Below are 288,358 nucleotides of genomic sequence, written 5' to 3' on the forward strand. Positions count from 1 at the left end.
GTACTGGGAATGAGGGAGCATGAGCAACATGTCTCCAGAGAGTGGAGATGCGAGTTTGTGTGGACGGCAAACATCTATCATGGTGGGGTACAGGCAAGTGTGGTACTCCTTTCCTGCATGGGATAAATTAGGAATTGAATTTAGACAACTACAGCCCCAGAACAGAAAATTAAGATGCAGTGCATGTGACAGCTGAGGTTTTGCAAGAGGTATTGAATCACTTCTATGGAATTTTTCTGTGTGCAAATTGAAGGGTTTAGTTTCGGGGGAAAAAAAAAGATTTGAAAGCTGACTAAACACCAACAGTTCAGACAAATACATACTCTGTTCTTCATTGTTGTATATAGGCCTCTAACTTGCTAATGCTGCTGTTGAATTGTGCAGATTGCCTCAAAGTTATAACAACACTCATCTCCTATATATGAGGCAGTGTAGGAAGAACTCTTTTCAAAAAGTCACAGAGGATTGAGGATGAAATAGATGACTTTGTATACAGATATCTTTAGCTAAAAGAACTTGATTATAGGAGAAGTTTTAGTCTATAAAGGTAACAGAGTTTGTCAACTGTTCCCATCTGTCTCGTCCCTGTCCTGTGTCAGCAGGGGGAAGTAGTAACTAAGACCTTCTGTGGCTTAGATGCTAAGTGCTTTCATTGGAGTATTTTTGTCCGCCCTCCTTTCTTTCCCTTTTTGACATCAGTAGGAAGTTTTATTTATACACTGCTATGAGATATCTACTACGGAAAATTACTGACAACTGCTTTGTCAGTGACGCTGATGTCCAAGAAAATCTGCTTCCTTTTACAACATTTTTGTTAATCTGGATTAAAATATTGCAGGTGCTGCTCAGATTTCTACTGCCTGGAAGTTATTAATATTGTTTCAATTAGACTGATTGCTGTAACAGCAGTTTTCTAAAAATTGCAGTGATGGTGGCTTCAAGGCACGCGGTGTGAGCAAGGACAACTCTTGTTCCCCATCCAGACCTCAGGCTGTCTCCAAACGCCGTGCCTGCTCAGAGCAGAGCTAGTTTAGCCCCACCCTCTGAGCAGTCCAGCCTTTATTTATATGAAATCTGTGGTCCAACTGGCTTCAGATGGCGTGTGTATGTGCGTGTGCCTGCCTTCTGAGTGTGCGAGACGAGCTGGGATCATGAGCCAGGGTTGTTCCAAGTGGTTTTAATCAGCAGCCCATTAGAGGAGAATGGAAAACTTCTAACAGGATAAGAACCGAGTAAGTAAACCTAACTTTGAACTTGCAATCTGGACAAAACAAATGCAAATGAAAATCTTCATAGTCTGTCAGTTTTCAGATAAATGATCACTTTCAGAGAGAAAGCTGTGCATGCTGACAGGAAGGAGGCAATTTAAAAGGACTGGAATGAAGGAAACTGTAAAAACAAAGTGGGAATTGAGAATGCAAGAGAGAAAAAAATAGCAAATGATTGTTCACGAAGTTGGTACACTCTCTTATTCTTTTCAGCTGTGGACAGGACGTGTTAAACTTTAACCTCTTGCTTTCTTGAATGCTGTTTTGCGACTGAGTAGTTCCTTCTGAAAAAGGAGTGAAGATTTCTGCTCCTCACCTGTCTGCTGGCAGGTCTGTTCTCCTGAGAGCATGGTGTGGAAGAGCTCGCCACGGCTCCTTGCAGAACGCCCCATGGCATGCTGCTGGTTGCCATTTCTCACTTCTTGTTTTTTCACAGGTTGTTCCTGTAACCCCATGGGAGGTTACTTCCCAAATCTTTGCTCCTCTGGAACTCGTGACTTCTTGCCAGGCACCAGGAAAGTGTTCAGCAGCAGAAATGGGGAAAAGTGTCTCTAATTTTGGGTAGAGCGTGCCTTTGACTGTTTTAGCCTGGCAAGACGTGGCTCCTTGGACTGCACCTGCAATGTGGCGAAGGGCGAAGTGAGGACGGCAAAGAGGCCATGGTTTGTGGGCAAGTCCCCAGGTGCCGCAGGCTTTGTCGCCCTCGTCCCTTCCTTCTGGCCTTAGTGGTGGCCATCTGTCTGTTCTGCCAGACCCTGACTCCTCTCATGACCAGCAGCATCCTTTCAGCAGTGGTTAATGGGGTTGCACCCAACAAACTGACTAAAACACAGCAAGGAAGATACAAGGTCTCCCCAAGCAACACTCACTGCTTCCTCCCTGGCATTAATTCACAGACAGTGAAAAAGGTAAGTCAGCTGGAGCAGAGTGCTGAGCAATAATTAGCAAAGCAAGGGGTAGCGAGTCTGGCAGGATCATCTGAGTCCAGCTAAAATTAGCTGAAGCTTGGAAGTCTGAGATCTGTATACAAACAAATGGATGATCTAATGACAGTGGCATATGTGCAAGCACATCTCCGTTACCAGCTCCTCAGTGTGGTGTTATTAACGCAGGAATCCTGAAATCTGACTGTAACATGGCATTGCTTTGTGACTCCAGGGAGATTTCAGTTTGTTGCACAGACCATATTTTATTTTGGCTTTAGGAATCAGTTCAGAGGCTTTACAGTACAGGCACATAAATCAGGAGCCAGTGGGGTTTCATGGAAGTGACTGAGGCTGTTAATTTAGCACCAGGACTGCAGCTGCCCTGTGTTAGTTATCTGCTGGTCAGTTTTGAATTTTGCTGGGATTCTGCCGAGAAGCTGAATTTGACTGCATTTACTTTAAAAAAAACCCCAACACTTTTCACATTTTCAAATCACACTATTTACTTTGGAATCTTTGTCCCACAGTTTTTACTTTGTCCTTAGGTTACCTGACCTCATGTTTATTTTGTGTAAGTTTCCTAGTCTGGGTGTTAAAACCTAACAAACGTAGACACCGTTAGTTGGAAAATGTGGTTTATTAAATGGTCCGGAATGAGGTAGTTATTTTTGCTCTGAAATGTGATCAGCACTAGCACAAATGTTTCAGGTTTTCTTCAGTTCTATAGAAGGCTGCTAATAATGCAGCAGACATTGCACTATGTAATCGTCATTATGCTGACATTTTATATACAACTGTATATAAACAACAATAAACATTAATCTGTGACTTCAGGGATTATGGACAGCATCCACATAAAGCAGTTTAAATTTAAAAAATAAATTTAGAAGGCTGCTGCTTTGATTAGACAGGGTTCACAGTCTGAAAGGTCAGCAATATTGATTTTAGGAGAGCAGTTGTAAAGTGCATCTTCTGCAACAATCAAAAACAGGTATGTGAAATAACTTCAGCATGAACTCTTTAACCTTAAGTCTTAAAAAATGGGTTTTTTTCTTGTGAAAGTCAGAGAGATTTATCTTATCAGTTACAGAAATCTACTCCATGCCACATGCGTCATAATTTTATATTTTAATGACCTTTTAGTACACTAGGTACCCAGATTTGGATTTGTTCCACAATGTGACCTGCGTAATTACAATTTAAAGGAAAATAAGCATAGCTGACAGATGCAGGTTGCATTGTGTTACAGCTTTCAACACTTACAGCCCATTCCTTTTTACTCATTGCTATTGTAATGGCAAAGAACATCTCGTATCTTACCTTGGGCTACTTAAAGTCTGTAAGAACTGGTGAAATAATGGCAAAGTTTCGCTAGTATGCTGTTAGGCTGAAAATATCTGTAATTTCTTTCCCAATTTTCTTGAGAGAAATGCAGATTGACATTGAACTTGGTGTGCTGGGTGTTTGAAATGAGAAGGAAGCTTCTGTTTTTACAATATGCTGTACTTACTACCCTCCACCATACGTGGCTGGATGTGACTGTCACACACACATGCTGAACCTATAGTACAGATGTAAATGCATATGTTAACCCTTATAGGTATGTTTTCCAGGGCTGTGCTACTCCAACACATTCCTCTTCAACTTCTGAAGACCACCCATAGCTGGCTCACTATTTGTCTTGAAAGTTTCCACTAAAGCATGATGAACAAAATGTCTTGCACATGTTGGGATGTTACTTTTAAGTTGCTCTCTGTTTCCAGAGAATACTCTGCTGGTTGTGTGGGCTGAAAAATAATTTCAGGGGACAGTAAAGACAAACTTCTCCAAAAATCTCTACCGCTTTGCTTTGAAAGTGTGTTCTTGGACTGTGTGTTTTCACCCACTGCTTGTTCAGATAGCTGGATGTTATCTTGCTTGATTTTATTGGGTACCCAGTAACACCTAAGACAGATGCCATGGCTGAAACTTTCCACTGTTTTATTTTATAGTCATATGCCCACCCACAGTAGCTAGTTTGGAAACAAGTTTTCATTAAAGCTCTGATTTAAATCTTCATATATGAATATAGAAAAATACTTCAAAATATAGTCCAAATTATTAACATTTTAATTAACTAGTCATACATGTATTCTTATTTTATAAATAGTCCAGCAAGCAAATTTATTAAAAAGCATCTATTGTGCACTTAGTGACTTAAAGCAAACACTGCAACATGACTTATGAAATCAAAGTTCATGAATAAATTTTAAGGAAAAGTAGACCCTGCTGGTGATAATATTCTTTAGATAACACCCAGTGTTCCTGGGTTTAAAGCCGTAGTATCTGTCACAATGCAGAACCTCTTCTGACTGGGTAGGGGCAGTTTAATTCTTGCTTCCTTCAGAGAAACAATCAGTATTGTGTTGAGCCTGCAGTGAGAATTTGGTTCTGATTGTTATTGCGTAAGCAAAATCCCCTTGCAAAGTCTGATAATTTCTTCGTTTAGAGTATGCATAACACAATGTGCCTAAAAAAAGCTGGCACCTTTTATGAGCCATTGGGAGAAGCCCAGGGAGAGATCTGAGGAAAAGTGCAGCTTTGCCACTGCATCTTTGATTGCAAGATTTGTCTCATTTTGAAAGGGAAAGTTCCAGACAAATGCAGTAAAAGCATGGGGCTGGAAGTTGCCAGTTCAGTCTGTAAATATGTCTTTAACTACATGCAGGTTTCCCTGGGACAGAGCCATTACTGTCAGGCACATAGTACAAACTGTCTTTTTTTTAAATTGCAAAATTGCAGATTTCATTCATAGCCTGGAAAACTTGACAGAGCTCGTAGTACTTCTCTCTCAGGTATCACACGTTAGAGGAGTTTTAGAAGCTTTTGGAGAGCTGGTCCTATAGACTTATTTTCACATGAACAAAGGTCAACGTTTTCTAATATAAAATTAAATGTTAGTATCCGTAGCATGAAAAATAGAAGGCTTATTTCTGAATCTCCAACATTAAAGGCATTAGAGGGTGATATCACATCCAGCAGCAGGCTGTCTTCAGGTTTAGCCAAGCATGGTTACCTCCTGCATAATGAAATATTTGCAAATATGTATAGTAAGGAGTTGGTACTGTAGCATCAAAACTGGAATAGGTATCACAAAAAAAGCCCGTACAAGCCCTCTATGTATGTTTTTTGGCATGGTTTTGTGACAGAAATACTTTGGTACCAGCCAGATGTAGAACTGTTACACTCATCTGAAATAATCTATCCCTGCTTCTCAGCCAGTTTTGAGAAGAGCTAATTAGCTGGTTACGCTTTGTTTCCGCTCTCTGAATTAGTTTTGCCAGAGCCAGCTTAGGTGTGTCTGCGCAGCAGTGCATTTTGCTCAGGTAGCCATAGTACCTCTGCTGTTGGGAAGAAGCAGTGATACAGTATTGTTCATGTGGTAGGCACTGTTTCAGCATACTAGCTCTCTAACGATGGCCAATGTATAAAAAATTTTAGGTTTTTAAATGTTAAAATGGGTCTTGAAGGAGACTATTTCCTGTATAATCACAAAAGCCATGCTTCACATCTCCTGTCCACTTAAGGCCAGCTGGGAAAAGAAAATCAACAAGATGTGCAGCTGATTATATGAGAATTTAACGAGTGGGTGAGGCTGGCATCTTAATAAATGAAGTATAACAGTTATGGTGAAAAAAGCTGTCTTAAATCCCAGGGTCCTCAATCTGTCACTTATCTTTGGTATAAAAGTTGTATCTCCAAAAGGAGGTATAATGAGGTGAGCAAACAGGAAGAATGAGAAAAGTTTATTTTTATGATTTCATTCTAACAATTAGGATAGGATATAATTTACTGGGAGTGGACAGTATGAAAGATGCAAGATAATGAGACCTTGATGTGGCCATACCTGTGATACCATATAGAAAAAGAAAAAAGGGGGGGGGGGGGAAGGGAAGAAAAAAAAATTAAGAGAAATACCATGTTTTAATCCTAAAATCTGGAGGAAGGTCCAGTTGAACATCTTGCACAGGTTACAGGCCCAGGTACCTATATTTGAAAATTGGGAGTAAAATTACTGAAAAGCTGAGAAATTGTAACTAGAACTTTAGGACTCTGGACATCCAGAGTGGAATCATTCTCTCTTTACTTGAGTGCTCCACTGTATCTCGTCAGAGCCAGAAAGCTGGACTTCATAGTCAATGGAAATAACACAAAATTCATCATGACTTAATGCAGACATTTAAAACAAATCTGATTAACCTCACCCTCTGTAGGCATATACTGGGGGGGGTGGGGGGGTGGGGTGTTGTTGATTTTTTTGGATGGAATGTACTTCTTTCAGGCAGAATAAGCAGGGAATGAAGTGGGCAGGAGAGGAGTATCATGGAAGAAGGCACAGGGAAAAGAGGCAGATGTGCAAAGTAGAGTGGGGGAACTATGGCTACAAAGTATGGTATCCTCAGAAGGTACAGAAGAGATTGTGTACAGAGAGGGCTGGATTTGTGCAGGGGAAGAGAAAGGGATATGGGAATGGAAATGGAGAGAAAAGAAGACAAAGCTAGTGGGAACTTTTGAAATGCAAATATGTGAAAAGGGAGAAATTAAGCTAGGTGATAGAATGAGAAGGGGTGATTTTTGCTATTATGCAGAAATGGAGTGTGGTGAGAGCTCTGGATTAAAAAAAGATTACATTATGCATAAGAAGGTTTGATACTTTTAAAAGTAAATTTAATCTTCAAAGGATATTTATTTTATAGAATACAGTAGGGCGATGAGCACTCTTCTCACAAAAGAACAAAGAAGTTTGCTAGTATGAAACCTCTGTCAATAGAAAGCAATCGACAGATGGTATGGTATGGTATCAGCAACTGGTTTCCTTGGAATGATACCACATTCACGTTGCACCCTATGAAAGCGGGACAATTTTTTTCTCCTTTTCAATGTAAAATGCAAAAGGCAGTGAGGAAATGGCTATTTTTACTGCACAGATAGCTAGAGATATTTTGGTGATAAAGGGCAAGGCTACTGTGGTAGCAACCAGGAAAAGGGGGCTGGGTGGAGACTTCGCAGGAAAGGAATTCGAGAAGGGTGCATCAGCAGCAAATGGGAAATGGAGGCAGAATGTAACTCATGCACTTCATTGGAACCCTTTCCTCAAAAGTAGCTGTTTTGATAAGATGCTAGGATTGGCTTATCGTCTGTTCTCGAGACAAGGCAGTTGGTACTGTGAACTACATGCAAACATAAAGCAAAGGCATTTTGATAAAACAGGTCTGTACTTCCAGCTCAGAGTGCTGGTGATGACTATGCAAATAACTCCAGTTTTGCTCTTGCATTTATGAAGTCATCAGAAACCAGCCATCAAAGTAGTGCCAATAATCTAGTTGCTTGTTCTGTACTTATTCAGCAAACAATTGGATGCAGAATTACATTCCAACCATTTCAGTCTACAACGCAGTCTTTTCTGATTAGCAAATAAACATAAAGCCAACACATTTAAATATACTCCAGAAAGTGAAACAGGAAATTAACTTCTCTGTTACTTCTTGATACAGGAGCTATGTGTACTTCAAATATAACTGTAGTATGAACAACTTACTATTTCTATGAACTTTTATGCAAACATGAAAAAGAATTTAAAAGTCACATTTGGAATTAATAAAGGCCTGCACAGTCCTGTAAATGAACGACTTGGGACATTAGAACCACATGCTATATTTTTATTTTCCCTTTTTGTATGAATGCTGTTTAATATTAGTGTGGTAGTTTCTAGGAGTCCCACTCAAGGATTTTTTGTAATGTTATTGTGCAAGGTGGTATCCAGCAGCAAAGGTAGATCGACACTTTCTTTGCAGGCTAAATGGGAGTCTAGGCAGTTCAGTGCCTGTGAATACTGCTAGTAGTGCCAGTGTTGTTTGTATAAGGCTGGTGCTCTTTCATGGTATTTCTGTTGCACTCTCCTTTCATACAAAGGCCTTTCGGTTTGCACAGAGGTTCATATATCTCTTTTGCCGCAGCCCAGTACCTACAGAAAGCAGTGGGGTTGAAGTAAGCTGCAGTCAAGTTACTGAAGCTATTGGGCAAGACGCTAACAGTCTTGGCTAACTTGCTATAAAAGAGTAACAATGAAGCAACGAAGGGACTAACACCACCAGAACCGGGTAGCTGAAAAGGTTATTCACAGGTTTTGAGTTCTTTCCTGAGAGGAGCTTAGGCAGACATGAGTCGGGCCATTATGTTAGAAAGAAGAATTTTATTTCTGCAGTTGAAGTGATGGTCAATGAAATTCTATGGCAACAGTTCAAACTGTATATTTGCTTCCTTGCCAGGCAGAGACAATGCATCAATATTTATGGAATTATGCAATCTTCTTGGAATCTGAAAAAATGCCAAAGAACTGTTTTTCTCTCCTCAGCTTGAAATATCTTTGCTATTTTCTTGGCCAAAACAACAACAGTAATTATATATTATAAAATTCAGTTACTGACCAAGTTTTGGATTTTTGAAACAACCCAGAAATTCCATACATCAGAGGAAAGTTTCAGAGGCTAATACAATCAGTTATATCTTAGGCATTCATAACCTAGAATTAGATAACTGATTAGAAAATTAGGAAAATGTCAACACATTTTCTCTGTAACAGAGAACTTCACAGCTATGTGGAACTTGTAGACCGACAGAACTAAGAATTGCAACGCAGATAATAGATATCTATTTTCAGTTGGACAAGGATGGTTACGTAATTCTTGAGCTTTCATATATAAACTGGGTTGCTTATCTTGTTTGTTAAAACCCCAGAGGAATATACATTTGATTTGATATTTTTTTTAAAAAATCCATAATTTTGTGAGTCTTGATTTGTTTTTGTTTTGCATATTATTTTATAAATGGAAAACAAAACTTAAAAAAAATCATTTTTATGCGGTTTTATTCAGTTTTCAGCCCATTGTGGTTTGTTTAGACCAGTTGTTAAGGCTGTGGATCATTAGTGTAACTGCCTGTTGCTCTAAAGTAAGGTCAGTGACTCAGCTAAGTGCAATTGTTTGCAAGCTGTAAGAGCAGGTATACCATGTCAAAGCTGACATAGGCCTCATCCTAAATCTTATGGGAAATCTCAGCTCTGCTGTAAAGCCTCATTAATTTCTGTGGAAACAGTCACACTAATCTCTAGGTAAGACATGGGCCACAGATGTTCTTTACTAATCCCTTTCACGTAAGGTGTATTGAATCTCTAATAAACTGACCTGCTAACAAACAGCCTGAAACTTCAGACTGGGGAAGAGCTAAAAAAATAGTTGGGACATGAAAACATTTGACCATTTAACAATTATTCACAGAGTCAAAGTCTTATGGATCCTTTTTTTTTTTTTAATCTAAGACTGCTGTACATTAAAGTTATAGGAATGCAAAAATACAATCAGAACCATAAAACATCAAAATATGTGAACAGCTTATTTTCAGCTATTGCACTCTGCTTCTTTTATACCGGCTCTCTGCTCAGACTGCATTTTTATGATTGAGAAACATTTTATTAAAGCCAGCAGACTCTTCAAGTGTATAAACATGGCTGCTATTGCTATAATATTGGAAATTCTGAAAAACATCCAGTAGTAACTAGATCAGCATGGCCAGTGATGTAAGGCATTTTATATAGAGCTTTGGAAAAAATTATGGAATCACTTGCTGCAAGTTTGCAGTTGGCCAGAATTTTTAAAAATTCTGTGTAGTTAATGTGTAGTTTAAAACAAACAAAAAAAACCAAATCCACCCTCCAGTGCACTGGCTTGGCAAGAAAACAGAGAGGACACATTGCATCTTGTAACCTGTACTGCAAATAGCTCTGAAAGGAAAGGGCAGAAGAAATAAATCTGGCAACAGAACACATGGATCTCAAGCAAGCACCGTAAAAGGTTTTGAGCTACTTCATATTATTTAATAGTACCAGATTAGACATCAGGTCAAGCTGTTAAATTTAGGACTCTGAATTGTCTCTGTGTCCCAGAGTTCCCATCGTGGCTTTTTGGGATAAGCTGTGGCTAAAATCGCCTCACGTCTAGTGCCTGGGTGGTGGGATCAGGTGATTGTGTCCCTAGCCAGGCCTGTGCCAGGAGGCCTCGGACACTGGCAGCCTGAAGGATTTTTGGGTGTCTCTGGGCTGTGTGTCCCAAGGAAAGGCCTCTGGAGCAGCTGGTGGTGTGCTCTGTGTGTGAGGGCCATCGCAAGCCTGTGCAAGTCACCCAGTGGGAGACAGCTGCTGCAAGGGCCCCGTGGAATCTCCCAGGGCTGTTTAACTTTGTGGAAGTGACCTAGGTTACTGCCACCACTTGAACTTCCTGTTTCTTTTTGTTTGTTGTGCTATTATCAGTGTACTCTTGAATATTTGCCATTGCCAAACTAAAGCATTGTAAACATTTCTGCTAATTCCTGGGGAACTGGGGAAGATGCCATCTGCATCAGTGTTCACGTGGAGGCGGGAGGGAGAGCTTCTTTCCCCCTGGGAAATCCTGTTGCAGACAGGCTGGCACAGGCTGACCCCGTGGGGTGCTTGGGGTCCTTGGGACACCGCAAGGCCAGGTGGTTCCTGTCCCCCCGTGCATTCCCAGCCAGGCAGAAGGAGCGTCGGGGGGCACAGCTCGGCCCTCAGGCCCAGCTGGCACCCAGGGCCGCCGAGGCCAGTTGCGCCAGGCGTGGGCTGGGAGGCGGCGGCCAGGCCGGGGTGAGCCCTGGGAGAGCTGTCCTTGGAGTACTGCCCACAGCGGGAAATAAAGTCACTGCTGGGCATTTGAGACAGAAGCTTTCAAGGTTTGTTTGAAGCAAAACACTTAAGGAGTGACACTGCAGGAGGCTTTGCTTTCGTGAAGGTGTATTTTGGTAGCATGATGAAAGTGTGGTAACTGCTAGTGAGGAAGGGCGTGCACAAAGTGCTGCCAGGTCTGGGGCAGGACCCTCACAGCAGGCAGCAAGTGCCCTCAGCCTCGCTGGGAGGAATGGGAGAGGGACAAGCCATAATCACCATCTAAAACCAAACAGGAGTGTGTCCTGGGCTGCAGCCCCTCTGTGTTCCTTACATGTCCTCAGTTCACCCCATGACACTGGGCCTTGCAGCACATGTGGGATGGAAAATTGGATTTCCTCACAAAACAAAGCGAGAGAGATCTCTATCTATCTTCCAAGTTTCTTTCCTGATGCAAGTGAAAGTGGGAAGCATCTGGCTGGACTGCTTGGAAGAGGAGGGAGAGGGAGAACAGGAAGGGGGCTGTGGCAAGGGCTGGCTTTAGGAACAGGGAGGGAGGGAGGGAAATGGAGAGGAAGGGCTGCCAGCAGCTGCTGGCGCTGCAGGAGAGCAGGAAAGAGCAAAGATAAGAGGAGACAAAGGAGGGGCGAAAGCAGAAAGGGAAAAAATGGTGGGTCCCGTGTTGGGGAAGAGCGATCAGAGACACTCTGACACTGTGCTTTCTGCCTGATTAATGTGTTTTAAAAACACTGGGACACCGGGAAGGACACCTGGCAGGTTACCTAACACGGTTCCTGTGACTTCACCCTGTGCTATTTGCGCTTCTTCCAGCCAGCATGTGATCAACCTTTACTTGAATGTCCTAGGGTCTAAAGTGGTTTTGGGTTGAACATTTAGCAAATATATATGGAAGACTGACAGCATTATATTAAGGTATTTTTCAGGGTCTCCACATTGATGATGCTAACCCTTTCCATGAAGGATATCTGCTCTGAGAGCGTAAGCAAATGTGGCATTAGAGGCTCAGGGCTCTGAAATAATTTGTGCTCCTCACTGCTGCAGAGAAGCTTATGCTTCAGCCAAACATAATCTACAACTGCATCCTGCAGTTGGGGAACAGACTGCTGAGAAGAGGGAATTTATCACTAGATCCCAGGCCTATAAACAACTGGACACATCTTGAATGACATTTGTTTATATCAACACATCTATCTCTTTTCAGTGTGGTCTACTATGCACGAAATGGTGGTGCCTTGTTTGTGTAGCACTTCCTATCTCCAATGATAATCTTACTAAAATTAGAATTTATGGAATAACTTAGTTTTTACTGTTAACCACTGCTAGGCTGAAATTCATGAACTTGCCAAGAACTGATTTTATGTCCTGAATTTAATCCCTTACAGGCACATATGTTTCAATGCTAAAGACAAATACTTTTCACCAAAAGAAAATCTTGTCTGTTAAGGGTGTTCTTATTGCAAAAGAACAGCTAGACTATTCCATATAGTCTGACATGGAGCATCCTGGTTTTATGCCTTATTTTATCAGGTTTCTGTGGAAAAGTTTTGTTAACAGGGAGCTATAGGGGTGGCTTCTGTGGGAAGCTGCTAAAAGCTTGACCTATGTCTGATGGAGCCAATGCCAGCCAGCTCCAAGACAAACCCACTGCTGGCCAAGGCTGAGCCCATCAGTGATGGTGATAGCACCTCTGGGATAACATATCTAAAAATAATAATAAAAAAACCCAAAACCCAAAACCTGCACAAACTGCATTCAGAGAGAAGAGTGAGAACATGTAAGAGGAAGAACTCTGCAGACACCAATGTCAGTGAAGGAGAAGGGGCAGGAGGTGCTCCAGGCACCAGAGAAGAGGTTCCCCTGCAGCCCATGGAAGTTAATGGTGGAGCAGATATCCACCTGCAGCCTGTGGAGGACCTCATGCTGGAGCAGGTGGATGCCCAAAGGAGGCTGTGACCCTGTGGGAAGCCCACGCTGGATCTGCCTGTTCGTGAAGGACTGCACGCTGTGGATGGGCCCCGTGCTGGAGCAGTTCATGAAGAACTGCAGCCTGTGGGAAGGGCCCACATTGGAGAAGTTCATGGAGGACTGTCTCCCATGGGAGGGACCCCACGCTGGAGCAGGGAAAGAATCTGAGGAGTCCTCCCCTCCCTACAGAGGAGGGAGCAGCAGAGACAATGTGTGAGGAACTGTCCACAGCCCTTGTTCCCTGTCCCCCTGCATCACTCAGGGGATGGAGGTAGAGAAACTGGGAGTGAAGCTGAGCCTGGGAAGAAGGGAGGGATGCAGGGAAGGTGTTTTAAGTTTTAGTTTTTACTTCCTACTCTGATTTGATTGGTAATTAATTGAGTTAATTTTCCCCAAGTCGAGTCTGTTTTGCCCATGAACAGTAACTGGTGAGTGATCTCTCCCTGCCCTTATCTGAGCCCAGGAGCCTTTCCCAGTATCTTCTGTCCCCTGTGCAGCTGCGGAGGGAGTGACAGAGTGATTTTGGTGGGCACCTGCATCCAGCCAGGGTCAGCCCACCACACTTATGTAAGACATAAGATATCCCCCTTTTCCGAAGACCCAATGACAGTTTCCCAGTAATTTGCTCTTTTCAGAAAATGTCAAGCTCACACTATCTCTGTGTGTTTCTGGTGTCTCTTTGACATTTTTTCTTGCAAGAAGCTCGTATCCCAGCCTATTATACAGAGGTAGGGTTTTGTCTAGATGCCGTTGCCCCTACTCGCTATGTACATAGGAAGACAGTTAATGGTAGAAAACTCAAAAGTTCCTTGGGATTCACTGGAGACATCATACACCTTTCCACTTGCTCCTATATACAAGTCTCCCTATGAGCTGGATCGTGTTGGACTAGTAAGGCAATAAGGTACTGACAAGGTCACATTTAATTTTCTAGAGCAGAGGAATCTACAGTACTGTTTAGTATTCCTCTGCTTGCTTCTACCTCAGTACTCTTCTTACTTTTTCTTTAATCATGCTGCACAGCAGAACTCTGACCCCTGCCCCTACCATATGCACAGGACCCACATTCCTTGGAACAGTTTACATGGGACCCATCAAGTCCTTTCTGCTAGATCACCCACAGCTCAGCCTGAAGCCACAGTCAAAGTCAGCTGGCAAGTACTGTTACCAGCTCATCAGAGCAGCCCAGATTTCAGCCAAAGGTGTTTCGATGAAGGGAAGACCATGGTTTAAAGATCCTCCATTGCTACCCTGAGCTTTTGAACCCTTACAATATCAGTCAAAAATGAAGGCAGAAAAAATTGAGAGGCAAACAAAATGAAATTTGCACTCAGAAGTCCCTGATATAAAGAAAATTCTTAATTATACCATGAAATTTTCCTGGATTGTCACAGTAAGTTACTAGTTTCTTTTTGTGAAAAATAACAACTGTGTATTAGACTGCTGAGGAGTGTCCTATCTTACAACCATTGTATTTGCATTGTTTGCTGTAGATTGATGACTCCATTCTCCAGTACTTTGGAAGCCATACGAGAAGAGCAGTTGTATATGCACCTCCTGCCCACCGTGAAAGCGACCGTCAGCTCTGTCAGCGGATCCTGACAAAACATGGATATACAGTCACAGTCCTTGAAAACAGGAGGCTGATGGAAGATCCCAGGCATGAGGGCCCTTATCACAGTAAGAAAAATTTGACTTAGTTAATTCATTAAGTACTAAATATCAGCTATTGATCCAAGTTCTTCCACAGAGGAAGAGCTTATAAACTCTCGATGTAAGGATAGAAGCCAAATTCTAGCCCTTCCCAGTTGTGCAGCTGATTTTCCACGAAGAGATGATTCTTCCATTAGATATATCCTTCTGTGAAAAAAATGCAGCAGTGATTCGTCATAGTCTTGACAACCAAATCAGATCAGTTTTTTTTTTCCTGATGACTTCTCATACCAACTTCATCAATATAACTGAAAGTTTTTCGGTAGAACATTTCATAAGAAAGCAAATACTTGCTACATTTGGTTCTTTGTAATTTTCTTTCTTAAAGAAAAGCTGTATGCATGAAGGTACACTTTTTTCTCCGGTAGTGTTTTGTTTGCTCTGAAAGCTTGTTAAAGAACACAATACAGAAGTACATTTTGCATTTGCAGGAGAAGCTGGGTTAAATTACTGTTGGTTCTTAGGTCCTGTTGAAATTTGTTCCACAGTTAAAGCAAGCTACTGAAGAAGCTTATTTCTTGTACAGGGGCTGTAGCTTTGTTATTTAGTTATATTGTACTTAACAGAAGAGCTTTGGACACCAGCTATATATATGCTGACAATGTTTAAGTGCTTTTGGACACCTTAGAGGTATGAACTGAAACTGTAATCTTAGTTTGGTCTTCTGTTGGAAGTCAATTCGGAACTGGAAGGCTTTGAAAAAAAATACACAGCCCACCATTCTGTCAGTAAGAAAAATTGTGTGGTTGGTGATTTCTGACGCTGAAGGGAGTGCTGCTTGCATCATTCAGGCTTGCAATACATTCCTGGGGTTAGCAGAGAGCTCAGTTTTGCTTTGTGCTTTAACCAATCAGAGTAGTTTCACAGCTGAAAAACAATTACTTAGCATGCTTGAGGCTGCTGCTTAAAATTCCACCATGAATTTCAAGTTTCTTTAAGAAACTTTCTTGAAAATGAGGTACATGCAGGTTTCTTGACAGGCTGTACCAAGAAATATAAATTATCTTTACCTCACTCTTTCATTTTAACCTGGTTTCATAGGCACCTTTCAGCCACTCCTTGCCTTGAGTACTTTCCATCTCAGAGTGACAAGACAGCATATCTGCAAGCTTTACTAATGTCAGATGGGCTGCAGAGAAAAGATGGCATCTCTGGGGGCTGTGCACCCCATCTCTGTGAAATACAGTTGTTATAAATGGCCAAAGAAGTGGGTATGCCAAATTCAGTTATCACCTAGAAAAAAAAATGACTGTACTAGATTTTGCTCAGTTCAGCCTGAAGTTCTCCAATACAGGTTTTTACCTTCCGAACACTGCCTCTGCAGAAATCAGCTTACTTGTGGGTATTTATATTTTGCAGGCTAGCACCAGTACTTCCTGCACTATTTTTCCAGTAATGAAAGAAAAAAAAAAATGAAAAGGGTTTAGGTATTTTCCAGGAACATCCTACAGCTTCCAGCAGATGTTAGAGTATGTAGAAAAGTCAAATGCTTGCCAATTTAAGGTAAAGAGTAAGATACTACTAATTCCATTTCATGGCAACATACGTCTGCCTTTAACTGTTCCCTCTGTTACGTAAGTTCCTAGCTTTAAAGTTATATTTTAAAAACAAGAAGTAAAAGAACATGTCTGCATACCAAACCAATGATCTTTTCTTAGAACTAAACAAGGTATGCTCAAAGTTATTTTTCTTTGCCAGTAGATGATGGGGGTTACTGTTCTGGATGGGATAGTACTCCTTATTTTGAAGAAGGGTATTTTGAGCTATGTTTTGTCATAATATTTTCCCAATAGGACAGTAATAAATTATTAAAAAATATGCTTCTTGAAGCCTCTATTAAAAAGATATAGATAATGGACTGAGAAACACAGATCATGAGTGTTGTGAAAAATCTATTAAAAGAGTAATTCCTTCTTACTTGGTATTATTTAACAGCTCTATCCAGTGCTTTTTATTTTTGTGCAATCTGTCTTACTAGTGTATCTTTCAAAGTTCACTCTAATTTTGAAAGGATTTTTTGTTTAGAAAGGCTGAGAGCCAAAAGTCTAGCTGAAGTCATATATGGAAAAAAATTCACTACAAAACATTCCTAACTTTTTTGTGCTGGCCCGCTATTAATTTTGGGACCAGTTCTACTCCTGTTTGAAACCCAAATGTCACAGCTCTGCACACTTACAGAGAGATCCTCCACACCTGGGCTGCAGCACTGTGTTGAGTTCATGGCTGTCAGAAGCTTCAAGAGAACCATTTCCTTCAGTGGAAATTTTTCACTTCTTAAAGACCATCCAAAACATGTTGAGTTTTGGTAACCAGAAAGTAGTTGGCTAAAAAAGAAAAGCATACCTTTATTCTTTTTTTTTTTTTTTTTTTTTTTTTTTTCCGTGCCAAAGAGACTGTGGTTTATGGGTTTCCTATGAAAAAGCCATACAGATGCATTCTGCAGCAAAACATAAATTATTCAAACTCCTAATTTTTCACTGAAAAATAGCTTTGTCAGTAAATTCTGAAGCAGCTTTGCTTGAATGAAATGTAACTCTGCTTTCACCACTCTTTAGCAATTAAACCCACATGGAGGGAAAAGCCCATGGACTGATGATGCCTGTGCCTGCTCTGAGTTCTGCATCTTGCTTTTGTGGCAGCACTAAATGAGCCACTGTTGCTGTAAGGTTTAACATGTCTGAACCTGCTGCCAGGATGGAAATAGTGGTACTGTGGCAGATGATGGGATAGTCAGGTTTTGAAGAGAGCTGGGATTGCCACCTTGGGCATGCCACTCCTGTTAGGGTAGAATTGGTTTAGCATGGTCAGTATCTCCAATACCTGTGGTAAGTCTGTCATGTAGCAAGCAGTTCAAAAGAAGTTGGATAACAGCTGCTGAGGAAGTTATCAGGTTGTATTGGCCAACACATCTGTACCATTGTACACTACTTTTGTCTGCCAGCTAGGCAGAAGAAGGTGTGATTGGTGTGTTGTTCCTTCCTTCCTCACGGTTTTCTTAAAATATGAGACCCTGCTCATAGAGGTATAGCCTCTGGTTCCAGTTCTGCTTTTGCTGCAGCCTTGGGGGGTGTTGAAACTGGCATCACATCCTCATGGAAAATAATAAAAGGATCAGAAGGAGGAGTGAGAAAGCCCCACACCTCCTGGCTTTTTCCTGGGATGTTTACTGTGCCGAGCTATGCAAGCCACAGGCCTTTTTTCCCTCAGCCCAGCACAGAGCTGTTCTTCTCTGTCAGGTGAGTGGGATGAGCCGCCTGGCTTCAGACTATGCTTAGGTCCTCCCAGAGTGGCAAACACCAGAGAAGAACTTACCAAATACTTTCCAGAGTCTCTGCCTTCTTCCCTTCCATTCCAAAAACCTCTCATCTCTGGGGCTACAGTAAAGATCCGTGGGTCCCTATGGCTGTGTGATGCCTTGCCAACATTTTTTTACTAAGAAAGTTCTATCTCAGAAATTTGTTGCACTAAAATGCATTTCTGCCCTCCAAAAATAACATTCCCTCGTTACTGTCTTCTGCCTTAACCTTTCCTGAATTCCATACTTTCCTCAGATGACATCTTCTAAAATAAACAAACTATATTGTTCTTTCTGAAGCCATCAGTTTTTCTGTCCTTGGCTCAGTGTGCCTGCCTCATTAGTCAACGGTGACTCTCCCTTAGTAGGCATTTCCTTCATTTCTCAGTTCTTCACCTTTACTAATAGTTAATGCAATTCTTAGAAAACTGCAGGCTCTGAAAAATGTGTGCAGTTTTATGCTATAAACCTGACCAGTCAGTTTATAATTCATTCTGCAATAACATGCAAAATTCTGTTGTTACCACTAGCTTTTGGAATGGAGAAGATTCTGATTAACCTTAATGATAACCAGTCAGTCTGGCCATGGAAAAAAGCACATCTATTCAGGCTGCTGGCAAGCTGAGTGCAGCGTAACATTATGTGCTCCCTGCTGCCTTAGAATGCTCATTTTAGTAATTTCATGGAAGTTTTTTGCAATTGCAATGAGTGGCTTCAAAAAAAAGAATCATAAACCATTTTCATAATATTGATTTTACATATTCATCTCCTATTTTTAGAACACTTTGGTTAAGTATTTAAACTTTACTGGGGCTTCTGTTTGCAGTTTGAGTGACATCCACTGAAGATGAAGCTTTATCCATGCCATTACAAAGATTGTTAGAGTACCTATATTGGTTTGTTTTGAGTGATGGGGTTTTTTTTGTGATTTATTGTTCCATAAGATAAGTATTGAACTTGTCTTATCTTTGGTCAATATTTACTTCTTGGGTCAGTAAGTCTTGATATTTATTTCCATTGAAATCAATACCAGCTTCATGTCCTATTCATTCATCTGAGATTGTTAAGTGGAGATCATATACAATACGTACCTTAAATTTACATATATTACAAAGAATATTAGATATGAAGTTATTTCCACTTTTCTGGCTTTATCAATATGCACTGAATTCTGTTCTGTTTCCTGCCATTTTAAGAGCATGCTATGTCTAAGTACTTGGCTGTGTAAATTAAGCCCTGGTTCCAGCAACTATGAGGATGATCTGACTTTTTGCAGATGTGGGAGTGGTGCTTGGGTGGAGCTGCTCCAAGAACAGGAAGGGATGAGTAAAACAACAGACCCATGGGAGCAAATCTGAGGGAATCTTGGCCCTTCTATGTACTGAGGTCAAGAGATCTGTCTGGCATTTAAGGTGGCGTCTCACAGCATTACTTAGATATTGCAGCAAGGAATGAATAACTCCTCATTAAAGCAATCTTAATATATTCAGACATAACTCATTTTGCTGTAAAATGCTGATTTGAGAATTGTGTTGTTATTGCAGATATGGCCTTAGCTACCTCCCTCCTTGTCTCTCTGTAGAACACTCTGTTGCTTCCTTGTATCCAGTGGTCACTCCTTGTAAAAGCTGCTGCTTGGGGAATGTTAGGAAGCGTGAGCCTGCAGGAGCAAGCATGGGTGTTTGCAGATGTGGAGCAACACCAGCTGCAGGTTTCTGTCTCTCTTTGGATGGCACATGACTGAAGAAGAAGTTGGGGACAGATAAAAGAAAATTCTGCTTTAATTCTCCTAAAAAGCAATTTTTCAAGTTAGTCTTCATGAATTTTTTCATTCTGGTTTGTTTGGCATCCTTTGGAAAAAATGCTTTTTAAAGAAAATCTGCATTTTCCATGGGAAGAAAATGTCTGCCTGTTCACTTCTACTCACAGTAGGACTAGGAGGCAGAGAAATGTTGCCACACCAGAGTTAGAGATGGAGAAACTAGGATAAAAATCATGAGTCACAGTCAGACCTAGGATGAAATGCATGCTCCTTGCTGTATGTCTTGATGTTATTCCTTCAGTGTATTATATCACCTCACTATTCATAATTTTGACCAGAGGCTAAATCAGCAAAAGAATCAGCTTAATTGCTGACATCTGGCCAGGAGCAAGGTAGGAACCTGCAGAAGTACTACTTCATAAGTGCATCCAGTAATAGTTACCTCAGGGCTGCTAATTAGTCTAGAGGATAAACTACAGCCGTGGGTTTTGGAGGCCCCCAGGGCTGTGTCTGATGACTGTCAGACATTTGCTTTTCATTTTCCAAGACATAATAAATCAGAGAAAGTAGTGAGAATGAGAGGAGGTGGTAGAGACAGGAGGACACAGTGATGGTCTTTCTTCAGTGAATGTAAAAATTGGTATGACTAGGAGAACAGAGGTGTTTGTTAACATAAAATATTTTAAAAGTCCGCTGCCAAAGGAAAAAGAACAATCCTATAGTAAATAGGACATGAAGTGCTACAATGACACCACAAAAGTTGTGCTAGATATTAGGAAAGCTGTTTTGGGGGTAAGGCTAATGAAGTAATCAAATAGATCCCCTGGAGCTGTGGAGGATACAGTCTCAGGGAACTTGAAATATTAGGTAAAGAGATTATATTGGGTGTAGTGTGTCCCCTTGTGGGGTAATAAGATGGACTCACAGACTTCTTGAAGTCTATGACTAGCCTTGAGAGGATGAGGCAGACAAGAAATTGAAGAAAGAAAACAGGGATTTCTAAAGCAGATGGACCAATTTCAGGTGTGAATCAGCTGATTGAAGTGACTCAGGGCTCAAACTGAGGAACAAGGAATATGTAGTTTACAGCATCTTCTTGAAATGCAAAATATTATCAAAAAACCCCAAACCTATGAGAATAGATTCCTGAGAGAAGTGGGGAAAAGTAATGGGAGAACAAAATCAGTGGTGTTTAGAGTATAGTCAGCTGAAGTTAGAGAAGGTAGAAAGTAAATAACACAGTCTGAAATAGGGATGGTTTTCATGGGGTGGCATGTAACAATCAGTACTAAGAGAACCAAATCTTCTCCCTTAGTGAATAGTTTTCTATGGAGTTTGAAATACATTAACAGGAGTAGGTAGCATTAGTTCTAACTTTACTTTTATTTTATTTTTTTTATATTTGATTGCCCAGAGTACTGTTAGGAGACCCTACTTGCTGTTTGTTATAGTCTCAGACAAGTTTCCATGAAACCAAACTAACTTTAGCAAACAATTATAAAGACTAAAGGCCTCAAGGAAAATTGCTGGTGTGTTCTGTAAACATCTGGTTGCCATTTTCAATTACAAGGACCAACCCACTGAAGGAAGCAGTTTAGTTTTTTTGGAACAGAAATGGGACACTGGGGTTTTTGTTCTTTTTTTTTTTTTTTTTTTTATAGTGGAGAGTAAAGGAAATGTCAGGAATAGAGAGGTCACTAGATGCTCAGCTTTTATAAATACAAAAGTCTCTGAGAAAATTAAGTAAATTGAAATCAGGTTCCAAACGTGTAAACAAGGCTGTGGAGGTAAGGTTAAATAAGCAGGACTGGATATCCTGGCATGCCAGCAAAAGCACAAGATCATTCTATCATAAGTCAGTCATTTAAAATATTGTGCAAAATAATAATGGTGAGGCTAACCACAGAAGTATTTTGTGGGTTACCATACAAATACATGTATATCTTCAAATCTAGCAGATGTAACTTCTCTTCTAAAGATCATTTTGGTTAACTGTTGGTACAAATATATAGCTGACAGTATATAAAACTGGTTGGTTTCCTAATGCAAAATATATGTCATATGAGTCCTGGGCAAAGTTTTGATAAGTAAAACATATATTTGAGAAGCATTCTTTTTGTAAGTTGTTAAGCAAGGAACTTTCTAAACAAGCAAAATAGGTAGAAATGTGATTCTCAGAGCATACTGAGTTACAAGCTTACTTAATGTTTGTTGTTTGTTCTGTTTCATTAAAATGAAAGTTCATATAGTTTTAGGAACAAAATGTATATCAGAAACATACACTGTCTTGATCATCTTTAAATTTTGCTTTTAGCGATTAAGCCTGGCTATTTGCCACTAGTTGAAAGCTGATGCTTAATCTCGTGTTTCAGACATTGATTTCAGTACAAGACAGAGGAGTTTCTGGCATACCCACATAAATGCTGCTCTCTAATGCAATGCTGTGCTTTATTGTTAGAAAATCTAAATGCATCGTGTAGTTTTCTGAACAGTATGTATTCTCCTTCCTAATTATAAGCAGAACATATTTGTGTTTTCCAGCAGAAGAGCACACAAACTATTTCTTTGTACCACTAAAATAAACCCTCTGTAGAATTGTACTAAAAACCCTGTTTCAGATGTACTGTTTTCCTTGAGAAAGGGAAATTCTTCATTTTTTCATAACAGAGGTATAAGGACATTGAACTTTGTCAAGTTAAAACCAAAATATGGCATTTAGTCATAAAGTTGCAAAATCTACCTTTCTTTGAATGTTGTTTTTAGTTATATAAACAGAACATACAGTCCAGTGGAGACTGGTATTTATTGGGCTGACTTAGAATTTACAATAATTAAAATATTACACACTGATTACACAGTGAGCTAAAATTAAAACACTGCTGGAATAAATTATGTCATATTAATAGTATCCGAAAAACACCAGTGACCAGGCAGACACACACGTTGACCAAAGGAAAGCAACAATGTGTGAGTCTACTGAAATTAAACAAAATACAAGGGATTAAAGTGTAAGTATACAAGCTTTATAATATGCTAGTAATGTGCAAATCCTGTAAAAGAGTTCAAGGCAATGTTTTGTAACTGTAGCCTATGGGATAAGAAAGTAACAGCAGATAGTTAGTTATTTAAGTCTTTTTAAAATGCTTCCCTTTAAGAAATGAATCCTGGCTCTGATAGGATTCAAGCAGAGCCTCTGGTTTATAAATTCCTTTCTGTTCCTAAATGTCAGATGATTGTCTACTAATATAGGTGCTGGGAGAATGACAGTAAGTCTAGCCAGAAGCCTGTAGCAGTCCCGCCAGAGCACTCTCTCCAAGGGATTGTTGCGTTAGTGTTGCCCAGTGTTTTGGCTATTGGAAGCTGTGCAGCCTTTTTGATGCACTCACTGGCTCTGAGCCCTGATCAGCTGTGAGAAGTGTGGTGTCTTTCATCACTGTGCACCCATTTGAGGTAGAGGCATTATATACCACTGAAACCAAATCTTTTTTTTTTTTTTCTTTAGCTACCATGACTGTTATTGGTTTGTAGCAAAAAGCTTATACGCTGTGTGGGCTTTCATTGTAATTTGCAGCCAGCCCACTCCATTCCTAAGTTCAGATTCCAACTTTCTCCAGCTGCATCCGCTTTCAGCTGACAGCTCTTTTGAATGCTGCATCTCAAATGCCCCAGACATCAAAAGTACAGTAGCCACCCATGGGTTAGAACATGTTTCTGAAAATTTCATGCACCATACGGTCATTACACTGGCTTATTTTACATCAAATGGGAAGCTTTCCTTCATGAGCAGAATTATTCTACCCTTCTGATGTTCAAAAGTTGATTTTTCAATGTGCTATTGAATATTCTTTTATTTGGACCCTGAGGTTGTCCATTGGGGGTAATCCTAGCTTGCACAGATGCTGAAAATAAAGAAAGCTTCTCTGATGTACTCAGAAATTAAAACTAACTGTCCCTCAGTTTGAAGTTAGTCATGAGAGCTTTCAGAATTCTGAAAAAGTTTCATACAGAAAGCTATTACTAAAAGTGACACCTGTGCTTTCATTAAAAAGGAAAAACCCACATATAATGATTTTCAATCATTTTTGGCACATGTGTTTCCTTACAAAGCGTCTGTTTTTCACAACAGAAGAATATGGAAAAATATGAAAGGGTTTTGAATTAAAAAGTAACAAAGGAATAGGATTTGAGCAACCTTAACTGGTGGCAAGATTAAAAAATATAGTATTAACATATTTCCTTCATGGTGCTTTACATAAGTAAAATATATTCAGTCTGTGATAGAGAGAAGGACAGAAGAGCTGAGTGGTGTGCATTTTGGAAAGTTTGAAGCAAATGATTCAAGGCATAAAGTGTTTCTATAACAAGCTCATTGTTGTAATGACTTTGTTTCTGACATTTTCGGTAATGCTTTCCAAAATAAATATTTAGCTATAAAAAGGAGTTTCATTTTTAATTTATGGCAACTACTAAAAGTGTATGTGTACATAGAATACACTGAAACTTCTTCTGCATTGTGCAAATACAAGATGAATCTGGCAGAACCACAGTTATTTTAGATCTGGCAGTTAGAATAGAGCTCAGTTGAAGGACTTTTGTGTAAAATGGTAAAATAAAAAAAAAAACAACATTTTTTCTTTATTTGGAAGAAAACCAGTTTGCTACAATTCGTAATTTTTATTTTTTTACAAGAGATAAAATAGAAAACCTATCAGCATACTGAAGTACTTCGTAGAACAGGCTGATAAAATAAGAACAAGAACTATCTGTTTTGGCCCAAATCAAGAAGTATTTGTCTGTCTAAATGGGAATTAGGCATTTAAATATATTTTCCCCCATCTGGCTTCACCAACTCTCTCTTTCAGAAAAAACCCTCACTCCAGTTTTCACAAGCACAGTGAGGCTAGCCTGTCTAGAAGTCAGTCTTCAACAAAAAAAAATGGGCTAGTTTTCTGTAAAGAGTAGGCTGAAGACAAGGACTTTAAATGCATAGAGTTTGGCACGTTAACCCCATCTTCACTTGGAAGTGAAGTGTTACAGCTTTAGAAAAAGATTAGAGTACCTTTGGAGAAAACTCTTAAGAATAGAAAGAAAGAAATATTCAAGAAAGTAATAGCACAGAAGGTAACTGTAGACTAGTTAGGTTGCCCTCTTTATGACAGGGAAGGCAGCAGGCTTTTTTGTTTTCTACTCAGCTCCATGACACATCTGATTTACATCCCAGACATTACAGTACACATTTTTTGCAAATCTACAATGTGAGGGTGTCTGCCAACCTTTGAAAGCCAGAGACCCTATGTTTGTTTAAAATGTTTGGAGAGCTAATTTTAATGTCTATGTTAGAGTCCATGTTCCATGGGTGCTCTACATGTTAGTGATGATCATGTCTGTATCACCAACTTTCACAACCCCATGGCATGCTAGGTGAGTAGAGCCAAAAGGCAGCATAGGATGCTGCATAGAAAACAGTATCTGTGGGGTACAGTTGGAAATCTCCCTTTAGCCATGTCTTAATTATTGCATCACTGTCTTCTGTGGTGTTTTGCCTAAATCATAAAGAAATAGGGTCAGTTCCCTAGTTCTGAGGACGAGTGATGCAGTATGGCTCATGTTCATGTATCTAAATTATTTTTCCCTGAATGAGGGTGGCCTGCTCTTTGCTGTCTTTTAGAAACTGTCACTGGCTTAAGCTGTCTCCTGGGGCAGTGCATGGCCACCCAGGGAGAAGAAAACAAGCGCAGTAGATGATTGAAGGCCAATGGTTGAGTCTGTGTCCTGACACTGTTTAGTTTTGCCACTGCCTGTATTCCCAAGCTTCTCTTTTTCAGTATTCTGATTGTTTCCTGCCTCTTGGGTATTAAGGAATCTGACACATTAATGAGGGTTGGCAGAGGATGTCCGAGTGCTGTAAATGCAGTAATCAAGGGCTGCCATTTGGACTTTAAATTATGTGTCTTTGTTTCTTGCATAGGTGATCAAGCAGGTAAGACCACTACTACTACTTTTATCATTGTAATTGTTATCCTAATCCATTATAATTAGAATGAACAGGACATTAAGACAAATAAATCCATCTACTCCTTAGCTGCTTTTCCTGAGGCTTCTCTATACCCATAGAAGGGAAAAGGCTGTTTCCTAAGCTCTAGCACAGTTTCTGCCTTCTTGAGTCAATAATGAATTCTTATTAGTGCCATCATTCGGAGAGCTTCTCAGCTCAGGTTCCTCATGACCTGCTGCAAAGAGTGGGAATGGTAGAAAGATCAGGGTGAAGGGCAGGATGGAAAGTACACTCAAGCCAACAGTTTGGTTTCCTGGGGCAGAACTCCTCCTCCCCAGTTGCTACTTTCCCATTGAATCACACACTGAATCTTTTTTCAACTCTCCAGCTCTTTCCATTTCTTGCATGTGCCCCTCTGAATATTCAGACTCTTCCTTGTATGAGCAGCAGGATCAGCAGGCTTGTTAATAGTCTAGTGGGGAAGATGTCTCCGTACCTCTTGTTTTTGTTGTAGCTCCTATGAACACACTCATCCAAATTAGAAACTGCCAGATCCAGCAGCCTGACAGAGGTGAAGCTGATGCCGATCCGTGCTCCTGCACCCAACCAGCAATGAGCCTGAGCATGCAGTCCCAGCCGGCATGCGTGCAAACAGATGACCAGCCACACAGATCAACACACTCAGCACTCACACGAACATGAACAGCGCCCATGGCTTCATCCACCAGCCAGCACCCACACATGCACTTGCATATCTGCTCCAGCTGCTGCCATCAGGGACACATGGACCTCCAAGCCCTGGTCCCCCTCCAGGGGCTGCATTTAGAGCCCACCCCCCCATGCACATGTGAGAGAGCCCTGCTGCAAAGATTTGAAAATGGGCCAGGTACAGGACATGGTCAGCCAAAAGTAGCAACCAGCCCACCGCTTAGAGATGGCAAGCCCTTTTTATCCCTTTATTCCTCTTTTTCGCATGCTTGTTCCTCTTCAAACCACCTTGATATCCTTTACTCCCACCTTTGGTTCCTCCATTAAACAACCCATAAGAAGCAATTGGGAAATGCTCTTTACTTTGTACCTCATAACGAGTTCCAAACCCTTAGGCAATGTGCTTTCACCACTCCCCAGGTCCATAAGGTGTCCCAGAGCTCCAGTTCATTCACTCATCATGACTGGTGCTGGGGCTGAGTCTCCCCTGGGGCAGCTGGGTGGGAGCAGGGCAGGGGCCTGTGTCTCTCTTGCAGGGTTACTGGGGTTCCCCACCCAGCATCATGCCTCTGTGCTCCTTTTTGTGTGTGTACACACATACATGTGCTCATGCATAAGACAGAAGAGTGTTTAGTGGGAAGATCCCTCTCCTGTGATGTCCTGGAAGCAGTTGGACCAGCGTGCTACTTGGGTTCCCCCCACCTGATGCAGTTCCTCTGGGCTTCATTGGGCTTGTCTGTAGGTGAGCTTTTTATCACAGAAGCAGTGAACACAGCACTCCCACTCTGCTTATTCAGCAACAAAGACATAAGTCTCAAAACTGTAACTGGTGTTCCTCTGAGTTTCTCAGTAAAATAACAGAGCTTCATGCTTCAATTTTCTTCCCCCACCACCCCCGAAAAAAAAAATAATTGGAGTTTTAGTAAAAGTTTCTGTAATAGGATTTTTGAATCCTGGTAATTTTGCATCAATTGATTCTGTTGTTTTTTTCATCTTACATCTCTGTGTGCTTCTTTGCTGTATATGCTTGTTTCCCTTCTTTTGACACTCTGCTCTGTGAGTGACAGAGGTATCTACCTTACATATTTAAACTACTACTTTATGTTATCTGAAGTTTAAATAAAATAACTTAATAATAAACAGTGGGAGAGCTAAGGAACCTTGTGAATATCAGACCAGAGTGGGCACGTTATGTACAAGCAGTGCACAGTTATGTACTCATAAGCTGTGACGTGCACTCTGAAAAGAGTGACTTTTATTTGACTCACTCACTCATGATACATCTTCCCACTTCATGACTGCATGCTGCTTTTTCACATGACTTTGCCTCAGGGTGCACAGAACAGGGATATGAAGTTCTTTCCTGAATATAGTCCTAAGTGTTATCTATTAGAATAACTTGGATCATGTGCAGTGATGGTTGTCCAAAGGCAATTGTGTCAGGCAGAGTCTTCTTCCTCGGCACAGAGCAGGGTGGGGTTATTCTTCCCTCTCTGCTGAGACTTGGAGAACTGAGTGCCCTCTCATCATTGCATGAAGAAAAAAATGAAATTTTCCTCTCTTAGTGGGTTGCATGTGTGAAAATGGTAATATTTTCATTTATTTTCTTTGGTCCATGCATGGCACACTGCCACTTCTCATGCTGAGCCCCAGACTCTGCTACCAGGACAGGGATGTCATTGCAAATTTTCCAATGCCTATAACAGATGCAGTATATGGACGATAACTTCTTTAACTGTAGAGTTGCCTTCCTCATGAGCTTCTTCATGTCAGTCTGATTCCTACACATCTCAACCACATGACCTTCCACCTCCCACATGCACATCCTCTCTTTCCAGTTTTCACCTGGTTCTTCATCCTACTCAACTGTCATTAACCTGTCTCTAATATATCTCAGTCTGGGTTTTCTGTCAGTTTCCTTCTCCACCTTCACAGCAGGTAAGGAAGCCCAGATGGATTAGCCGAGCTTTGGAAGATCTCTGATGGCTATGTGCTTTGACTAGGTACCAAGTACTTCCATCACAGAGAAAGTTAGGTCTTAGTCCCGCAATGCTTTCTTGCATGAGTGAGAAACATATCTAACAGCTTTGACTGTGCTAGCCTACCTGGTTATTAAATACATATAGAGTAAGAATTCCAGCATTTGGGAGCAACTAGGGATGTAAACCTTTTTAGCTTGCATAAAAGTAGAGTACCATATTGGATTAATAGATGCTTTTGGTTTCACTGAGGCTTGCTATGCAGAAAGTAGCCATGTGTGGAGAGCATACCAGAGTAATCTGAATATTTATCCAAAGCTGTGTAAGCACAGAAGTGGAATAACAGGCTTAAGTGTTTGAATTGGCCTGATGTGTTTGCCATTGGGTCAGGACTACATATTTTTCCTTTTGTTTGCTATCGAACTCTGCTGTAGCTCAGAAAGTATTTTGACAATATATTTGCATAGCTTGAGTTCACAGATTATGCCATGATAAAAACTATAGGTTGTTAGAGTTCAAAATTGTAATTCTGAGTAATTATTTTTAGCCCGAAACAGTCTCTCACTGATAAACTGAGAGCCACCTAATGTACCTGTTTTACACTGCAGTACTCTTCTCCCCGTGTCAGACTAGTATAATTTTTTAATTTACCGTAGTTACTTTTATTTCCAGTGTTCTGCTCATTCTTTAATTGCAAAGAAAGATATATGGATCTAGATTAATAATACTGCAATTTTTTAGTGCACTACCTTTTGTTGTCTTACAGACAGTTATTTGCAAATTGAAAAACACTGCCTCACATCATTTCCTGCAACTCTGCGACTCCTTTTGTGCTTGTCTCTTGTAGTAGGGTAATTTGTGATTGAAGAAAGGATTGTTAATCTATTCCATGACTGAATGTGATATAAATGGAGAAAGGATTCTCCTGACTCTTCTCCATCCTCATATTTATGCCTGCAAGAGTTTTCTTTTGTTTCTTTTAGAGACATTCATTTGCCTTGTGTTATCAATTACTCCAGTAAGGAAGACGGTAACTGATTGACTTGGTAGGTAGGTCCAAGGCAGTTTTAGAGTCCGAGAGCAGGTGGAAAAAGAACACCTTGCCAAATCTGAGAAGAGTTCTGGAAGAAACAGGTAGCTCTTGGCCTGTTACACTAATTTCTTTTTGTAATTTTGAAATTCTGCTTTGGATTCACAAGAAAAGCAGGCTTGCAGCCTAGCCCTTCCTGCTATAAGGAAACAGTAATAAAACAACTCTTTTTTTTTTCAGACAAGAATGGAAGCATTATTCCTCCCCATTTGTAGTTAAACCTAACACCTCTTCACAGTATTTGCAAAAGATATACAGAATAGCCAAGCATTACCCTGTTTTTATGGGTGAGGCACTGCAATAGGACTTCAAATGGTTATTTCACTCCCCAAATGCCGAACACAGATGTGACTGTGCATTAAGTCTTGAGCACAGGGCAATGTTTTGTGCTAAACTCTTCAGGGACAGGTGAGCTGTCCTTGGAATTAGACTGGTTCCACTTGGTTCACTCCAGCCTCTCCTCCACAAAGAATGCTTCCCTTGGTGCTTCAGATCCTCTTAGTTAGGGGGTAGCTGAACCAAAATAAAACCCTGATCATCCTCAAGGGAGTCGGATAGTGACTGTCCTCAAGATTCCTGAAGCCTTTCCCTGGCAGCTATACAGCAACTGTACAAAGAATTTTGTGAATGGATTGACTTTGTTCAACAATGTCAGCCTCAGACATGGAGGAGGGAGAGGTTTACACTTATAATACTACACTGCAATTAATGTGCCAAGAGATTTCAACCTAATTTGTCTAGTTAAGCATGTGGTTACTGGACTGGACTGTGCGCTATGGCAGAGTACAGTCAGTCTCAGCAAGTAGCATGGAGCACGCTGTATGAAACAGTGAAAGGTTTGCACATAGACAGGTGAACAGCTGCTTTCTGGAACAGTTCAGAAAACAGCAGAAGCCTCTCCATCTTTTCCTACACTGTCTTCACTCAGCAGAGTGATAATTCTTTCACTGTTGTCGTAGTGAGTTCAAATTGGTGGTAGCTCATGACTACCAAGAACCTTGTCAAAAGAAAAACTAAAAAACTTCCAATAAATACTTCTTTAAGGGAAAAATTCCTGCACCTAGGTATGAGACACTCCTTTAGGGAAAGTCCTATAAATGAACAGTGATACCAAAAGCTTGTAAAAGGCCTTGTCATTGGCAAAGGGAAAGCATTCAGTCCAACAAGTGGCATTCTGATCTGTGCACAAGTGAGACAGCTGAGCTGCTGTAACCAGAAATAGGCTTCAAAAGATATTTTTCCCTGGAGCATTATCAGTGAAGCTCACATCTTCAGAGGTGTAGAATTCCCACGTCCCCAAACCCTGTCACACAGCCTGTCTGCTGCTGCTGCGCTCTGAGATGCTGAGGGGCATAAAATCCAGGCCAGAGTCCAAAGCCAGGCAGTGAGACAGTAGTTTGGTCTTTCAGACATCTGGTAGTTCTTCCACTCTAATCTCTTGACTACCAAACTATTGGCTCCTATAAAGTGACTACATTGCAGGGATGAAGAATGCTTTCTGTCTTGTTTAGAGTTGGAATTGTGCAGCTACTTCCATAAATATGTACCTCTTCACCAAACGGTTCAATCTGTGCTCACTCCATCACCCTGCAGAGGCAGAGGACTTTGACTTCCCCCCCCCCCACTCCCACCCCATAGCCTATGAGGATTCACGATTCATGAAGCTAAAACTTACATTCATCATATTTATTCTTTTTACAGATCAGGATTGCAACATGCCAAAATTATATTTGAATACAGTTTAATGCATCAGTACCTAAACAATACCTTTTCCTGAAAATATTCTCTTCACAGCCATGCAGCTCAGAGATGCCTGGAAATAGGTTTCCAGTAGAGCTGAGGGGAATTTCTTTAAAAAAAAAAGATCAGGTACAAATCTCAGGATCTCCCTTGGCAGCAGTTCTGTGGCTTCCTGAAAGTAATATATTCCAGCACTTCATCCTTGTGGTTAGAAACATTTCTTTATGTAATCTTTGCTGCAAATTAAAATGTTTACTTTGTGTTCTGCCTCCAGTGATTGAAGAGGACAAGTGATTTTGGATGGGTAAAAATCCATTTTTTTGGTGATGTGGTTTAACCCCAGCCAGCAGCTAAGCACCAGCCAGACACTCGCTCATGTGGTGGGATAGGGGAGAGAATCAGAAGAATAAAAGTGAGAAAACTCGTGGGTTGAGATAAAGACAGGTCAATGGGTAAAGAAAAAGCCATGCATGCACGCAAAGTAAAATAAGGGATTCCTACTTCCCACGGGCAGGCAGGCGTTCAGCCATCCCCAGGACCCCGGGGCTCCATCACGTGTAACGGTTACTTGGGAAGACAAACACCATCGCTCTGAACAACACCCCTTCCTCCTTTTTCCCAAGCTTTTATTGCTGAGCATGACCTCATATGATTATGAATGTCTCTTTGGCCAGTTTGGGTCGGCTGTCCCAGGTGTGTCCCCTCCCAGCCTCTTGCCCACCTTAGCCTGCTGGCTGCAGGGCCGAGTTAGACACAGAGAAGGCGCTGACACTGTGTGACAGCTAAAACATTCGTGTGTTACAAACACTGGCTTGGTAACAGATCAGGAAGGCAGCACTGTGCAGGCTACTAGGAAGAGGATTAACTCCATCCCAGTCAGACCCAGTACAAGGTCTTCCAAAACCCACTTCCTTGTAACCCTGTACTGAAACTTTGTTTTCCAAAACTGGGAAACCGTGTTACTGGGGAGGTATGACCACCACCAGCTGCAGCAGAAGGATTGTCCCCTGTTCCTTATATGTAGCACTCATCAACAGGTTTGGTTACAGTTCTTAATTTCTGCAGGGTTATGATTATAATGAAATAGACCCTACTATTTAGAATTCTGTGGGGAATTGACATGGAATAATTTCAAAATGGAATTCCAAATTCAACTCTTTCAGAACCAATATATCTTTGCCAACAACTCAAAAGTAATTTATACTTGTGGGTTTTTTTCTTTTTTTCTTTTTTTTTTTTCTTTTCTCAACAGTATTATATTGTTAATTCATACACAATTTATGAATCTGGTCCTTTTCTGCAGTAGTGCTCTCTAGCCAATTGTATCTGTCCATCTGATTTCTCCTTCTGAATTACGACACTTTTAACTTGTTTTGAATTTCCTCAGGTTGTAGTTGGAACATTTATCAAAATTATTTTGAATTCTGATCATGTCTTCCAAAGTGCTTATACTTTCCCTCAGCTTGTTGTCATTTTCTATTTATAAATGCACTTGCTAGTCCATCATTCAACTTGTTACTGAAAAATCTGAACAGAACTGAATATACGGTGGGGTATCCTTTGAGGTTATGCCTCAAAAACCCACCACTTTGATAGTGTAGACTTCATTTTTTCAGATAGCTGTGCACTCCTCTTGTTGGTATGTTATGTGGCAACAGTGTCTAAAGGCTTACTAAAGTCAAACTTTTTCATCACTACTATTTCCTTTCTTCACTAGATCAGTTACTCTGTCAGAAGAAATTAGACAAGTGTTACATGGTATGTTCTTGACAAAGAAATGTTGGCTGTTTTTTGTCATCTTCTTAAACTCTAGTACTTGTAAATCAGTTAATCTTAGGGTGATGGTGTGAGCAAGTATAAAATTGCGAATTGAATAGAAATTAAGATAAAATTAATTCCAACCAGGCTTTTCATTTCCCAGAATGAATGAAATACAAGAAGATGAACATAAAAGCTGAAAATGGAATTTTATTTTCAAAGTTCTTTCATTTCAAAATTCAGGATGAAGACTTTAACACTGAAAAATGAAATTGAAAACTATAATATTAAGATGAACCTTACTTATTTGGTTAAATCAAATAATATTCTTCTGTATATACTCATAAAAGATTAAAAATTCCATGGATCTGCATGCATCTAACTGTTTTCCTGCAAAATCTAGCCTCAAATGCCATAGGTAATGGGGCAACATTGTAATTTAAAAGGTTGGAATAAGATCACTTCATTTAGAAATCACTTTCAGAAATTCTTGAAGTTCATCTATAAAATGTATACCCTGTAAGCTTCAAGCCCCACAATATCCTACACTTCTCATGTTGTTCCTGTTCACTTTGATCTATGATATCAGAATACAAAAACTCTCTGCAGAATATTTTTATAGAAAAAGTTAAATGTTTTTATTGGACTCTGCATTGCTATTTTCACTGCTTTTAAAAAAACATCTTTGCTTTTCTCCCTAGATTGTTATCTTTTAAATTATTTTTCCACATTAACCATTTTAATTATTCCAAATGGCAAAGAGTCAAAGCCAATAAAACCAGTGGTATCCTGCTGAAAATTATAGTTTGTTCATTATATCAATTTTCAATTGAAATCTATTGCTCTCTGAATTGAATAGCATGTACTTTGACTCATTCTGAGTAAGAGTAACTGAAGGTGGTCACAGTGGATTGGTATCCATGTATGCTGTACTACTGCTTCTTGGATTAGCAACTTGGGTAGATATTCTTAGGTAAACGTGAAATACACATCTCAGGTTCACAAACACTTTTTAAGATAGAACTGAAAGACAGGGCTACAAAGACTGGAGGAGAGGAGGGCAAAAGAGCTGGCAAAAAAAAAGATAGACGAGTAAAAGCATCGTGTTGCCAGCACAAGCTGTATCCACGTTAAGCTCACTTTGCCTGCATAGGACGACGTAGTTCTGCAGATGAATATTACTTGTGTGGGCAACGTCTTAATTAACAGGCTGAACTAAAAAATCTTGGTTTGAAAAGATGCTCAGAGAGGGGATGAAAATACAATTGCATATTCTCATCTTAAGTTACCACTCCTCTGCTTCTCCAAATGCAAAGTACTACAAAACAGTATAGTCTATCTCCATCAGGTGGGATTTCATACTGTCTTCTGCTCCTGCATGCTGAGCGCCACTGGTTTGCTCAATAAAGTGAACAAGATTTCTGTAACTGCAGACAAATCCCTTTATGTGGAAAAAGCTTCATGCAAATTTCTAGTAGTTAAATTGTTGAGGTATGAAGTATCCATTTTATCCTTCCACTTCAAATGCCCTGTCAAAGCCTGCTTCTGGTTTGAAGTCTGCAGGAAACCAGCAAACCAGTGTCTACTATTTATTCCATTGTAGATGGAATAATATAGACATTATTAATGCTGCTTCATTAAACATCTCTAAAAACATTTTGAAACGAGTTCTTCCATGTAGATGACTTGTGTGATTATTGTCACTTTTATTTTTCCTTTCTCTTTTATTGTAGAAAGTTTTAGCTCTCATGTTGTATCTTGCTTTCCTTTAGAAATAATTTCCCTGAAAGGAGTCTTTTGCGTTAAAATACAGTGTCTGAGAGTGTGGGGTCCTTTGCCTGGGCCATTTGGTTTTACTGCAGTATTAATAACAGCATCACTTTTTTGATGAAATACAGTGTTATAATTATTACATTTGCAGAAGGGAGACTGACTCATGGTCTCATGATCATAGATGTTAATTTTCCACAAAATGTTAAGCTGTGAGAGGAATGACATGGGCAATATTCACAGAGGAGTTCGTTCCAGGACTAAATAACTGTTGTAACACATGCGTCTTATTTTTGTTTTCCAAGAACATTTTTTCAGGTGTAGTGGTGAGGAATATATTGATAAATTAAATAGTAGTCATAGCGCTCTGTCAGCCTGAATCTGAGAGAGCACTAGGTGTATGCTGTTTTTCTAATAGGAAGTCTCCTGTTCTCTATAAATAGACATGTTTCAGTTCTGATTGTTCTGTACTGAACTAACTGGCTAGATGTCTAATTACCCTAAAGAGAAAACACAAATAGTGGCAGGCGTTCAACCACTCCTGAAAAAAATTGTTCCTAGCAGTTAACTGTTCTACTTCCTGGGCACTGGCTTGCAAACACGTTAGGTCTGAAGCCCTTTCACCTTTTCAGCTCTTCAGTACATTCATATTGATCACTCTGCTGTGTCCTAAAGGCAAATGATTCACAGTGCAGCATATCCTTTGGAGTCAAGGATCAAATTCATCCCTGGCCAGGATGTGTAAGAATAAACAAAGGAAGGAAATTAACTGCTTCTGAGAAATGGAGTTCCCTCTGCTCCCTTTCAAATTGCACACAGCTAGGCATTGTGTTTTATATGTAACTATAATGATTTATTCGAAGGTATTTACTAGTCAAAGGCATAACATCTTGCTTATCTGATAATTACATAGCTGCTGAGGTCATTGAGTAGGTTCTTAACAATGTCAATCTTTTGCACTAAAATGAAGCATTTGTTTGTATGCTTCTTTAATGTTTCATTTATTTGCTATCTGTGCCATTTTTATCTACCTGCACTTTTCTGTTTGTTTCTTTTACAAAGGAGCATGTAGTGAATCTATGTTGCCTAAATTTCATATGCCTTAATTATTTTTATACCATAATACTGATTCTCGTAATGTGAAATTGAAGAATTCTTTACAGTAATGGATGTAGCATAACTGAAAATTAATCTCTTCAGCTTTGTCACATTGCTTAAAAACATAAAAAAGACAATAGTTAGTTTCATAGTCTTGGGCCCATTCTGCACAATCAGTTCGTTACTGTACTTAATGTAAATTGAGTGTTGAATCCCCTGTAGTGAAAACTTCAATCTGCTTGGCATTTGTGATTGGGATATGAAAAAAATTACATTTTTGGAAGTGAAATCAGCCAAAATAAGTATCTCTGTGGGCCATCAGTGGGACCAAATTTAGGGTGTAATCTAATAAAATTAGGAAGCTATCACAGATGGATAGAACAAAATGGAATAAAATGCATGTAACCTTTCCAGCCTTGGGAAAAAGAACTAACCAACCAGTCACTGAAATAGCTGTCCTGCAGAGAGCTTTGACCTAATGCCATATCCTGACTTGGATGCGGTACAGCTTCTCCTGCTGCCCTTTCTGTTTGGAAGTTCTTTATTTCTGATTGTCATTCTGTCACTGAAATGGTTTACCTTTTATTGAAGATATTTGTTGTGTCCTCAACAGACATAGTGATACTGTTAACCTTTTGAGAGATGCCGCTATCTCTAACTAGTCCCAGTTATGTAGGCTGTACATAGAAGAAAACAAATAATCACTTGAGGGAGCTGAGCAAGCTCATTTGAAGCTACATTGCCATTTCTATACCACGTTACATGCTGCGATATGGACAGACTCCAAGACCTGTTTGTATCTTCTAATCCATAATGGTGTTTAATTGGTGCAATTTAGTTTGTCTCTTCAGTCAGTCATCTCTGACTCTGGTGTTGCTTGTTACCTGATAATAGAAGCCCATGGTCCCACAGGTCAGCTTTGCCCTAGAAAGTAAGCATCAGAGCCAGCTCAGAAGCTAGCTAACTTGCTTAGTGCAACTTAATTCCCACCTTGTATACCAGTTCTAGATGTCTAATATTTAGGCAAGCTGATGTCTAATATTTAGGAAAGCACTACACCAAAATTCAGGCTAAAATTCCTGCTGTTTGCAATAGCATGACCAATATTACTTCCTGTAATATTTACTTCCCAATAATGAAAGACCTCAGAAGATCACACTGCATATAGTAGATATGCATTGTAAGCATTGAATTCAGAAGAAAGAACAAATTAAAGCAGCAGCATGTTTTTGAACTTTTTCATTTCTGAAAATGCTAAACAGGTCAAACATCAGGGGACTGGACATCAGTAGGCAAGTAAAACAAGAGGTGCCAACTGTGAAATACCTAATTAGTGTTCCAAAGCTTGAACTTAGTAGTACATATGTCTTTTTCCCTTCTGCCACCTGTATCTGTTCATGTACAGAACACTCCAACAGTTTGCTATTGCCCAGGATTTGGCCCTGAGTACTTTTTATTTGAATAGGAATTGCATGATATTTTCTTTCTTAATATGGTTTGGTTTGGGTTTGTTTTTTTTTTTTCTTTCCTGATAGGTGGTATAAGCCCTTGGGATCTTTTGATCTGCTTATCTTCGAGAAAAAATGATGGTACTGACTGCATTCAAATAGAAGACTTGCATCATCTAGAGTTATTCCAGAAGGTATGAGATTACTGTGTTATGCTTTGTGGGAAGGACAGGGCTAGCTCAAATTTTCAGTACTTACTCATAAAGAAAAAGGTATCTAATGCTCATTTTATACTTCAGCAGTGTGGTATAGCACCAATTTAAAAGTTTTTTTCAGGTTTCCTATCTACTGAGAAATATTTGTCAGATACCAATATTTCATTCTTTATATCACAACCAATGATCAAAAGCAATTTCTCATTTGGACATAGTATGTTATTTTGGATGTAAGTGTTTTAGTGTAAATACTCAAAATTGTTACAACTGAGTGTCAAGTTTTCCTTTTCTTTAGCTTGAACTTTTGTGTTCTTGGCCACCCTCAACCAATATGTTAGGCAGCAAAAGCATCTACAGAAATCAAGGGAAATTTAAGCAATTTACCCCATTGGAAAAGTGAATTTAGAAATGTGGAGAAAAAAAATAGCAAATGCATGTAGTATTTCAGAATAATAGCATAGGCTGAAGATAAAGCTGGACTAATGGAAGAGGCTTCATGATTTACATCACTGTTGAGTTTCATCTAATATAATTGCTCCTTTGTAAACATAATTTAGGCACCTTTCCAAACAGTGACAGAGCTCCTACAATTGATAATGTGTGAGCTGGACCAGTGTCCTCCTCCAGGGCTGTCCTCGCTCTGGCACTGCAATCTGCTTGCTTGCAATCCAAACCATCAGTGGTGCCAATATTCCTTGGTATTTTCAGGATTAATTTTTTTTTTTTTTTTTTTTTCACTTCAGCGTGTCGCAGGCAGAATTTAGGTTACTTAGGCAAATGTCTAAATAAGCACCTGACCTGTTGGTAATAATATGTAAGCGACTTAAACTGAGGTCTTTGAAAAAATGTGACCAAACCAGGGATACAGTTTGGTTTGTATTTCAAGTAAAATGGCACAGATAATAATAGCAAAACCCAAAAGTATACACTCCAACTTGAGGGACTGGGAGAAATAGAGTTGCTTTTAAACGGTATTTAGTTCAGCTATGAAATTCATGAGGATACAAAAAAAAAAAAAAAAAAAAAAGATAGCATGTCCACAGAATTCAGAGCCAGAAGCATGTACACTGAGGTTCCCTGGGACAGGATGACTTACCTAAGTGTATCCAAACTGAAATTTTTATAGCAGTTCCAGTTTGCTAGAAATATACATGCTTTGGGTTCAGGTCACAGATCATAAAACACCCCAGGCTTCTGCAAACTCCATTTTGCTCATTCTACCCATATTATCATATCTGAGCCTTTAATACTGGGCAATATAATAACCCTTACAGCATTCTGCAATGTCCAGAAGTTTCACACATGAATAACTGAGACACAAGGTGATCAAAGGGATTGTCCAAGTTCTCTCAGGAAGTCTGCAGCACAGCAGGGTCTTAAACCAGATGGCCCGTATCTCCAGATAACTTTAAATATTGGCCTAACATTACTCACTGCTGGCATACCATGGTGCATGCCATGGTGCAACACGCTGCTTTGTTCCAGAGCCTGAATGTGGTTTAGCTGTGTTAGCTTGCCACTTTTCCTAAGCACAGCAATTCAAGAGGCATAAGCTATTTCCATGCAGGAAGAGAGAGTGATTGATAGCTGGCAGAGAACAGAGAAGCTGCAGAAACTGAAAAGGGGGCAGGGAAGGTATGGTTCAATCCCAGCCGGCAGCCAGGTACCACATAGCTGCTTGCTCACTCTTTCACCCCTGCAGTGGGATGGGGAGGAGTATCGGAAAAAGGTAAAAATCATGGGCTGAGGTAGAAACAATTTAATAATTGAAATATTATAACAACAACAAAAACCAACAATAATAGTAACAGTAACAGTAATATAATAGTAATAGTAACAGTAACAGTAATAGTAACAGTAACAGTAATAGTAATAAAAAGGAAAGAAAGGGAGAGAGGAATAAAACCCAAAGGAAAAAAGACCCCAAGTGATGCGTGATACAATTGCTCACCAACCACTAAGTGATGCTCAGCCAGTCCCTGAGCAGCGATCGGCAGGCATTGGCCAACTTCCCCCAATTTATAAATTCAGCATGACATTCTAAGGTATGAAATATCCCTTTGGCTAGTTCAGGTAGGCTGTCCTGGCTCTGCTCCTTTCCAGTTTCTTGTCCACCTCCTCACTGGCAGAGCATAGGAAACTTGAAAAGTCCTTGATTTAGAGTAAGCATTACTTAGCAACAACTAAAATATCAGTGTTTTATCAACATTATTCTCATACTAAATCCAAAGTACAGGACTGTACCAGCTACTAAGAAAACTAACTATCCCAGCCAAAAAGAGGACAGAAAGGATGAAAACTCAGCAGCCAGGTGGAGAGCCATAAGTCTAAAATTGTGTTTTATGATGGCCACGGATGAATAGCCCACACCTTAACTCATTATCCCACGTTGCAGGGATGGCAAAGTTACAATTTCCTTTTGACATTGACAGCAATTCTGCACATGAGGTGCCTCTGATAAATTAAACACAAGCCCATTGAAGGCTCCAGAAAAAGAGCATTTTTCTGAAAGAAATCATTAAAGCTTCTTTTTTTTTATGTACAGGTAAACCTACTCCCAGAAGTCCAGCATTTCCTTTGCAGAAAAGAGGGATTATGCCAGATAAAAAAAGCCTTTTCAGGTAACCTATTTAATTTAAATATGCATATGTGATGATGGTCTTTTAATAGTTGTCACAGGAAGTCTCTGAAATGAGACTGTCAGGCTTACAGTTCCTTTTCAATTTTAGTCATGAATGCATAGGAGGAAAAAATGAAACAAGAATGATAAACCTTTTCAGACACCATTTAAATACAGGTTATAGTTATGCAGTATCTTTTCAGGTAAAGATATTGCACTATTTAGCTATTGCATACAGCAGAAATAATTTGGCTATAAGTGTCTTTTTTTGGACTGTTTTGTATCAGTATAGTGTATCAGTGTTTACACTTCAAAGCCCTGGGTTTGGTGTAATATGTTTGTTCAGCTTTACAAAAATGTTGTGGCATGGAGAAGGAGTAGGAGTCGGGGTTTGGTTCCCATCCAGACATAGTTTACTGATAAAAAGCCTTTGTGTATTAAGATCATCAAGCAGAAAACTTTAAAGGTTATGGGCAAGCTGCCAGAGAATTCTAATTTACTATGGGTGAAATTCACTTTGAATAGAAACTGGAAAAAACTGTTGTGCACCATATGAGGTCTATTTAAACTACATAGGGACACATCATGATCTCAGTTACACTTCTAAATATCCAGCACCAGTGCTATTTTGGATTGATGATCTATCTTCACATCATAAACTTTGCTTATAAGAAATTTTGTCTTTTTTTTTTTTTTTAATAATCCAGTAACAACCAACCTCACATTTATTCCATTAGTATTTGCTTTGTTTGCAAATATACAAGATTGATCAGTTTTAATTTCTCTTCTCTTCTCTTCTCTTCTCTTCTCTTCTCTTCTCTTCTCTTCTCTTCTCTTCTCTTCTCTTCTCTTCTCTTCTCTTTTCTCTTCTCTTCTCTTTCTTTTTCTTTTTCTCTATCTCTTTTTCTGTTTCTCTTTTCACTTTTTATATAGATGCTATATTTTAGCACATAAGGAAAGGATTCCTTACATCTCATTTAACTGTTTAGAAGTAAGATATCTTCTGCAGCAGTATTCTAGTCTTCCCCTTAAATCAGGGGAGAGAGAGAGGCACCTACAGAACTACTTTATTGTAAACTGTTTAAAATAGGTGTGTTGAATTACCCTCTGCAGGTACTTACTACCCAATTACCTTTCACCACTGAATGGGGCATAGAAAAGTAGCTTAGATTAAATACCTGAATTTGGATGCCTGACTAAAGTTGAAGTTAGGTGGTTCCTAACCTAAGCATGCTATATTTTCCCCTTTGATTTTTTTACTGTTTCATTTAAAGATTGATCGATATTTAAAACTTATGTGAAGTGTTTCCTTAAAGAACTGTATGTTAAGGGTCAGTTTAAATTGGACATTTCCATTTTCCTGGTGCAGTACATTGTCAAAACTGATCATAAGGAACATGTAGCATAATCAACATCTATCCAGGTCCCATGAGAGTCCATTATCATGAAGTCATATTACTTCAGGTAGGTGATATATTCGGTTGTGGCTGAGTGTTAAGTATGTCTTCAGTGATGATGAGTGCCTTGGTTCCCTTGCACTGGAAAGTGAATTAGAAAATATTCTGATATAGTACCAGTTTCAGGAAAAAAATGAGTAGATTTCTAAAATTTCAAGGTGTTCAGGAATGGGTAGGTCCTTCTCATGTGGCAACAGATTGCCTTTAAAAAACGTTAGTTTGCCCTGATACTTGGAGAAAGGCCAGTTGCAGTGGTTTTACTATTTTGCTACCACAAAACCACAAACACAGGAGGCACTCACCACACACAGAACTCTCTCTTTAAAATATGCACATTTTCACTGGTGTCCATAAGCTGTGGTATAAGCCACTCTCTTTAAGGCGTCTGTTAAACCGTTCAGTGTTTTCTCCTGTATTGGGTTTGAACAGCAAGGTTTTGGTGATGGTGGGGCTACAGGGGTGGCTTCTATAAGAAGCTTCTAGAAGCTTGCCCTACGTCTGATGGAGCCAATGCCAACTGGCTCAAAGATAGAGTGATGGTGATAGCACCTCTGGAATAACATATCTAAAAATAATAATAAAAAAACCCAAAACCCAAAACCTGCACAACTGCATTCAGAGAGAAGAGTGAGAACATGTAAGAGGAAGAACTCTGCAGACACCAATGTCAGTGAAGGAGAAGGGGGAGGAGGTGCTCCAGGCACCAGAGAAGAGGTTCCCCTGCAGCCCATGGAAGTTAATGGTGGAGCAGATATCCACCTGCAGCCTGTGGAGGACCTCATGCTGGAGCAGGTGGATGCCCAAAGGAGGCTGTGACCCTGTGGGAAGCCCACGCTGGATCTGCCTGTTCGTGAAGGACTGCACGCTGTGGAAGGGCCCCGTGCTGGAGCAGTTCATGAAGAACTGCAGCCTGTGGGAAGGGCCCACATTGGAGAAGTTCATGGAGGACTGTCTCCCATGGGAGGGACCCCACGCTGGAGCAGGGAAAGAATCTGAGGAGTCCTCCCCTCCCTACAGAGGAGGGAGCAGCAGAGACAATGTGTGAGGAACTGTCCACAGCCCTTGTTCCCTGTCCCCCGGCATCACTCAGGGGATGGAGGTAGAGAAACTGGGAGTGAAGCTGAGCCTGGGAAGAAGGGAGGGATGCAGGGAAGGTGTTTTAAGTTTTAGTTTTTACTTCCTACTCTGATTTGATTGGTAATTAATTGAGTTAATTTTCCCCAAGTCGAGTCTGTTTTGCCCATGAACAGTAACTGGTGAGTGATCTCTCCCTGCCCTTATCTGAGCCCAGGAGCCTTTCCCAGTATCTTCTGTCCCCTGTGCAGCTGCGGAGGGAGTGACAGAGTGATTTTGGTGGGCACCTGCATCCAGCCAGGGTCAGCCCACCATATCTCCTCCTTAGGGAAGGGCTGTTTGTGAATATCTTATTCCATTCTTATATTACTAGTGCTTTCCTGGCAAAGAGAAAAGCTGTTCTGACTGATGCCAAAATCCTATTGAAATCAAGGTAGTATTTGTGCTTGGCAGCAGGGGTCTGTGTCCTACCCACCCAGTTGTGGAGGCTAATTCTAGCAGTCTGCTGAAGGACTGTCAGATAGAAAAAGGCCCAGCCCTCACCTTTCAGCTATCCGTTAAAAAGTTTTTTAACCTAAATTAGCTGTGGTGTTTTAAAGTAAAAAGAATAATCCATTTCTTAATTGTAGATGTCCCCACATCATCATGTGGCCTAGTGCCTGAGCTAGCTGTTTCATTGCAAGGGTCCCATGGAGAGTCCAGGATGCCCAGTAGGATGGGCAGATTTGGCACAGTGATCTTTTTGGTCTAGCAGCTGGAGGCTCAGAGGTATATCCTATGGCGTCCTAGATGGCAATAGAAGTCTGTGTGTGGATACCTGAATTTTACACTTGGTATCTAAGTTCCCAAAATGAACAGAAGTACAGTTTAGAGTGAGCAAGCCCAAAGGAGCATTTGCTTTCAGCATAATTTCGGGTTAGCTGAATCACTCCAGACTGACTGTGTAGACTACACTGACATCCAGGAATAGGAACTTAGATTGTGGCACACAGAGAGTCATCTTTTTGTAGACCAGACCTCAGAGTGTCTTAACCCAGAAATTAATCACATTCAGTATCACTGGATAAGCGACATCTAATTTACTGTAAGTGAAATCCACCCATAGAAGGTGAAATTAGATCAGAAGGGTAAATCATTTGATGTCAGATTAAGCAGACAAAAATGCATAAGTTGAAGCAAACTTCTAGAGCCAAGATTTCAGATACTCTCCTCCCCTTCTATTCATCTGATAAAGCCAGCTCTTTCCACATCTTTCTTCTGCTTGCATCCTTTGACAGACCTTTCTTTCCAACAGCAAAGTTGCCAATTATTAGGGTTTGTTTGATCCTCAATTTTAAAATTATTCATGGAAAGAATGGTTTTCATCAGTATTTCCTCCACAAAAGAGTTTGTTTCCTTTCAAATCAGTCACATACTTTCACTCTTGTGTGTTTCAGTCAACAGGGCTTCTCTGCAATTCCTGTTGAAGAGGATCAGTTGGTTTGTTATTACTGTGTTTTTCATTTAGTCAGCCCCCCAAGGAGCCAAGCAATTTCCTGTAAAAGTGAAAACACAAAGTTGCTGCTCTAAGAATTGTGTGATCTAATTAAAGACAAACTAAGTCGTAGAAGGAAATATTAGGCAGCAAGGCTGAGAGGATGGGATTACTGAATTTACTGTATGACAGTGTTAATATTGATAAGCAGTGGGTACAAGGCTAAAGGTTATTTTTTAAAAAAATGTTGTTCTGTATGTTGTCGTGCAACTCTTAAGCTGCTGGGTTTTGTGTTTAAGAGAGCACGCCCCTTCTCACAGCCCTGTTGTATCAATATAGGAGAGAAAATTAGTTGTAGAAAATATTGGGTTGGTGCTTGTTTCTTTGCTTTTTCTTTTTAATGGAAAGTCAGTCTGAAGATTCAGATTCATTGTATCTGTATGGGGGAGGAAACTGTACATACCAGTGATGACTGCTTTTTGGGAGACAGGAGAGAAGCTGCAAAAAGAAAAAAAAGTTAGGAAAATTTGATTGGAATGAGTTGAGAGGAGCAAGAAGGCAAAAAATGCATTATATGTGTGGATAAATTGGATTGAGTAAGAGAAGGAGTTAGGTGCTGGAGGATGGACACATGTGGCAGCAGGTTTCTGATAAAATCCACAAAGAATTGTAGTGGATCTTAACATTCAGTGTGGAAGACACCAGTAAGTGCTTGCTGCTCGGTCTGAGAAGATTGGTTTCACTCCTGCTTTTGCAGGGCATTTAGCCCAGTTTTTAATCAAATGCCTGATATCTGCTTACTGTGTGAGACTTAGGCCAAGAGAAGGTACCGATATGGCTATTGAATAACTAAGGAAAGCTCCTGGCATTTATTGCTCAGGTCAGCAAAAGCTGCAGCTGTTGCAGTGATCTGTAAATGAAATATTCCTGCAAACAACCCAAACCTAGAAACTCTCTGAGGTTGGAGAATGACTGGCAAAGAGATTTCAGGTGTTCATACTTGGTATCCCACCACCTCAGGTGGGCTGAGAACTGGTCTTGGCTGCCTTTTGGAACTACTCTCAGCTGACAGATCGAGAGGACTAAGGTCCACAATATGAGCCAAATTGCCCAGTCTCACTTTATGGCACAGGGAAGGCATCCTGCAAATACTCTCTTTGTCAGGTTTTGTCTGGGAAAGTAGTGGAAATGCTTATAGCATTGCCTCCATGATTTTCCTGTTCCCTAAGCAATTCAGACTTGTCTCTCTTTCCACATAAGCATTTGTCTTGCTTACCACTTCCACAGCCCAGCCTGTGCCATGCATAGCTGTTTTCTCTACTCATCCAGATCACTGATTCTTTCTAAAGTAATACTTTTGCTGCACATCTTCCTTCTGCATTTTTTATTAGTGTGCAGAGTGTATGCAGTATGAGTGCAGAGACCTTATAAGTGTCTACCAACCTGGTGTGCTCACGTGCTCACCTGCAGGGCTGGCCCACAGCATTGATCACACAAAATGTCTTGAGATCGGCATGACCCTGATGAAATCAGGTGGGAGGGAGAGCCGGGGTAGTCCAGCTGCGTGACTGTGCTCTCACTATGTGATATGTTCACTGTCTGGTGCTAACCCCATGTCAGCTTTCCTCTCCTCCTGCCTAGCAAAGCTGCTTTGCCTGTCCCTAGCATCCCTGGAGTCAGTGGGAAGGGTGATGAGATGAGGGGAGGAAGCAAGGCCCAATGGGGCCATCTATGTAAGAAAGAAATTACAGATTAAATTACTTTTCTGTTGATATAATTCAACATCTCTGTAACAGGAACATGCTTCTTTATAGGGGGATGCAATTCTTTTGCTAGCTGACCCTTACAAATGTCTGCATACCAGTTGTGATCAGTTTTGTGCCTGTTACCTTTCTGCTACTCAACAATGGCCAATAAAATCAGCATCTTAGTCTTTTGAGTGAACTGCGTGGGGCAGGATTTTCTTTGTTTGACAACACGGTCAGATTTCAGCTAGGACAAAACCATACTTCTGTAATAAAAACAAATAGGAGTAGACTGAAAAGGAGTAAAGCAGCTAATGGAATTTAATTACTTGGCCTACACTATTCTGTATTCTATGCTGCTACTAGTACAGAATTGTAGCTGTGGCTCTAATCATGTAGCAGTGAGACAGCATATTCACTGAGTTACTTTTTCCAGAGTTTTATAGCTTATCTGTAAATTTAAGTTCTAGTATGAAGGGTATGCATAGAAGAAGCACCCCCTCTGGAAAATATTGAAAAAACCCTCTCTGTCTTAACTGTAAGGATGCTTTAGGAACAAAGAAGCACACACTGCATTTAATAAATACTGTTCTTCGTGCACCTGCCAAAACAGAGAAGCAAAAATCACAGTAAATGGTTAACCTAAAGTGAAGCTGTATTTGCTGATGCTTTTAAAGGGGAAAATAAAAAGCATACATTTCAAAATGATGCGCTACCATCATTTTGTCTTTTTAACTGAGACTTCATAGGTGTTTTTTTAGCGTGATTTTCAGTGCATTCCAACCCACAGTTCAAATTCCTTTCCCTCTAGATCTCCTTTACCATAAACTTGTTTTTTAATACTCAGGATATTTTAGGTAGTTTACATTTCCAGAAATTATTTGTAGTTTGACATTTCTTTATTCTAAACATTCAGGGTGGGTTGCTTTTAATTAACTGTATTACAGAGGGAGAGATCACTATTTTTTGAATATGAAAACCTTTTAAGGACAGCTAGATCAGTGGTCAGCAGTGGGTGGGATATTAAACCTGCAGTAATGTGCACGTTGCAAATGAAGCTTTTAACACATCATAACCATCACAGGAGTGTTAAGTACCAAGCAAGAAATCATATTCCTGTGGAATCAATGGAAATTTTGCGAGGACTTCACTGGGGACCAGGATTGCCCCTAGTGTTCCTAGCTGCCTTCAAATACTCAGCATCTGCTTTGAGTTTCACAGCCACCCTTTTCTGAATGCATAGGTTATAAAACAGACTGTTATAGGTTGTCTCTCTTTCTTCAGCAACCTCAAAGCATGATGTGTAAGCCATAGGAGAGTACTAATCTTTGTTTCAGTCTTTTCATCTGATAGGTCAAATGGATAACAGGAGGCAATTAAATGGAATGGGTCTGCTTTCTGTGACAAGCCTCAAGGCATGTAGTGGCAGTAGTTCAGCTGAAATCATCCATCCTCCAAAATCAACACTGAAAAATGACAAGAATGCACTTTTAATGCTCATTACTTTCATGGTCATGCAGCTTAGAGCGGGTTGCTAGACATGACTGAGCAAAAGGTAGTTGATAGTAGTAGGTTTTATTTTTATCAAAATCCCCTGGTCCTGGAGGTGCTCGGAAGTCCACCTAAGACTCCATGAAAACTTTTTAAGCATCTCCTCATGTAAAGCAATCTTTGCAGCTGTTTAACACACCTTTCCAACCTACAAAGGCTGGAAAATTGCCCAGCTGTAAATAATAGAAGAGGACCAGGTTGTAGCAATGCAGCTTGCCTGGTCTGTATCAGAAATAAGCTCTTTGTGCTCCAGCAGCCCACACCAGTAAGGCAGATGCATGATCCCAGCACAGGATGCAATATGAAATTCTTCTAACTCACTGAAATGCCCTGTCAGAGAGCAGACCTGCAAGACTGACAGAAGGGACCTGTTACCAGTCCTTCCTGAATATTGCGCTGCAGAAACTGCTAAGGAATGATGTGAGGTGACTATTCTTCTTTTTTCCTGTGTGAGAGGGTTCAGGCTTCTGCTAGAGACAGACTACCACTATGAAAATCGAGGAAAAAGTTCAGAAGACTTCTATGCAGATGGAAAGACTCCCATATACTTTCAGGATGAATGCACTTGTATGTTCTAAAGTGATGTTTTTCCTGCTAAAAAGAAAAGCAGTTGGATGAAGACTCTGCAAGTACAAACGTGCTGAGCTTATGGTGTCCATTATGAAAGACATGAACAATTTCCTAGGCTTAGAACAAAGCACAACACGTTAGCTGTGTTTCATCTCATCTCTAGCTTTGTGCTTCATTAAACAACCAGGAGCTCCCAAGGTGACTCAAATGCTTTTGACATGTTTCTAACAGATTTGACAGTTGATGGGCACTTTAGAAACAACATGACCTTTTCCTCTCAGACAGTAGTCTTAGTTGTTCCTTGCTCCATGTTTGAGGTGTATAAAATATAGCCTATTTGATCTTGAACAGAGTAAAAAAAACATTAACAAACAAAACCATATCATAACCCTCCTTGTAACATCAAAAGGTACTATAAAAGGAAGGATAAAGAAGAGGACACGTTCTCATTCATCTTCTGTTTCCTTTTCTTTCAGTTGTTACTCAGTTTAATCAGAAGGGTCTTCTGCTGAATTCTTTTGCGGATCACCAGATGTTCATGTTAACCTGAGTGTTCCATTTACCACCCGTCCATGCAGCCGCTGCTGTGTCAACACTGACCTGGCTCTGCTCCAGGAAGTCTTAATTTATCCAAATGCACTTCTAGCTATTGGTAAAACTTTTGCTCAGCCACATGTTATAACTCTTAAATCAGCTATTCTTTATTGTGTATGTGTTGAATCTCATGTTACACTTCAGAACTCTAAGCCAAAGACAAGTAAATAACTTGGGAGCCAGAGATGGGGAGAGAGGGAGCAAGAAGTCATAGCTGTGTAAAATACTTGAAAGGCCTCATTAGACATCAGTGTAGCTGCTGCATTAAATATCAGTTGTCGCTGTCAACTGATCTGTTTGACTCTGGTACTTTGAGAGATTGCAGTTGACAGAATAGCTGCCACCAGCTCATGTGACAAAGAGGTGCTTAATTTTTTTGATCTAGAGGTGTTGACTTGCTTTGGTGGATCTTATACCTCCCTTTCACATGTGTCCCCCAGCTGTTCCTGTGTCTCAGATCTCTGTTTTACCCATTGCTGTGGTTAAAGGGCTAATGTGTGAATTCTGCTGAGAATTTGTAGTGGCTTCCTTACCCATCAAAATGGAATCATGGACAACAGCCTCAGCGAAGACAAAGTGGTGCTGTTTGTTAGTGTTTTCAATAGTACCCTTTCAGAAATGTCAGCATAAGAAACCTTCTTCAAGTCAAAATTTCAAGGAAGTGAAACATTATTTTTTTTTAAGTGAAAGCAGATATTCGGCCTCAGGTCCTTTGCTTTACACTGGATCACCACAAATGGCAGCATCAAAAGGTACTTGTGGCAAAGGTCCTCAGGAAAAGCAGCATTTTATAGCATTTAAATTACTGCCTTTAACCACTTTAAAAGGGAAAATGTTCTTTTTTAGTTTACTTTTTTTTCCCTCTTTTGATCTTTAGAGTGTGCTACAAAATTTACTGATAATAAGATGTGTATTTTTGAAAGACAGGGAGTAATCTGGACATGACACAAGGATACTGGGACAATTTCTAACTTGGTTTTCCAAGTTGCCTGACACCTATCAACTGCTAAGCCTGCCTCACCTCTTCTGTTATAAAATATTGATGTTATTTATGTACTTCAAAAGGACTGTTTAATTAACAACAGCTTGTAGAGTGATTTCAAGATGGAAAACCATGGCAATTACTGCAAACAGTAAAGACACTGCAGGCTGATTTTCATTGATGATAATGTTGATTAACAAATTTACAGCTCTAATAAACATTGTTACTGCTTCTGAGTGCAAGAGCAGGTGAAGAGTTGCTATGAGAACTGACACAGCCGAGTGTTCTGCAGTTCAGCACTCTTTATTATTATGATAATTGCATTCGTTGATTACTAGGAGCAGATTTACCCAACTGAGGGACTGTCACTCCCTATTAACTCTGCCTGATGGTGTACATGCTGTGTGTCATCTCAAAGGAGCAAGCACTTTGTGGCAGTCTCACTCCCCCTTCTCCTTCTTCTAGCCACCTTGCAATGGGCTCTTTCCCAGGTGGATGCTAACACAAAACCAACGGAGGTATGTAAAGCACTGTACAAGCAGGACGCTCTGTAGCATGAGGAAGAGTTCACAGGCCTTGTACTTTTTTTAGTTCTCAATGCTAATCACCGAGACCCTGATTTTGTTTAACCTCTTCTTTAAGAAATGGTAGATTTCAATTTATTTTATGTTGAAACATTTTGTAATAACTTAGGGCAAGACTAAGGATTTTCCACCTGGTAGTTTGAGAATTTCAGGACACTTTTCTTTTTCATCTGTCTCTACACATTTTTCTTTTTGTTGTTGTTGTTGTTGTATCCAGCACCTGTAAATGGTCCACTGCATAGTGACAAATGAATTAATATCAAAGTAATCATTTCCCTAAAACAGCTAAAATTCTTGCGTAGCAGGGGTAAATATAGGTGCAAACCTCATCTCATTCTTTCCTAACTCTGTCTAGTGAGTTAATACCACATTGGTTACTTGTTGCCTTAACAATACAATTAAAACTATATTTTAAAAAAGAAAAGAAACTCTACTTTCTCTTGAGTAGTGAGATGAACAGCCTTTCTCTCCTTCCCTGTTCTTATTTTCAGTGAAATAATCTGCTTTTTTTTAAATAAGAAAAGTATGTTTTGTGCATTTCCCTTTTCTCAATATTATGATCATTTTAACTAAAACAATTGCTGAAAAATGTGCACCTTTGACATAATTTGGCTTTCAGATGATCAGGTAAGAAGAACTGTCATTCTCATCCTTTGTATGGTTCTGTTAGTGTTGTCACGTAGCTATGGTCTAATGTAACAGGTGTATGTGTATGTTATAGGGAGCTTGGTCTGGAAGCACAGTTCTGCCTCCTTTCAGCCAAGTGCTGTAGCCATCTAGGTAGGGCAACCTGACTCTCTCTCGTCTGACCCCCTAGGCACCCTCAGCAAGGGGGTAGCTTGGATTGCTGTCATGGGTTTCACTGGGGTTTGTATAACTCTGATCCCACTCACGGTGGACAGATCAGTACCTTGCTGTTTGAAGATCTTAGCTATGAGATTTGAACGGCAGAGTCTGATGATACTGGGCTGCTCCTGATGGATGTGCTACGGTACCAAGGTAACAGTGGTAAAAGGCTTGGCTCCGTAACTCCATAGACAGTTTCAGCTGCAGGGGACTGTGTCTTGGTTTTTTTACCAATGTCTGTGCATTGCGGAGGGCCTTTTTGTGTTTTAATAATTCTGGTTTTGCCTGAACACCAAAGCTGTATGATCAAACTTTACACTGAGAATTATTTGCAGCTGCAAGTAGCTTAATTTTCTTGCATAGTCAGTGAAAGCACTTTCAGAGAACAGTTCAGAACCAGTGTTTCTCTTAGTGTTCCAAGGACTGGTCTCTCTCTCTCCATTGCATAAAGACAAAGCCTAAGAATACTATTCTGCTAATATGAGCATTTCAGTTAGGTAACTAAAATGATGCATAGGAGTAGTTGCTATAGGACCATTGCAAATTGCCGTTGCGAAATGCCACTGTCACTTTAAAGGTTGGAAATTGCCATAGTAAAATGCTTTTGTGTGTTTACAAGGCAGATATGGAAAAAATAGCACGTGATTTAGCAGATCTGCTCCCTGTACATATGCAGAAGCAAGCCTGCTAAATAAATGACTTAATGGGAGTTTACTGGCTTATTCCTGTTGTCACTGCACAGCTGAGTAGGCAGACAGTAGCCCATTTTGTCTCTGTACCATCAACAGTCACTTACAAAGCCCAAATCAGTTATAATAAATAACACAACACAAAGATGCCAATGAAAGTATAATCTGAACATGAGGTGCTGTATTAATAAGTACCTCTTTTTTATTGGTAAAGCCTTTAATCCTGCTAAATGGTGCAGGTAAGGCAGAAGACCAGATTCATTTTAGATCCCAGTTGAGCTTGGAAGGCTGAACTGAGCTGACCTGATGAACAGCTGATAAACATAGACAATTACAACGTCATTTTAACAGGATCTAGAAGAAAATGAATAGTTCTTTTCCTTGAATGGTTGTTCGCAGCTTATCACCAAAAACTTCAGGTTTGTTTTTCATTTCATGTACCAAAGTTGAGAGTGCATGCCTTAAAAGAGAAGTTACACAAATAAATTCATAATATTAGCACGGTGCAGTATGTCATTAAAAAGACAAGTGATAAGGTCTGGGAATAATGCGAACCGCTTGACTTTTCCCTGACTGTTACTTAAGAACCTGAAATGCGAAGTGTGTTAATGAAAACCACCCTACGTGAAATAATGACCTCATATAAGGGCTCTGTGCCTTTTTATCAGCACAGTAAAAGCAGAAAATACATATCACCCGTTGACTGAACTCACATCACAATATGTTGGTTACTATTAATAGCCACATGCCTCAGTAATCTTGAGGACTCTGGTACATCAGTCTGGTCCCACTGCGTTCAGCGGCAGAACTAGGTCTCCCATAGATTTCAGTAACTACAAAATGCAGCCTTAAATGGTGAACTTGGAAAAAAGGATACGTGGCTATTTACTGAGCTGTCTGTGTGATTACAGTGGCAAAGCCCCTTGGTCCTTAGTCAAATACATTTCTTATCCCCATTAATTGTAATTAGGGCTACATAAGAAACAAAGTTTTGGCATTCTATATCTAGAAATAAAGGATTTCTATTTGGAGGAAGGGGGAATGGGATGCTTTTGTATGTACCACTCATGCAGTCACCTATAAAGTGGGAGTTGCAGCTAAGCCTCTGAGTTTGCAGCTGGAAGGGGGTGCTTTGTGGGTGTAAAGCACTCTGCTAGCTGATCCAAAAAGAATTATAGTCTCGGCATTTGTTACTTTACATTGTTGGCTGATGCTGGTATCTCCTTTCTACCTATTGTGTTTTATATATTTTATTCTGAACAGCAGGAGTCAACCACTGCTTTCAGTGCTCTGCTGACTTTCTTTCTCATTCTCTTGGTACTTTTTCAGACTTGCAGCTCCCAGTTGTCACCCCAGAGTGCTCTGACCAGCCTGGGCTGCCAAGGGCCAACACCGCAAGCAACATATCCCAGGGCAGTGAAAGCACCGATGAGACGCATGCTGCCCACCTGCCCTACTGGTGGAAGCAGAGCAGGAGCGCACAGCTGTAAGCTAATGATACCCCCTCCTCAGACACTGCAAGTGCTTTATTGTGCAGTTCATTGGGAGGCAGGGAGGCAGAAGGCAGCAACAGAGGGGACCACAGAAGATGGATCGCATCTCTTATACTTCCTTAGTGTTTGCTTCTGTACTACCAATAATTTGCATGTTTTGCATGTGAACAGCTAAGTCTTTATGTTGAGGCTGTTGAAATACCTAGATAGGTAAATACAGACCCAGAGACACCCCCGAATGTTTAAGTGTCCTGGTGGCTGAGCTATTTCCCTCCCATCCCTGCCTCGCCCCTACCACTGACACGCGTACATAGTCCTTTGCACAGAGACCCTCCCTGAAGTGAAGAACCAAGAAGTACTTGAGAACTGGCTGTCCAAATGGTATTTCCTCTGTTATGTTATCTCACAAATTTTACGCTCTGAGGTCCTACCATTTTGCAGAGGGGAGAAAAAGGTCCCTTTAAGGTAGGTATTATTAGACTCCCTTAACAGATAGCAAAATTGAGGGCTGGAAAGGCCACATATTGCCAAAGATTACACAGAAATGGGAGGAAAGCTCTGTGTCTTTCACCAGTAATCAGTCTTAGAGACCCATAATTGGTACAGTCATCTTATTGCATTTGCTATGAGGTAGATTGATACTCAGAGATTTTAACAGGCAGAATAATAACCGTATTTGTGAATAAGCCCAAGTATAGCTCAGATTTCCCCAAGCAATGAGCTTTTAAATAACAGATTTTTCCCTTGGGTTTGTTTTTTTCTGTCCTGTTTCTATGGCTCATTCTTTCTGTGTGGACTGTGGGAGTTGAAAGCCAGTATTTAGAGAGTGATGTCACTTCCTAGACAAAGTTAGCTTGCATAATTCTTTTATGTTTAGCTGATTTATTATAAGTTATTCCTAGGTATCATAGTCTTTCATGATATTTGGAATTATAGTTTATGGCTTTCATTAGGGAAAGCATGCGGTACCACATGTTTTGTCCCTTTACATTGAAGAAAGTGCTAACAACAGTGTAACCTTTCCATAGAGGTTTTTTTTTTGTTGTTTTTCTGAATTCACTACAAATCAGTGTTAAATCTGGGTACCTTGACTATGCACTTCTATTATTTAAGATGCTTGGATTTCTTTGAAGTTTTTACCTTCACTCTGAATGTCCTGGGTTTGCAGCAATTACAATATGCCCACAATGCATTTACCCATATGTATTTTCAAAGGTAATTCCCTCCTAACATAGTTACTTTCTATGTATGGAAATTAAGATTTTAAAATACTGAAAGCAATAAAAAGACTTGGTGTAGAGCTTGGTTCCAGCTTGCTTGGTTTCATCTGTGGTGTTGCTTAACTCAGGGGAAAAAAGGCTAATTTCCTATTTCTTCTAATTTCACTATTTCACTATTTTCTTCTAGCTCATTTCCTTAGCTTGTAAAATCACTTCATTAATGCTATGTATTTTTATTACTTTCCAGGAATCAAGTATCAGCTTCACCAGACCACAAGGACATCCTTAAAGCTCAAGACATTTCTGTCATCATCAAAGCCTATGTGCTTGTGACATCCTTAACACCTCTGCGGGCATTCATTCATTCAACCACCACTGTCTGGCATCCACCCAAGAAGAAGCACTTTTCCATAAAGGTAAAATATTTAATTTCCTAATTTTTCCATCTTTCAGGTGAAGTACAGAGGCAGAAAAACAGCTAATATCTTTCTTCTTTTTTGCTTCTCCTTTATTTGCAGTCCACAACTGGCAGTGAATATTCTCCTAAAGTACTGCTTTCATTTCTCGGAACAAGTGGGGTTTGCTTTATGAAGCTGGGAAGAGCTGCCCTGTGCAGTGTGGCCTGGGGTTTGCTTTCCTCAGAGCCCATTTTCATTGGTGACATTTGACAATAGTTCCAACAAAGTTTTCTCTAAAGCACAGCAGTGGGGGTGCTGTCATGCAGTAACATCTTTTGCCCGGATACTGACAATGTTGTAAAAAGGGAAAGTAAATATTTAAAATACTTTTGATTTCTTTTTTAGGTGCAGTAAAACAGAATGGAAGAGGGTCAGGGCACTTCTAAATAAGGGGAAGGAAGTATACCATGGAGAGGTTGGGCCTCCCATGGTCTTGGTTTTATGAAGAAGGATGTTTCACATGTGCCTTAATTGGATTAACTCTGAACATCTCCAAGTGCCTGCAGAGATCCCTCTCTACCTCTAGGTCACTCAGCAGTCCTGTGTATTTCCAAACTTGTCTTCCCATTCCTTTGTTCTTTCAGCAAGAAACTGTTCTTTCAGCAAGAAACTGTTCTTGCAATACTGCAGCTCTTTGTGAAGGAACTACAATTCTGCAGCTGCTCCTTTCCTTTTGAAGGAATAAGGTCAAAAAGTAGCGTTATTTCTTGAGGTCACATAGATCAGCTCCTGCAGCAGCCATCTGAGGATGGGTGCACTTTGCCCACGTTGACCTCTTGGGGTAGGAGCACATCGTGGCTTTGGATCAGTCTGAATGCTGTGGTGTCACTGTCAGGGCTCTTGATGATGCCAGCCATTTGGTATGTTCTACAGTTTTAGCACTCTTTAAGTGCCTAGTCTAAGCTCATTATCTAATTCTAGTTACTGGAGAAACAGACACCTCTAAAGAACAAATCATCCCACCCAATTTAGACACTGATTTTGGAATGAGACAAGTTTCCTGTTAAAAGTGTCTGCTTCCTTCCATGGGCTATAACATTCTTAGAGAACATGTCGAATTCTAGATTGCCAAAATCAGGTGAGATGAACCTACTTCTCTTTCTTTCCCACCTTGGAAGCTATGGAAGCCCACGGAGATACATTATTTTGCCATCTTTTTTCCTCTGTTTACATTTAGGAAGACTAATGGTCACTCACTTTCAAACCCTGGAGTTCAGTTTTGTTTTATGTTTATTAAAATAGCAGAATGTCCAGCCTCATGACTATCACAGCTGAAGTAGGGACTACTTTAAAGGCTAGTAGTTATTAGTAACTGTGATATGGCTCTGTAAAATAATTCCCACTGAAGGAGGTCTGCTGAATGGGGTGCCAGTCACCATTTACAGAGCACTTTGGCAGCTGAGGAAGCAATAAGAATGATGGATAGAAGCAAAAGTACATTACAGTAGTTCCAATCTGCTTACTGCTGCTGTGGTGTTATATCTTCCACACCTTCAGGCAGATTTATCAAAATGGCAAGAAATAAACGAAAAATAGGCACCACAGAAAGCACATTTGTAGTGATGTATAGATTGAAATGCAAATCAACAAAATGATGGAAAGTGGGGTATATAAGACTGTCTCAGCATAAACAATGTGCCCTATAAAGAACCCAGGAGGAGTCAGGGAGTCTCCAGGAGAAGTGAGACACTGGGAATTCATGGACTGGCCAGAAAGCACTACTGGGAATATCATAGAGAGGCTTCTGTGCTTGGTGCAGAGGCATCAGGTAGGAGATTATCAGTCAGAAAACAACACTTAGGAGAAGGTTTGAATTCATCCACTGATATCCTTCAGGATGAGATTACCTCAAGTTTCTCATAAACTTCATGGAGCCATAACTTGTTGCCAGTGGGATGTACAATGCCAGCAGACTGATCGCCTCCCAAATTAGTCAGTGGAGCTACCGCGTTTGCAACAAGCCAAGCAACCTGGTCCGGAAAGCTGCTAAGCTTAGGACAACTCTATTGTGTAGGAAGGAAAATGGCTTGTTATGTTATGGAGATCTAACATGTTAATACTCGATAAAGACAGAAAAGATCTCTAAGACCTGTTCTTCTGCTGATTGACAGAATACCCATCACTGTTACCGGGACTGAACATGCCTATAGAGGAGACTTTGACCTGGAAAAATTTGCTAGTGTTTGATGTGTTAATTCCCCAAAAGCAGCTGCCAGATTTTTTTTTAATTTTTTTTTTTTTAATGTAGAGATGAGAATAATTTTAATCTGCTGCATTGCTATCATAGATGTGCTGCTTTCAGTAATGTTGCACAATAATTTAGAGACCTCCACAGTGTATACAGGTCTCCGGTCAGCCAGTTTTCTCATACCAGTATAATTAAAGTATTATCAATGAGAAATGAATCCACAATTGTGGTTAACCTGGTTGCAACATTACTATGACAATTTTAAGTTTAAAATTTGATCTCCTATGTACAACAGCACTTTATGGTTGCTGGAAGTAACCAGAATATGCTATATATGAAAGAGTTTTAAAAAGACTGGAGATGAGGTACCAGAGGATTTCAAATGATCAAGAGAAACTGTCTGAAGAAAAATCAGGAGTTTAATGAATTAAATAATACTGTATTCCCCACTGCTCCTTTGTGAGTAAACTATTGTAAATGGTTTTTACAACTCAGATTTACTTATCCTGATCATAGTGGCAAGGCTTCAGCACAACTCCTTGAATAAGCGTTGGTGAAATGGCGGTTCGGGAAGAGTTCAAGTGTGTTTTTCTCACCAGCTGCCAGGTTTTCTTTGGATTATACATGTTTTAGTATCTCAGTTCAGAAAGCAAAAGAAGGTAAATCCTGAGCTGACATGAGGATCTTGTGTGTAGTCACGAGGTGGCAAAAATATGTCTCTAGATTTGGGCACTGGTTGGGAAGATGCAGGAGGTGCAGGGGAGAGAATGGCTTTTGGCTACACAAATGTTTTTATATGAGACATGCGTAATTACCTTATTTCCTTGAGGAAATTTGGAAACCCCTTATTTAGACCATCTGTGCACTGGAAAATTAATAATAAAATAGAAGCTTTCTGTTTTGCATATGGTACCAATTAAGGGATGGGTCTCTGTCGATACATGCAATAATTCTCTTTGTGTTAATCGACATTACGCATGTGTATGGAGCAGGAGGCTGACCCCTGAATAATTTTCTGTTTTATAGAAGCTGGTATATGAAACAGTAATTTATGATTAATTATCTCAAGGTTTAACATACTGTGAAGTGCTTCCTTCGCCCTGCCATTAACCTTTCCCAGCCTGGTCGCAGTTCTTAATGAAGGGATGCACTTTTGTAGCCCATAGTGGTGCCATCCTGTGGCACCTGGGAAGGCTCTTTGCTGTCAGCAGCTTCCCATGGCCCCTGCTCTGGCTCACCATCCCTTTGTTCATCCAAAATAGATAATCAGGTGCTTCCTGGATTTAAATTCCTTGACTGGTGTTCTTGTGTAACTCTTGATACACTCAGATGAAACTATGCTCTTAAGTGATTTTCCAGTTGCGCAGTGAAGTAAACATAATTTATTAAAGCAATTTGCTGTTAAGCTTGCTGTGGTGTAAGTTGCTGAAATTCTTTCTCTGTGCATTAAGCATTTGGAAGCTTGAATAAAGAGGTTGTTTTTTTTTATACTTAACATATATGCAAATAAAACTGAACCCTCATCTACCCAGGACATACATCTTTTAATATGACATGGAGGTCTGGCTTAGAGCCAAACACTGTTAAAATTAGGTTGTAGTATTGCCCTCAAGTGGCCAGTTTTGATACGACTTCAAGTAGTAGATATTTAATGTGAGACAGAATGCAAGCATGTATGCAGATAAAGAGCAAAATACTTAGAAATGGCTGAAAGTCTTATGAGTTTTTCACCTTTTTTTTATGCTTGAATTCCCTATTATTGCCCTATCATTTAGCAGGAGCAAATACAATAGACAATTACCACCAACTCTTATTCAATTACATTGCAGGGTTATTTGGGAATAAAATTAAATTTGTTCATTAGGTTCTGTAAGGACTTAGCATATGCATTTCACTGTTCTTGCAAGTAGCCTGTGTAGAGAATCAAATATTGTAATGCTTCTCTTCCTGGGAGACTGAGCATAACATAAATGCCATCTCTGTTTTCTGTCCTCATAGTATCTAGAGCCCTATCATTTCTCTTTTCACTGATATAAGAGCAAAAGTCTGTCTGGACTGGGATGATCAAAGACGTGCTTAGTCTGACATTCTGTTTCTGGCAACAACCAGGCAAGAAAACATCACGAAGCTGTGTAACAGGACAAGCATGAATTGGTACTCATCCCTAGGCAGGCTATAGCTATTTCTCATAACCTGCAAGGTTAGAAACACAAAACTCGAAGTGGGATATATATCTTTATGTTTAATAAGCCTCAGAGGACTTCTCTGCCATGCAATTCTCTACTAGATTTTTTTAATCCATTAATGCTTTTGGTCTCCCCAACATCTTACAGCAATGAGGCTCTACAGATTATTTAGGTATTGCTTGACAAAGAGTATTCGTTTGCTTTAAAACTTCTACCTGATTACTTAATTTCATATCCCTAATTCTTGTATTAAGAGAAAGAACGAGTTATCTTTCCTTCTTTACCTTCTCTATGTCTGTGCCAATCTGTCATGCAGTGCACAAATAAAGTTCTTCCTGGCATTCTTTTCTGCTGTTCTCATTATGAACATCCCAGTTTAGCTAGTGAGAGCTCTAGACTGATTATAACATGTGTATATGTCACAAGTAAGTCTTTACACTGTTATCCAGGCCCTTAGCTCTCTGCTTTTCTCCTGGCCTACAGATCCTCTTGCTCTGGCTGTCAATCCAGGTGGCTCTGTAAGCATGCCCCTCTGTGACTCCCAGCTTTCCCAGACCTACCTAAAGCTGCCTAAAGGAAGCTTTCCAGCTTCCCTTAATCAAGCTGATCCACTTTTGCTTTCACAGCGAGCTGGGAAATGCTGTTAGTAAATCACCTTTACTTTTTCACTAAGAAGTCAATGCTGGATTGGGAAACAGTTCTTAGTTCAGTCTCAGTCAAAAGACATAATTTAGTGGTTGCTGAAGCTAGTAAGCAGCTCTTTGTCTTTGGACTTATTCATAACAGTAAGCATGTTTAGAGGAAACCTGTCTCAGATGGCCTTTTCTCCTCTACGTAAATAAGCTATAAAAGTGTTGAGGGACAAGGTGTTTTGTTTGTGGTTTGTTTTGTTGGTTTTTTTTCTGTCCTGAACTATTAAATAACATCTCCCTAAAAAAATCTTACGTAAAGAAAAATACGTATACATGGGAAATCTACTGTATAAAATAACTGAATAATACTGTGGTTTTCCCCTTCATCAAGCGACATGCTAAAGCTGCAGAGAAATGGCACATCGTAATAATAAATCAGGGGTGGAATAAATAGATTTACCTAAAACTAATACTATGATTTATGATAAATTACCGCACTGTTTTCTCTGTGATGTATTCAGGAATGATTGTTTTGATTTTGGGTACATTTTTCTCCCATTACAATTCTTATGACTTTTTCTATACACTCTGATCAGTGGAGAGGTCTGCCTGTGCTAGCAGGCAATATAGGAGATAGCTTCATCGTAAAATATGTCTTTTCTGGACTTCTATCAGTCTGTATTCTTCCAGGCATCTTAGATATTTAGATAACTTCATACATATAGTCAAAGAGGTTCTTGTTTACGTGTAGAAGAATATTTTTGTATCTATGAATGATTACTTACACGCAAAAGTATTTGGCCTTGGTGAAGAAGTTTCACCAAACATAGATGCAGTAAGAAGAATGAATGTACAAAAATGAACTGAGAGTACAGAGTCTATACTGAAAATTATCAGAGACTGAGTTGATTCAAGTGAAAATATCCTCAGCTGTTTTAAAGGAGAGGCAATTACCTTAAGTCTTTTGAGACCCTACAGATCCAATTGATCAGAGAGAAGGGAATAGCTCCAATTCATAGCAGAACCACCTGGAGAGGACACCCTTTGTTACTTCAAAAAGGGTAATTTCTTGAAAACAAAGGTCATGCTTTGGCTTCTCAGAAGTATACCTTGCTTTCAGATATGATTGTGGTAACTTTGTCCACCATCTAGTTTTGAAGGCTACAGTTAGGAACCAGCAAGGTCCTTTCAAAATCTATTCATATAAATCCTGTAAAGTAAGATGCACCAAATCTCAAAATGTAAACCTCAAAATTACACTGAATTACTCAGTAACCCCAACGGCCTCTTATCTTCTATTTCCTTGCCTCTTGGGTAAGTTTAGAGCTCAACTACACCTCCAAAAGAGAAACACTCTTGCAGGAAAAAATTGATAAGTTCACATTGTTTAACCAAAACCAGGATAAAAGTGGCTAACTGATGGTATGTAATTAACTGGCAACCAGTAATAAAAATAATAGATTTACTATCAATTTCAGTAACAGAACAGGTAAAGCATGACAGCAGACACTTCAAAAACATTAATAAACATTTCACATTTCTAAACATCCTTCTATACATACCCTCTGAAGCTGCAGTCACAACCACCCACTCACCCACATTTACCCAGACCCTGTCTTACAGGCAGCACAGGTTAAAAGCACAGCCTCGCACTCCTAGGATGCAGCTTCTCTTCTTGCATGCACCTCTGCTTGGAGAAGTGGGGGGGTCCAGCTCTGTGTGTGCCTGTTTCACATGGACCCACATGGGACCTTTGCCCATCCTTACACACTAGTATTCCCTGCAGTCTAGGCAGAAGCTGTGATGCCAGCCAGGCTGACTTCTGGAGGTGCCTGATCGGGTTTTGACTGCTGCTTTCACCTCAAAGTCTCTCCCCCCACCACAAATTGCCATGTTGCTTTTATACTATTTCCCAAGCTGACTCCTTCCTTGTTCCAAAAGCCACTTTATAATTTCCTGCTACTCTTTAATCTCACTGATAATCACCTTCTTTATCATGATAAGTCTGGGACAAACATCCTCCCAGACAGTTCTGTACATTCCAGGTACACAGGTTTTGTTGTCTGTGGGTGGGCTGTGTGAGCACTCCCACAGTGTATCTTCTCCCTGTCTTCAGTGTCTCATTTAGATTTCCTGTACAGTCACTGGAGGAACAGAGCAGTTTTAGATTGCAATTAATGTCACTGTTTTGAGGTGTCTCCCTTGGGATGGCATAAATCATGCTCTTCAAGCATCTGTGCTCTGCAGTGAGATATAAAGGTAACCTTTATAACGTTTAACTTGTGCATAGGCTAAGCCATGTAGTCTTGTAGGGTGGGACTCCTCTACAGATTTTGACACCTGAGTGAATCACCTTCACATGAGCTGTGTCTCTGAACACCTATTACAACCAACAGAAAGCTAACCATTGCAGTCGGTGAAGGCAAGTGTTTTCAATTTGCATTTCTTGCCATTCGTAAGGTTAGTTAAGGAAAATCCTTCTTGTTTGTCTCAGAGAAGGCAAGACTGTGCTAGAACTGAGCTAAAAGCTCAGAAAGACTGTGACCGTTTGCTTTTATACTTTCTCAGGGCAATCCTCAGCTGACCATTCAGCCCCAGGCTGCCCCAGCAGGTCTCCTAAGAAATTCATTTGCAGAAAAACTGCCAGAGGAAAATCCTCTCAAGGGAATTACTACAGTCACCATAACATCCAGCCCTGCAGGTGCCACGCTCTTCCACTCTCCTTGACTCCCTATGAACTGTGCACGAAGCTTGCAAATAGGAATTCCTTTGTCAATTAAATTGCATTTTTTCAATGTGTCAGGCCTTTAACTGATGGTTCAGTGTATTTTTGAGAAGCCAAAGAGATCTGTGTCACTGAGATCATAAACCTTATTTTAATGACTGCAGACTTTAGAAAGTAGATATCAAAGTGTTCAGAGAAAAAGCATTGTAGAAATAATACTGAGTTAGCCAATTTTTTTTCCCACTGGCTTATCCTAAAGCAAAAGTAGTTATCAGTGAGTGAAAGTCAATGAGTTAAAATTAATTTTAAGAGTATTCCTAGTTCTTTCTGCCTTTACAGAGAATGTGTGTTTGATCCATGTAATTTGGCTGCATTTACACATTTCATTACATAAGTATGTGGACTATACCTCCAACTGTATGCATCCAGCATGTGGATGAATGTCTTCAAGTTTCTGAGAGGTCTTGCAATTCTGTATACAATGGTGTCATTGTACAAAATATGCGTGCATGTCTGCATTAAGTTTTGCAGCCTACTAAAATTTAATCCCTATTCCTCTGCTTAAAAAACTGCCAGCCAGAGGTCAGCTTTCTCTCACACTAGTTCCTGTGACTGCCAGCAGTTTCTCCCATTCTGTACCCTTTATACTATTCAATACTGCTTTTAATTACACTCAATGAATTATGAGATTGAATCTTGCTGGACAGGTGGTCTGTTTCCTTTGAAGGTGAGAGAACCAGCATCAGTGGTGATCATCTGAAGAAACCTTCAACTCGGTGACTTTAGTATTTTGCAGCTGAACACAGGTATTCATGCATCTTTGTTGGGCACACTCAGAAGAACATGAGGTTGCTGCAGGTTTTCACACTTAATCACCACTAATCCATACAGATTACATTTTCCCTACCAGTTGCTGAGAATCCTGTAGAATCTGCAGGACTCAAACCTAACCTGAATTTAAACAAATGGGATTTTTTTCATTAATTGGAATTCAATCTGAAGTGTTTGTCTGTTGTCTCTGTTGGTCCTGAACCAGCCTGACTAAATATTTATTTTCTGTCCCTGGTTTAGAATAAACATTGTCCTGAAACCTGATAACCCCTAATGAGAACCTGTTGTGCAATGCTGCTTCTCCGGTCTGGCTAAGGGGGGATGTAAGCAAAATGCAGATCCTGGGACAAGCCAATTTTATTTCAATGCCTGTTGTGTTGGAAAGAGTTGGCTATTATAGCCAACGGCCTGCTCTGAGTGCAAGTAGGGCAAATAACTCTGTCTTTCATCAATTCTCACTAGAAATATAATCATTGCGTGTCCTTTGTGTTGAAGTGCTTAGGAATTGATTCATGGTGAGGAGCAAATGAGCTAATGGGGCTTTTTCTGTTCCTCTCACCCTTCCTTCCAATAATCTACACCTCTCCTTACAAAATACTGCAACTCCTTATGTTTCCTGTGCAGCAAAACAACAGAGCTTCTCACTTAGTCCCCCATTACCTACTGCAGATTTAGAAAATTAGAGAAAAGGTGCAAGTCACTGTAGGAGGAATGTGAGTGCTATACAGGATCTGGCAGAGATGCTGGAAATTGTTCTCAAACTCAGCTGAAGAACCACCATGTAGTTCCACCTTGGTGCAATGAGTCTTCATTTTAATTTTTTATTTTGCTTGAATAATCATTTAACTGGTTTGGCCTGGCCAAGGAACTGAAACGGGACAATTTCACTGAGATATGAATCTAAAGCAGAACAACTGATTTGAAAAATGTGCAGCTTCTTGTTCTTAACCTTTGTACTACTCTCTGGGAGAAACACAGCTTTCGTGATCTTAAAGTTTGGGAAACGTGGAATCCCTTTCAGTCTGTTGTGGCAATGAAATGGCGTGTGATCTGAGGATTTGCATAATCTTTCTAAATAGCAGTTCCAGGGCTGTTTTGCCCTAAACACTCATGGAATTGCAGTACATAGGGAAAACTTTCTACAGCATAAAAATACAGTGTGATGCAATTCAAGATTTCAATATCAAGCAAATATCTAAAGGGAAGAGTTGAGGCTATGTGTGCAACTTTTACTTTGCAATTGCCTGGCAGTCACAGGTTTAATTTTATAACTTTACTATGTATACTGTTGTTCCTACTGGCATTTCAAGTAGCTTTATCAGAAAGAGGGGGAAATGTCCTAGGCACTGCATGCCTTCAGCCCAGATCTGCGCATGGGGACACTTCCTTTTAGTCAGTAAAGCCTGGGAAGGGAACCACTTGTTAAAATAAAGCCAGAGGTGATAAGAACTGGAAGACAGGCCGACCAACTTCCTACCCACAAGTTATTTACCAGCAAAACGGAATGGAGCTACTAGAACTGAAGAGAGCAAATAGCAAAGGACAACCATTGTTAGCTGCGTACTTGAGGATTTCCCATGGCTGGCGGTAGGTTTTTTGAAAAGGAAAGTGGAGAGTGCTTATTACACTTAAGTGCAATATGCTGCCTGAAGAAACTGAAAGCAATTCATCCATGCTGATGCACACCAGCATGCTTGGCAGTATTCATGCTCATGAGGGGAGGCTCCAACACTGTCTAGAAAATTCCGTGGCCTAGAGTGCACAGAAGTATGTGGCAAGATCTGGTGTTTGCACAGTGAATACATCATAACACATCACCCGTAACTAACGGTGTACCCCAGGGATCCTTAGTGGGTCCATTCTTGTTCAACATCTTTGTTAAATGTCTGGATGATGGGAGAGAGTGTACCCTTTAATGAAACAAAACTAGGAGGAGTGGATGATACAACAAAGGGTCATGCTGCCACCCAGAGGGACCTCAACAGGCTGGAAAAATAGGCTGACAGGAACCTCATGGAGTTCAGCAAGGGGAAGTGCAAAGTCCTGTACCTGGGAAGGAACAACGAAGGAACAACAAAGACACCAGTACTTGCTGGAGGCCAACCCACGGGAAAGCAGCTTTGCAGAAAAGGACCTAGGAATCTTGGTGGACACTAAGTTGGTCATCAGCCAGCAGTCTGCCCTTGTGGCACATCTGGAGTACTGTGCCCAGTTCTGGACTCTCCAGTGCAAGAGGGATGTGGAGAGAGTTCAGAGGAGGGCCGCTAAGACGACTAAGGGACTGGAGCATTTCTTATGTGATGAAAGTCTGAGAGAGCTGGGACTGTTTAGCCTGGAGAAGCTTTTCAGGGGCTTAGGGGGATCTCATCAGGTATCAATACCTGAAGGGAGGCTGTAAAGAAAAGAAGGTCAGGCTCTTTTTAGTGGTGCCCAGTGACAGCACAAGAGGCCATAGGCTGAAACACAGCAGTTTCCTTCCGAAGGTCAGGAAACACTTTTTTACTGTGAAGGTGATTGAGCACTGGTACAAGTTGCCCAGAGACACTGTGGAGTCACAGAATGATCAGGGTTGGAAGGGACCTCTGGAGACCATCTAGTCCAACCCCCTGCTAAAGCAGCTTCACCTACAGCAGGTGGCACAGAGACACGTCCAGGTGGGCTTTGAATGTCTCCAGAGAAGGAGACTCCACAGCCTCTCTGGGCAGCCTGTTCCAGTGCTCTGCCACCCTCAAAGTAAAGAAGTTCTTCCTCATATACAGGTGGAACTTCTTGTGTTGCAATTTGTGCCCGTTGCCCCTTGTCCTGTCGCTGGGCACCACTGAAAAGAGCCTGGCCCCATCCTCCTGACACTCTCCCCTAAGATATTTGTAGGCATTGACAAGATCCCCCCTCAGCCGTCTCTTCCCCAGGCTACACAGGCCCAGCTCCCTCAGCCTTCCCTCACAGGGGAGATGCTCCAGTCCCCTCACCATCCCCGTAGCCCTCCGCTGGGCCCTCTCCAGTAGTTCCCTGTCTCTCTTGAATGGGGAAGCCCAGAACTGGACACAATGCTCCAGATGTGGATATACTCTCTTGGCCTGCTGGCCATGATCCTCCTAATGCACTCCAAGATCCCATTGGCCTTCTTGGCCACAAAGGCACACTGCTGGTTCATGGGCACCTTGCTGTCCACCAGCACTCCCAGGCCTTTCTCTGCAGAGCTGCCTCCCAGCAGGTCAGCCCCAGCCTGTACTGGTGCACGAGGCTGTCCCTCCCCAGGTGCAGGACCCTACACTTGCCTTTGTTGAAATTCATCAGTTCATCTGCCCAACTCTCTAGCCTGCCCAGGTCTCATTGAATGGCAGCGCGGCCTCCTGAGGGATCAGTGGAGCCTCCCAGTTCTGTATCATCAGTAAACTGCTGAGGGTGGCTCTGTCCCCTCATCCAGGTCATTGATGAATAGATTGAACAAGCCTGGACCCCATACTGACCCCTGGGGAACACCGCTGGCTACAGGCCTCCAGCTGGACTCTACACTGCTGCTGCTGACCCTCTGATCTCTGCCATTCAGCCAGTTCTCAGTCCACCTCACCATCCACCCATCTAACCCACACTGCCTGAGCTTACCTATGAGGATGTTATGGGAGACAGCGTCAAAGCCTTGCTGAGGTCAAGGCAGACCACATCCACCACTCTCCCCTTGTCTACCTATCCAGTCATTCCATCATAGAAGACTACCAGGTTCATCAGGCATCATTGCCTCTTGGTGAATCCATGTTCACCGTTCCTAATGACCTTCTTTTCCTCCTCACGCTTCGAGGTGACCTCCAGGATGAGCTGTTTCATCACCTTTCCAGGGGTGGAAGTGAGGCTGACCAACCTGTAGTTTCCTGGGTTGTCCTTCTTGCCCTTTTTGAAGACAGGAGTGACACTGGCTTTCCTCCAGTCCTCAGACACCTCTCCTGTTCTCCATGACCTTTCAAAGATGATGGAGAGTGGCTTAGCAATAACATCTGCCAGCTCCCTCAACACTCAGGGGTGCATCCCGTTGGGGCACATGGATCTGTGGGTGTCAAGTTTGCTTAAAGTAATCTCTAACATGATCCTGATTGACCAAGGGAGAGTCTTCCTTTCTCCAGGCTTCTCTTGCCTCCAGGGTCTGGGAGGGCTGGCCTTAGCAGTAAATACTGAAGCAAAGGCAGCACTTAGTAGTGTCCATCATTGCCAGGGTACCCACCTCATTCAGCAGCAGGCTCACATTTTCTCTAGCCATCCTATTGCTGCTGATGTACTTGAACAAGTACTTCTTGTTATCCTTGACCTCCCTCACCAGATTTAATTCCAAATGGACCTAAGTCTTCCTCATTGCCTCCCTGCATGTTCTGACAATGTTCCTATAGTACTCTCAAGTGGCCTGTCCCTTTTTCCACATCCCATAAATGTCCTTCTGTTTGAGGTTTGCCAGAAGCTCTTTGCTTACCCAGGCAGGCCTCCTGCCTTCTTTGCTTGATTTCCTACTCATAAGGATGCACCAATCTTGAGCCTAGAGGAAGTGATGCTTGAATATTAGCCAGCTCTCTTGGACCCCCCTGCATTCTAGAGACCTGATCCATGGGATTCCTCCAAACAGGTACCTGAAGAGGCCAGAGTTAGCTCTCCTGAAGTCCAGGGCCGCAATCCTGCTTGTTGCCCTGCTTTCTCCATTCTCTGAATTCCACCATCTCATGGTCACTGCAGCCAAGGCTGCCCCCAGCCTTGTCCCCAGCCAGTCCTTTGTTAGTACAAGGTCCAGTAGCACACCTCACGTTGCTGGCCTCTCCACCACCCGTGCCAAAAAAAGTTATCATCAATGCTCTGCAGGAACCTCCTGGACTGCGTGCGCCTAGCTGTGTTGTCCTTTCAACAGATATCAGGGAGGTTATCAAGTCCCCCATGAGAACCAGGGCCTGTGATCATGAGGCTACCTCCGAGTGTCTGTACAAGGCCTCACTGGCTTCCTATCCCTGATCAGGTGGCCTGTAGCAAGCACCCACAACAGTGTCACCCATGTTGTCCTGCCCCTTAATCTTTACTCATAAGCTCTTGACTCGTTCTGCATCGACCCCTAGGCAGAGCTTGATGCATTCTATTTGCTCTCTCATGTGAAGAGCAACTCCACCACTCCTCTTTGCTGGCCTGTCTTTTCTAAAATGTATGTAGCCATCCATGACACCATTCCAGTCATGTGAGCTATATCCTATGTGCAAGTCTTTATCCTTGGAGGTATTCTAAAGGTATCTGGACACAGTCCTGGCCACCTGGCTGTAGATGACCCTGCTTGAGCAGTGGGGTTGGACAAGATAACCTCCAGACATCCCTTCTAACCTCAACCATTCTGTGCTTCTGTAATTCTCTGTTAGAGCCAAAATATCACATTAAACATTGTTGCAGACTTCTGCTAAAGGTCAGGCTTGGTTAACCCATCCACGGTGGATACTCAGTTGTGACCGTAGTAATCAAAGGCAGCTAGAGAGACACCAACCACATTCATCCCCAGTGGGGTTGTCTACAGAAGGCTGCACGCTTCCATCATGTTACCCCAGTGGGACATGTATAAGTGGGTGATAACAGAAAATATATAATGAAATTTCTAAGTCAATTTAGTAGAGAAATTTCTGGAAATAGCCAGAAATTTTTCTTTCAAGAATATCAATACTGAACATGTTCTATGTGTACTTTATGTGCCTTATCTCAGAAGATAACACTTTTTTACTATATAAATGCATCTGTTTCTTAATATATTACTACTAAATTATCTGATAGTTTTACATAGTTCAGACATTATTTGAGTTCTGTGCTGTGTGATAACTCTAATGGAAATATAGTTCAAAGGCAGCCCATTTTTTAGCGCAGAGGACTCTTGCAACAAAACCTGTCTGTGTCCACTCATCACTGGGGCTCTGTGCTGCTCCAGCTCTTTCCCTGAATCACCTGAAGTGACAAGATGGGTTAATTCACATGAGTGATGAAAGCAGCTGAGGACAGTGTTGTGCAGGCCAGTGAATATGCCACTGGGAGGATTCACAAGTCCAGAAACCTCAGGATGTGCAAGAGTTCAGTCAAAACACAGGTTGCGGTGGCTGATATTTTTTTCAACATCTTTCTTCTATGTTTGTTTTAAAGCTTGTTAACCTGGTGTGTGGATTTTTACTCAAGTTCAAGTGGGATAACCCTTGGCACAGTATGTTAAAAAGAGAAAAGGCTTTTACTGTGAGTGTGCTATTACTTATTGCTGAAGAAATAAGTGTTTGTGGTTTCCATTGCCTATAACCAGTGACAGCAAAAGGTTTTAGTGAAGTAAGCTTAGACTGTGAGCAATATTTTTTAAAACATCAATACAGAGTTTGTTTCTGATGTACTTATTTGTAAACAAAAAAATCATTCTCACTAGTATGCTGTGTAGAGCTTTTCATGCCACTTTACTGTGTGAATGAATAAGAACTGGAGTTGACATTCTAAGGCAAGTTTTACTTCTACCAGCCTTTTAATTTATGATCTTAAACACTGATACTATAAATGTTCAAAAATATATGTAATCTTATTCACAGCTACAAAGGTTTTTTGAGATATTCTTCAAAAGCAGTTCTCCTCAACAAGCCTTCAACAACATGAAGGAAGCTATAAGCAAACTTCTACTTATAACTGAGGTCTTCAGTGAATCATCTGCCTCAGGACCAAATTCTTTCAATCAGTAAGTGACTTGCAGTGATCATTACTATGTTATTGTCAAGATAACTTAGCTTCTTAGAAAAGAATAGAAATTATACAAGAAACATGACTTCTAAAATAAAACAATCCCCTGCTATTTCATACTTCCTTATAAAGTGAGGACATGCTGCATTTAAGGAGTAAAACTGCAATATCTACAGTGTTTCCAGTTTGTGCAAATGTTATGATGAATACTTAGGACCAGCTGCTATGTCCTGATGAAGCGTTTCAGGCAGCACAAATGAACAGAAATTACTCACGGTTGGGCTAGTCGTAACATATATAAAGCTGTATTTCCCTTCAGTGAGCCTTTGGTCATATGTCAAATATTTAATGTTAGAGTAGCCCAGATGGTTCAGAGCTGGCTGCAGCAGGCAATCTGAACAAAAAACAATGTAGAATACTTCATGAAATGTACCTTATGAGATACACCTAGGGAGCAACAGTCACATTACTGTGGGTGTTATATCATTGTAGTCACTTCTATTAGAGTGTTACAGTTCTTACACATAACTCAACCTTTATTATGTAGTATTTTTATTAATTAAAATTAATTTGTTCGACATATGTTATGTCATATCCCTGACATTTTTATGATAAATACTAAATAAGTTACTGTTTATTACATTTATATGTTTTATAAAGCTATTTGAGATCCCAGATGTTTTAGTAGCAGTACCATAAAGCACATTATTTGACTTATGCAAGTTGGGAATAAAGCCTACATTGTGAGTGGAGAGGGTAGTGAGGAGGGGAAGAGTGTAACAGGGGTGGAACTATTTTTACAGTGGTTGAAATGCTAACATTTTTTTACCAATGGGGTGGATATCTCTTGGTTGTGTAACCCAAGACTTGCTTAGAGCTCCTGGCCCATGCCTTTAAACGTCCCCGTAGGTGCAGCACAACTCTTAGGCTTCAATAAGCCCGGAGAGTTAGTTTCACCATCTCTTGCCCCCCAGATGTTTCAAGACTTTTGCAGGACCTAATTTTCATCAAAAGGCATTTCATCCTCCAGCGTAGTTCACCTCCCTCACTGGTTTAAAAGTCAACCCTATGAATACACTTTAATGTAGCACTGGTTTTGTCAGCTCACAGTCTGACTCAATGTATGTTTAATGCTGCTGTCTCTTCTTAGAAATTTTATTTAATCTGCATCGCATGCTGTCTCTTGACCTATGTGTGTACATTCTTGTGTGTGTTCTCTGGACCTGTGTGTATGTCATTGCAGCATATATAGGGATACAGATTAGTAGTGAACTTAGCAGTGTTATGTTGGACTTGATGGTCTTAAAGGTCTTTTCCAGCATAAATGATTCCACAATTCTACATTTCACAGCAGTACCTAACTAACCTCACTGAATGTGATTCCTGTTATATTGTATTTCAGATGCAGCCAATGTTTTCAGATGCTAACCTTTGACATTGGATTTGGCACCTCCATATACCCAGTAGTTCTTGAGGTGAGAAAATTACAGATTATTGCTTGACCCAAAAAATTTACACCAAAAAGAACACAGGAGGGAACCTTCTTTGATAGGTACCCTCAAATCTCTGAGGAATATACAAATACATTAATATTAATTTTGCCTAAAAGTGGAGTGTTGCTGTGGAAGAAACCAGTTTTTAAGGGACAGATTTCCTGTGATGAAGTTCACCACACCATTAAAATGTGAAAAACTTTCAGGTTTGGCATTAAAGGACTATCACGCCAATGTGAATATCAGCAAAACAATATCCATGGGATGCACTGCATGAAAGTAGAGTTAGGTATTAACTGTGTCAGAACAAAGGTGAAGGGAGGAAGTTAAAATACCACAGTTGGCTTTTAATACAAATTAAAGTTCTCAATGAATTATATTGTACTTCTTCAGTTCATGAAGTGCTTTAACCTCCACTGTGCTGTCTTCTTCCTGGACCATCCTCCGGCCCTCAACAACAGAGAAATGTGACTGGTGGCATAAACTTCCTGTGCCAGTTTTGTACCACTCCTGCCTCAGAGCAGCCTGTTTAGAAATGAAAATTGTACTGCTTTCCAGCTGCTTCTCATTACCCCTATATATACATACTAATTGTACATACCAAGGTATATAAAATCTTTGTCCATATGATACAAAAAACCCCAATGAATAAATATATCCTGGGAAATTACAGGAGAATACTTTTAAAATTCATCCTCAGTTAAAATCTGTTCAAGTTTCTAGTAACAACAGTGCAGTCAATATCTCCATCCTTCACAAAATAAATAATAATAAAAAAATAATTCCTTTAAACACAAAGGAAAAATGGACATAAGAAAGAAAGTTTGCATAATCTAAAAGATCCATGAAGACTTTATTAATATCCTTAATTAGTCTGACAAGAATTGTTTAGCTAGTGTAAGAAATGTGACCTGTCATAACAATTTAATAATTGTATACCAGCCTGTGAAAAAATTCTCCCAGGAGCTGCTTAAAAAACTAAAAATAAAGCATAGTGTTTACCTGCCTGCATAGTAGTCTCAACCATCAGCCATAATCCATACATGTACAGTAAATCAGTAGGGTTTAATAGTTTCTTATTAACTTATTAATAATTATTTACAATACTTATAATTATAAATAATAACTGTTTATGAAAATTCAAATCAAGCACATGAATAAAAGCTCTCACATGGGAATGTGATATTGTACTCTAGCCACTGGAGGTCAGCAAACATTGTGGTGCGTAGTTCTGACAGAAAACGTAGTACAGCATTTGTTATAATCCTGTCTGTTTTATTGGTGTTATTATCACTTTTTTCTTAATAAATAGTTCCAGTTTGGTATATGTGGTTATGAGAAGACTGGACTTGATATCCAAACTATAAATTCTTGCATTGTTTCCAACAGGTGCACGAAAACTTCGACTTTCAAGATGATGAATCAAATACTCAGGACCAAACTTTCAAAGAATTTCTTTTTGAAGATACCTTTAAATTTCTCTTATCTAATGAATCCTCAACATTCAGTTTCATAGAAGCTTTACAAAAAATATATGGATCAACTGTGAGCAAGGTAGTTCATTCCACCTTTTCCTTATTATTAATATGTGAAAATATTTCATTCTAAGTTGTATGCCTTTCTGAAATCATAAGTGCCAACTTACAGAATTAAGTATTTATTTAATCATAACTATCTGTTACTGAATTCTGGGGAATAAAACTGCAATTATATTAAACAATCTAATTTTCTTTTATAAAAATTCCACTCTCAAATTATGTAATTTCTCAAAGTACCGTACTTTAATGATATATTTAAAATTTTAACAAAGTAATTTCCCCACCATTTTTTTAAACGGTCTTTTTTAATATACAGGTTTGTGTGTTTCATAGACCTAGAACTGTAGATTCATATAGATTCATGAGCATCAGAATTAAATTTTGATTCCCACAGTTTTGTGTCTTATTTTAGATGCAAGATCCAATTGCATTTTTTTTTTTTTTTTTTTGCATTTATAGGATCTGTATAAAGTTTGCCTCACTAGTGAAAACTATTTCTGACAAGCTGGGATCACTAACAGTATTTCTCCGTCTGGTGCATTTCTGAGGAGATCCCTGCTTGCAAGACTTACAGGGACTGAATTATCCATGTGACTTCTGCCTTTCAGACAGTTGTTGACTAGAAGAGGGTCATGGGTTCTAAATTTGTGATAGAATAAAGTGGGAAGCTGCAGACATGCACATGTATGGCACGATTACCTAAGTCTGTGTTCCATAGGAGACCATGCCACATTTCAAACTGTCCACTTCATTGTCTGTGCTTGCAGTCTCTTCCCGTGGTGGTTTCTGTGAGTACTTTTCTCCACAAAGCTAATGCACAGTCTAGTCTAGAATAAACTAGAATAAAAAATGGGAAGAGCTATCAAGGAGCGGGCTTGACATAACTTTGGATGAGGTTAGGGCAAGTTGGGAGCCGCTGTAACTTGTTCCTTTGATCACCAAAGGGATTGGGGTCTAATGAAAGCACATGGCTTTCCATGTGATTTCACCAGACTGTGCTACCCTTTCCTTCATAGGATGGAACTTACCACAGAGAAGATGAGCAATGTTTGTCTTTAGAAGAGATAAATTCAATGATTACTTTCATAAAGGAGCTGAAGAGTCTTGGACAATTTGAGCTGGTAAATAAATAAATAAATAAACAGAATTTAGTTGTATTGGATACTTTTTTAATATAAATCTTAACTTTTTTTCCTTCATTACCATTCTTTGCTGTCTCTGGCCCATGCATTAGGCTGGATGGACAGGGAAGCAGGGAAATAGAGGTTATGCTGATCTTATTTTGGAGGATTTAGGGGATTTAAATTAAAAGAGATAAAGAAATAGAGCAGAGAATTTGAATTGAAGATTTATTGAAAAGAACAGCTAAAGCAGAAACAGATACCAGAAAATAGAAGGAAAGGAAAAGGAAGAAAACCATGTAAATGACTGATGAGTTGGTAAGAAAATAGAATTACAATGAAGCAAAGCAGGTGTGAATGGAAGAACTGGAGACAGTACAACACTGAGATCATGCCAAGAGAATTGATATAGGTGAAGAAGTGGTGAAAACAGCAAGTGGAATATATAATCTGGCATCTTTTTCAAACTTCAATTGAGTTCATTTTTGGAGAACAGAGATGGAGGAATAACCATCAGTGCCTGTGAACAGGCAAGGCAGTTAATGAGGGAAATGGCAAGAACTGAGGAAACAAAAATCTGTAACTGGGTCTGTTATTCAGAAAGCCTGCATAATATAAGGATTTCTTCTAGATCTGCTGGGTATCAGGGCTGGGAAATGATGAGGCTTTCTGAAGAGGGATTGAGTCTAATAGATCTGGAAGTCGAATCAGAGGCAAAGGAGTTAGACTTCCATGTCAATAGTAGTAATCCTGATTTGCAAGGCTGGGCTAGACAGTCCTTTTCTACATGTGGGGGAAAGAACACTAAAATATATATCCATGCATATGCTATATACACTGTCTTCTAATAATTGCACTACTTTGCATTTTACAAATATTATAATGTGCAGTCTCTAATCAGTGTCTCTCTTTTCAGCTTTTCCCTTCTGCTGCACCCAAGATTCAAACTTTCCTGCGTGACCTTTATCACATGGTAGACCCAATGAGGCGGCTTGGTTCAGTCCTGACTGTGCATTGGTTGCTTTCCAGTTTACTTGAACAATTCCAGTTCATGACTAAAGAGGCAAATACAAATCTTTCAGAATGGTAAGATAGCTATTACATGATCCATTGAGGGTAGTTCCTTAAATTATATTAATTACAGTAGCTCCAGTGAGCATCACAAAATTTTAAAAAAAGTAGATGCAGGTGGACTTACAACACTTGAGATGAAGGTCCATCATGGAGCAGTGTCAGCCATTCTGCTGTTAGAGTTGTAGCTAGATTTCTACATAGGACAGTTTTGTCCCTTTTCCTCTCTTTCTGATACAGAGGACTCTGGGTTAAAAAATTAATTAGAGCTACAATAAATGTTTTTTTAAGAAATATGAAGTAAATTAAGTAGGTTGTTTCTGAACAATAGTGAACTAAAACTTAGGATTGCTTACCAGGGTTGACTGTCTTTTAATTTATTCACCAATCAAAAGCAAAATCGTGAAGAAAATATAAAATTTCAGGTGAAGATTTTTCCAAAAGGGACTAATAATTTTCTGTGGCTCTAAATTTTCTGTCCAACAAGTGACAGGCTGAAGAGCATAATAGTCTGAGAATGTAATTTTAACTTTTTTTAAAAAGCTGGGAAAATATTGTAATGACAAGGTTAGATCCATTGAGCTTCTGGCGAGAAAATTTAACATTCATAAGGAGGGAGGGAGAAAAGAAGGAAGAAAAGGAGGGAGGGAGGGAGGGAAGAAAAGAGGGAGTATGGAATTAATGGAAAGAAGAGGAAAAGTTGTAGGATACATATGTTTAGTCTAAAATTTGTAAAAACGTGGGTTTGGGGCTCATTATCTTTTGGTTAATGATATTTCATATGCATATATGCCATACTTCTTTACTGATTACACAAACAAGGGCTTTGGAACAGAGGCACGTTAGACAGAATGTGTGCTCCATTCCACTGAATCTCGAGTTAAACGTGTGAATGACAGTATTTTTTGCATTTTGCTTGGAGAATGCTGTAGTGACTATATAAGGCATCTGTAATATTTTTTAAGTTTTAACTTTGTTCCTTATTGAATTGGGTGCGGCTTTCAGCAAGTCAGTAGTTATCTATATGTTTGTTTAGCTATGAAGTAGAGCTTATACTTTACCACTGTGCTAGGTAACTGTTTATTAGTGTTTTGAAAATACATAGCTCCATGAATGTGCTAAGTATTGTTGTTACTGCTGGCCACTCCATGAAAAGTAACTCAAAGATGCAGCTGCTTGCATTCATGTGTGAGCCCTTGCCCTTTTGCCGAAATATTTAGGTTTGCATATCAAAGCATACCAACCTTTGGCAGTTTTCTGTTCTAAGCTGTGCCACTCACTCACTTTGAGCAAGCCCCTTGGCCTCTTTTTTTTCTTCAAGTTGAATATTATTGTATGTGTATAAATATGTAGAAGTGCCATTACCTTTCTCCAAGGCATGGGCCAATCTGCTGCCTTTCACTGTATTTTTCCGAAATGGCTAAGCTAACAATGCTATTCTGTTTATTCACTGTAAAAAAACCATGTGTTTTGACATTGTTAAATTGTAATTTTCCACTCCTATACCTACATGCATGTGATGGTGATGCATGTGTCAGATATGCAGGTAATTGTACTTAACTGCAAGGAAGAAAGAGTTTAGTAGAGCTTACTCCCCAGATAACTCAGGTATGCATTCTCTTTGAGCTTTGATTAATCTTTTTTGAGATTCCCAACTTTGATGAGTTTGTATATCAGAACACTTTTCCTGAGTTTCTTCAGTTAAAGTGAGGTTGTTTTGTTGGTTTTTTTTAACAGTTCTTATTTCTCTGACTATGCAAAATTGGTATTTCCATTTACAAAATCCAGTGATATGCATAGCTAATTGTCCAACCAGACAAGATACTTATGGGAAAAATAATGACTTCTGAATTAGGTCATCTTATTCTGTTCACTGGTTATGAATCCATAGGATGGAGACAGGATTTAAAGAAGTTTCTTGGTCTACTATTCTTAACCCATTTCATCTACATGACTAGTAATGAAATCTTAAATGGTACTAGTGTACTCTGTGAATTCCTTCCACAGGAGAAGCAAGAACTGTAGAAACTCATCTCAAACTATAATGAAATGGTTAGAGCCTAGGTTAGAAAGACTATCTCCAATGCATTGGAAAAACATATGAGAAAGTTCTTTGAAAGTGATGGAGTGGTACTTTTTAACATATGCACTGAAATCAATTTTCTGCATTGTTTGTGCACTGTTTTTCAACTCTATTCAGTTTCGATTTGTGACATGACTTAAGACATACATCATTATTGCCTTTCAGAATAGTGGCTATGAAGTATCATGGCAAGTATGTTTGACTGTGCCAGACAGCAGGGTAGCATGGGAGAATCAGATTAGTGAGAAAAGCTAACCCTTCTGTATTTGCATAAGACAAATTCTTAAGCAGATTAATAAGGTTGCAAATGCTTTTATGAAATCAAATTTGGAAAAGTGTTACTAGCCTCTCGCGTGCAAAGTCAAAATAGAAGCAGTAGCTGTCAAAATGAATTTGGACTGAAAATAATTTACTGGAGTTTAACTTGGTCATGCTTTTCACCTGGGCACTTTAAGAAACAAACATGGTTTGGTCTATGGGGCAGAAGAAGACAACAGCAAGGAAGTTTGGATAAGATCACCGATCTGCAATGGGAGGAGTAAGAAAGGAAAGGAGGAAAGGAGAGTGTCAGTTGAGATTAAGTGCCAGAAAACAAATCCCACTCTTGAGTCTGCAATTTTGTATTTCTCTTTTGAAGATAGGCACAAGATAGTATGGTGAACCAAAGACCTTCATGGAAACTTTGTGACTGAAACCAAGCAAACACTACAAACTAGAAAGTTCACGCTGCCATTTAATCAAACAGAAACAAATTGCTCATGATCACATCTCACAAAATTACCTCCAGTGCCTCCTCAAGAGATACCTACAAAACATAATCTAAAGAAATAAAATTCATAACTCTACTAAATCCTGAAATATGGTCTCAGTGTTGACTTTACAACCAATTGAAAATTGCACTATCCACAGCTAACACATCCGTTGGAGGCCCCAAAAGTGACTAGATTTTTTCCTTTTTGTATTTTAATCTTATGAAAGATATCCCCTATTTCTATACATCCTTCATTGCTGATGTCTCTGATTGCTCAGACCATCAGATGACATTACCATTGCTGCTGTCAGTCCTCTAGATTTCTCCTTTGCTGCATCAGAGAGATTCCTAAAGGACAGGTTCACTGTCAGCAGTTTGGGATCTTTCAAAAGGTACATTCACAAGCATGGGCTCACCTAGGGTACCTGACGTGCAGTCATTAGTTTCATTAGAGCTAATTGCAAAGTGTGTAGGCAATGTGCACATCTGTGCTTGATAGCTCCTCTGAGATACTAACAAGGGGCCACTGAAACAAATAAAGGACCCTTCTTGAGTATCAGCATGTGAAGGAAAGGACTCTGCAGAGCCCAGGATCCCAGCCACTCCCTTCCCAAGGGAATGCTTCATAACTGCATCGTTCCTCAGCCTGCTGAACTGCAAGGAGCTTGAACAAAGGAAAACTTATGGTTCTGATGATTAAAATCCCAGTCTTCAGCAAAGATAAATCATGGAATCATAGAATCATTTAGGTTGGAAAGGACCTTTAAGATCATGGAGTCCAACTGTTAACCCAGCACTGCCAAGTCCATCACTAATCATGTCCCTTAGCACCATATCTACCTGTCTTTTAAATACCTCCAGGGATGGTGATTCCACCACCTCCCTGGGCAGCCTGTTCCAATGCTTGGCAACCCTTTCAGTGAAAACATATTTCCTAATATCCAACCTAAACCTCCCCTGGTGCAACTTGAGGCTGTCTCCTCTTGTCCTGTCACTTGTTACTTGGGAGAAGAGACCGACCAAGCCTCCTGTCAGGTAGCTGTAGAGAGAGGTAAGGCCTCCCCTGAGCCTCCATCTCTCTAGACTAAACACCCCCAGTTCCCTCAGCTGCTCCTCACAAGACTTGTGCTCCAGACCCTTCCCCAGCCCCGTTGCCCGTCTCTGGACACGCTGCAGCCCCTCTGCTCCCTCTTGCAGTGAGGGGCCCAGAGCTGAACACAGGGTTTGAGGTGCGGCATCACCAGTGCTAAGTGTGGGGGGACGATCACTGCCCTTGTCCTGCTGGCCATGCCAAAATCTGAGTATCTTTTTGTAAATACAATGATCTGAATATCTTTCTGTAATATCATTTCTAAATATTACATTTTGATACCCTGTGGTAATTAGATAAAGTTATTATATATCTCTTAATGTTGTCTGATGATAACTACAATCTCTTTACAGAGTCGATACGTAGAGGTCAGGCCGTTCCTCTGGGAGCAGGGGCCTTGCAGTGGTGGTGGTTGCCACACTCCTGAGGTGTTCTCTGGCTAAACCAAAGTGACATTTTATAGAATTAAGACTTTTTCACAATTAAGAAATTGTGCTTTCACCTTACAGTAAAGTTTGGGACTGGGCAATCAAACAGGAACAGTAGAGAGAAAGGATATGTTTGATGTGTGTTAGCCACGACATCCTTGGCAAGCAGAAAGAGAGGTGCAAAATGACTTATAACTTGGAAAACAAAGTCTCTAATAGTTTAAGTGCCTCCTCTGAAGTAGGTTATGAATGTGCATGAAATTAGGGTGGTGTCTAGACACTGCAAGCTAAGAACTACATTTTCATGTGCACAGAGACACACAGATCTGCCAGCTACTTCTTTCCTTATCTCATTGAGACGATTCAGAAATCTCTGTTTTATTATCAGACAGTTCACCTTTTACCGTTACTAACCTCGATGCTGCTTCCAGCAGCTCCTGTGAAACATTAAGTGATGGCTGATTGCACAGAACAATATTGCCACCTCCCTTCCTTGGCACAGACAGTGACTTTGTGTCTTTTAAAATCCAAACTGAATGTGCAGCAGTATCGGGGAAGAAGCTGCTTTATGAGAACTTCTATGGAAAACACTGTGAGGAAAACACGTGAAAGCTTTAAGAAATACTAACAGACCTCTGAAAAGGTCTGTTACCCAGAGGTCCAGTACATGGATTGCAGAGAAGCCTACTGCCTTTCTTCTACTATGCTCCCAAAATGCTATATGAAGGAAAAAATCTGCAGAGTTAGCAATATGGGTGCTACTAACATGTTAATGAATTGCTGTGATTGTCTTTTTTCACTGAGGATTTATATCTATACTCTGGATGTTGATTATGTGATTTGTTTTGAATTAGCAAATGAATCAAGATATTCCATTATATCAATTCATGTTATTGTCGGTACCGATACTTACCTTGACACAGATCTTCATTTATATTTAATTATTTTTGAACAATGTCTAACTTTAACCTCAATTATATACAAAAAAAGCATTATACAAACAGTTAAGAGATACAGTTTGTGTTATTTTATTCTTGGCTATATCCACTCTTCTTTTTCCCAGCAATTCAACAACTGAAATTTATTTCTGGGTTTGGGGTTTTTTTTTCTCATGTGATATGCTACCATTTATTATGGAATGTGTGTTTTCTGTCACTTTCATTAAGGTAATACTGCTAATGCTGGGATCATGAATCCAAAAGGTTCATCTTTCAATGGGGAATATTAAAATACCATGTGGCCTGGGATGCCATATAGAAATTTTTGAAAAATTTTCCATGGTTTCTGTTCCTTCTATTTATGTAGAAACATGTCTGCTATTGAATTGACAGGAATTCTCAAGAAAATGCGAGTCCTAAGAAGAATGTTCCTTCCGACTTTAGGAAGAATCATAAAGGTAAGAAATTGGAGTAACATCTTTTAAATATGGTATGTTTTCCCTTTTTGTACTACTTCTGATAATTGGTATGATTTAGATTACATTGTTTTGCATTCCAGCTGGAAGGTCTTGGCTTATTACATGTAAAAGACCAGCTTCTTCTTTATCTGTGTAAGTTCTGCTGTACCCGTGAGCAGTGTTCATGAGCCTAAAGCAAAGATCTAACACTGAAAAGAATAAAAGTACACTGTTTTTTTATAATTAACACAACGAAAATTCCTTCTTTGATAGGACTGCGAATCATGCTTAGATCAGAAAATTATCAATTGTTTCTGTTTACCTTTCAGCATTGCATTATTCCAGTCAGACTAAAGAAAGACAATGCAGTTATGGTAAGTCAAGGTCTTTCTAGACCACTGAAGGGGAAGAAGAGAGATTGCTTGAACAAATTTATTGGGATTTTCTACGTAACCTTTCAGTGAATTGAGTGCCTACAGGCTGTAACATAAAAAAAAAGAAAAGAATTTTTAAGTAGCAAAAATGTTTATGAATCACTCAGTGATTGGGCTATTGTGTTAAATAAGCCTCAAGCAACATTAAGCATTGCTATACGTGCATATTAATGTGAATATTCCAGCACTCATTGATCCCTTGCTGCACTTAGTAGACTTTTGCCCCATATTTCCAAGAACTTTAGCACACATTTGTTCTTGTGGAATAGCCTTTAAACTTCTATGGAGTTTAATCAGCCTTATATAAGGACAGTCTTCAGCTCAGAAGTGGAGTTTTGAAGAGCTGGTTAAGAGATGAAGAGTTTTCTAAAATATCTGCTTGTAGAAATATTTGAAGTATGTTTAAAGATATTTAAAGTATATTTGTCTTTGGTGGGAGCAATGCTTTCTGCTGCCTTCCTCAGTAACACTTTTTCTGAGGGATCACTTTATAAATATGAAACAATTGCTCTGTGGTAGAAAGACTTTTCTACCCATTGAGCCTCATTTCCCCTTTGTTACTGATGTCATGGTGCCACCAGGAACCAGGAACTGTCAGTCAGAAACCAGAAATGCTCCTGGGCTGGCTGACTGGCATCACCATTCCAACTGCAAGAAAATTAATTTGAAAATACCTCGATTTATTTTATTTTGAAAATTCCTCCTCATTTTTTAACTAGCAGTGAGAAAACCTTTCTATGCAAGGCGCACAGGATCTGGAGAACTGTTTATAATCATCTGTAGAATTTTTAAAAATACTTTCTTTGTGTCAACTTACAAGCTTCAGTTCTAGCCCAAATTCTGCTCTTCCACTGGAACAACTTCCTTTACATTTTAACACATGCAAAAGAGTGCTGAAATTGCCCTGTTTTTTTCTCAAGGCAGATATTTTGGGGTAGAAAAGGCCCACATAAAACTGCTTGCATCCCTTATGACCCTTTCAAGCCAAGTTTTAAGCCACAAATTTTTTCAGATATCATAGTAAAAGAGTTTCCTGGCTGGCATATTTTCTGAAGCACCCAGTTTTAAACATGTACTGGAGAATATAAGTGGAAAGAAAGTTTGGAACATGCAATTATACTGTAAATCTGAACCCAACAGGTTGGATTAAAATATTTGTCATAATTGGGTTGCCAGCAAATAATTGTTCTCATGAGTCATTTGGCAAACACTACAAAATAAAGGATACATTTGAGCAAATAGGATTTGATTGTGGAGATTTCATACACAGGGTAGGAGCTCGAATATGTTGATTTAGGAATTTTAATAAAACATTCTTCCAACTGTACTGCAAATGACCCCATGGGTCTAGATATCTCCATGTGACTCGTTCTTATGAACAGCAAGAGTATGTCTAACTTATTTTGATTTTTATTGGTAATTACACATGTGCATAAACCCTGTACACAGGCTGGTACCTAAGTAGGTTATGAATTTTGGCCTAACTCTTCTTTAAGTTTCAGTTAACCAACTGGAGACATGATCTCCCAGACCTAATCCTTGTATTTTCAAAGGCTTACTCAGACTTTGAGTTTTGTGACTCTGGCTAGAGTCATGGGGACTGAATGATTAAAATCCCTCCAGGGTCTAAAATTTTATCTCACGTGCCAATATAAAGTCCATTAAGACCTTGCAGCAGGATTATCAGTCTCAGAGTGACTAGGCATTAAAAATCTTGCCACTGTACATGTTATCAATCTGCCAGAAGTTGTGTGTTACTTAAAAATGTTCATACATTTCACAGTTTTTTCTTTGATGCCTTCTTGGAACAGATAAAGATACCCTATCTCATATCAGGCAGATCTTCACCAGTCCACAGCTGGACTTGAATCCTCAGTTTAACCCAAAGATCAAAGAATACTATGCAGAAGTCCCATTCGACATGGTGACAGTGAAGATAGGAGCAGAACCCTCTAACTGTCAATGCCAAGTACACCTTGATGAGAAGAAAGGGCCAAGGTATGAGCAACAAAATAAAAGTGTAAAAACTAGAAGTGTCCTTACCTTTTGGATATATGTCAGAATATTACAGAATTGGTTTGTATTTCCAAAAGCACAGAATGCCTATAGATTAGTTATGAGAAGGTCAGAGAGAGTTCAACACTCAGAAATTTGTATTTATTTGTCAATATCCTGAAGGCAATGGTAATATGTTGTCAAGCCATAATTAACTCTAGCTTTATGGAGTGCACGGTTGCTAGCATCTCCCCCAGCTTCTCCAGTCACTGACAGCATCAAAGCTGGGTGGAAACAGATCATGATTACACTACACACAGTAGACAGCAAATAATTTGAGCTTTCATGTCTACGCCTTGATTTTGTACTGTGGTCTGAGCTACTGCCCTGCTGGGCTTGGTCCCTCAGCCAGCAGTCTGCTTACATGGATCAGAGTAGGGAGCTGGGATCATCTGGGCTCAGCCATCCAGTCAGTTTTTTACCCAGCGAAGGAGACACCCATTCAAGCCATGAGCAGCCAGTTTCTCCAGGAGAATGCTGTGGGAAACAGTACAAAACTTTACTAAAGTTCAGGTAAACATTTACAGCCTTTCCCTCATCCACTTCAGTGGGTCATGTTCTCATTAGTGAGAGTCCTGGCTTATCTGATCTTTTAGAGAAGTATAAATCTGGAGGAAAGGGGAGAGAACAATCATCCGTAAACATCAAGTCTGAGCATTGACCCACAATCATCCATGATGTTTAATTGCTACTATGATCCCTGGCACCATTTTGACTTTCCCAACCAGTTCTCTCTGACACAACAGCATGTGCCAGGGACAATCCCAATACGCATTTTGGACGTCACCTGTTTTTGGATGTTGTGAGGGACAAAAAGTCTTTATTTATCTGTGCCAGGTACCTCAGAACCAGAGAAATGACCTATTTATATACTATCCATTAGTGAGTGGATAAAAGAGAGAGCCAGGACAATGATTTGCTTGGGAGGAAGAATTGTTAACCATTACAAAGCGAGCTTGACTTCATGGCATGAAGTGCCTATGCAACACACCATCTTTTGGATAACTATGAAGCAGATGCTTTGAACTAGAATGTCTGCTAGTAGCCAGACAGTCTGTACAGTCTGTACAGGTCTAATACTTAACATGCTTCTTGTATTTTCAATAAGAAATTAGTCTTGATTTATCATTTTAACAAGTTCCCATAAAATGCTTTCACCCAACTTTTTAGTGTTTTAATGTTAACTACCATGGCAGTCAACATAAATACATGCAAAAAACTTAAACAGTTTTCTTCCTTGTAAAAGGTAAAGAGAACAGCAGTATGTCCTTTACACTGAAAAGTAAAAGTTCTGCATGTCCAGGTTCTGTGTTTTTCAGCATTTATTATTTCCCTGCTAAGGGAAGAAGAGCACAGTCCAGCTTTGATCTTGTCTGTCACTGAGCAGTTTGTCTGGGATTCCATCACATTTGGCTAGTGGAAAATTTCAGTGGCTAGCTGACACCTCTGATCTCATTTGCCTCCCTGCCGACTTCACCATGAACTTGGACATACCAGGAATTATTGGCCCTGGTGACTTCATTCACAATTTTCATGTCAGAACTGCTGCCAGTGCTACTGAAGGTGTTTTCACTAAGTTTCGCTGTCAGTATTTTGTCTTCCTGAAAGAACTGTAAATTGTTACAAATCTTATTTTACACTGCCTTTGTTTAAAATCAAATGTATTTTGTAAGAGAAAGAAAATGTTAGAAGCCTCAAGGAGCAAGCATGATTTAGCTGTTTTGGATAAAGCAATGTAAATCTTTGTTTCTTTAGCATTTATTCCACTTCTTTCCTGTTTTGCCTTGCAGCATTGCTAACTACCCCCTTGGCCTTGGATTGAACAAAGTCATTGTTCTCGTAACCGATGATTCGCAGCCCAGCCCTCAGGTTGTGAGCAGCTACAAAATCACAATTTATCGAGAGGATCGCCCTAGTCTGCCTTTGTTTGATGACTATATGATGTGTGGGTTTGTGCAGGTATTGTGTCTATATTCCTTCGCTATACAAATAGTGAATTTAACTGGGTTTTGTTCATTCAGTAGTATAAATTAGGGTACATGGGCCAAAGTTGGTGTAGAGTCAGTTTTGTTGAGATTAGAATCTGAGTTCTAAATGTTGTAATTTTATTAAATATAGCATTTACACAGTATTTTGAACGTATGAGGTAAGCAAGTCCAGCATGAGTACCTGTTACGCTTACCATATATTTGAGAGCTGCAGGTTAATTAACCCTTACTTTGGTCAGCCAAAACCTAAACCATCAGAGAACTGCTGTTTCCTTGTGAGAAAACAGTGACTCCATACTGCACAGTGGGCAGACTGCAGTTTTCATAACTATCTATCTATGAAATTGGAGCCATGAAGATCCTTTTAGCAGGAAAAATGTTTATGATGAAGGTATGTTTATCAGTGTTCCAGACAATTGCTGTTATATAATTTATGAATGAAAAGTGTTTATTCTAGAAGACAAATAAACACAATGGAAAAAAACCCACTGCTGGTTCTGAATGAAAGGTTGATTGTTGCTTGCATCACATTTATCTTAATATAAGTTTGGGAATGCTAATAAATTACTCCTAACAGTCCTTAGGAAGCAGTGCATCTCCTGAATGAAAAAAATGGTGAAAGCCTATCTAATAGGGCTAAAAAGGGGCTGGGGAAGGGGAACTCAGGCTGAATTAGACAAAAAATTGGAAGAAAGATAATGAAATAAAGGAACAGTGAAACTTTCAGTTAGTAAAACTAAGGTGATAAATTCTTTGTAAGAGAAACTGGAACACAGGCTGGAGCAGAGCTGTTTGGCTTCCAGTTTGAGCACTGAACTTTGGTACTTGATATGGTGGGCAAAGATAAGCCAGTTGATGCAAGGAGAGGAGTGACATGGTAAATAATAATCAAGGGCAGTGCATTTTTCTGTGGGATTTTAGGCAGATGAAAAGATTCGGTGGGCATATTCTAATATCAGAGCATACAGGAGGAAATATTTAATCACAATTAATTCTGCAACCAGGAAACAGGGTCTTCAAAACCATAGTGTTGAAATGGCCATCCATGTTCATGTAAAATGTCTAATCCTACCTTTATTTATCTTCTTTATGAAGATCTTTATATATGAATATATCCTTTTCATAGAACTTACTTCCCTTCTCTGGTTTCTTTCTATATACTGCAGAAGAGGTTGGGAGACGAGGGTGGGAGAAGGCAGAGCATTTTATGTGATGGGACAGATCAAGAGGGACTTTTTGTTCTTGTAGAGAAATAAACATTGGGACTTAAAAAAGGAGCCAAAAAGATTATAAATGTTGATAGCAAATTATATGTTGACAATAATTATCCCCATCTGCAAATCAGAACTGTCAGAGAAAATGTATGTAGTAGTCATACCCTACTGACTCTGATCTGAATGCCTGATTATGTTGCTGTCTGGCCTTCTGCCTATTCTTTGTCTCTTCTCTTACACTTATCTTACAAGCTCAAAAGGTCAAGAACCATCTTCTCGCTTTTTCTACTGGTACTGGCTCAGCACTAGATCCAGGAGTTGTTACAATAAAACAAATAAGAATAGATACATACAATAAGATCTTGATTGATGCACACAGCAATTTGCCTGACACCTTAGGTGTGGATTAGTATGAAAAAGAGAGCAGCAATAGGTTGAGCTGAAGTTATATTATTAGGAGAACATGCTGGGTGGAAAGATGTAAGGAAAGCTCCTTGTGTTCTCCAATTTAGGGCATGTACAGGAACTCAACTTCATACACAACCTCCCACACTAGAGTTTACACTGTTAATGTTTTTTTATAGCATTTATGAGACAGAGTATGAGTCTTTGAAGCACTGTGAAGGCAAAGAGATGTAGAATGATAAAAATGAAATGTGTTTTAGAAGTTTCTTTTGATTTAGCACAGTTTTCTGCTCATCTGTGACTAACTGCTCTCTAATTAATACAATTGTTCAGAGCTAGGGAGGACTTCAGGAGTTTTAGAGCAAAAATTAGATGAAAAGCATTCTTGTGGTATCTAATGAGGGCTGTGAAGATACAGTATGAGATTCCAAAACAACATTTTTTGTAGATATGTTAAAGGCAAACTTATCAAGGAGTGCATTTAAAAAACAAACAAAGGCTGGAGCTAGAGATAAAGATGGCATTCTAAAACACTCAACCCCCTGCATTTTTTTCCCCTTTTCCCTATTTTCTGGAATAGAATTTATTCCCTTTTACTAAGAGTGTTGTTTTTATCACTACAAAACTCAGGTCTTAAATAGCATCATTACATTCTGCTTTTCATACCGGAGAACATTATGTGCTCTTGCAGGGTGCGTTAATACACCCTGATCAATGACATGAATGCTTGTTCTCTTAGTAACAAGACACCTGTTTTAGAAGCAAAAGGATAAATACAGCGTGAACTGATGGAGTCTTCTTTGGACACTTGACTAGGCACAACTGGGATCACACATGGGGAGACAAAGGTCACTGACAGTGGTGTGGTCTTTCTCACAGAAGGCTTCAGTTAAAATTCTAATCCAGCGACTTTTTTTCCTGACTTTCTTTTATGTTTAATCCCATTAGGATATTCAGGTTTCACTGCAAGATGATACTATAAGGAAGTTTACAATAAAAAGACAGGGTGTGGGATGTTGTTTCCAGTCTTCTAACAATTCTCATGCAGTTGAATAATCCTGGATTAATTTCAAGGCTATTGAATTAAGAAGTGTATCATTCCAAGCCTTGCATCCCCTAAAAGGAGAAAAAATATTGTCCTCTTGACTTTTTGATAGCAGCTATAATATCCTCATTAAAACCAAATTAGTAAGGGACAAACTGTGGCATCACCATAGCACCTTCAGCAGCTTTATTTGCCTTTCATTGTGTGTTCTGCATTCTGACAGTATTGCTTGGACTGCAGATGGAGTCCTTATTGGTTTGTGCTTTAACTTAATTTTGTGCAACTGTTGACAATATTCAAATTAAGTGTCCTTGAAAGAAGTGGTGCCGTTCCTTTATCACCTGTGAGGCTGTGATACCAAGATAGGCAGACTACAAAGCAAGCAACAAAAAACAGTGAGCTCTTGAAACAGGGGTATCAGCATTACCCTCAAGTGAAAGATCCCAGACTACGCAGAAACTGCCATAAAGGACAAAATATTTTATTCATCCATGCACTGCCCTTTATCTTTAAAATGCAAACAGATTTATCTATGCTTCACCTGAAATGTGTGGATGCTTTTTGTTAATCTTTGCCTAGTTGCAATCTTGGAAAGTAACTGGTGATGTGCTTAGGGAACATTTTTTGACACTCTGAACTTATGTACCTATAATGTTCTGCTGCCACATGTTTTGGTTTTATGGGTTTGGGTTATTTTGGGTTGTTTGGTGGTGGTGGTGCGTTTGTATTTTAGTAATTCAGTTATTTATTTGTTTTGCATTGGTATTGTGAGTAATGGCTAGCTATTATTGCATTTTATAGCCTGTGTATCATTCGTTTTGTGCATTTGCACAAAACACAAAGAAGTACTTTCCAGAATCAGTGCAGTGCCATGGGCTGATGCTCTGGATGTCCTACAGTTTTCTTAGGTCTGAAAGGAGAGGAGAACAGCTTCAAAAACTTTCCTGATTTTTATAAACACCTTATTCTTAAATACTATTATCTCTTACATTTTTATAAAAATTTTTATCATACTGTTTTCCTAGAGTTCAGATAGCGTAAGAAGTCCGGCAGAGCTGATAATGAGATACTGGTATAGCATTGCTGACTGTGTAACATCAAATGGCTGCAATGCAGCTGGCAACAAGATGCCAGCAACAAGATGTTGATTTCTCTGTCTACTAGACTTCCATTGACGAAAAAGTAATTAAGACCTAGGCCTAATATAGTAACTATATTTAACTTTACTTTAGTCTCTAGGGGCAGACATGAGAAGACCCTTTAGAAAGGAAGAAACCCTTAAAAAAATCAAACTAATTTCAATTTTGTGTTATGTAAGATATGAGAATAACTTTTTTTTTTCCTGAGTTCAAGTTATAAATTTCCCAAGGAAAATAAAATTTTCACTTAATTTTAAACTGTGTGCTATTACAGTTACAATGCCTTTCATACTAGACAGTACAAGTAAACACTGTCAATTACAGAAACATGAATAAGCTCTGCCTAGTGCTCTAATGCAAAAAATTTCAAAGAACCTTGCAAATATTAAATGATATCCATAACATAAAAAGGAAAAAAAAAGGCTTAGGAGGGAAACAAAGAACTTGTCCTGTAGTAGGACAGGCTTGAAGCACATTAAGTCTCTTCTGTATTTCCCATTATCTGCATTAGATTCAGTGTGACCCCCATCACAAACCACCCACCTCTTCTGTCCTTAGGACATTGTGGATGCCATGCGCAGACTCAGGTTTTGCAGTGCTTATTGTAGCAGCAGCTAACCTTCTTGGCAGTTCTGGGTTTGAGTGTCTTGCATGAAGACACACAGAAACGGCACCTTTAGAACTAAATGTACAGCCTAATTATATCAACAACCAGACTGTATCTTACTTGCAAAGCCAGCTTACTTCCTTTTCAGAGAATAAAAGAATATCCATTATGGGAGCAATCATGCATTGCATTCTTTAGTCTTCTCACATCTAAAGCTGGTGAAAATTTTCTTCAGTGGTTTTGTATTTTTCAGAAAAAAAACAAAAAATGCCCAAACAAAAAAAAAATAGAAAGCATTCTGATTATGGGAAAAAATATAAAGAAAAGCATATGCTTTCATCAGAAGAAGATGTTTTCATTCAGAGAGGGTTATTTGATTAAAAGAGATTGAAATTTGAAATTTATATTGGCATAACTTTTAAGTTAGAGATTTTTGCTATTATGCAGTCCAGAATGCTAACTCTATTTTTTAGGAGGGAGTGGCTGGGAAAAGTAAAAAACCCACTCATTAGTAGATCTAAAATACTCAAGCCTATACTCTAGATTTTTTTTACAGAAACACTGGTAAGAGTATAGTTTGGCAGTAATTTTTTCCACGAGCAATGCCAGCTTAAGCATCCCTTTCCCTGCCTACAGCTACTCATGAACAAGATGGGAGAATTATTGTTTATTTAAATGGGCTAACTTCTAGGATATGGTCCCAATCTCACTATGTGAACACAAGGAAAGGGGTAGGTGTGGGGGCAAGAATGACCAATTGAGCACAGAAGAGTGGTAGTGGGTGCTTCTTAAGGCAGCTTTTGCTTTCTTCATGAAAGAAATTCACATCAAGATTGGTTTTAAAGCTGTTGTGAGTGAATAGTTACGGCTGTGCAGAAAAAAACAGATACCTGGTTTTAAATGAGCAGGAGCTCCATGTTCAGAAATTGTAGAAGTGATTTATGGCTGACAACACACAAAACACTAGAAGTACATTTTCACTGCTATTAATTTATTAAATAAAGTGTAAATTATTTTGGGTTTTGTGTGCCTGCAACCCACTCCCCCAGGAAACACAAAGCAGTGTTCACATAACCTTGAGGAGCAAATATGTAGCAAACTGAATACACTCATTGTTAAATTGGAGGCATTTCAGATGAAAGCCACAAAATGATTAAAGAGCTAGCACATAAATAAAAGGTGAAGGTTTATATCTTCAACTGCTGTATGTCAACATAGTTCAATTAATTTCAGGGGAGCAATTCCAAATTACACTGGTGGGGTATCTGTCCTGAGAGAAACATGTGGCTAAATTCTCTTCCATTATATATGCCAGGCAATATTAGTGAGTGAATTCACTTGCATAAAACTGCTGAATTTTTTAGTAATTTTCTGAAATATTCATGGTCAAGCAACAGCTCAGGAAAAGCTAAAAACTATTTGAAGGTGTTTCAAAGTATTTAAAGATCAAGGGATGTATAATCACAGTTCACACTAAGTAGAAGCATCTAAATCTAATAGCACAGCTTGGTGCTTCTAAAAAGTGTATTTATGAAGATACAGAAGGTAGAGGTGTAAATAATAAATGCACTGAGATAATTTTCAATCAGAGGGTTAATTTCTGTGTGTGTCTTGGAACAAAATGTTTTGCAGAGTCAGCGTATTCTGGCTTTGTCAACTTCTATACCATTGGGGAGAGGCGGCTTGCCATGTTTTCTTAATTATAACAAAGACTTTTGTGACGATTTAAAGCGCTGCTTTGTAAATGAGTCACAGGAACAATTAACCATTGTGAGGGATATTCTTTACTTTGATGCTTTACATTTGTGCTGTTCTATGCTGAAGCCCTTTTGGATCTCAGCATCCGAAGAGATACAGCTGTTAGGCTGGTATCTTGATCAGCAGTTGGTATCTGCTGCTTTAAGGAAAGGTCCCAAAAGCTCAGCAGATCATAGATCTATCCTTTTGGGGGAGTTAATGTCATGCTTTGCAATTTCTCTAGAAATCAAATGTTCACCTCTTTTACCTACACAGTTGATTTCATACATAGTCTTCACTATCATCTGGTAAGGACAGGTTCCCATAATCACTGTTCACTGTCAGACATCTGCCAGGCTCTGAATAAGCCATAGAGACAAAATGGGCACAACCAGGGCATAAGGGGGCAAGAATCAGCAAAAGAATGAGTTTAAGCGTGGAATGAAAATTTGCTTTACAGTTTCATCCTGTATATTCAGTAGGCTGTACCTGACTAGGACTATCATCATACTCTCCAGCATTTGGGGGATGCCACATTACAGAGCCCAAACTTTGAGGCTCAAGACCATGTTGGGTCCAGCTGCTTGGGAAACGCATATAGCCTTCCAGTTCACAGCATTTTGCTTACATTCCTGATTTCATATTAGTTGTGCTTAGTCTTCTCTATATAGCTGTTTCCTGTTTAACATGTGATGCAAGATTAATAACAGATACCCTCCAGGAAACACCTCCAGAAATATCAGGCAGAGACTGAAGAGAGCGGATGTTTCCGTGCAGCAGCTACATTTGTCATTATTACAATGCATTGTACATGGGAAATGGTGTGTTACACAATCGCTAACGGGTAATTTGCCACCAGCACTTTGAGAAAATCCATGTGAATTCAGTGATTCAACAATCTTAAGCCAATAATGACTGCAATGACACCAACAAAGTAATTTTGTTTATGATCATTAGCCAGAAGAACAATTAGCTTGCTATAATAATTAGGCACTGAAGAGAAATTTTTTTAGGCAGCTTTCAGCCTTATTTTTCCTATGCTCCCTTTCCTTCGGCAGCACTCTTGTAATTAAGAACTTCTTAACTCGTCTTAACTTTATCACTCTTTATCACCACTGAATTTATTGACACCAGCTAGTGTTTGTAGCACCTTCTACCTCAGCAATGGCAAATTTAGTGTCTTCTCCTCTTCCTTTCCCTCTTCTGTGTGTTTGCAGTTTAGCAGTCTTACTAAGAACATCCCACCATCCTAGACACTCGGTTAGGTGACTCCTGACTTGAATGAATTGTTTTGCTATTATGCCACAGAAAAATGTCATTAGTATGTCATTATGTGAGGAATGAAACCATTAAAGATAAACCTCATTGACCTGACAGAACAATTCTACTCTTTTGTGTGTTCAGGCTGTTCTCTGCCTTCATACAATTAGTGATGTTATCCCATGGGCATGCATGACACATTAAAGATACAGAAGGTGATCTGCCCAGGAACTAGCCAAGCAGAAACTTGTAATTGCATGACTAAAAATGTAAGGGAGTCAGATTATGACCCATGTGATTGCAACTGGTGAACAGGATCTCACTGGTGATAGTGGTGTGTATGATTGGATATTTCAGCCTTGCGATACCTGCTCCCTAGGGTGCTGCAGGATGGGGAGATGCTGAGACAGATACAGTGCCGTGGATGCACATTCTGTAGACACAGTGCTATCTCTGAGCCTATCGAGGATTGCTGGTATAGACTGGACTAGACTCAGGTTTTTCTGCTTCTTTGACTTTAACTACAGGATTGAAATGTCTTTTTAAATAATAGCATTGAACCATTGTGGATGGCTGTGAAAGGAGACAGACAACAGCAAATGCGGGGTAAGCAATTCAGCTCCTGGGAGAACACTGTTCTCTGGAAAAGCTTATCAGAAAAGCTGTTTTTATGTAATTCTTGTTAGCTATGGGGTGTTTGTTTGTGCTAAGTTATCAGGCAATCATCCCACATATTTAGAATAGATTTTCACTTACATTCCTTTTTTGCTTTTACTTTGGATGATTTCAATACAATACAGGCCCAGTAACACCCCTGGAACCAATTACTAGCTTGCTAGAGAACTGGTAGCAGTAACTTCTGCAGAAGACTCCACATAGCCCAGACTTCTTTGTGTTTGTTCTTGTTTCCTCTCCCTGCCCTCCACAGGGATTCCTCCATGCATTTCTGCCTTGTGGTCTAGCTTGGGTACAGCTACAGGTACAGCTTGATGGACTGATGGTTAGAGCTCTTTAGGGAAAAGAGGGAGCCACATGCTCGAATCACGTCAGCCTAAGGCCAGCCTAGAGGCTGAGTGCTTGGGGGAGATCCTGACCCAGCCTGACTAACCACAGAAAGTTGCTTCCTTCTTTCTGTCTGCCCCTGACTACAGGAGGACACGGATGGGCCCACACCCTCGGCGGGCAGTGGCAGTTCCTAGCATGCGGACCTAAGTCGGGTGCTCTTGAGATGTGCCCTGTATACTGTACTAATGATATTATCTCTTGAAGACACCTGAGGTCTCTAGAAAGGAACAGATGATGTACTTGGGGCCTCCCAATCACCCTCAAACAGCTGGTTTTTTTCCTTGATTCCACAGGGAACCTAGCTCTAGCCATCTCAATCACCATGGTGGGTCAAGCTCTTGCTTTCAGACTTTGTGTTGCCTATATTAACTGTGCTAAGTTAGAGAGTCAAAGTGTGGCTCATAATTTTTCCATGCTTCCAATTTTTAACTGTGCAATATCAGGATATAAGAATTAACTCCCCAGTAAAGAGTAAAGCCTTACAAAGTCTTTGGATGAGCCACATATGCGTGAGAACTGCAAAGTATGGGTTAAGCAGTTCTCCTTTATGAGCTCCAGGAAGTGCAATGACACATTTAAAAGTCCAATAATAGAAGGGGGTGGGGAGAAAAAAAAGGTCATCCGAAGCTTCTGAAGCCTCACTGAAATATTTAGCTTTAAATATTAGTCTCAGTGTTTGCATTCTGTCAATGTGCCTGACTCATGAAAAGTCATTATTTAGAAATAACTTGCACTGTATAACAGCACACAAAGTGTTACAACTGTGATCAGACTGCCAGTTTATAGGTTGCAGCAAATCAGTACATGCATATGGGTAAAGTGTTCTCAAAATAGATGTTGCGCATGCATCTCTGTGTACGTGTTTGTTTTTTTTTTTTTTTACAAGTAGTCATTGTGGTTTGTACTGGAGCAAAAATTATTGTTATAAGGTTAAACTTCAGTAGCTTTGTGTGACACACCAGGGCCCTGTGGTGCTTCAGTTACATTTTTTTGTGAATGGTGGCATTTGTCAAATTCTGACATGACAGCAGAGTGCTGTGGAGCTGTTTGTGCTGGCTATGAGTAAGCTAGTGCAAGTACAGGGAACAAACGAGGTGTCACTGCTGCATGGCGGCCAGGCTGGGCCAGCTCCATGTTAACGTGGTGCCACAGTTTGTTACCTGAGCTTATTCTGTCTGCAAGACTTTCCGTCATGCTCATAGACATATCATGAGCGAATGACCATTTACGAATGGTAAAACTGTCTAGAGCCAAGTTTAGGGCACATGTTGCATGTTGCTTAGTGCCCAGTTGTGCAAGTACATTTCAGCTCTTCCACTTCTGAGACTCACCAAGCAGACTGTTATTCGGATTTAGTAACAGCTTCTGTACCCTTGTTTGTGATGTGTAACAGTAAAACAAGAGAAAAATATCCTTAAATCCAAGCCCTTTGAACAGGGAAAAGACTCTCGTTGACTTTAACGCACTTTGGATCTGACCTAAGTAGGCTTATTTTGTTAGCATGCGAGGTCAAAAAATGAGTCTGCAGAAAAGAAAGTATGCCTACTATCATATCTCCAAAAATAATAGCTGTGCTTTGATCATCTCAGCTTTTGATGCTAGTGGAAATTATTGGTGACATTTTGCCATTGGAAAGCTGTAATGTGAAATAGATGTTATAGGTTGTTATGAAGATAAGGGGAAGACTAATGAGTCATAATGACTCCATAACTCTTCATAGTAATTTGTCTGGTCTTTTAATGATAATCTTACAATTCTGATCTGGTAAAATAAAAGCAAAAAGGGTAGTTCTGCAAGTCAGCCATATGATACAATAGAACAATAGGTATCGAGATGATTTATTGCTTCACTGCATAAAGGCTATCACCTCTTTCAGCTATATGCTCACAACACATTTGAAATTCAGATAGTTTTCCCTGTGCATTATGTTGGTAAAAAGGATGTGATGAGGATGTGGCATGACTGAAATCCTACTGTGGGTTTCATGATCTGGCATAGACGTTTGACCATTTTTATTCTCACTGAAATAGCCAAGGATGCTGTGCCACCAGGAGTGGGTAGTTTACTTAGGCTGTCACATGAAAGCCAGGAAATGGAATAATCCCATGTCTCAGTGAATACCTGAAACAAAACTGAGACCTGAAAATTTTATCACAATATGTGGCAGTCCTTGCATTTTGGGCCTGTCCCAGATAAAGTGGAATATGTGATCACCCTTGTTTAGAAGCTTGAGAAATTGTATGCTTTGTAGACTGGGAAACTATAGCAATATTTAGCCTAATTCTTGTCTCTCCCTAACATGAGTCAGAAGTAGGTGTACATAGGTCACAGAGCCAGAGATGTTTCATAATTTCATCTATGAAAACTTGTGGAAAGTCAGAGTCCAACTTCCTTTCTTAAGGAAAGCAGTGTTCTTGATTATTTTACTTTGTTCCTCAGTAGTTTCTTCTTGTAGAATGTTCTTGAGATCCAAAATAGAAAGTTGTTTAACTTCTTGGCTGGATAGTCAGATTCTTTTCTGTACAGACTTATAAATACATGAAACAGTTTTTTGCTCTTTTTAAAAAGTGAGCTACTATTGGTCTATGTTGCACCTAAGTAAGACAGTGAAAACTTGCTGTGTAGCTGTTTTAATTGTTCTGATTTTGTGTTTATTTAACAACTTGTTAAAGAGTGGTAAAATGAAACATTGAGAAGTATTTGCTATGCAAAATGAGCTTAACACCTGAAGGACAAGCTTCTGCCAAAGTTAGGAAGCCAATCCTCCACTACTTTTGTTCCTTTTGGAATCGAGGTGGGTATAACACACAATCACCATTATAAGGCAAAAAAGGGACTTCAGATTTTATACACTTTTCTTTGTAGGTATCTTCACTGACAAAATCAGGTTCACAGTACATATCTATTGCTATTTCTGTAACTGTAAAATTCTCCGTATCCTACAGAGAACAGTTATTCTATAGTTTGTGTTTCAAAGCTGATCCAGGTCTTTCACTACTGACAGTTCAATTACAGTATTGTTTTCAGTTCATCTCATACACTGCTCTCAAATTCATCAGAAAATGTGAAATAGCCTGTTGAATTTTCCCCTTGATGATACCACAATAGATGTGAAAGAAGAGCCTTCAGCATGAGGCTTCCTAAGTGTTAACAGATCATGAAAATTGGCAACTGTTGTGCCTAGTATCATAATCTGCAAGAGGAGGGCCAGCAATTCCACACTGATGAGAAGAGAGTGCTTGGTGTTTGAGCTGTGGTCACATTTGCCTTTCAAGTCATTTGGGCCTCCATGACACACTTTGTGGGAGAAGAAAGCTAATGCAGCTGTCTTTGTTAATCAGCCGGTATGACCAGCCCCTCCGGGAGGCAGGCAAAGGCAGATACATACTGAGACACACAATCCTTGCTGATTAACAGTGAAAGCTGGTAAAGTTACTCTCTAAGCCTGTCTGGCCCATCAGCTCCAGAAATGTAATTTAGATGATTATCTACATGCCCATTAAACCTTGTGACCCATTGCTAGTCTGTTTGAAGTTTGCCTGCTTAAACTTGCTAATAGGAAGAACAGAAGGATTAACTCAGAGGTCATGAAATAAGAGAGCAGCAAAGATGACAAAAGAGCAGAGAAAAACTTCCTACTGCATGTATTTGGTAAGGAGAAAGAACTACAGTACCACAATCATCTCAGCAGATACTGTTACTGTACAGAGAAGCAAGCTGTCTGCATTTAATATGGTTTTTTGTGTGTGTTTTCAACCTATTTTGTTTAGCTGCACAAATAAAATGTGCTACCTATGTGATAAATGTTGTCAAGTTAGGTGTTTACAGAACGTAATGCAACATGTTGTAAAAGAGCGTGGAACCACTGATGTATAAGTGTTTCTAAGTTTTGCTCAGAATTACAGCGTGTAGATATAAAAAAGGAAGCACTTAATTCAAACCAGTCGCATCAGAGTAGTTGCAGTCAGGTAAGAATCAAGGTCAGTCTCGTTCCCTTTAAAGCAAGAAACTCCAGCCATTACAGGTACTTATGAACTTAAAGTTTATCAATTAAAAGCTTACCCAATTAATCTTTTTTTTTTCCAATTAGTCAAATTGAAATAAATACAAACATTTAATATGATCTGTGTAAATTAGTCACAGGATATTGCAATAAAAGTGGTCACTCATTAAAACTAAATTTGTAGAGAAAAGGTGGGATTCATTGCAGAAAATGGGGTGGAATACATGAGTACCTCAGTAGGGGTGTCCCAGGGGTCTGACTAGTTAGTGGAAGAAAATGAGCTTGAACTTTAAATGGAGTCTGAAGGTCATTTACTTGCTTTTGCATACACTGCTACCTTTGGAATAAAACCTTGCCCTTTCGCTAAAGACACAGTTAACCTACTTGATGAAAAACATTGGCTGGGGCTATATTTCACTGCATTGCAAAGAAGAAAAAGCCATTTCCCTAGTCCTATGTCTGGATCCCTAGGTTTTGTAATATGAAATCTCTTTTTAAAGAATTATTGTGATCTAATTTTCAATACTTTTTATACTTTATTTATATGATTTTTGTTGACACAGTTATGATAAATACAGTTCTGCTTCTCATTTTATTGTGTTGCATCAAGCATGTTTTCCATCTGGAGTCTTTGTACACCTCAAAGTCCTCTAATTTGCATGCACAAATCTATATGACAGAGACAGCAATACGCTAGTGGGGAAAAAATAGAACAGTATTCAGTGCTGGGGCGATTAATTTTAGAACCTGAGACTTCTTTTCTCAGTGCTTTTAGTAATTTTTTTTTGTGGCTGATACTAGAAGCTCAGATACTTGCTGTTCTGAGGCTGATGCTCCGCTTCAGAGCATTCTGCTTCACTTTATTACTCTGTATTAAATTTTATTTACTTTTTAATAAAATGGATCAATTGTAAAAGTCCACTGTAGGATCGCACTGAAGTTGCCTTGCACCTTAATCTGGTTAAAAGTATTCAACATTAGTGTCAATCACAGTTGGGAGCTTCGGTCTGAAAGCATTAGCCTTCATGCATTCCCCACGCTGGCAGTGGTTCTCACATTGAAAAACATATTTTCCGAAAAGTTTTAGGATGGAAACAAATTTCTGTTGCTGACCCTGAGTCTTCCATTGAGTGGCATGTGCTCAGCTGCTTGCAACCAGACTGCTTCAGAGGACAGAAGTTATTCATAAATCTCATTCCGTCAGTGTTGTCTGCAAAATAAAGTAGATGCCAATATCTGCTGGGAAGCCTTGTAGGAAACAGATCAAAGGCTTCTGGAGTTTATTTAAGAAGGACCAGTTGTGAGTGGCTTAATGTCTGAGCATGGCATGAAAAGTGAAACAGCCATGATAATGAGCCACCATACACAGAAGTCCTCTGGGCTTCAGCAAAGAATTTGAGTAGTATGTGGTACAGGTGGGCTCATGTCTCACCCTGTCATTCTGTTATTCCTTTGCCTCTAAATAAGCATTGCCCCCTCTGAAAAAGGGGGAAATTTCTCCTCAAAGGGCCTTCTTCACTTACACGCAGTGCAGTGCTGGCTGAAGATATGTTGTCTTCTCTGGGTCGTTTGGATTAAAGTGTCTGTGAATCTGTGCAATTCACTTAACCTGGGGCCAGTGTTCAGGCTAGCATTTTTACTTAGTTTCTCAAAATGAAGCACATCCTTCAATGTATCCCTGTTCCAGGAAAGAAACAGGCTTGTTTTTCATGAGAATTATCTGGTTTATTTATGCCTACCCCTCCTACGTTCTGCAGGATGCTTTGATTTATAAAATACCTGGAGACAGCTGCAACATCCCTCAGTTCTTACCACTGACAGGTTGGAATACAAACAGTGCTTATGCTTTCTTACGGAACCATCGCTCTTGTGATTTGGGGATTTCTTCTCATTTTTGTCCCATTATCAGCATGGATGGCTAGTACAACAGAAAAAAAAATATCTTAGAAGAACCCCAAAAGTGGTTAAAATTTTAAAGAAGTGCCTATCCTGGTATCTCAAGGTGAGCCCTGCTTCTTAGTCAGCTCCTCTGTTTATTGACCTCGGTGAGATACAAAGGCACAAGCCCTTTCCTGGCCATACTGTGCTCTGATGAGAGAAGTGTTTAGGACTACTTCCAGTCACTCAGAGCTCTTAGACTGAGTTTCTCCAATGAAAGGAAATGCTTCAGCAGAGAAGTTCCCAACTTTCTTTAGCAATGAAATCACTTTAGCAAAAGATAAAGGAACTTGCTAGGAGCTGCCATTTGAAAAGGATCCAAAGAGAAAGGGAACTGGGATCAATTGCCTCCATATGCACTTCTTGTTGCATCACTTACAGTATTACATCTCACCCCAAGCTGCTGATCCCAAAGAGACTGTGACTGTGCATACTTGCCAGTTCTGTGTAAGTGCTTAGTATGCTGAATGTAAGTTTTACACCTTAATGCACCCAAGTGGCACTAGATATATATACCTGTGTTTCTGTACTTGTACCAAACCCTGAATGTTTTTGGCTGCACACCTGATTGGTTAAGGTAATTCCCATGGCCTGTTTCTGCTATATGAATTTCTTCTATGAAGTATGTTTTCACAACTCAAAAACCCTACTGATACTCCGTCTGATATCTGCCTCCATTGTGCTATACCCTTCCTGGTCCAACAGCTTAGTGTTTTTCATGGTATTAAGCTACAGATGAAAATTTTAAAAAGGGATTGGAAAGAAATTGCTTGAGGATTTATCTTCTTTTAATTAAAATAAAAACATTCCTAAGTAAAATTATTATGTAGCTTGCCATAATAATATTATCAAGAGATGCAATGCTTGACAGAAAGGTTACACAACTTTTGTTTAATGGTTGCTGTTGCTTTTATTTTTCTGAGACAGACATTTGACAATTCAGAGTTTTACTGGGAGAGAGGGTGGATGCGATGGAAATTGGTTATGACGTTACCAAAAAAGAGCTGCCAAGTAAATTCTAGGCAAAAGGGAACACTAATAGAATGCAGGAACTGGACAACAATATGGTGACAAAAAAAAGACACAGAGAATACTTGAGGAGAGCTCTAATCCCTATGGCTTGATGAAGTTTCAGAGGGGAAAACATGAAGATTTAGTACATTTTTCTGCAAAGAGGTATGCATGCTTAACCTCACACACTGTGGACATTTCCACTGAAGTCAGTGGGATAATTTGTTCTGAATAATACCATATGTCTCCATCTTTGCAGGCCCAAAGTCTCAAGAAGAGTTTATTAAGTCTGGGATGTGTATAATTGTATCCATGTTCACATTTGTCCAACACTAAAACAGGACAGGCAGTACTTAGTGCTAAAGCAGAAACATATTTGTAGAGCCTATCAGTGCTCATGACTCTTGTCTTTTCGCTCTTTTTCATGATGACCTGCTTTGATATTTATGAAAAATGGCCCTGTTCTTTAGACAGGAAAACACAAATGCTCTGTTTCAATTTTATGTGAATTATTACATTAGTAATTCAGAGAAGCAGATCCATTGATTATACAGAGCTGTTGATAAATATCAAGGAGATGCTTATACGTATATGGGGCCTGAATCCTCTCTTCTGAACTAGTTTTACACTGGAATTTCCTGAAGTCTTTACAAATTGGTGGAACATAATAATCTGTTAAAATAATCAGAACTAACAAAGAAATAATATATCCTCTTTTTCTTTCTTTTTGTCTTTCTGTCTATATGTACATCAATAACATTTGGTCTCTTTGTTTGGGCAATTTTTTTTGTGAAAAAAGTGTGTTAGGTCCCTATTGATGTCCCTTTGACGGTGAAAAAATGCTAGTCTTCATTGGCTGGTAAAGTAAAAAGGTTGAATAAATGTTTTTTGGGAAAAACAGGTCAAAGACATGTAATTTCAGAAATTAGCTCTAGTGGATTTACAGTGTGTGTTCTCAATTCCCACCAGGCCAGGGTCTTGGTGAAACAGACAAGTAATCAAAGGACAGAGAGAAAACTGAATTTGTTTTGTGCTGGAGTGACTGAACTATTATCTTCTAAACATCATACTTGGGTAACTATTCAGACCTCAAGCTTCTCCACTTATGTAGGAACAAATTAACAAAGTACTAAACTAACTATAGTTACCTTGCATGTACCTTTACAATTTCTCCTTTAAAATATCTTACTACCAGCATTAAAACAAATGCTTTCAAGTATTTGGTCGCTGTTTTACTCAAGACAAAAAAAGTACATTTAATGAAAGCTTTACCTGACCAAGTTATAATTGAAGCATTTTTTATTTTTAATAGTAAAATGCCTTAAAACATTACACAGTGCACATTATGTATTTTGGCAAACATGATTTTATGTTCTTCCTTTCCTAAGTTCATTGGTTGCTTTTGTTTGTCAGAAATCTGCGAGATACTAATTTTTGTTATCAAAAAACCCACTCCCCTTACTGTTCTTTTTTGTTTGCAATTACATACTTCAAATTTTCCCTCTGCCAAATCTTTGTATTCTTTGCACTGCAAGAGATGACAAGCCTAACCTAGGAGTAAAAACAAAACCTGGAATCCTCTAGCTGGTAGTGCAATGAGAGCAGAGGTTAAACTGTGGTCTTCATGAGGATCTTGATATTCCACAATAGAATCTGAGAAAAAATATACAGCAAGAATTCTGTATCTGTGGCTGATCTTAGGAAAACATCAGATACATGATGCAGGACTGTTTTTAATCTTCACCTAAACATCTTAGGACACAATTTTCCATTCTTTAAGGAGCGTAGAACAATTAGAGGAGGGGAGTTTTTAAGCCAAAATTAAAATCTTGTAGCTGAAAACTTGAAATATAAAGGAAAGCTATAGGCAGGACCAGTCATGAGCAGAGTCTCTGCCTATGGATATACAAGATAGGTCTCTGCAGTATGCATACTTTATACCACTAAACAAATGGCAGGAACATATGACTGAAGAATTTATTTGTGTTTCAGTAACCTTGAGATCAAGATACTCTAGATGGGTTACAGTGACCAAAGGAAAGTACTACAGTTGTCTCTACAAGCAGCCAATTCGCTGAACAGAATAGCCATGTGAGAACAATTCAGTCCCTGGCAGGTGCACTTACACTGGTATTTCAGTATTTTATTTCTGGTATTCAAAGTTTCTTGTCTGTGATAACCTCTGTCACTGCTGCTTCCTATTCATTTGTGTATTCACTATTCCACTGTAATATTTTGACTGCTATAGAGGGTTGGAAAAACTAAAGCTGACATCTAGAGCAAAATGAACAAATTAAAATTAATAACAATACAAGATTATGGTATTTTCTTCCTCCTGTCTAAAATGTTATAGAACTCAAATTTTCTTCTCTCTTTCTCCCTCCTTTTCCCTTTCAACTTTCTCGCTTTTCTCATTTCCTTTGAGAATTCTGCTTTATCTTGTTAGGAGGATGTATATAAAATCATAGAATCATAGAACCATTTAGACTGGAAAAGACCTTTGAGATCATCAAGTCCAACCGTTAACCCAGCACTGCCATGTCCACCACTAAACCATGTCCCTAAGCACCACATGTACATGGTTTTTAAACATGTCTGGGGATGTCAATTCCACCACCCGGGCAGCCTGTTCCGATGCTTGACCACCCTTTCATAGGTTGAGAGAATGAGTTTGCAGTTTGCTCTGAATGAGCTGATGCTCCCAGTCATCCACCTCCCCTCTTAGGAAGCAAGTACAATGTTTGTCAGCTCGGTCATGGAGAAAGTTCACATACAGGTTTCACTCTCACAAACCTTTGAGTTCCCTGCTCGTAAGAGGAAAGCAGGTGTCAGGAAAACTTGCAAACTTGCAGATAAATCGGGTGTGTCCCAAGCAGAACTGGAAGATGGGTACAAAGGACGGTTATCTAGGTCAGATGGTGGAGCCCAGAATAGAGTGAACACCTGCGCTGATGTTCTTTTCCCCTGGTTGCAAACAGGGTTACTGCGCTCTTAAATATTGCACCAGATCCCTGAGACTTTTAGGGGCTGTTGGTGAACTGTGTACCGAGGACTTTGAAAGATGGGGTATTTTGGAAATATGTGTGATGAGTAGCACACATTCCAAAGAACATGAAGCCAAATTCAGACTGTGAGACACAGGGCCTTGAAACTTTCAGCAGAGAAGTTGACACTAAACTGCATGAAATTGTTGCAAGTCAAAGAAGGTGAAGTTTTAGGAAGATAGCAACACAGGAGGGGTTTGGCACAGTTTACTGTCTTTATTTTACTTATATTCATACATTTAATTTCAGATATGTTACATACTTTATGTTGACATTCTGAAGCAGTTTACTGTAATCAGTAATAAATCTGCATTCTTTTTCTTAAGCTCTTTTATATTATTTTTTGTTTTATTGTTGCAAATGAGGTCTGAGCTTGCATTCAGCTGTTGCTGCGCCAGTCTGTCGTAACTCCACTGAAGTAACTTAAGCTATTGTAACTGAGTACAGAATGTAGGTTCATGCATTTTGCAAAGCAACGCATCTGGAAACTTTGGTGGGTGACAGCCAAACTGTAACTCATTGTTATTGCTCTGATTATGTGATGATTTTATGACATATAATATCCCATTTTCTTAACAGCAGTCTTTTAAATGCAAACCTCTGGGAACTGATGCATTTCTGTCTCGAGCTTTTGTTTGTTGCTAGCTTGGGTAAGGGTGTTATGTTGAAGACCAGGTAAAATGCATTTGTTAGACTTGAATCTAGTGCTTATGACAAACTTTTAACACATTACATAAGCAGTTCAGGCATTCAAGTCAGCTTCCAAAACAGGACTGAGGGTATCATAACACACCTGACCTTAAATCAGAAAAAAAAAAAAAAAAATGGACCAAACTATTCATTCACTGTCTGAAAGACTGAAGTACTCCCCTTAATAATATAATTTGCCTGGGAACCTCAGAATTCCCATTTGGAATCAATACACCAGAAAAATAGATTGAAACAAGTTGAATAACTTTTTATATACCTCTGACTGTCTTTAGGAATATAAAGAAATTTAATAGATATTTGCTGCTTTGAATGTTTGCAGTATTAACCTTAGGTCTGAGACAGGATAAATTATTTTTATTTGGTAGATATTTTTTGGTGCTTGGATTTTCAGAAATACTCCACAGAATTTCATACTTGAATTATCATATATAACTAAATATTCTATTAAAGCAAACATGTACTGAAGCAAAATAAGGTTTCAATGGAAGGCATAAAAGACATATTATCACCTTGGAAAGTTCTACAATAAAACATGTATAATCCCTTTTGAAGTTAATTGATGTGTGTGAGAAATTGATGCGCTAGAGCCTAGACAAGTGATCTGTGTGTTGGTGGGGAACTGGCTGACAGGCTGCACCCAGAGGCTGGTGGTAAATAGCTCCTTTTCAGATGGGCAACCTGTCACAAGTGGCATCCCCCAATCGATACTGGGCCCAATGATGTATAATGTCTTCATACATGATCTGGATAATGGAATCAATTGTGCCCCAATGAAGTTTGCTGATGTTATCAAATTGAGTGGGGAAGTGAACACTTTTGAAGGCAAAGCCACCCTGCAGGAAGACTTGGATTGAAGGGAAGAGTGGGCTAATGAGAACCTTATGAAGTTCAGAGCAAGGACCAGTGTAAGGTCTTGCACCTGGGAAAACATAACCCAGGAGTGCAGCACAGGCTGGGATCTACCTGGCTGGGGAGCAGCTCTGTGGAAAGGGACCTGGTGGTCCTGGTGGACAAGAAGCTCGGTATGATTGAACAGCGTGCTGCTGCGGCCAAGCAAGCCAACAGGATGCTGGGTTGCATCAACAAGGGCATCACCAGCAGAGACAAAGTAGTCATTACTCCACTCTACTCAGTGCTTGTCAGGCCACACCTGGAATACCATGTTCAGTTTTGGTGCCCACTATGCAAAAAAAGATGTAGACAGGCTGGAAAGGGTCCAGAGAAGGGGTGTAAAGATGATCAAAGAATTGGGAAGCCTGCCGTGTGAGGAAAAGACTGACAGAACTGGGTTTCTTCCGCCTTGAGAAAAGGCTTAGGTGAGACTTGATCACCATGTTCCAGTGTTTAAAGGGTGGCTACAAAGAACAAGACTCCCTTTTAAAAAGAAGTCATGGAAAAGACAAGGGGTAATGGGTACAAGTGAATTCTGTGGAGATTCCAAATGCACACAAGAGGAAAATTGTTCACAGAGAGAACGATCAGCCATTGGATTAATCTCCCCAGTGTGGATTCCCCAACACTGGACACTTGATTCAAGTGGACAGGGTGGTGGGCCATTTTGTCTAGACCATGCTTTTGCCAAGAAAGATTGGACCAGATGATCCTTGAGGTCCATTCCAGTCTGGAATTCTATGCTTCTATTATTCTGTGATACTGTTTGCAGATGGAGGCTCCTAAAAGGAAAGCCAGGCAAAACCGGATTACTGAGAAGGTTTTGCAACTTGTTCATTCCAGAAGAGGTTCAAACCTTTCACTGGGACACCTTTGACTAGACGCGTGTTAACCAAGCACTGGGATGCACCAGCTCTCTGCTGTATTGCTTTCAGTTGTTCCTGGTCAGCTGTTTGGTGGTGGCTCTTCAGCAGAGGTGCAGTCACCTTTTGTACAAATGCTCGTAGACTATAGCAAAAAAAAAAAATTGACCATGTTTACTAGACTGCAGTATGTGGAATTTAAAATACTTAGGAGTTCTCAAAAAGTAAGTTGTCACATCTCTGCCTGCTTTGATCTTCCTAAAGTCTGTTCAACCTAAATCATTCTGTGAATCTGTGGGTCTAGAGTCTGTTGGGAAGACTGTTGAGAAGTCTAGAAGACTGTTGAGAATACCTTGGCCGCATGGATCACTCCACAATTCAGTGAAGGACATTGGGTACCATTCAAACCAGAATCCATCTCGTAATATATTAGATTTTCTGTTATTCCTGTGAACACAGCTTTTCTCACCTCCTTTGTAAGTGTGCCCTTACTGTGCAGAGCAGGGAGTACTTCCACTGCATCTAGCAGAATTTCACCTGTCTTTGAAGTTGACTGTAGCACTTCTACTTTGCTAAATATCACAAATAATACTCTGTGCCTACCAGCTGGCGATCAGATGTGCAAGTAGATATAATCAGTTAGCAGGGACCCTAGCTCTAGCCGGGGATTGGACTTGCTGTGTATGTATTCTACAGATGACTGCAGCTAGGTTTCAACCTCCGGACCTTTGGTGCTGTAAGGCAGGGGCATTGTCTGCCAAGCCAGACCGCAACTCCCCGTTCACCAAGCTAGAAGCTGTGCCAGCTTTGCCTTAGTGTGAAGCTAATTACGAGACAAGATATATCCTCGTACACTCACACAGGTTAGTTCAGCAGAGAAGAGGGAGGACATTTGCTTATATTGTTTTTCTATTCTTATACATTTTATTTCTTTAACATTCTTATTTGCAGTTTTGTAAACCACTACTTATTTCTATCCCATTCAAAGAAAAAACGCATGGTGCTTCTCTACTGTTACCCTGATATTTTGAAGGAGAGAGTTCATTAAGGTTCAGAGGATACCATATACGCCTTCATATCACATTTAATAAAAAACTCCACTCAGAAGAATTTGTATCATATTAATGTACCAATAACTGGAATTAGTAATCATTATCTTATACTAATTAATATTTTTTAACATTTTTAATTTAAATGAACATAAATAAACTGGAATCTTCTATTTTCAGGTCTCTTGGTTAAATATCCTTTTTGGTTTAAAACTCTGGATTCACTTTTTTCTGAATCCTTATTGTGCTTGAAGGAAAACTCATTCATGCCAGTGTCTCTTCTCTATTGCACTGTTTTTAATTAACTTTATAGTTGTAGATCTGTAGAGAATTGCTTTTTGTACTGTGAATTAATTCCTTTCTGATAATGGTTAGTTATAGATCTATCTATGAAACAAAGGAAGGCCTATAAAGAAGAAATAATAAATGGAAAACAGATATTTGGCAAAGAACATTATTACTCGTTCCCTTCACCCATCGCTGTTTCTTAGTATTTTATGAGTAATAGATTATGTGGCTTCTCCCAGAGTCTTTTAGCTATGCTGTGGAATGCCCTTCACTGAAAGACTTTAAGAGATTAGTAAAACTGCTGGTAGACTTGATCTTGCCTCAGTATGGAAGGATGAACTACATGACCTCATGAATTTCTTTGCTTGTGGGTTTCTTTCCTGCTTTGCAAGTCTGTGAGTCTTATAACTTGGACTCTTTTCGTACAAGGTTGTGCCATGCTGCATTTAGTTTAGCCTAAACTGTAAATAAAATAGAACTGCTAATGATTTGCTCAATCTCTATTTCACACATCTGAGCTCTTCATCTCTTTCCATTTAGTTTTAAAGCAGTGAAACAAGGGAGAAGTATAATTTAGAGACTTATTTTTGCCGGAAATCTTGCTCTCAAAAGCTTTGCTCTTTAAATTAAAGTTCGCGAGGGTTTTAAACCAGGTTGTTCTTTGCCAGCTGAGCAATTTAAGAAGCAATTATTTGTAGCTGATATGGTTTGGGATGGATGCCATCATTAGAACAATGAGACTTTTCCCTTGGTTTTGATCCAGTAAACATTCTGTTACAGAGCTATGTAGCCATACATATGGACATTGGGGAAATGAAGGCAACGTTTGAAAAAGGAAGTCACTGAATTGAAGACAAACTCATGATACAGATTTTAACTCAAAATGTAGCTGGGTTCAAGCATAAAGGCTTCATCTATGATTGCTGAATTATGGTGTTGTTAGAGGTCAACAGAACTGTCATGGTGGGATCTAAGTATATTTAAAAAGATAGCAATTACTTTAATCCATCATTCAAAGCAAGAAATTATGTCTACCTAGTTTAAATCAGTGAATTGTGATGTAGTAGAAAAAAAAACATTTTCAGACAACATATTTTACTTGCTAGCAAAGTGATCTCCAACTATACACTGCTGCTCTAATGATTTTCCCAGAAATTTCATTTAAACAATAATCAGTAAATTTTCCAGAAATCTTTTTCTATATCTGGTTCATAAAAACAAATTGAGATGATAGACAAAAGTGGTTTATTTGAAATCCTGTTTTCTATCTGAAGATAATTGCTGTGTACAAGTATGCGAAGCTATATATTGTCACTAGAGGCAAAGTTCTAATATAATTGCATTTTTACAGCATAGTCATAGGAAGCATTTTATATTTTCTCTGCATTTCTGGTCAATGTGCACAATGAAAGCAAATTATTAATATTTTTCCTGTTCAGATAAAGTCTTTCCTCTGATATTGGTGATCATTCCAGCTGGAAGGAAGATACATTAGCTGAACAAAACATGTTTTACCCACACAGCTCCTATTGTATCTCAGTTAAAGTTCTATAGAATGGCCAGTGTCCAAGGACACAAAAAGAAGTATAACATCTGATCCAAAATAAACATGGAAAACTACTTTAGGGGACATTTATGTCTATTAATATCAGCTGTGTCACATATGTTAAACTTATGCTAAGCACTAGTGTGCTGAACAAAGCCAGAGTATGTAAAGCTCTGTTCTTTTGAAACAGCAGAACTGGAATAGGACAGAAATGAAACAGTAAAGAAGCAGCTGCAAAAAGAAGACCTGTGATCACATGCAAAAACTGAAATGATGACTTTTTTCAATTTTAATGATGTTACAGTTTTCATCTTGGCAACATGTATTAACACATAGCACCAGAAGAGCTGACCATAGCTCGTCAAGATGTTTGTTAATTTATTGGAAGAAGAATCTACCTGGTTGTTTCTGAAAATAAAATTTGGACTGTGGTTGCATACACACTTGTGCATCATTAAGCAGGAGTATGTTAGCCTGCCTTATTTCCTCTTGTAACTCTGTGTTACAGATTTTACCTACACATACTCTACTCCACCTTTAATCCAATAATGAAAAGCTCAAGGCTTCCTTATTTGTAAGAAGAACAGTTTCAATTATTGATAATATGTTTTATTTAGCCACAAAAAATGTTGATGTTAATGATAAAAATTGTTGCGTACCATATTTTAAGCCTAGATAAGACTTAAAAAATAACCATGGGAATCTAAAAATATCAAGTCTCCTTTTTTGTAGGTATGTCCTGCTGGCAAAAGCTATGGCTGACCAAAATAGCAGTAGTCTTTACTATGGAGCTTTGGTGTTTTGTCCAGATAGGTGAAATTGTGATGTCCTTAGCCAAGGGACATTTTCAGAGACCTCTTCCAGGCACAAACCCAGGAAAACAAAGTCAGTGCATCACCCACACCTTCTTTAATAACTCTTTCCACTAGGGTTTAGGTTGGGAAAGAAACTCATTAGTCCCTGTTCTGTAGGTTCAACAGAGTTTGAATGCCTGACAGGCCAAATTAAGGTGAGGCATTATAGACCAGGCTCTGTCTGACAATTTCAAAAATAAAGACAGAGACCTCTGCTAGAAAGAACAATCTTTCAGAAAAAAACCATGGAGCATCATAGTTGTTTTGTCCTACTTTGATACTTCTGTGTTTTGTGGCCGTTTTCAGCAAAAGAGCAGATGGAAAACTCAATAGGAATTTGCTATTTTTTTTCCAGTTTTAAAATAAGTTAAATTAATAATCATCAGCTTTAGACAGGAGCCCAGAAAAATATTTAAATCCACACAAAAAAAACCCCCAAAAACCCAAAACCCCCCAAAACCCCAACAAACATGAAAAAGTGTCATATCTTCAGAATGTATTTTGTTGTTCTCTTTGAAAGCAAAATGTTGAAAATAGTACAGTTTTCAGTTTAGCCTCAAAGCTCTGGTTTTCATTATTGTGGCTTGTTGCCCACTATTAACTGTTTCCAAAGGCCATTTGAAGCTCTTATGTTCTTTGCTTCTGCTACAGGTTGTGAAAGAAATTGCTGTATATTGTTGCCCATTAAGTTTTATATTTGATATGCTGTAGAAAAAAATGTTAACAGTATCTTCTGCTACCTACTCTTTTGACAGTAGAAAAGATGAGGACAGTAGAGTGGATTCCCTCTGTGCTTTGTAGCAGGCTTAAAAGAAATTTGTTTGACAATGAGTTGCCGGAGAGCTGATACGGTAACCGAAGAGCTACTGTTTTCATTTCTAAAGGGTGCTCTGGTAATTGGCAGCTTATGTTGACCCTCTGTACTGAATATTTTGCTCAGTCTGGACTCTGCAAAAATGAAAATATGGTGGTGGGATGGAAGGGAAAGCCTTCTGTGAGCCAAGTAGTTTTCCCAGTCTGTACACTGTGGATGGGATCCATCTTACCTTCCTTTTCAACAATGTAGAGTTCTACAGCTGAGCTTGTTCCTTTGGATGCCTTTACAAACAGCTGGGAAAAAACGGCAGTTTTAAGGCATAGTTCAGCTGATCTGTTTTGAATATCTATTTTAGTTGTCTGAGTGGCCTGTCTATGATGTAGTATCTGTGTTTCAGCTGTTAGTATTTGATTAGATGAAACCTATCCTGTGTAACTTGTGTCCTGAGCGATCCTGATAAAATATGTGTGCCAACTCATGCATGCAAAGTTCTGTGAGTCTGGTGTTCACAGGAGGTAGGGAATGTGGTACAAACTCCTTGAGCAGGACATTGGTTGCATCCACTAGCACGTGATACATGTACTTCAAATCTGCTGTCATAACTGTGGTACCACTGTATGACTGCTGAGTATCTGAAGATGGATATGCTGTTCAGAAGTTAAAGACTTGCGGGGTGCTGGATATTCTGTATACATATATTTCAGCAGAATGAAAGCATATGTTCCTAAACGATTTGACCTGTGTCAGATCTGACTACCCACTGAAAATTCCTAAAACTCTTACTGATACGGGGTTAAATCTTTATAGAGGTAATGTGATTTTTTGCAGAAAGGTTTGTTTTGGAGAAGGAAGTGAAAGAGGAGAAAAGGGGAGGGGGAGGGGAAGAAGACTTATCATGAAGGAAATTGAACAGCAAAACCACTTTCCCTATAATAATTTTATTTGAAAGTATAAATTTATGGGTCCTTTTTTTACTTTTTCTTTATATGCCTTGAGGCTTTACCTTTCATCCAGAGTTTTATCATATGTTAGGAATGCAATTTATAATTTAAATAAAAAATAGAGAAATAAATCCACTAGTGATAGGACTGAAGGCTCTGTCTTTAGTCTTTATGAAATAAAAATTCAAAGTGTTCACCCCTCAGCTTATGAAGTTATAAAGCTTTGCTCCAGTCACATACTTTTGTGACTGTTCCTTACCTTTAGGTGTGAAGGACATTATTACTTGTTCAAAAACAATTAAAATATAAAAGCTGATCTGTAGATATTTTTATTTATTTTTATTATATTGTAATACATGTAATAACATGAACAGCACAGCAAATTAACATACAGTATAGAGGTTCAAAAATGCACTTTGATTTTCTTTTCGTTCTTTTGAGTTCTCAAGTCCCAGCCTCCCAGTCTGGACTCTTTCAAAAGTGTTCCTTAACCTGTAAATACTAAGCTTGAAAGGAGGTAAAAACCATCTGGAAAAGTCTTCTTCCTGGAAAGAAGAAAAAGATGGACAGTGTCTAAGTCTTAGGGGGTAGGTGTCTGTCAAGATGGAAAAAGCACATCATACACTTAATTTTGGATGTGGTTTTGACCCTTTCACTTGCCAAGGGTCTTTAAGAAACTTTAAGAAACTCAGAAACTGTGTCATGATAAGGACCTGGAGTAATTCCATTCCACTTTACAGGAGCACTGACTTTGCAGTAACTTTTCATGGGATCACCTTTGTTAGGGGGATACTTACTGTAAGTTCTCTCTGTGCCCAATGGGCACTATTCTGGTTTGTGCAGAGGGCTATTAACTTTTGCACGATACAGATCAGCTTCTGAAGGTGCATCTCTCCATCCTTTGACTAAAGATGGCTTCATCTGATGTCTCATAACTTAAAGGACAACTTTAAATAGGGATATGGGACAAAGCATCAATTTACATGCCAGGATATAAATGATACAATACTTCTGTGTCAGTAGGTAGTCTCTGTCATAAAACATAGTTAAAAAATTTAAGACAACTTTGGATTTCATAGTCACCCTAAATATGTCCATATTTATCTCAGTTCCCTATATCTGTAGTGTGTTTGAAGATCCCCTGAGCAAAATGGAGAGAGTTGTTCATCCCTGTCCAAATCTGAGCATCTCTCTCAGATGCCTAGGCTAGAGCATTAGTCCCTCAGAGCCCTCAGTAAAGTGAATGGAGAAAGGCAATCCTACAGGGAGTGAGTTGGAGAACATAACCCATGCTGCCCAGATGTTACAGAAAACAGCTTTTCTCAAAGTCAATACCAACCCTCTTCTTCCCCTCCTCAAGGATCAGAGGTCATGATCGCTTTCAAAACTCAGAGTATAGTTTAGGTGATGAAGAGAGAAAAGATGTTCTCTGAGCTTGTACTCTGCCTTTCCACAGTTTTTGCAAACTGTCTTGCAGCACTTGCCTTCTGAGGAGAGCCTGAGGAAGATGGTCATTTTTAACCCAGGTTAAAAGGTTTCAGTGAGAGTTAATAGCAGCATTCCTATCTAGAAGGAGATTGCCAAGAAGAGGGAGCCAGGCTCTTTATGAAGGATGTGCACAGCAGAATAAAAGCCGACGGTCACGAAGTGAACCAGGGCAGTTTCTGACTAGGAACATGTAAGGGGACATTTCTCACTTTGAGGACAGTCAAGTGATGCAGACTGCAGAGGGGAGTTGTGCAGGCTCCATCCTTGGAGGTTTTCAAGACCAGAATAGACAAAGCAACCTGAGCAACCTGGTCTGATCTCATAGCTGAGTCTGTGTGGAGCAAGAGGTTAGATTAGAGACCTCCTGAGGTTCTTTCCAACAGGAATGATTTCGTGACTGTGTGATTCTGTGAACTATATAGAACAGGAATATTTTTGAGAGATATAAAATAAATCAGATGTGCTTTTTGACTGTGGCAAATCATTATGATGCAAAAGATTTAAAGCTATATATGTTAGTTTCTATAAATGATTGGAAGTACCTTTTCATTTTGAAATTCTATCATTTGACATCTGAAGTAACTAATACAAATTACAAAATATGAAGAATGTTACAACTGTAGCATTTAAAACACAGATGAACATACCACCGCCTCAAGGTAACCCATTTCTTGCTTTATAAGCCAGAAATACTTGTGGAAGCATCATAATGTTCCAGAACATTACACTGTGCAAACAGATCTCTGGTCTTACTTGACAGATGTGGATCAAAAACATGCGGTCAGACAACCCCTTAAACACTGGACATGTGGATATTGCAAGTGGCAAGTTATTCCAGATAAAATCACCATAAAGTTATGATTAGCATGTTTTTGCTCTGTTTGTCATTTTTCTGACAGTGTATCGTGATTTAACATTATGGTTTTTTGATACCACTAGTGTCTGTGTGAGGAAAGCTTTGGATAAGGATCTTGTACTTCAGAAAAGAAAGAGAAGCAGATCTGAAGAGTTGCTCTGTCAGAAAAGATAATTATGTATGTGAGCTGTATCTGGCAGGGTACAAAAATGAGTGTTTGGGGAACCTACAGCTGGCATTAGCTCCTGGCATTTGAGGCATTCACCATTAAGCATTGTGAAAGGATAGAGTTTACTTTTGGAACTTGCTGTGTTTGCTGAGGAGAGGTGCTCGCCAGCCTTGTGGACCTTTGAGATAATTGCACTCAACAGCTGCCACTGAGGTCAATCAGAAGACAGGAAAAAAGTATCTTGGGAAATGTCCAACTTCTTGTAAGAACTGGTTGTGAATGGCACACTGCCGGCGGACCACCAGCACTCATAAATAATGATAGCACCTTTTTCATTTGGCTTCAGCTCAGAACTAACTTCACAACTTCAGTCAGTTACTGGAGGGTGAGCAAGGCAGAGGACTGAGACAGCTTTCTTGCTTTACAAGAAATGCCTTACAGCACATCCAAGTCTCATTTACATGAAGCTTCGCTTTTGCACTCTGATAGAGTGAAGGGGTTTGTACGGGAAAAAGCAGAGTCATCCCCAAGCCATTGAACTTGGCAGGGTGAAGGCCATTTGGAGCTCTTGTGTGGGTTTTCATAGCTGCATCAAAGTCATTTGTTGGACCTGTGTACCTTTTTGTTCCCCACTATGCTAGATACTGAAGTTCATCAGCCTAGAAGGAGTTTATTTAATCACCATAATCTCTGTGTTGTGGTCTATTAAGATCAGTCTTTGTATGGACATTTTGCAAAATGGTAAGCTAGAATTTATCTACTACATACTTTCCTCAGTTCACTGCAGTAATGCAGTGCTTTCAGACTAGCAGCAAATCTTGAGTTGTTTCCTCCTATGTTATTTTTTCAGCATAATAGAAGGCAGGTTTAATAGTGCAGGACAGAGGCATTTAAAAGTATTTCCAAGTATCTTTTAGCAATTGCAAACAATTATTTAAGCTATTGTATTCAATTGCCATAACATGGCACATCTAGACAGCTGTATACCCTAACAAAAAGGTTTACTGTTCATTTAACCCATATCCTTCTTTATTCCCTTTCCCCTTTCTGACATTCCCTCCAGCCTTCCTGCTGTCTCATATTGGTAATATGAAAAAACAATTGAAAAGAAATAAGAAGTTTTCAAACATGAATACTTTTCTAGAAGTATCCTCCCCTGATTCAGTCATGCAGAACTGACATTTTTATGAAAGAAAAGGGTATTAGCAGCTGAAGGGTAAAGATCAGAATCAGCACAGCAAGATTACTCCACATCTGTGTATTTCTATAAAAAAAGACTGTAAATTTATACAATCTGAACTGTTGTCAAACATAAAAAGTCTGTAGAAAGGATGTGGAAGGAGGGAATTAAAAGTAAGTAAAAGCAAGATGACAACATCCTTGCACTAATACTTAATTTAACCTTTGTTAGATCACTATCAGGTATCTAACATAGATTACAGTATATAATGGTATCTAATATATGCTATGTCATAACACACTGTAATCTAATATTTGCTGAAATAGCTCTCTTCCATTATCTCAGTCCTTTTACATCCTCGAGCCTCATTTGAACTGGAAACATTTTAGTTTTCTGCAACAGCCGAATTTGCTGCAAGGCCAGGGTCTCAGTGTCCACAGTAAGTTCTGGCAACCCTTTAAAGCCAGATGGAAGAGAGCTCGTACTGGAGGGAATCTGAGATGTGTGTTTGATTCAACATTTGTAGTGGTTTTGAGTTACTACCAGGCAAACACTGTAAAATTCCTATTGCAAGATATCCAGTACCTTACTGAGGAAGAGTAGGAAAGTGAAAAATAGCTGGTTAACGACTAGGAGTAAGGGCAGGCAATCAGCCAGATTGTTCATCTGTCTAGGCAAAAGTATTGAAACAATAAGATCATATTCAACCCATGGTTTTAGAGCTGCTCAGAAGGCATTGCCTGGGATCAAATAAACCCATCAGTCACAAAAACAACACTTGAGTTGTAATGTGGGAGGGTTTGCTATGGGATGTGGATGTACCTATGCCCACTTTGCTGAAGGAAATGTTCCACACCTACAGAAACCTGTATTTACAGCAATTTATTTTATTAGAGGACACAAGAAAGTTAAACACAAAACACCTTATAGGCTGACTCACAATCCATACGAAAGCTGGAGGAGTCCTTAGCTCTATACAGAATTATTTCTTTGAAGTGCTGAATCTTGGTGAGAGTAGGTTGGGTCACCACCTTGGCCTGGAACATTGCCCAGATCCAAGTTTAGCCTCTGTCCTTGCAAGAAAAACAGTAGTTAACATGTTTCTGACATTTGGGGGAGAACAACCTGCGTCACTTTGATTCAGTTATGTTTGTAGTGCTGCACTGGCTCCATTATTTGCTTCCTCATTGCTCCCCAGACCTGAAGTGAATCACAGAAAACTCCCAGACATCTCTATTAGGCAGAGCAAATTGTTGTATAAAACTATTTGTGTAGGTCAGGGGAACTTAGGTGATTAGTAAGCTATAATTAACTTCCTTAATACATTGTTGATGAAGCCTGAATTTCAATTTTTTTTTTTCTATTTCCACTGTGCTGCATCTCTGTGCTGCTGTAATCTCAGCATTGACCAAAGCAAGGCATCAGATCAGCATCGCTTATCATGCCTTGTGCAGTAAACATTGTCACTAAGCACATTATTCAGTCTTCAGAAGTAATTAGTTGCTTTTTATGAGGGGGGCTTTGTTCAACTAGTGGCTGCTTGATTACTTTAGCTGAATGAAAAGGACATGCAGTAGTAAATTACTGCAAGCAGGCTGTTGGAGAAAACGGGGCAAATTCTAGCTTCAATCTGCTCATTTGGAACTAACTGCATGCAATCTGTTCCTGTCCATGTGTGAAAGCTACCTGCATGCAGTCTGCTGTCCAGTAACCCATCAAGCTGTAAGAAGGCTGCATTTTCAGTCTGCTATGCACCAGAAGGCAAACCTTTAATCGGTATCTTTTGAAAAAGATCATGATTAATAAAAATCCATGAAATTCACTTCTGTGATTATAGTGGCAAGTGTGCCGCAAATTCATTAGAGTCAATTTTACCCCATTATAGTTTAGAAAATAAATTACTACATGGCCAGATTTGTAGGTGTTCTAGGGAAACAAATTTGCCTGTCTTACTCCTGTCTCCCAGCTGTGTATATTAAAAGCGTATCTGGGGATATGTAAAATTTAGTGCTGGACATAGCTGTTACACAGCAAGGAAAATATTCTAACTCAAAGGTTCTTCTGAATGAAATATGTATTGATTTTCAAAGGCAAATTGGTCCTTCATTACTTCATCATTTTCATGGTAAGCCACAGTGTGGTAAAAGGAAAGTATAAATGACAACCAGATACTATCTATAAATACATTTATCTTTTCTGTTTTGATAGTCTACATTGTGTGCAATGTCCAAGAAACTTTGATCTCAGATAACGTTGTCTGATTTCCTTTTAAGTATTGTATTTTTACTAAAGCTTTTAACTGAAGAGGAAGAAAGGAGCAAAACCCCCACTTAAATCTTTACATTCTCTCACTTTCTTTCATACATATGGAGTTAAAGTCATAGTCTTCCCTTCCCTTCTGCACTTCTGTGGGTTTATAAAGAACCTTCTGCTTATTACAGATAGTGTGGAATGGAGACCTATCCATGCACTGTCCATCTGCCCTGGACATTTGTACAGATACTTTCTCTAGTGTCATTTACATATTCTTAGCTCTATCCCTCACATTTTGTTGTGTATGCAACAAAAATCTAAACTTTACATCAGTAATAGATATATTATAAAATATTTGCTTGTTACAGTTAGAAAGATTTGTTTAAATGCTCTCTTTCTAAAAATATACCCTCTCAAGGTCTTTGAACCTTAAACAAATAGCCTAATGTCTTAATAAAAGAAGGGTCTGACATATGGCCAGAAAAGCCTCAGAGATGGACCCTTTATCAGACATGGGCCCTTCGTCAAAGGCCACCTCAAAACCACGGCCAAATACAAAAGGTTCAGGCTGCTGCTTGCAGGGATGCTGGCCGCTATGACCTGCCTCCCACTGGGCTGCTGGGAAAGCACAAGGTGTTAGGGGTCATCCCTGCCCATAATGGGGGCATTGCAACAAATGCACATCTCTTTCACACGCCTCTTTGCTTCTTGGCACCTTTCAGGGGAGGAGCAGTAGTTGCTGAGGTGGCCTTCCACAAAATGAACTCCCCCAGGCTCAGGCGCCCAGCGGCACCCCCGGTGTCCCTCTGACTGTCTATACCTGGGTGGTATTTTCAGTGCAGGCTGGGTATTGAGCAGACAAACCCTTTGTACCACTCTCACTGGAGAGCAATCTTAGGTCCTTTCACCAGGGGTATTGCTTTTCGAAGAGGAGGGTGTTCAGCTCTTGGGAGTTGACTTGAAGGACTCAGGTGTTCATCACAACTGCTCTCAGGATCTGGCCCTGGGTGTTCACTGGAACACCATTAAAGACAGCCAACATCAAAGCACATGGCTGCACAAAGCTGGCCGTGTACTTGCGCTCTTCAAACGTGTGTCAGTGCAGACTGTAAATATGCAAAGGGAAATACCTCCCGTTGTCCACCAGATACAAGAGTGCTTTCCGTTAGAATGAAGCTTCCACACATGTGTGGACTCTGCCTTTACATGAAAGGCACAAACTCACTGGGTCTGGGAAAACAGTTTCAGAAGTCTTCCACTTGGTGTTCCTGAGCCTGTGGTAGTGGATTCCTCAGTGTTCCCCAGACCATGCATAGCTCTGATGTGTATTCCAAAACCTCGTATGCCACAGAGAACAATTTCTGGATAAAACAGCATGTGCACTAATTCCTTAAATAAAAACCATTTTAATTCACCCTGCAGCCAACATAACATAAATAAACTTTTCTGTCTTTTTTTATGAATATATTCAGTCCATTCAGGTTTTATTTCTTTAGCTTGGTTTCTGTCTACTTTCCCCGAGGTAACAATGCTCTTGAAATCTTGCTGGCAGTCCATCCATGGCTCACTAATATCTTTTCAGTCCTTTGGGCCAATTTAATCTCAAATTAGACTAAGAAAGGAAATCCTGGCATTCCATTTATTTATTTATTTATTTTAAATTAGAAAAAGAAGCAAAATCAGTGCTGCTATTGAACCGGACTTTCAGAACTTAGTTCTTTTGCATCCTATTTGGCGGTCACCAGAGAGCAACCAGCTATTCCTCATGAATCATTTGCTGAAAAAAATCAGTATTAAATTCCTTTTCTCATGTTCAAGGGATGTGTGGGAGAACACAGGAAAATCATTTGGGAAGAGAGAGATTTAAGCATCCTGAGGCCTAGGGAATTACACCATATTCAAGCAGCATAGCTAGGCTCCTTATTTATTGTGTAGGGAGGGTTAGTGAGGTAAAGCTGACAGAGAAAGGTTTAATTTTGCTGCTTTTTTTTTTTTTCTAGTAGAACATCTGATACAACTGGGGCAAGCAAGCAAATACAAAAAAGTCCTTTTCTTTAAATTTGAAGTGAGGAGTTCAGCTTGTAAAAATAAGATTCTTCACAAGTCAGCACAGTTATTAGGGAGCCAGAGGTATTACCTTCAGAAAATCTTATGGAAAGGCATGTATCTTAAGTGTACCTTTCTCTGTGAGTTACACATCCAGTTGGGGTGCACAACAGCCTGTCCTCCAATTTGAATTGCCATGTGCTCTCTCAGGGAGCTAAGTACCTACTTCAGTCAGTCCTTTCTCACGTAAAAGTTAACAGGGAGCATGGTGGTGCCCCCTCCCTCCAGTTTCACCCCACAATCTTTACACACATCTAGCCTGCAGGTTCATCGGGTTCAAGGCTCTTTACAAGTCAGCATTTAATTGTATGTACAAAGCCAACGCAAACAGTTTCCTTGGGAGAGACTGAGACAGAACTGCCCAGAATAGCCCACCGACTGGAGGGAAGACCTTGGGAGCTTGACCTGAAATCTCTGCTGCAAATCAGTTAAACTTTATTTGCTATATCACAGGGAAATGTTCTACCATGCAGATGCCAGTCAATGCTTTGTGCACTGCACACTCCCAGTGCCATGTGCTGAGAACACAGCATCAGCTCGAGCACTGCCGGGAAAGGAATTTTTGAACTCTCTTAGGGCTAGGGGCTGACTAACACAGCTCTGCTGGCTATGCCCACTAGAAGAAACTTAGGCACTCGGGAGGAGGGTGGCAACTGAGCGAGGGTTTTGAGATGACACATTACAAGCGTGAGCAGTGTTGGATGGAGGTTCAAGTCCTCTGCCCAAGCTGATGCAGAACATAAACAGCAGAGTTATGAATTGGACCCAAATATCCTAAATCTCTCCTTGGAATCTTAACCTCAGTATGCCCCAAGCCCTAAATAAAGTTAATATATGTAACTTGCAAGGTCTACAGGATTTTGTACTAAAAGTAAGAAAGAACTATTTCTGGTATGGTACACCCTGAAACACTGAGTTCAAATCTGCAAGCCTTGCTTAATGTGAAAAGCAGATTTAACAGAAGCTTTAGTAGATACACAGCTCACTGGACCGAGTCCTTGGCTAGCATGTGTTTTTTCAATGCATTGCATTCACTGTCGGAGTATTTCAATTTCAGAATTCATGAATGAACGGTAATGCTTTTCAACTCATTCTTTCAAACTTTTTCATACTTTCTGAATATGGTGATACCCGTTCAGTGTAAGAAGTTTTGCTGTGTTTTTCATGGCTGTGATATAAAGGTTTTAGTTTAAAATCAAAGGGACAAGGCTAGAACTCAAGCACCTCTTGCACATAGGAAGTTGTAGAGTATAGATCTCTGCAATATGAACTGTGAATATCATATACCATGAGCATGGGAGGGTAGAAAGAATGCTCCTTATAAATAGCCACAAGGCTGTGAGATTTCCCAGCTAATATAGTACATTTTTTACCTAATTACCAGGGAAAGTATCAGGGACACATTGGCACTTAATTGTTCATTTAGTTATCACATAAAATATTTACTTCTTGCACATTCAAAGCATATGGTTTATCTCAAGCTATTCCCCATTTTCAAATAGTGTACTTGGCAAAATTCAAGGCAATTCTCACTCAGAGCTTGCACTGGGAAAAGATGGGAGGTGCGGGGGTGGAGGTGGGGCAGCAGACTAAGAGTAAGTGGGAATCCAGAACTGATACAGCTTTAAAGTCTCCAGGTCAACATTAATGTCTCCCTTTTAAAACCACACCTGAACCTAAAATAGCTGTTTTATCTTCATTTTGAAGGAGGAAGAAACACTAAATTCTTTTCATTCCATTTTTTCTTGCTTAGTGTTTTTAAGTTTATCAAGCATGCAAGCTGGAAATGGTCACTGTTCTTGCTTGGGAAAAATATCATTAATTGCATTAGGAAAACTTGTTTGCTAATAAAGCAGTTGAAAAATCCATGCAGATGATAGCTTCAAATATTAAAAAAAAAGAAAAAGAAAAAGAAAAAGAAAAAGAAAAAGAAGAAAAAGAAAAAGAAAAAGAAAAAGAAAAAGAAAAAGAAAAAGAAAAAGAAAAAGAAAAAGAAAAAGAAAAAGAAAAAGAAAAAGAAAAAAAGAAAAAGAAAAAGAAAAAAAGAAAGCTGTAGTTATCTTCAGGTACAGTTTGAAGCATTTCCCAAAACTTATGTTTACAATGTTCTATTCTTAATGGAGTTGGATCTCACATTCAGTTGTTCTGCTTCAACTAATTCTGCTGCATCTCTAAGCTGTTTATAATCATAATTCACAAGCCTCTGCTAGATTAAAAGTCATGCTTTTTAGCCCTCATGCGAATATTTTTGTTCTGTTGTTCATAAATGCAGAACTTTGAACTATTGACTATTTGGGAACAGGAAGGCAGATAATCTAACTGACATCGTGTGCAGCATTACACATGATGTAAAATGGAATTGAATCAAAATCCTTCATAGAGTGAAAGGATTATTTTATAGTCTCCACACACATAAAATGTATTTAAAATAGTGGTATGAAGCTTGCAATATTTTCTCTTTATAAGTAGATCTTATTTCTCAAAACAGTTTCTTAGCTTTCTGTGAGGTCAGAATTCTCAGTGCAGAGGAAGCCACTTTGCATCTGCTCTATTGTCAAGATAAAATTTGTTTGTCCCTATAATCTGTACATGCTTTGAGGCAGTTGTCTTTGTAGAGAGGCATCTACTGGCATTTTCAAATCCTCTTTAGCAGATAGTAAAAATACTGCATAGATATGACATTCTTCCATTACTGATTAAAGCATGTGACATTATTCCCCCAAAAAATTTCTATGCAGAAGTTTGCAATTCACAGTATGCTGGTATTCTTCAGACAAAATAATAAGAATTATTGCAACAACATGAATAGCGCTAGTAAGAATTTGAAAGCAATTTAGACTGATGACTGCACTTTGTACACATTTTAAACTGTTCTCTGATGTCTTCACCATGCCTTGACAATATGGCCCATATCTCAGCTTTTCATATCATTCCCAGTCTCCTACTGATGTCTGTGCACTGCATGTTCGAACCCTTTGAGTGCCCAGACTCCTTTTCTGAAGTGTTTTTATGGCAGATCTAGCAGATCCGTGTGGAACTGAGCATATCTCAATGGTTTTTTGTGACAGTATTATCCCATTTTTGCAGATGGAACACATTAGGTTCCTTACAAAACACAAGGGTGGCAGTTTCTTTCCTTTAAAACATAGCTGCAGCACATGGAACCATTACTCTATCAGTTTAACCCATTAATACTATACTCTCTGTTTAATGGATTTGTCTGTCTTTTGACATAAACAATGTCTTCACCTCTGTCTTAGACAGTGCTTGATGAACAATAATAGTCATTGTTTCCCAGCCAAAAGCAGCAGTGAACTGAAACTTCTCAGGAGACTGTCCCTCTCCTTTTGAGAGCTTTCTAGACCTATTTCATACGTCCACAAGTTTCAGTTCAGTCTAGTTAATTTGGGTGTTGAATTGAACCAGCCTGAACCTCTGAATCTTTGGAGGTTCATCTATCACTAAATAATGCAGCCAGACAGAGGGAGACAGTTGAATAGAAGTCAATATGCCAACTGTTCCTTCATTTATTACTGCCATATTAATAAAGTTGATAGAGTGGAACTAATCCATCTGCTCCCAATTTATTCCCTAGCAATAAGATACAATTTCACTATTTCATGAGCTCACTCTTCGACTAATTTTATTAGAATTCCTTCCATAGCATCATTTTCAATCACTTTTCATCCCGTTTTAGTTATGTGTAAAATAGTAGAAAAAGATGGACTAAAGAGACATGAAAGGATTTAATGAGAAACTCAGGTCAGCTTAAATAGAACCAGATTAAATAAGGTTAAGTCAACGAGCCTACAAAGGCCAACAGAAAAGCATTCAAAATCACCTCTTTCACAACAAGCTTGGTTCTGTTGCCTCAAAAATGTAAACAGTCACAAGAAATAAGGCAGCCCCGGCAGCCCCATAAGATGAGGCAGGGCTGCGGTGCCTTGGAGGAGGTGGCTGGGTGACCTGCCAGGCTGACGGGCGATGCTGGCCAAAGGACTGCAGAGTCAGAGCTCAGTGGATGGAGACGTTTCCTCCCTTCTTTGCCAAGGGAACAAGGTTTGTCTCATCTAGTTCCCAGACACACGTGGGCTCTGGGTGTTAAACAGATGCAGGATTTTGGTTACATGTTGGTTTTATGCAATGCTGAAATGAATTTCTGTGAGCTCAGTTATGTTTCTCTTGTTCTTTAGTTTAAAACATTCTGATATGCTGATCCTTCATTAGTCTGGTAGGGACAGGCTTCCAGTGATTTGGGCTGGGTCCAATTTCAGATGTGAGTACCTAAGCAGAAATCACCTGGTTTTCAAAGTGTTGAGCCCACCACGCCCATTGACCGCTAGGGATTTTAATACCAATGTGAGAATGACTTTTACTGACAAAGCTGAGTGTGGAGCCTGGATACAGGCATCCTGGGTGGAAGTTTCCAAAGCATGAAATTAATTAGTATAAGTCTAGCTCCACAGAAAATTAGTTTCAGCAACAGCTTTGAGTGGACAGAGTTGGGTTATTCCAGAAAATTCTGAAAATCCTACCTTCCTATTTTAAAATGCCTTTCTGAGCTGACAGGTAGCAGCATCTGTAGATGCTAAAAGTAACTTTTTTGTTGTTATGTGGTGCTCTGTTACTCCTGAAGTACCAACCGTTCAAACACAGATGGACAATTTGTCACTATTCAATACAAGCTCTCCCAGGAAAGTCATGGACTTCTTCTCTCCTTTTAATGGCTTATGCGGTTAATCTATAGCCAATTACTGCATTTTCAGTGTAATCATTCTTTTATTATGGTGGAGGTAGTAAAAAAAGTACAACAGCAATTAAAAATCCATTAATAGTTAAGTTAGATCTCTTAATCTAAAGCATAACTGCAACTACAATGGTATTATGTATATGACATTGATTCCATGGTATTAGCTGCATGAGTGCAGATCATCTTTATAATGCTTTGTAATGCTTATAATGCTATCTCTCTCACACACAGAGATCCATATGATTTTAAAACTTTGGGGTTTTTTTATGTTTATGTACACTTGACTGAAACTATGTATGTATATGCATATGCATAAGTATATAGTTGAGAAGAAATACAGTGCAGTTATTGATAGCTGAGCTAAACAAACAAAATTCTTATCAAATCAGCTGTCTAGACTGTAAATAAATGAAATTACATATGCATGAATAACACCAAACTAGTAATTTGAGAAAACTGTAAACTAGCAGGTTCAAAAATCTGTGTGACCTCTTAAAGGCCAAAACTTTGTGAGGAATCAAGTTCACTGTAGTGTGGTCTGAACAGAAACAATTCTCATTTCACACAGCAGATAGACTCCAGAAATGATCACTCTCTAAGTATCAACTGATACTGACGGAAAGCTATCTAGATGTACAGAGGAAAGCTTTATTCCTCTTTTATTTGCTAGTGTCCAGAAAATCTTTGGTAAAGATAAAAGTGACTTTACTAGTGAAATGCCAAACCAGTCTTATAAAGAGTTGATTCTAACTGTGCATTGAAGTACGTAATGCAGGGAAATTTTTCTTTTGATTCTAATCCAGACATTTCAAGGGCCTTTTTATGTCTGCCTTCTAAAAGTGAAGGTTTGCAGGGCAACAGACACTGAGCAAGAGCTATCATTTAAGTTTACATGTCTGGCTCTCATCTTTGCCATGAGTGATCTTTTGTAAACATACTTAAGATCACTAGATGTTTCATCTTTGGGCAAGGCAAGAGGGATGTCATGTCACTGCAGCACCTGAAGAAAATTTTAAAAACCCGCAGGCAGTTAGAAAAGTCCTTAATGTGCCGTTCATTGGTGGAGCTGTGGGACATCTGTAGCTGCCACAGGTTCATTTTGCACATTATATTAAATGTGTCAATGATGATAAAGGATTGGTCTCCCACAAAAGTAAAGATGAAACAAATAAGGCTTGTTCAGTGATTCACAATCCCTCATGACCCTTTAGTTTCAGATTTGAATTGCATATTAAACACAGTGTTTGTTAAAATTCATGGTTTGCATACTTTGAAAACACAACAAAGTCAAAGGGAATTAGTGACGTAGTTTGACCTGCATATTGATTGTGATTAGTAATAAACCAGCCACATGAAACTGTCATTAATGATATTGTCCAAGGAATGCAATTAAAATCAATTTTTGTTTGTTTAAACACATACCCTGGGCAGAGGTACGAACAAGGAAATCCCTGTTAAGTTATTTTATGGCACTGTGTTGAGAGCAATGGCAGCACGTTCAGGAATTTCGGGCTTTCTTGTGAAGTCCTGTGCAAATTGTTTTACTGCAAGGTAGGAGCTTTCTGATGTTAATGTTAGTTGAAGTAATACTGTCAAATAGCTGTACAGTGTGTCCAGACCTACAGACTCCAAGACAATATCACAGTTTAACACCAGAAGATACTGTACCATTCATTCTGTCATAACAGCTTTCCCTAGTTATAGAGCATTAGGCAGAGAACAGGACAACTGTACAAAAAAATTCATACATATCTACCATTTCTCCGACTTTTTGTGCACAAAAATGACCTTAACCCTTTGAAGTCAGTGGGAAGATTTTTTCTTTATTTTTTCCCCCCACCATGGAATTTAATGAGATAGGAATAATTGTGAGACAATTATTTCACTTTGGGTTTTGATTTCATAATCAAGACACACCAGTATTTACTAAATCAGAGGATGGATTCATATCTCCATCTGTATCAGTGGCACATACCCTACTATCAAGTTTTACCTTGCCAATATTAGGACATAATTGTTGTTTGTTCATTTGTCTAATTTAGGCATAGCATCCTAGATGTAGCATAGTTTCATGGAAACAGTGAATGACATTACATGACAGTTGCCAAATTAATTTTAGTATCATTTTAGAAAATAAAAATAGGAATCAGCATGCTTTGGTAAAGAAAAGACCAACAAAATATTTTTTTCTTTTTGGAGAAATTACATTTTATTACTGTTTTTGGTTACAAGAATACTCCTTGAAACAGACACACTCCAGTAAAAGTGTGTTTCCATTTGTGTAGTTTGTTTGTAACTAATTAGTAGTACTAAGTATATGCAATTCTTTAAAAAGGCAAATTTTGAATTATTGAACATTACCATGACTAATAAATATTCCATTTAGCCAGAAATGGCCACAACTGCATTTTTAATACAATATTTTATAAGAAAAGCACATCAAATAATAATTGCCAAGAGTAATTTTTCATATTTTCTCCTTTGTCATAACATTATCTTTTTCACTGTTTTAAGTCTCAGGTTTATAGCTTTTCAGGTTTGGTGAAAAAAAACCCTCCTTGTGTTCTGGTCAGCTTATCACAACACAGAAACAGGGGGAAGACAATGAAATATGAGGTAGCAGACACTATGTCTCAAGCTAACATGTACTCCAGAATGCTCCTATCTTCTGATGAAACAATTGGCAATAGCAGCCGTTAGGGCAATGCACTATGGAGGATGAGTATTTTTGCAAAGTAATTTGAGGAGATTCATCTGAACTAATGTGGATATTGGACTCTGAATCATTCTAAACTCTCGTTACAGTTGAGGGAGAAAGGCATTTTTGGGATGTGACTCATTTTATCCTGAAGTGCACCTCTAAAACAGATTAAAAATGTCCTAGGAATGCTATTTCTCTGCAGAAATGAGAAAGGCAAACTAGAGTGAGGAGCTCATGCAGCCGTATATACTGTAGATGTCTAAAATTTCCAAAAGAATTGTCCAATGTTACAAATGCTGTGATGTTACTTGTATCTTACCAGTGGATGCTTGAAAACTGTAACTGAAAGGCACGAAATTGATATAACCCATTACTTAAAATGTAAGAATCCATATGTGCTAAAACTTATGGTTAGGAATCACTACCTGGATATTTCATCTGAAATTTTGGGGAGCTGGGGGCACCTCTGCCCTTCCATATAGAATAATGTTCAAGCTTTCTAAAAGCAAATAACACTTTTCACTTGCAAATTTTAAGAAAGTTAATTTAAAATTTATCTATTGGTATTCCAGGTTGTTACTGTTAATTTTTTAGGCATCTGGCAATAACTAATTTTCATATATGTTTTTGCTAATGCCTATAAAATTTATCAGAAATTACAAAATGTGAGAAATGCCTTATGAAGTGTTTTTACAGTATAAGCCAGTGCATTAGCAGTTTCATGTTATTTACTACATTTTGCTGATTTAATATCCAGTCCATATTTCTGTATCCAAGTATAAACATAGATAAAATATGTATGTGTTATTACTCTTAGTGAACTCTTCTCTAACTAGAACAGGAAAAAAGGTCAGATTCTTTTCCATGAAAAAACTTAATTAAAAGATTATTGTTTTTAAACATAAAAATCTCAATTATTTATGTTAATCTTATGGTAATGTCTAATGTTTACTATGGATTACATCTCACATTAAGACTCACAAGGAGATTATATTCATAGTTATATTAAATCCTTTCCTTCAGTACCCCTAATAAGTCTTTGTAACGGCTCTACTAGTTCAAACATTTTCCCCTTGAAATTTTGGGGTTATCTTTCTCTTTTCGTTTACACACCTCTATCTCCTCAAGCTAATTTGGGGTATTTCATCACAGAAATGTATTCTATATGCATGCAATATTGCAAAGGGCAAATAGGTAGAGATTGTATGATAAGTAGAGACAACATGACATTATTTGAATGTTATGTACGTTTGCCTTAACAAATTTTCTTATATCTTTAGTATCTTGTACATTCATTGTGGATTGGGATAATTTATTATAAAAGCATTGTCTGAATGGAGAAAGGATTCTATTTTTCATATTAAAAATACATATTGAAGACCAAAGGATGAATGAACGCAGAACCAAACCCAAATAACTTTTTTCCTCTTTAAATGTCCTTGAAGAGGATTTCAAAGTCATATGGATGGGTGCAGTGCTGTCTTTCACAGATTTCATTTCAATTCAGGACTGTGGATCTCGAATTCGTCCAGAGGAGTCCTGTGGCTTGCAGCCTCTATCTCATGAATACCTCTTAGCAATTTCAGAGACGATGTTTAAGACCTGTGAAGCTGGGGACACAAAAGGTTTGTACTTAATCCCGTTCTGAAAATTAACTCATGCACTTCATCGAAGTAAACCTGAAAATTATGTTTCCTCTTTTCTATGAACATGCACTAACCTATTCACAATGAATGTAACTAATAACTCATAATAGTTACAGATTTTAAAATCATGTTAATTAGTTTGTGACAATTTTTCTCTAAGAAGTTTCTAATCAGTGATCCACCACTGACTGAATTATTGTCATGTAGCCTTTAAAATGCATCAAACCCAAATATTTCCATCAAAACAATTTAACATAAAAATCCTTTATTGTAAATGGAAGGGATTATTTACTCAAAATAAAAATTAGTTTTAGAAAAAGAACACACATTCTGATCCATTTGAATTTTATATTTCTTCTTCTATATTGGAAACACAAAAACAATTTACAGTTTCAAACAGTTACTATTTTTAATATAAATTTACATCTTAAAAAACAAGATGGACGAATCAAACATTATAGAATAACCGATACAATCAAGACATCCTTTTGGTTTAGTGAGAATCCAGACTGCAACAGACTGTCAGACAGATATTAATGTTTACATGGTTTACAGTTTACAGCTGCATAAAGATTTATGCAAATGTACTTTAACAAATCTGAATAATCCACAGGACTATTCAGGTATGCAGCCTTATTCATAGTTTAAGTTGTTGCTGGATTAGACAATAAATAATTCTGACCATTTATTAGACAAATGAAAAATAACTCAACGCTCTTTTATGGTCTACTAACACAACTGTATTTTTTATCTTGCCATAGATAGAGCAGCTTCTCACCACAGTAAATTTCAACAAATTCATGGGATAATCAATACAAAGTAAAAGGAATGCGAGAACTGCCTGAATGCATCACTTCATGTGAAACAGAGGCACACATTAATTTTTTGTTATCTGAAGTGAACACACAAAGGAGACACTGTGGTGCCTAGCAGTGTATTTTGATCACACAGCAAATTGTTAATCATAAAGAAACACAACCTATGCTACGCTACTATATCAGGACATTATGTGTGTATTAGTTCCTGACTAGAAAGCCCAAACCAAATCCATAGAAGAGTCCTTCTGGGGCAGACAGTCTGTTTCTCCTGAAATATAACATGCTTCTTTTGAATATATAACTGCATCTAGCTAAGTGAAGCTGAATATAAAATGTCTTTTACAGCCTTATTGTGAATAATATACACTATTAAAATGGAAACAAACTTCAGGAGATGTAGTCTCAAAGGACAAGTATATTAAACAGGGAAGAATAATTTGTGCTTATAAAGTGAATTTGCCAAGAGGTGTCTAATGAGCCTAGAAGTGGGGTTTGCAGTATCTGGCAACAAGTGACTGTATAGTTTTAATGCACGTCACAACTTCCAACTGGAACTGGAAAGCATGGCTTTTTGCGGAAAATCATTCCAAATTTGTAACAACCTAATGATATCCTAATCCTGGCAGTGAACGTTTTCCTAACACATGGGAACAATTGCACATTCCCAGCTAAAGCAGCAACACCCCTTTTACTTCAGTTAAATTTTCAGAGGAGCCAAGCAATGTCATTTCCTTCCAGAAGAATAATCAAAACTTCTGCAGAAGTAAGGCAGCATCATACCTGATCTTACCCCAGGGTACAGCTTAGTTGTATAGTGATGCTGAGGTGCTATCCCAGCAAAAAGTATCTGTGCTGGCAAAAGCTTGCGTTTGTGCATACACAGGCAGAGGCTGAGACAGAGCAGCAGAGATAGAGATGAGATAGTGCAGTTCAGTACAACCAGGATTTCATGTCTCATTTCCAGTCCTTTGATGCAGTGCAGAGACAGTAGTTCAGGTCCTAACCAAAGGCAGAACTGACTTTCCTGTCCTAGTCACCATGGCACTGTTCTTTGGAGGAAGCTCAGCACGTTACCAAATAGGAATTTAACTTACATGATTTCTCTCTCTCCTCTCCCCCCCCAATATAATTTGGAATATTCAACAGGGGGAGTTTCTTTCCATCTTGTTTAGGTCATGGAATGAATTTATGATTTTCATAGCAACAAAAATCGTTTTTCCTTCAGAAGATTCCCTTTGATTCAATGGGGTTCAAACAAACCAGGCTATCATAGGAAGATTAGCTCTTGGTTCAGTATTGCTGTATTATCAATAATACAGAAGTCAGCAACCATTAACTGTGTGTTTGACTCCTCATGAGAACCCCAAGTTGTGCTAAATCCCTGCAGGCGAATCGGGATGCTGCAGTCTGTGGAAATTTGGTTTGCAGACAATTACAAAATCTGGTGGGTAAGAGATCACAGCTTCACATCTAATGCTCTGCCTAGCTGCTGTGACATGTGTTTCAGTTGTATCTCACTTCCCATACTTTCTGCAACTGTATATAATTTAACATAATTGTGTACGAGCTCTCCCTTTGCATTCAACAGCTATCTAGGTTTGGGTCCAGCAGAGACGTGAACTGCTCTGCTGTTCAAGATGAGTGTCTCCTTCAGTTACAAGGAGAATATTTCAGCTTGGACATGTCTATAGGTCTAAGGCCATTTATTCTGTAGCATAAAAATCATGTCCTTTTAAAAATATTTTTACTTTTGTTTTTCATAAATGCAGCTAAAAGCAAAAGGAAAATATATTTATATAGACCATTCATAGAGAAAAAAAAATTAGTCTTAGGGTACCAAATAGACACCAAAAATAACAGTAAACTTGCCATAAATCCACTATAAACTATTTTTAGCATCAGCTTAGGTTAAATATTTAAATTTTGAGTTTTCAGTTTAGAATTTTTTTCTTTTTATGTGGATAACTGTTCAGCACTGTAGAGAAACTGATTTTGATCTTGTAAGCAGAATATGTGTATTTGTGACTATGACAATGGGAAAGGTTGAACCAAAATAAAAGAGGCCGAAAGAATAAAAAACCCCATCAAATTAAGTGTACAGCCTTTATTGGTTAAAATTTCTAACTTTAGGTTAATATTTTTTGAATACAAGATAAACAGTCCTAATGAATTATTTTAAAAGTTTATTTCTTTTCATGCCATTTTAGGTGACCAGTTTTTGGGAGCACTGGCGATGTTTAATCTCGTATCTTAAGCAGAAAATTTATGCATGCAACTGATAAACTGCCCTAATGAACCAAAAATCTGGTTTACTTTCACTCTTCCTGTGTAAACCTTCTACTTATAGGCTTTCGTAAGACTTTTTTTTAACCAACTTTTATTTTTTGAATAAACTAACAGCAACTCGCTCTTTCCTGCTCTCTTTCATTGAATCATAGGTGAATTTTCCTTTGCCTGGTAGGGCCAATGCCAACTCTTTCAGCTGAAGCACCACAAAATGCAGATTGAAATGATGCTGAAAACTGCATTGTGTACTGCTACCTTGTATAAATGGGGGGAAAGCAACTCATAATTGCAATAGAAAATAAGCTATATTTCCAAACTAATATTGATTGCAATTTTTCAGCGTTAATTGTCTTATTCTTTTTATATCAGATTAATTTTAACTTTTAGTACAATCTTATTTTTGAAGGTTAAGAATGCATTGACTGTTGGGAAATTACGATAGGAAAAGTTCGTAACTGGATTAAAAATGCATAAATTTACACACATCTATGTAAATTTAAAAACTGCGACTATTCTGTTAGCATTAAATGTCAGTGCTTCCTATAAGCATGAGTTTATCTTCATATATCGTTGTCCTCTAATTTTTTTTACATTTGCCACTAACCTTTAGTATATGCCAAAAATGGATCTATTTTTTTCTTAATATAGCGAGAGAGCTGGTGAATATAAATCAATTTCAAAGAAGCTTTTCAAAAGGTACTTATCACTTTCAGTTGCCAAAGTTTAAACTTTTATTGTTCAGCTGTTTCAGCTCCTCAGTATTTATTTTATATAGTTCTACTTTTTTAGTTTATTATGTAAAACCAGATCAGCTCATAAATGTCTGGAATGTTCAGGAAAATATTCTATAAAATGAGAGGTCTCAGATGTTGTAGACATTGCCAGAACTTTCATGTATTTGGATTGAATGAAAAATTACAATGTCGGGAAAAAAACTGCTCAGTTTTCATATAATTTTAAAATAACTACCGCTGCCCAAAACAACTTTCCCATAATTTATGAAGAACTCTACAGCAGTGGGAGTCTCTGAGTCCAGACCTCAAACCAATCAACCATTCTGTCCCTGCTCTGTCACTCAAAAGGCACAATGCAATAAAAGGTGTTTGCATGGCACCTGTTGTGTTAACTGAGACCTTGCACTTCTCTGTCTCTTCATACCACTGCTAGGAAGCTAGGAAGGAGCCTTCAGCCCTCAGCCCTGGATTGCAAAAGGGCTGCAGATGGAGCTGAGGGCAAGATCCACAAGTGGCAATAGAAATCTTGGAGTGCCAAGGCATGCCTGGCCCCAGGGGTGGCCAGGAGGCAAAAGGAAGGGCCAGTGTGAGGAAGGGTTTCACAGTGGTCAGCACTGGTGGCTACAAGAAAGAGGAATTGTCTAAATTCAGCCCTTGGTTCCCCACCTGAGCAGAATATTCAGCTGGAACAGAACCTCCTACTCCAGAACCTGGTTATCCACTTTGCACCTTTAGATAAAGGTTCACTTTAACCCCTTGCCACAGAGGAAGGAAATAATCTCTTCAAAGGGTTGGAGGGCATTTAATTTAGTGAAAGCCCCCATGACAAAATGCTCAAAAATACTTTGCTTGCTGTATAATAAAGCTACTAACAAAAATACAGAGGAGGTGCTGACACCCTGTTGCTGTTTTCCAGGGCAGTGGATCGTCCCTTGCCTCAGCTGCTCTGACAACAGGACCTGTGACTGGAGAGAAATAACGTGGCAGCCCCATGGCTGCCAGTACTCGGTGCTCGCCAAGCCTGAGCTCCAGCGATGTATGGAGGGCAGAAAGGTATGTAACAGATTTGACATTTTTATTGATTTTTATTTACCTGGGTATTTAGTCTCCTGAAGCTTTAGAAACACTGTTACGATTGATGTGTAAGAAAAATCCTTTTATTATAAATGGAAAAAGATTCAGATGGAAAATCCACAGGGACAAAAAGAACCACTATCCATAATTTAGCTTCATATGCAGACACAGTTGTCTGCTGCCATTTCGCATAGGTCACACCAGTGGAGTTTCAAGATCTACGGTGTATGTGGTTACCAGTTAGACCTGCAGTGAGTACGTAAGAACTGTAAATGGAGGATGGATGCTCATTGTTGTCACAGTTTCTCTCACACCTGACATGCAACTTGGGTTTCTTCTGCTGCATACCTAATGCATGGCGTTGCTTGTGCACACTAATCTTACCAAGTCTTCTTGCACATTCTTTTCTTGTAGTGAAGCTTCTAAGGTGATTGCTTGGAAATACAAGGTCTTCTTAATAAGCATGCTATGACTGTAAAACTGTTGAGAGAGAGCTCTGATCTGAGGCTCAGGTACCTTACTGAGGATACAAGTATCCAGAAAGTAAGTAATTAATTGTTCTAAAAATTTTTATAGTGTATTGCCTAGGTAAGAAAATAGTAACTAAAAGCAGAATTTTGATAAAATCAGAGACCATTTCTATATAGGCAAATACAAAAATAATAGTCTTTTGATTATCATTTCCTCTTTCTGTTCTGCTGATTTCTTGTCCTGCACAAAATCCTTCATTGCCATTTGGCTTTATTTTTGCCTGCGGTTTTCTCCATTACTATAGAGCTGTGGGTTTCTCCTCACATATTTTTATTTAAAAAAAATCATTTATATGACAAAGAAGAAGCTTGATTTGCTCCTCATGTACAAAACAAGCACTTCTGGATTGACCACAGCAAAAAATATAGAAGAATGTCATAGTTTTGCTTTGGTCTTTAATTTCCATAGACATCAGGCTGCTGCAAAAAGCAAACATGCTTTGGTCAGACAGTTGATGGATATCAGAGGAACAGTATGCCACTGTGGAAGTGGATTGCCAGGGTATTGCTGGGAGGATTATGCTGACATTCCCACCTCCTCATTCTGATCACTCACATTCCCCAGTGTCAAAAACAGGACTGTGTTAAGGGTCCATTAAAACCAAGTGTACGAATTGAATGTTTGTGAGCTTGATTTCCTAATTCAAATCCCACTATGTTCTGACTCTCTGAAGTCACTGATCTGTTCTAGTGCCAGATGAGAGCCAGATCCTATGTGGTCTACATTAACACCATGCAAGAAAAATCTCTGTAAAACTAATTGCACTTGTTTCCCATTCTGCACCTTCCGCAAAAGTCTTCTGTCATTGCCTGATAACCTTCACTGCTCTGTAGAAATCTGCTGAACCACTCCTGTTCCTTTTACACAGATATCTATGTAACTGGTTTATTCTTTTAAAGTCATAACTTAACACACGTTCCCCTTTCAGTATGTTTCTCCTATATCTTCCACTCTGATGTTATTTTTGTCATCACTTTGCAGTGGTTTTAACTTTTTGTGGCATTTTGCAATAGCATTTTTCTTCTTTCACTAAATAAATGTAGACCATGGACAACTCCCTCATGTCAGTAAAACTTAAGAGCTCAGACTTTCTTCATAGCTAAGTCAGATGAATAAAAATAGTCCTCTGCTTGGGTGATGAGGTCCTGATTCTGCCTGTGATTAACACAAACTTTATACAGTCTAAGCAATGTAGTAGGAAAAGTGGGTTTTTTTCATGTGCTCACTGAAAGAGATTTTTGCTTGTCGGTTGTATTATATGCTATTATATATGTTTAAGCAACCTGAATCTTTTATAAGGGAGTATTAAGTAACCAGCAAGATATAATTCTTATGAACAAATACATTTTTACTACACAAGAGATTTTGATAGCCATATATATATATTTATATTTCCTAATTTGTGATATTTGTTTCAAACCATTATATATCTTGTCTTTAAGCTTTACAGAGATCACTAACTTCTCAAACTAACAACATCACAGTTTCCATAATAAAATAAGCAGAAAGTTTCAATGCTGGAAATATAAGAAGACTGAAAAAAAACCCCAACAAAAAAAAAATCCAAAACAAGAGTGCAGAACAAGGGCAAAAATCATCAACCCAAATGAGGGCATTGAGATGATCTGGAATGCTGTTAGATTTGTATTGTCATTTGCTGAAGTTAGCTAACAACAGAACTCCCTTGTGTGATGACTTCTCAAAACGGGCTCAACTAACCTGTGTGCCTCTGTATTCTGGGATTTTTTCGTATGCCACCACACTTTGAATACTCAGCTTGTGTAAATGTCCTCTCTGGAGTTCAAATTCCTTTACAAAAGAAGTCATGTATCATGATCTACATCTGAATTCTTGCTCAAAGTCTATTCTGAACTAAGGCAATAAAACCTCCATACACCTCACATAGCTAACAATCCTTTCTCAGGAAAGCAGAGACATGTATGTCTGTAACGTATGACATCATACCTTTCATCAAAACACTAACAACCCTCTATGACTGAATTTCACTTCTGAATACCTTCATAAAAAACTCAGTCATGCAAGGTTTCACCAGGAGCCACAGGTAAAGCAAGTAGCAACATTTGTATTTCACTAGGCTGAAGTCTCTGGTTTTTGTCCTGGAAAAAATATAATTTGGTTTCGGGATTCTGATCTGCTGGCTTTATTTCTTATAATTAAAAGCATTATGATAAGACATCATAAACAATATATATGTACATGACTATGTCTTTTCGTTTAAATAGGAGGTGTTAATCTCTATGCCACTGTGAATTCCAAGTATGATTAACTGCAGGCTGTTTTCTTATGCTTCCCTATTAGCTTTATGTGAAAAAAAAAAAAAAAAAGGCGCTTTATATGGGAAAAAAAAAAGAGAGAAAGAAAAAAAGCCTACTTGTCTTGCTACTTTTAATGAATGTGAAGGGAAGCATGCAACGATTTAACCACTGCTGTGCTATGTCCCTGATCTGGATGTGCTTCAGCAACTGATGAAAGATGTAAAGTGAATACTCATTTTGGCTGAAATGCAGCACATCCAAGATCAACTGTATCTTTAACTGCTATTATTCTGTTTTCCTCGTGTTTCATAGAACAGTAAAATGCAGTATTCAGATATGTCTCTTGCTCATTAATTTCTTTTATCCGTTTGTCAATGTTTCTGAAATATGTTTATGGTCACCCAAACAGAGCACTTCTTGCCTATCTGCATCATAAATAATCCTCAAAAACACTTTCTGATTTGTTTTCTAACTCCAGACTGCTTTCATGTCTTATATTAAAATTGATTTGTTTTTCAGAGCTCATCTCTAAAGTTATCATCTCCTTTCTCTGTAACAAATTCATTTTCCCTGGCTATGACTTCCAATTGATTTCACATCATCATTAACTGTTATTTTAGTTTGTGTGCATATAAAACTGTGTTTGAGCTAAGCTGTTTCTGTGTGTTGTGCTTTAACCCGGCAGGCAGCTAAATACCACACAGCCACAGCCGTTTGCTCACTCCCCCGCAGTGGGACAGGGGAGAGAATGACAGAAAAAGTAAAACTCACAGGTTGAGAAAAAGACAGTTTAATAGAACAGAAAAGGAAGGGAAAATAATAATAATGATAAAAGAATACACAAAACAAGTGATGCACAGTGCAGTTGCTCACCACCCACAGACTGATGCGCAGCCAGTCCCCGAGCAGCGGGACAGCACCCCCAGCCCACTCCCCCCAGTTCTGTTGCTCAGCCTGATGCCATGTGGTATGGAATGTCCCTTTGGTCCGTTTGGGTCAGCTGTCCTGGCTGTGTCCGTCCCCTCCCCCAGCTTCTTGTGCACCCCCAGCCTCCTCGCTGGCAGGGAGAAGCTGGAAAGTCCTTGGCTTAGTGCAAGCACTGCACAGCAGCACATAAAACATCAGTGTGTTACCAACATTATTCTCATCCTTAATCCAAAACACAGCACTGTACCAGCTACTAGGAAGAAAATTAACTCTATCCCAGCTGAAACCAGAACGCTGTTTTGTAAAAACATAAGACCACCTGTAGTGAAACAATAACATTCAGATTGGTGGAGGTATGAGAAAGGATATACATCCACAAAAACGGTTTATGAGGCCTTATTTTGCTTTATGATGTGTTAGCAAGACTAGTCAGTCATGTGTTTGTATTTCAGACACAGTAAACAGGAAAATTCTGAAGTGTTGAGGCTAAGGTGATTTTAGCTGTGTAGATTTTCATTCAGTCCACTTTTAGTGGACTTTTTTCTCCGCTTTAAACTCTTAACTAAGGGTAACAAGATGCAGCAGGCTCTGTTGTTCTTAAGGAACTCTACATCTATGTCAAAACTGAATCAAAGAAATCAGCAATCATAATAAAAATATCCTATCTGTATTGCTAACAATAATCAACAAAATCCTCTGTAATTAATGAGCTTTTGCTGTAAGATTTATACAATTCCATGAAGACATGGTGCTTTGATTTTTGTACAAGAACTTTAAAAAAAGGATGAAGAAAAAGGAGTTCTAACAGGCCATTATTTAACCAATTAGCAGCATGTAGAAAGCTGGCCTCAATAGCAGGGGAGAATATGTATTTTGTGTATCATTAAGAAATACTACTCAGAGTTTAGTGTTATAATAAAGTACCATTGAGTCATGTGTAATTAAGGACAGGAAATATGAAAAGGCAATATTTGTTGAAGTACTTAAAATTCAGCTGTTAAAACAGGAAATTTAACTTATAATTTCTTAATAGTATTTTAGAGTTAAGTAGTGTTTTGGACTTACAGGTGTTTAAATTTCCTAAGTGTGGTTAATTTATAATGATAGGTTTGGTTAAGAAGTGAATTCCACTATGCTTACACAATCTTTTAAAGTCTTTAAGCTGTAATGGAATTTTTCACACAAAACTTTTGCAACAGAAGACACTGCAAACATGTCTATGTGAAAGTGTTGTTCTTTGTCTGATAAAATTATAACCTTACATATGTCTGATCCTTTAGTCATCCTGCAGACAAATGCCCCATTGACCTGAACAGTACATGACTAAGCCTTGCACCAGACTGTAAGGAAAATGAGATATGGCGTAATCTGCACACCTGAGCCATCATTTTTGCTCATTGTTGTCATAGAGCTAAATACAGAATCGTCCCTAGAGCCCTTGGTTCAAATCTTATTAAAAACCATATGGCACACACAACTACAGTAAGTTCACGCAAATCTACAGAAATAAATGTGGCCATAGCAACCACACATTCAATTACGTTGAATGACTATTCTAATTCATCAAAGCGCTTGGGTTAGTTGAATGACATATAAGTTTTTTTCCTGGGTTAAACACTAATTATTTTAGCCTTTGAATCTTCTAAGCATTTGCTGAAAATGAAGCTGGCTTATGAAAGGTGGACTCAAAGATTCTTTCTGATCGCCTGCATACCAAAACAAAATGTGCTTGGCCAGGTCTGCACAAGGGCAGTTTGAAAAGCAGGTGAGATTACCTACAAGTGTCCTCTTCTTCCACCTTGCTTTTTTTTAGGAAAAAGAAAAACTTGTTTATTTTTCCAGGATTTAGACGTCTTACAGCACATTTGAACCAATAGTTAGAAGTGGGATGCAGACAAGTTCTTAATGAATGGATGCTCTATGTGTGCAGATTTGCTGGTGATGTGCTAGGCATCCACCAGGCTGGGATGCACTGGATTAGTAGGAATGCACAGCTCTCTTTACATCTGAGATCTCTCCTGGACTTAGGGGAGAACGTTCCCTTCAAAATCCCAGCACACACAAGTCTCCAGAGTGTGACTGCTGATACCCTACTGTAACAACTGCAAACAGACTTCAGAGCTCTGCATCAGAGCTAGAGAGCAGGGGTTATAGGTTTCACATACTGCAGTTCTAGTTTTATAAACATATCTGGATTTTAACAGAATTGCCTGATTTCAGTGATACAGTCTTGGTATGGCTCATACCTATGTGAACAGACTTCTTGACTAAAAGCAGTTATGGTTGCTATAATTGACTGACATCTTTGAGGATGACCTACACTTTTGATCTGGCTTTCTATACAACCACAAGTCCACTTTGGCTCATTTCTCTGTTCCCCACTTACATCAAGTCTTGACGATTCTCTTAGCAGACCTGTTTCTGAGTGTACGGGTTTATTTCCAGAGTGAAACAACCTGTATTCCTCAACAGTGTGATGTTGCCATCTGTCTCATTTTTGACTCATCCTTGCCCATCCACACTTTCTCCTAGGAATAAGTAGATGTCCCCAGATGGACACTCAGACACTCAATAGCATTATCTGTCTGATCTATTTCCCAGCCTTCTGCTTTACCTCCTCCTAACAAGCCCACTTAAGAGTAAAATTGGAGGTGTTCTAAGACTTAGAACATACTCCTTCAGAGACGGGCTGTGTGCAGTCTCATGAGTCTTGTGATCGTATTTAAGTATGTCTGAGCCCTAACAGTTACAGTTTACAACCAGTTATACTGACAGCTCTAAAGGACTCTGCTTTGACTCCTGTCACCCTCTTCATGTTTTCAGAACAACAGGACAACAATAGCACTATTCTAAAGGCCCACCTGATGTTTTCATATGGTGCCCAGCATCACAGCATTTACAGACTAGAATTGCCACTTTAAGATGTGTTCGTACCTATCTTGTCTCTCCTGGTACTGGTTTTCCATGACTGCATATAGTGCCCTCCCATCTGCAGACCTGGCCATTGAGAACCCCCAGGGCAGACTTGAAAACTGATTCATGGATCCCCTGCTGGTGTGGGTGTGTAGCTGCAGAAATGTTGAAGTTCTACAATGCCTAAAGTATCTAATGGTGTAAAGGTGGTATGTGTGTGTGGAATGTTTTGCTCTAATTTGGACATAGCAAAAAAATGGGAAAGGGACTGATGAGTTGATCTCCATCTATGATGCTCTGCAATGTTTGAGACTTTGGAAATATCTAGAATGACACTTCACACTTAAATTGCTAGAGAATGCAGTGTTGGCAAGTTAAGACATCTGTGCATCACTTTCATTGGCCTTGGCCATGGTTCTTCTCTCCCTCTTTTCCATGAAAGATGTAGTTCTGCTATTTGGAGTCACTGGCAGATGAGAATAGACCAAATACAGTTAGAAGGAGAAAATATCTATCAGAATCCTAGTCACAGTAGAATGAAGAGCGAGATAAAAATGCTACATCTGCCAAATCAGTGTAATTAATAGCTGAATATGCTCCTTTGCAGTTAGAAATCCCCATGTGTAATGATGACAAAATGATATCACGTTATTAGAAGATAAATAATCTAGCATGTTCTACCAACAGCTTTATGTGTGTAAACCGGTAAAGCCTGTTTGTTACTCTGCTAATAATGCTTTGTGTTTTTACAGAAAACAATGTGTTCTTTGTAACCCACATTCCAAGCTCATAACCTTGCCTGCTAGTATCTGAGAACTGGTTTTTAAATAGATATAAATTTAGATACTACAGTAACGAATTTATGAATTGGAGATTTAAAGAGATAGGGATACAGGCAGACTGGTGAGATCGACAGATTTCACAAGTTAAAAGAATTGTTGTTTAAAACCTCAAGTTAACTTACTTTAGAATTAGAGTATATTCTAAGCATGGAATGTCTTCCTAATTGTAAATGTTGCATGTTTGTGTCTGTCATAGAGGGAAAGAGAGAATTTCCAACCCGTCCTTCCAAGGATCCAAGCATCCTTGACTTTGTGAGTCATGTTATACTTGGTTTAAAGAAGTTTCTTCTGACACAATGTGAAAAGAGTTGGAAATCCCCTTGCATGTGAGAGAAGTGTTTGTGCGTTACAAGCATGAAAGCAGCTGTTCAAGAATTTACTCTATAAAGCAGCTTTGAGAGGTCCAGGACAGGAGGCAAAAGAGCCTCTATGTGCTCAGTGCTTGTTTTAATTTTTTTTTTACCATACATAATCTATAAAGGGTTTCTCTGCAGCTCACCGTGAGTGAGGCATGGGAAGGTCAAGTCATTGTCATGCTCATTCTTGGCCCTGCCACCAGATCAGGGTATGTTCACCTGAAACTGCTTGTGTTCTGTGGGAACCATCACTGGTACACTGTTGTGCCTTATTTTTAACCAAAATAGTTTCATAGTAGGAACTGGAATTAGTTCCTAAAACTCTGACATTCCTGAAGGGAATAGATAAATAGACATGTATTAGATGAGAGGAGTCCAAGATGCTTTCACCACATAAAATTTCTAAAAGAAGCTTTGGAAATGTACTCTTCAACGTGTAATCTTGTGCTGTCTGAATTTAATTCGCATAACCAAATATTCAAGTTGGAAGTGGTAAAGCATCAAACCACATCAAATTAAAACACCGAACAACAAGAACCTGCCTTACAGGGTGCCAACTACCCTGAGCACCAGAGAAGGTAGGAGAAGCACACGGCTGAGCAGGGAACAGGACTGTTTACTGTGTTACAACTCTAAGGGGATTCTGGCTCTCAGTTTTACATTTGTGTAAAATCCTCTATGTGGATTTCTGGCTGAGGTGACTGTGGTAATAAATGATTACACACAGAGTATCATTGACATACCACAGTGAACCTGGGTTCTTCTCCCCTTTGGACTCTTGTCATTACTTACATATTGTCTTCAGCAGGAAGAAATGCTAGTCCTAGCCAGTAAAAATAGGGCAATTACATTAAAAACCCCTACATGTTAAGGTCTGTCATCTCCCCATACAGAGATGTTTGATTTGTCAGGGGATTCAAAAGAAGTAGGAGCAAGCCCAAATTTGACTTCTTCATTTATTTCCAAGTTCAGAGCAGCCCAGTGAAGACTGCTATACTAGCAGTACTTCTGTCATCTTGACAGCACTTCTAACTCCCTTCAGGCCATGATGTTTCCTGGTGGTCACATCACACATGCCAAGTCTACCCTAATCTATTCAGATTGTCTTCACCAAAAAAAAACCCAAAAAACAACCAAACCCAAAAAACAACCAAAAAAACCCCAAACCAAACCTTTTTCCCCCCTCTGAAATTGCAGAAAGACTCTATCTCTACAATAATGCAGCAGCTGCATGCATTTATTTGTGTGTGTTTATGTGTGTATGTTACTTTGGTGTAAATTCTAATGAATCACATTTATGGAAGACAGCCATTATTCAAGATGTGCTGTGTAGGAACAAACCACATGAAAAAATGGAGAATGAAAGCAGGAAGCTGCAAGTAATCGCAAGAGGCTCTGTACTAGCAACTGGAAGTAAATATAAACTTAAGCAAAAACACAGGGCTAACTTTAGCCCTGCTTTAGCCATCTGTAACCTGTACTTTTCATCTTTGAAGCACGTAATATAGCTTTTTGTTAATCAGATCACACAGATTTTGCTAAAGGAGGCTGTTAGTATTGAAATGTCAGGGCTGGAGAACTGGCAGCTCACAGACGCATTTCTTGAACATTATGAGAAGGGGTTTAAAAGCTTCCAGACTAGCTGTATTCTTTTCTTAGATTTTGGATTTTGGAGTGTACAGCTTCTAAGTCATATCTTTTTTTCAATCCAAAGATTCTTTTTATAGGTGACTCAACTAACAGAGGGATGATGTACTATCTAATAGAAAGAGTGAATAAGACACTTCAGGAATGGCAAAAGACTCATGATGTTAAATGTTATCATAATATCAATGAGGGGAAAACATTTATCAGTTACTCCTACTACCCCCAGTTTTGGATGAATGCAAACCAGAGACCGACTTTTGAAAAAGCACTAGAACAACTGCTGCAGAGGTACCGTACAAACTCTATTGCTGGCTTGTTTGTATGCTCATTCTATTCGCAAATGTGTTTAACATATTTTACGATTAAAGTCAGTAAACAAACATAACGCGTGCAGACCATATTTTGTGACTGAAAAAAAGTAGAAAATTACATCAGGCCTCTGATCAGAATGCCAGATACAGTTCACTGAAATGCAATGCAATGTAGTTGAAATGATTGCCATCTGTTTTAAAGCAACATGTGTTGGTTTTCTTTTCTGGGTTTCAGATCACGTCCCCTGGAGAACACAGACCAGACTGTATTAATTGTAGGTGGCGTTCAGTGGCTTAATTCCAATCACCTGCAAATTATCCAAAAGGTGTTGAACAGGTAGTGTTATGTACTTGGTGTTATTACAAGTCTTGATATGATATATTATGAGAAACATCAAAAAAATTTAAATACAAACATTTCATTTGTTTTCTCATGGGTGTGCACTGAAGTGGCTTTGAAAAAATAAAAATGCAGTGTCTTTTGATGTGTCTGTTCAGTAAAATCCTCTTTTTTTTTTTTTTTTTTTAACAAACAGGGAAAATCTGTCAAATATCCTGGTAATTATTAAATCCATAGGGATGGGCTTTCACCTCCCAGTGGATGGAATACATTCTCTATCACAGGTAAGCTTCAGTACATTTAGAGTGCATCTTCATGGAAGACTTGTCATTTCAGCAACAATTTTGCTGTCTGGTCAAAATATGTTACCTCTGCTGAGCAAGCTTTGAGTGGATCAAAGAAAGATTCGTGTTTGTGTTTGCTCATACTGCTTACTAATATGGATTCAAACCAATTTGCCTTATTTAATGGATTCCACTGCAATCAGAATGCCATTTGAGATGCTGTGCTCAGTCAGCTGTCCCAAGAACCAGAAGAAGCTCCCATATTAGTCCTGCTGCCAAAGTTGAGAAATCGAGCGGGGGATAGGCAGATTGCTCCTCACACCATGTCAAGCGAAGTCCCTCCCCAGGCTCCCTCCATGGTTACTGCTGGATCGGATTCACTCACCTGGCTGCATTACATGGCTCACCATACATCTATCTTAACCAGCCTATGAAGCCAGAACTTTACAGAGCAGCTGGAATGTGCCGGTGAATCTAGCCTGGTTTGGGTATGTCAATTGGATGTTACAGTCAGTTTAAATAGTATCCAAGACTCTCAGAGCAACAGATGGGCTCATTTCAATGTGCTGTCTAACTCATTCGATTCCATATTTTTATTTACAATTGGATGGTGGTTCCTTATTGAACAGGTTAAAAAATGCACCGATGAGACCGGGCTGGGAAGCACCAGAGGGCAGAACAGAGTAGATGATGCCTACCAGCACTGCATGTAATGCTCCAGCTACTCACAGGTGTTGAAAGGAGAAAATTATGAGCTTTCATAGTTTACATCCAGCACTTCTATCACACTGGGGACCAACGTTCATGTCTTTTTGCAACCATAACACACTGCTGTATTCAGTGTGCGACTTACTGCTACTCTCACCATTTTTTTTCTGTGGAGACTGCCCTGTCAGATTTTGCCCATTCCTTCTGTCTACGTTAGCACTATATCTGCCTTGTCTTTACCGAATGTCTTCTTATTTCCTTTACCTGGATGATCAAATTAGGCTACAGTAGGGAAACCATTGGCATCCACATGAAGAAACATTGTCATAGCTCCTGCCACATCTTTTAGTAGAACTCAGTCCTAGGAAGAAGCAGAACTTTGATCAAAGGTAGATGAGGCTTCCCAGGACTACCTTTTTCAGTTTCTCATCCAGTAAATGTATAAAACTCTGGAAATCAACTACAGTGCATAACCAACATTCTTTTCCCTTTCAATATTGGAATTGTATGCCAAATTGCCCATGTGGTTTGGGTGCTCTGGACTTCTGAATTACCCCAGCTACTCTCAAAGCCTTTCTATCTGCAGAGTTAAACACACCACTTTGCCAAATTTATGGCTAACCTTTTTTCTGTTCCTGGCCTTTCTGCAGCATCTTGAGAAATAATAACCTGTTCTTCAGCATAACCATTTCTAAGATGTCCGTGGCCCTATACTCCTTTTGAAGCTGAAAATTTCTTTACAGGAACAATTTCACCATTTGTTATAGACAACTTTATAATAGGGGTTTTTTTTATGAATTACACCACATATTAGCTAAGTACATATTAAAAAGTTACCCAATAATTATATTTTAAATAATATTGGAATTTTCCTATGAAGGAAGCTGCACAACTATGGAACAGTAATTATAATTTCTGCAAAAATCTGTAACAGTCTTGGTGTAACAGCTATTTTCAAGAGTGAATTTATAGTAATTAATGCCTGGAGTATAACCTAACTGCTTTATTCAAAATGCAGTTTTGCTATGCATTTCCATGGCAGAATACAATAACCTTTAAACACTCTTTCTGACAAGGCATTGTGATATTTTGTCTGAAATGCAGGCAGAAGTGCAAAACTTGTGGAATGAAAACTTGATTATTCTGGATACAGCAAAAAATTTTGGCTATGAAGTTGTTGACACCTTTGTCATCACCATGGGACGTTACAAAGAATTCCTGCAAGGAAAATGTGGCTGCCATTTCCACGAGGTAATAATTTAAACTTATATCATTCCCAGGTATTTAAGAGAGATTTTAATTGTCAGGTGCTTAGAAACAAAAAGGTATGCAATAAGGTTTGTATCCGTGACTCAAAGTTAGGTCTGAATAAATCCTGCAGAGATTTCAGTTTGTGTGGTGGCACTTGTCCCTCAGTGCTCAGAGTGCAGTGCCATTGAGGATGGGCTGAACTGCTGTCGTGGTGATTCCTTGAAATAAAAACAAGCGTGCCCATCTGCAAAGGTAACCTGTATAAAAGGATGTTGCAAAGTTTCCAGGTTCTTACATTATTTGCTATGCATTATATATCCTTAGTGCTTCTGCATGGCGTCAGCTTACCTTTCTGCCATACCCCAGCCTCACAGGTTTTTTTCTGAACCCTTCCTAACTGAGCAGCTCAGCAGACCCGTCAAACCATAGGTACACTTAACATGGAGCTTAAATTTGGAAGAGCACTCTTACTGCTGTGTATCTGTTTTCATATGTCTGAGAAGAGTTAACTGGGATAGTTACAGTGACCGACTATACAGACAGAAGAGTAAGTCACTTGTTCTCCCGCACACCCATAGTTCTGCTTTCTTTTTTGTTTGAAATGTACAGAAAATCTGTCTTCTGTTTTATAACTACTATGCTAGTGAAACAGGGAAATGGTAAAATATATGAGTAAGGCAATTGAGAACATATTCTTCTGTTCATTTGAAGTTCTGGCAAAGACTCTTCACAGTCTATTACGAATGACAGGAGTCCATGGATTAAATAAAAAATGAATAAGGAAACACATTATTATATCTAGGCACAAAATCAGACCAGAGGCTGCCAAACCAGTGAAAGTAAAGAATTTGGAAAACAAGATATTTAAAGTTTTTCTGGTTTCCTTTAAGACGTATTTTGAGTATGTGGCATGTCTTTATATAACGAGTCCTCTTTTCCGTCAGCAAAGGAGGGATCTGTTTTAGTTTTGGAATTCATGTACCTTATGGTACAAGAATATTATGGCTGAACATGAGCCAGCAGGGTGCCCAGGTGGCCAAGGCGGCCAACAGCATCCGGGCTTATGTCAGAAACAGTGTGGCCAGCAGGACAAGGGAGGTGATCACCCCCCTGTACTGGGCACCGGTGATGCCGCACCTCAAACCCTGTGTTCAGCTCTGGGCCCCTCACTGCAAGAGGGACACAGAGGGGCTGGAGCGTGTCCAGAGACGGGCAACGGGGCTGGGGAAGGGTCTGGAGCACAAGTCTTGTGAGGAGCAGCTGAGGGAACTGGGGGTGTTTAGCCCGGAGTGGAGGAGACTCAGGGGGACGTTATCACTCCCTACAGCTGCCTGACAGGAGGCTGCAGGCAGGTGGGGGTCGGTCTCTTCTCCCAGGTAACAAGCAACAGGACAAGAGGAAATGGCCTCAAGTTGTGCCAGGGGAGGTTTAGATTGAATATTGGGAAATACTTCTTCACCAAAGGGCTGTCAAGCACTGAAACAGGCTGCCCAGGGAAGTGGTTGAGTCACCTTTCCTGGAGGTATGTAAAAGGTGCGTAGATGTGGTATTTAGAGACACGGTTTTGTCTGGATTTGGCAGTGCTGTGTTAATAGTTGGACTTGATCTTAAAGGCCTTTTCAAACCTAAATCATTTTATGACTCTATGTTTCTGTATAACCAATGAAGAAGTGCAACTCTGGTTTAGGACACATGACCCTGAATTAAAACTGAAAGTGTAATTTTTGAGTAGCCAAGTAGGCAGGTATGTTCTGCCATAAGGCTGTTGACAGTAATTTTGCATATGATAGTTGAAGAACTGTCACCAAGGCCACCAGAATATTCCTGTAGCTTCCAACCAAGTCCTTCCTCATACCCATGACACCAACTTGTTAGTACAAAAGACCAGTTTCCAGGTTCCTGTTATGAGTGGTCAGCCTGCTGACAATCCTAATGCATCATTCATTGCCCTAAAGAAAAAACACGTGTATCATATTACTCCCTTTGGATACCAGAAAAAGATTTGAGGAATAAAGAAGGCTCATATCTTTCCAGGTGCTTAGATCCTGATTCCCAAGAAAAAATATTTCTTCATTGAAAACTGCAATCAGGCATGCAGACATCATCAGTAACCCCATGCCTCAGTTTGTTGCTGGATATAAGGACAGAGAAACCTTCTGGTACCTCTATAGATTAGTCATGTTTAGCACAGTAAGACGTTGCCTGTGATGCTACAAGGATCTTCATTCTTATGGACTGAATCTGGGTTGTCTGTCTAACAAAAGACTAGGAAACTACCACAATTTATTCCATGAAAATCTGTTTAGGACCATAAAACTTGAACTGTCATATCTTTCAGGAATATTGCATTTCCCCTGAGTGATCAAAAGAGAGATGACAGGTGCAAATTCTTTCATAGAATGAAATATAGAATAAGAGGAAATTATTACTGAAAAGTTAAAACTGGAAGGCAAAAAGATGCAGTGAAATATGTCTGCGTGAAACCAAGAGGTAATGGATTTATGCCGTTTACAGTCGGGGGGGGCTTTAAGCCAGTAAGAGGCTACTAGTTGGAAGAAAACTCTGGAGTTTGGTTACTGACCAGAGCAATGACACGAGTAATTTGATGTGTCATTTAGAACTGACACAGAACTCCATTAAGTTAATTGTACTGAGACTATAACAGAACTTTTTTTTTTTTTTATTAGAGCTTTCAAATGTGCATAAATATTTTAAAAGACCATCACCCACAGAAGTGAGATGCTAGCATTTTTCCAGCATGAGTTTAGGAATTTGTTTTCAGTCAAAACAAATTACTTGAAATAAGAGAGACTACCAAATGTTTTCTGAATCTCTCCAGAAAAGGATAAACCCCCTTTGCTCGTTTTGACAAGTCATGCCTATTTTTCTGTAAATCTCATTCCTGGCCAAGCCTGTTCCCAGGACCTGGACATGTGCAGGGTTAGCACGGAAGCTCCGCAGAGTTTCGCAGGTACAAAGGTGGGCTGTGATACCAGGAATGAAATGGAAGCACTAATTTTTGCTGTGAAGAAATGTCAGGATAGCTATATTTTCCTTAAAGATCCAAAAAAAGCAAGGATCTAAAAATAATGTTTCCTTCATCAGACACCCACAGTATACACTGGGAAACAAAATATGGTGTGGCTAATTAAACCTAGGAGTAGTTTAAACTAAACAAACTGAAATTCAGTGGTGATGATAGTAAAATTCAAGCACAGGCTCCTGAGTGTCCTTGCGGTGTCTGCTGGCCAAGGACTAGCATAGCAAGCCTAACTAGTTTCTTGTAGCCAGTGGTTTATATTTAATTCTCTCAGCCACAGCAGTCACCTTTACTTAAAGCAGAATAAAAACAATTAATAACTATAAGGCTTTGATTTTTCTTTTAAATACCACAGCCAGAGATATAATATTGGAGACAGTCTACCAGACAACAAATGGGCTCCCAAAAGAGAGTGGGGAGACAATCAGCTGCCACTGGTTGGGACTTTGCTCCAGCATAAGGCTCACTGGGACTGAGCACTGGTTTGGGAGCATTGTTAGACCCATCTGACCTCATGTGCTATACGTCAACCTCACAGCTGGTTTCCACCTCAGGATCCTGAGCAGATCATATGTTTTCAGCCCACTACCATGGTGTCTGTCCTGCTTTGGGACCAAACAGCAGGCATGGTTAGTGGACCAACCTTTTCACCTGCTCTGCGCACGGTACATGGGAGAGGCACAAACACAGCTCAGTCCAAATGGAGCCGTAAAATAGGGAGTAAGTCACAGAGCAGGTATTTATGTAATGGATAAATAATCCCATGGAGCAAACGCCTCCCTCCATTTTTACTCAGATGGCTATACTGACCCTTTTTTATCTAGAACCCAGATGCTGGTGTCTTTGTGGGTCATTGCTGATACTCACCATTTCCACAGAGCTTTTGAGTGAAATGGAGAGCTTCAAAGTGAAATGTTTCAGGTGCTTTGTATAAAACCGGGTGAAAAACAGAAGGGTGTGACTAGTCATCAGCATTTTTCATCCGCGTCTCCATCATTTTGTATGAGCTCATGTGCAGATTTGGCCTTCCTTCTCTGCTGGAGGAATCTCAACAGAGAGTATGTATTTCTGGGGAGGATCAGGGGAGAATTTGGCTCACAGAGCTGTTGTTAATGAGATTTGAGAGGTCATTTTGTCTGAAAAGAGGCATAAATGTGCCCAGCAGAATCCATCAGCCACCAAAAAAACAGACTTCATCCTTGAGGAAAGCAAAAAGAAAGTCCTTGAATGCTTTTGATACCTCGTTAGTTTTAACAGTTTTGTCATCAGTTTATTTCTGCATCGGGGCAAATGGCGTTACATCAGGTGCTGAAGCAGTTTGCACTAGGAAAATGGCATCTTGCCTCCTAGGACGGAGCCAAGAACACTGTGTAAAACCCCAGTGCTTTTCATGTTTTATGAAGCCAGATGAGATAGATTAAATCTACTGCTTTGTACTTTCACTTTCTTTCTCTTAAAAAATGACGTGCCTAAACTCCCAAAAGACAGCACCCCTCTGTAAATGCCACCTGAGCTAAAGCACAGCAGGCTGTCTGTTCTGTGCAGTCAGAAAACAAGAACTGAAATGCACTCAGCAGTTGTCATTTAGTTCTCACTAGCTGGCCAAACACAAAGTTATCTATCTCCCCTGATTGTCCTGAAAAATTTATTGAGTTCCCACCAATTCACTTCAGAGGGCCTCGAGTCATCCTGATAGCACAGAAATCTGCAGCACTGCAGACCCTGCAATCTTCCCTCAGATTGCCAAGGAATCTGGACTCACAAAGCAATTATATCAATTTGGGACAAAAAATTTTACATAACTCTGGCACTTTCTGCCCAAACATACTTCTAGTTCTATGTACATATGCAAACCTGATTTTTTACTTACCTCATTCTTCACAAATGCTTATGGAGAAGTGGACTGGCCAGCAGTTATAAAGATCTTTATGGAACCTATTTTTTTATAGCAATGAAATCACGGTCACAATGTAAAAACTAACAACCCTGGAATTTTGGTGTCTTAATCAGTGGCTGGCTGCTGGGTGAACATTAGATTGCATTCCTGGGAGATTATGCCTAACAGGAATGCAGTTTGGGTGATTGGTTCAAGGTGGCATCGTTTTGAAATAGTTGTAAGATCTAAGGCACTAATTTAGAAAAATGAATCTGCAGTAATTGCATAAAAACAAATAACAGCTCTTGGCTTAGCTGTATCAAATTGATCACAGGATATATTAATTTTCTACATGGATAATTCCTAGTCTTTTTTTAGCTCAGACAGCTCCCTCATAGCCTCTCTGCCCAGTCTTTCAAGTGTTTGAACATGTTATTTTTTCACTCACATTTAATTTTCTGATTAGTTTCATTTATTATGAGCTTCACTATATATAAGCATTGTTTCTGATTTTCAGCAACAATAAAAGTACATTATATTTTTAAAAAGCTAATATGCTTCCTCCTAAATATATGCATTAATAAATGAACTCATCTTTTTCAAGTGTCTGCTGTGGTTGATATAGCAGGAAAATTAGTGGGCATCAGAGCTATCAAGTCAGTATATATTTACTCTTTTAAAAATAAATTAACCACTTGGACTCTTTCTTGCTTTCTTTGAATTTGCCAATGCCTGGGTCAGGGTCCTCTGTCCTGTATCTGTGCCAGGTTCTGAAGTTTTGTCTCTCTTGAAGTTGCTTCATTTTTCCTCAGTGACTGTGTGTTCACTGAGATGAGACCTTCAGCATCCCACAGACCACCGCCCCCCTCCAGTTATTAGGCTTCCATTAGTCCCACGGCATTTGTTTATTCCATACAAATTGAACGTGATAATTCCAGAACCTTATACATACCTGGGGGCCAAGGAGGAGCATTCTTCTGCGCTAAGTTACTGAACTACACTGTGATTACGTCAGAGTGATGCCCCAGGGAGGGGGATGTGAAATCGCACCATAACTCCCTGCTTGGAGCCGCGTGACAGAGGGGTGCTTTCATCTCAATATGGAGCTGGGCCACGTTTGCATCGAGACCTGAGGGTGAGACATTCTTACAGCTGAGACACAGCATATGTTCATCAAGTGCTTGGGATCAGAGCAGGATTTAAACCTTCCTGCAAGTCAGGGCTGTCCTGAGTTTATTTTTCTCCATGGTAAATACACAGAAGAGCTGTTAAGTATGAATTCTGTTGTTCAGAAAAACTGTCCTTAATGAAGAGAACAGTCTAATATACAAAAGCCCTACAGAATCAGCTGAATATAATGGGCCTATACATTTAGATTTCAAGGCTTAAGTGAATAAGATCTTGCACTTTGATTAGTATGTAACATAACAAGTTGGCTCACTGAAGTACTGTTTGTGAGCAACTTGCTATTCAAGGTAAGAGTATCAGGACCTGCTCGGTGGAAAACTCAGCATTTCTCTACACACAGCTGTGTGTCTTTCTAGGTGGAGGCAGAAAGCGCTCACATATGTCCCTTCTTTTGCAGGTGGTGAAATCCAATCCCTCTGAAAAAAGTCCACACATAACAATGACGTTATCAAGGCACTACACGCTGGAGAAATATTTCCGTAGTCAAAGCAAGCCATCACAACTGCAGGACTATGCAGCAAATTCTCAGTCCCCGTATCATGTCCGAGGTCCAATAAATCAAGTTTATTCTGAAATCCTTCTCAGCAGGCTCTGTGCAAGTAAGAGGGAGCTTGTCAGCACATAGCCTCTCTTGGATATAGTGCCTATAGGATATAGGATATAGGACTAGAGGTGTGCCACTACCTGAGTGGCAGTTGAAGGACCATGGTGGATTTATGACGTTTCCTTGATTGGCTGCACACACACCAACAGAATTTGAGACTTGTGGCAGTTTTCCTAAAACTTTGTGAAATCAAGATATGCCCTGGCAACTCTGTGGTGTCAAAGTGGAAGATGGAAGGTTGCAAAGCAGAGAAGAGGGGAAGTTACTTGAACTGTTGCCAAAGGCTAGAACAGCTGTAGCTCAAGCAACTGTGTATTAATGATAGTAAAGAGAGATATATACACTAGAACGCTTTGGAATGGACTGTTTTAGCTCTTCAGCATTATCTAATTTTCTATTTATAGAGACACTGTAATATTTGAATGTATTTAGAAACTGGCTACATTCCATCTTAAAGAGTTTTATTTTATGTCGATGGGTTCCCCTTCAATATCAAACAAATTCTGTTTAGACACTTGGTCTGTACAATTTGAAAATGTCTATTAGCATTTTGCTGATGATGCCAAGTTTTAAACTCTAGTTTTTAGTGAAAACACACCCCTTCTTTGTATCTTAGATGAAACAGATGTCTATTCTATTTTTTGTATGTTCTAAAGCTAATGTAGAGATAGATTGCTTAGACTTGAGACTGATTATAACTGTCTTGATGTAACATGTAAATATCGTGAATGTGTTAACATAACCTTATTTATGGCCCCAGTTTAGCAGAGTGGCCATATGCAGGAAGACTGCTTAGATATGTGCTTCAGTGTCTGCCTTGGCCTGTAAGCCAAGCAAGTATTGTCCCTGCATGGAAGTGCCATTTATTTTATGATTTTTTGTAAAATATTTGCCAATGTGTGAAGCCAGTGACACAAACAAAAGAAAAACCCCCTTTGCAAGCACACATCATAACATTGGGATCTGGTTTTTAATGTCATAAGCAGTGTGTGGTGTGATGGCAGCAGAATATACTGCCTGCGTCTCATGCTTAGCAGGGACAAGACCTTCTCTGAATGCCAGTTTCATGCTGTAGCCCAGCTACATCACTGATGTTTGCAGATGTACTCCAGGTGAAACTCCAGGGAGAGGCTTTACCACCACAGCGGGGAACTGTCGCTGATCCCCGGGCACAGCTGTGACAGCACACTCATTCACAGTTGTGGTACCCTGATGGGAAACCAAGCATGGTCCAGGCTTAGCAGCTGGGTGATGGGTAAGACTGTTCTCCCTACAGATTATCTAGTTAGGAATTTTTATTAATCCAGTCACGGAGCAGGCAATCCAGGCACCACTCTCTCCCACCATGCACCAGAAAAGGGAGTCAGAACCAGGTAAGTACCAGCCTAAAGAAGGATCCCACAAGCTCTGTGGCATGCTTCCCCCTTCACAATTTTACATATAATCCTCCACCAGCTTCTACTGCCTTTGGGAAAGGAAGCCGCAGGCAATGTCTGGGAATAAACAAATTATACCACAGAACTAATCAGCATCCTATTTGCCTTAGTAGTACACAGAGTGGCTGCCCTAATAGAATTAGGGCTAGAAATTCATGACATCACTTTTAGGTTTTGCCAGAGATCCTTAACTTCAACACAATAGTCTTTATTCCTAGCTAAAGTTTTGTCAATTCTTGCTCCTTCAGATGACATATGTAGAGATATGATGGGAAATTGTCATGCAGTATGGTGTTTGGCTTCTCTAGATGACAGAAGGATCCTCAAAAAGAGGATCTAGCATATCCAGTTTAGGAGACCTTCCACTATATTGGAAAAACTCCTAATTTAGACAATGATATTACATTTAGTGAGACATTGTTATTATCTCTGTTTCTGTATAATATGCTGCTGCTGTGCTTATAGTAAATGTCCCTGAATGTCCATGTAGGGTTTTCCCTGGTGTGGAACTTTACATGAAAGATGGGTCAGGAGCTGTGCATAAATACTGAAAATGTCAGCATCTGGGTTTGAGCTATATGATTATCTAAGGAATATAATTGTATGCAAATAATATAATATATAAAATTGGGTCTGGAACTCCAGGGCTGCACAACCTTAAAGCTGAAGGATTTAATATCATGTCATTAATATTAGTAGATGCATAACGGAGCCAGATGTCTTTGGTATTAAGATGATCAATGATGGGTGTATTGCAATTCTGCTTCTGTTAAGGCATTTTTTTTTTTTGTAACTCATTTAAATCCACATACTCCTACTCTTACTGTTCTGTACACAAAAGTTTCTAAGGTATGAACTGGGTTATTATGTTTGGTTGTTTTTTTTAATCAAAGCCTATTGCTGAAGCATCAGCTATCATGATGAAAAGGAAAGAGATGACTTTGTTATATTGTAGCTGATATCAATGAATGTGCAATTCATCACTTCTGATTTCACCACAAAATGGTTTACATGTGCTGTACACCCAGATGTCTTAATGTTTTCCAAATCTTAATAATTTTCAAATGTATCAAGTAGAAATTCTCCTGTGTGTTTCTTAGTTTTTACATGTCTATGTACATATATCTGTCTGTACAGTCACCGGGAGAATTTCCAAATTGATCTTTATTTAAATGAGTTCTTTGAATAAGTTTCTTCAAACACTATATATGATCCATGTAATCTTTGGAATAAACAAAGGGAATGCAGACTAAAACAGGTACCAAAGTACATTCTGCATTATTTAACTTTAAAATATACCTAGCATCTCTAGGTGTGTGAAAGGAGAGAGCTGAGATTTACATGGAACCATCACTTGCTTATACACATTAAAATTTATGGATTAAGACAATAAAAGAATTACCATGATTGAATTCCAGTGAGGGCACATTTTTTGCTGTCAATGGTTTAATCTAGAATTATCACATCTGCTGTGACATTTTGCCTGAATAAGCATTAAAGTGTTTCTACTGTATTAAGACTGATTCTTAACGTAAGATTCCACCACCACCACCTTAGTCCCATTACTTACCATTAAAATAGCAGAAGACCTAATTATCAGGGTGAGTTCTGCCTTCTAATACAGACACAAATGGCCCTGGAACTGGTGGTAGGATTGAAATAAGCCGGCTGGGGAATAAGTACACTGACAAGTGGTGTTTCCTGCTCAACGCTCAGTGTCTGCCCAGCAGCACATGGAGTTTAGAGTGGAACCAGGCTATATTTTAAGCCACAGGTGGAGAGACTGGAACTATGCTGAAAAAAAGGTAAATACTCTGACATACAAAGTAGAAATCTCATCAATTGTTGCATCCCTTTAAACTGTACCTGAAGCAGCAGTATGATGTACCAGTGTCCAATGAGTTATAACTCCTTGTCTCTCATACAACTCCATAAATGTCGAGCGGTGATTTGGATTTGAGCCCTGCAGGGTAGATGGCCACCATGATCAAGTCCATCTCAATAAGTATCTTTGGAGTAACTGGCTGTAATAAAAAAGATTTCCCTATTTGTAGAGAAATGCCTTGACAGGTCAGCTCTATCGTCAAGGATGCTATATTTCAATTATAGCAAGGAGCTGAAGGAATAGACTATGAATACTATTTTTTAGACTTAGCATTCATTTGAAAACATTAATCTTTAGAATAATGTCTTTCACACTGTTAAATATAAGGCCTTTATTTTTCTCTTATGTGACATATTAAAGGGACATCGAAGTAAATTTATTTGCTTAGTGGGTGGGGTAGTGGGGAATCCAATTACCTCAAGGTTGAAATAACCACTAATAGTTATGCTTCTGTTGCTATGCTGAGCCAAAGAGAATGCTTTGAAGATGCAGATATGTGTGATATTGACTGCAGTCCAGGGATCTTTCAGAGTACTTTTTTAGAGTCAAGCAATTTTTTTAGAGGTGCAGTGAGCTATTTGGCGCAGAGTCAAACTGCTAAACAAGCCTCTGTAGGCTCACATGAAAAATACAGTCTTACCTTTTTGTTTGTCTGCTAGCCTTGCATCTGGCTTGTTTTACCTCACCGTTATGTTATGACTATTGGTATCTGCTCTACTCCACACCAGCCTTTCTTTCAGATGAGCTGAGAAGTTTCTGTTTCACTGTAGAAGCAACTTTTGGAAATCTGAGAGATGATTGTTGCAAATTCAGGCTGAATCTTCAAAATATCAATGTTCTTATCGTAGTGTTTTTGTCAGTTGCGACATCAAAAGATCTACTGGGTGCAGCAGGGGTAGACCAAGCCTCTTCTCCAGGGCAGTGATTTTTCTCTGATGAATTTAAAACAGCTGCGATGTGGTAAGTACTTAGGTTGCACCAGCGCTTAGCTCTTCATGGAGCTTGCTTTACCAACCCAAATTCCATCTTTCAAACAGCACTGCCACCTTTATCTGTGTAAATCTTCATAGCCCCAGCATAGTCAGTGTATAATGCAGGCATACCTGTGTACTGGTGCCAATACATATCCTGCAGTATTCACTGGTACCTTCGCACTATCCATTGAATAGAAAAGCCCTGACTACACAGTAAAAAGATGCTATGCATTTTAGCCTTACTTGCCTGTGGTTTGGTGGTACTAAAAATAGTGTTATATGTGTCAGTCTAGGCCAGTGTCTTAGAAAACTATTTGTGTCATTAATGTGAATGGGCAAGCTGGGCCTGCAGGGTCACCGCACGGGTACCGCAGGACCAGTTTCTGTTGGAATGGACTTCTCCCTTTTCTGGGTTTGTTCAGCTGGCCAGCTCACTGGCAGCTGTGGGCAGCCCTTCCTGTAATCCCTCAAACACGTGCAACAGCCTCGGCAAGGTGCATCATGTGAAGTAGCCCTGAACTGAAGATAAAGTATACGTTTAAATGGAATCTGAACTGAGGTCTTTCTGAAACACAGCCCCTACTCCGTATCTCCTTGATTTTCTCTACAGCTGAACTGCTCTAATGAGGAGCAGAATTCAGTACCTTTCAGCTGAATCTCCAATAACGGGGTCTTTTCTCAACTTTTGAACAAACTTTTTTCCAGCTGCTTGCTTGCATGAAATAAAGAGGGACCTTCTCTGCATGCTCCCGCATAACAGAGTGAGGTAAGCTGCCTTCACACAGTCACTGTGGTAAGCATTTCCTTCATATACCTCATTTTGGGGACAAAATTCCTGTGGCAGATGGTGTTTTCAGTGTTGTGATTTTTTACCTGACTTGAGCTGTGACAGGCAATGTGGTTAAAGCAGGTGGTGCCTGGATCAGTCTGCCAGCACTGCCTGCCCTGCTGCTGCTCTCAGGATGCTGGATGGATTCTGGGTGAAGACAAGACTGCAGAACTAAAATCCTTGAGTGAGGAACTGAAATGCCTCAGACAACTTTTGGCAAAGTCAGGGCAGTTACAAAGACCTCACCACAGGTCAAGCGGGTGAAATTAAAGTTGTCAGGAGCCCTCTGAAGTCAGTAAATTCTGCAGGATACTGCCAGGGTTTGAAGAGCAGATCTGTATTTGGCAGAGTTTCTCACTTGACATGTTCTGAAAACATCATTTACCTTTTCTTTTGTACTTGTCATTATCAACGTCCATATTTCCATTATGATTCTGTGGGATTAAGGAGCTTAAAGTAATATTTCTGCTCAGTCTGATAATGACTGTGCAACCTCCCCAGATGGTGGTCAAATTGCCCTATAGATCAGAGAAGTTTGATTATTTCTGCAGGGTTTTTCTCTTTTACTTCTACATGCCAGCTCCAAAGATTCTGTATATGTACAGTTAATCACCAATAGCTCTAGTTATAATAGCTTTAATGCCTCCAACATATTTGAAGAGATCTGCTGATCCCTGTTTATCCTAATAGGATGGAAAACACTTTAAACCTTGAAAACCTGACCTGCCAAGTCATTAGACAATACAGCATGGTCTAGCCCACAAATGGCTTCCTTTAAAAAAGAATCACAGGCACATCATATATAATAATGTAGTGTTGTCTCCTACTAAAGTTTTTACTGGAGCAATTAAAATTTGAACATAATTTGTGTGAACTGATAGGTGGGTTTGGTTTTCTTCATCTCAGGGCAATTGTTGAGTTCTGACAGCAAATGGTATCTATTAGCTACTGTGTAATCTTGTTTCAACGTCCTTTGTGCACCATGTCCTGCCCAGTTACTATAAAATACGTACATACAAAGGGATTTACTGCTGATAGGAAAAGGTTAAATCATAACAGGTCTTACTGCTCTACCCATTACTGGTCCCTAAATTTCACATTTCATCATTTCTGTGCAGGAACAAGGAGTCAGGGCCCGGTAACTCTGTGACAGTGGCTGCCTGCATGGCTCCTCAGTGTCTAGAACAGCTCAGTGCTGAAGCCCTGATAGTACACCTTCAGCTATGAAATGCATACAACAGAGCCCTCAGACATACTCAAAACACGTCTGTTGGGTCAAGTTCAGCCTGGAAGTCAAGGTTGACAGCTTCTGGAGACTATTTTCAGGCACCAGAACCTGGATTCCTCCTTAACCTTTGGTATTTAACCGAGACATTTTACTTATGACTGTGGTCACACAAAGCTTCTTTGTACTCATCACAGAAAGACCAAGATCTGAATTATTGTCTAGAGGTGACTTATTACTTCTGCAGTATCGCTTGCTGTGCAGGGAACCTAAAGTAACTCTCAAGTTGTTAGGTCTGGGTTAATAGGTTTAATAGGTACCTAAAGTTGTGAGACGTGAATGCCAGCTCAGCAGAGGAGTATCTGTGGGATTCATTGTGCAGGTAGAAGATGTTTCTACAGCCACACTCAGCTTGTTCAGATCAGGAACTTGACCACAAGCCCACCACCACCAGAACACGCTCCCCAGCATGGCCTGGCATGGCCTGGGGGTGGTACATTCCCAACATCTGCTCCTGGAGCTGCTTGACTGTTTAACAGTGTGCTGGATCAGAGAAAAGCCAGCCCTGCAGGTAACCTGGTGAGCAGAACATTTGATGGTGGTATGGGATATGCAAGCTCAAGACCCTTCATCTGGAACAATGAAGAACAAATCTCCATGTACTGCCTTACAAGGGGGCTAGGTGAATGTCAGAAAAAACAAGCTGACAGGCACTTAAATCCAGAAAACAATAGAGATTTTTTTTTTTTTTCAAGTTTAGAAGCCAGGTCAGAGACAGGCACCTGGTGGCTATCTGAGAGCTACAGCTTCTAATACCTGTGCCTATACTAGAGGTGCACGGCGAGCCAAAGTAATTCGGGGGCTGATGACTTTACTATGCAGTAAAAGCATCTAACAGGTGTTTAACAACTGAGCCAAACACCGTGGTCACATACCCCATTTTGGCTCTGTGAAGAATTTACTGCTCTGAGCATCTCTTCATGCCTCACGCACACAAAAACATCCCTGACATTACTGTCCTGTTACTTCATCGTTAATAGCTGTTCATGTAATTACTTTTAAACTCACTTCATTCAAAACAATACAGGCTAGAAGACACCTCTGTGAATGGAAGTGTATAAACTAACCTGGGTGATTTCAGATGACTTGGGCTGGGCAGTTGCTAGATGGCAGCTGTGCCAGCAGGTGGATGGCAGCACCCCGAAGACACAGAGGGGAAAGGCAAGTGGTGAGTGGGGGGCAGGGTGAGGTTAATCTCTCCACAATCTCTGCACAAGTTAGCTGCAGACAGAAACAGCATCTTTCCCTGCTGAAGTCCTGTTGATGGACTTGTCCTGTAGCTCCTGGGGTCTGAATGCCTGGCTTCAAAGCAATAACCTTAAATTAATGTGAATAAACACCTGCGACGAATGCAAGTGTGTAAATGAGACAAAAAGGGTAAAAATCAGGAATTTCTAAATGTTCGGTAACTATACCTAACTGTGCCTAGGGAGTCCTGAGGGACTTTAATGGATCTATAAAACAAGTTAACACCTGCTCCTCACACTTTTGTTAATTAAAATTCAGGAGAGATGCAAGTCATTTTAATGAGTGATCTGTTGCTCCGCAGGAACCAGGCCGGAGTGGAGGCTGTCTCGCCAGCACTGCAATTCCCACAGTTTTATCCAGCATACCGTCTTCAGTGCTGCTCCAGCCCAGGCACTTGGGTTTTTTCCGAGGGTCTGAGGGACAGAATCATTATTTGTCCCTCAGGTTCACAGCTGGTTCTTGTTCGGATAACAAGATAACCTCCAGAAAATTTGTTTTGACTGTGGGAAGGTCAATTCAGGTGCCCTGACCTGCCTGTAAGGTATCAACACCCAGATAACAGCATCCCCATCACAGCACTGTGGAGTATGGTCCTGCAGCTGCTGGGAGAGTGCTGGTGCGGTAGCGCATCCCAGTCTTTCACAAGCAAAGGTGATGAGGACTGTGTGCCAGCCAAGGGCAGCACTTGCACATCCAGGAACACTTTCCTCATCTGAAGAGGTGCTCCCTGATGTGGTCTTGCTTCAGTTTCTTTCATTTGGGAACATAAGAGCTAGCCTTGCTTGCTCTCTCCACCATAACCAGGGCTCTGCCTCCTTCTGGGGCTGGGGGAAGTTGGGATGATCCTGCCTCTTTCCATTTTCCTGGCTGCACATTTTCTGGGATGTTTGTAAGTGAAGACACCACACTGACTGTTGCCTGGTTCAAGGTTGTCACCGCCTCTGCTGGGCAAAGGCTCTTTATGCAGAGTGTAGAAGATCTGGTTAAGGAAAACTGATGGGGAGAAAAGACCTTTGGCACATTAAAGTTTTGACAGTAATTCAGCCACAGACAAGTTGCTGAAGTGAAAACTATAGCTAGTGTCCAAGTGGCAGCACACTTCAATATAAAATGAAAAAAATAATCAAGGCTTGTTTTGCAAGGGCTCCGGTAGAAATGCTATGGCACAATACTGGTGGTTTTTTCCTTATTTGTGTCTTAAAATCTTTTACCAAGTAATATTGAGGGACCTAGCCTTATTTTTTTTTTTTTAGTTTCAGATGGAATATCTGCAGGCTTTTTTTTTGCGCCACACAACAATATCGATGGCAGTGCAAGGTATGCTCAATAGACGGAAATCTAACATCCAATCCTGGCTTGCGTGATATCTTATTACTTTTGAAGGAAAAGAAGACACCCAGCGGAAGTGCTCATTATTGTTCCAGGTTTCCGTTGATAGATTTAGATACAACTGCTATGAAAACATCTAAGTAAATGCCCTGTCACAGCCACATATTCAGCTGCTATTAACAGACCGGCTTCCTGCATCCATGAATATTTCACGGCCATCTAGTCAAGAATGCAGATAATGTTGCTTGGTATTAATGTATTTCAGAGAGTTCCAACATGTGGACCAGCTACCTGGATCCTCTTCCTCATGTGTAGACTCCTTCCTCCAACTGTTCACATTTTTATTTGAAAAGATCCCCAAAATGGGCTTCCAGGTGGCCAGAAAATGACAGATCTTTGAAGCCCAAAGTTCTTGAGATTTGCTTATGCTTTACTTGGATGCACACACGGCTCTGTATGAACATGGCTGCATGAAAGCAATTTGTCGGTTCTCCTGGCTCACCTTGATGAGTCCTGCAAAAAAAACAATTTCCCATTCCATTGCAAAAGCATTCCCAGCTCCTTTTCCTGCCTTTGATTGAATACTCCTTTGTAAAGGCTTTCAGCCTTCCTTTTCCACCTCCATCATTCTGCTTCGCTTCTCGTGAGGTTCCACGCATTCCGTCTCCCCCTCCTCCTGTGAGTGAATAGTTGATCGAGCTCATTCTTCCCATCTCTGTGCTCCACCTTAGCCTGCTGACTAGTGTTCTGTTCTCAGCTGGTGAAGCTGTGGTCTCCATCAGCTTGATTTTGGTGAACAAGCGGTGAAGGCTTTGTGAGCCAGCTGGTGTGCTTACGTGCTGCAGCCACTTTCATTCACAAGGATTATAGACTATCTTGCCAGCAAAGAGAAGGGACAAGCTGCACAGTTTTTTTCCTCAGAAGGGCAGCGTGAGCTGTACAGTGGACTTACAATGACCTCCACATCTCAGAAAGCTTCTGGACTCAGCATGCCTCTCCTGAGCTATGAAAATTAAAGTAAGGTGGGAATGTATTTCAGCTCTCCATGTTCCCTTACAAGGCCAGTGTCTTCCTTCGTCTCCCTTGTTTTGTTCACCAGCGAAGGGATTTCACCAGGTCTCTATTTTCATAGAATTGTGTCCTACCTGCCGTTTTATGTTCCACGCCCCGTTGCCTGTACAGGTGAGTTACATGGTCTATTTACACAGCCATGTCCTTTTCAGTTGGTCCTAATGTAGTGGCAGTGTACTAAAGGAAGGAAAGTTTTGTGTTATTGAGGTGATTGTGAGAGCCCCGATTTAGATAAGCGGAGCTGTATTGCTGTAACATAGCAGACTGGGGATTTTGGTGACCGAATTGCACCAACTTTCACACTCACACGTGCATAAGTGGTCTCAGGAGTCTTACTGTAAAGCAGCCTACCTTGCAACACATCACCTCAGCACACAGCTTTGAGTGTCTTAAAGCTTACTTCTATAAAAAAGTTGTTTCCATAGCTCCTGACCACTTTCTGAAACTCACAGATTCTGCAGCTAGGGAGCAGTTTTACATCTGATTATTTTTTTTTAAAAACCAGTTTGCTTATTTTTGTAAGGCAGGTAAATTTAAAGTTAATATACAGTCCCTCTATAGCCACAAATAATACAATGAAACTTTGTCCTCCAATATTGCTGCAGGGATCTGATCCAGTAGAAACTTACTGTTAAGTTTATATGATGTAAATATAGTCTGATATAGTTTGATTCAGCAGACATTTATTTTTCTGCTTTATTTATACTGTACAGATAGTGCCATTTATTCCTTGAAAGTAGTCACAGATATAAAATAGACATCATATGGAGTATGTGCAAGCTCTGGGTTTTTTTATAACCAGATCTGAGAACATGTTCCTCTCAGTTTTCAATACATATGATTCACTTTACATGCTGTATTTAGGCTTCCCTTCTAACTATGTTGTGTTAGTTTTTGCCATCGACAGTTCATATAATAGTCGAGTCATATTTATTGGTAAAGATAAGTGAAAATTATTTACTCTCTGTCATTCAAATTCAGTTTATATTTTTGTTTTTGTTTTGTCAGTATATTTTTACCTCTCAATTTCTACATTTATCAGGAGAACATTAATGGAGACATTCTTGTTGGCATTGCTCATGCTAGCATTTTCAATCATGAATGTAAAAATTAAAATAATACATCAAAGCTTTCATACCATGATAATATACAAATTGTGACATATATTTGTACAATTTGTTACAATAAACAATATATATTAAAAAAAAAATATTGAGCTCTCTTTCATATATTTTTGCACCTGAATCACACACTCAAGCTTCCTCTACAATCTTGGAAGCTGTTAATCACCTGTCCATTAAGTTGTACTTCAAAACATAAGCCAAGTATCGCCAAGTCAGCCTGCAATTTTTTTCCTGTTGAATCACTTATATTATTGGCCAGCGTTCTATGATATCCTGGATAGCTGGGGGTTAGATAGACAAGAAGTGCACAGAGATACTGGATTTTCATGCTAACCAAGTCAGCTTTCTGATAGAGATAGAAATAGAAAGCCCTTATCACTTTCCACCCCTTTGCTCCAACAGATATTGAAGTGTAACAAGCCTTGGAAAATGCAAGATGAAGTGAAGATAGCAATAGTCATTTCCAGAAAACAGGCTTACTTTCCCTTCTTTTTTTGGTCTTGGGCAAGGCCTGTTGTATCTCATTGTGTTGTTTGTCCATGAATGAACAGACTCTCTTGGGACCCTTGCTGATAACACCTCCCAGGGTGCGGCTGAAGTGGGTGTATCTTCCACTAAAACACAGATAATGGGATGTCTGAGACTGGAAAGCTATTCTGAGTAATCATACATAGCTTACCCTCAAATTTCATTAGCCAGACATATTTCCTAATCACTTCTGTAGAAATAGCCATAGATAAATAAAAAAAAAAAATCAGCAACAGTAAGGAAGCACCTGTTAGGCTTTCACACACGAAAGTACCAAGCACAGCTGGGGGGCAGAGTGATAAGGCGGAGTAAATTCTACCACCACTGCTCAGGATACCTAGGATATAAAATAGATTAGTATTTCTCATTTGTGCAATGAGAAATTAAAAGACTTGATGGGCCTTCCTGTTGTCCTTCACTACCTAGAGGGCAGGAAAATTCTGAATCACAAGATAACTGAATTTTCTAAGCAATAACAAGAGTTGAAAGCATTTGCCATAAGCATATTGAAAGTATATCAATATGCCTAATTTCTAGACAGAAGTCATTAACTTGGTGTTGAGGCTATAAATAAATTGTTCATTCAAGTGGGAAACCTAATACTGTGTGTGCTATTAAAAACAGATATTTATGGCACTGCAGCACTTAATTTTACAGCTGTGTTTGTGAGCTCCTTTACGCTTCATCTGGGGAATCTTTTGCATACCACAGGAATTGCAACCAGCAAGAGATCGCAGCCCTCGGGGCAGCAGCCCTCTCTCTGCAGGATGGGCAAGGAAAGGCAGAGGGAGGGACAAATGGCCCAACTCCACTGGTGGGGTCAGGGTTAGCCACTGCTCCTTGAAGGGGCTGAGACCCTTCCTTCATTGCTGCTGGTGTTTATGGAGTCCTGGCATCACCTGGACCCTCCAGGGCGACATCGGACCACAACCTCCCTCTTGCCTCTCCTTGCCCTGCTCTCTGGGTTGAATCCCAAGGAAGGTTTACTACTGCCCATGCCAAGCTAAGAGATACTCCCCTCTGCTCACATGAGTAGAGGAAATTGTAGGTGCTCGAGCTCCACACTGACCCCATTTTCACTGGTAGTCACTGGAGACTTTTGCAGCTGTTGAACTGCTCAAACTTCCCTGAAGACAAGAGTCAAAGTGAGTTTTCAAATAAATAATTATTAGCACTATGAGAAACTACCTGCAGGAAGGGTATAAAACCACAAAAAAACATCCCCGAACAACCTAAGCTATTCCCTTTTATCCCCCGCAGCCTTAACTGCTGCATGATTTAGGTCTATGCTATTACAAGGTTGCTGAGATGTCAAATCCCAGCTACTTTGATAACTCGCCAGTTTAGCAGAGGGTTCAATTAGTCTGGGACAGCCTAAACCCTGTAGACTTTGGCACCTTGCCTGCGGCTACACACACTGTTAAACCACAACCACCCTGCCTGGTGCAATGGTGGATAAATATCACAGCTGCATGGATATAACAAGTGTAAGATTTCCAAACCTGAAAGACTCTCTGTGACAACAGTGCTAAAAGGTTTAAGTGGGTTCAAATACTCCAGCGCAAGGCCCAGCCCAAAAAAAAAAAAAAAAAAAAAAAGTTGTTAGAAAAAGAGGAGGGGATCGCAAAGGAAAGGAAATCAGAAGGTGAATCAGGAAACAGGTAACACGTAACACTGATTTAGCGAGATTCAGAAAGATTCAGGGAAGGATTTGATGTCTATCAGCTAACCCAATCAAAACTTTGGGAAGTGATATAAAATGTGCTAGTTCAAGGCAGCCTGTAACCATCTCACATTAACATGAACCTTTATGAAGGGACAGGTTACCTTCTTACTAGGGAGTTTCTTGCACCTTGATTTTTAAGTTCTGATGTGCCCATTATCAGTAAAGAGATATAATTGTACACGGGTCTTGGATTTCCCAAAACGTGATGGGTTTTTTTATTTTTATTTTATTTTTATTGATCAAAAAGTGCTAAGTGGGAATGGGGCAATACATGAAGCGAGTATTACTGGGGGTCTAAAGGAAAAATTCTGAAGCAGAAAAGATTAAATTAGTACACTGAAATGGGTAAGATCATTGAAACTGAGGGAAAGTATGTGTAATGAATGGTTTGAATCCCACGCTTGGGATTTCTTAGATGTTGTCCTGTAACTTGAAAGGCCATTAACTTAAAAAATTAGGCCATGCATTTTTTCCCATCACCACCACATTGCAGGTAGCAGTGACTACAAGCATCCTGTGGTTGTCATCACAATGCCATCCCCTTCCATTTCTTCCTAAGCTTTTGAAACGGACCTTGTAGGTAAGTTCACGTGTATGATGCAAGTAGCCAAATGACTGGACCAAATGCTTTATGGATTAGGCATACACTCATGCTTCAGTGAATGAGAATGTAATAAACTGAGTGTTGGCTTTGTGTTACGACAGTTACAGAGCGGTTTCTACTGTTTCTATCATTATCCTCACTCAAAAGATAAGTAACTATCTCATTAGAAATTGAATTAGCAATGAAAAACTAAGTTCTTAGTCATGGCTTTGATGATGGTGTGCCGTCTGACACCAACAAATTAAATATCTGAATCTCAGCTTTCTCATCACAGGATGGCAATAGTTCTGCACATGCGAATCATGTCGCTGTTATGAGATATAAGAAAATTATTGCTATAAAAGAGTTGCGAGGGAAGGCATTAACGCAAATTAGCAGCTGGGGCAGGAATATGAACTGAGCTGTAGCCAGTGCTGCTCCTAGGGGAGCAGCTCCTCTCTTTCCTCTACCTGTTGCATACCTAAAATGCAGCGGGCTCCTTGTGAGCCTGCCACTTCTGCGCACACAAGAAGTGTGTACACCCACACACGCACACGTGTGCACACAACCAGAGTATCTTATCCTGCCTATTGCGGGAACTTCTGTATAAAGCTTCCACACACGGCAATGAAGCAGTTGTGTTACAACTTGGGGAGTGTGATTTAAAAACTATATAGTACTTCCAGACATCTCCTCCCCACTAAAGTCACTTGGGCTCTTCCATAGACTTCAGCTCCTGTTTTCATCAGACTCCATAATTACCTCCTAGAAGTTCTGCAACACCAGCCAGCAGCACCAACCCTCCTCTGATCTCATACACTTTATGTACAAAATTTTTTAAAAAAAAAGTTTAAATAATGCTGCTCTAAGTATGAAGAAAAATAGTAATCAAATTTTATGTCAGTGAACGATTTCATTTTTCATAATATCACGTCTCCTAAAGCATTTCCCATCTTCCTCAAAACAACCAGGGAAATTAATTCATGGCATAAAGACGCAGTGTTATCAAATACGATTTCACTACTAATTTTAATTTTTAGTTGTAAGTAGGATGTGGGTGAAAACAGAATTAAAAAGGGGTGGTTTTTTCCCACATCTTTCACACCCCTCTTAGTTATGCTTTGAAGGTTTATCAGCATTCCCTTGACACATTTTACTTAATATTGGTATGCCAGGAGTTTCTGGAGTAACTCTAGAAAACACTTACAGTTAGACTGTCCATGTCAAAGAACAGAACTTGCCAGCAGCACTTCAGAAGAAGCCCGTATCTTCTTCCAGAATCCCCCAAAATATGAGCAGATCTCAAGCGCTCATGTAAACATGGGTAAGTCCAGGACACTGTCTTCAGATTTGCGACCACAGGCAGCAGCAGACCGCAAGGTCAGACTGAGTCGCCTCTTCCTAAGCCCTGGCTTTCCAGCAGCACATCACCAATTTATGCAGAATGCCAGGAGGTCTGCTCAGCAATTGCTTCAGCAACTATCCGGAGTTACGGGCTCCAGAAAACTTACTTGGAGGCTACACTAGCTTCCTTATGGATTTTTTGGTAAGGACTGAAGGGATTGTGAGAAGCCTGCTCTTTCCTTGCCTTCCTACTTCTCCATTATTCCCAAGCATATAGAAAATGAGGTTTTGTATAGTGTGTTGTGCAGCTGTTATAAAGATGATATTGAAGGGTAGCTTTGGAATCATTACACATTTGTGAGCTCTCCATCTGCCACCGTGTCATTACTGGAGGCACTGTAACTGCTGTTCCAGTCATTTGTGAACCCAGCGTGCCAGGTGTAAATTAGCAAGAGATCTGTGTGCTTTCAAGCTACACATTCTAAAATGGAAAATAACACTGATAACAGCAATGATGTTAAACCTCTGGACAAAAGGCAGAGGGAGGTCCAGGAACTATGCATTGGAGAAGGGGCATCTCTGTTTTCCTCTCTAACTTCCTTTCCACTACTTGCCTGACCTTACCAAGGTCCTGGAGACTTGTCTGCTGAGACATCGTCTCATGAAGTCTAGGATCTCACTGCACATCTCTCCTCACGACCTTTCTCGCTGAGGGTATGTTAGTCTCTCAGCCCCCACAGTGCAACAGCTCTGCGGGGGGTACCACTATGTTGCTGACACGGTTCCAGTTTCTTCAATGCAAAGACTCAACACACCCGCAGTTCACAGGGCTGATGGGCACCATCATGCAGCCAGGCGCTGAGCTGGATCGAAAACAAGTTTGTTACATTAGAAGTAGAGAATTTGTGCTTGGTCACCAAACATGATAAATTTCACATCTGAAGTGATAACCTGATTTAGAGTATACAGGAGATGTTTCTGTTTGGATGGCTGCTTGGTTTTTAAGATAAGAGGATAATGCCCTCACTGGTCATTAGGGCCCATAGGTATAGGTGGGATAATGCAGTTTTCTGTGTTATATTCATGTCTTTGCTGGGCATCAGAAGTTCCAGAAGAAGGAAAATAGTTGGAATGAAGCTTTCAAAAGTGATGACTTGTTTAGGAGAAGTAAACGTTGTATAGACTTGCATCTAGTAAATAAGGTGTCAGACCTCAATTGTAGTGAGAGCACTAGCCACTGACTTTTTGAAGAGATAATTTGTCTACCCCTGAAGCATATGATCTGTCAAGTGATCTACTTATTCATGCAGATTCTACACAACAGACTATTTTCCCTTATCTAACACTGAATGGAAAATACGTGTATCTGTAATTGACTCCGTCAAAATCACATCAGTAATCATTAAACAGTAAATTCCTAAATGTCCAGTTAGGAAATACCACTCAGCTTAGACACATTTCCTTCTTTTTTTCCTTTTAACAACAGTTTATGGTCTTCTTTTTAAAATAGAAAAATGTGGGCGTTTTAGTATGAATAGCCACAGATATCCCCACCTTGGCCAAAGAAAGTAAGATAAGCAGTAAGTCCAATTTATTTTCCTTGATTCATTGCAAATTTTGATCACTGAGGCTTGGCACTTGACCTTGGCTTGGATTCTGGCTCATTGTGTCTGCATCACACTCACGTTGCTGTCTGTCATGGAGTGAATGGCCTTCCAGCCATTCACAGAGGGCTCTGAAGCAACAGTGAATTAGAATGACAGGCTTCAGAAACATTTGGTAAATTTCAATAATTTTTAGTAGATCAGCAAGGTATTTCCAAATTGTGTCCCTTTGCATGTTTGCAAAGCACATCATTTGCAAAGCAATTTGTTTGCCCTTCCCTTCCCAGTAGCCAACCGGCCTATGTACAGACACATATCTCTGTAGTAGAAATACTCCTCTGTGTGCTGCTTGTGACCAGAGAGGAGAGTATTGCTGGAGGGAATTAAAAAGAGAGGTGGTGTAAGTGGCAGGCAGGAGGCTGAGAGGGAGGAGAAGGGCAAAGGCTGGGGGATCTGGTGGGGAACCAGGCTGCGACAGCCAGAGAGGAGGTGCAGGGGCTGTGGGCAACTGGCAAGTGGTTGTAAGGCAAACAGATGGGAAGAGAGGCAGACGGGGGTTAGGACACAAATACATATTAATCCAAACTTCTTTAAATCAGATGGTCGCGGGAAAATGTGGTTTGCTTCCAGTCACTGCTAGAGATTGAACCAGATGATCTCAAGAACTGCCTTACAATTTATATTATTATTTTTTAAGCATCAGCCCTCCAAATTGCAACCATTTCACTTCACACAAGTGTGTAAGATCAAAGGGTTTTCCATACTACTTAATAGCTATTGTAGACAAAATCAGACCCCAGCATATAAGAACCCAACAGAGAGGTAATTTATTTATGGTATCATATATAAAATATGCTACAAGTAGGACTGGCATTTTTGAAATGGGTATTTTTTTTCATTTAAATCTGACATTGTTAGTAGCACATAAGATTCTTCAGCTTCTAGGGAAAAATCCACATATAAGAAATCCAGATGAAAAGCCCTATAATAATTAAAAACAAAAACAAAAACAAGACAACACAAAAAAGACCCAAACACCCAAAAAACCCACAGAGAAGAACCCTGTTAAAAGAACTGCCAGGAAAAAAATTGTTTCAGAGTGGATGATAAATGCAGATAGCAGATCAAGAAGCACAAACAAGCACTCGTCTGCTAGACCAGGGCTTTGAATTAACTTTAGTAGGCGGAGCCAGGAAGCAGCAATGAGGATAAAACAAACCATGTGTCCTGGAATAATTAGATAATTCTCTGACACAGCCCACACAGTTTTGGCTGGTTCAGGCCTGTTTCATGGCCAGTTCCCTGTGGTCCGATGTCGTCCTCCATCCATTTCCCTCACTCTGGACGAAGTTCCACTGCAACCACAAGCAGATGTTCTCCAGACTAAAATTCAGAACAGAGAAAACAAGCCATATCAGAAGGTTTAAATAGCTCGTGGGGTCCAACGGCATCTGCCCAAAACTGGCGATGCTTTGGAGAGCGTTTAAGAGCACACAAATGAGCACAAAGTAGGAAGGAGACATAATTTTATAGATTTAAATGTACCACAGCCTGTGCTCTTAAAATATCTCAGCACATCCATGGGGAAAAATACAGGGGGAACACCACATTTATGTGATTGCTTCTCAACATGTTGTACTCTTAAAAATGTACATCTGTCATTCGAGACGATTTATTGTGCTCTTTACTTGAAGCTGTTGTCAGTCCACAAGAATCGTTTCACTAATTTACAGCTGTGTCAAATCAAAGCCTTTACAGAGCTGCCATTTTATCCGGATTATTTTTAGCTCAGGTGTTTCACTGACACGGACGCAGCAATACGTTGTGATCAAGGAGGACCTGAGCAGCCAGACTGCCAAGAGCAGCTATTCATCAGGTGCCGGCTGACTCCTTGGCTTTTAATGCGTAAAATGAGTAACTAAAAATTACTGAGGTAGCCGCTGATAAGGCCGCCTCACCGCAGTTAACAGGAGCGGGCAAACGCTGTCCTGATGAATACTGATGCTGCCTTCTGGAGCCAGTTAGTGAATACCGCCAAATTATTAGGAAAAATTGAGTATAAAGTGTAGGGAGCGTCACGATTGCTTAACACCAGTATTTTGTGCCTCCTCTTCCCCCTGCGGATGAAATCACTGCGGACCCACAGGTTCCCTGCCTGCAGCCCGCGCTGCCGCGCCCGGACCCCGCCAGCAGCCCCCGCAGCCGCACGCAGCGCCGGGGCAGGGGCAGCGCGGCAGGGGGTGGGCGCGCAGCCGCTCCGCTCCCGGCCGGGACATGGCGGTGCTGCGCGGAGCGGTGCGGTGCGGAGCGGGGCAGTGCAGTGCGGTACGATGTGGTTCGGTGCGGTGCGGAGCGGAGCGGTGCGCAGCCCCCGCGCCCCGGCCCGCCCCGGCCCGCCCCGGCCCCCGGGCGGCCAATGCGCGGGCGGGGCGGGCAGAGCCGGGGCGAACGTCGAACGCAACTTTCTCACCTTGAAGGGGCCAAGCGCTGCCTGTGCTTCCCCGCCCGCCTCCCCGGGAGGGCCCTCCGACGGCCCGGGCTTCCCCCGCCAGCTGCCCTCCGCCCCCCGAGCAGGACAGAGCCGAGGCGGGGGGCGCCGCTGGCGATCATCCCCCTCGGTCCCCGCCGGCCGGGGCGCCGGGCGGCGGGCAGCGGCGGCGCGGCGGGGCTCGATGCGGCGGCCATGGGGCGCGGGCCCCCCCTCGGACCGTGCCTGCTGCGGGCGGCGCTGCTGCTCGCCCTCTGCCCCGCCGCCGCCGGCGGCACCTGGATGTGAGTAGCCGGGCGCGGGAGGGAGGGCTGCGCGGCGCCCGTCCCCTCGCGTCCGCCGGGCCCGGCGCTGACGGGGGGGCTGCTTCTGCAGGTGGCTGGGCATCGCCGCCGCCGGCGGGCCGGAGAAGCCGGGCTGCGCCAGCCCGCCGCTGAGCCGCCGGCAGCAGGACCTGTGCAGGCAGAAGCCGGAGCTGGTGCCCGCCATCCGGGAGGGAGCGCGCCTGGGCCTCCGGGAGTGCCGCAGCCAGTTCCGACACGAGCGCTGGGACTGCCGCTCGCCGCCCGCCGCCCGCCGCGGACCCGCCGCCGCCGCCTTCGGGCACCAGCTCAGCAGCGGTGAGTGCCCGCCCCGGCGGGGCCGCCGGAGCGCAGGTGCCTCCGCCGCCGGCCCGCCGGGGCAGGGAGGGGCGGGGGCTCGGCCGGCTGCCCCCGGCGGGGCTCGGGGTGCCGCGGGGCGGGCGTCGGGAGCGGCCGCAGAGCCGGCCGGGGGAGCGCCGTCGCGGCGGGCGGGCCCCGCACCGCCCCGGGAGGCTCCCGCGGGTACCCGAAGCGCGCCGAGCAGACAGAGCCTGCCGTTGGCTTTCCAGCAGTCTTGCCGCTGCTGCTTGCGATACTTGCTTGAGACGTCCGCGGGTGACGGTGCCCTTAACTACATCCACTTAACTGTGTTGAAATGCTGTTATTCTTAGGCTGACGTCGAGTTCATCCCCTTATGTCATAATTACTAAATGAGTGGGGTAATGACACACAGGATTTCAAAAAGGGCATTTGACTGCAGGTAAAAAGTCTGCGTGCAGCACCACAGGTGACGTGAATTGCTTCAAAAATGTATCACGTGTGCTCAGTTAGGCAGTATTGCTCGGCACAGCAAGACCAAAGCTGCTTTCATTGCGTGAACTAAAATGGGAATTACTGAAATTTACACTGAAAGAGGGACATTTTGTTTGTATGAAATGGCAGTATCAAAGGTCTTGATCCTGCAAGTGGTGTTTGAGTGCTGTGCTCCATGATTTCAGCATAGCCATTGATGTGAACTGATGTATTGCAGTACTTCATTTTGTGTTTGTGCAATCTTCGCTTCATACTACAACAGTGAAAAAGTGCCAAACTAACCATGAAAATGTAAAATGCGCAATAAAAAGTCAGGCACCTTCCTAAAAGGAAAAGAAAAACAAACAAACAAACAAACAAAACAACCAGGGAGCAGTTTACTGTGTGTAGCCATATGTAGTGTGTGTTAGTCCTCCTGTAAATGGGAAGGACTGTTCCTGTAGACCCTTGTGTCTACAGAGTGTCACCGCTATCCCACAAAGCCTCACTAGCATGCCCTGTGGAAGCATTTTATGGTGGTACCAGCACCACAGACTAATGCAAACGGGAGAAGCAAAAGAAACTTCCCTGCCTGTGAGCAGAAACTTGGGGGACTGGAAATAACAAATTGTTTTTACAACACTGAAAATCAGCACAGTGAAGCTTTAGCTACAGCTAACGGCCAGTCATTGATTTTCAGTTTGCTGCACACGGTTTAAAGATCTGTGTTTCGTTATACCAGAAGTCTCAGAGAACGGGGCTGGCTTAGGAGGCCCAGGCAGGTCCCTCCAGGATTCATCTGCCGTATAGTGTAACAGTTCAAGGCTTTCTATACTGCTGACTTTCCCATGGCCAGCTTGTTCTAGGAAAAGCACGTAGCCTAAATACCCTCGTGCCATCCTGATTTCTGCCTGGTTTAAGATTCTTGGGACTGTTTGCAGCCTTTGTGAATTAGAACAATCTCTATGTCTGCTAAATTTAGCATGAGGTAAGTTCTGGCCCTGCACCAAAGGAACCTGGGTTCCTGACAGCTTCAGGTTCCTCCTCCGAGATCTGAACTAACCTTTTCTTCCTTCTTCAAATCAATAGAAATAGTGAAAAGCAGAGTGGGGAGTAAGGGATTGGGGGCGTGGTTTGTTTGGGGGTTGGGTTTTTTTATTATTATTAAAGCTAAATGGCTTGAAAGTTTATGTGGCAAATAAAGTTCCCAACCAGATTTAGAAAGGAGTTACCAAAAATCGCATGGTACAAGCAGCCAGAAACAGCACTGTTAATCGCATGGTCATATGGAGAGGCCCCAAAGTCTTTCTTGGAAGTGAATATCTGCTCCTTTAAACAAGTTAACTCCACAGACCAAGCTGGGATGGCTTTAAACTTGTGACTGTTCCCTTTTAATAATAGTCTGGCTTGTAAAATCGCTTTCTATGGCTCCGCCAGGAAGGTAGTGAGAGGGAGTTATGAAGTAATATATTCGTGCCTTGCTTTGTAGGCACGAAGGAGACCGCGTTCATATACGCAGTGACGTCAGCGGGCCTCGTGCACGCGGTGACACGATCGTGCAGCGCAGGGAACATGACCGAGTGCTCCTGCGACACGAACCTGCGGCACGGCGGCTCAGCCAGCGAGGGCTGGCACTGGGGCGGCTGCTCTGATGATATCCACTACGGAATGTCGTTCAGCAGAAAGTTCCTGGATGTGCCCATGAAGAACGTAACAGGCAAGAGCGGGAGCGGACTGGCAGCGATGAACCTGCACAACAACGAGGCTGGCAGGCAGGTAGGTGTCACCGTTCAGAAGTGACAGCGGTTGCATGTTCGCCTGCGTTGACAAAGTGGCATCAACCGAACGAGGCCAGTCCTTGACTCCAGGTACAGATGGTGGCAATGGCAAGAGCAGCGCTGACATCGCCACAGCAAACGCATACAAACTGGGAATCAGAGCTAGTTTTAGCTAAGTAAACTCCACAGGTTATAATAAAATCCACAAAATAAGAATTAGACCTGACATGCTAATCCAAGTTATTTTAATCAGGTATTTGATAATCTGTAACAAACTTGAAATAGTCTTGTAACCAGCATAATAATACATTAGGATTTTCTTCACTGTTTATTCTGTTTTTATCATGACCTGCATTTTTAATTCTCTCTAATCCTGAATGAGCAGGCAGACTGGATAGGAGGCATTGTTAGCCACCCACGGTCCGGAGTCCCCAGCTGAGAGCAGAAGTCTAAAGTTGTTCAGAGAGGAAATCCAGAGTTAAACTTTTCTTTTAAAAGGCAGGATGGAAATGACACCTGTACTTTAAAGTAGCTCACTGGTTAGGGAAGTCATCAGAGAAGTGAGAGGAGACTGGTTTTGGATAACTCTTCTTCAGCCAAAAGGGCTTCAAACCCACGGTTGCAGAGGAAAAGTGTGAGTGGGTGGGTGACATCGGGTCCTCCTGTCCTGTTCTGCAGAGGATGCAAAACAGCCCGTACAGGGAAATGTGAGTCCATAATTTAGTGCTTGGGGCTTACATCCAGAACGGCAGAGACTTGGATTCTGGTTCTTGCTTGAAAATTACTTTCTCTGCTTTACCTTGGAGTTTTTAACTTCATAAGGGTTTAATGGTTCTTTCTGGCCCCATAACACTTTAAATCTGTTCTGCTCGGTGACACAGCTGTAACTAAAGAAAAGAAATGGAGACCCTCTGGTTTTGACTACCCATATTGATGGACTCCATTGTAACTCAGTAATTTCCTATAGCCAGAATCAGAATCAGTGGGTTTTACTGAAAACAACTTTCCTATCCAGCATAGACAGGGAATAGTCATAGTAAGCATAAGAGCCATGGTAGTATCATTGCAAAGTATTTTAATTTAAACTAACTTTTGCAGTTTACAAGGTAACACATGCTATTTAATTTCATTGAGTTATATAGTTGGAAAGCCGGAAGATCTTTCAGGGACATAGGCCCTTTTCAGGGCTGAAGTAGAAGAAGCAAACGTTAAACGTGATTAGATGCTGAGAACAGTTACTATGAGTTTAATTAGATGCAGTCAGCTAAATCATCTCCAAGGAAGGGTGGTTGGTATTGTGTAGTAGGGGATGTTAATAAGAACAGAAGATTAAATGATTACTTCCTTAGAGAAAGAGCAAAGGGTCATCTATCACATTTGTAGAGAGAGGTAGTTAAGGGAGGATATAATAATTGCCGTAAACTTCTCTCTCTTTTTTAATGATTTTTAGTAGACAGTACAGATAGGAATTTTTGTTTTAATACTCATGTTTGTCATTAGACAGTGCCATTTACTCGGATTAGGGTGACAGTGGAAGTGTAGGGAAGAAGACTGCAAGGCTCCAGAGGCGCTTCAAAGAGAAAGATGTTTTTTCTGTGCTCTGGTGACAGCGACACAGGTCTTTTCTGTGATACCCTGTTGTCTTGTCTGCCTTTAGCTTGATGTTAGCAGCAGCAGTAGTTTGCTGTCCTTCTGTCTTCGGTGACAGTGTTTTGTGCTCTTCTCGTACCGTTCCTTGTGCCCGTCACTCATTGCTGCAGGTGTGCCAGCACAACCGGCTGGAGCCTTCGGCTTTAACCACCTCCGCTCCTTGCCCCCCTTCCCCCTGCCCCCCACCCCCCAGAATACCTAGGAGAGAGACTTTTGGTGTTGCTTTCTTTAAAGTTGTATCTGTCCCCTGATCTCATCTGTAGCGGTCACACAGACAGCTGAGCCGCCCACGTCACAGGGGAAGGACGGACTGGCAAAGGGGAATTGTGCATTCAGCTCAAGAGAACGTATTTTCTAACAGTGAGCTAAAGCTACAGGGGATTGGAAGATGTGGTTAAGTGAGTCTTCATTTGCCATGAATGGTATTTTTGAACAGGATCTGAGTTATCTTAGGTGTCAGCTGTAGGCATGAAGATATAATAAATTCTGAGTCCACGTCTTTAATGTCGGGCAGCTATAGTATCTTCTACTACTATTTGTGTTGAGTGGTACTTCTTACCATATGGGACATCATGATGTCAGTGTTTTAGACTAGGCTGTCAGTCTCTGGCAATGTGGTAGAATCTGGCCCAACAGAATCTATTAGGTCCTGAGGACCTTTTGGGGTTTCAGGCTTTTCATGATCCTGAGCTCTCCAGCAAGCTGTCACAGGCTTATTTGGTGTGCATGATACATACGCTCATTCCCTTTCTGAGACACTGTGTGTTTTTTAAAAAAAACATCCACTACAAGCCTGAAAGACCAGAAGACCCTTATTTCACTGATTTTGTATCAATGGTATATTTGTTGTTCATTATCTTGGAAGAAAACACACAGAGTAGTCAGCTTCCATACACAAATGTTTTGTAACTTAATGGCAAACTGTATGGTAAAGCAAAAATTTTTACCACTGTCCAGAGTGAAAGAGAATGTTTATTGTTGGTTCTTGGGATTTCTAGCAGCAATATTAGCTGAAGTAAAGTTCAGCAGATCTCTTCATTTTTGTAGTTTCAAAATCCTCAACTAGATGTTGGAAAATGTTGACCTTTGTGTTTTGGTGCTTACAAGAAGGATTTTTTGCAATATATTTTGGTACCTTATGACCTTTTGTAGCAAATACTATCATGTTCCTTGTTCTGTGTCTTGCAAGAGCCGTCTTTCAGGGACAATACTTCTGTATTTGTTTGGACTTACTAATGGAACTGGTATGTGTAGAATTCTCTTGTTCCTTTCCCACTTCCATACAAAGTGCGATTTTACATTTCTACATCTCATAGTTAAATCCAACATATATCAATTATTTTAAAATAGTAAGGATCCTTCGACTGAGGTGACCACTGTTTAGGATACTAACCTGAACCTCAGAAGATCCAGATTTCACTCCTTATTCTGCCACAAGATAAATGTTCGTAATCTTTTAGCACTGTAAGTTCAGTGTACTTAGATGTGCATCCGTGACTTGGGCACCTCTGCTCCTTATATAAAAGGATGAGAGGAGTCGGGCACTATGGGTTGACTGTTATTGTATTGGTATTTTTTTACTGATGGAATAATTCTGCTCAGTTTTCCACTTGTGGAAATATATTTGATCTATAGGACTTGTGTTCTGACACTGCAATATCTTGTCTCATCAGAGAGTTTTATTTTTACTGATACTTGTGGGTTAGTAACAGACCCATCAGCAGTCTGCAAGTGTTCTTAAAAGTGCTGTACCTCCGGTAGGATATGTGCTTGTCTTCATCAGTAGTCCTATTAGTTCTACCGGCGGCTTAAACTGGGATTTTGATCGCAGACATCAGTTTCCATTGCAAAACAAGTACTGGCAGCCCCTGTCTCACTGCTGAGAAAGTGCCTGCAAACAGAGAGCTTAGCTTGGAGCTACTAAGTGTTAATTGGCATTGAGGGGTACACAAACTGTGATCCACTGACACTCTCCTTCGCTGCAGACCAGTCTCTGCTTTCTGCCCATCCGCCTGCTCAAACTACACCTTCCCACCCCACACTGCTCCCTCTGTTAATTGCATTGGAGCAGTGAAAGGAAGTCAGTTTAAAGAAGTTTCTACAGGGTATTTTTTAACACAGACCAGTATTCAGCACTGTATTCATCACTTAACCCTGCACTCTTGTTGCACTAGAACCACCAGGGCTGAGGGCAACGAGCGGCAACAGGGGCAAGAGGAGCTGCTCAGGTGGGTTTGTAGCTGGATGCAACGCGCGTGGATCCAGCTCAGTTCAACACAAATCATCTCCCACAAGCACTCAGTCACTTCCATGACCTGCCTAAAGAAACCTGAAAACCTGCCCCAGCTCGCACAGGACACTTCTATCCTCTGTGTTTCTGTGAGTAACATTGCTCCTCTGAAGTTGTCCGTGAAATTTTGTTCCTTAGGGAGAGTCCTTTCACAGTTTCATGAATAACTGAAAAAAAAAATCACTCTGTGAATCTAAAGGTGTGGAACTGAGCACTGGTGGTGGAGTCAGTCTGGAAGTCACGCTCACAGTAACTCTGCATCCCAGTAACTCCGAGGGCTGCTGAGACACAGGCGTGCACTGCAGCTGCATCCCACCACAAGGCTGCGTTGGCTCTATAGGCACCATCTTTGCAAGAAAACAGCAAGAGAAGATACCAGCTCCTAAATTTTGCCAGATGTTCAACTATGGGAGTTTGTTCATTAAAGTTCACATGACAGCCTGAGATACAGCGGCGTGTGTTGTGATCAGCCAAAGCAGTATGTCAGTTCCCTGTGCTGGCAGTAGATGCAACCCAAGATACGCTTGAGTTCAACCAGAAAACTTGCCCATCCTCACAGCTAGGAAGCAATAGCCTGGGGTCATGTGCAACTGTGATGACGCCATAAATCATTCTAAAACAGAGTGCATCAAAGCTCCCTGTGAGAATCCTGAGCAGCACAGAATAAAAACGCAAATGTATGTAACTTCTGTGGATGTTCTCAGTCCTTCCACACTCACATTTGTAGTTCTTGCATTCATCTGATTGGCCATACACTGATAATATATGCTGCATTTTTTGTAATTTGATAACAGCCCAAGACTCCAGCATCAGTTTCTGCTCCTGTTTGGAAAGTCTGTCTCACTTTATTTTCATTAATTCATCCTTAGAGAAAGACTCTTGAGTGTCATCTGCTGGGCTGCTTGCCCACCTGGAAGTAACTTACCCTTAGCACCTAGCAGGTATGTCCAGTGCTTCTTCTGACAATTTCTGGATCCTTCTGCTTCATCCAGATTTTATTATGCCTGATTCCAGCAGGTTTGGAAGTGTACTTCTTTATCCAAGCAAAATGTTATATTTTTCTCCTGTTGTTTCTTCCCTAGTTGTTACCCTGTCATACTGCAGTGAAAGCAAGGATTACACCTGTAACCTTATAAATCTTATAGCACAAAGTGATTTCAAAGTATCTTGAGATTTTAGTTATTTGCCTTGATACAAATAATTAATCATTAGAAACTGGAAAATATTATTAAATCCCTTTTGTTCATAAATTGTGTGTAAAATTTACCTTCTGATACTGTATTTCTTTTTTTCCTTGACATTTTATTCTAAGACTTTCTGTCCTTGGATCTCAAATTCTCATCTGCCTTAATCACTGTTACATCCTAACGATGCATATTCTGACTACCCAGTGATTTCCTTATTGATAGATTCTTGAAATACAAGCTCAAGGTCAAGTCTGTTCTATTAAACAGAAACTAACCTGTGAAGGAGAGAAGATAACGACCCACCAGAATTACTGCCGGTTGATTTGCCATTGAAAGAGTCTACATGTGCTCTGGGGTGAGGGTCTGCTTGTTGCAATGTTCTTATTTCTTCCAGGATAGGGAAAATTCTCCAATCCCAAAAGCGATCCACAGCGTCTGGAAATACCTCCTGTACCGGTGCATGGCTTCACCAGGTGTAGCTTGCAAAGGCAAATGGCTGTACGAGGTCAGGCCATCCACCTACTCTTTAATGCTAATTCTTTGAATGCCTTGCTTGTTTGGCTTCCGTAGTAACCTCTGCCAACAAATAGGTCTTGTTCATTCACCAAAGATGTGACTGCAAGCAAACACTTTGGTCATGTGTATTTTTAATAATGTTTGTAGAGTTATATGTAAATACCAACTCAGGCTTGCGTCAATAACTTTGTGGCAGAATGTGCCAGGAGGCCTCAGCTCCAAACGAAATCAATGGATTTAACCCCATTGCATCCCTCCTAAACTTCGGTGACCGCATTCACCATGAGGAAAAGTCCCAGTTTAACACACAGGGTAGAAACAGCTCATTTTATCTGCTCCGTGCCTTGACTAGCTCTGAAAATTTGAGGATGGCATTTGTGCTGCCTGAGTGGCAAACAGGCAGCCTGGGACTTGGGTTTATTTCTGGTCCTGCACGGGGTCAGTAGAGCTCGGTAGGATTTCAGGGCTCTGATATCACCAGAGAAATGAGGCTTAGGAACAGGCACAAATGAAACTTCTTTCTCAGGCAAAACCAGAGGAGGGAGTTGGATAGATTTGGCTTCTATTTTTTTCTTCCCTAAGGCAGTTTGAGAAAGATGTAGATTGACGGCAGTTAGTATTTGTGGGGGCTGTGGGGTAAAGGAAGGTTTAGGGTGAAATGTAATAAACATCATGAAGTTGGGGGTGGGATGGTGAGGGTGGGGGTGTTTTCTTCCCCATTTTGTGGGAAATAGTGGTTTCTGCACAGAGGAATAATTTGAAACTGTATTGGCCTTGCTGCATGAGAAATTTCAAGGGAAATTTACTTTGAGTTAATTTAAATGTCACACTTTCTGTTACATTTCCCAATTGCCTTGATTGTGGAAATTAAATATGGGGGGGAAGGTAAGTAAAACAGAAGACGGTAACATGGGCTTTCCACACCATTAACCAGCAGCCCGTAGAGTCCACATGATGGCTTCAGAAAGTATATTGATGGAAAGGTAAAGCAAAACAAAACCAAAATTACAATACCTTGTCCTTTTGCTGTATCTGTGCATGCGATGATTTCTTCTCTGCAGTTTTCCAAACTCTAATGTGAGATGTGTCACAATTGTATAATTTTATACTATGACTATTGGGTATTCCAGAAGGAAGTATTTTATTGATTGTCTGCTGACTATTTGAGTTGTAGTCCCATGTAAAGAAAATTACTACTTGTTTACAGATTCCAGTTCTTTGAGGCTTGGTCTCCTGTAAACTGAGTCAAAATTCTTGTGTGTTGCAAAAGCTTAACGCAGTGCTGCAGACTGCTGTTGTTGGTCAGACAGTTACTGCTGAGCCCAGTGCTTGCTTCTGTAGGGGCGTGGAAAAGTCGCCCATCTAAGGGCATTTTAATGTTGGTAATAACTGTGGAAATTTTGTGAAAATGTTGAAAGTTATAAAAGTAATATGAATGCAGCTATCAAATTGTGTTAAATAGAGCCATTGCAACTGAAACACTAGAAATGTGTGATAGTACTAGTATGCCTGAATTACAAGAACAGGGCTTGATCCTGTAAGTGAGAAGCACCTGAGATCTATTCCAGAATACCTGAGCTGAAGACACCTCTGCTGAGCTATAGTGGCTCCTTTGATTGACAGACTTTCTGCGGAGCTCAGAGATGTGAGCATCCTCCTGCTTTTCCAGCACAGGTCTGCCCCGAGGTGCCTCCAGGCTGGACGTTGCGCTGCTGCAGGTGCTGAGCCGTGCTGGTCACACAGACTCTGTTGTGCGACCTCAAGCCGTTCCTGTGGCCTGAGTTACAGACTGTCGTGAGTGTTTAGCGACCTTGATGGTAGCTGCAAGGCACCCTTAAAAGGTGGCATAGACCTGCCCAGTAAATGTTTCCGATGTGGGAACAGTGCCGTTACCTGCTCTGTCCGTGCTTCCCCTCCTGCTATTCCCCATGACAACTGTTTACATTCCAGCGGTGGGAGGAGTGACACAGGACATGTCCTTTCAGGTATTCAGGATTTTCCAGAATGAAAAGCCAGCCAGAAATACAAGTTTTCGTTATTGTGATTCAGTATGGCTACGTTACTGCCATTGCAAAGTGCAAATGCAGAGCACTTCGGAAGATCTGGCTTCTCATAGTGGGGGTCCGGAGTTGGAAACCTGATTTCTAACACGTATCCTCCTGTGTTCTGGCTTGCCATTCTCTGAAATGGCAAAGGTAGCTGTAATATCAAATACTTTGGGACCTCTGTGTTACTGATGTCAGGCAGTATTCCTAATGAATGGAAGACCACCTCCAAATGTCGTTCTTCCTTTGCTTTCAGGCTGTAGCGAAGCTGATGTCAGTGGATTGCCGTTGTCACGGTGTTTCTGGGTCCTGCGCGGTGAAAACTTGTTGGAAAACAATGTCTTCCTTTGAAAAGATCGGCCGGTTTTTAAAGGATAAGTATGAAAACAGCATACAAATATCAGACAGACTGAAAAAAAAGCTACGCAGGAAAGAGAAAAGCCAACGGAAAATACCAATTGGGAAAGAAGACCTGCTGTATGTGAACAAATCGCCCAATTACTGTGTCGAAGACCAAAACCTGGGGATTCCTGGGACTCAGGGAAGGGAATGTAACCGCACCTCGGAGGGACCCGACGGCTGCAACCTCCTCTGCTGTGGGCGTGGGTACAATACCCACGTGGTCAGGCACGTGGAAAGGTGTGAATGCAAGTTTGTCTGGTGCTGCTACGTGCGCTGCCGGAGGTGCGAGACCATGACTGATGTACACACCTGCAAATAAGAGGAATTACAGAAAACACGGCTAAACCCTCCTGCACTGTTTGGTACACACAATGCCGCACAGGCAGCAATTACTCTTACCATGTGGGATCGCAGGGGGGATCAGCCTCGTGGGGAACAGCATTGCCAAGCAGTGGGTAGCCCAAGCATCTGGCATATGAAAGAGCAACCGAGTGAACAGCAGCCTGCATGCAGGGACAGCTAAAACAACAGAAAGGGGCGCCTGATGACACATATGACCATGTAAATCCATGAGCAGGGACAGACCCTAAACTTTCCAAGTCTTTAGTAGCCGTAACGTCCTGAAGATCGATGTGGTCAGTAGGCGTAGTGGAGAAAACTCAAGATCTCGTTAGCCAGAGGCTGAAGAGTTAAAAGGGCATGTAAGATATAATCCTTATGTCTGTATTTTTAAAACTGCAACTAGATGGATCCACTAGATGGTTCATTTCTGCAGGCCTAAAAAAAAGCAAAAGGTAGGGGAAGTGTTCTGCTGTTGACCATGAAGCATTTGCTTTGCAACCCTTCGGGAAGCTATCTTCTGCATAATATGCAGAAAAGCATCTGGTACGGGGAAGCACGTATGACTGCAGAGAGCCAGGCACTGCCTGAGTGGACGAGGAGGGTCCGTCAGTGTGGAACAAGCTGTGTCCAGAGCAGAGCAGCTGGAGCACAGCTTGATGAATGTGAACGGTGTACCAAATAGCAACCTCGGGATTTTTTATAGGTTGTCTTTCAAATGCAGAAAGGACAGGTCTGAGGAGGGACAGAAATACAGTTCGATATTTGAAGGAAATAAAATCCTTTTGCAGGCATTTCCTCAGTATCTGCACACACAATCAGCTGATCATCACCCCACTGTTGGACTGCATGCAATCACCTGCTACGTTCAACCATCTCACTGGTGGTTCACCATCATTTTCACAATTATCCATATGAGATTTAGCCCAAAGAAATCTGCCATAAAGTAAAAGGTTTTTTAAAACATTGCTTTCTCTTACAGAAGCAGCAGCTAGAACTTTTCATTAGGTTGCACCCTCATACACAGTGTAATTTCTGGATTGGCTCACACCACTAAAATATTTAAACTGTTATTGATAACATTTTCTCCCCCTCCATATGTTGGCTCAGTTTTCTTTTACATCTGTGAAAGGTTGTTTATTTTTATGCAGTGATTTAATGCCTGGCTTAAAAAGCAACATGTGAAAGGATTTCTGTTGTTTAAATGTGCAAAGACCTATTTTTGATAAGACAAGAAAGTTTATATTTTGTAAATATTTAAATTATGCAAGTTATGTAAAAGGTTTCCAGAACAAATGTGATAAGAATACAGCCTTTGACATTTGTTTGTTAGATATTCATTACTATTGTAGTAGCCTTTAACTGATCTTTATGTGCATGTGCAGGGGGAAATTAGTTAGAGAATTACATGTGTTCTTTTTTTACCATCAGGGTGCTTATAATTATTTCAATTAATACACACTTACTATGATTTTCTAAATGATCAGCTAATTATTATTCTGTGTACTTTTTTTATTCTTTTAAATTATTTTACAACCTCAACTCCAGCGGTAAATACAGAACTCCCACTGACATCAAGGGGACTTGCAAGGGTTTGCAATCCCTTGACTGATTCCACACAAACAGTCAGTTTTTAGAAGGAAATCATATTAGACAGTTTGGTTGAGGCTTTCCAAGTTATTTTGAGGAATTAATTTCCTCATTGACATTTATTTTCCCATGAAATATGGTGACCAGATTCCCTGTCACTCTTTATTGGACATGTAGCTCAGGAAGAAGCAAACAAAACCTGTGTTGTGGTACATCATTGCCTTATGTGGACTGTTTTAGGAACATCAGTTCAGCAACCAAGAAGTCCTTTATCTGATGGTTCTTTTTGGACCTTCCCTCCACATCTGGCCAGTCTGTCTCCATTGACCTAGCCAAATAATTATGCTGAGGCCACAAAATCTGCGATCTGTGGGAAGGATTTTCAGCATAGCAGTTTCTGTCACCAAAGGATTCAATACCCTCCCTGTGAAAACTTGGATGGGGAGGACACATCCTGGTGGAAGACCCTGAAGAGAAAGTTGTGAAGCCCCAGGTGTTCCCATCTTCCAGCAAGGAAAGTAAACCCACAGGCTCCACAGGCTGTGCCACAGCACCTATCAGCCACACGGATGGGACATGCTGCTGTTCACTATTGGTATGAAGGTGGTGTAGAGACCACCTCTCTCTCTTTCTGCATCTGTCCTACACCAAGCTACTGGCAGAGGTAAGTGCCTTGGTTGCCTTACGTGAGACTGCTCCTCGCCGTACCTACCGCTGCTGAGTTCCGTGCTGAGATCACCACCGTTTTGTTGCATGGGGCTCCAGCAGGGAGATGGAGATCTCCTGAAGAAGCCCCAGTCTGTGTCTCAAAACTACCTTAGCTTTTCCCGCACCTAAAGGTTCTAACACACCTGATCTGTAAAGGAAAATCACCAATGTACTTCTTGTATGCCTTAACTCCTGGCAGGGGAGAAAATGGGGAGAAAATGGTCCTGGACTCCTGGATTTAAGATCAGCCTCAGGGATTTCACCAGGAGAAAATCTCAGTGAGCTGTTTCTGTGGATTTGAAGGGGAAGGGCACTCACAGCATTGCAAGGAGACGTGGGGCACTCATGATGCAGCCAGAGCAGTCAGGGTGTCTCTTGCCTGCTTGGCTAGCCAGTATTTAACACTGCATTATTTTTGAGAGGTCATCTAGTTAAAAAAAAAAAAAAATATATCTTTTTGTTCTTAAATGTTGTTAATAAAAGATTTTTTCTGGTTTTGGGGGGGGGGGGAAGTTTATTTTTTCAAAGAATTACAAAAGACAACAAAGGTGAGTGGTAACACACTTGGTTTATGAAACCTACAATGGCTGAGCAAGCAAGGTAATGGGTTTGAAGCTTCGCTGGCAGCCGAAGGTCCCATCTTGCCTCTGAGGAGCTGAAGAGAGCTGTTTCATGGGAGGTGGCATTGCCCTTTCTGTAGTGAAGGCAGAGCACCGGTGAGAGCAAGCACATGCGGTCTGGGGGGGCTGCTGCTCGCTCTCCTGCTGCACTAACGTCGGGGCTGGGGGGGCGAAGCACAAGCGAAGCTGAGTGTGTTGGGGAGACTGGAGCATGACCCCCCTCTTTACCTACCACAGCTGAAACTGCAGTTTAAGTTTAGCGCCATGCAGCTCTGGATGGGCAGTATCTGTAAAAGCAATTCTGAACAGGATCAGGGTCCGTAGTGGCATCGGGAATTAGCTGACATCTATTGCAGCATTTATTCCATAAAACTGCCTTTATTCCTTCCACACTCTGGAAAAGCTTTCCTTGGGTGAGAGCGAGAGGGAAAACCATCTGCAAGACAGCGTGCCCTCACCTTCAAAGAGGAGCCTATGTACAAGATACGTGGTTCAGCTACTTTTGTGGGCATATGGCACTGGGATGAATTTCATTTACTCAGTTTAATAGGATGGGGTTTTTTCCCAGTGCTGGGACAGAAGGGTCAAGGTTGTTGACTTTGAAAACATAGATTTATAATACCCTTGTATAGCTTTGCAATAATACATCCTTTCTGTTTGAGAGGAGTCACGTGTGTGCTTATCTGAACAAGCAAGATTAGGAAAAAAATTGGAAAGACATTCACAGTTTGAGTGGGGGAAAGGTCTTATCTCTGTCCTGTTCTCTCACACCACCCTTTTATGCATGGAACAGCAGTTTGTGAAAAGTAGCAAACCTATGAAAAATGCCACAAGTTTACTTTTTGAAGAAAGGATAATAGTAACCTGAAAGTGAAAATGACATATGCTGTTTTGAAAACAGAAATGCACGTGCACTGGCTGCATATTTTAAGAGAAAAGTTGTGCTGTTGACTGAAGTGCTGACATACTCTGAGGAGTTACTGCAGGAACGCAGCTGGTCCGTCTGCCCACGTGCCAGCCTGTGCATGCACTGGCAACTGAAGAACACCATCGTGTCCTTGCCTGTTGGAGATCCCTTGTCAAAGGATGTTTAGTAAACAGAGATTGTCTCCATTGCTATCAAAATGCCTCTTTTCAGTGAATGACAAGTATGTGAAACATATGTGTAAAGTAAACAGTAACAATTAGCACTGGTCATGCAAAGGAAATGATGCTAAAGGACATCTGCTTTGGCTGAGGTTTCTGACAGAGTTGAGATGCTTGATTTCATTGAAGGATGAGGTTTCACGAGACAGCAAACTTGACTTTAGGGCAGTTCCTCATAGACCAAAACCATCATGGCTAGGTCACGTAAAGTGCTGAACCTATACCAGCTCACTCTGCTGGCTAGAATTTATTAAAAACATACAGAAGGATCATCCCACTGTGGCAGACTTCATGACAAATTAGGCAATCTTTGTCTGAGCCCTCTAACTTATGGCAGATATAACACAAGGTGGAATAGCAGGAAGTATCAGAGTGGAATAAATGTTATTATTGGTTCTACATAAACTGCCAAAAAATGATAACTCTGAATCCTCTCCTGACTGTGCCTCGTCTGTCCTGCCAGGTGATCTGGAGTGCCCAGATCCAGTAGCAGTAGTAACAGTGAATGCAGTATCATGACTTTATTTTTCATTTCATGCAAGGATTTGCAATAGCAATTTTTAGGATTTTACACACTTCTACAATTTTTACTGTTAGTCAGTCAGCACAGGCAGACAATAGCTAAGAACACCCAGCTGAGAAAAAAAAGGTTCACACCTATACATCTAATGAGCGTCACTAAGGAGGGCAGTAGTAGTAGCAGTGGTGTTCTGACTATAAATGGGAAACGGGAGAAATTACTTGCTCAAAATCACTTGCAAAAGCAGTGGCAGACCTAGGTTGTTTTGGTTTTTTTTTTTTTAAAAAAAAAAAGAATAGGCAGGTCTCCTGATCATCAACATAATGCTTTGGCTACCTGGTCACTGCATTTGTTTCTCAGCCCATGTACTTTGAAAGCTGTGGTTTGCCAGTTGGGACTGTACGGTAACCATCTTGAGTCGTGACTACTGGGCAAGTCCTGCTGCAGACCCCAGTGCAATTTTTTCAAGGACAAGCAAAGACTAAAATACTCAGTTGGCTAAAATTGCACTTCCTAAACATGGCCTCCTGCGGTTCATATTTCTGGAAGTCAAATAAGCTGTTTTCTCACACACAAATGACAAATTCAGCCTGTGAACTCTACATTAATGCTGCAGATAATTAGTGCTAAAATACCTATGCCTCTCCCAGAGTCTGCTGTTACACTGGACAGACAACTGTGTGATTCCACGGATAGTTCTGTTAAATAAATAACGATTTACTCAGTGGAGAATGAAACGGGAATTAAACCTCTCTGGCCACCATGTCAACTCTGCAAGGCTGGGAGCAGGGCGGCAGGTAGGAACATGAGACTGCAGTTGATGTCACGGCTAGCAGGGAACACTGCCTGGTGAGCCCTCCGGCCGAGGCTGGAATCTGCATGCCAGGGCTGACTGCAAATGGGTGGCCATCTGCGGAGGGGAGCTATCACTTTGCACAGCACAGAGGGGTAACAAATGAAGTGCCTGGGAGTGTGAAGGCAGACACACAAGGGGAGCTCAGATGCACTAACCGAACTGGAGAAGGACGGGTCCCTTACAGGGCAGTGCCACATACCTTGTGAAACCTGCTGCTGAACCTCAGCCTGCAAGCACAGAACGGCTTGTCAAGAACAGCTTGTCACAGGCTAAAAGTTTGGAGCCTGTCTCAGGGTTTGGCCATCTCATCTTCCTCTCAGCCTTGCTATGCTCATGTAATGTTAAATGAACTGCACTCTCCCTTGTTAATACTTCAGGAATCATCAGCTTTTTTTTTTTTTTTTTTTGGTAATATCAAGCTATGTGCATATCCGGATGCCTTAACTAAAATGCTGAAACTTGTGATTGGGTAAGATTTTTACAGTCATTTTCCCCAAAGTCCTGAAAATTTCTATTTGTGGAGCAGAGCACAAACACATTTCATGAGCATTTCTGTTTTCTAGAGAAAATGCTTGACACTATACTAGGGTTTAAAACCAGATTGCGTTATTATCTACATGGATGATGATTTCCCCTCTGTGGCAAAAGGTACATTGTACCTCATGCCAGCAGCACAAAACAGCTGACAACTGACACAATGTCCCATCCTTTTGCGTGGCCCAATCTGCCCCATAATCTAAGAAATTAATTTGACACTCTGTTCTGTCTCAGCATGTGCTAAACAATATTTTGATGTTAAACATACTGAGTTTTTAGTATATTACGAAGAGAATCAACGTGCAGAGGAACACAACATCAAGATACTACTCAATTCCATTTTAAGATGTGTTACTTGACTTTTTAAAAAATGATGCTGGCTAGTCATTGGTGCTTATGCCAATGGGAGCAAACCCAGAAGTTACCTGGAACTTGGAGAACTAAGTCTTACTCGTGCTGATTTTGAAGTTTTAGCCTGTAGTTCCGTGGCAGGCTGGGTTTGCCTGCCAGGTTGGCCAAGTGTGTGCCCAGGCTCCCTACCCCCTCCCCTGACACCAGCCCCTCCATCGGTTTAACGACATGGGTCACAGAAACCCTCCGCAAACGAGAGAAACAAGAGACTTGGCTCAGTTTGGAGCAGCAAACTGCAGCAGGGACGTGGCAGTAAGAATTCAGGGAGATGAACAGGGGTTGTACATCCTTGAGCTGACTGCGCTGCCAATGTCAGAATATTGTCCAAATGGGGTTTCACACTTCACGTACATTGAAAACTCCAGGCTTTTAACATAAAAGAAATCAATGAAACCAAGACCCACACAGCACAAATGGAGAGTATTTGACAGAAGTTCTACAAACAAAGCAGCTAGTGAAATAAACCCACTTCAGTGATTTCTGTTCAAGAGATTTAGGTAGAACCAAAGTTCTGGGATTATCCAATGCTACAGCCACCTCCTGTAGAAGTTTTACGATCCTTCGCAATGTGCTATAATACAGGAACCCTCTCAGGAGAACAAGCAAGCCATCTACAGTACGAAGGGTTGATGGTTCAGGGCAGACACATTTTCCATTGATCAATGATTTTATAAGTAACCCCTTGGAAAAGCCCTCCTTGTTTTTGGTCACTCAGGACTAAACAGCACTAAGGCACGACAGAACAGTACTGTACTCTCTGCTGAGACCGTATTTGGGATAATACAATTTTGACCACTTAACATAATCTTGAAATATTAGTTGGGCTCTGTGGTTTTTTTTCCATTTGCTGATTGCCCCATAATTGCAATGCTAAGAAACCACTCCAAACTTCCTGCATTGTAGTGCAAAATCAACAAGAGGAACAGAATTAACCAGCTGCTTTGGGCTGCCTCCAGGGATCAGAAATTTTCCATAGAGAATGGAGCGATTTCTGTGCATTTTATATAGTAGACAATGTAGCTGGACTATTACAGTGCTCTATACTGATCCCCACCTCTCTTCATATATAGTCTAAAGCCCTGAAAGAAAGTTTTCATTTCCACGTACTTCGAAGGATAATAAACAGATGATGTTGATTTATTAATACACTACAAAGCTTAATACAAGGTGTAGTTACCCACATTGTGTGGTAGAAGCTTTTAAGGCACCTATGAGGGCTAAGCTGTAAAAGCCAAGTTTTCCAGTGGAAAGGATGATTCAGCTGCCAAGATCTGGGAACATGAGGGTGTACTGATAAAGACAATGCTGAAATATTCAAGGCCAAGGAAGATAATTAGTCAGAAAGGATTGCTGCAGCATTTGGTAAGAAAAAAACATTTGCAGGCTACGTTCCACAGAAGACAGCACTCCCTCCCACTGCCATCCACCAAGCTGAAAGAGGAGACGTGATTTCTCCTCAGCTGGGAGGGCTTTTTTTCATGTCAGCGAGGTTGTAGCTATATCCTGCTATGGACAACACCCTAAAAAGGAACAGACCTTTCTGAGGGAATGGGTAATTAAAGATTTACAGATTATTGCAACCTTGAAAGGATAAACACAAGATTAAAGGAACTGTGTTGCATGCTTTAGAAAGGAAAAGATAGGGCCAGGAAGAATGTAAAAGAAATCCAAGAGGAGAGTCATCAATTTTTAACTTGCAAAGAAGTAATCAATTTTCAGCAAAGAAGATTTTGATAGTACATGAGACAACCTATCTGGATGGATAGTTAAGCACAGAAAGAGGCATCTGAAGAACCTGTTTTAACCTGAGTTGGTGAAGGATGCATTAGATCTTGTTTGCAAGGCTGAGAGGGCTGACTATAGGAGCAGCAAGGAGGGACTAAAAGTGGGATTAAGCGAATATTAAAATAATGAAACATCTCAAGTAGAGCACATTCTTTCTTGCCATTCTTCTTTTTTTTTTTCCTCCAGGGAGGCAGCAGCAGGATGTGGTCACTGAGCCCAGGTCTTTGTGCCCTTCTGGCACGTTGCTCAGCAGGCGAGAAGCAAGGTCTCGCATATCCCTAGTACAGCATCAGGAGCCACCGACACCTCATGGCATCACTGAACAGGCTGAGAGCTGTTCTTGCACCTTCCTGCTTCCCATCCAGCCTTCCAGGTGTCTTTTTTAATTTTCTTAGCAGTCCCCTTGTACTAAGGCTAGGCTATGGCCTTACAGACATAAAACTGAACAGGATTTCATCAATAAAAAGTCCCTTGCTTGGTATGCACCTTAGTCATGACCCAAGTCAGTTTAGGGAGCAACTACAGCCCTTCCCACCCTTACACAGGCAAGTCACTCAGCACTTGGGTGGCAGTATTACCACTTATTTCCCCTCCTGAAGTTGTCCACCTGGCTTCTATTTTATTAATAAACTCATTCTTGAAAAGCACTTAAGACTGCAGAAAATCCAAACAGTTCAGGAGACATTACATACACACCAAGCATTTAGTAGTCACGTCACTGTTTGAGGGAACCAAGTCCCACAGTAAGACATCTGGAAAGCCAAACATGCTTAGCAAAAGGAAGCTTTTTCCAAACTAGCACTTGGGAAACTAAAGCTGTAAAAGGCTCTGCTGTTTACAGAGAAGGGGTGGGATGGGGTGGGGTGTGTGCGGGGGAAAAAAAAAAAAGTTTGATCATGAAAGACATTAGGAAAGATGCAGAGGGCATGTGAAGGCAGAAACCCCTGTCAGCTTCTTTCTTAAGACTCCTGTTATCCATGTAAAGCAATTAAGAGCTGTGCTTTACAATGAAGTTGCCTTCAGGTAGCCTGAATCCCAGCTCCTTAGTGAAAATGAAGTTACAACCTTCTTGTGTCCGTCCCCCCCCCCCCCCCCCCCCCCGCCAGCCCCGTCTCACAGCTGCACTCCAAGGCAGACATCCCCCATGATGTTTCTCTCCTTCCCTCACCGCTCCGTTCTCAACAAGTCTGCAAGATGCTGCAAATGTTCCCATCACCCTGTGCAGGAAAATACGCATCCTGGAGCTCTGTCACACACACGTACTTTCACACGAAGTTACCGGTACCAAATGCCTTCATCTTTGCAACTGAATACTTCCTACCGCCAGCTGTGGGAGACACCAGGGAGGCCAAAAAAGTAATCTTTGTGCCTGGCAACTCAAATGAAATTTAGATAGATTATCAGAAGGTCTGACTTCTTAAGAGTAAGCATCAGAAAGTTTACCTCAACAGGGGGACACTCTAACTAGCTCACTTAAGGCAGAGGAGATGGTATGACTAGATCTTGTAGCAAGTCAACAGACCACGATGATGGACAAGAGCAAGGAGACCCCGTTTGCATGGCCACTCCAGTACGAGTTCAGTATACTTGAAGAGAGTCTTACTAAATGTGATACGCTAAAGCTGTCAGGACATGGGTTACAGAATAAGAGGAAGATTTCCACCAAAAGCACAAGAATCAAGTTATTTAAGAGGTTACAAAACCAATATTTTATTGCTTTAAAATCCATTGTGTAAAGGTTTTGTGGCAGGTGCAACTTTAAGGGGTTAAAAGAGTCATAATATATTTACTTAATTTAGATCGCTAAAAAAAAAAAGGCAAAAATTTAAAAGTTACAAGGACTAAAAGAGGTCTGCCTTTAGTCTTATTTTCCCTCCATTTAATTCTGTAGAGGAAATTTTAATTTGATCAAAGATGAAATATTCAATGGCATTCAAAACCAAAAGAATAAAGACAAGATTAGTCCAGGGAAACTATTAATGCAGGCAAATGTTTTTTTCCTCTTCAAACCCCTGCCAAGTAACTTCAAAATTGTTTTGATATTATTCTGGATAGCAGCATAACCAATACTGGCATATGCACCAACAAAACTGTATTTCTGTGAAAATTCCAGGAATTACAGAATTAGTTCTCCACAACAGCCTGTTATGAAACAGAAATTATTTTCCAACTGATAAAAACAGGGGGGGGGGTACTTTGGAAAAAATATACATGATTTTGACATGACCACCTACACAAGAAAATCTGAAACATTTAACAAAAGCTGTTTCACTGTATAAGGTGCATTTATTGCTGTTCTATATTAAACATGAGGAAAAATCACATTATTTAACAAGCTAGTTAAACATAGAGAACAACTCAGAGTTCAGTCTTCCTCTGGTATCACAGCCTATTTATTTGACTTACAAGGTAATTCTCAATATTGCTTGAAATTTTTAGTGCACAGAATTAATTTTGTCTCAGAAGGAATCAACAATAATAGTATTTTGAGTGCCACCGTGTTCAACTTGCACTGTGGGTTCCTGAAAAACCCTTTGTGACTTATGTGCCATGGTACTAGCTAGAATTTTTTGGAGATTATACAAGAACTCATGACATAAAGCTCCAAGAGATTACACCCAATTCTGCGTCAGCCCCTATTTTGTGAATACCAACACTGTCAGTAATACCATACCAACTTAGTTTTAGGAAAAGTTCAAGCTGGCCCTACTTAAAAGAAACAAAAGTTTCCAAAGAAAGCTATGTTTTCTCACAGCTCTGATGCAAGCTAAAGAACAGGCCACTTCAACTTGGTCCATTTATTTTCCATAAAAAAAAAAAAAAAAAAAAAAGATGAAGGAAACATTGTCAGTTAAGTGTCACACATTGAATAACCCAAGACACAGTGAGATGTTCCGAGAAAGCATTGCAAGAACAAGTTGCCTCAGCTCACAGTAGATGTAACGCAGGTGGTAAAGGAGCACAACTGTGCACGCTAAAACAGCTCTCACTAGAAGGCTGACTACTTTCTAACAGGCTCTTTGCGATGGGAAATTTATTCCTGATGTTACAACTAGAAGAGGAAGCTATTCCGTTATGCACATTTACTATGTGATTAGCTACTACAGCTGAACCACGATAGGTGGAATCAATGGTTAGGCATCAGTACGAAAATTGCAATCAAAACTGAACAAGTTAGCAGCAGTACTGCTCCTTTACGTGCCAAGTCTCTTCCACAAAGTAAACATTATTTTCAAATACAAATCCTTCCAAGCTGCTTTTAAATATCCCACACACTGTTTATGTATTTACTTTTGTTCTTTCCTCAATAAAAATAATTTGTTGTGCTTCTCATGGCATAACCGTGTTACACTACCATGTACTCTTCCGTTGCCTACTCAGTTTTGATGGGGGAACTACATAAAATAAATTTCTGGAGCACTTATTATTAGAATAACCAAATAGCTTTAATAAAAAGTGTTGCTGCCATTAAAAAGGCAGAGGATAAAAAAAAAAAATTAAAGCTCTTTATTAACTTATCACTAAAATCTACAATATTCCACAAAGCTTACATAAGTCACAGCAACATTACGCTGTTAAGAGGACAGTACAACATTTGTCAGGATCTGTTTATTATCTGCATATGCAATTTATTAGCCAGTTGATCTACAAGATATTATTTACCACAGGCAAACTAGATACTGTGCTTTTAGGAAACCTGCATAGAAATGTTTTGATGTTTCTTTTATTTTGGATGTATTTACAAAAAGGATTTCTATGTGTGTTAGCAATAAATAATCCCAATATTCAAAATGTCAGTGCTCATGCACACACCGACAAGATGGTCGCATGCTTTAAAAATATTATTTACAGTACAGTCTCCTTCATAGCCCTCTCCCTAATAATAGCAGAAAGTGCATTTTCTTCTAGAGTCTTTCTCCTTTCCTTTTGTTTTCATTTAGTCTTGCTTCTGAGGGATACAGCCTTCCATCTCAACAACTTCTGGCCAGCCTTCATACTTGTTTGTGTCCTTGTTGTTCTTTATATGCTATAAATAAAAAATATCAATCTATTGTTAACATAAAGTCATTAATCCTTTTGCTTTAACTCACAACTTTAAAAGACATTTTATTTGCTTATTTTCAGGCCACGGACAAAGAGAAGACATCACTATCAGCCTCTTGTGCTTTGTATTAAGTACAACAATCTCTCAGTATTCAACACAACGTAACTTGTTTAGACAAGTGTATGCTAAAAACAGTTAAGCCATACCAGGAAAACATGTTAAAAATTTGTTTTAGATGTTTATTTAGGAAGACAGACAAGCAAGGGAAAGACCAACTGCATTACAACATGAACCACTAGGAAAATATATATGAGGATACTAAATTTACAAGGCACTGAGAGGGAACAGTTGGATTTTTAAAGAACATTATTTAATGTTGAATGTTCGCCTTTTTTAAAAATTAGAAGTTTATGTTTCTACCCAGCAGCCATCTGCAGTCAGGCAAGACGTGGCTGCCTCCAAGAGTTTGTCACTGCTCCTGCACTAGTTCCCACTCCCTTGCAAAGCTGGTAGAAAAGAATGTGCCTTCCATATTGTCCTAGTACAAAGCTACCTTTACCGGTAATTAAAGGCAACAATGACATACAGAATTGTAACAGCTGAAGTACGGGAACATACTCAATTTCATGAATTTTGCTATGGCAGCAATAATTTTTGACAGAATAGCAAAGTGAACAGTGGGGAACGCCAACACCTTAACTACCACTTACCTTTGGGAGGTCTACCATTGTTGCTAGTACATCTAAAATACAAGCATTAGGCACTAAGTTTTGAATTCTTCAGTTCAACTGGATTTATTAAGAAGATAAATTACCCAGTTATTGGGTTAATAAGATCTAGCCCATATAAGATTTTTTTTTCTTATTTCTGAATCACCAAAGAATCTTTTTGTACATTTAAAAGGAGGCGGCTAGTCAAGGAATAAATTTGAAAATAACAGTGTGTCACTACTGCAATAGATACCCATCTTGAACAAATGCATGGTATTTATAAAACATGCTATGCCTTCATTAATGTAAGCTGTTAAATTCCAGTAGAGCTATAGAATCACAGACCTGTTCAAATGGACTTTTGGTCTTAATTCCTTTTCCACCGCAGAAGACCCAGTTGTCTCTAAAGCCAAGGTTAGTAATAGATGTGCTTCCTAATTCAGCGATCAGTTTCCGTGCTTCCTCATTAAGCCTTGAGCAAAACAGAGTTCAGTATGTGAATAAAATACATGCCCTTACGGCTTTCATTGTTCAATGGACCATTCCCGCTTTAATCTGATTAAATATAGTTTAAGTCAGTCAGTATTGGACAAGATCTTTCAAAATCAGATAAAGCTAGTTCTAAAATCACCTGATCTAATGAGCACTGCTCTTTAATATTATAATCTCAATGAACCAGCATACAAACCTATCAGTACATCAACAAAAGCCAAGAACCTTCTCCTGTGAAAATACAGACATACATCTCAAGTCATGTTAGCAATTCTCCTAGAAACTACAAGAGTCAGCTTTTAAAGTAAATGTTGTTTGCAGGCTCAAGCTGAAGTCTAGATAAAGCAAAAGCTATTTTAGATTAAAAGAATGAACTAAATATATGAAAGGAAGTCTTGTCTGCTTGGGTCAGTTAAAAATTTAGAATGCTGCCCCACAGCATCGTCCAAGTATGAGATTTTAGTACAGAAGGGAAAACAATTCTGTAGGGTAAGTTATCATTCCAAAACCTCCAAATAACAGCTCTTTCTTTCTTTCTTTCAGTTACTGCATTTGCTCGATCACTAAAAAGATACACAACTTCTGATTATTACTACTTACTGAGATATAATTGTATGACTGACTTAAGCTAAAATTATGAAAATTACTAAAGTACTTTGGAGGTTTTTCGCATAACGCACACTCCCAAGTTTCTAAAACATTAGGGCAGCTTATATTTAATTAAAAAAATAATTACCTTTTAAACATATTGGTTCTTCATAATTTTAATGGTTTTCAAGAACTGACATTTATGATTGCCATCAACCCTCAGTGGTAAGGTTTTGGCTAATTATGTCATATCACTAAGAAGCAGTAGTTCCTGGCTGTCAGCTTGAATGGGCCAAATTCACCTTCTTGGTTAGCTGATATTTTATCTACATACAAGCTTTCAAAAACATCAGCTGTGACAAGATTATTGAAACAAACTAACTACTTATTATCTAAAACATCAAAGAAGAAAGGAAAATGAGCAAAAAGAAAAGTTACAGAACAAGTGAACAGAGCAAACAGAAGATCCAGCCTTGGCATAAAGAAGCGTTAAATTGCTTCCTTCTCCTAAAAGCAGTGAACATACAGACACTTAACTATTTGCTGCAAATATTGCACACTGCAAAGTCAGGACTTTGTCATAGGAAAGCTGCTCCTGTATCAAAAATACAAACAAGCTATGGATAACAAATTGTATGAGAAGAGAAAATAACGTACAAAACACATCAGTAAAAAATTAAATATTATTAGAATATTGTAAGAAAAGGAAACAAAAAACCCCTCTATCAGCCAAAAAAAATTAAAAAGTGGGTACAAATGCTAGGAGAGCACGTAGAAACCTACAGGGTCTTCAGGAACCATATAGCAATTGCTAATTAGTCAACTATTAGTCTCTAGCCTTTTCAGATTTTCAAACACTTGTGATATTTCTGCTAAAGGGTTCTCATGGTTTAACAGGACAGGGTCTAATTTATTGTTTCTCTATTGCTGGGATCACAAAAGCAACACCTAACAGTCCTCTATGTAAATACATACATAACCCATTACACCAGGTTAGTTTTAACTCCATCTTTGTTGTCCCCAAATCATATCAGCATTATAAAACTAATAAACTGAAAGCATAGCTTCAAATCCATCATCTTGGAAGAACAAAACTTTATGAAAAGTCATTTTGTGATAAAGAATGCTTTTTTTTCCCCCCCCTCAGTATAAAACAGCATTTAAAAGCTTAAGCAATATTTGCTGTATAAATAAATTACATACTTGGTTGCACCATCATCATATGTTCCCATTAACACTATTGTTCCATCTTGGATGGACTTCAGAAATTCAATAAATGGTGCCACATCTGAAAAGAGAGAGAACACAAACCTGTTTAATAACATCCCATATTTAAACACCTGCAATGCCTTCCTGTGAAAACACTCCTTTTAAGAATATTGGTAAGTGTACTTATAAATTTACACAAAGATGCTAAGCGGAAGAAAGGTGAAACGCATCAGAGAACTTTTACATTTTATAGAAAGGGTTTCATCCATATTGTGTAAAGACATAACCACAAGTGGGAACTACTCGGGAGAACAAGTGCATTTGTTTAACCAAACCATTCCCTCCCACCTCAACTATTTGTGTTTCTTTAAAGTTGCACTTTCATCACAATTACAAAGGTAGAGGTGAAGCACACCCTTAACTATCACCTTAAACCACCACACGAAATGGAGATGGAACCTGGGGTAGGGAGGTGCGGAAGGGAAAAATAAAAGTTAAAAAAAAAAAAAAAAAAAAAAAAAAAAAAAAGGCATTTATTTCTCTCTAACCAGCTAAGGTAACTGTACCTACCTCCTCCCCACATGTCAAAGAATTTAGTGTCTAATGGTTCTCCTGTTTTGCCTGGAGAAAAAGAAATATTTGGTGTCATCAAATAGAGCCAAAATTATTTTAGAGACAACGTGCCCAACTCTTCTTAATGACTCTTTCAGATGAAGTGCTGCAGAAGACACCATATAAATCAATTACTATGGTAACTCTTATCTTTTATTAAGATTGCTCCTTAAACAGCATAGTAGTTTGTGAAAAGGTGTAGGAAAAGGTAAGGGGGGGGGAGTGGGGAAGAGAAGCAGCAAACTTGTATTTTATATTCCACTTGAAGCAAAATCGAACAAAAAGCCCACAGCCTCTGAAACCAATAAAGTGAATTCACTTCATATATTTGCTTTTTTAAAAAAGTTGTTTTTGCAAAAATAAGATAGTACAGCTATAGGTTGCCTTTAGTGACATGTGAAAAGTAAGAAAGATTAGAAATTACACTGTGTGTTTTGCTACAGACTGGAAATTCTCGGTCAATTTAAACATCCAGAACAAATAGAAGAAAGTGAATGAAATAGTAGTTTCATTAGCTGCTTGCTTTTTTTTGTTGTTGTTTTTACTATGCTGTTGACAAACACTGAAGTAAGGTAGACCGGGGTTTTTTAATGCATACTTTCATTTAAATTTTGAAAGACAGGGAGAAAGACTGGCAGCTATATAATACAGAGGCAAGTATTTTGGTTTTGAACAGATTGAGACAATTTAGGAGGACAAAATAGGATTAAGGCAAGTATTGTTCAAGTCATGCTTTAGATGACATAAACCTGAGTACAGTCCAAAAGCAACATGAATTTATACTGCAGTGAAATGACAAAGTGCTATCTCAGTGCTACAAGGAATTGCTTCCTACACATTAAAGACAAATCCGCCAGTATTGACATTCAGTTCAGCTTTCGAGGTGGCACACAGGTCAGTTTGTTTGGTTTTGATGGAAGAATCCTGAACACAATTAAATAACATGACATATTTAGGCAGAAGATCTATAGATATGGATTAATCAAATATACTGATTTCAAGCTAGAAAATAATGAGCTGGTCTTTCCATGTAGTAACAGAACTGTCAAGCAAGTTTCACTGAAAAGAGAGCAAGAGAAGAATTTCGTTTACACAGCTTTATTAGTAATGGCAATGCACAAAGTGCATTAGGAATTTATCTCATATATCACCGAGACTGTCACCACACAGCACTCCACTATTGTTATTACATGTTTTTAGAAACAAAAATGTAGGTTTTCTGCTAACAAAAAGGTTTAAGTGCCAAGATCTGAAACGATCTCAGTATAAATATGACTAATATTTCCTTTTCTTCTCCTGCTTGCCTTTCACCGTCTCAGTATTTCACCTTAAATTTCAGAAAAAAATTGAAAATTAAGACAGTCTGCTCACTCAAAATGTCACTTACCGTTGACCAAGGCCACATTTATTCCTCTGCCAACATTATTTTTAACTCCACTCATTAAACTGAAACAAAATAAACAATTTTATTTTTAATAGGACAACTTACTGATGTGAAATATTTCTGGGTTTTAGATAGGATCTATCAAATTGTGAAAGATACAGTTGAAAGACCATTCATGAGTTACTTAAATAAAGCAAAATCTCCTTGAACTAACCTGTGTGCTCTTATGGCACCACTGAATTGAGAACAATAGAGTAAATATTCCCAGCTGTATTCATTTCATTTGATCGCTTAATCATCTTTGTTTCAGAGTACGTGTGTGTATATTAAAAGTGTCATAAAAAAAAATAAAAGTGCTGTTAATGTAGTTAAGAAAATTCCCTGCAGTTAAAAAGCCTGAAACAATAATTTTAGGAGCTTAGCACAGTCACATAACCAACATTTTAAGCTTTTTTGTAAGCGCATGATGAACAAAAATGTGTCAATGAGTTTAAAAGCTAACTGAACAGAGGCATTTTAAATCAATATTGCAGCATCACATATGAAAGTCAAAGCAGCTATCTACTTGTACCTATACCAGGACACCTAAATCCAAGAAAAAGAGTAAATACACTGATGTGATTTTAAACAAAAGTTGAATATAATCTTGAAGTACAGCTACACATTCCAACAAAACTGTCACAATCTATTGACACCAATTACTTGGCAAAACTCAAAGTAGCAAAGGAGCTGGAGAGAAGAGATGCACTGTGAAATGGAAGCCTTCCAGAGCTGTAAAGAATGTGAATTCTTCACGGGAATGTGAAGACCTGGCTAGGATGCTGTGCTGCCATGGGCTGTGGTGGGTGTACCACTCCAGTGAGAGGAAGCTTCCAGACTTCCTCATCCTTTTTCACTGGTACTGTGTAAAGAGATCTGTTCTGCCTCAGGCCCCAAATATCCCAGCATTAACATTTTGAAGCTAGGAGTAAAAGAGTTAACATATACAAGGTGAAAGAGGACTAAGGGTTGAAAAAATTACATAAATTAAGATGATGAAGTCTTCAGCTGAGATTCATGAAAGCACCACTGCGTAAGCATATAGGTGCACATATCTCATTAATTACAAACACATTCTAACAGATGCTTTAATCCCATTCTGATCAAGATTTCTTTAACCTCTGTAGCTTGCTCTAGGAAGGGGCTGCAGATGTGCACAATCCTGTTATGTTCAAAACTTTTTTCACATTTCTTCTGCAATCATATGGTTGTCAGGTCACGTCTGAACATCTATTCTAAGCAAAGTTTCAGAAGGACCACATCCTTACATACACAACTGCAACGTCAGTTTTGTCATGGTAACTTAATAGTGACAGGCTAGAAACAAGAAACGGTCTATCACAGAAGTATGACAAAAATTGTCCTCTCTGATGCTATCTTTTGCATCCAGGATGAAGACAGAAGCCAAAATTTAAAGGAATGTTGAATTTAATAGACAGCTATCAGGAACAGACTCAGTATTAACTAGTTCAGAGATGCCATGAAAGATTACAGGTTAATGACAACTCTTGGCAGAGTGACTTAGGTTGTAAAGAATTTGTAATCAGAGATGAAAGAGTCCATATTCTTCTGTCAGTCCTCTAAGTCATACCATCTGCCAAAAAATTCTGATTAAAACTCTTAATTCAATAACTTCCAGAACAGAAGACTTGAAATTTTCTAGTTAGTAGGGAACTCCAGAAGTATTTCAGCCACTGGAGGATCATTTCTGCTCTGATCACATGACTTTCATGTCACATTTAAGCATCCGTTATACAATATATATATATTGTATATATACATGTATATATACAATAAAAACAGATGGCAAATAAAGACTGAAAACATAAATGAAAAAAGGCAATGAAGTTCTGAACACATTCCTTTGCTCATATAAACTTTACTGGACATTTCATTTACCAAAAAGAGTAAGAACTTCCCTTTATTTTAACTACAAAATTCTCTGTAAATAAATGCCAATCAAAAAATACCCTATACTGGGGTGACTAGACACTGAAAATCCACAGGTACATAACAAAAGTTATAACAGATTTCAGACAACAAAAAAAAATCCTGCAAATATGAACACAAGAATTATTAAAGGAATGTAGCGCAACATTCCGCTACAAGGCTACTGCAGCAGTCTTGGAACTGGCTTCTTAATAGAAGTAAAACTGCATGGAGAAGTTGCTAGTAAAGTATAGTGATATCACTCCTTCTCCTAAAAAGCCCATGAAGTAGCAGCTACAGTATCTAATATTTTGATGATGACTACAGTATGGTTTTTTCTAATTTGAATTACGTCCTTCCAATATAGAACAAGGCTATAACTGAATTCCTATACAGCAGAATTCCTATTCCACTCCAAAATACCTATATAATTAAAAATTGAGAAATTAAATGGATTTTGAATTATATTAGCACCTTTAGTGCTCTCATAAACCAAGTGACATCTTTATGTTTAATACACAGCAAAAACCCTACACTGTAAATATCATTGACGAATGGTAAAAATTTGTCCCTGCTTCCTTGTCTTGGGGGTATACAGAAGAATACAAAGCAATCAGAAGAAAGCATTTGGCAGGAGTATGTTCACAAAATATCGCTAAAAAAAAAAGAAAAAAAGACCTACTGAAGAGGACATCTGTTACTTTAGAGCTCTGAGATGCTACACTTTACACACTCGAGACAGCTCATGCGCTGTCACAAACACAGCAGGCTGTAATGTGACGGTTTTCTCACAGGAGGGCAACCGTTCATCAGTTTCAGAATTCTTCCAACAATCTATAATCAACAAGTTATGGGAGCTTTTGAAAGAGAAATGAAACATCTTGCAACCAAAGCAGGAGATAATAGAAGATTAATAACATTTTCGGGTGTACATTTAAATAGACATGACAAGTCCTGTTCAAAGGAATTCAGAAAGATTTTTCCCAAGGGAAACTGGACTTCAGACTCCAATAGCTGTGTACTAAAGTGCACACTAGTATTAAAAGAATAAAGGATTTCCTGCCAGCAACTACTTTCTTTTCGTCAGTTTCTTCAGTGAAATATCCAGTAAAGGATTATTATTATTTATTTTTTGGACAGAAACAACAATCTCCTCAGCTAATCAGTAAGTGACACCTTAAAAGAAAAAAAAAAAACAAAAACCAAAACCCACAAACAAACAAAACCCAAACCCTACAATCCTGAAGTTAAAATATTACTTGCACTCCCACAACTTTTAGTCAGTGAATCACCCTAAGTCTTCACAGATATTAAGCTTCCTAGCAAGCAGAATAAGAAGGTAGCAAGTTTTGTTACACCAACAAAAACACCATGTAGAGAGATTAGATGAGACCGTCCAAGGTCACGGAGCAAATCCGTAAGAACGGAAAGCAGAACCTCGCAGCTTTTAGTTAGTATGTGTCATCCCTGAGCTCGTGCTCACTTTGCATGTGCTCCCCAAGTACACGCTCATGCTCCACTACACACATACTCCTACACAAGAGAGCAAGCTTGAGCTAAGTCAACTGCACATAAAAACACCTTGAAATCTGAATGGTGCTCGTGTTTCTGCTAATAATGCAAAGTGAAGAAGCTGTACATGTTTAGTTGTCAGCGAAAAATCCCGTTTCAACTTCACTACATCTTAATTGCTAGTTAGTGCTAAAAATACCGTCTTCTAAGATCATTTAAGACTAATCTTACAGAGTTACTTTACCGAGTAAAGTGATGGAAAATGTAAACCAATCCTTTTTATTGTCTTGTAGATTAGTTATCCTGTTTACTATATTACATAGGATTATGTTGTTCACAGTGAAGTTGCCATTTGCTCCAGAATTCATTAGCACTAACTGCTGTACACGCCACCTGAACCACTGTTACTAACACAGCGTGGGATGAACAGCTAAACCGGAGTAGTTTAAATGCAAATGAAAGCAAAGGCTTGTAAGGGTGACTGATATGAAAAAAAAAAAAATCTCCTTTCAGTAATGCTAACATCATGTCTTTTCTGACATATGACATGTAAAATTGAGTGGATAGATGATGCTATACAAAGCTGCACACTCTGGGTGACAGTAAGCAGGAACAACCTAAGAGCAAAGAAACAGGCTAAAAAAAACTATTAATATTGCTATTATGGGGAAACCCGAAAGGTATTCAATATTCTAGACACAGTATTACTGATAATACTGTGTTAAAAATATGGTTATAAACAGGACAAACTCAAAACCAAACTGTGTTTCAAGAGTTCCTTTCCTCATTTTACAATTATTTTAAGTTTATTGAAGTTTATTAAAACTTTAATTAGCATCAGCACAATAATGACTGATCATTAATATACTATTTTTCCCTTTTATTTTTTCTTTTTAAGTTATCCTTTAAAGAAAAGTGGAAAATATGTCCTGACATTGGTACTATGGAAATAGACAGTTTATAAGATGACTTGAAAAAGACAATTCCACAGCACGGTTTTAGCTGATGACCTTCAGTTAGAGGTAGCAACAGTGATTACTTAAAAATACAGTTCTTCGCAGAATTACTATTACAGCCACAAGAACATGTTGCTTGCAGGCAAGTTTGCATCCGGCCTGACAAAGTCAAACTAATACTTAATTCTGTAAACTGGAAGGTGTCAGCTATCTTGCATGTATTAAAATACCATACATTTCTGCATTTACTGCCAAGTATTAAGTATGCTTCATCAGAGATTAAGTTATAATGCAATATAATTTTTTCATGTGGTCAAACCGTTGGCAAAACAAAACCTACGAAGCATCATTTAAACTACTGATTTTGTCTGCAAAGGGATCCAAGGCAGCATCTGAAAAAGATACTTGGAGACAACAGGTAAAAATACTTACACATTATCTTCTACACAAATTTTAGGTCCAACTACATTCGCTGCTCCACTTGCCATTTTGAATGCAAAATGCTTTTCAGGACAAGCTTTAGAGATCCCACATTTGTATCTTGGAGGTTTTGTAGCTTTCAAAGGGAAATAAAACAGGATTTTAGCCACAGGTAAGCTCACAAAGAAATACTAGTTTTCTGTACTAATTCAAGGAAAAGAGCAAAGACAAACATCTCATCTTCAGTTTCATAGCAGCTTAAAATAATCTAGGTTTCTGCGGTACCTCATTATTCTGCTTTTTATTCTCATCCTGCTGCTTGCTCTGGCACTGTCATCAAAAGCCACAAAATAAAACTACAAGTGAAACGCTAGCAAAAAAGACTTTACCAGAAATTTAGGAAAGTCAGGAAAAGATGAAAATTAGTTTCTGATTGCATTTAAAGTATTTAAAGTGTAATTAAGACTTTAACTATGAAAATTCAACAGTCTTTCCATTATTAGTGAAAGCAAGTCACAGCAGTAACACATGCATATGAACACTCACAGCGTGCAGCTGCATCCAGTGCTGATCTGGCTAAAATGCAGAAAGAAAATTTTTACAAGATGTTACTATTAAAGTGTCATCTGCTATAAAATATCCTATTAATTTAAAACCTTTCTGTACTCCTATAATAACAGGCCGGTTGAAATGAAGTATCAAATAAATCTGAACATTATGTTCCCGATATAAAACATTACACAACAGAAGAATGGAAGTGATCGGGAACCACATTTAGAAGCACTGCCTTAATTTATGACACTCCGATTAACACATGGAGGTATAAGACCACCAGGGATTTGTGGAGGTGTGGGCGGTGAAGCTAAATTAGTACTCTTCTTACAGCTTTACCAGGACAGGGGTTTCTTCCACCTAACACTGGCAGCCCGCAACTCAAGTGCATTTGAACACAACCACGGATGAGTCCCTTTCCTGTGATAGCAAGAGACACCAGTGACCTCATCATGCACATATCTATAATATATCTGTCAATATTTAATGACACCTGTGTCTCTTCAATGATTATTTAAAGATGCCTCTGGTGACAGGTTCAGATGTCAGCTTACACTGTAGCAGCCTGGAGTTAAACAGCATGAACCCTACCCATGTACCTAAAATTGTTTTTTTGTAATGAAAAATCCCTTTAAAGATAAAGTTGGTTCAAAACATAGACTCTGAATTTTGAGTCACCTCAGCTGCTAATCATTTTCTGTGTAGAACCTGGACACATCTGAAATGTTTTTATTAGTGTACCTGTGCAAGCAAAAACCCCCACCGAAAATGTAAATTTTGAATTGCTTAAGAAACAGAAAGGCAGAGAGCAGATTCCCAGAACCATCGTTCAAGTCACCTAGTCTACAATTCCAGACTAAGACTGTAAGTACCAGTAAACAGAAAAAAACAGGTAAAACTATGCATACTTGGCAGTCAAAAGAATCAAACTGATTAAGAGAGTAGGTTAAATATTTAATACAGAAAATAATACAAATATATATGTATAAGATATATATATAACAAGGACACACATTAAAAAAACATGGAATTCTTAAGTGTAAGAGTCTAAAATCAAGCTTAAAGCAAAATGAATATGATATTCTTGATTAAGGCTCAAGTATGTATTAATAGATGTTCAGAGAAAACAAAGTCATCACTTACCAAATATGTGTCCTAAGTTTGCATCCATTTTTATTTCAAACACTTGAGATATGACATAAAATGTCAATAAAAATATTGCTATGACTACTACCAACTTTGCAGCACCTATTCAGAAACAAAGAAAAGTTTCAAAAAAATTACCTGCAAACAGTAACATTAAGTTTACCGAAATTAACTACATGACACATGTATCAGATTACATTAATGGGAACTCAGAAATAGGATGGTCATTCGTGGACTCCCTAAACGGAAGTAATCTGCAAGAAATGGACAGCATAATGTGCCATAATAAAGCCCATCGGGTTACCATACCAAATACATGCCCCGCTCCCAGCTTTCTCCAGCTTCGCGTTTGTCTGACACCAGAGTCCACCAATTCAGCTCAGCAGCTAGGAGAAACCAGGGACTCTTCCATGGAAATCCAGCTTAACAAAATTAACTAAGCTGATCTAACTTGCAAAAAGGAAATTACAAAGGGGAAATTCCTACCTCCCCCCATTCCACTTCCCTGTTCTTAACCATGTGTACCTTTTTCCCCACTGTTCACAAATATTCTCCCCACCCGAACTGAGTTACCTCCACTTCAATGCATGGTCAAGACTGAGCGATTAGGGATCCGTTCATATACCATAGGCCGGCTGCTCTGGCCAGTCAGGTCTGAGCATTACTTTAAAAAAATCCCAAAACCCAACCACACAACAAAAATAAAACCTGCCTCATCTCCTTTTCAACAAATTTAAATTACCAACCTTCAAAAAAGTGAATTTGAAGACGCAGAAGAGCTAATTTTAAAAGTAATAAAAAGCAGTACCTCTGCCTCCCCCCACCACACACACCCCCTTTTAATATGTTGAAGCCTCAGGCAAGCTTGAAGTTTTCCAAGCCTAAGTTCCTCCAGTTCTGAGCAGTCAAACTATCGCCTGGGAGAAGGGCTGGAAGCACACAACCACGGCATTTTACATCTGAATGGAAAAACTAGGTGTATGTGGTACTGCCATGAACCCCACCACTTTTTAGCATTATTTTCAATAGATTTTTACAGAATACTCCACTCTCAGCTTATTGTAAAATACTAACTGACTGAGAGTAGAAACTAGGTGAGGAGGTCCCAGATCAACATCCAACATCGTGCTTTCCTGTCTCACTGTGGTATGTCAAACTATTTGGAAGAAGCAACCTTAGAGCATACTTCCATTTCTTACATTGCTAGCCAAATAAACCCTTCAGAAAAAAACCAAATATAGGTACTCCTGTAAGATCTCAGACTGCTGCTGTGATGGGCTGTTCAGAAAGTCTTAAAATAGACAGACTGCTCAGCCTTCAAAAGGATGAGAGATGTTAATCAATCCTTCCATATAGCTAAAATTAAAAAAAAAAAAGGGGGGGTGGTGGTGGTGGTGTATAGAAAAAGAAAAGAAAGATGAAGTAAAAAAACCAAAGCTTTTTTTTTTTTTTTTGCTTGTAGTTCAGTTGTCTTCAACCACTCTCCCTTTTCATATGTGTGAAAATACAACCACAACGCAGATGCAAACTTAATTGTAAAATATTATGCTGGAACTCCAAAAAGTATTGCACTTGAAGGGAAATGAACCACGTGTAAGCACTAAAGAAAACAGATTATCTGAGCATACATTAAGAAGTGGAGAAAAGGTTTTCACAACACTGCTTGCAAAGACATCATGCTACCAGAGTTTGGAATGTGTCATCTAGCAAGTGGCACTTGGAGAGCACGTTCTTTCAGCAGATTGTAGGAGAGATGAACAAGAACTCAGTCTGAGTACCAACCATCCCCTCCACTCTACATCTTGAGCCTTTCAACTGAACTGTGAGCACTCCCTCTAAGGGAGAAGTAAGAAATCTCCCAGAAAATTCTTCTAGCACTTGAACCAAAACTAGCCTGTTTCTTGCAGGTTAAACATTCTACAGGAACTGCCATATCTTCTTTGTCTGTGGGTTTTGGCAACAAAAGTAGCTAGATGGAAGAAAAAAAAAACAAAACAAACAAAAAGAAGAGGTTTGGAAAAGTAATTTTCTAGATGATTTAGCCATCTTCTAAAAATTGCAGCATTTGCCAGTTCTTTATCAGATTTACTTTAGCAGGTTGCTCCCAGTTATACATTTTGAGGTTAATAAAACAACTTTAGAAACAGTGACAAAAATCAGGACTAATTTAATGTATTAAGAAGGTTAACATGCAACTCTTGGAAAAGAGGGTGTCATTCTCCCCTAGGAGAGCCAACTAGTTGCTCCTTCTGCAAGGTAACACTACAACTATCGATAAAAGCGCGATGCATCAGAAACTCAAAACCATTCAATTGCCACACAGGCTATTCTACTGCAAGGAAACGTCAAAAATAATATTTTATTGCCGTGTTATATTGGCAAAGGTCTTTTCACAGCCACTATACCTTCTGTCAAGTAGACTCACTTTCTCAAACCCTTACGACAGTAACTTACCTCCATGAAAAGGCTTTTATAGCTTTCAACCTCCCAGTAACCATTCAGGAAGTTTCACACACTCTTATAACAGTCCATAGCACTTTTGATCGAGGTGTGAGGCATGGAAAAAAGTTGCTTAAGACATCAACTGGCTATTTCCTTATTCCTTCATCATCTTGCTGAATTAGCAGTCAAAGTATGTCAAGTCATGGCACCTTAATCAGTCACTGCAGATCAGCTGAAGCGTTTTAACCAGCTGCTTGCTCTTGGACTGTCCCAAATTCCAAAATGAGTTTCATTAAAGATCAACTAAAATGCAACAGCAGTGCCTGTTATGCCAGTTAAGGTTATTTTAAAACCATATGGTCACAAGTTGTTAATGCTGTTTATAGCACTTGTTTCACAAGCGGCAAAAGTCTGATTTTACTGAGCATACTTACCCGCTATTCTCATGTTTAGTCTTCAGCCAACACTAATGACACTACTGCATTAAAATAGCCACCTAGGGAAAAAAAAAGGCACATAATTGTAATTACAGCCAAATAAGCAAAAACCAACACAGATTTTTCTAGCCAGTAACATTAATTACTATCACCCTGAATATCTAATTCTTAACACTCACAGTAAAGGGATGAGACTTAAGATGGATTTCTGATGTATTGCTTTGTTACTCCACAAAACAACTGTTTTGAAAAAACATTAAATTAATTTCATCAAATCCGCTACAAATTCCATTATACTTTCAACTCTTCAATCTGCAACGTAAGTATTTAATAGTGCTATGTACGAGCAGTCTTTGATTTCCTAAACTATGCGATAAACATCAACAACTCCATCTGCATTGCTTCAAAATCCTAGCAACTTTCAGATGCAAGTTATTTGGTAATATAACCTAGCAAACTATGCATTACAGGGAGAAAGATTAAAGTATTTTGGCCTTTAGGATACTGCATCAACTGCACTCAATGAAACTAGAAGGAGGTTATCCTAATACTTTAATCTGCACATTACAGAATTGTAATACATTTGCCACTCATGGCAGCATTCAGAAGATTCACGTGATTGTCAACGCTGACAGAAGCACCAGCCTAGAACTATTTCAGAATGAACTGAAAATCATCACCTACGAGCAAACAACACATAAGCACACGAAAAACTTTCTTCCTGAGAAGAGCTTGCCACCACAAAGTCAGGACAGGCCACAAGCTACACAGACTGCTCAAAGGCTACTGCATTCTCAAGCAACCCCTTGTCCCTGGACTGTAGCAGATCTCTTGCCCTCTGCCTGCAGAGCCACAGCTGCTGCTGGCTCTGCACCACGGTTATGTTCTGCCCACACTGCACGGAGCCTGAACATCATCGTTCTCAAGTTTCCCCCCGCTCCCAACTCAAGAAGCACAGAGCAAAGACTGTGCTGCATAGACACCTGCAGCCACTTGGCACCCTCAGCACTGACACGGTGTCTATGCAAATCAGGTGTGTCAAACATTGTAATCTTTACTAATGAAATACAACATATCTATTAGAAACACAGTAATTTGTTTTAGAACATTTAAGCAGACTAAGCATGTAAAAATTTCTTTTAAATTAACTAAAACTAGAATTTGCTCAAAAACATTATGCTACCTGAACTGTTCATCTCATTGCTTCTATTCTTATCATCATAAGAAAAAGCTCTCAGTTACTTTCAAAAATACAAGGCATTCAGACAAATCACAGTCTGTAATCAGTATTTCCCTTCTGTATTAAACCCCCCTATTTCTAAGTTTGTATTTTGCTGCATAAATACATTTAATATGGAAGAAAAACCCCAACTACTGGCATTCAGGGATCTTGCTGGATCATCTACATTAAGGCCAAATTTGAAATCACATAATGAACTACCATTCTAATCCAAGTAGCTGTTCCTACGCCCCCATCACAAAAGCTACAGCATCCTTAACACTGCAGTCCTATGATGATTTCAAAAATCATCAAAAACCATTATCTTTAGAAATTATTTGAAAAATTACTGTTATTAAAAGTCAGGAAATGCAAATAATAATTTGGAGATCAAAAAAGTGGATCTCATGGTCTACACTAGGGAGGAGAAACTGACATTAAGCAAACAACCTGTTGCCTTCACTTAACTCATTATTTGTAAGTTCCATGAATTGTGTCCAGATCATCTTTGCCACAGACACTGTCATTGTGCTCTGTTGCTTAGAGTTTCCAAGAAAACACCCAGCAGAGAAATAAACCGGAAAAAAACAAATACAAGTATAGAAATACTTCTACTCCATAAGAATCTGAAAACAATCAATGAAGTTTGAAAAGCAGACAAATGTTCTTGAATGCTAAGGTTGTACTACACAGGAAATCACATAGCATATTACAGACATAGTATGTCCATAATATTTATAACCACATATATCATATCCATATATAATACCTTCTTTCAGTGAAAGTCTAGTAGTTATCTGTCTTGTAAGAAGGCAAAAAGAATCTTCCAGGGCAGATAAACTCATTTTATATAACTGTGAACAGAATTATTCTAAGCAACTTCCTCTCCCCTCCCTGCCCCAAGAAATATATCAACATTAAAATAAACACTGTCTGTAGTTTGAACAACCACAAGCTTGTTTTAAGCCAGTGCTGGAAAAAAGTTACTTCTTTTACACTATAAACAAAAACATATAATGAGTTCAAGACATGAAAGCAGGAATATGAACAAAATCAACAGAAACTACAGTGAAACGATCACAATCCAATGTTGACTGCAGAATGCCTTTATCCCAGCACACCCACCCGCCTGTGTCTGATTATTATTTGTTGCCATCAGCCAACACATAACAGGTAAGATGCATTTTTAAGTGTGAAATGGTTTTGATTTAGAAGAAGTAAAAATGAGTATGTTACGCCTCAACTTGAAAGGAATTTTAAAAGTGATTTTGATTCTTCGCCTAAATTACAGCATATCAAAAAAATGTGGGGTTGATCTACAGAATAAATACAGGAATTCTACAGTACAGATAAAACATTGCACAGCATTTTCCAGCTGCAAAGGAATAATTTATGAATGCCAAGTCCTCTTCCTATACAGTACTGTCTTAAAGGGTCTTTTTTAATTCAAGACAGAACAGGAATAAAATAGGACAGCCCACGAGCCCCTATGAATACTTATAGGCCATTATCCCCCATTAGAACTCATAATGGGAATTACAGAAGTGATATAAACATGGATTTGGAGTTTCTAAGTGAGTGTTTTAGGATCATTTAAAAACAAAGAACACAGGACCACAACCAAGGTTGCTCAGACTCAGATGCAGAAACACTTTTTTTTTCCCTCTTTGACTGCTTTAGGAATGGGCTAAAAAAACCCAAACACTATTTTTCTCCTCTGATATAAGATTCCATCAAGCGGGACAGAATAATTGCAACTTCAGAATCTTCTTGACTTATGAAAGCCCAGTAATATAAATAATCACTTTATTACTACATTAGCATAATTTATCTTTGTCAGGCAGTACAAGAAGCCTCACACCCATCACTTGTCAGAGACTGAGGTAGCAGTGCAGTCTCTAGCAGGGTCTACAGACAGCAATCAGATGAGTACAGCAGAACTCTACACAGATGAAAAGGCCAAGGAGAGCACCACAAAACAGGCAATAGAGGTGACCAATATCTAGAAGTCAAAGTAAAATGGAAAGTTCTGGGAAGCGTTATACAGTCTGTCTGTGAAACATGGATTTTCTTTTCCTGCAGATTGTTTTCTTAGTGCAGAACTTCAGAGGTTTATCAGTCAAGGTCTAAAACTTAGGCAGCAGAAATGAAAAAATCCCACGCATGCAGCACCAAGAGCCTTGAAACAAGAAATGATGTGCAGAAGAACCTAAAGCTGGTGCCTTCAGATGCTGGTTTTCCTTTACACCAAGAGAAAGGAAGTTGTTCTTTCCCAGGGTGGCCTACTGGAAGGAGAGATGTGGCAAACTGCAAGTCTGTATCTATCACAGACAGCAGTAAAGGTGTTTTAAGTCAGAACAAACTGTAGTTACAGTAAGCACAGTCAAATACCTGCACAGGGCACACACATTCATTCACAGGATGAGTATCACTGTGAATTTCAGCTATCCTGTTAAACCTCCAATATTCCTATTTGTCAAAGAAATCTTGTGCAACTCTTCATGAGGCTGGAGGAGTGTGCTCTCCTTTTCCTACGACCTCACTCAACGCTAAAGGTGTGGACATGTCCTTTCTCACCAACCACATCTGCTGAAGAGCTTTCTGAGCCTCGCTGCCTGTCATCATTAATTCACAGGAGCCAAATCAGTGGCAAGACGTTCAGACCAGTGACCTCTCTCAACTACATAAGCAATGTCCACACAAAACTACAAAGACATCGTGGTCTACAGGCTAGCAGGGTCAGGTGTCTTGTCAGTAGCTGGCAGATATTTTTCTTACAAGGCTTCAGCAGTGCTCACCTTCAGCCAAGCTCAGCTAGCGAGCCATGCTGTTCCAGCGAGATGGTAACATTCCAGTGTGTAAAGCTGTGAAATGGTAGTAAAAAACAAAGATGAAGGGAATGCTTTGTTAAACTGACATAGAAAGTTCTCTCTGAACCAACAGAACATGACTGACTCTACAATAGGAATAAGAGAAAAATTAGCAGACAGGCAGGAAGCTGGTGCTGTCATATTAGTAAGCTGAGAAACTGTTCTTTCGGCAAAGCCCAGCACATGCATTGCTCAATCCCTCAAGGATAGGAAGGAAAAGGTAGCCATCGCACTGAACCAGAGAAGACAAAAAGTTACAAGTTTATAAATTGGTTTTGAACGCTGCATATCATTGTCCAGCTCCCTACATGGAGTTGCACATCTGTCTGTGCAGAAAGAGTTATTTATTCTGGATGAAAACTACTAGGGAGTGGATATGCGAAAAGATGGATGGGAGCTGAGGTTACTGGTTGCTTTTTTTTTACTCCACCCACCCTTGTGCATTGTATTTTGTCCCAAGGCAGGGGCAGTTTCCAGATGTTGCAATTTCCAGTGCCAAAGCCATTCCAAGTATCCCTCACGACAGCCAAAATACTATACACAGGGCAACAGAAGTATAAGAAAAAGAGAAAACAGCAGCTTACATTAAAAAAGGGAAGAGTGAAAAGGGCTTTCCCCCACTCTGCTCTGTGTGAGGATGACAGACAACACAAATCTGACAAACTTAGTATGTAGGAACCACATAGCAGCTACAGATGTTTTGATACATACTAAAACTAGCTTCAATCAGCGGAACAGCAGACACTTGCTTTTGGAAGTGACCTGTGTCTCTCAAGGGGACCCTGCCAGATACTTCACACAGGGAGCTTGTATTATAACTTCATTTAGGAAAACTACGAGTAAATAATCCTGCCAAGCAAATCATCATGTTTTATTAAATAATACAAAGGTTCTAACATGCCAAGAGTGAGTTCTTTCAATGTTCATGTATCAGATATGATGGTCATCAAACCAATTTTCTTCCCAGAATCAAGGTGCAAGAGGAAGTTGTATTAAAGTCAGTAAAGTAATTGATAAAATACACACAAATAGTTCTTATTAATATGCCACACTGACACAATACTGAATGAAGTCCAGATTTCAGTCATGAGCTAAATGTAATTCAGTTTGGCCAATTCTTTATCAGCCTTGCTCAACAATCTTGCCCAGCAATGGTGCCATGGCATACATGACACTGTGCCCAAGTGACATGTGCCCTACCGTTGTGGTTTAACCCCGGCTGGTAATTAAGTACCACACAGCTGGTCACTCCCTCCCCCCTCACCCAGAGGGATGGGGAGGAGAGTTGGAAAGGAATGTAAAACTCAAAGGTTGAGATAAGAACAATTTAGTAATTGAAACAGAATAAAAATGAAAGAGCAATAATGACGGTAACAGTTATAATGGAAGGGGTGAGGGAAAGAAGAAGATCCAGAGGAAGAAAGGAACACGAGGTGCACAACACAACGGACCGATGCCCAGCCAGTCCCCAAGCAACAACCCCCCTGCCCCAGCCAACCCCAGGTATATATATACCAAGCACGACGTCCCATGGTATGGAATACCTCTTTGGCTGGTTCAGGTCAGCAGACCTGGCTGTGTCCCCTCCCAACCCCTCGTGCCCCTCCAGCCTTTTTGCTAAGAAGGCCTGAGGGACTGAAAAGTCTCACATCAAAGCCAAAACACAGCACTGTGCTAGCTCCTAAGCTAATTAACGCCATCCCAGCTGAAACCAGGACACCAACCTCTGCCCTACTTACTGTGCACAAAAACTTTGGCGACTTAGAACCACAGAATCATTTAGGTTGGAAAACACCTTTGAGATCGAGTCCAGCTGCTAATCCAGGACTGCCAAGCCCATCACTGGGCCTGGAATGTACTTCTGTACTACAGTCATATTTGAAAACTTCTTACGGAAAATAACAAAACATGCAGATTAGTCTGCTTCATTCTCAGGGTAACAGTATTTCCATTAGCAATTTGATAGCATGCATAGATTATACTTATGAAACAGGCATGCAAAAACAAGCAAAGATGGGAGGCAAGAATTTAGAAGGTCAAGATAATTTTGAATTCTGACCTCAGCTTATTAGAAAAAGGTCCCAAAATCAACAATGATATTGAGCAAACCAGAAAGTAATACACTTCAAAACAGACATGAAGTGCAGCCAAACAGGCAGCAGTAATGAAAAAAAAAATTTTGAGAGATTATAGTAGCTCTCTAATATTGGAGTCAACAATGTAGTACTGCTGCAGAAGCATAACTCCTCATTGTGAGCTGTACCAACAGGATTGCTGTGTGTGAGACAAAAAGTAATTATTCTGCTCTGCCTAAAGAAACAAAAAATACGCTGCTCTATGCGCTACCTAGACTTTTAACTGAGACCCCTATGTAGTTTTTTTAGTCTATCTTAAAGCATAATCCCCAAGTAGAAGAATCTAGATAACAATTACATGACCTAAATAAAACAACTAAGGGCTAAAAGAATCAGGTTTGCTTTGCAAGGAACTGTGAAAACAAAGAGAGAAAAGTAAGGAATGGACGCCTCCTTCTCTTGTCTCCAAGGTGCAATTTAAAAATTCTTTTAAAAGATGCTGAGATGGACTATCTCAATATCTACTGGTTGCTGCTTAAATATATGTAGCCATAGTGCTGAAGAAAAACAACTTTCCAGCTACAAGGATAAACAAGAAATTAAAAAAAAAAAAAAAAAAAGGCTTTAAATCATCATAAAAGTCTGGAAAAGTACAAGAGAGGGGTTTTCTTAACCCAGGTAGCCTACAAGGTGCAAGTTAGTATCTTCTACAAAATTAATCCCCTATTTCTACACCATTATATGGAAATCTGTACCCATATATATAATACTAAATCTGCATCAGCCTGATATGCTTTTAATTATATTTAGAGGGAACCCCCCTAACAGGATTTAAAGGTTTGTATACTTTCAAAAATGATCAAATAATGTTATAGCTGGTTTTATCTGTATTTACTATCTGTTAATATGAATAGCATACCAAGTACACTGTACCAGAATTAGATAGGCATTCAAAATTACTTAGTACCAAAGGTACAAAGGGGAGAGAGAAAAAAAAAAAAAAGGCTTGAGCATTTATTTTTATTTCTGAGTCATGAGCAGATTAGGACAGTGTTTATTTTTTGCAGCACAAACCGCCTTCCTCAATGATTAGCAGATACATTTTGCTTCCTGTCAGAGAACAACTGAAAAAAAAAAACCCAAAACATTGTACCTTTTCCTATCTCATAAAATGCAATCAGTGAAACATTTTGTTTAATTCTGCCTCTGGTAATAGCTATTTCAGTCTGTAATTTTCAAGCAGTTCAGAGTGGTGGTGGTGTTCTACACAAAATTACACAGTGGATTAGGTATTTCAGGGACAGCATTAGCTATTCTTATGTGAGCTCTGGTTTTAAACCAGTGGTTGTGCCAACCTGAATTACATGCCATGGACTGAACAGCTGAGACAGTCAAAATCACTCCAAGTCTAAATTTGACTAGGAATCCAGGCTTCTAACATAATCATTTTATTCAAATACAAGATGCATTTCCTTACCCAGATGATTGCCTTCTGCTAGACTATGCATAGTTTCTCCACCACCTTTACAAAATTAATTTAATTTGAAACTGGTGAAGAGCACACATAGAAAAGAATTGAATTCTTAGAGTAGTAATACTGTAGTTCGATTTTATTGCATAATCATGCACCATTTGTATGTTCTGATGACACAGGCTGTGACACAAGTAGTTCTTCCCTACAGGCACTCCTACACCTATATGAATTCCTTGTGGTTATGGCAGAACTCCACACAGGCAAAAGGTTTGCCCACACAGAACAATTTACAGACTCCCCAGTATGGATTTTTTTTCTCTCCTTTGAGACAAATACTACCATGAAGTATAATAATTAACTCTTACAAAAATGATACCACCGGAATTGTACTCTTTAACATAGGTGTAAGATTCAGCTTGGTATTCTGACTACACTGAATTAGATCCGAAGTATTTGCTCATTAAAACCAGATTTTATTTCTATCAACTGCAAATGAAAACCCTGTAAATCTAGCAAATGAAACCCATACTTAAAAATAGGTAATTCAGCTAATATTGCATGACCTATGTCACAAATATGACTATGTGGTTTCACTTGTAAGAAGGGAAACATACATGAGAAGAAGCATTATGCCAGAATGTTTTGATACCTGATGTGCAAAACAAATATTTTCCAAATGACCACTGAAATCACTGACCATGCAAGCTTATGCTAGTGCCACCAATCCAATACTTTCACCTTCAGCAACACACAAACTGGTCAGTTTCAGACACAGAAAAATCCTCCTGAAGCCTGGGAAGCCCAAGGTAAAAGTACTAAGGCATCCATCCCACTGAGAATGAAACTCAATCGGCATTCTTTTTGCAATTAAAAAACCAACAACAACAAAAGAACCCCAAACACCCACCCACCCCAAACAAAACAAAACAAAACTACCAAAGCTCCAAACCTCATAAGCACCCAATACACACTTCGTATACTCTTCCCAAATACTACACAAAATTTACTGGGCCATATATTTAAAAATGGGTTTTAATTTACTGTCCCTAAAATCCATACTATATGTGATAAAGTGAACTGTACCATTGCTGCTAATGTACCTAATAAAGAGAAACTCAACCCTGTATTTCCCAGGCTGGAAAAAGTCACATAGAGAAATTCAGATAGATAAAATCCTCAAGGACAATTTGCTGAAACACATTCACCCACTTGCTTTCTAACTTCATCACAAAGTACATAGACCTTACAACAGAGATTTAAGACAATAAAGTTTAACTTTAATCTGCCAAATGATGAACGAAATATTTCATAACTGAAGCACTGCTGAGTTGCCACCTGTTCAAATGTTCAAAACCACTGATTTGTCTTCTGTTTTTTTTTAAGAAATAAACTACCACCTCGATCTCATAATACAGCAAAGTCTGTTCAATCCCTTCACAACAGGAAGGAGTAAGTAAAGCTTTGCAATGCATTTATCTGCAACATCATCACACCTCACTTGAAATGAGTTGTTGCCAGAATCCAGTAGACATTTCAAGTGTACGACAGCTGCTATTGCATATTTGTAACAATAAAAATACCACCAAACCAGTTACCAGAATAATGCACCACTACCATGCATCCTGTCCCATACAGCAATTCTCAATAGAAGCACAATACAAAAAGGTTACAGCCTGAAGAAGAATTAACATACGTGTAATTACTATGATTTAGTATAATCACACACGACCACCGAGATATTTCAGGCTATGGTTACAATGCATCATTTCATGCTGGGGCCCATTTTAAATAAAGTTATCAAGCAAGCAAGCAAGCAGAAACAGGAAAGGAGCTTTACAAATAATTCCTTTATAGGTCCAAGGTTGCTGATGACACCAAGCTGTGGGGTGCAGTGACACACTGAAGGGAAGGGAGACCACCCAGAGGGACCCTGACAGGCTCAAGAGGTGGGCCCATGTGGACCTCATGAAGTTCAACAAGGCCAAGTGCAAGGTCCTGCCTGTGGGTTGGGGCAGTCCAAGCACAAACCCAGGCTGGGCGGAGGACGGACTGAGAGCAGCCCTGAGGAGAAAGACTTCGGGGTCCTGGATGACAAGCAGCTCAACACGGCCCAACAATTGCACAGGCAGACCAGAAAGCCAACCGTATCCTGGGCTGCATCAAAAGAAGCTTGGCCAGCAGGTCAAGGAAGGTGATTGTCCCCCTCTATTCCACTCATGAGATCCCACCTCAGTACTGCATTCAGCGCTGGAGCCCCCAGCAGAAGGACAGGGACCTCTCAGAATGAGGCCACAGCAGGGCCACAAAGATGACCAGAGGGCTGGAGCACCTCTCCTGTGAAGACAGGATGAGAGAGTCGGGGTTGCTCAGCCTGGAGAAGAGAAGGCTTCCAGGAGACCTTACAGCAGCCTTCCAGTACCTAACGGGGGCCTATGAGAATGCTGCAGAGAGACTTTTGATATGGGCATGTAGTGACAGGACAAGGTATAATGGCTTGAAACTCAAAGAGGGTAGATTTAGATTAGATAGTAGGAAGAAATTCTTCACTACGTGGGTGATGAGGCAGTAGAACAGGTTGCCCGGAAAAGCTGTGGCTGCCCCATCCCTGGAAATGTTCAAGGCCAGGTTGGATGGGGCTTTGAGCAACTTGGCCTAGTAGAAGGCATTCCTGCCCACGGCATGGAGATCAGAACTAGATGGTCTTTAAGGTCCCTTCCAACCCAAACTTTTCTATGATTTTGTAAGCTTACTGCAGGAAGACCAGCCCTGCTCCTCCGTACTATTCTTCTCCTCAGGCACAACCAGCCTCTAGATAGTGGCTTTAAAATGTCAGAATGAGACCATCATCTTATGAGTGAGATTTACTGCACAGACCACTACACCAGCCTCATCACAGAGCTGCACAGTGAGACCACATAGTGATGCATGAGCTCCTACATACTTTGCAAGTCAGTGAGGATAAAGGGTACTGATAGTAGCAAAGGACATCACCACACACTGCTGACAAAGAAAAGGACTTATGATACTACCCAGCATTTAATGTTCTTTAAGAAAAGCTCAGCACGATCTGAGGCCTCACAGTGAAGAAGGATGTTAACCTTTGCTAAGCAGCCACGTGCCTCTGAGGAAGGTATTCCCTGATGACAGTCACCTCTCAGAGCACTGTTAGCATCCCCCCCTCCTATTGCTCCAAGAGATACAAAACCCTGTGCTCCACCAAAGGGCCACGTCTCATCCGCACGTCTCCCATGTGAGGCAGCACTTTGGCAGGCCTTTGGGCCTTGGCAGGATAAAGCACATGCCACTGGCTGAGTGGAGCACCCAGCAGAGAAAGCATCCTCTGCGTCAGCTCTGGGGAGGAGGGGTAGCCACAGCACAGCAGGCCCAACACGCAGAGGGGCCAAGGGGGACCATATTGCAGGTAAGAGACTGCTGTTGGTGACTAATACTGAGGGAGCTGGTGGATGAGCTCGCCAAGCTGCTCTCCATCATTTATCAACAGTCCTGATGAACTGGAGAGGTCCCAGAAGACTGGAAGTTAGCCAAGGTGACACCCATCTATAAGAAGGGCAGGTACAAGGACTCAGGAAACTACAGGGCTGTCAGACCTCAGTGCCAGGGAAGGTTATGGAGCAGGTCAATCCCGAGTGCCACACAGCACGTGCAGGACAACCAGGGGATCAGGCCCAGCCAGCATGGGGTTATGAAAGGCAGGTCCTGCTTGACGAACCTGATCTCCTATGACAAGATGATCCACCTAGTGGATGAGGGAAAGGCTGTGGATGCTGCCTACCTAGACCTTAGTAAAGCCTTTGACAGCATCTCCAACAGCGCTCTCCTGGAGAAACTAGCTGCTCAGGGCTTGGACAGCTATACTCTTTGTGGGATAAAAGCTGGCTGGATGGCCAAGGCCAAAGAGTGGTGGTGAATGGAGTCACCTCCAGTTGGTGGCCGGTCACAAGTGGTGTTCTCCAGGGCCCGTCCTGTTTAACACCTTTATCAACACTGTGGACAAAGGGATCGAGTGCACCCTCAGTAAGTTTGCAGGCAACACCAAGTTGGGGGGGAGTGTTGATCTGTTTGAGGGTAGGAAGGTTCTACAGAAGGATCTGGACAGGCTGAGGCCAGTTCTACGAGATTCAACAAGAAGAAGTGCCGGGTCCTGCACTCGGGTCACACCAACCCCACACAGCGCTACAGGCTTGGGGCAGAGTGGCTGCAAAGCTGCCTGGAGGAAAAGGACCTGGGGGTGCTGGTTGACAGCCGGCTGAACATGAGCCAGCAGGGTGTCCAGGTGGCCCAGAAGGCCAAGAGCATCTGGGCTTGTGTCAGAGATAGTGTGGCCAGCAGGACCAGGGCAGTGATCGCCCCCCTGTACTGGGCACTGGTGATGCCGCACCTCAAACCCTGTGTTCAGCTCTGGGCCCCTCACTGCAAGAGGGACACAGAGGGGCTGCAGCGTGTCCAGAGACGGGCAATGCGGCTGGTGAGGGATCTGGAGCACAAGTCTTGTGAGGAGCAGCTGAGGGAACTGGGGGTGTTTAGCCTGGAGAGGAGGAGACTCAGGGGGGACCTTATCACTCCCTACAGCTGCCTGACAGGAGGCTGCAGGCAGGTGGGGGTTGGTCTCTTCTCCCAAGTAACAAGCAACAGAACAAGAAGAAATGGCCTCAAGTTCTGCCAGGGCAGGTTTAGATTGAATATTGGGAAATACTTCTTCACCGAAAGGGTGCTGAAGCACTGGAACAGGCTGCCCAGGGAGGTGGTGGAATCGCCACCCCTGGAGGCGTTTAAAAAACGCATAGACATTGTGCTTAGGGACATGGTTAGTAATAGACTTGGCAGTCCTGCGTTAACGGCTGGACTTTATGATCTCAAAGGTCTTTTCCAACCTAAATGATTCCATGACAATAACCTCCATGCTGCATAAGGCACTCAGAATCCCAGTGCTCCTGTGGTACAGGCAAGTCATTGCTACTCACCTGTGTCAGCACTAGACAAGCCATCATTTGTGAGTGATGAGGTGGAAGATGCTCAGAAATAGAGAGGAAGTTGGTCAGTCACATGATACTTAACAGCTCTAGAGTGACTCACTCCTTCCTACTGAAGACACAAACAGCAACAAAAATTTCAGTCTCCAGACTAGTTTCTGAGCATGAAGGGATTAGAACAAAGATCCATAACATACCTCCTGGCTAGGTGCAATCTTTCAGCGACCAGTACCAAACACATAAACCATATCCAAGAAGAATTAACTTCACAGCAAAAAAAAAAAAATCTAGGGGAAATGTATTCTTTTTATATTTTTATTTATATATATATATATACTTTGTATACTTCAATATTTAGTTAACCATTGGTACACACCCCACCAACCAAAATCCAACATAGCTGTCTTCTATCCTTTGATATTTTAAAAGCTAAGAATCATCATAGGTGGGACAAATTAAAGTTACATGGGATAGGAAATTACTGCATGTCATCACCTATGGAAAAATTTGCCACATTAAGTATACATGAACTAATTTAAGGAACAGCATCCCTCAGTGACAGAAGGCTGCTTACCACAGTGAGCATACCACTGAGACTCTATACATAGCTGACAAAGTCACAGATACGCAATCAGTGTATACTGTAACAGCTCCTGATGCCATGCCTCTCTGGATCATGCTGTTAAAAGAAATTCACTAATTATTACAGGAATTCCTGTAATAAACTTCTGCCTGAATCAACTTGAATACAGTTCCAAACCATTCAGGTGTCACTGATGTTCAGCTGACAAGCAAAAACCAGCCCATGGTAGTTCCATCAAGCAGCTCTTGCAAGTACCAGGTGAGGTATCTGCGCTGACCCAAAAGCAGAAAAAAGCATCTGGGGGCATGACAGCAGCTCTCTAGCAGCAGTAGTACCAGCTTAAATGTTTGTGAAATGATGACTGAACTAACTAGCGATACCAAAACAGATCAAGAAAAAAAAAGTCATTGCTACTAGGAGATGGCTACTTTCTTCTCAGATTAAAAAAAAACAAAACAAAACAACAAAAAAACCCAACAAACGGGAGGGAGAAGGAAAGGCAGTCAGCCAGTCACAAAAAAGCAAGTCTTATGAACAGATGGGAGTCTAAGTGTCACCTATTTTGATGTTAACATTTTAACCGGACACCCATGAAAACTACTGTGCTTTTGTACATATAAACACATTGTGCAACTTTCTGCCATTAAAACTGACTCAACAGCAGCGCACATTAAATCCAGGGCAGAGTTTACTCCAGCAGCTCTCTCTGCCCTGACAGTTTTCCAAAGTTTCTCTGCTCTCCCACAAAGTCTCTTCCATACCCTCTTCGCCCTGAGCTCCAACAAAGAGCTGGAAAAAATTTCAGCTCTGTCTGCAAATGAAGACACAAACTATTTTTATATCACAAAAATATGGTACTGTATATAAGGAACATATAACATAGTTGAACAATTCCAAAACAGTAACTATTGATAACTAACTCCTTGTGTAAACTTAAGCATGACTGGATTTCAGGAAGCCTTGGTAAAATATTTAATATTATCATCGATTACTTTGATTAGTGAATTGGGGTAAGCTTTTAAAATTTGTGAATAACGTCAAGATGCAGGCAGATGCAAACAAATTACAGCACAGAATTAGAACTACAAATTATCCAGAAAAAAAATATTTATTTAAGAAAAAAAATCCTGAAGTCCTCTTGGGATGCACATACCATTAAGAAAAGCATGAGGAGGCTATGCTTGGATTTACAGTTAGCCACAGCACTTTAGACAATGAAATAGAAAGCCAGGAGCACCTAGTTAACAGGTTACAGATGTTTTAGCATATATTCAAATTGAGAATTCTGGTGCCAAGAAATGAGGTTTCAAGCAGCAACAGCAGTTTAAAGTTATCTCCTTATCACCACTCTTTCGTGTTCTCCTGTTGTTGAACCTCATGCCTGGAGAGTACTAGGAAGCATGAAAATTTATGAGCAAAGTGAGCTTACCTGCCAGGTCACTCCAGCCCACTCACCATTTCTCCACATGATTTTGATCACTAAGGAAAGCTACCCCAGTAAAAGAGAATATATTTTCTGCCAGATTAGCAGACAATTTTTAGGAGTGTCAGGAGGAAAAGCACAGCAGCATCAGGCTGTCAGATTTGCTCAGCCATCTCATGAAGTGTCATTTTAAGACACCAAGATTTCATACCCTGTTAAATATTCTATTTTTGCTGAGGTAATCCTGAGATTTATGGACAATTTCAGATCAGTATGAGCCTTCCCAGAGGGATCATTCTAAACTGTGAAATAATTACACCAATTGCAGTGCTTTTGACAGCAAAATAATTGTCACAGGGTTGTGCAGCTGGCCACTGGCAGAGAAAACATGCAGGTTTACAGTCATTATGTCTTAAATCCTACTTTTTTCTAGCAGATTTTAGTGAAAAAAATTAAACCTGAACATATGTATCATTTATATTAGGGCTCATGAAGGCACTCATTTCCTATATAAGTGGCAAGACTTGCAGCCCTTACAGTCACATGTCAACCCTCTGACATCACTGGGACTGCAGGTTTAGAAACTAGACCCTAAGTTCTATGTGAGTAAAAACTTCTCTTTGAACAATTTAAATCTTAAGAAACAAGTCTCTGTGTCTGCTACTGATTTATCTTTTGGACTACAAAATAATCTGTAAGCAAACCAGTATTTTTTCAGCTTACATGTTACCAACCCCTCTTAAAGGCCTTACAGGGAAAAAAAAAAAATCCCTTTCTCATACAGTATGCCAATATTCCAAACAAAACTGGAAACTAAACATTCAGGAGTTCACTTTTTAAATACTAGCTTGCCAAAGTTCCACTCAATTATCAAATTCCATCTATATTATCACTCTTTTCTTAAAGTACTGAGAATTCTTATTAAATGTGGATGGTTGCACTCAAAGAGTTGCAGTTAAAGGCTCAATGTCCATGTGGAGACCAGTGACAAGTGATGTTGATACTGGGACCAGCGCTGTTCAACATTTTTGTTGGCAACTTGGGCACTGTGATTAAGTGCCCCCTCAGCAAGTTTGCAGATGACACCAAGCTGTGGGGTGCAGTGAAATGCTGGATGGAAGGGAGCCCATCCAGACGGAACTTGACAGGCATGAGAGGTGGGCCTGTGTGAACCTCATCAACAAGGCCAAGTGCAAGGTCCTGCCTGTGGGTTGGGGCAGTCCCAAGCACAAACCCAGGCTGGGCGGAGGACGGACTGAGAGCAGCCCTGAGGAGAAAGACTTCGGGGTCCTGGATGACAAGCAGCTCAACACGGCCCAACAATTGCACAGGCAGACCAGAAAGCCAACCGTATCCTGGGCTGCATCAAAAGAAGCTTGGCCAGCAGGTCAAGGAAGGTGATTGTCCCCCTCTATTCCACTCTCACGAGACCCCACCTGCAGTACTGCATTCAGCGCTGGAGCCCCCAACAGAAGGACAGGGACCTCTCAGAATGAGGCCACAGCAGGGCCACAAAGATGACCAGAGGGCTGGAGCACCTCTCCTGTGAAGACAGGATGAGAGAGTCGGGGTTGCTCAGCCCGGAGAAGAGAAGGCTTCCAGGAGACCTTACAGCAGCCTTCCAGTACCTAACGGGGGCCTATGAGAATGCTGCAGAGAGACTTTTGATATGGGCATGTAGTGACAGGACAAGGTATAATGGCTTGAAACTCAAAGAGGGTAGATTTAGATTAGATAGTAGGAAGAAATTCTTCACTACGTGGGTGATGAGGCAGTAGAACAGGTTGCCCAGAAAAGTTGTGGCTGCCCCATCCCTGGAAACGTTCAAGGCCAGGTTGGATGGGGCTTGGAGCAACTTGGCCTAGTAGAAGGCATTCCTGCCCACGGCATGGGGGTCAGAACTAGATGGTCTTTAAGGTCCCTTCCAACCCAAACTTTTCTATGATTCTGTGTAGAGCACGTATGCACTGAAGCACTTAGGCTGTACCTAGAGAGGCTAGGCAGTAACTTCTGGATACCATGAAGCAACTTTTCTAAGTATTGACTCTGCACTCTTACTGGGTGACATGGTCCAGACAGCTGGAAAGAGATGGAAACTATGGCCTGCAAAAAACCAAGTGCATCCTCCAACCGGAGATGATTAGATGTTATTACACAAACCACCAGGCTATTAGCTTCTGATGGGCCTATCTGCAAGTTTAAAGTAAGTTACAAAACTTGTTTTGCCACATAGACAGCTATGCAAACTAATGGATGGAAAAGATTTCTTCATACTTAAACAAATCCCTGGGGGCTGGGAATATGTGCTAATGAAGACATTCATACCTTGATTAGTGTCACAGGCTTAAAAAAAACCAAAAAAACCTACTGTTGTATACAGTCATCAACCAGCCATTAGCCATTTCTATTAAGTTTTTTTTCCTTAATAGTTCTATTAGTATTAACAATAAAATAAATACTTTGTTAGAAGAAGAGGGCTAGTCAGTTAGGTTCACCAGCAAAGCAGTATGGGGGACACAGAATATTACAAAGAATACCCGGTATATGCAGAGACCTTTACAAAAGTCTGAAGTTATTACACTGCCATTTACCTTCCTTTAAATGTCAGAAAATGGAAAGATAAAGAAATCAGTTGAGTTAGCCCGTCAGCAGCTCAAGCAAAAATGTAACTTAAGGTGTGGTAGCACTTAGCTACTAAAAAAAAAAAAAAAAAAGTATAGTATTACTGTATTTTTTCCTGCTTCAGCAACTCCGAGGCTGGAAACCAAAGGAACAGACTTTCCTTTGACAAGTATCCCTCTGCAAACCAGGATGCACACAGCACATTCTCCTTCCTTACCAGTTCACGACTGTTTTTGATAATGGTATATTTCGTGTTTTAGTTAAACAAGAGTTGAGCCTTCCACCCCACCCCCACCAGCGCCCACCATCCCGCACTCAACGGAGAAAGAGCACAAACCCACCGAAAAGCAGCACCACCGCCTCTCCACCGCGCTAAGCCTTTGTTTCAGCAGCAAGAGGCTGCCCGCACCGCAAACGCTTCACTTATTTAACAGGACCCTCGCTGAGCGCCGCCACCGCACGCAGCCCCCTCCTCCCGGCGCGCACCGAAGCGCCCAGCGCTCCCCGGCACGGGGCGGCCAGCGGCTGCCGGCACCGCACCGCCGCCGCAGCCTCCAGCGGGCCGGGAGCGCCGCGCCGCGCCGGGCCGGCGGAGAAGCGGAAGGGAAGGGGCAGCAGGGGGGAGGCGACACCCGCCCCGCTCGCCGCCCGGCTGCTCGGCTCGACGGGCCCCGGGGGTCGGGTGCGCCGACCGGCTGATGTGCGCCCGGGGCCACGGCCCGCCTCACCCCTCCCGGCGGCAGCTCCCGGGCGGGAGGGGACGGGGAAAGGGCCAGGCGGCCCGGGGAAGTTGCGCCGCCGGGGAAAGCCGGCGGGGGAGGCGAGGGCAGGCGGCCAGCGGCTGCCCCGCGCAGAGAACCGCGACGCGCGCACCCGGGCGGCGGAGCCAGCCGCGGGTCCCCGGCGGGAGGGGCAGTGGCCGCCCGCCGCCCCAGGGAGAGGAGCGCAGGCGCCTGACGCTCCCGGCCGTCGGCCCTCGCCACAGCCCCGCGGAGAACGCGAGCCCCTACCTGGGCTGCACCGCCGCGGGCACGCCGCCCCGTCCCCTCCGCGGCCCCGCCGCAGGCTGCCCCGGCCCGCCCGCCGGCCAGGAGCAGGAAGCCGAGCGGAGCCGCCGCCGCCGCAGAGGCAGAGGAAGGCCTGGAGGCGGAGCGCCCGCCCCCTACCGGAGGCGGACCGGGGCCGCGGCGGCACCGCCCCACAGCCGCGCCCCCGCCCGCCCCCCGACGCCCCGCGGCCCCCGCCTGCCTGCCGCCGCCGGGCGGGCCGTCCCGGTTAGAGGCGGGCGGGGTACGCGTAAGGTTCGGGGCGAGACCCCTTCCCGCGGCCCCCGGGGTCCGCCTGGGCCGGGCGGGCTCCTGCGCCGGCCCCAGGGGCACTGGTGGCTGCCGTCCCGGGGGCAGCGGGGCCGTGCCGCCCCGAGGGGCCTGCCTGCGGAGCCGTTCCGGCGGCACGGCACGGCGCGGGGCCTCGGGATGCAGCTGCGTGGATGGCTTCGCGACGGCTGGCGCTACGCGTGTGCGCCCGCAGCCACGCACCCACGGGCGAGGGGTGCTGCGTGTGCCCGCGAGCCAGCCCGCTGCCCCGGGCCGGGAGGGAGGCCGGCGGGTTATGCTTGTTTCCTTTTATACTTTAAAAAACTTTTTTTTTTTTCTTCCCCTAAGCACACCAGAAGTTGTCTTCCGTTACCAATAGGAATGACATTTTTTGCTTAAAAAAAAAAATTACACAAAGCCCACAACACAAAAAAAACCAAATCAACCCAAAGCCTAACCTTATTTTTTTTTTTAAGAAATACTTTTCCATCAGTAGGACAGAGCCGGTCTGCGTTCCAGTGTTAGACGAGAGGGTAATCCCTTTCTCTTTACCCTTGGCTCCACTCTGCGGCTGCTGTTTCTTTTTCCTTTTTTTTTTTTTTTTTTTTTTTTTTTTTTTATTCTTTGGCACCGGTATTCCTCTAACGCCACCACGAGCTGGCACGGCTCGGGGGGTGAGCTGAAGGACAGCATATTACTGTCCGGAGGAAGGTTTCTGTCGGTGGTGGGGTGGGTATATGGGAAGTGCTGGGGCAGCAGCCGGGCAGGTTCGGTCAGTGCCGCTATGGTCAAACCACAGAGGAAGCGTTTTTACAAAATCAGCGTGGCACTTCTCTCAGCAGAGAACAGAGCCACAGCTAAAATACGGGGCGTATCGCACATCGTCAGTCAGGTAGACAAAAGGAAGTTTCCTCGTCTTATTTTAACCACATCTGGTCAACAGATCTTCCTTTCAATAGGTTTAAAAGAACATACTTTGATACCGACTGCTCCTTGGTACGGGGTGGTGAGCATCTGAACATCAGTCAAGTAATTTCTTTAGGAAATTCTCATGACACATGGAAGTTTCAGGCATACTGTAATCTCTACTTGAGCAAAGAAATACTCCATGGGAGCATTGCTCAAGAAAAGAGTCTTTATAGCTTTGAATTCTAAATGGTGATACAGACATATCTTAGTTTGACATTAGTTGCGCCGCTTAATATAGGAAATTTCACCATGTTTCCCTGATTACATATTGGGTGACGCTGTCTACTAACAGACTAACCAGGTCAGTATGCTAAAGGAGGCTGGCTCCTTTGATAAGTAAATATTTGCAATAGAAAGAAACATTTTTTAAAAGATTACATAAGTAGCAGTATCAGATTATTAAAAGAAGAAACAATATTATCTGCACAATAACCGACACCTAGAATACACATACCTGTATCAAAGTCAAATAAGTAAATAAGACTTAAGAATGGCTGTGATTAAATCCCGTTGATTATTTACCTGACTGAAAGGGCACCACAAGGCATGCAAGGAGGAGAGTCACAGTTTCCTGGAAATGTGGCACCTGGCCAGAATCCAAAGAAGACGGGGTATGCCAGCCTCCACAGCATCTCAAGAAGGTTCTGATTTCCTCTTCTCCCTCCTTTTTGTTCTAATTTGCCTTATAAAATTTGCTTTTTTCTAATTTCTTCTTTTTGTAATTTACCTTATAATGAAAGTAGTATGGCCATTAAGTAGAGGTCTTCCCTAAGAAGTACAAGTAATATCTATACCTGGGGTGGGGGTGTGGGGGGGGTGTATTTTGCTTTTTATTGTTGTCTGTGATGAACTGAACCTTTTTCCATCTGTAGATTAAGAAATTTGGTATGAAACAGAATGTGTTTCATAGTCACATACATCCAAAATGTTTCATCACAACATAATGTCTTCTAAATTTACTATTTTAAAATCCAAAATGTTTATGTTTATTTAAAACAATAAACCAACAAAATAGCTTGTTTTATCATTACATTGTTAAAACTCTAAGAAAAACATATACTGTAACTATTTATTTTGCAAAATCAGAAACCAAAGTGTCTTACATTGGTCCTGAACAAGGATGACCATGTTGGCCTTATTCACATCTTTGGCGAGTTTGTTTGCTAGTGTTTCTAGCATTTGACCTGAATTTGCTTTCTTGTCTCTCATGTAACTACTAATTTTTACTAAGTGAAATCATAACACTGCATTATGCTTTGTTTTGTTTTATTGAAAACATTTCCTTCATGTAATTACAGGAAAGCTAAACGTGATGCATGCCTTAGCATCCTAGGGCTAATGGGGATACATGAAGACAAAGTAAAATATAGAAGCAAACCCTTTCAGGTGCTTTATCTTTATGGTGTTCATTATTGCTTCTGGCAATAGATGTTCTGCTGATCAGTTATCGGCCTTGATTCTCAGTTCTGGTATCAAAGCAATTCCTGGTGGCTTTTACAAGTACTTTTTTCCTCTAAGCCTGAACTTCGTGTTTTGTATGCTATAAACTAACACTGTTGCCCTAGCAGATCTATCCATGGCATTTTGAATGAGCCAGCCTTAGACTGCTGGCACAGACCCAGCTCTCCAAAACTTGGAGTATCTGCGGCATAAAGGTTACTTTTCTCAACATAGTAGCACAATCATAGGAAACATTTTTGCATTTGGTAGGATCAGAATTGCAGTGCTGTGTTAGGTAAGATGCAAACCCTAGGCCATTTTTTAAATATTATAAGAAAGTAAAAGAGCAGAGAGGAAAGTCGCTTAGAGAATGCTGCAGGCAGTTTGTCTTGAAGCAATTGGAAAACGTGATTTTCACCAAGTTGTTATCGCCTAACTATAAATAGAAACTAAAATGTATAAACATAACATGAAGCCCACTCCTCTCTCCTCTCCTGACTCTTTCAAACACATGAGAACATGTATGAAAAAATCTTCCTTAAAATGACATTTTGTTAACGTTCTGGCTGGGGTTTCAAGTTTTATATAAACCGTATGGATGCGTGTCTGAAAGAGAATGCATTATTTAATGTTTGCCCTAAGATGTGGTAGGTATTTAAAATAACCTTCTCATGTTTATAACTTCTCCTGCTGTTGTTGTCAGAAGTCAATTTGCAAGCAGCCAAAATATCAGGTTCCTGATATGAAAAGTCTGAGTAACAATGGATAGAAAGGGTGGGTATGGAAGTAATCAAAAAATTCGAGTCCAGAGGGTGGATTAGAATACCTCCAAACCTTTCTTGTCACTGATGAACTGATCCTGACCAATACTGCCCCACTTTGTCAGGTGGATCCTGTTTCTTCCTAGCAGTTGTTGACCCTCAGATAGGGTCCTGTAATCATAAAATCCAAACCCCTAGTATTGATGCCAGCTGCATGTGCTGGCTGGTGATCTGCGATATCTGTCCACTCCTCCTCAAGCCCTTCCTTTCCTTTTTCTGGCAGAATCAAGTGGAAAACCGCCTGGGCCCCTATGTCCTTGACCTCTTACCACCAGAGCATAGAATTATGCCTAATATGTTCACGGCTTCCCCTGGAAACATCATTGCTGGCCATGTAGAAGAGCAGCAGAGGATAATAGTCTAACGCCCCGTGTCTTTCTTCAACACCCGAGATACAAGCCCCAGCGAGAAGGAAATGCCCTTTGCCAGCAGGTGAGGTCAGCCGGTGGGGACCCCCATCACCACTGCAGGCAGTCTGCCCATGCTGTCACTTGCCAATTCCCTGTGGTGTTGCGGTGGGGTCAGGTTTAGCTTGTACAACTGCTTTGCTGGACTGAGCTCCTGGCCCCTCAGCTGCTACCAGGGCTCTCAATTTCATAGGTGCAGATCTGCAGACAGGAGCAGAAGCCTTCCTCCTGTTGCTAGAAGCCGTAAGCCTGAGCCTTCATCATCATTTCTTTCCTCCCACCTGTGTGCATGAGCAATGCACTCAGATTTTCACAACACAAATAAAATGACGAGAAAGGAATTGATGGACAGTCAGTCTTTCCATGTCCGCCCACACCTTAGTGCTTAATCAAGATAACAGCTCCTCCTGTCTTACCAACATACAAACCATTGTCAGTAGTTGTCATGTCTCTGCCTTTCTAGTGGAAAGGAAAGAATCCCATGTTGTGAAGAAACTCTCAGGGTGATGGAGCAAAAAGAGGGCAGCTCAGCAAATATCTGGAGGGTAGAGCCTGTACTTGGTTGGGCCCTTAGGCGCAACTATAATAAAAAAATAAACATTAAATCCTACACACCCAGAAATAGAAAGCAGCCTGTATAAATAAGGATTCTGCCAGCTGACACAGTTGTCACCAGCATGGAATGATTGGACGCCATTCTTCTAAGCCTCAAGTGATGAGTAAGATAAAAAGTGCAGAGGCATGGTGATCACCCCATCCCTACTGTCATGCTTGGCTAGACCGCAGAAAAGAAATTGCACCCTCAGCTGCAGACTGACAGCACAGCCCTGAAGAGGGGATTCTAGGTGTAACCACAGAGTGTTACAGAACTGGTAACAGGGCATCTGACTGACTTTGAAAGTTAAAAAGAGAACTTGGACAGCAAACACACTTTGTGCGAAGCCCATTCAAATGCAGCTGGTTTTAGGCCAAAGGGTTTCATCTGTAGACCAGGCTAGGCTAGCTACATCATTGCTCAGACAGCACAAGCAGCTCAGTTCTAATGAAGGGATCCCTGGCATCTGTGGAAACTCCAGCAGCAGACACCTGGTGATGCAGCAGAGCTTGTGGCTCCCAGCCACAAGATCACACTGTAAAAATCATCTCTTCAAGCACAGGAGATACAGTACTCTAAGACTATAATACTAAAGCTGTGGCAGCTTGGACACTGATTTTAGATGGCATTACTTTGCAGTTGTGAGGAAAAGAACCAGAACTGTGAGAAATTCTGGAATGACTTGGAAGGTGTCAGCTCCTCAGTTAACCCATATGCCCACTGAGACTGTTCACTTGCTGTCTTCACACTGGTATGTCTCTGTGAATCTCCATGCTGTTGCCGGGAGCCTTAAAGTAGCACAGTAACATTCACAGTGAAATGCAAGCAGGCTGGCTTTGCCTGCAGCTAACCAACTTCTGGCTTAAAAGCTCTTCACAATCCAGCTAGGGCAGAGGTTCAGCCTTGCTGAGTGATAAAACAAATGCAGCAGGGAGTTTCTGTTCATCTGGTTGCAAGCATGGTGGTTTTCTGAGCTCAGCAGTTTAGGTGGAAAAAAATATTTCTCACTGATGACTTTCTTCTACCACAGAGCTGATACAGCCACTGAAATTCAATTGTCTTTGAAGGAGGCTTACGTCAATAGTCAAGGTAGTATATGGTATGAGAAGCAGCCAATTTTAACAACAGTCATGTTAAGCAAGATACCTTGTCAGAAGTGTTTGCAGCAGGACACTCACTCCTTATACATCAGCACTTTTAACTGTTTCCCATGCCACTGTCATGCCGCTGGGTTCAACAGTGTGCAAGCCTAATACCACACATTTTCTGACAAAAGAACAATATGGCTTTCAGTGATTTTTAAAACCATATATATTGCCATACGATAGAACTACAGATCACTAAAATTTTACTTCAAGTAATGACACTGGGAGAATGCTTGCTCTCTTTCATAGTCATGTGCTGTACTAACAGCATAGGAAAGAAAGAGCTCAGGAGGTATGGGAACATGCCACGTCAGAGTCATTTGAGGCAGGTGCCCTTTGGTGCAGGCGTGTTTCCTGCTCTGCTTTTTCTGGGTCTGTTCACACATTTTGCTAGGCTTGTGTTCAGGTCTCAAATACTAGCTCGTGGATTGTCCAGACAGCAAAATCTCCTAGATCTACCCCTCAAAAACACAGAGGGGCCCAACTTCCCAAGGCAAGAGAGCTTCTTCAAACAGGCGTGAACTTCTTCCTCCATCAGGTCTGCACAGCAGGCCATGCCGTGCCATGTCCTTCGAGCCATGTCTCTGTAGGAGATTTCAGTAATTCGAAAGGATGTGAGATTGTACATGTACCTGCCTGTGTAAGTGCACACAAAGGCTTGTACTTCTTACATAAAGTACTAACATCCCTTTCTAGCAGTAATCCCAGCACATAAGACAACAGTTTTGGGTTTTATCATTTGCATTTGCCTGAATGTGGTTTTCTTCTTTTACTTGATTTTTGATGTATTATTATTATTATTGTTGTTGTTGTTGTTGTTGTTATACTACAATATAGCTTGTCAAAAGGAAAATCTATTTAGTACTTAAAAAAAAAAATCTAGGCAAGACTGAATTCTGAACTTTCATTACTTGCAATCAGTCTTTTATCCTGCAAATGGAAACAGCATGAAAGGAAAGGAAAGGAAAATACTGGAGGAGTGAAAGTCTGTTATGCTGTTGCACAGTTAGTTTCTAGACAGGACATATTGGAAGTAATGTCATTTGATTTACACTAGACAGAAGTGTTACTGTAACAGATTTGTGTTACAAAGCATCCTTTTATGTATTTTCCTTCTTGAAGTACTGTTATTTCTGTTAAAAATTCACTGAAGGTGTTTCTGCCAGTAGGCTGGTTTAAATAATCTGTAAATCCTTTCCTTTTAGAATACGCTGAAACTATTACTGGTTGATCAGATAAAGTCACACATAGTTATAATGGATTATTAATAAGAAGCTGAAAAGGACCTTTAATGGTCACCTAATCCATCTTGCTACTTCCCATCAGAATCTTGAATCTTTCCTTACAACTGTTGCTTCATATTTGTGTTATCTTCATCTGGTGATGGAGAATCTAGTTTCTGTAAGTGATCCATACCATTACCTACCTATGCTTATGATCCTAATGTCTAACCTAAACCTTCCTTGCTGCAGCACAAGTTTATTTGTTCCTCTCCTTTACAGTGATAATAGAGAACCATGTATTCACTCTCCCTTTGCTATTAGCCTTTTATATGTTTGAAGACTATTTTTTCTGTTTTCTCTCAGCCTTCCCTAAACAAAACAGTCACACTTCCTCTAATCCTTGCCCACAGATCATGTTTTCCAGACTTTCAGGCTCCTTCTCTGGATTACAATTTCTTTGAAATATGGTGGCCAAACCTCAACACAACTCTCCTATTTAGGCATTACCAACATAAAATTATCTATGGCACACGGTACTCTTACATGATGTTTTCTTCCATTTTTGCCACAGCAATCTTGTTGACTGATGTTCAGCTGTGGCTGTGCATGACCCGTACATCCTCTTCTGTGGAACTGCTACCCCGCTGAGAGTTTCCAGTCTCGTATTTATACAGCTGCTTTCTGGAGCTCTAAATTGTAGCCTGTCTTTTTTATGCATTTCTGCTCTGTGTCAAGATCTTCTTGAAGTTAATCCTGCTCTCTAAAGCCCTCAGAGGCTTTTGCAGATTGGTTGTATCGGTTTATTCAACAATTAAGATACTCCATCATCTGGAGTGTTGATGGGAGTAGTGTTCTGTACTAGAAGCAGAACAGACCACTGAGGACAGCACAGCACAGAGGGATTTGGGTGTTGTACAGCTGAATGCAGTTTTATGCCATCAGAGTTGCACCCATGTCATAGCAGTTTTCTCAAAATCTTGTGTGCCAAGATTTCTCCTGAAAATCTCATAAAGGCAGGGTCCACAACCCCACTACCATCAAGGTATATGACATCCACTGCATTTCTCCAGTCTGCATGGCCTGTGACTTTAGCTAGGTCGCTTGCCAGAGTGGTTTTATTCTTCTTTAGCATGACAGGGCCTCTGACCTGAGGAAAGATAATTGGTTTTCATGATATCTGAAGTAACATTTCTTCTTCATTAATAGAATTTTCATTGATTTCACAGCAATTAGGCAGTATCTGCCCACCTAACCATAAAACACATTTGTAGTCACAGAAGGATTGTTATTTCCATACCACCATTTAAAGATTGAAATAATCAGAAAATCCTACAGTTTTTGAAGCTGCTTTTGGGGATTTAGATTTTATTTCTTGTAGCACTATTACAAGCTCTCTAAGTGAACAGAAACTGCTTACAGAAACATATACAAGGATTTCCACAGGAAATCTTCCCTTCCTGTATTTAAGACTAATCTGGTATTAATGTGTATCTTTAATCAGAGGCAGGCCTCTAGTTCAATTAATTGTGCAAGGGCTGTTCTGAACTTAAAAGCCCTTACAGGCATATAAAAAATGAAGCAGTAAAGGGCAATTGATTATCCTTTGGTAGCAGCATGCTTCACTTGATACAATTTCTCTAACTGAGGCCAGAATGATGGAGCTGATTAGCCAGAGGGAAGGGTTCCTGAAGTAAAACCTCAGAACCAAATGCCACTGAATGTTCAGAGTGCTTTGGTCATTGATCTGATCCTACCAAACCACGTGGGAGTGGGGGAAAAAAATATCCATAGAATAGCTTTGTCTACTTCCAACGGAGAACAATCTGGCTAGAAAATTTCTGATGAAACATTTTCTCATCAGGATATGCCATTCATTGAAATCAAAATGTTCCACAAGAGAATTTCCATTTTTGACCGATTTCCAGTGGAATCCAGGCAGGTTTCCAAGACAACTGAGCCTGCCAGTTTGCCTGTCTGTCTTCTCAACAGCCCTTCTGGCTGGTTCTGGGAGATCTTGAGCTTACAGACTCCTTCACTTTGGGGCTGACAGAGCGCTGAGAGATGGGAAGGAAGGACCCTCCAGTTTGTGGCTTCTTGGCAATCCCAGTTCCCCAGACATACAGGAGGCAAGGCTCACAGGCTGTTCCAGAGCGGAGGAATGATGCTGTGGAAAGACACAGCACACCTTGGTTTCCTTCCAAATTTTGAAATATTAAAAATTTCTACTGGAAAAAATATATCTGTATCTCTTCATGCTGCTCTAATGAGTCTGTATTCCTGATCAGAGCCTAATACTGCAAGAGAGTGTGTATCTATTTTTACAAGCTGTTGTATAAAATTACACAGATATTGATGGGGCTGTGGCAGGTTGAACTACATATAGGCATATGAATGATAAAGGTCACACCTGAACATATGACAAGGCTGTAGTGCCCACGATAATGTGGCTACATGCCACTGCTATTACTAACGCTTTTCTTCACAGTACTTTAAGCTGATTAGTTCTTCCAATATATCCTTGAACAACTAATAAGTAATGTTCCATTTTAGAGGAAAAAAAACCTGACATGGAAATGTTCTTTGCTCAGAACCACAAAACATCATTATCATCATGTTAACTATTGCACAGTCCAGCACTGTTAAGAGTTTTAGTTAACAAAAAATATCTTCTTCTGTGCCCTAGCTGATCATCCATTTCTGTCTTCTGCCCCTGAAAACACCACCTTCCCTGCCTGTTCTTACAACTTTTCACTTTTTGAATGCTACTCTTACAATCAAGGTACTTGCAGCCCTTACAGCTCAGCTCACAGAGGGAGTATGTGGCTGTTTCTTACCCACTTCCACATGATGGCATTGCCTCTGTCCCAAACTTAGCCTCACATGGCAACATGACCTATGTACTGATTTTGCTGTTGGCTTGGGGATCTACAGGAAAAGGACAGTAGAAAACAGCTATGGAGATGGTAGTGGCTTAAAAGCCACACCAGATTTTTCCAAAAAGGTTACTTGTTATTCATGTTATTCATGGTTGTTTGGCATTTCCACACTAAAATGTTTTGGGAGAAGCTCCAATATCCCTTTCATGATGCACAATGTCAAATATAGAAAAATATATAATTAGAATTACTAAATGTAATGAAAATTACTAACAATCAGCTAAATTAGGGTAATTTGTGGCCCACCAAATAGTAGAGAGCTTTTGAAACTTGATGGTTGGGGCAACAGAAACCTCATAAAGTTGTAAGAGTGGGGGTGCACAGTTCTGCACCTGGAGCAGGATAACACCATACACTGACAATTAACTGGATGAGTAGCAGCACTGATGAAAGGGACTGGGGGTGGGTGGGTGGGGAGAGCGTGTCACAGTGGATGCTAAATTGAATAAGAACCACTAACGTCGTGAGGGGGTAGAAGCATGTGATGTACAAAGCCTGAGGAAGTTTGTTCAGCCTGAAGAGAAAGTGAAGAGGGTAATCCAATTGCTGTTTTAATCTGTCTAATGAGGGAGGGAGGGTTTAAAGATAAAACAGAGCTAGTCTCCTCGGAATTGCACAGTGAGCAGACAAGAGTCCACATTCAAAAGCTGCAGCAAGGAAGATTTCAACCAGATAGACAGACACAAACCCCACTGTGGGATAGATTAACCACAGTGGGAGAGAATGCCAACAGAGGCTGTGGAATCTTCATCCTTGAAAATACTCAAAACATGGTTGGAGAAAGCCCTGAGCATCTTAATTTAACTTTGAAGGCATCCCTGCTTTGGACATTAGGTTGGACCAGGTAATCTATGGCAGACCCTTCCAACCTAAATTATTCCGCGCTTCTGTAACTGTGCTCTCGTGGTAAATGAGATAAACTGCATACTGGGCTCTATGAGGAGGACACTGGCCAGTAGATCAGTGGGAGCTCTTATCCCCCTTGTTCAGCACTGGTGAGGCTGTCTCTGGGATGCCATGTGCAGATTAAGGATCACCAATTGAAGAAGGATGTCAAGAACTGGACAGGACTGACAACACAATCAAAGGCTTGAGACACTTGACTGATAAGCCATAGCTTATCAGCTAGCTGGGTAAGCTTAGTTTCTCCCATAAACCAGAGTTTATGGGATTTAAGCTTGTTCACTCTGGAGAAGAGGAATCTCAGGAGTGCTCTGATAGCAGCCCACAACTGCTTGAAGGACTTACAAAGACAACAGAACTGAATTCTTCTCAGTAATGACAGATAGCTTGACAAGGATTGACAGCCACAAAATGCCAATGGGGAAGTTCTCTTTGTACATTAGGAATAAATTTGTCTCTAGGAGAATGGCTCAGCAGAGAAACTGGTCACCCAGAGAGACTTTAGAATCTCTGCTTTTGCAGTTTTGCCAGTCCTGACTAGACAAAATCTAGCTGACCTGATTTAATGTTGGCTATGGTCCTGTTTTGAGTGGGAGGATGGAGCTGTCAGCCTCCATAAATCCCTTTTAACCTACAATTATATGATTCCATTACAATTATGTTTTCTAAAATTCTATTTGATTAACATTAAACACAAGGGTCTATCTGAAACCAAGACCTATGGAAGTTCCTTTATCGCAAATAAATAGGATATTAGAGTAGGACATACTTTGAAAAAAACCCTGTTATTTCGTACTAATGATTTTTCCTTTTTTCCCCAAGTATATCGCCTTTGTCAAATACAGAGCTAAAGGGACCATTAGTTTGACCTACGTATTAAGAAAAATACCCATCCAGATTCCTCAAGAAAAATGCAATGTCTCTTTCCACATTTGTAGAATATAAACATTTGCTGAAGATAACAAAACATCTGACTGTCTTCCAGTGAACAGTCACAGCTGGTAGACACAGTATGTTCAGATACTGCCTCTGAGGGAGCATGAAATCCTGGCACTATGCAATATCTGTGAAAGTTTTCCTGTTGATATCAGTGGAGCAGGATTTCAAGCAGATAGTCTGCCCACTTATGAGACTGTAAGTTGGTGGTAATTTACCACTTACTTGACTAAAATTGAGAAGTATGTGTATTTTAGAAGGTAGACTGAGCAAAACGGTGTGCCTTGTATGAGGATAAAGATGTGTTGGTAAAGATGAGGCATTGGATGGATTCACCTTTGACCCCTTATCTAATACTCTTTGCATGTAATAAATGAGGTTTGAAATATCTGTATTTTTGTGAGCATGCCAAATATGCTGCCCTATGATGACTATACGGGAAATCCTGACTCCTATGAAGATATGGCAAACTTCCCATTGCCTTTATTGGCCAACTCCACGTATGGACATGACTGCGTGAGGCACATGAAATTTTAACAAATGTGAGCAAGAGTTGCTGGAAGGGTTGTCTCTAAGACCAGATTATCTGTTATATAGTGATTAAACTTTATTTCCTGCTTAGTCAAATATTCAGTCATGTTATGGGATAGCAACTACTATGCCGTACATGGAAAACACAGAGTAGCTGGGCAGCAGATGAAAGGCTGGTACCTGAGCCTCTCTCAAAGCTCAAGCTCTTCTTTCTGTCTGTTAGAGCATTCTTAGGCTAGCCATATTCAAGTTTCTTGCCTTAAGGATGATCTGATTCCTTGATTTTCTTTCCAAAATATTGGGGCCCCAATTTTACTCTCATTGACTTCAAAGCAAGGAGATTCACTCCCTCTGTAGATACACTTTCATCTACTGTATTGCAATATTTTGTATTTACTGGGCTATTTAAAAATGAAATTCCAAACTTTTAGTTATATAAAACCTCTGGGTGGTTTTGACTCAATCTGAAATTTATGTATCTTTGGGCTTCTGCTACTGTTTGTCTTGGCTTGCTTTTACAGTTCTCATTTCTTTGCCTGTTGCAGTGTTTGGGAGCTCCATTGGTAACTAATCTTGCTCCTGGATAGGATTTTGAAGTCTTACAACTTAACACTTGTCCAGGAGACAAAAAATAAATATTGGATGCAAGAGCAAGAGAAGCAGTTAATTTTCTTGAGTCTTCTGCTTCATTCCATTGAGTACGCAGCCGGTCAGAAAAACAAAGCTGAAAAGGCATTTTATACATGTAAAGTTAAGTACAGGTCAATTTGTCATGGAGTAGAGAGCCCCATCACGCAAATCAGAGATATCAGTATAAGATTAGTTACATCTATGCCCATCATTTCTGACATGGGTTTCCAGTCCAATATATTCCCTCGGATTATTCACGTTTTAGTTTAGACACTGTCTAAATAGTTTCCAAGCTCTCTGAAATAATGTAAGGATCTAAATCAGTTCATTTGTAATGTAAATGGTCATCACACCCCAGTTACACTGTGATCTGGCGTTATGACTGAGCTGGCATCATGGCCACATTGGAAACCCAGCCTGCAGCACTCCAGGCTTGCACACTTACTGCACCCGTTTTAGCACTAGGCTGCTGCTTTTATGAATCACCTCCTGAACTTCTGCATTTTTGCCACTTTTTAAGAAGTTGCAACTGTCTGAGTGTCTGCATGTCCACAAATCCAGGACATAAAGCCACTTCTCAAGTGCTTGCTTGTGCTATAGCATATAGGCACAGCATGAGAGGTTTATAGCATATGTGGCCCACTGTGCAACTGATTTTCACATGCACTGGAAGTGAGATGCATTTTGAACACTGATTTTGCAGCACACGGACTGAAGTTCAGTCTGCATCTGCACAATAGCTCTAATGCATCTAGAATACATCAGGCTCCACGCACATGCAGATATGTATGAGCTGTCTGAAAGAAGATTACAGGGGTGGAGTAGGCAGAGTTGAAAAGATGACAGTCTTTGACTTCATTGGACTCACTAGCAGAATGAGGTGCTGTGCAGCACATGCCTGTAGCATCACTGGATTCAGACAACACAGATCCTTTCCCCAAGGCTGCAAGGTAATTTGAAATCAGGGAGCCAGGGTGCTCATAGCTTAGGAAGAAAACAAAAAGTATTCTCACCTCAGCCTCACACCTTGGTAAAGCCTATGTAAAACTTCACAATGACAGATTCGGAATTACTGCTGTGCGTGAATTGTTACTTCATTAAAGCCTGTGGTAGTATAGCATGACCTCCCCCTCAGCCTGGCTGGCCACGATGGACATCTGCCACATGATCAGAATGATGAAAAAGGTATGGTGTATGAAGAGGCACCACTGTGGCCATCTGCCTTACATACTTAACGGCAAGCGTGTAGGAAACTTTCTTAGAAGTAGAACCATGCTTCCTGTAAGGACGTGGTGCTGCCCTTTTATCCCAGTGCTCTGAGAGCTCTCATGCAGCACAAAGCAAGGAACAAAATATAAGTCTGTAAATCAGGTACCAACTCAATAAACCAAACCAAAAAATTAGACTTCATTGCTGAAAGAAGACTGACAGACAGCTAGTGCTGCGGTAGCTGCTAAAAACTAAAAGTAATTATGTTTTCTTCCTGTACAAGGAACACCAAACTTGCCCACAGAGCTTCCTGAGTGTGAGCAGGCTGCACACGTCAGTATGGTACAGTATATTTCCACTGTAGCCACTTCCATTGTGTAGAGGGGCTAGCTCTGAATAAGCTGAGCAATGGTAGAGGATCTTATCACAAATTAGTGTACTTACTGCTTCTTTCTTCTCCCTTTTTACTGCCGCAGATCTGTGAGTTCAGCAGCAGTGCTCATAACTACCCCTATGGTCAGAGATAACACTTTGTGTTGCAAGACCTAGCTATTGCAACATCGGTAAACACCATATTATTTCCCCTGTTAGCTCATAAAGCAGACTACGAAGCACTATCGATTTAATCTGGACTGCAGTGGCTCAAGGTATGAAAGTCTGTACAGGTACAGGTTTTTCCACATTGTTTTGCCAAAGTACTTCAGCCGTGATGTAAATCTTGTATGCTGTTCGGATCCCCAGTCTGGGCTGAACTGAAACCATCGGCTCTGATGAGTTTTGTGATGTAAACACAGACCTTCCATGAGATAACTGCCTCAGTTTTAACTTTAAGCTACAAATTAAAAAATAAATCAGTTCAAATGCTAACTTAGCTTTAAGATCTTCAAGCTAAGGCCTTGAGAAACAAAAGATATATAATTTTTTTTTAATTGCTTCTTGAAGAAAGGAATATTAATATGGTGATAACAGGTTACAGCATTTGCACTGTAGCCTTGACATTTCTTCCTAAATATTTAACTGCTGGCAACTGCCTACTTCACAAGCACCTGTGAAAATGAAACCTGTTTTTGAGAACACAAGGTTAATACTCATAAAATAAAGATGAGAACACAGGTTAAAAGAAATAGAAAGTAGTCACATGATTTGTTAGCTCCAAGACAAGATTTGAGACTTTTTTGATATTTACTTGAATGAATCATATTTTTCTTGTGGGGACAAAGGCTTCTAGACTCACTGGAATAAGTGCATTTAATTCACAAATGGCTTTTTTTCAGAATTGTACGTAAAACACTCCTTGTGTTTTTAAAGCAGACTATTTTTGAAACACAGTGGTCAAAATAAAGCAAACAGGTGAAAAGGTGAAGAATTTCACAAAGATAGCAATATTGTATACCTTTGTACCTAATCTCAGTGTAATTTCTTTTGCAGTGGTACTTTTACAATAGGAAACACCTGAGTCATTTTGCTTTAGAGAGCTAAAGGCTGGTGCTGATCTAACTCTGTAGAAATTTTACCCTGACAAGTAAATGAAGCATGGCAAATTAAGAATTATTTCTCTAATTCTTGCACTAAAGTGCCATCTTTTCTTTGCCACAGGAAAATAAGAAATACAGTAACTCTAGTAAATTGCCTAAGCACCTTCAGAGGTTTTTTTATTACGTATTTATTATACACTGCACTTCTCTACCCATATTTTGCTGCATCAGATGGGAGCATTTAAATTTTGATTGCAAGACCTGGTAACACCTAGTTTGAACAAGGAGTACTCTAAGCTGCTGAGGAGTAACCTTGGCAAAGACTGCTACTCAGAGACAGCCTATACAAGTCCTTCTCCCGTTATTTCTGAGAATAGCATTTTGTTATTTTCTGTTCAGTGTATTCAATCACTTGAATTACTGATCACTAAAATTTTCCTAGTAAAGGCAGAAACACCAATTTAATGGCTGATTAAACTGGCTATAGTCACCCTGAATGAAATCTCAAAAGAATAAAAAATGAACAAAACACTGATCGTAAATAATGACAGTACTATATACCTGGTTTTGTCATTTTTAAGCAATAGAATAAGGTTCCTGCCTACATACCTAGAATATACTAAGCAACTTATATCCTGTCTTAATCCTCCTTAGAAAAGAATACATGCAAAGTATCAAACCTATAAAATATCAACAGGCCTGGAAGTTGAAGACCTCTGCTCACTCCAGGTGAAAGTCAACCATTCCTGATACAAGCCTCAAGAAGCTGGTTTTGTGCCTGGTGACTGTGGTGGGAGCGAGAATAATTTTTTATGTGTGTTGGTAGGCATGTTCACCTCAGTTCTTTATCCATTTGAAAGGAAAAGGGAAGAAACACTTTGGTACTTCACAAAACACGATAAAACACACACACACCCCTCAAGTAACTGAATGATGGACTTACAGGGGAGCTGCAGGGTCTCGGGCAGTACATGCAGGCAGACACTCTGCTCTCTGCTCCTGCTAGTGTGTCTCATGCCTGTCCCGAATGACAGTCCCTAAAGAGCAGTAAACATTTCATTTTCTCTCCTCTGGCAGTGCTTCCAGCTCTTCTGTTAAAATTGCCAGCACAGATGTTAGTTAGTGGCAGGAGCAGTGATGATTTTGTGATGAAGACATGTCTCTCTTGGGAGCTGGATGAAATCCTCCCAACTTATTTTGCAGGACTTATTTCAGCAGACTGTATCACAACCTCTTTCAGTCACCATGAGCCTTACTTGATTCAGATGAGCAAGAGTATCAGAAATTCGAAGAGGAGTTTAACCGCACTTTTGAAGTGGCATTGCCACCTCTATTCCTGTTGCTATATGTAGTCGTATTTTCTTAGCACTGTTTCTGAGCCATAGTGATTTTTGACAGCTTGTTGCCTAATTTGATTCCCCAAGAAGAGACACAAAACTGGATGGCAGATGAGATGCTTTTATTAGACACACTCCTGTCCATCAATGTGCTAGGAAGGACTAAGCAATCAATTCTGCCTTGCCCTTGCCCTTCCAGCATGTTCATTGATAAAAGCCACAGTCACAGAGCAGCCCTGTGTGAGTCACTGGTTGATTTGTCCATCTCCTCATTGCTCTTTGATGAGGCTGTATGTTCCCTTTGTGTTCCTCTGTATACAGACACTACAGAAAGTTTTACCTTGTTGCCTGCTCTTCTTGTTTCACACCAAGGTTGATGTGATGTTCTGTGTACATGCATTGATTGACTGTAACTACGGTGTTGCCTATTAGTTCTTACTACTTGCTTAGTTACTACAGCAGTTAAGGCTTTAGGCTTGCCAAGAGAGCCATGGTAAACATATAAATCTCCAAGTGCAGAAAAGGTTTCTGTGTCACACAGTCAACAGGAGGAAAGTAATACAGAGTTCAGGGTAAAGAAGACCGCATTTGCACAGTAAGTACCTCAGCAATTCCATTTCCCCCTTAAAACAGAGGGAGATAATGTGGTATCCAAGATGATATTGAACAGCAACTATGGGCAAATAAAGACTTTTTAGTGGCACCTTTTATCCACAGTAAATTATAAATATATCATGGAATGTTACGACTGTATTCTGGAAAATATTCAAGTTGTCAAGTATGATGGGGTATAAGATAATACATGTTCATGCTCTGCTATGCTGGTAGTCTCTTAAACTTTTGAAATTCCTTGGCTATATTTACTGGTTTTCAGGCAAATGATCATAATGCTTAAGAAGCAAATGGAGTTGAACCTTGTTGTACCAAGTGGTGCATTTGGCCCTGTACAGGATGGTCAGAAAGTATCAAACCACGTTCTAAACGTTCAGGACAATGCATGATGCTGGAGTATAGTTGAGATAACTAATTTAACACAGCAGTTTCTGCCTTTAGAGAAGTCTAGAGCAACATCTCAGTATCCTACCTGCATCTGTAATTTCTGTGTATATGACTGGCTATGCAAAAGTACTGTAACACATACAGAGTTGTGTCATCTAGAAGAAGAATGCTTAACACTATGAGACTGGATGAAATAGCATAAAGTAATATATTTACAGTCAATCTCTTTTACATCATGATATGATATGATATGATATATGATATGATGTAATATAATGTAACACAATGTAATGAAACACAATGTAATGAAACAATGTAATGTAATGTAACACAATGTAATATAATATAATTAATATGATATGATATAATATGATGTGATATAATATAATATAGTATTTGTTTGTAAAATTGCTTCAAGAATAGGCTGTCCCATATCCCTGGAAAAGTACTACTATGGAAAATAATAACAAGCAGAGGTGTGTTCTGATTATCTATGGGTTGACTGTGCTTACAAGGCACTCTTCTGTGTGTACAACATGAAGCTCCACCAGCTGTGCAGTGTTGTAGGAAATCATAAACACTTTCCAAAAAACTCTGGTCCCTTAACTGACTTGTCCAACAAACCTTCTCTAATAAATGAATAGAGATAGGCACTTGCTGTTGGCTTGGCTGCATCACTCTTTAAAGGCATCTCTCACCACTCACTGCAAAGTAATGCCCTAAGCAACAAATTAGGCACTTCAGTTAGGAGCCTAAAATAACTGAGATGAACTGTGCAAATGTCTGTCTAAATTTTGCAACATCCAAAAAAATATTTGTGCTTTTATGCTTGAAAAGGACAGTTCTTTCTGTTCTATATCCTTCTGGTTGCAGAAGGGGCACTAGAAGCGGTGCTCGCTTCTGCACTGCTAGAACTGGGCTGACCACTTTGTCAAGGGATAACAAATATTGTGACTGTAACCATTTCACAGGCACAATGTAAGGGGATGTCTTCTGACACCATTTTGCCTTCTTGGATATCCACAGGGAAAAAAAAAAAAGATCCTGATCTTGCTCTTTATTACTGCTCTTTATCTGATTTCAGAAGCAAACAGCACTTTAGGCAGAGCATTTCTAAAGGCTTATTCCATGTTTCTAGCAGCCAGTCACTTAGTATGCAGCACCATGGCTTGCAACATTCACTACCTGAAATGTTATAATAATTACTCAGAAATAGATGTGTTTATTTGCCTGAGAGGAAGCCTTTACTTTTCAAGTTGTCTGGATAGGCATGTCAACAAAAGCCACAGGCTTCCAAGGATGGACATGATTTTTTATTTTTTCTTTTCTTTTTCTTTTTCTTTTTCTTTGTTTCATATTAACATAAACAAGCTCTGCATAATTCAATTTCTAATTGAATTGCTCATCTCAGTCATAGCTCTTGGGTAATTACTCTGGAAAATTAATTTTATTTACTTGACTGCCTTTTAAATATGATTACTTCTGTGATACCATGACTTAAGGGTAATTAGTTATTTGGGAGCTGAGGTGTCTTTGCCATCTAGTGACTATAAGAAAAGTGAAATTGCCATGCTAGCAAGGTTTATTTTTAGTGCCATGATTTCTACATTTAATATAAGATAAATGCAAGCTTGGCACATCAGATTTTGAAACTTTTTAGATAGCTTATGCTAATTTATGTGATGTGCCATATACATCTCTGGCAGCTCTCATCAAATTGAGGATGTCTGTCATCGGTTTTAGTTATTGGAATGCAAAAATTTGACTGCATAAAGCAGAAGGGATTCATCTCCGTCCTATTAATAGAAGACAGATTGGTGGAGCTGAGGTCATTCAAGAGAAGGAGAGGTAGGGTGGACCAGTGAAGTTGCTAGAGGCCAAAGGTTCACCCTAGCTCTAGGGCATGACCTCAGCTAGAGACAAATGAATGGGCTTTTAGGGGTGTGTGTAGACTGAAGAAAAACTCAAAATGAATGTATAATCTATTTTTATTTTCTTCCTCTTCCTCAGTGCAGGGATATGGAGCTTGATACGTGTTTGAAAATAAAGAGAACATTAACAAAGAAACACACAGCCAACTACTTTTGCTTCTAGCTGGAGGAGCCAACAACTCCACCATTTTTGTTTAGCTGCTCAGGATGAAGGGAATAGCAGTATTATAAAAAAATGCTGCTTTGTCAAGAATATTTTGAGTCCCATTATGTTAGAACAACATTAAGTTAAACCACAGTGAGTTACCAGTCCCAAAGGAAGTCTGAAGCAAAGGTTGGTTGTGTAAAATTTCACTACCTGTCGCCTACAGAGCGAAGCCTTTCAGATGCTTTTAGAGCAACAGGACAGCTGGGAAGATAGGTGGAAGCGTATCAGCAGATCAATGATTGTGCAGGTGTGAGTAGGAATTCTCCCTTGCAGCGTGTTGTGGGGACAAAAGCTCAGCGGGACACTGCGTCCTCTGCTACTGCAGATCCTAACAGGAAGAGCTCCTTCAGCCTCTTGTGGCATCCCTCGTGACTTCATGCATGGCTGCTAGTGTTAGCTATCAAGGTTATACAGCATTTTTAATGGTCATACGTGTTTTTCAGGATCTTATTTTTTAAATTTTAGGTGCTCGGAGCCCATTATAGTTGAATTTATTGAGAAACATGACTAAATGACAGAAGAATCTGATCCAGAAGTTCATTAGAGTTGGGAAAGCACTACTTGCTATGCTTGCCAGAACTTGACTGCATTTTCAGTCTCCAAATATTCTCAACTCTGGAAGTGAAGCATGACTTTTTCTGTAATGCAGCAAAACAGAATACTGCTATGCGTAAGTTCATTGAGGGCCTTCAAAAGTCATGAATTAATTAGGAAGATAGAAGATTAATAATCTGAATGGTGGAAGAGTCGCAGACAAAAGAATTTGGAAAGAAAGAGACTGTAATAACTAACATATGTATCTTGACATCAGAAAACAACTCCCAAAGTTGCAACTCTTCTCTTCCTAGTGTAGCATTGTATTATCACTACCTGCTTTTCCAGAAGTTCAAGTGATCGAGTAAGCACTAGGAATGAAAGTTAAATGTCAAAAATTAGATTCAAAATTGGTGCATTAAAATAGAGAAAAGATTTTCAATTCATATGTTTAGAACCTAATGGATGACAGAATTGAAGATCTCTGTGCAATTTTAATTTACTTCTTTGATGCACAGACTTTGTGATTGTCTTTAATGTTATGAAACTGTACAGCCTTTTTTCAGTAGTTTCCCACCTCATCCAGGGATATGGATTAAAAAGAAATCTCATTTTCTTTACTGAGGTTTCAGGAGAACTGTTAATAGAATAAGCTAAGTAATTCAAAACCATTAGTATAGTAATCTCTACAATGCAAGCGTTACATTATGTGGTATCATTATTCTCGTTCTGTAGGCAGAGAAAGAAACGAAAGGCAAAATTATCAATACAAAATATATGCCAATTTCTGCTGTTTGAAATAAAAAATAAGCAGGGCCCTAAAATTTTAATGTATGAGGCTCACTTATTGCCCAAGACAGCAGGTTAAATGTAAAAGAATTGTCTAGAATCACAGAAGCAGCCTGTAGCTGAGGAAAGGTTAGGAATCAGTCCCCCAGAAAACCACCCAACTATTTAGTCTTAAGGTCATCACATCCCACTCCACTTTCCCTGGCTTAACTGCCGCACATCTACTTACATCTTTGAAGGAAACAGCTACAGTGTGTACCCTTACAGCCTCCAAATTTTTCCCAGTGCATCACCTGTTCCGTTTGTGTAGTTGGAATATCTTGTAATTAACTTACAAATAGATAACGATATCATAGAACTTACACACAAGGAAGAACAAACTGAAATTACAGGAAAAGCCCTAACTGGAACATCTTACAGGCTTGGGAACACTGGCCTTACTATCTTCCCCACCCCCCCATGTTTGTGTTGAGAGGGTGGAAGCAAATTTCAAACATGTTTCCACGGAGGGCATGCTCTTCAGAATGCTGGAGCTGTACTGATCTTCACTGTCAGTAATAAAGTAATCAGCCATCCAAATAATCTTACAGTAACTGCTGTGTACTCTAGCTGCTCAAATGAGTAAAAAGAGAAGGAATAATTACAAATTTCAAAGCATAGTATGTGGGGTTTTTTTAATGGTACAGGACAGTATAATGCAAATTCATTCTTTTGCACTGTGTTAATGACATGTCATTTTTGAAATGGCTGAATCTGATCCAACTCATACTGAAATGTGTGAGAATCTTTCCATTGACTTCAGCAAGCACAACAGTATCTCTGGATGGTTCTAAGATTTGCTGGCATTTGACCTGAATATGCAGATTCAGCACTTGCGATTTCATATTGCTGTTGTTAACTCTTTTCTCCTAAACAAAGTGTTTTCACAGAGCTTCATCATGCTTTCATATGTTTGTTTGGAATGATGCTTTGTGGTCATTGCATCGTCATGTAGTTTTAAACCTGCGTCCTGTAGTAGCTGAACCCAAGAACAAGCTGTGGAATTGTGGAGATGTCACTGCCTAACTGCAGCATTTCAACAGTAACAGCTCATTAATGTTCTGATCACAGCTGTACAAACAGAAAGCTAGAAAGAGGGGGAAATGGCAAAGATTTATAACTACCAAACCCCTAACCATACCCATGACTACAATGAAAGTAAAACTCCAACAACAGTCCCTCTTGCTGGAAAAATGACAAGTGTAAGTTGGACCAAGTCCAAGATTTCTGCAACTATATAAAAATAAAGTTATCACTTGAATAAACAAGTCTGTAAGGTCCAAAAAACCCACGCCTTTCTCAAACATTCCTACTCCGTGCTATCATGGCCACATGGGCTGTGTGTGGTACGCTCTCTCTGAAGACACGCAGAGGGAGGCTTGCATGATGTGCAGTGACACGGGTGTACCGCATTCCAGGGCTCCCACAGGTAACGAGGGCACCCAAACCCCTATAAACCTGCCAACCCTGTCCTGGCGCTCCCCCAGGAGCCCTGTCCAGTGCTGCTGCTGGTGGGTGCCCCAGCGGACGAGGCTGACTGCAGCTGTGAATGTGAGGGGGGAAAGAGAGGCACTATACAGCGATGGTGGTTCCTGTGTCCGTGACTGTGGATGACACTTCACATCACTTTCTCTTGTAAATCAACTCTTATGTTTTCTTGTTCATTATTTGGTACAGACTGGCCAGCTCTATCATTTCTTGTAATAATTTTCTGGGGCGTTCTGTGATTTTTACACCATCACATATTTTGGACAGGATTACCAGATTTCTGGCATCTGACTGGATGCTGCTGCTCTGACTGAGGTTCTCAGACAGTGGGCAGCCCAGAGAAATGAATACTTTGTACTTCTACTTTGCATGTGCAATGAGTCAGTTGCAGTTAAGATATTCCATATGTTACAGAATATGGTGGTTGACCTTGGCTGGCTGCCAGACACCCACCCAGCTGCTCTCTCACTCCCCCTCCTCAACACAACAGAAGGAGAAAATAAGGTGAAAAAGCTCATGGGTAGAGATAAAAACAGGGAGATCACTTGCCAGTCACTACCACAGGCAAAACAGACTTGACTTGGAGAAGATTAATCTAATTTATTGCCAATTTAAGAAAAAAATAAATAATTGGATAGCGAGAAACAAAGACAAAAACACCTTCCCCCTTACCCCAGATCTTCTTCCCAGGTCCAGCTTCAGTCCTTTGATCTCAGCTCCCCTACCTCTTCTACCTCCTCCTCCCCAAAGTGGCACAGGGGGATGGGAAATGGGAGCTGTGGTCGGTCCATAAAAACTCTCTGCTGCTTCCTCCTCCTCACACTTTCTTGCTGGTCCAGCAAGGATTCTTCCCACCAGGTGCAGTCCTTCAGCAACAGGCTACTCCATCACGGGTCCCCTGTGGGCCACTGCTCCTTCCAAGAAACCTGCTCCTGCACGGACACTCCATGAGCTGCGGGCTCCTTCAGGGCACACTCCCCTACTGTGGCATGGGGTTTTCCATGGGCTGCAATGCGGGTGTCTGCTCCACTGTGATCTTCCATGGGCTGCAGGGGGACAGACTGCATCGCCTTGGTTTTCTCCATGGGTTACAGGGGAATCTCTGCTCCAGCACCCAGAGCTCCTCCTTTCTCTTCCTCTTCTCTAATCCTGGTGTTTCCAGGGCTGTTTTTCTCACATTTTCTCCTCTCCCTCACAGCTGCTATGCAGGTCTTTAACCCTTTCTTAAATACATTTTTGCAGAGGTGCCACCAGCTTGGCTGACAGCGGTGTCCTGTGGTGAGTCCATTTTGGAGCTGGCTGGAATTGTCACTGTCACTGTCTCTGTCCAGTGCAGGGCTAGCCCCTGGTCTCTTCTCACAGAAGCAGCCTTGCAGCTCCCCGCTGCCCACACCAGGGTACAGACACCCAACACAGGTGCTGTGCAAGGGTGCAGTAAGTCCAACTTGTCCAGACTGTGTCAGGTTGCAGCACGCATCCAGCTCAACTCTGCAACTGATCCACAACTGCATCCGTCCCACTCGTAGTGAGTCAGTGTGCAAGTCGGGTGTAGTCTGGCCATCCTCATGACTCATTGCGTCCCAGAAGACTGCTCCTGCCCTTTCTTCCCATGCTTGCAGCCACATGCCCCTCTTGCTCTAGCACGCCTCGCACCGTGTAGTACACTGATCCAGTTTGTTAATCCAGTGACAAACTGCTCCCTTTTCATTTACAGAGTTAGTTTTCTGACAAGTTTGTCTACTGACAGATGGTGAGCATCTAGCTAAGTTACTTCAACTGTAAGGTTTAACTGTGTGTGAACAGCTGTGATGAGCACTTTGCATAGTGTGCATGCACATTTTTATTCCCAGAAATCTCAGATGAAAATGTGGGATGGTTTTTGCATGTGGAGTGGGAACAGGTATACCTGACTTAAAAGAACTGCGAATCCCCATGCCGGGTATGAACTTGGAGCTCTGAGGAAGACAACGAACAAGCTTGCAGGATGCCCTATTTTGGACATTGTACTCCAGATGAAAAATATCCTAAAGTGCATAAAACAATTAAAACCAGGTGAAGGTCTTGATAATAGGCAAGGAAAACAGAAATTTCCAGCTAAGGGTCCAGAAAAGGCTAAGGATGATCAAATGTATGGAACAGAATGGAAAAGTTTTGCTTAACAGACATGGCTATTCAGGCAGGAGCATTCCCCTGAGATACAAAATGATAAATGCTTATAAAATCATGACTGCCATAGTGAGGATGAATAGGGAATAAATGTTCAGTGTTCTGCTGAACCACAACTTGTCAGCAACTGTATGAGTATGCCTTCGTGCTACGGTGGTCTGTCAGTGTCAGGATGCTAGGCTGGATGGGCATTTAATCTGAAGCAGGACAAACACATTCTTAATAATAGCCTATAGCTTAAATTGAGCAAGAGATATAGTTGAATAGTATTATTTCTTGAACATTTGAAAAATGATCATTAATTACTATGCTATGAACTTTTTCAGTATGCATGTCCTCATCAAGCTCTGCAGGTAAACATGAAAGTTAGCTTTGACCCCAGCCAAGGTGATAATACTAATGTTTTATACAGCTTGAACATTTACAGGGGAGAAGAGGAGAGAGCACCTCAGAAATTGTTGCATGTTTTTTTTACTCCTGGAGGTCAAGCAGCCCTATGCAGACAAGCAGGAAACCTGGGTGGAAAATGGTGGGACTGCCAGAGGACTGGAAATAAGGAGCAATTGGGGACAAAGAGCCCAGCAGAGACAGTCAGTAGATTCTTTGCTTCAGTCTTGGACAGGCTCCCATAGCCTATACATCCTTCATAGCAGAAAGATCAGGTCTGAAGTAGTCATACCAAAAATATTTAGACTAACCAGGAGATATAAATGTTAATAAGTCACCACCATCAGATGGCCTTCACCCAAGAGTTCAGAAGGAAACGAGACATAAAATTGCAGAGCTGTTGACCATTTATAATATGTGCTGGAGGGGGGAACCCGGGAGCTACTGAGCAGCGAGTCTGACTTATGGGAAAATGGTAGAAAAGGTCTGTAATAAAGAAAGGGATTTCTGAATACATGAAAGAACAATCTATTGAAGTGTCAGCATGGCTGGGGTGAAGGGGCGTCCTTCTTCCCTGGCCTGCTGCAGTTCTATAGCATGGACAAAGGGGATAGTACGTTTGATTTTCCAAAAGACCTTTGACCAAATTATGTGCCAAAGGTTACAAATAAACCAACTAACCAAACCCTAAATTTACACTGCCACAGGATTGCTGGAAATCACCTTTTATTAACTGGATAAAGGATGGGAAATAAAGACTGGTGCTTTCCAGGATGGAGAAACATCAGCAGCGGAGTCCTCTAGGGACTGATGTTGGGACCAGATTTATTCAGCATCTTCACCAGTGATCTGGGAAGGGGAATGCAGCAAAATTCTGGAGTCCAAAGGTGATACCAAGCTCTTCTAGTATACAGTAAGGAACTCCAGAAGTTTACAAAACTGAGTGGACATTAAGGCATCAAATTAGTTTCACTGTATCTAAATGAAAAGCAATACATATAGAGAAAAAGAATATGATACATGCAGAATTCAGAATCAGTAGTTTCAGATCAGGAAAGTGGTTTTGGAAACATCATGGTCAGTTTATGAAAATCATTGGACTGGTGTTCAGTATCAGGTAAAAAAAGACAGCAAAATACAGATCATCATCAGGAAAGGTGCTGAGAATAAGATAGAGAACATCATTTTCACAGTATGCAAAACCCTCATCTTGCAAAATTAAAATTTTTGGGTCCTCAAGAAAAGCACAGTGGAGTTAGACAAGGTACAGAGAAAGGCAACTAAAGTGATTGAGAGGATGTCATGGCAGCCTTATTAGGAAAGGCTGAAGTTGTTCAGGAGGGAGATGAGAAGGCTGCAAGGAAAAAGGAGTAAGATTTGTAAAATTATGAAGGTGGTGGAAAAGGTCACTGCAGCAGTGAAATTCACTACACCTTGCAATGCTAGGACTAGAGAGCGCTTGGTGAAGCTAGTTTAGAAGAGACAAAAGGAAGACACTGTCACAGGCTTGAAAGGGAATAGACAAATTCCTTAAAGGGAACAGGCAGTGATGTATGTCACCACTTGACATCTTGTAACCAAGACTTGTGGATGCTGGGGAACTATAAGGGGAACGGACTTCCAGGTAGCGGCCTTGTCTGCTTTCTTCCAATGGCATCTTGTACCACCACCATAAGAGACAGTATGGGCACTGATGGTTTGACCTACTGGTCCTTCAATAGGATGATTCATGTATTCTTACCCAAAGACTAAATGGGCCAGACTAAATAAGGTGTAAGGAGAAACTTCTCCTCTCATATTGAACACATACAAAAGCCACTGCTTTAATGTCTTAAAATCCCCTTCCAAAAAAACAAACAAACAAACAAAAAAAACAAACAAAAAAATAAAAAGAGGAAAAAAGGAATTCCCTTTCATTAATTTCTTTCTCCACCTCATAAAAACATCCTATTTCCATTCCTTCCTCTAGAACGCTAATGTTATTAAACATTAACCACAATAAAAGTTGTGCAATAGACTCCGAATTAGTAAGTACAATAAACACAAGGACATGACAACTTTAATAAATACTTCATTTCTTTCTGAAAGCCCCTCGGCCAATGAAGTGGAAGATTTTAATTTTATTCTGTGCCCCATATGCTAATGATCAACGAAGAGAGGCTAGATTTCAAGTTGTCACAGCTCTCTCCATCTCAGAAACCTACAAAAGGTTTTACTGTCCTCCCACTCTGCTCACCACTCTTCCAACTGACATGCAAATAAAATATGTCCTCCCCCCTTGCCAACTGCCTTACTCCCACCAGAACCGGTAAATCAAAACCCAAGAGTTGCTTTTCCGACTTCTCACTCTGTTGATGAGCATGCTTGAAACTTACCTTCTCACACCCCTCTCCCATTCACAACCAAAGATAAAAGAAAGGAATACTGCATTATTTCCTTACGGCCACCCACACGTATCTCCATTTGCATCTAAAGTCCTGGTCATTCTGCTCACTCGGAGTTGCCCTGGAAGCTGTGGTACTGCCTGGTGTTGCCTGTTGCCCACATTACCTATCCTGAGTGGGAATGCAGCAGGATAGTCCACAAGCACGGCCCAGGGACATCCCTCCCCTGCCACTCAGACAAACGTGGTGCAAGCAAGACACTGAGACCCTTTGTCCCCAGTGAATATTGGATGTGATTCGTGTTGAGTTGAACAGGGCAAGTGGCTGGAAGGTCCAACAGTAGCTGGGCTCAAATGTTTAGAGCAGTCCTCTGGATGTTTGTTCAGTTGTCCCAAAGCAGAAAGGCACTTTGAACTCAGGCCACCCCCAGCCCTTGGGAATGCCCTAACCAAAAGTACCCGTCAAGTGGAGGTGAAGCTACACCCATCCTTCATTTCCCTGGTCCCAGCAGGGCCTCAGAATGCAACAGCTCAGGCATTTGACTTGCTCTAAAACTAATCATTCATCCATTTGAATGCCAAAACCCCCCCGCACAAACCCCCAGGTTAGCTACATTATTGCACTTTTTTGAAAGGTTTACATTCTGCCACTGAATCAGATGAGCAGTTAGTCATAGACCTTTCAATTAACAGATTGCTTAAATAGCTGAGAGCCACAGCAATATAGGTCTCATCTGGAGGGACCACCTTGTTCTAGAAAGAAACCTTGTTCTAGAAAGAAATCTTGTTCTAGAAAGAAAAATGTAATATTTTTGTAAATTAATGTTATAATCAGTTTTTTATAAAAATTAGAGATTTTTGTTCCTATTTCTTATCATTTAATATCCTTTTTATTTATTGAAAAGTTTAAATGGTTGTGTGGTATGTGAGCAAATGTTACCTTTTCGTTTTAAACACTAAAAAATAAAAGACATTTAAATACTAATACACTCCAAGCATTAAGACAGAAAAATATGTCAGCTTAGAAGGGGATGATTTACAGAAAAAGATCTTTATTTCAAGGAAACCCACTAGGGCATTTCTCATTTTCTTTTTTTCATAAAGAGTCAGAGCACATATGGTTCTGAGAAAGACATAAATGACAGAACTTTCCAGGAGCAAGAACTTCACTGTGAAATTTCAACCCTTCAGTGCAGGCACCTGCAGACATTCCTGTGATCTGTGATGCACATTCATCTCTGTATCTCCAGCCTGTGTTCTTTGTATTTGATTCAGTTTATGATAGGTACAAATTTTCGTAGCAGAACAACTACATAGAATCAATTTTGATAATAGTCATAGCACAACTGTGGGGAAAACGTTCTTTTAATTTATTGCTCCTGGTGAGCAAAGTGTAACCCTCCCTTTACTATTGAGCAAGGCACTGCATATTTCAAAAATGATGCTCTGTAATTCATGACAATATGGTCAGACTGCTCAAATAATTTCTGTGTTGCTGAGGCAAAAGCCTGAACAACTTCCAACACATCAGAGAGAGACAAATCTGAATAATCTGGAGTCATTCGGTACATTTACTTCTTTACGATACTGTACACAATTCAAACAGTCTGCTGATCTTGTCCAGTGGAATCCAGAAATGCAATCTGTCGTATATTTATAAAGAAAACATGCACTGTGGCAAGCGAAAAGGCTACAGCAAATTTTAACTAGTTTCTGGTAATACACTGTGATGCACAACAGTGATATGAGCAGACGATAATATCAAAATTAAATAATGGATTGTACTCTCTAGCTCCTAATTTTTGAGAGAAGGCTTCAAAACTTATTTAATGTCTTCTTTTTTTAATAGAAAATCCACAACTTCTCTTTTCTTCCAGTTCAAGAACTATACGATGATAAAAATAAGCAAAATGTGGCTTCAAAAAAACCTGCATGGTTAAAATAGCTGTGAAACTTAGGTCTTCTTTTGTAATAACACAAGAGCTAGCCCAGGTGTCCTAGATCCTATCTTGAGAGGTTCAGTCTTGAGTGGTGTACCTAAAGAATACAATGGTTTATGTATGTAATTAGGAAATTGAACTCCTGTGGGAGTGGAAATGCAGATAATGTGTAGCAGCATCCTTAGGAAATGGAAACACTACAACAGAAGGCTCTTGGTCAGGGAGCCTGTACAATGGACTGAATTGGTAGTATTTTAAAGACAAGAGGCTTACAGTAACACTACCAGAGTTAAAAACTTATCTGAAGTTTTGATTGGTCTGGGCATTCAACCTTTTAACAAGTATTTATCCTGTATGTTGGACACGAAACATCTTATGTGCACTTGTCAGAAAGATAAGAAAGGACATGAAAGAGGGCAATAACAACTAAAAAACAAATGGCTGAGTCCTGGGAGCTATTATTACAGTTAGGAAATTGTATCTCAAATAATTTTTGCCTGCTCTTGGTTATCCAGTACACCAGGAAGAGTGGAAGAGCAACTGCAAATACAGGAGAACTACTGTTCAAAGGAAAAAGAAACCCTACTTCCAGTTTCAGCCAACTCATAAAAGAGTTGAGCTAGATAAAGAATTTAAAGTGTGAGATTTTGGTCTAATCCTTTGCTATATGGCATGCAGTTATTATATACAAATGTATTATTACATTACATTACATTGATGCATTTTTATATATTAATTTTTAAATAAGAATAAGGAAGATTATTACAAACTCAGCTGTCATCCCTAGAAGTCTGGCAGCACTCACAGCTCTTTGTTAAATCTGGATAGCCAAGAGTGAAACACAAAGAATAGACAGATAAATATAAAGGGATTTCTCGCTCTGGGACAGGATTTTTTAATGGATGCATCAGACTCCATTAAGCAGCAGGAGAAGCCTTGGGTTATAACAGAGGACCCCAGTTCTTACAGAAGCTTGGCATCTTGAAGTGGTACTTACCACCTCCAGGTGTTAGGCAAGCTGTTCAGCACCTTGAAGAATGAGGTTTTACTCGGGAGTTGCACATAAAGCTCCAGTGAATGTGCACTAGATTCACGGGCTTGATAAAGAAACAGGGTAATTATCATCTGCCTGCTTGGATACTGCTGGCTTCTTACAGTGATTGAAGAGCTAGCTTTTCAAATAGAAAATTTGTTGGTTTAAATAAAATAGATTTAATGTCTGATTTATAATTCATAAAATCTGGAGGGTATACAGAATTTCCTTATGAATTACATTTGAAATAAAAACTGAAGCAACAGAACAAACCACCAATTATTGGTTTAATATGAGTGATCTTCACAGAGGAAAACATGTTTCTCGAGGTGTGCAAGGAATTAAACAGAATATGGAGAGACACTGCCAAAGTTAAGGACAAAGTATAATCAGTCATTTTACAAAATCCATTTTATTTTCTGTATCTGTTCCCCAAAGCCACGGTATTAATACCCATGTTCATTCAAATTTGTCCAAGGCCTATTTTTTCAGACTACCTCTTTTTAGAGTAATTTTTTTCAGCAGTTTTACATATCTGGGAGATCCCTACAGTATCAAAAAAGGAGGAGATGCATTCCCCATGCCTCTCAGAGTCCGTTTCTGGAAACCATCTGCAGTCATTTTTACTGTAGAAGAGGGTCATATTCAGAACTGTCAGTAACGGATGCCAGATCTGGGAGACAGTCAAGAATAAAGCCTGTTTGTTGGCACTATTCATTTTAAGAGAAACTGAGCCGTATCTTGGAAGCCCATAAAGAACCTGTGACTCCAGAAATACAGACCACACTCACTAAGGTTCTGGTAAATTTTATATTGGCGGCTTCTGTCTAAATTAAGAACCAAGCTTTAGTATATTCCTAAGATACACTCCATGTCATATCTGGCTGAGAGAGAGAATGTGGAGTTTAAGTAGAGTCTATTTCACTTCACTTGTTAGCAGAGGTGTCGGTCACATCTCAGGTTTTCTCTTTTGGGTTGGATTCACCACCGCTGTGCACAGGTTATTTTTCTCGTGTCTGAAACAAATGTAAATTGCCTTGCTAGCAGCTAACTGCATTGGTATAAGTGTGCAGAAAAAGGGTGATTCAAGTGTGCTGCATTCACCTGGGGCAGACATGGCAGAGCTGCCTTCCTCTTGGTCTTGTCAGAGGAATGGCTTTGGCAGTCCATCAGGCTGCACTGCACAAAGTTGTGTCGTTCATCCAGCCCCAGTGAGCGAGGTAGGCTCAGTGACCTCAGCAAAGCAGGCAAATGCATTTTTCTTCCCCACAGCTGAAACAGATTAAACATATTATTTTGTCCTCATACTGGGTCATAAAAAATCAATTTCATGGCAGCAGCAAAGCTGTTTTCTAAAATGTCATCTTCCATGACCAGCTTGGAGCCCTGAGGCTGAGCAAATCCCCTTCTCAGCAGGGATCTCTCATGGATCTGCTGCCTCCATGCCTGGATCCAGTAAGCGCCTGCCTCTCTTTTCCCTCCCACCTCCTGTACCCAGGGAAAGGTGACATGAGGCAACGCTGCCCACCACCGGGTTTCCCCGTTGCTCTCACGCCGGTGCTTGGGAAGCCTCCTGCCCTCCCCTTGAGGGGCACAGCCAGACACGGAGCGAGGGCAGGGGTGCGGGCAGCAATGGATACCTGGGGGCTGCGGGGCTGGGGCGCGCTTGGTCTCTGTGCCCTGAACCAGTCAGAGCAATTAGGGCCATGTAAGAGCCACCTTTCCACCGTTGCTGAGCCGGCATATATTTTTCTGCAATTAACTATTTTACCTTTTCTCAAAGCCAGCCCTGCCTATGAAAGACATGGTGTTTCTTTAGGTTCTTGTCAAAACATGAGCTATGGGGACTGATCATCCTCCTGGGACACCAGTGGAATTGTTTTAGCCTGTCTTCAGTGAGAGTGTGTTCAGGTTACAGACGTGAGAGTGAAAAAGAAGCTGTTATGTGTCTATTGAAATCAAAAATGGCATTTGGAGAATTTTTGATGCTCTGAATTTCTTTTTTTTCCTTCCCACATTTTTTGTCCAAAGTAGGCTTTGTGAAAAAGTTCTTCACTAGAACATCTTTATCATTGTGATTGCTGGAGCAGGAACTGACAGTGGACAGAGGCACTTGATGTCAACAATGAAAGTGACGCGCTGAGAACTGTAAATATTCTTAATGTTAGAATGTAGTGTAGTTAGACTCTGCATTATCTTTTCATAATCCTAGAGAAAGTTGATCTCTTAATATTCGACAGAGAGTCATTATTACAAGCAATGGATATCCTATTTCAGGTCAGCACTAACTCCATGAGGAAATGCAGATGTTACCACACACCTACAAGGCTAAGTGGCAGACAGGTTACAGTTTCTTGTGTATCAGTGGTGTCAAGCCAACCCTTAAGAATGTAGCTGTAGTCTAGCAATAAAAATACAGGGCACTTTTGTGTAGTAACTACTTTTGCTATGTCTAAAGTGCTCCATAAGTCAATTCTGTAAGCTAATGGGATGGTAATGGATCAATAGCAATAGCATGATAAAATGTTGCTGTAGCACACAGAAGCCATCAGATAAGCTGATTAATGCTCCATCAGTTGTTTGGTACAATAGTCATTATGAAAGAACACCAGTACCTGATCTTTTTGGAAAATAAACACTCAAACCTGACATTTTTTCTGACAAATGCATTGATCACACATAATGTTAGAAAAAACAGCTCTCCACCCATGATTGTTCTTCAGCCATAATCCTGAGAAACAAAGAAAGTGAGTCTTTCATGTTTCCCATGTCCCTTTGGTGTCAATAAGCCAAACGAAACACGCTTACAGGAATTACCTAGAGAGGGACAGGTTTCTTATTGCTTGAGAGCATATGAACAGGGCCATTCTGCCCCTCACTTTCACCCACTGACTGTCCTGGTTTCAGCCGGGATAGAGTTAATTGTCTTCTTAGTAGCTTGTGACATTTTTAATTGTTGTTAGGTAACGTTTATACTAGGTCAAGGACTTTCCAGTTTCTCAGGCCCTGCCAGCGAGAAGGCTGGATAGGCACAAGAAACTGGGAGGGGACACAGCCAGGACAGCTGACCTGAACAAGCCAGAGGGATATTCCATACCATGAGACATCATGCTGAGTATATATAAGCTGTGGGAATGAGGAGGACGGGGGGACATTTGGCATGAACAGTGTTTGTCTTCCCAGGTAACTGTTATGCATGATGGAGCCTGGCTGTCCTGGAGATGGCTGAGCACCTGCCTGCCCATGGGAAGCGGTGATGAATTCCTTGCTTTGCTTTGCTTGCACATGTGACTTTTACTTTACTTATTGAACTGTCTTTATCTCAACCCACGAGTTTTCTCGCTTCTACTCTTCTGATCCTCTCCCCCATCCCACTGTGGGGGGGGAGTGAGCGAGCAGCTGTGTGGGGCTTAGTCACCAGCTGGGGTTAAACCACGACAGTCCTTTTTGGAACCCAACGTGGGGCTCAAAGGGTTCGAGATAACAACAGATTGGATCAGAATATGCTAGAGCCAATTTATAGCTGTTGCTGCTGTTTAGCTATTAATCAGCAGGTTTCTGTGCTTGCCTTACTGCCTATTAGAGTCTAGTGCTCATTAGCGGCTGCTTTTTGCTTTTGCTGCTTGCTGTACCACTGCACTGCTTATCACCTCACTGTGCTGTGCCCGAGAACATTCCAATAACAGCAAGGGCGATGTGCCTGGGCTGGCAGGTGGCCAGGGCATGGCTGCTGTTTCTGTGCTGCTGTACTGGACAGGATAGAACTTCAGTGTGAACTAAAGTTGAAGGGACTGTGACTTGTGGACGTGTCCATGTGGGAGCAGGGTACCTCAAAGCATCTGTGGCTGTGAATAATTCCATGTCAGAGCAGGTATATATCGCAGCACTTTCCAAACTATCAAGGTGCAACAAGGTCTTTCACCTCCTCATACCAGCATACTCTTCATACAGTCCCTCTGCTGCCTTCTCCTCATCTCATCCAGAGCATGTGTTTTCTCTTCTCTTGCTTCTTCCTCTCTCCACGTCTTCCTCAGCTACTCTCTCTTCATCGGCTCTCAACCCCTTAACAGAACCAGCCACAGCTGCACCTTATCTACATCGGCCAACCCACCGCCCCTGAAGCCAGCCCACAGTTGTATATTATCAATGATAACTAACCCAGCTTCATTCCTCTACAGGTATATATGGAAGCGTCTGTGGCCATGGTTATGTCTGTGTCACAGTGGGTATGCCTCTGAAGAGATTATGGCCTAAGGACAAGTCCACACTGGAGAAGTTACACCTCGAAGCGTCTGTGGGTAACTCCATGCTACATCAGGTACAGCTTGAAGCATGTCTGTGCATGAGATTGTACGGGAACACTTCCAAGTGTGTGACTGTAGATAAGCCCCTGACCAAGCAGGTACACCCCTGTAAGGCTTGCAGCCGGGGGTAAGGCCATGCTGGAGCTGATTTTCTTCTAAAGGGATTGTGGTTGTAGGTAAGGCCATGCTGGAGCAGGTCTGTGGTCACAGCCCATGGAGAAGGCCACATTGGAAGAGGAGAACCTCAAAGCAGCTGTGGCTGTGCATAAGTTTATGCCACAGCAGGTATACCCCTGGAGAGACTGCAGCTCATAGATGAGGCTCCACTTGGAGCAGGTACAACCCTAAGGGACTGCAGGCTGTGGGTAAGGCCAAGCCAGAGCAGGGGCAAGGGGAGGAGTCCATCACAATGTTAAATCCTACTGGCTGGTCCAAAGGGACCAAGGATGGAGACTGCAGTGGATGTACCTTTAAATTGTTGTAACCCATGATTTGAGTTGCATGTTATATAGTAATTCATATACACATATATATCTAGCAGGAGCCATTACTGTGGGGGGAGGGAGTAAGCAGCTGTGTGGGGCTTAGTTGCCAGCTGGGTTCAAACCACGACATTGACTAATATTCTAAATTAAAACCAGGAGTGTGGAGAAGAACACAAGGGTTTAAGTATACAAATAACTTTTCTTGCCAGTAAATGTTACCTCATGCTATTCTGAAGCAGCCATGGACTTTGAAACCCAGACATGAGGGCAGGATTCAAAGCCTCAGTAAACTTATGACATAAAACTGAACCAAGCTTCACCCTGAAAACTGAGAAAGCCAAGTGCCTCCCTAAGCAGCCACAATGGAAAGCACATTGTCACTGACAGGCACTGAAAGCTTTGCTAAGGGGACAGGGAAACCTTCATTACCTGAGGAAAGCTTAGGAAGAGTTGAGCAGTTAGCATATGTGCATAGTGCATTACACAGCCCACCCAGCGAGGGATCCTTCCACTCTTGAGTTCTTGTTCCTTTTGCCCTCAGATGGCTGTCAGTGGTCAGTGAAGTTTCTGGGCCCAAGGCTGTTTTTCAGGCAAACCCATTTCCAGCTGCCTGCTTTCTCTAAAGGAGCCTTGGAGATGCTTGTGGCTTGGTACTGTCCCCTGTAGCTGCAGCATTGCCAGCAGCATCACCGTGTTTCTACCTTATGATTTACCTGTCCATGTCGTACTGCCTCTGTGCTCTGCCTGCTCAGTATAGAGGCTCTCTTGTCTACCCCAGGTAGGGTAGATACCTTGGAGTGGTGCTTTCCCTGTTTCTGCTGTCCATTTCTCCAGGCAATGCCTGGCTGAGACAGGATGGTGTTCCACAGCCAGGGTCAGGCTGGTTTCTGGTCAGCGGAGTCCAGACAAAGGAGAAGGCCAGTCCTCAGACCAAAGCCTAGGTTTCAGCTCTGTGAGGACGCTTGAGAAATGTCTGAGCACCAGGGATATCCTTCTGCTTGAGAAGGCATCTCAAACCTTGTCCTGGCCAGCATCCCTGAACTGAGTTTGGATAAGGTGGTGTGTTTGCTTGGATGTTTCAAAGACTCCCCTTTTTTTGTCATTCTTTTCTTTATCCACTGGCGACTCTCACCTTCTGGAAGTTGTTGCTACCTCAACTTCTTGCCACTGAGAGCAGTATCAGCTGCACCCCATGCCTGTCTCAGGGAGATCTGCCGTTGCTGTAGGCAGTGAGGGGGAAGGTCTGCCCTGTCCCACCTGCTGGAGACTGTGACAGTGCTCTGGCAGCTCATTCACAGCCTCTGGAGGAGGTATTTGTCTCCTCAAGTGTCATTCATACTTGAATAACTATCCAGTGTCATCCAGGAAAGAGACCAGATGGAAGTGTCCTGTGTGCCAGATTTGACTACAGGTTGCCAGTCAGATGAGGCTGGGTCAGACAAGAGGGCTTACTAGCTTTACACCAGGAATTGGAAGGATTTCTGGCCTCACCCCATGCTGCTTGGCCTGGCCTAAAACCAAGCAGAAGCTGCCTGCCCATTTCATCCCCTCCTGTGCGTCCTCTGTAGATGGCATCAGAGAGTGCTCTCCTCCTCCTCTGAGCTTTAGCCTTCAGGGCTAATGGTGCTTTTGTCATTTTCAGCCTTGGGTAATTCTCATGTATGGCACTTCTATGCTTAATTACAAATCCGCTCTTTTTCTGGAGCGGAACCAGCTGATCCACTGGTCATCAGGATACTCCTACAGAGTCTAGATGCTGCAATGGAGACCTATGGCATGAGGCACATTCCTCTCTGTGGAACACCAGAGTTAGTCACACAGCTAATGCCTACAAAAAAGTGAAGTGTAAAAAGATGCCGTGAACTAATTTAGGCTTAAGCACGCTGCAAAATTATGCTCGCAGAATAAAAAATTACCAGCTGATGTCAGTGTGCCTTTGGGTGTACTCATTGCAGAAAAGCATGAGGAATCAGTATCTTACTAACTCATTCTTAGTTTTATAAAAATTATTTCCTGTTAAAAGTATCCCTCAAGGGTATGACCTACTAAACCACATTCTCTCATGCAGCCTAAAGTATTATCTGTACAATAACAATCCTGTCACTGAAATGCACGACACCATATTATTTTTAGCAGATTAGTATTTAAAATTATTTGACCACAAGCCAAGGATCCCTTCTGAGAAGAACCATGAGCTCGATCATCCATTTATTACCTGCTAAAATGTTCTCATTTGCCTTCCCTTTGCAAAATTTGGCTCTCAGTACTCAAAGAGATTCAATTTCAGAAAAGATATTTTCGCAATAATAATTCTGCAGTGCATCAAAGGGGTGTGAGCTGGAGGGGAATAGGGGGCTGTATCCAGACAAAATCGTCTCTAGGACAGAGGGTCAGGCTCAATTACCCATTTGATCATGGGAGACTCGTGGCAAAAGTCAGAGAAGAATGAACCTACTGCTGGGCTGTACGGAGTGCCCAGCTGAAAACGCCTTCCAAAGCTCTGAGCAATCCCCCTCTCACTCAGGGCATTTATGCGAGTGGTTGCGCAAAGGCGGAAGATGTCTTTCTAAATAGGTATTTTGAAGACGGCCATAAATAACAGTCTCTGCCAGCTGCCATGAGACTAGTGGTGGCAAAACCGTGAGCTAATCTATCTGGCTCTTTATGGTGACACTTCCCAGACAAGGCATCTCTGTGTCTTGTAGGCAAACAGAGACCTGGGGATGTGGCTGCCTTGCAGGAAGAGCTGAGTGGGGCGTCACGTTTTTGTCTTTTCCCAGGGAAGAATGCTGGCTTATGCATTCTCCAGAAGGAACAGACTGGCTGCTCCAAACATTGCTTAGGGCAAAGCCATGTCCTAATGCTGCAAATTAGTTTAGATTTGTTTTGGAAACCTGCTTTTCCAGAGTGGTCTGGCTGACATACTAATAATTCCCTACTTCTGGCAATTGCTTGCTCTTACTGAATGTCCTTTTGAAAACTGTTGACAAGATCTACACACCACCCAGAAACGCCTGGCCTGCACACAGCCTGATCTACACACACAAAGTATCTTTTGCCAAAGTTCACAGTGTGCAAGTGGGTGCTGGACACAAAACTAGCTGCAAATATGGACAAGGAATAATTGTGGTCAGCACCACAGATAGTTATTTGCAAAGAACGTTGTCATTTTAGGCAGCGTGACCTTATTGAAGACTCGATTACTTGATTACTGTCAGGAGAGGTTGATCTCTGGATTTAAGTTAAATGCTGTAGTACTTGATGTCTGGTCTTCCCCTTTCATTAGGAAACATTCTTAGGCTGCCACTGTTTTTGCTGCCCCTAGTCTGAATTAAAAATAATTCCTTGTGCAAGGGAGAGCAGGCAGAGGTTTTGAAATGGAAGGCAATTGCCTTCACAGGACTGTTCTTTCCTTGTTTCTGCGGCTGGTTTTCTGCTGATTTCCACATATGAGACATTTCTTTGGGCTGTTTCCCTCCTAGTGAATTGTCTACACAATATTAGCCATGAACACAGATGATTTTAAAAGTGTCCCTTTAAATTCAGAGTGCACTTCAGAGTCTTATCTGCATCTTCATGCCTCTAGTTCAAGGATGCTTCTGAAATGCATTACAGGATGTTCACCTTCTTGCATTTTGCTTGTGAATGCTAATGATACCTTCTCAGCAGTATATTAGTCAACAGGGAAGGGGAAAAAGATGAATGGAGCAAGGCAGTGGCTAATCATGTTAATTTTTGCCTCAGGAGGATGAAGTTTCATCAGCTGCTGGTTTTAGTCTGTTTCTGGGATTTTAGATTATGTTGTTTATCAGTTAGAGCCCAAGCACTGAATGAGGCAGATTGCTGTCAGAAACCTTTGGATAAATGACTATTGAACTCTGCAATAACACTCTACTTTAAAAGATCACTGCTACAGAGCAAAGCATCACCTCCAGAGGTAGCAAATCCCTCAAAAGAAGAAAAACTGTAGGCTGAACAAGGAGGTATTGCAAAGTGCTTGTGATGGATTTCTTGGGCCCCTGCCTACTGCTGGCTGTATAATTCCCTGAGGATCACCCCAGGATGCAGCCTGCTTGCACTTCCCTCTCTAGCACTCATCCTGCTAACATGGAAGGCAAAAAGGTGGTGCTATGCAGCGTAAGACTGCTTCAGGATTGCTTTTCAGTTGTAAGGCTGCAATTCCTCAACATGTTCTGCTTCCCCAAAGCTGCCTGATGCCCTCCAGCTTACATAGGACAATTTCTGTAGATTTATATGGGAGAAATAACGTCTCCATTTCATGTTGTTTCTCCGTCACCGTAGTGTTTGCTGTTGCCCTCTGGTTTCTTAGGTACTTATTTATAGCATGCTCCAAAATAAAGTTTCTTTCACTTTCTAGAAATCAAAGCTAAATGCAGGGGAGACTGAATCCCTCTTTCATCCGGATTACTAGCTCAGTGTAGTAATGTTTGTGACTCAGGGTGACACAGTCACAGCAGCTGAGAGGAAGGATCAGGGCATGGAGAATTATGCACATTCAAGCTGGGCTACTCTGCAGTCCAAGTAAGCTCAATTTTGCCACCTCAAACGGCCGTTCCTTCCCCAAACACGGTGCAGAAGGCCAGAGGGTGGGACAGATAATAGCGGAGGGAAGAGCCCAGGGCAGCTGGGCTGGCAGCCCCTGCAACATCTGGGGGGTATGGAGCGACTGAAGGGTGATTACAGCATGTCAGAGCCGCTTGTCCTGCAACAACAGCCAGCTCATGGCCTCCTGCTGACAGCACCAAGAGCATTAGGTAGCCTGGCTTCCCAAGGCTCTTCCCCGGCAAGGTGGCTCCCAGGCTGTGACACTCCTCCCTTCTCCCCTTCCTCCTGGCAGCCCTGCACCCTACCCACTGCCCACCTGCACCACTGCCTTGGAGCAGTCCCGAAACTGGGTGGAATGGAGGTGACTCACTTGCTGCCAACACAATGCTGATGTTTATTTCCTGAAGAAAAACACAATTACAAAATAAAAGTAATGTAAGTTCTTCTAATACTTTATAGTAGACACAGCTTAATGGAGGAAAAAGGCATAAAAAATGCCCAATAAAAATAAACCCTTTTAGTACTCAACAAGCTTTTATTCAGCACTAATATATCACCTCTCATCCTACAAGGAAAGCTTTGCATCTGCTGCTCTGTTTCCAAGAGCTCCATCATAATGTTATTCCTTCATTTATAAAGTGAACTCATGACTCTGCATAATCACTATCCCTTCTGTTTGAAACAGAATCGAGCCAGCATCGCACGTACCATTACTCCTGAAGGGCAGCTTCCAGAGCTGCATTTTAATTAGGGTGATACGTTGTTTTGTCTCTAATGGTTCAGGCACACTAGTGGGTTTCTGAACCTTAATAAGTTACTGCATGTCAGCCGAGGCAGGTGATGGCCAGGGTGCTTGCTCCCTCCCTGGCATTTGCCAGCAAAAACATTTTTTCTCTTATTAACCTAGCCTGAAGCCTGAGCTGACACCTTTTACATCACATTTTCAGTGAGAACCTCCAATCAATTACTAGTAGCTTGTAAAACTGCAGGTGAAATACTCTTGCCTCAGTGCAGAACACTTAGGCACGGCTGTGACACTACACATCATATCTGCCTTAGGAGAGCTTGGTTAATGGGAAAGAGGAAAGTTCGTCTTCTCTGCCTTCTCTTTCTTAAAAATGCATGACAAATGAACCCCAGGTTAAGTAAATAAGCTTGCTGTCTGTAGGAGGAATGCTAGTTCTTTATGTTAACGGTGAATCCATACACAGGTTATTTCATACATTTTGACGATAAATTAGCACTGGGGTTTTCTGTTATCAGCCCTTTCTTCTAGTGGTGCAGCAACTGCCGTAATTTGGGATTGAAGCTTTCTTGTGTTACCTGGTGTCATTTAACCTACCTTGAGCTTGCTTATTTATATAGAAAGTGGAGAAAGCAATGCTTGTCTTTCTCACAGTGCTGTGAGGAAGCTTTTGCTGAATAATGGCTGCAAAAAACTGGGAACTTTGGTAGAAGAAATAACATAAACTGTTAATGTGCTCACATTAGTTGGGGATTATTTTTTTTTTAATGTCAGTCTATTGGACTAGAACTTCTAGGATCATTTAGTCCTTCCAAGGAGACACTGAGATATTTTTCTTTTGGTAACAGAAATATTGATTTGCTATCCAAAATAAAACATATTTTCTTCACATGCTTGTTAACCCCACAGCCAAAAAAAGCATATCTGTACATCAACAGGGTAAGAAAAGACTATTCTTATTATATTTTTTCTAAGGAATTGATACAATTTGGAGTGTGCTCTTGCATGAGATTGCAAGGTTAAAGAAGAAAAGGTGGGAGAATTATAGTTGGAAGAGTTGAATGTATTTCTTTTGTAGTAAAGTAAAACAAAAAAAAAAATTCAAGTTTCTTATGCTGAAATTCTGGAAACATAGGTGATGTCCCTGTTCAGGTGATGACTTGCTGCGTCACTCACTTCTGAAGCTGTGGTTGTCTCTTGGAACAGATGCCGGGTGCACATGCTTTTATCTGCGCGCTTTGGAGGCTTGTCTGCACATGTGCTGGGCTGGGCTGTGAAAGCTCCCATGCCTGGCAGCTCGGAGTAGAGCATTTCTGCATGTGCTCAGCAGCTTATATTTAAACTGAAAAGACAAGGTGCAGAGAACCCATCAGGATTACAAGGTAGACACACAATAGATGTAGATGCCGGATAGGATTTACAAGTACAGAAGGGTAGGCTGTCTCAGTCACTTTGTTCCAAATTTCCATTGTAGGTAGAAACCCCAAATCCAGCTCTTAAAAAATTGCTATCTACCTCTCAAGATGCTTTAATTCCACAGATATTCATGTTTCCAATGTAAAGCGTTGCCCAGGTATTTGAATTTTTTTCCTTGTAATTTTTGGCATCTACAAAAGCTCGGTAACTATTTCACATTAATTTGCATAATGATTTGTAAAATGGTGTTTCTCAGGTGGGGACTCAGCCCAGTAGTCATTCATGTCATAATGACTAGATAGATCTCTCCCAAATACATGGCTGGAGAGTGAGCTGGCATTGCTGCTTTTCCTCTTTTTGTGCAGATGTTCAAGGATTAGCATTCAAGAGGAAAGAATTTGGGCTCAGCCTCTTCTTCTGCTGAAGGGGGTTGGAAGCTGCAAGCCTAAACTCTCAGAAGAGCATCCAGACTTGCTCTGTATACAGCAGCTCATATGTGGTGAAGATGGTAGGTTCATCAAAGCGGTGGGTGCGACAGATGGGGGTGGTGAGAATGAGCCAGCGATCTGATGATTCAGGCACCTGGAAGGAGACCTGGCCTCTGGTTTGTGCTCTAACCCACTTACAAAGCATTAATGAGAGCAGAGACTGCCCTGCTTACCTGTAGAGGTCTGATGGCACCACAGGGTTTAAATCCCGGCTCTCTGTTGTTAGGTGGATGTCATGCTGCCAGAGACCTAGGTTTCTCTTGGGTGACAGCAAGACCATTGACTGATACTCCCTTTGACTGATACTACACTTTAACCTAGTGAGTAATGGTTTCTGTGCAAAGTGATTTAAGACGGATCTTCTATAAACGTGAAGGAGCAGGGGAGCAATGTAAGGTAGAGTGAACAAGTGTGGAAAAACAGAGGGGAGAAGGGATAAAATGTGTAAACAGGCTGTTGTGTCTGCAGTGCCCTGTGCCTGATCCCCACAATGGGTGTGTGTACCAGGGGTGTTTGTGCATGCGCACAGGTATGTGCAAGTCAGAGTACCAGCAATAACAGGATCAGGGCAGTGTCCCAAGGCTGCCTATGTCCCAGTGCCAGCAGCAGGGGAGGCTGGGATCCAGGGGCAGCTACTCTCACATGCATATGTATTTACATATATTCCACTAATGGGCTTTCATCCTGCTCAGCCAGAGAGGGGAACAGGATCAGGCCTTTTGTGCTGTGCTTGCTGAAGTGCTGCATTTTCTCTCCGTGTATATATGCTTCCATGTGTATATGCTTGTGTGCGTGTGCCTATCGGGCACACATGCTCAGCCTTGCTCCTGGCTGGACATGGAGCCATCAGACCGTGGCAGCCTGCCTTGAATGGGCTACTGCGTCTGACAGCTCCTAACACGCACAGTCCAACCCGTGAGATGTGAATTTGAGGTCCTGGAAGGGAGTGTGAATCCCCTCTCAGAGAAGGAATAATGAAGACACCACCATCTCCTTTCCATTCGTGACTCTGGAAGGCAGCTATAAATCTAGGCCAGATTAAAGCTCTTTAGTGGTGCTCTGATTAAGGCACCTAAATTTCAGAAGGAAGGGGTTTTTTAGGGGTTAGCCTAGATGGCTGCCTGTTCACTGAGCTCATTTCTCCAGACTGTAGACTGTTCCCTTGCACTGAGGCAACGAATTCAGCATGAAAGAAGGTCTTCCAGCTTGGCTCGCATAATAATACACAAAGTTATGGTATTCCTTCTAAATACTTCTCTTTATTATGAAAAGTTCAGACTTGTTTAGTCATGTAAAAACTGGAGAGGAAGGGAGGGACACATATGCTGCTTATTTCTTGAGTGGGAGAACTGGATGGTACAGAAGTAGAAACTACTGTTTCTCAGGAGTGTAAATAGCATTCCAAGTGATACAAATGTCCAAATATAAAAATATGAGCAGAGAAAGAAATAAGAAGAAAACTCAGCATCAACAAAGAAAAGAAACAGATGCCTGTGTTTACTGGCTGCTGTCATGTATCAAAGTCTGGTCCTGTAAAAAAAATTACTATATACAAAATAAATAAACAAACACATTTGCTAATGTCCTAATCACAAGGAATTTTATCACTTCAGTAAAACAATGGATTCACCAAAAGTTTTGTTAAAATATACAGGGAAACAAAATATTCTGGAGAGTTTCTTGGTCTGGCTGAAAGTAGTGGGAAAAGTTCCACCAAATTCTAACACAGAAGGATTTCTTAATGACCAGCAAAGACCTTTGTTATAGAAAAGTACAGATAAAACACTATTGGGAGTAGCTGCTAGCCCTTAGCATGGCGTTAATGACATTGCATTTGATTCAGTAACAAAATATGGATATAAACAGCACATGGGTCCTAGGTGTTAGCTTAATTGTATATAGAGACTGGGAGTAGGAAGCCATGGAGAAGGAGAAATTCCCTAAAGTTTCATTAGCTGACCTCTGATTGCACTACTACTGTCCTCCAAAATACAGTGATGAGACTTTGCCTCTGTGTGTAATATTTGTGGCTTGTAATAAAAGTGGTAAGATTCAAATAAGCATTTGCTAGTTTTCCTGATAAAACCAGGAGCCTCCATCTTTGAGGGTAAGAGTGGAATCTCAACTTTCTAGCAAAAGCTATGAGAAGGATTTAAGAATTATACAAGGAAACAGAAACAGTATCTCATGGTATCTGGGAAAATCTTTTTGGTTTGTCTGATTTGTGTCTGTGGTCTTTTCAGTTATTAATACAAGCTCAGTAATAGAAATTGCTTTGAATGGTTGTACAAAAGTTTAATTATGGGAGTGGAAGACTGACAGAGAAAAGCTTTCCCAAAAGAAATATTAAGATTAAAGATTTTCATACGATTGCACATGTAATTTTTTTTAAAATTCAGACAGTTTTTATGGTTTCAGTAATGTAATTTAATGAAAGGTTGGTGCTGCAAATCCAGTTCAAGAATTGCACAAAGCACATTCCAAGCTGATTACATCCACTTGCATATTCTCATATTATACTTACTTGAGGTGATAAGATCTAGATACAATGGAAGGCAATATTTCCCATCAGAGACTGCAATCACTAGCGATTTTGTCTACTCATATGGAGCACCAGGATCAGCAAGGTTCTGTCCCGAAGCACGCTGAATACTCCAGAACGCGGAGTTGATTCAGCTCCTGCAGGATCCAGCATCGTGGATCTGGCAGGTGTTTGGCATGTTACAGGGCAAGTAGTGAAATTACATTTTAGGACTTTTCCTTGTAATTACCTTGCCTCGTGGGAACTCTGCATTTTCTTTTTTCTTTTTCCTCCTGCAGATGTTACAGTCATGTGGGAGCTATGTGTAAACGGGTCATTCTCATTTTATGAATGCTGTGCTTGTCACCAATGATGTGATACTTGCAGTTATGTGCATGGCTGTATCTGTAGTACGCATTGTAGCTCTACTTATCGTGAACTGAATTAAAAATTAAAGGACTTGTCGTTAATTCCTTCTGCAAGAAAGATACAACAGAGAAAGAGCTGATTAATTCATCCTCTACGGCTAGAGGGAAGTAAGTGTCATTTATCCAAAGCGCTGAGAATTATCTCCTTTGCACTCCGTACTCCAAAACGTACACTTCATGATTCAGAGACTAAAAGCCTCATAGACACTACATTCACAGCTCAGTGTGAGATTTGCTGTAGTAGGTCTATAATTTTCAGCCGCGCCTTCCAGAGGAAAGTCACTTTCTCACTTCAGTAATGCTAATTGCTTTCATAACATAAATAATTTAATATAGTTTCTGCTGGATACCTGGTAGGAGGTTTGATTAAGTTAGCTTTTCCACCAAAAGCTCTACTTTGGAATCCAGGTTCTTTCCATAGATAATAGTTTTCTTGGAGGGTACATGTTTAAATCCTTATTCACATACTTTTGTCCTCTCGCTTCTGCTCACAACCTCCTCTGTCCCTTCAGGAGCCTACGACTGAGGTTTCTGAGGCTGCTTGGCACCTGTGACCTGATGGGTCTGATTCTGCCTGTTGGGAAGGGGATTCTGAGCTCAGTTACACCACTGGAGCATCAATGTGATAAGCTCTTTCACATTTATACCTACTGGGAATAAAGCCAAGATATATAATATAATGATGAAGTTTCTTTTTAAATAAAGTCACTTTTCAAAGTCAGAAGTCCTATGCTATGAATTTTATATCCCTCCCCTCATCACAGTCAAGATGTTCTGGTGATCTTTGAGTCACATTTTAGTCAACCCAGTTTTGGGGGATGTAGGGGTAGTGATTTTTTAGCAAAAGAGAGTTTAGTGTCATTTATAAGGGATAAATTATTATTGTTAATAATAATAATATTAACAACAACAGCTCCTAGTGTTGCAGTATAATTTATATTATTATCTATATAGGAGCAGAGGCTTAAAAAAATCTTCAAAGTTTGTACCTTGAAACTGCAGGTGATCACTCAATACCAGCAATCATAAAGGTCCCCAAACAATCACAGTAGATTCAGAAAGGCCAGAAAAAAATGGCCAACACACCTGCACTGTACCAGAAACTGCACAACACTTCCTAAAACAAGCAAATACCAAATATTTGCATATGATAAGCCAGAAGCATAAAAAATACAGAGGAACAGAGCAGGAGAGACTAAGGCAATGAGAACATCAGGGACTTTGCTAGGATCTTAGGAAATGCCTCAGGTTTCCATCATGTGGAGGAAATCATGTAGGGGAGCAAACATTCCTCACACAATCTGGTTTAAGGGAATTTTTTTTCCTGGTCTGAATTCCCATGACATTTTAAACTGCAAGTAATGTTCCCCAGACACACCTATTAGTTACTCACAAGTTTCTCTGCACACTAGTTTATCTTTCAAAAAATAATTTAAAACTGAGCATTGACAAATGTCTGCCATCACCCTTTATTTACACTAGCCCCTGGCTGTTTAGTGAAATTTTCCCCAAATAGTCAGTGTTTCTCACTATTTAACAGATGAAAAGTCAGCATGAGTTACATGGATCAAGTCAACAAAATTCTGGGGAGTAATATGCTAGAGAGGAGCAAAAATGTATGAACTTCTGGCTTGGGAAAATCAAAAGATGATAAAACGGAGCCTGTGCCTTAGTTTCAGCTTATCGGAACTCTGCAACTGTGGAGAGTCAGATCAAAGCTTCCAAGGTCACATCATCTCCATTGGCGACTGCATATGGGTGGATTGCAGATAAAAATGCTGGACCTGGATTCTGAGCAGAGTCCCCTTGCTGGGTCGTTGGCAGCTGGTACGCTGAGTACAGTGACAGATTTGAAAAATGCCATTTAGAACTGTGCTCAGTGTTTCCTTTGCTTCTGTTTAAGTTTGCTCCCGTCTCTGTTAAACTATTCTATTATTCAAGCTACCATATTACCTCATATCACAATTATAAAACAAGCTTATAATACAAAGAATCCAAGGGGTGCGCTTGAAAACGAATGTCAGTTTTCGTTAAGTGAGGGGATGATCTATACCCTTTCAACATATGAATTATTTATTTACCATATTGATGTTTGAGAAAACTGGAAATCACTATCCATCAAAAATGCACACGTGACATGGTATGATAAATGGGCGTTCGAAACTGCTTTGCTTTCGGTAAAAAATTGTTATAAATCTTAATGAAGCATGGACACTATGAAGCCCAAGGCATGTGTTTGATAGCTGCAGCCTGTGACCAAGAATTGCTGGGGCTCTGGGTGCCATCTAGTGGGACTTGGCTGGAATTTGGATGTAGCTATTTTCAGCGTCACATACACGTTATGAATATATCCCAGAATAAAAAACTCTCCTAGATTAGCGATACTATACATTTTCATATAAATAACTTTTTAAACTCTTGTGTGCATCGATATTATCAGAAATCGTTTATATCTTGGTCAGATTTCCTTCTAGGCTGCGGCGTATTAAACTCTGAAATTCAGACACTTCTGATAGGAAAACAAGGCAGTAATTACAACAATTGTTCTAAAAAACCTAAAAAATGGGTGAATCCAACTTAAAGTAAATGCAAAAATCAACTAAATTTGCCAGATTTGAACTCTCTAAAATGCAGGCTGGTGATATGTGTGCTTGGTGACCCGATGAAGCAGGTCCTGCTGACCTTGTGTCCCGCAAGTCTGGCCCCGCATCTTTCTTGTAATCCTGACTTCTCACCAGCCCACCCCCTTTTCTGCCATGTGGCATTTATGCATTGCTTTGTCTTCACAGGCACCTTGGAAAAGGTTGGTTTGTTAAAGTCATCAAATAAACTTCTAAGGTCTAAACCATAGGTAGGGAATTTACCTTCCCAGAATAACCCTGAGGTTACAGCCTTTGTTGGTACCATCCACATGTTGTGTTCATGGCCTGTCTTTAAAACATGTAATGGCATGTTTTGCTGCAGATCCCTCTCTCTCTGGATTTTCTTTAGAATTGCTGAAAATCCTGAATTTTAGTAGGGGAAAAAGAAATGTATTCAATTTTTTTTCCCCTTTTTTTTCCCCAGAATACGAAAGCTCTGTATTGGCCAGTTTGGACAGTAATTTTATAGTGTCTGCACTTAAACCAGATCGCTTCTGAAATATTAATAGTATTACGGTTTTATCTTCAGGCCTTAGTCAGCTGTAAATGATCCCTTACTGAGAATGAAGCACATACAAAGTGCAGATTCCTGTCTCAACAGTGTACATAGTGCCACTGCAGCCAAGTGCCTGTACAAAGCAAACAGGAAAACTGGTTTTTGGAAGATGATAAAAAATGCTAAAAGCGGGTCTGTCTGGATGGTGGGTGCAGGTTTGCTTTGTCCCTGCTTGGAATTGATGGAGCTCTTGCCTGAATGCCTGGTAGCAGAGCTGACCGGACCTGCATCAGCACCATCCTATAGCTGCTTGAAAATCTGACTTCTGCAGGGCCCGAGAGGCATTTGGTGGTGTCTGAACCCCTTTGTGTAAAGACACCCTCTATAAAATCTGTGCAAACTATACAGTATTGGGTCTTGGGGGAAAAAATATACAAGAAAGATTTAAATTGTATTTCAGCCCAATCTGCTTAAATGTGGCACTGGAAAGAAACTCATTTCATAAACACTGCATGGGAGAGGTGACAGCTTAATATAGAAAATTTGCTGGAAAGACCACTGATTTCTGCTAGATTACCTAAACCTCACTCGTGGGCCAGGGTCACAGTATTGAAGAAGGCAAACTGTGAGAGCAGGAGGCATTTACCAGATGCTTATGCATCTTTCATCTGCTAGGTGAACTCAAAGGGAAGCAGAGCCACAGCCTGAATCAGCGCTCAACTTTAACACAAAGCAAGTTGTATTGAGGTGCTTTTGTGAAAAATTGCACATCACGTCCTGGTTTTGGCTGAGATACAGCTCATTTTCTTCCTAGTAGCCGGTACAGTGCTGTGTTTTGGATTTAGTATGAGAATAACAACAACACACTGATGTTTTAGTTGTTGCTAAGTAGTGTTTATTCCAAGTCAAGGACTCTCCAGGTTTCCCATGCTGTGCCAGTGAGCTGGTGCACAAGAAGCCGGGAGGGAGCAGAGCCAGGGCAGCTGACCCCAACCAGCCAAAGGGATGTTCCATACCACAGAATGTGTACGCTCGGTATATAAACTGGGGGGAGTTGGCCAGGAACCACTGATCATTGCTTGGGGACTGGCTGCGCATCCGTCAGCAGGTGGTGAGCATCACTTGGAGTTTTTCAAGGAGGGGATTATTTCTCTCTTTTTGTTGTCTCCCTTTTCATTACAATTCTTGTTGTTATCATTATTGTTATCATTGTTATTATTATTATATTTTATTTCAATTGTTGAAGTGTTCTTATCTCAATCCATGGCGTTTACCTTTTTCCAGTTCTCCTCCTAGCCCCACCACAGGGGGGAAGGGTGGGAGATGAGCGAGTGGTTGCATGGTACTTAGTCCCTGGCAGGGCTTAAACCACAACATCATGACTCCCATTTTGCCTTTGGAGTGGCTGCCTTTGGCAGAGATGTGTTTTATGATTTAGAATAATTATTAATTTTGTAGACCTAAATTTCATCCACAGCATTGCATGCTGAGACTAGCTGAGTATTAGATAAAGTCAGGCTCAGAGTCCCAAAGCACATAGGAGAAGCATTTCAGATCATTCAGCAAATCTCCCCTATGATAACAGGATAAAAAAACCCCTCCTGATGACTTTCTATTTCTAGCTTCCAAGACAACAACCGTGACTCAAAAGAGCTTCTTTTATCTCTGATGTGAAGGGATTGTATTCTTTCCTCTCAGATGTGGTCCTTCTCATTCCAACGTGTGCTAAATTATTACAATTCCCAGCTGATCTTGAAGACCAAGTGGAAACTGAAATGAAATTTAGTGCCTGAATTGCACAGCCTCGAGGCAGTGCAGCCCAGCAGCAGTATGGACATCAGATGGCTCCAGTCTTATACCAGTGTCAAAGGGTCTGTCTTGACCTTTAAAACTAGCAAAAATCTAGGTCAAGCCTTCAGAAAGGCTGACTCTTCTTTCATGACCTTTGAAGCAGGCGCAGCGTCTCTGATCCAGGAGGAGGGGGAAGGGGTGGGAGAGGAGACTGTTCCAGCTTCTTTCCTAAAAACACGATCAGTGACAAAATGTACTGGCAGTTGTGACAAGCAGTATTGTCAGGCTCCATGACAGCACATGATACCAACGAGGATCATGTTTACTGCCAAGTACGACAGAACTGTTAAGGTTTTTGGAGGAAGGACCTGGTGGGATTTTGGGGGCGGTGGATGGGGACACCTGCTAACCTCCCTGCTGCTGCAAACTCCCTCTGAGGAACTTCATCTCCTGATGCAGAGGAAGGTGTTGGGATCACTTTTCCTCCAGGCTTGTCTGGTGAGGGAGGCTCTCCTCCCTCCTTACCTCACTGCAACCCAAGGTGCTCTACCCATAGCTCATTCATGACAGCTCTGCACTTCCCTTGTGGACAGAGAAAGCTGCTGAAAAAAGCAGAATGGACTGTGCAAACCATGGCACGAGGCTAGTTGTGGGGACCGTGATAACATGTACCCAGGTTCCCTGGTGTTGTCTGGTGGTGGTTTAGCACTGTGGTAGTACAGCAGCATCTCAGCTTTGCCTTTCTGTGACTTTGGGGTGCGCTCTGTGCAGTGTGACATGGGCATCAGCTATATACAAGTATGCCACACTAGTCAAGAACGCAAGTGTGGCTCATTCTCCTGTCAGAGGTGATGGTCTCTGGGGAGGATCTCAGATCGGAAAGCAGCCCCGTGTAATCAGCAGTGCTCCTGAAAACCCATGGGCACCCGAGACAAGTGCCTGAAATGAGGTTGTTGAGTAGAGGTGGTTGCTGAGAATGCGTGTGCAGTGGCAGGGTGTAATTGCCCTTTCACTTGCGTGACTTGGTACTAGACTTTGTTTACGTATCAATGTTTCATGAGGATTAACATCAATTTATCAAATCCAGTTAAGCTTTCTAATTAACTTTCAACCTGTTTCAACAGCCAACAACAGCTGCCAAGATAAGCCTCGTATCACTTGCATGATGTAATTTTTTTTTAATGGTTCATGAACAAGTTGGCATTTCAGAAGCAATTTCAGAAGGCAACTCATTCAGCTCAACCATATTGAGTTCAACTGCTTTCTGAAATGGCCGGCATGTCAACCAGACAAACCTTGCGTGAGTCCATTGTTTGAGATTAATTAAATTTCCTTAGTCTGCTTCTTGCTTGTTTTCTGAAATCCATGGTAAACGTCCATGACATTCATATTCAGAAGATGACAGTGGCTCAGACCAGACTAAAGGTTCTGATAAATCCAGTGTCCTATTGCTGATACTAACCAAAAGTGGATGCCTAGGAAAGACTGTAAGAGCAGGAGGAGCTATGCAATATGATCCCCAAGCACTCTCTGATCTCTAACAAGACTCAGATACTTTCTAAGCTATATTCTCTATTTTCTTTTTAACGAAGATGATTTGTTCTCCAGAAATCTATCAAGCCTTCCCTTGAGTCAATAAAAACTTTTAACATCCACATCCTTAAGCAAGGAGGTTTACAGCTTAACTACACCACATGAGAAAAAAAATCTTTTGATTGCTTTGAGCTTGCCTCTTCACAGTTGCCTTGGTATCACCTAGCTGCTATACCGAAAGAGAAAGGGAACAATCAATCCCTAGTCCTCTTCTTATGCCATTTATCACTGAACAGACCTCTGCCCAACCACGATCAAAACTTGATTCTTTATTTCCATCATCTCTGAGTCTAGTCTACGTTCACTCCCTGCTCTTTGCAGCAGTCTTCCCATGTCTGCTTGATGCAGAGGGTTTCATAGCCTGGCTGCATCTCTCTCAGTCTCAGAAACCCCCTCTGGTGCCTTTTTGCTCCCTTTCCTAACATGGATTTCTCACTGATGGACCTGCTTTGACTTCAAGGGACAGAAAGAGATCCCCCTACTGCTGTCACATTGCATCTGTCAGTCTACTGTTGCCCAGGTCATGGTTTCCCTCTTAATGGTTAGCATTTGTTGTCCAAGATACACGCCAGCAATACCGAATGACTGGTTTTCAGTATTCACAAGGCCCACTAGTACAGCATGAGACACTTTCAAGCCTGCAATGTCTAAAGTCAAGAGGAACAGTTACAATATAAGGACAGAAATGGTTGTTCTGATTCGAGAAAATTGTTTCAATTATGTCAAGTTCTGGATAATGTAATCAGATTTTCCTGAGAAAGAAAAACACTCCATGCTATTTTTCTTTTGCGGCAGAACATCTAGCAGGCAGAGAAACTAATGGGATCCTCATCTAAAATTCCTAGTAGTTAAATAATAAGAAAACCCTTGATTCTAGCCATGTATTGAGTCAGATGTGGAATATTTAATTGATTCTTTTTGACAGCACTGAAGGTGGCTGCCATTTCTGTATGTAAAATTTAATGCAGCACAGGACTCTTGCAGGTGGTCCCAAGCGGAAAAAAAAAGAGAAAGTCAGATGTCTTTGAAAAGCAGATGTCTTTATAAATCCTTACTGAGCAGCTGAGAGCATTTTGGGCTGTGAGTCACAGGAGAAGGTAAGGCAGGTGTTCTGACAAGTCTTGCCACTAATCAGAGCAGAAATGAGGCAACCACTGGTACTGTTTTTCAGCCAAACCTATGTCTCCTGCGCTTGATTTAATAACTTTTTGCCTGGCAAGGTTCCTGCTGTGCAGTAATTCACTTCATATTTTAATAAAGAATAACTCAAGACAGAAAACTGAATATTGGATGGTAATGCAATGTAGGGAGTTTTGATGACCTGCTAATACAGTGAATTCACCTTAAGTGGTTTTTGAATGGCAACAAACCCCTCATATTAAATTACAGTAGGGCACATGTTTTCAATCATGTACTCTTTACTGTAATTTATAGCAAGAAAAGAAAATCCAAAACACAAATAGTACAGTAAAACATGGATTCCTCTGCACAAGAACAAACCAGATAGCTTGGGATGGTAATAAGAGAGAAACCTACCTCTGGTTCATGAAAACAAAAAAGAACCACTTTTTTTTTTAGCATCTTGATCTGTTTCATTTGGAGCTGCTCCAGCTGACAGATACGCAACGACGTGGGCTGCAGCATTAACCTGCGCCACAGCTGAAGGCAGGCTGCTTCGTGTTGGGCATGGATGGTGGGGGAAGGCAGTTGTGTCCTAGCAGCAGCAGCAGCAGCTGTGTTTTGGTATCTGATGTAGCAGTAGGATTATGCCTGCTAGAGTGAAAGAAGGATTACAGTGCATCTGACAGTAGAGGGGGCTTGCAGGAAAATTGTTTGCCATGGATTATGGGGACATAATCTTTTAATGTCCCCAGTAAATGTTGATTTTGGAGAAAAAATAGATAAAGCACATAGTAATCTTTAGGGGGAGAGGGTTTGTGTATATACGTTTCCATAACAACCTAATATGATTTTGATTTGCTTATTATTGAGAAGGATGGTTCAATTTTACGATGCGTGTTATAGCTATAGCATGGTACATGTATAACTATCACAGCCATAAATAACAGACACAGAAACAATCTAGAATGCTACATCTCTCTATCTAATACATTACTGCTGTAGGCTTCCTACCAGGAAGTCTTATTTTGAAATTATTCTGTAATGCCTGTCAAGAAAAAAAAAAAAAAAAGATCATGCTGATTCTTTTTTCCCTTGTTTTTAAATTCAAGCCTTGTAATCATCAGATAGGTAAAATCTTGACGAATATGTGAATAATCTGGTAGTTTTTTATATTCCCTAGTTTTTAAAGAAAAATCAAGCAGAAGTGCATTTAAATAACCAGTATTGTTACTCTCCTTCACTTCTGGGAACTCATTTATCCTCTAAAGCTTGCGTGAACAAGTTTTTATTGTGGGGATACAAAGTATTAGATAACAAATCCAGTATAAGGAGGTGCAAATCCCATTGAAAATCCTGCAATTTATCTCTTGCCTCCACTTTCTCACATTTTCTTCCATAAGCATCCACTGACAAAGAACTCTGGCAGCCCTGATGTGCAATTCTGAGTCCATACCAGATTGCTAGGTGTCCCTTGGGTCTTACACCTGAATAGCAAAACTTGGCTTACCTTCAGCCATCACTCGATGCTAGCGAAGATAGAGAGTAGTATATATATTGAGATGTTAAAAGCATATGTAAAGGCAGGCCAGAAGCTCAGGTTGTTTTGACTTGTCTTTCTGACAATAAAGGCAATTGACCTAATTTTTGTAAGTGAAATCCATGGGACCAGGATTTTGCTCTGGAATTATCTATTACTATGTAATTATACACAAGAGGATTGTAGAAAAAGTGTTTGAGGCTTAACTAGGAACTTCAGAACAAATAAATAAATAAATGGAGAACAAAGCACTTGGTAAAACCATGGCACCTACCACAGGAATTTAATTAATGCTTCCCAGGCGCAATCTACTTATCTGTATTTAGAAAATGTGGGAATCACATCTGTTACCCGATAGCCTGCCTTCCTTCTGCATTAGGTCTGGCTGAGCCCCACAACAGCCCCCGTAGTGCTGTGCTTGTACCGGTAGGCAGAAAGGTGGTGACACCACACCAGGGTTTTGGCTATAGCTGAGCAGGGCTCACACAGCACCCAGGCTGTCTTGGCAACATTCCCCCCCTCCCCCCTTCACCAGTAGGCTGGGGGTGGGCAAGATCTTGGGAGGGGACACAGCCAGGACAGCTGACCCAAGGTGACCAGTGGGATATTCCATACCATATGACGTCTGCTCAGGTATAAAAGCTAAAGAGAAAGGAGGAGGAAGGGGGGGCATTTGTTATATACAACATTTGTCTTCTGGAGCAACCACTGTGCGCACTGAAGCCCTGCTTCCCGGGAAGTGGCCAAACATTGCCTGCTGATGGGAACTAGAGAAGAGCATCTTTTGTTTTCCTTCACTTCTGTGTGCACACGACTTTTGCTATTGCTTCATTAAACTGCCTTTATCTTGACGCACAAGTGTTTTCCATCTTATTTTCTCCCCCTTGTTCTGCTGAGGAGGGGAGTGCTAGAGGAGCTTGGTAGGCACCTGGCATCCATCCAAGGTCAACCCACCACATCTTCTTTTCCTTTTCAGCAGAAAAATCCTTCTCATGAGGATCAGAACAAATGGCAATGAGCAGATAGTGACAGAGAGCCACGATACCCTGTACAAAGTCCCACTCAAGGCTGTCCACATCTGATCTGCAGTACTTCTACTGTTTAAGCACAACACTTCTAACTGCGAACTGAAAATGGCCTTTATGGAATCCTGCAGCACCATCAAAATCCTTAAAGACCAGACTGGATGAAGGGTTGGGTAATTCCTGTAAAACAGATGCTGTATTGTTATACCCCATCCAGGGATTTCATTTACTGACAAAATCTGAGGAGAGCATGTCTCTGAGCATCAGACCTCACTTCTGTGGCCGAAGTTCCAAGCAGATGCTGCTCTCCCCAGGCTCTTGCTTATTGTGGCTGAAACAAACAACAAACCTGACACTGACTTTTAGAAGAGAGAGATTAAGATTATCTTGTTTTGCAGAGTATGGTTGTATTCAATGTTAGTTGTGAGTAGTGAATGTCATTAGGAAAAACAACTAAAATGCATATGTGGCTGATTGCCGATTAATAGTATTTAAGTTTTCCTCTGAAATATTTTACTTGTCAGCTTCCAACATATTTCTGCACTTAATTAATCTACAAAACCTGAAAAATCTTCAAGTGTATAAATATTCTGCTCAAGTAATCTTCTATGGGTATCCAAAATTCGTAAGATAAAATTATGGTGATTACACATGATTGAGGCAATATTTCACTTTTCAGGGAACTTTTACTACAGTAGCAAGACCATAGCTAAAATTACTGGCAGTGTTAATTGGATTCCACTTTAACAATCACAACATAAGTGATGTTGATTGTCACAGTGTTTTATATGGCAGCATATGTATGACTAAATTTAACACATGAAACAGCACTGATTCATTTTTCCTCTGGCAAAAAATGTCTTTATGCTATTGCATAAGAGTTCAGGGTGGCCTGCATCTTGAGCAAATGTGATCTTCAGAATTGAAAAAAACATGTTTAATATAATAAAATATGCAGACTCAGAAACCCCCTCTGTTTTCATTGGCCACATGGCATTTCTGGCATGTAAAGAACCTTCTGCATACTCAATAGGAACTAATTGTTCCTGTGTACCTGGAAAAATTATAGTCCTTGGTATAGAATGAATGGAAATGATTTTTAAGTAAAAACAGATCTGAAATTGTAATTTAGTAATGTAGCATAAAATTCTAGTAGTACATCATTCTAGTACTGTGGTATCAAGCCACTGATACAGCAAAATGTTCAAAGAATTATAATATCTAAACCATATAATAATTTTATAACTGGATCATGTAAAACATTCTTTCTTTAGAAAGTAGGTGAAGATATGACGACTGTCTGGAATTAGTTCTAAGATTAGTGATTAACCTTAGACAACAAGTGCAATGGAGATTGTTTGCTGTATGTCACCCAAAGCATGTTTGATCACACAGGCTTCCTCCATAGCAATGCAGTGATCAATTAATATAAAATTTGAAAAAACAGGTGTATTTCTTATCTAGAGTACTATATGCAGTACTGAAATTGCCATTGACAGTCCAAAGACTGAGAATGTTTCTTTCCAGCAACTAAAAAATATTTTGCGGTTTGTTTTGTGAAGTGAATCTGGTGGCAGGTAAAATACAGGACTGAAATGTAGAAAAATACAGACAATGCGTTTCTGTGTAAGCACACACATGGAACTCCTTTTGGCTCATGGAAGAGCTGAGCAATTCTGCTCTTAGGAGAAGATTTTCCTGTTTTAGTTTAGTCTTCTAGAAGTCAGGTATTTTAGGCTAAGGTGCTGAAGGCTCCTTTCGCAGCCAATGGAGAGAAACAGGCACCTTTGTAAAGTAGCTTCTCTTTCTGCAATGGGCAGATGAATCTAAGTGCTAGAAATTTCCTGGGTTTCATAAAAATGTGATGGATTGGGGATCATACATGTTCTGGGCAGACATAAGGACCTTACTGACAATACAGAGAATTCCTGGGCTGAAAGTTCTCTAATCCTAATTTTGCACAGTGTGTCACAGAATTGCCACCAAATTTAAAAAGTAATGCTGATTTTTTACAAATGAAATAGAAAATAAGCCCAGATGCAATTTCCTGCAAATTCTGTTGGGTACCAAGAGAATACTAGATTAATTTCCCACAGGTGATAAGAACTAGATCCAGGAATTGCAGTATTACTAAAATAAACTGTCTATTTTCCTTACTACACCTTTAAACATAATATTAGGCCATGAGTTAATTCTTAGAGTGAAAAAAAGATCCGACAGACTATTACAGAAGTAAAAGAAAGACTTTAATAAGTAAAGCAAGATTACAGAATTTAACATCTTTGGTACAAATACTCCCTCAAAAAGAAAAAGAGGAAAAATGTAGAAATATCTTAAATACATATATTTAGATGTAGACTGGAAGATTGTCTATTAATTTCTCCAGGAACTAAAAAACCTGCAGTATTTGGTTAGCAAACTAGATGAGAAGCTAGAGTGTCTGCATGTTATAGGTACATCTCACAGCTTCCAACGAGTCTGCAATAAAGTTTTAGTGAAATTTATTTTCTTGAAGAAGGTAGCACTTCTAGTAGTTCCGTTGAGCCGTGAAATTAGCTTTTATATTTACTCTGGAAGCAAGTGATTGCAAACTACTTTATCTTGGTTTGTGAACCTGTGATGGCCACATCAAGACCATACAAACCCTGCCATCAGCAAGGCCCTGCTGTTTCATCAAAGCATATTTGCTGTACCTGGAATGCTGTCGCATGGACTTTCCTGAGATTTGATACAAAAAAGTATAGTCAGTCCACAAGGTGATTTACCTGTAGCTTGGTGTTAAGAGATCCGTACTGTGAGGAATTTCAATGCAATGTGGGGTTTATTTTTTTTCCTTCTCTAATTGCCTTTGTGTATAAATTTTAGCTCATGGTGTTGTATGATAAGAAATCGTGCTGCTTTGGATAGGACCTCAGGAGTAATTTGTATTTTTTCTGTTCCTAGAGATAACAAGCTAAGAGAAACCCTAGGGAGTACACAGGGGAGCGCCATGAATGTCATGACATTGTTCAGGCTCCTGAAGCTGTGGCAAAGGTTGGATTTTCCAGCCTTGGCAGGGCAGGGGAAAGCCTGACTGCCACAATGTCACCTCGCAATAGAGGCTGCAGCAGCATTTGGCTACAAAAGTGCCCATGGTTCGGTTCGGCAGCAGCACCCAAGTGCACACTGCCTTTGCTAGCAACAGAAAAGCAAAAATGCCGGGTCTGATCTCCGTGGGGAGGCCTAGTTTAGTGCATGTCCTCTGACGCACATGTGCCCAGGTCAGGGGACAAGGGGACAACTCGGGCTCATGGCCACCCAAGTGTCCCCGTGAGGGTGGGAGCCAGCGAAGCCATGGGTAGGAGAGGGCACGGCGGGAGGGCCCTCTCCTCAGGCCGCCCTGAGCCTGTATTTTAATGCAACGGGCTCCCTTGTGAGGGAAGTTCAGCCGCAAGGCTGTTTCCACAACTTTCACAGGTTTTTGACTCACACCATACTTACAGCTGAGCGTGGGGTCCCAAGCAGCCAGCTAAATCGAAAGACTCACAGAAAATGACACCAGAAGATAGGCCTAAAGCAGTGGGGTCTGAAATCAGAGGTATGTTAAAACATAAGGGATGTAAAGAGAAACAAACCTGGGCAATTTAAGACAGAAAAATCATGGAGT

General features: G+C 40.6%; 3 protein-coding genes and 1 long non-coding RNA gene across 8 annotated transcripts; 3 read left to right on the forward strand and 1 right to left on the reverse strand.

The window, feature by feature from the left end:
• The first annotated feature begins 878 nt into the window (after positions 1-878).
• CPED1 (cadherin like and PC-esterase domain containing 1) lies at positions 879-155,984 on the forward strand. Of its 2 annotated transcripts, none has more exons than XM_027809038.2 (23): positions 879-1,232; positions 1,705-2,176; positions 14,387-14,573; positions 37,337-37,443; positions 40,010-40,085; positions 52,980-53,136; positions 54,611-54,779; positions 69,950-70,092; positions 71,497-71,569; positions 72,977-73,141; positions 74,142-74,246; positions 75,163-75,332; positions 81,001-81,065; positions 81,395-81,439; positions 83,311-83,497; positions 85,345-85,513; positions 128,981-129,098; positions 133,874-134,010; positions 143,591-143,811; positions 144,070-144,171; positions 144,371-144,458; positions 146,271-146,417; positions 152,919-155,984. In XM_027809038.2, exons 2-23 carry the CDS (start codon positions 1,928-1,930, stop codon positions 153,144-153,146), a joined length of 3,108 nt encoding a protein of 1,035 aa, XP_027664839.2. In that variant the 5' UTR covers positions 879-1,232; positions 1,705-1,927; the 3' UTR covers positions 153,147-155,984. The 2 variants fall into 2 exon arrangements, with proteins under 2 accessions (XP_027664839.2, XP_027664840.2); XM_027809039.2 differs by lacking the exon at positions 879-1,232 and adding an exon at positions 1,287-1,598.
• Positions 155,985-172,616: 16,632 nt separating this feature from the next.
• WNT16 (Wnt family member 16) lies at positions 172,617-186,616 on the forward strand. Its single transcript, XM_055712789.1, has 4 exons — positions 172,617-172,863; positions 172,955-173,199; positions 175,163-175,449; positions 183,396-186,616. Exons 1-4 carry the CDS (start codon positions 172,775-172,777, stop codon positions 183,858-183,860), a joined length of 1,086 nt encoding a protein of 361 aa, XP_055568764.1. The 5' UTR covers positions 172,617-172,774; the 3' UTR covers positions 183,861-186,616.
• An 8,861-nt stretch (positions 186,617-195,477) lies between these two features.
• On the reverse strand, positions 195,478-228,949 carry FAM3C (FAM3 metabolism regulating signaling molecule C). 4 transcript variants are annotated; one of them, XM_055711704.1, is made up of 10 exons: positions 228,794-228,948; positions 210,524-210,585; positions 207,645-207,749; positions 206,496-206,525; positions 205,962-206,085; positions 201,097-201,155; positions 199,668-199,718; positions 199,092-199,176; positions 197,154-197,280; positions 195,478-196,080 (listed from the first exon to the last, which is right to left on the reverse strand). In XM_055711704.1, exons 2-10 carry the CDS (start codon positions 210,534-210,536, stop codon positions 195,991-195,993), a joined length of 684 nt encoding a protein of 227 aa, XP_055567679.1. In that variant the 5' UTR covers positions 210,537-210,585; positions 228,794-228,948; the 3' UTR covers positions 195,478-195,990. The 4 variants fall into 4 exon arrangements, with proteins under 4 accessions (XP_055567679.1, XP_005441832.1, XP_055567682.1 ...); XM_005441775.4 differs by lacking the exon at positions 228,794-228,948 and adding an exon at positions 228,125-228,217; XM_055711707.1 differs by lacking the exon at positions 199,668-199,718 and having other exon boundaries at positions 228,794-228,949.
• A 34,374-nt stretch (positions 228,950-263,323) lies between these two features.
• Positions 263,324-284,883, forward strand: LOC129736291 (uncharacterized). Its single transcript, XR_008732663.1, has 3 exons — positions 263,324-263,424; positions 263,732-263,871; positions 284,664-284,883. It is a non-coding gene; the product is annotated as an uncharacterized LOC129736291 (long non-coding RNA).
• Positions 284,884-288,358: the final 3,475 nt, after the last annotated feature.

This window comes from Falco cherrug, chromosome 5, assembly GCF_023634085.1.
Source record: "Falco cherrug isolate bFalChe1 chromosome 5, bFalChe1.pri, whole genome shotgun sequence".
NCBI classification, from domain to species: Eukaryota; Metazoa; Chordata; class Aves; order Falconiformes; family Falconidae; genus Falco; species Falco cherrug.

Excerpts from the sequence above, each read along its gene's own strand:
- CPED1 (XM_027809038.2), top strand. The coding sequence starts at position 1,928 with ATGGTTTGTGGGCAAGTCCCCAGGTGCCGCAGGCTTTGTCGCCCTCGT. Across the intron at positions 40,086-52,979 it reads GATAAAAAAAGCCTTTTCAG|ACTTGCAGCTCCCAGTTGTC; the intron begins GTAACCTATTTA and ends GTACTTTTTCAG. Across the intron at positions 53,137-54,610 it reads CAGAGCAGGAGCGCACAGCT|GAATCAAGTATCAGCTTCAC; the intron begins GTAAGCTAATGA and ends ATTACTTTCCAG.
- WNT16 (XM_055712789.1), top strand. The coding sequence starts at position 172,775 with ATGGGGCGCGGGCCCCCCCTCGGACCGTGCCTGCTGCGGGCGGCGCTG. Across the intron at positions 172,864-172,954 it reads GCCGCCGGCGGCACCTGGAT|GTGGCTGGGCATCGCCGCCG; the intron begins GTGAGTAGCCGG and ends CTGCTTCTGCAG. Across the intron at positions 175,450-183,395 it reads ACAACGAGGCTGGCAGGCAG|GCTGTAGCGAAGCTGATGTC; the intron begins GTAGGTGTCACC and ends CTTTGCTTTCAG.
- FAM3C (XM_055711704.1), bottom strand. Across the intron at positions 197,281-199,091 it reads TATGATGATGGTGCAACCAA|GCTTAATGAGGAAGCACGGA; the intron begins GTATGTAATTTA and ends GTTTTGCTCAAG. Across the intron at positions 196,081-197,153 it reads CCAAAAGTCCATTTGAACAG|CATATAAAGAACAACAAGGA; the intron begins GTCTGTGATTCT and ends TTTTATTTATAG.